The sequence below is a fragment of the Ptychodera flava genome, chromosome 19 (genome assembly GCF_041260155.1).
Source record: "Ptychodera flava strain L36383 chromosome 19, AS_Pfla_20210202, whole genome shotgun sequence".
Lineage (NCBI taxonomy): Eukaryota > Metazoa > Hemichordata > Enteropneusta > Ptychoderidae > Ptychodera > Ptychodera flava.
Window position 1 is genome coordinate 11,807,438 of NC_091946.1, and position 239,979 is coordinate 12,047,416.

At 37.1% G+C, this 239,979-nt stretch overlaps 7 protein-coding genes and 1 long non-coding RNA gene across 28 annotated transcripts; 3 read left to right on the forward strand and 5 right to left on the reverse strand.

Moving 5' to 3' along the window:
• Positions 1-1,389: 1,389 nt before the first annotated feature.
• LOC139118587 (rho guanine nucleotide exchange factor 7-like) lies at positions 1,390-61,618 on the reverse strand. Of its 9 annotated transcripts, none has more exons than XM_070681981.1 (15): positions 56,453-56,805; positions 49,585-49,844; positions 20,358-20,455; positions 19,647-19,741; positions 17,831-17,926; positions 17,393-17,518; positions 16,303-16,441; positions 15,652-15,711; positions 15,060-15,140; positions 14,637-14,780; positions 14,092-14,292; positions 13,521-13,743; positions 12,932-13,057; positions 6,357-6,453; positions 1,390-4,718 (listed from the first exon to the last, which is right to left on the reverse strand). In XM_070681981.1, the coding sequence occupies exons 2-15, from the start codon at positions 49,772-49,774 to the stop codon at positions 4,538-4,540; spliced, it is 1,857 nt and encodes a 618-aa protein (XP_070538082.1). In that variant the 5' UTR covers positions 49,775-49,844; positions 56,453-56,805; the 3' UTR covers positions 1,390-4,537. The 9 variants fall into 9 exon arrangements, with proteins under 9 accessions (XP_070538082.1, XP_070538084.1, XP_070538083.1 ...); XM_070681983.1 differs by having other exon boundaries at positions 56,706-56,800; XM_070681982.1 differs by lacking the exon at positions 56,453-56,805 and adding an exon at positions 54,744-54,866.
• A 278-nt stretch (positions 61,619-61,896) lies between these two features.
• LOC139118586 (zinc finger protein 431-like) lies at positions 61,897-87,745 on the forward strand. 3 transcript variants are annotated; one of them, XM_070681979.1, is made up of 4 exons: positions 61,897-62,031; positions 83,896-85,885; positions 86,771-86,884; positions 87,363-87,745. In XM_070681979.1, the coding sequence occupies exons 2-4, from the start codon at positions 83,924-83,926 to the stop codon at positions 87,576-87,578; spliced, it is 2,292 nt and encodes a 763-aa protein (XP_070538080.1). In that variant the 5' UTR covers positions 61,897-62,031; positions 83,896-83,923; the 3' UTR covers positions 87,579-87,745. The 3 variants fall into 3 exon arrangements, with proteins under 3 accessions (XP_070538080.1, XP_070538078.1, XP_070538079.1); XM_070681977.1 differs by lacking the exon at positions 61,897-62,031 and adding an exon at positions 81,232-81,329; XM_070681978.1 differs by lacking the exon at positions 61,897-62,031 and adding an exon at positions 82,706-82,844.
• LOC139118588 (kelch-like protein 24a) lies at positions 63,722-71,018 on the reverse strand. Its single transcript, XM_070681990.1, has 2 exons — positions 70,712-71,018; positions 63,722-67,747 (listed from the first exon to the last, which is right to left on the reverse strand). The coding sequence occupies exon 2, from the start codon at positions 67,736-67,738 to the stop codon at positions 65,972-65,974; it is 1,767 nt and encodes a 588-aa protein (XP_070538091.1). The 5' UTR covers positions 67,739-67,747; positions 70,712-71,018; the 3' UTR covers positions 63,722-65,971.
• LOC139118590 (thiamine transporter 2-like) lies at positions 72,639-81,209 on the reverse strand. The gene is made up of 4 exons (XM_070681991.1): positions 79,612-81,209; positions 79,087-79,279; positions 77,630-77,771; positions 72,639-76,380 (listed from the first exon to the last, which is right to left on the reverse strand). Exons 1-4 carry the CDS (start codon positions 80,735-80,737, stop codon positions 76,111-76,113), a joined length of 1,731 nt encoding a protein of 576 aa, XP_070538092.1. The 5' UTR covers positions 80,738-81,209; the 3' UTR covers positions 72,639-76,110.
• Positions 87,746-91,357: 3,612 nt separating the features above from the next.
• On the reverse strand, positions 91,358-163,683 carry LOC139118577 (ATP-binding cassette sub-family C member 4-like). 6 transcript variants are annotated; one of them, XM_070681962.1, is made up of 26 exons: positions 163,497-163,683; positions 159,142-159,252; positions 156,369-156,486; positions 153,489-153,704; positions 152,835-152,924; positions 151,360-151,523; positions 150,863-150,988; positions 121,166-121,415; positions 116,025-116,141; positions 114,714-114,803; positions 113,993-114,184; positions 113,448-113,629; positions 112,661-112,757; positions 111,989-112,201; positions 111,618-111,758; positions 106,030-106,137; positions 105,353-105,572; positions 104,817-104,896; positions 103,084-103,234; positions 101,746-101,976; positions 101,123-101,223; positions 100,056-100,250; positions 99,213-99,368; positions 98,730-98,819; positions 96,093-96,265; positions 91,358-94,903 (listed from the first exon to the last, which is right to left on the reverse strand). In XM_070681962.1, the coding sequence occupies exons 1-26, from the start codon at positions 163,568-163,570 to the stop codon at positions 94,546-94,548; spliced, it is 4,044 nt and encodes a 1,347-aa protein (XP_070538063.1). In that variant the 5' UTR covers positions 163,571-163,683; the 3' UTR covers positions 91,358-94,545. The 6 variants fall into 6 exon arrangements, with proteins under 6 accessions (XP_070538063.1, XP_070538061.1, XP_070538062.1 ...); XM_070681960.1 differs by lacking the exon at positions 121,166-121,415 and adding an exon at positions 126,797-127,046; XM_070681961.1 differs by lacking the exon at positions 121,166-121,415 and adding an exon at positions 132,174-132,423.
• Positions 163,684-168,910: 5,227 nt separating this feature from the next.
• Positions 168,911-189,555, reverse strand: LOC139118579 (carboxy-terminal kinesin 2-like). 5 transcript variants are annotated; one of them, XM_070681967.1, is made up of 16 exons: positions 189,442-189,555; positions 189,017-189,222; positions 187,976-188,110; positions 187,093-187,285; positions 183,710-183,874; positions 182,771-183,014; positions 181,894-182,071; positions 180,681-180,848; positions 179,409-179,540; positions 178,178-178,294; positions 177,794-177,967; positions 176,467-176,631; positions 172,732-172,870; positions 171,757-171,970; positions 171,470-171,545; positions 168,911-170,421 (listed from the first exon to the last, which is right to left on the reverse strand). In XM_070681967.1, exons 2-16 carry the CDS (start codon positions 189,041-189,043, stop codon positions 170,377-170,379), a joined length of 2,172 nt encoding a protein of 723 aa, XP_070538068.1. In that variant the 5' UTR covers positions 189,044-189,222; positions 189,442-189,555; the 3' UTR covers positions 168,911-170,376. The 5 variants fall into 5 exon arrangements, with proteins under 5 accessions (XP_070538068.1, XP_070538066.1, XP_070538067.1 ...); XM_070681965.1 differs by having other exon boundaries at positions 187,976-188,113; positions 189,442-189,548; XM_070681966.1 differs by having other exon boundaries at positions 187,976-188,113; positions 189,503-189,537.
• Positions 189,556-205,527: 15,972 nt separating this feature from the next.
• LOC139118580 (uncharacterized) lies at positions 205,528-206,472 on the forward strand. Its single transcript, XR_011548761.1, has 2 exons — positions 205,528-206,274; positions 206,389-206,472. It is a non-coding gene; the product is annotated as an uncharacterized lncRNA (long non-coding RNA).
• A 1,610-nt stretch (positions 206,473-208,082) lies between these two features.
• LOC139118581 (programmed cell death protein 10-like) lies at positions 208,083-231,923 on the forward strand. 2 transcript variants are annotated; one of them, XM_070681971.1, is made up of 5 exons: positions 208,083-208,541; positions 211,195-211,366; positions 220,001-220,127; positions 222,324-222,414; positions 227,622-231,923. In XM_070681971.1, the coding sequence occupies exons 1-5, from the start codon at positions 208,461-208,463 to the stop codon at positions 227,790-227,792; spliced, it is 642 nt and encodes a 213-aa protein (XP_070538072.1). In that variant the 5' UTR covers positions 208,083-208,460; the 3' UTR covers positions 227,793-231,923. The 2 variants fall into 2 exon arrangements, with proteins under 2 accessions (XP_070538072.1, XP_070538073.1); XM_070681972.1 differs by having other exon boundaries at positions 227,625-231,923.
• The last annotated feature ends 8,056 nt before the right edge of the window (positions 231,924-239,979 follow it).

The following is a 239,979-nucleotide window of genomic DNA, read 5'->3' on the forward strand; positions in this document are numbered from 1 at the left end:
CAAGCTTTGTACAATGTAGTAGGTTACTGTTATTATGTATTGTAAATATTGTGGATCATGGGAAAAGTTTGTTTGATAAAACTTCTTGTGAGAATATCCTTCTGGTATTTGGCTTTTCCAGTAATAGGAGAATAGTTACTTTAGTACCTGTGGCATGTCAACGTTAAGAACTCTGCAACTGGTACAGTCTACTAGGATAATTTTTTAGTTTTAGTACATCATGTAGTGTTGGGTCTGTGCACCATTTTAGTGAATAAATCATAAATAAATATATATATCATTATCTTAATGTGTGTGTTCTCAATTATGATAACTTGCATTTTGTGTGAAATCTTTGAAAAAATTGAACTTTCATATGAAACCCACCACCAGGTTACAGTTACGGCTAATACACATATGCATGCATGCACAAACTTACAAAAAAATATATGGGAATCCCAAGGGTCACAGCACTATTGAAATCCACTAAGACTCATCTTAGATATTGGCTGGGTATAGCCATGATTTTGAACATGGCCCCAAATCTGTCATACATACTGTATTGTCTTGTAGAAATCCTATGGCAATCTTGAGGGAAAGCTGCAAGTCCCACAGTAATTCCATAGGATTCCTACAGACTGTAACATGCCTTAACCCTTTCACCCCCAGTTCCCTGTATACAGGTCTAACTTTACCATAGAAAACAATGGATTTGGGACAAACCATGGTGGTGAAAGGGTTAATATGTGTCCTAGCTATCATCTTGTAGAAATCCTATAGCAATCCTAGGGTTTTATAAGGGTATATATACAGGCAACACAGACAAACATACAGATACGGATAACATAGTAACCACCATTGATCAATTTGCCAGAACGACTGATTGAAACCTTTTGGTTTGGCCCAAACCCCATTGCCATAGGTGGTAGTGTGGATCTGTCTACTGGGAAATGTGGTGAACATGTTTAACCAGATACACATACTGGTACCAGTATTGTATGCTTTCTGAATTGCTAGTATTACATGCTTTCAGAATTCAAAACTTTTCTCACATTTAATTCTGGTAGGCCTTTCAAGATTTCAACAGGAACTCCCTGTCGCAAAATTAATGAGCTTTATTCTGGCTGTTACCACTCTAACCAATCTATCTATGTGCAAAGAAAGAGAAGTCTTTCCCTTATTCTTGAGGAAAATATCCCGAGTCAAGCATATACACAAAAGATATTCTGGTAACAAAACCAGTTTCAAGGTTGTAAAACATTATCGTATCTGATTTGGAATCTTTGGATGTTCTGATACATGCAGTGTGGTTAAAATAGTGAGTATTCTTGCTAGATGTAACAACTTAAATATTTCATAGATATGCAAATTTCTCATCCATCGAGTAAGCATGCAGAGAAAAGAAAGCAGTTTGCAGTTGCAGAAGTTTTTTAATCACAAAACTCAGTCATTACACTTTCAGTGACTGGCTATTTGTTGGTAGAAAGATATACATAAAAGGTGCTCTACATTTCCAGTACAAGATTCACTAGGCTAGTTTCTGCATCCGTAGTACAGTATTCGTCTGAAGCATACAAATTTTACAACTAGAACGAATAGTCTCCTGAGTTTGCATGGCTACCTGCCACCCACAATGCACCTGTGTATGCAAGTTAAAGATTTGAGGGCGCTGTAAAAAATCCCTCAACAGCAAAAATTGAACATTTCAGACTTCACAAGAAAATTCTAACTGAAAAAAAAGGAATTCACAGTCGATATGTTTTTATTCAGAAATGAATATTTTCTAAATTACGGAGTTGTAACTGACTGAAATGGCTTAATTCTTTGAAATTTTGAGGATATTCTAGGAAAATTTCACCTATAATAGCACTGACAAAAATCTATACAAGAATATTTGAGTAGTGGCAGCGGGAATAGGAAAAGAAAGTTCCTAATAAAAGTGATAAAAACAGGCCTTTGCTGAGATTCAAGTTCCTAAATGTTTAAATAATTGTGATCAAGCAAGCCGAAGGACTAACAAAATCATTGAGTTCATTGAGTGACCTCTGTTGTCTGTTGGTATGATTGTACAACCATGGAGAATGTTGAAAAGAGGGGACTGCCAAACACATCAGCTGAGCTGTTACGAGGTATTCAGCATTTTTCCATTTTTCATGAATTTTCTATATAACCACCCTCTACGTTTTGCCATGCCTCGCTACATTGTGAGTTGGTAGTTATAAAACTCTTGAGTGTGAAGTTCCCAAGTAAGCTTCAACTGACCATTGAGATAAAAGCCAGTATCATAGAATTACGTGTAAGTTTTGAAGATTGAGGTACATGGTGTTGGTTTTTGGCACTCAGGGCCATTTCCAATACCTTTCTTGCCACAACGGAACTCCAAATTCACTTCGTAGACTCGCTAGCAGCACCTGAGATGGCAAAGAACAGCAACTTTTTAAGAGTTCACAGATTCAAATGAACAATCTTGTAACGAGGCAATTAATTAAATTAATCAGTTCCTAAAAGCTAATTTCCTCAGTCAGCACTAAGTTTTGACTTAAAATCTTTTGACAATTTATTCTACAAATGCAAAATATTCCAACAGATGTATTCTATAATTTTGCTATTGATGCAGTTCAATAAGAATTTGCAGCACTCATGCAATAAACTGGAGCCTCTCTAACTGACATGCTCAATATATTTCAGGTTCAAAAAATACAAAATGCTGAAGTTTTATTTCCCGTAGCACTTGGATGGGAACCTTTCCTATGATAAATCTTAATGTAAAATGACAAACTTTCCCCCTAAAATTAAACTTATTTCCCTCCTCATACCATCAGGAAATATTCAAATTAGAAAACCACTTTCATTCTTTGTTTTTTCTCAAGCAGAAATACAAATTTGCAGCACAGATTGCTGAAAAATTGAGCAGAATTCCTTCAGAAAAAACATAAAAACTTCCATCCCTTGAAGTGTTAGCTCTGAGGGACCATGAAGGATGAAAATATGTGCATGACTTGTTGCATACAGGCAGGAGGAGATTTTGCTAGTTCTATCTCAATTATTCCATGAAATTTGCATAAACTTGATGCCATGGTGACGCCATGGAAACCATGTATATGCCTGATACTCAGTTGACATTCAGATTTTTGTTATGAAGTTCAATAGCAAATAAACAATAAAACTTGAAACAATCTCTTTCAACAATTTTTTGTATTTGGTGAATTTAAATCATAATTCCATATTTTGATTTTTTGCACTTCCAACTTTACGTTTAGGGGAGGGTTGTTTGAGGAAAAACACAAGTTTTGTTTGCATATTTTCATCAACCATGGTCCCTGGCCTTTGCAAAGACAACAAAGTTTATCGGCATGAATGACATAGTCAAGAATCTTATCTCTGAATGACATATATGAAAATCATATAACCTATCAACTTGATCAATTTAGGGCAGTGGTTGCACTTCTCACTTCAAGCCGCACTTTTGGTCGCCTTGATTGTAAAAATTGTCAAGCTGCCGTTCTTAGATTTTGTGGTCCATGTCAGCTCTCAATCCCATCATGCAATGGCACATTGATGGACAGGTCATATGATATTATGGAAACTGACGTGGAAATCAACAATTTACTTGATTGTTGCTTGTAATAACGGTTTTCAAAGGCTGTTATGTAATAAAGTTTGCCCTGTAAAAAATTTGTCATAAATTTTTTGCTTGTATTGCTGTCAACTTTGAAGACATTTTGCCCACAATTTTTTTCTATCTCATTTTTGGAGCAAACATGAAATGCTATCTTATATATAAACAGCTGTATATAAACATCATCTTGGGTACAACGAACAGTATATTGACTGAACTACTACTGGGGTTTGCCTCATGTGTGTAGAGCACCTAAGATGGCACGCAAGATTCCATTTTGGGGAAAACTGATGCTAGATTCCAGGCACTATTACTATCCAGCACATTGTTTATACACAAGAAATCCATTATCAGAGCAGACGTTATCTCCCCATAGCAGCATACGGCATTGAAAAGTAGCTTGTAACTTTGTAGCCATGCAACCCCCTTGATACCCCTCCCTAACACTAACTCAAAATGGCACAGGGATCCATCGCAGTTACATGTACAACAGGACAAGTGCTTCACTGGCTTGGACAGTTTGAATCACTGCAATGAAAGCGTACATCAACCGTGGAAACCCTCCTACTTTTGTATTCCTGGACAGTCAGCGAGCAGACACTGATATCACCAGGCTTCACTTCTTCACTTCATTTCACCAATACTTACAGTTTCACCCTTTCCCAACCATGGTTTGGCCCCAACCATTTCTTATAAATGGTGATTGTGGACCTGTTTACAGGTAATCAGGGGGTGAACAGGTTGAAAAAGACCGGTGAAAAAAGTCTTTCAATTATTTGTCGTGGCATTTATTATTTCCAGGGGATTTTAGTTCATCACTCCCCTGGTAAACAGCGCCACCAATGGCAGCACTACTCTCTTTTACAAATCTGTACGGAGCACCCATATAGCAGAGCTTTCTTCTTCTGGTGGTGAGCTGGTGCTCTTAGACAGTACTTGTCATAATTTTGTCTCTTCTACATTGACTAAGTCCGTTGGATTTTTCAATGATTTTTTAAACGTGACTTCCAGTTTCTTTCTTGCTTTCACTTCCTCCTCAAGTCCCCTTTTGAGTCTTTTCGTTTCCTCTGTCAGATCCTTCACTTGATCCCTCAAAGAGTAAACTGTGTCCACAAGACTCCTATGAAAACAATAAAGGGATGAAGATGAAGATACACACATATACATACACATATACAGAGTAACAGAGAGACATACACATATATACATACATACATATATTACATACATTACATATGCACACACACACATACCTATGTACAACTATAACCTTCATATCTTTCAATGAAGTGTTTTGTGATTTCAGAACTTATTTCAGGTCTAACTCTGGTTTCAGTATTTCAGTATCCACCAATCAGGCCTAGGGACTGCTCTGCCTGTCGGCAAATAATTCCTAAGACTATGTAGTGATGTCCTTCATGAATTATACACAGAGATAACTCTTTTTTAACAAAAATACCTGGAAGGTTTGTTTGCATTTTTTACTTTCTCTGAACTCTTAGATAATTTATGCTTAAAAAATATTTTGAAGTTGTACCACTGACCCCAGAAAAGATGGTCTATAGTTGTACATGGTAGTGACAATTCAAAAAGCACCTTCATCCACAAGTAGTCCATTATTGACTATATTTTTTGATATCACTTATCAAAAAAAATACCGCCAATTATACGGTGTCGCTCAAATTTGATCAGAATTGGTACATACCAGTATGGGTACCAAAGATCAACAATAAATGTTGTTTCTATCTGTGAGTGCAGGAAAATTCTACGTTGATGTTATGACAATGATTTCTGCGCAGTACAACCAGAAAAACAACAAGAAATATTTAAACCAGAAAAACAAGAATGACAAAAGTAATTAAGGTCTGAAATTTTAGGTACTTGAGGTCAACTTTACAACATGCATAGCAGAAAGGCAGCTAGCCCCCCTAGTTTGACCACAGACGGTCTTCCTCCCCTCTACTGACGGTCTTCCTCCCCTCTACTGTCTATGGTTTGAGCAGGTCTGTTAATATGTAACAGTTCATAAACAATGACAGGAAATGACTCAAGTCAGTGGAGTAAGCCTGTTTCAGAATTTCGCTTTTCTTACCTCATTTGCACATTTTTGACACTGATGTGTTCATTTGAACAAATTCACATCTCAACCCCTACATCTACCTGTACACCAAATACTGAGACGGTAGCTTTGGCGGTATGGGAGCCTTTGTGTGTGACGGACATACATCCGCACATACCCACAAATATACAGACATTTAGACTCATCATATAAGCTCTTTTTGGTATTATATATAAAACCAAATATGAGCTAAAAAACATTATGATTTCCTGATTATCTTTATCAGCCACATAGTCCTTGAATCAACATTCTGTCAACATCATGTTGATTACTGTGCAAGTCTATGAAATTCTTTCCATGACACTTTTGCAAAAATACAGCGTCAATGCAAGACCCTGCAGGAGTAGGAAGATGAAATTTAAATTGAAAGACTTCTGCAATTTTCTGGTTAACAAAAAACTGGCAACAATAAGAAGGTAACAAATTGATTTGCCGTTGTCCACTTGCTGTCATTTAAACATTTCTAAATTCACTTTTCCAGTGAAATAACTGAAATGAAATATCTAAAAACATTCCCTTTCAAGTTTTGATATTGGTTTTAATGAGTGTGGTACCACACACTGCGTGTTACTTACAAACCAAGTACTCATCCAAATAAGACAGAACAGAATGTACTTATCTTGTGTAAATGTGGCTTACCTTTCTTCCATGACTGTTTGGTTGCCTTTTGTTTCCTCCACAATGATCTTCTCTTCTTCAGCAATTATAACTTGGGGATTGTCATCAAACATATGGACTGAAAAAAGTGAAAAAAAAAATAACAGGAAGGAGATGTGAGCACTGTTTGTGTAAAGCCACAAATGAAAACCTAGTTCTTTATTGTAATTGACTTCTCCTTTTTCTCTCAAAAGAGTTATTCAAACACAACTTGAGCATTGCAGAATCCGACCTTTGACCTCTCTGCCACTGTGGCCACATCCTTGTTTTTCAATTGTGTGGTCTATAACTTGTATCAGAGGAAGTAGAGGTGAAACGGCTGACCAAAAGTTAACTATTTTGACCTTGACCTTTGACCTTTTGTGACCTTCCTCGAATAGAGCCACCCCCGGGGAGCCACAATATATTCATATCATAGAATTCTATTTCTGTAGTGCTTGACCGCCATCACAATACTATTACTTCACTGCTTTGTGATAGGCAGGATGTCATTTGCTATTGTGAAACTTTTACTAACGCATCACAATAATTCTGATCAAGGGAAGTTGATCTTATCAATCACGTTCCATAGTTTATTGAACTCATAGGTGCGGGACACCGGCAGGGAATGCCACTGTTTGTGTAATTTTTGAGTAATCCTGTTCTGGTCACTTCATAATGGCATCAGCTGTGACTTATTTCCTAAAACTTTTGTGTCAACTTCAGATTTCTTTCTCTTTTTTTAAAAATTCACACATCAGAAAGAATAACAAATAATATGGACTTTGTTTATGACCTTAAACTTTCAAAATGTTGTTTAGGTTTCTTTAATGTGTATTTGGTGAGGAAATGATGAAATGTTACTCAGACAATCCTTATTGGCTAAAAATCAGACCATCAGGATGACATCACAGAACCTGACCAATCAAAACCTCCATAGAGTACACTGACAGGTCAGAGAGTTGTGTGATTCCAATATTGAACTCAGGTCTAGATAATTTTGGCACATGAAAATGATCTTTGTAGATGATCACTCTCTCAAAAAGACGGAACAAAATACAACACCCTGAATTCTACAAACAGAATGTGCTATAAACAGCACAACTTGAAAAATGCACTTGCATACTAACTATATCACACTTACAAATTTTTTAAAAATATTTTCTTTCCTTCCAAACTTCATTTTGCTTAGCTGCCATGTTTGAAATACCTTAAAATTTTGTAAATCTGGTGATTTATGTTAATATAAAAAAGGAAAAAAGTTTACTTAATTTTGAATGTCCTGATTGAAAGACCTTGAAACGGGAAATATAATATCTGTTATGATGTCATCATGATGTGATCATGTGTTAGCAACAAATCTTTAGTTTCAGATCCAATTAAAATTTTTCATGTCTGAGTCTGATATGAGAACCTACAATTTTAACTGATCACCATGCAATGGCGGGGTTTCACATGCTTGTTGTCATAAGTATTATGAACTGCAATCATACACGAGCAAGGCAGTCATTAAAATCCTGTTAACCCTTTGAGCGTCGAAGTCAATTTTTGTCCCCTGTTTGAACCATTGCTTTCCTGATTTTTGATAAAAAACTGTAGCGGATGAATGTGATGCCCATTTGGTCCAAAATTACCAAAAAACTTAAGGAAAAATTCATAAAATTTGGTAAAATGTTGCACTAAAATTTTGGTGGGAAAAATTACCGCACTCAAAGGGATAATGAGTCACCTTAGAGTCATAGCAAATTGGTCCAACCCCACTACTGAAAAAATGTACTGTTGTACCAAAGCTCTCTCATCTGTCCTTTTTGTGACAAGAAATGTCTGACAAATTTGTTACCATAATTGATTTTTGGATATGTTCTACATGTATTATCAATATCTCAAACTGGTTTAAATATCTCTTTCTGTGTCTTCAATAGTCTTTTTTATAGGGGGAGGGGAAGGGGCAATATTGTCATTGGATAGATACAACACATTAGCAGCAAACATCACTTTTGGAAATGATTTGACTTATTCATAGTTTATCTACGGACACTGGACAATGGTTTGATCTTGAAGTACGGACAGACTAGAAAATTCTCACAAAATATTACGAAAAAGACACATGTACATTTATTGGCACTTGCAACGTAAAACCTTGCCTCTGTTTTATTTCCTTCATTTTTTCCAAATACAATACTTAAATCTGGCATAAAACATGGTGATGGTCAAATATTCACCATGGCAACAAATGACCTTTGAACTCATGTCAACTAACTCTTTATGCAAGTACGAAGGTCAGCTGTTGCCATAGCAAATCCCTGAACCATACCTTTAAAAGATTTGAAATGCTGAAGAAATAGCAAAATTGGCATAACATAGTAAAACAAATAAAATTTTAGGCATACAGGCAGGCTTTGTTAAAGTCCTTTAAAATTACAACCTTGCAATCTGTTAAGAATAGTTACAAGACAATATCAAACCAATTTCTCTGAAATCATTGCTTTTTTAGTTATTGCTTGTCGTGTTTATAGTAGTAGAGTACTGCACTTTTGATTTTCAAGAACTATTGCGTCATGCCTTCCCAAATTTCCTCTCACCACCCAAAAAACTGATCAATATTTCTTGTAATTACACAGCGTTTTATTGGGAGGGTAAAACCATTCCCTTATGAGAGGGGTGGCTTCATTATTTGCAAAACTTTCAAAATATACTCAAATTGTTTAGTTTCTGACAACCTTTTTTCGCCAAGTAACAAAATCACAACCTTCATTTACAAATTTGTTTTATTACATCTCCGGCTAGAACAGAAATGCACAAAATGCTAGCTTTCCATACTGCTTTTTATGTAAATGTCAGCAAAAATATTCAGAACAATGCGAAAATAATTTAGAAAGCTATGACTGAGCATTTCAAATAGACACAGGTGCAATGCTTTAATCTGGCAATCAAATCTTATAAAATACCTTTCAAAAAAAGGCAAACAGTGTCGATGAAATTCCAAATATACATATAATTATTCTAAAACAGTTGTTCATAATCACACTTAATTGTGTGTACTTTCTATAGACAATCTTAACTTTATTGGTGTCATTTTGGATCAATCCACTTCATAAGATGGGAAGATATATGCATGTTCAGAAGAATTTAAGGCAGTATATCAATGCACAAAATTCTTAGCACATCATAAATACTCCCCTAACTTTTGTCAAAGTGAACTGATCCTGCGCGACAGACAATAGGAAAGAATCATTATACACATTTTACAGGGGTGGAATGTCTAATTCAACGTAGGACAAGATGAAGAAGTGCGCACTTTGTGCTGTGTAAATATTTCTGAATATGTTTATATGAAGGACTCAGGCAATAACTTTCTCTTGTATGACGAAATACTAGGAAGTGTACCCGGTAATTATAACGAGAGTCCATATATTTTCTCGTGCTTGTTCTCTAAACTGTATAACTTAAAAACGCTTACTTTAAATATTCTTTGAATACATGGAATGCAGTCTGCATAATAAATACAATATTTTATAAATACTGCATAAAAGCATATAGTGTCCTCTTAATTTTGCTCTTTGGCAACTTCTAACATGAAAACATGCATTATACTTCAAGTTCTGGAGACAGTTGCCACTTGAGGGCGCTTTCTGTAATGGTAACCACAGGGAATGGTACCAGAAAGTACCTGAAACTAAGAAGTCTTTGGGCATACTATTAAAGCTTTACAGTCATTCTTGACTAACGTAAGAAATACACGTGTATTCTCTGTGTAAATGGATAAAGATTAAGATGAACTGTGGTGTATTTAGCGCAAGATAGTTTTCACCAAAAACGCAGTCTTCTTGACTCACTTCATGAAGGAATGAGCTCGTCTGCTTTTAAGTATCTCCAGGCTTGTCCGGTAATACTGCAGAAGTACTTCCTTGTCATCACCGATCAACGGCTTGTCATCACTGGTTGAACCTTGTTATCAAAGGCTAACACACGGTTATCTCTTCCTAATACTACGTTATCTCGGATAATACTTTATCATTATTGGTAATGAAGTACCTTCTCCTTGTGATAAATATTTTTATCTTGTGTGTCACATGATAAACTGGTTACATTTCAGCGGTTTTTTGGCACTTTTAAATCTACACAGAAGACAATTATTTCCATCTAAAATAAATAGGAAGCTTTGTACAATAGCAAAAAATATCCATCTCAGATCTATTCCTATTGCGTAGCTTTTATAAAGTCTGTGCTAAATATGATATATATTGTGACCTTTAATTTTTGTGTCAGGATTTCACACTTTATGATTGGTGAACAGAAACATCATCAATCCCTTATAAGGGTCACATGAACTCTGACCTCTGACCTGTAAAATGTTGCTCGTTCATTCCTGTCAGCTCATCAGGTTATCAATAGCAAAATTGACATTTGCAAACGAGTTGAAAAGAGATTTTTGATCTCTGGTCCTGGCTCTTTATAGCTTCTTGAAGATGAGAAGGAAGAAGGAATTATACACAGTCTTGTGGCAACACTCTTTTTTCCCCAAAAAGGCACATCTTGTTGGCAGTTTTGTTGTGTTCACTTGACTATATGCAAGTTTCAAGTTAATTTAATAATGGAAGACATATAATCCAGAAAAGTTTATTCTGCGTCCGTGTTCAGTCACACTTATTTCTGTTCAAAATTTCTTCAGGTACTGCAGCGCTGAACAGCACGTGACAGTTCCGCCGGGCAAAAGCAAAGAGTAGTCCTCGTAATCGCTCATTGCCACCGCACTCCCGTTTCCAGCTCTGGCCCTGTTGCTATAGCTACCACCGGGTCTCTCTGACAACGCAATGTGATGTATGGGTGGATCCACTGTGTAGTGCAGGGGTGGTAGGGTGCAGAAAGTTTGGTGAGTCAGTTGACAATATAGCCACGGGTAAAGAAGCCATGAAAAAAGGGAACAGTACAACCATATTAGCCACTCAACCAAAAACAAAATTCAAACCAAAATCAAAATATGAGAATATTAGATTTAATAACTAAAAAACAAAAAAATAAGCAGCCTGCCTTTATGCGTACATATGAGAAATAAATTTTAAATGAAAAATAAAACTATGCATTAATCTTTCAGAAAAACACAAAACAAATTTACCTTACAGTTGCATAGATCCATGTGCGAAAGTTTGAGAACAGAAAATTTGGCAAAGGTGTGAAAAGCGATCTTTGGGGAGAGCTACTTTGCTGCTCTTTGGGGAGAGCTACTTTGCTGCTAAAATCAGCTACTTTGCTGCTAAAATCAGCTATTTTGCAAAACAAAAACAAAGCACATGCATTACTCTTACACTTTCTTGCTTGATTGAATGACTGATATGGTGTGTACTATACGGCAGCATGATAAGGCGGGAAATGTGGTCACAGAAAATCAAATATACAAAATGTTTGCGAATTTCGCCATTGCAAACATGAAATTTAAGATGAAGATGATATTACAGTCAAACAGCATGTATATCAACAGCAGGGTAAGCTTTTACACTTTCTTTAGGTTCAGTTGAAGTTTCTAGAACTGATACAATGCTGTAGGAACACTTGTACTGGATATGAGTGTACGTATTGGTGTGTTTGAGTGTATGTGTTATCGTGGGTATATGTGTGTGTGTGTGTGCTTGTACATGTGTACCGGTATATGGGGAATGTATGCTAACTCTCAGGACTGCTGTATAGAGGTAGCTTGCAAAAAAAAGTATGACAAGTCAACGGAGTAGAAAAAAATTCCAGTATTATCTGGAAAAAGAGCATCCAGGAACAAAGCATCGGGAATATCCTACTGTCACAAGGGACATCCTCAGGTGTAAATACGGAATTCGCACATTTTGATTTGCATGCATTTTGCAGTCGACATGCCACACAAAATTATGTATTTGCAACTAAGTATCTTTACCCTTTAACCTCTTTACTTATACATGTCTGTGAAAATCTTTTTTGAAAGTGCTGGGGGGAGGGGGAATAATTTTCAAAGATGGGTGAGGGGTGCAGGACAAGAATATCTTCATTGCTCCTAGCTGGGAGGTATTTTGTTTCAAAATGTGGCGACCTACTAATCACAAATCTTGACGGGTTTTGCCTGCAAACTGTGCATAGGAATGTGCAACAATAGATTGAATATATTCATTGACATGCAAATGACATGCAAATCTCCTAATTACCATGCAAAAAAGTCTTACAGAATAAATGTGAAATAGAATGAAGAGACAGTCTAATTCCTGCATATTGACTGAAGTTGAATTAAACTGAAAGCTTCCCCCATCATCAAGTTTGAAATTTTTCCTCATGTAGTTTTTTTAGTTTCTCACAGGTCACAGGTCATAAAACCCAAAGTTACAGAGTAGACAAATTCACAAAAACGGTGACAGATTGACAGTAACAGGCAAGGGTAGAAGAGGATATGACCTTTGACATTCCACGGAATACTCCATACACGCCAGCAAAGAAAAGACAAGTGAATTACAAATTTAGCTGCCGATACCTTTGAGGAAAACTCAAATGGAACGCTGATCATTTTTTTATCAAATTTTTTAAAACAAAATTCTGCATTCTATAGGAACTTTTGATCTCACCTGAAATGTGTCCTTTGCCTGTGGCACTTGTGCAATATGATTCAATTACTTTGAGAATACGGGCGTCTTCAGCCAGTGATCTGCTGTCAGATTTCTTGAGCACTTCTTCTTCTGGTTTCACTCGTTCTATAGAGTGAGAGAAATTCAAACTTCAGTTGTACGTGTCCGATATATATGACATCTTTCTAGAACTAGCTGCAGAGTTTTTGGATTTTTTGGAAACATGCGGTATCATCTCTCCTGATTGACAGACTCAGTGTTAAAACATGTCATTTTAACCACCTTTTACATTTCAGGCATTTATGACCTGGGCTATATGTGTTTAAAACTCAATTTTGCAGTGAGTTCATGAAGGAACTGATAATGTTATTTGATGATGGATGATGGATAGAATACATTTGTAAGGTATGTAAAGATAAATTTGAAAGAGCAGTCTCTGTACTCAGGTAGATATTTTACATTCTATACATCCATCACCACCCCTTGGATCGCTTGTCAGGTCGAACATGCCCAGGTGCGGCATAACTGAATGTCAGAACAGTCCATTATGAACGAGGGGGTGTCAAGACAATCTCCAAGTAACCCTCACCTGTTTTCCTCTTGCTTGAGTGGAGCATCTTGCGGACTGACTTAGGACTCTTCGGCGGCGGCTCCTCCTTGTTCATGAGTACGGTGGTGGGCCTCAGCGGTGGGGCGGGTCTCAGGCAGCTCATGCTCCATGTTTTGGGCCGTAGATGCTCTGGTAATGATGTGTGTCTGGTGGGACTGGCAGAACTCCTGCTCTCAGTACTGCTGGTGGACCTTTGTGAAATCTGGGTGAAGTTACAAAAGCATTTTATTGACAACAGTTTTTAGGATAGTAAAATACTGAACAAAATATGACTACTGACACTGGTCCTAAATTTCTACTCATGTAATCTGACATTCTGCCATTTTCTGCTGTTGTTTTGTTCCGAGATTTCTCATCTGACGACAATATTATTTGGCTATTTCAAACAAAAAGTTTTCACAACAATCACCGTGGATATCGGTGGAAATTTCACAAAAGTCCTCCATTTCTTGGTCAACGGCAATTTGATGTGCACACACTCAAAAGAATCCAAGTTTAAATGTTAAAATACGCATATAATGTAAAGTTCAGACAGCATTGTTAAGATCACCTGTCCCGAGCTTGGCTGTGACGGTATCGGGCTTGACTTGCTGTTTTTCTGTAGTGAATCAATCCAGTCGTTCTGCTCTTTGGGGCTCGTCGTTTGCACGACGATTTTATCGATGAGATTTCCAGAGATTTCAAAAGCGTGATAAAAATCATCAGTGTCTTCCAGTTTGGTTACTCTGATACCAGAGAGAGGAATCTTGCCCTAGTGGATAAAATGAAAAGGAACATTTAGCAGTGAAAGGAGAATATCATATAAAAAGGTAGATTCTTGTTTTCCATCACCTTAGGATATACTGTAATTGTCATGGGAATAGCGCCCTCAACGGCAAAGCTTGTCAAAGGTATGGCTGTGAAACATTTTTCATGATTTTATCAACCTCATGTTATGGTAATACATCTGAAGATCGACGAAATAGTCTGGACAAATACATCAAAAATAGAAATAAGACAAAAATATAATTGTTTGAAAATAACATGCTTTTTATCATATGATCAAGTAATCTTGAAGAGATCATATTTTCAATTTGTTCATAAAAAAACACAAACCTGGTAGATGAAGCCACTCATGCGATGGCTGACTGACAGCATGACAAGCACATTGGGAAACATGAGTAAATATCTCTCCTTCTTGTCATCACCGACGATAATCACCTGCGACATTTTGATGATATCACCAAGGCAGGATATTTCCTACAAGCAATGTCCAAACATGATATTATGACAACATGACTGTATACTACGATAAGGTGGAACCTATTTATGATATTATACACTCTTCGTATGAACGCGTTTCACCATTTTTTTTCTTGTTAAAGTAGAATTTTTGTAGCAATTTTTTCAATTTTTTTTACATACATCAGTCATCCTATTGTTTTTGATCAAAGCAATAATGAACAATGCATATTTGAAGATCTTTTTTTCTCCCAAAGGTTGAGCATTTTTCAGAGTATGACAACTGATAGTCCATACCTCTCCTTCCCATTGTCTGATGGCTCCGGAAAGGATTTCTTGCTCCAGTTCCTTCTGTTTTCGTATATCTAGACACATCGCCTGCAGTGGCAAAGCAATTGTATGATTTTTATCGACATTGAAAATTATCATGGTTGGCAAACAAGTGACCCTGGAAAAGTGAAATCCTTCATTACAAAAGATATGATTGGAGTTCAGGGGTCAGGTTTGTTCATAAAAGTCTGTCTTATCTTTCGCTCTGGTGGTAAAAAACCGACACGCATGCAGTGGGTGCTTAACTATTAAAGTTAACAAACTGTTGTCATGGTTAAAAATGCCAAGCTCAGGAATGGCAACAGAAACAATACAACTTATGGAGTCCACAAGACTAGATTTTGATAACTTGTGACTAGGTTTAAATCACACACAGTAAAGACCATTTATTTCTTTAAACAGAAAGTTGTTGTTATCTCATGTTGTCACTGAACAAGGAGGGAAGCACTTGATCAAGGAAGTATAGGCTCCCCTGGGGTAGATGAATGTTAGAGGGGGTGTTAAACAAGGGGGGGGGTTACCAAGGGGAGGGTAAGGAAGAGGAAGCCTCTCTACTCACCACGATATTTCTGTAAATTTGAATAGCTGCGTGGACATCTGGCCGATCCGGATGACCTTCCTACAAAGAAATGGAAGCCAGGAATGTTATCAGAACTTTGGAAAGTGACACGTTCTCCCCATCAATGTCAGAGTATCCTTGACAACGCCAATGACCCATGCTCGCCACCAGACAGACAAGCAAGGTCAAAGTTATACACTCTTGACTTCCAACAAGTTCAAAGTCAGTCTTTCTGGCTCTCTTGTGTAAACAAATAAACTCCACAGCTCAGAAGTTCAATGCCAAATGCTGTGGAACTGTCAAAACTTTCAGAAAACTGTCCTTTCCAATATATTTTTTTCTCTGTGCTTGGAAATTGTGACTGATTTTCAACATTTTGCATCATGCATATACAGCATGATACAAATATTCTGAACAGGACTTTCATAAAGGCAAAGAAAGAGAAACAACAGCACTGATATGAGATATTTTGATGTCACCAATCTGACTCAAATCATGATCACCACACACTCACTCTACCAGCAACATCAAACTGAATTTCACAGATTGTATAATTCTGCTTCTGATATCGTTTAAGCTTAATACATTTACAAACATTATCATCAACATTTGATGGTGGCGTGAAGTCTTTTATCACACCAACGGTCTTACCTCTGTGTGTTTTTCAAGTTCATCTAAAAGCGACGGATACTTGTCCAGTCTTCGGAACGGCATGCTCAACAACGCCGTCAGTGTGAGTCTGCCGGGACTGGCTGACCCCTGACCCTCCATGAACTTGTCAAGCTTGTCACTGCACAAAATTTAAAAGGGAAGGGTGGAGGAAATGTTTGCGTTAAAAACAAACAATTTACCGTGACATCAGCTAAGTTTTACGTAGTTTGTGCGATTTACTGCGATGTCTGTTGACGAAAGAGTCAGAAAGTGCATGGCGTACCAAGCTGCATTTGTTTCGTTTGCGACAGCAGTTTCACATGAAAACAAGGATGTTTGCACGGACAATAAACAAATTTCAGAGACATCTGCATGGCTTTACGTAAGCAATAAAGTGTACCAGTCATTCTGTGGGTGTTATTGTTGATGGTACAATAAAAACAGTCATTCTTCATGTCTGACATCTGTAGTTTGCATTCCCATTCTCTGACTTGTTCCTGAATTTTAACAAAACTCCGTGCTCTCACAGCTGGATTGACTTCTACGAGAAATTAATCTTTGGCCAAAATCAATGAATTTCCTCTTGAATTTAAATTAATTTAGTCCACTTTGAAAAGAATTAATCGTAAAAATGTAAAATGGAAGTGCAATTGATTTTTCTGATATTTACTGCACAGCTGTAAACTGAGTTTGAAAAAGTTAAACTGTTTAGAGGACAGTCTAAAACAAGCTACCACAAAATATTTTTAAAATTTCACATGATGATTGTATAAATCAATCTACATATTTCTATTATGATTGAACATACCTGTACTGAATTTTTACTATGATTTGATATATAATATGATATGATATGATATGATATGATATGATATGATATGATATACAATGTATGATATGATATGACATGACACGAGATATATATGGTATGATATGATATGATAGGATAGGATAGGATAGGATATGTGATATGATATACGTTATGACTTGACATGAGATAAGATATGATATGACGTGATATAATATCACATCATATTACAGGATATGATGTGATATGACATGATATGAAAAAGAAAAGAAAATACGTTACCTGTATTCATCTGAGTTCAGGATAGTAACAGCCTTTGGATGGTTAGCGCAGTAAGCCTTGTACAGTGACTGTAATTGTGGAGCTTCTTTTAAATAACATGCACCTGCTCTTTGCTGCTTACCTTCGCTGTAAAATAATCACAAAATATAGTTGTAGACATAATTCATGAAGTCGCCGTCTACATAATTGAAAGATGAGAAAAGAGGAATGGTTCTTGTGAGGGCAACTTCTGAGTGGAGACAAGGAAAGATAAGTGGCATCGTCTATGCATGGAAATTATGCAGATACTTCTGTGGTAACTTAAAAAACACCTACTTAACATAAATTGTCTGAATTACTTCCTGGTTTGAAGTGATACCAGCTTTTGTCTTTTTCTTCTTCATCTTTTTCCAATAATAATGCGAGGGGAAAAATAAAGGATGGCCAAATTTAACTTACACTGTAAACTCTTGCACTTCTCGGAGGAGAGACTGTTGAAATGTCAAAATATCTTCTAAGTTTCCGCAGAGCCTGGCATGCTCAACCGGAGTCAAACTGCAATACAGCGTTGAGGATTAAATTTACAATACAAGTGAGTATTTAATTTCTTCCTGTACTGCCTGTATGGGGTGAATCCTACTTTTTGTTGAGGGTCAGACAGATGTGAATACACAGTCAAGACATCTGGAACTTAATTTTCGTATGATCTATGCATTGAATTGCATCACGGTTTTCTAAAAAGGTATCCTACTGGTATACATCACATGATCACGGGAACATGAATATGCAAAACATCATTATCATGTGATCTGCATATTGAACTAACACTCATGAAAGGACCATTAGCTGTAACTACTGATGATCTTTTCACAGTTGTTTTGTTTTGTATGTCAACGTATAGCATGTTAGGATACACAGTATTCAGCTTGTCATCACAGCCTGTACGTGTGTAAACCGTAATGTTATTGCTGGTATTATAAGGGAATTCTGGTCTGGACTAGAATTCAAATGTAAACAATAACAGTGCATTTTATCAGTGCTTTCTTGTCAAACCAAATAGTGGGTGTTTTACAATGCTTTGGGGAGTTGGACAAGGAACTGTAGTTGATAAAAGAGACAAAAATTGTGAAAACTCAGCAAGAGTTATAACTACTGGCCCTTTAATGCACTTCATATACCGGTACACACGGACTGCGTAACACTCTGCTACTTCCATGATACATATCACTACTTTCACATCTTCCTTCAAGCATTGATGATTTGGTGAAATCTCCTTTATTGTAGGTTAATGAGGTGTATCTAATACACTGAGATATATTTAAAATAAAACGTACAGGCAATAACATTTTATGTAACACTAATCACTTCACTAAATCACTTTTATTTCACAACTCTCATGCATTTGAGACTTCCAAGACAAACTTTCCACATTGAAACAGAATTAATGATCGATAAAAAGAGTAAAAGAAACTGCTGTATTATTTTCGCCATTGCCTTGAAGAACAGATTAGTGTGACAAAAATCATTAACAGGACACAGCTTGATGGAACACATACAAGCAGATGTCAGTGACCTTATGACCTGCAAAATCATTAGCCTGGTGAACTTTAAGCTTTAGTGGCATTTATCTCCAACCTAGGGTGAACAGTTGTCAGATGAGAGGCTTTGGTTGACGGTGCCGTTGAAAACTAACATGGCGACCTTTGACCTCGACCACAATGATGTTTATGGAGTACGCTGTTGGTTGAAATCACTTGTTTTGTATGTGTGACGTGTGACGGGCCAGCTACAAAATTTATAGAGCTATATGATTCCAATCAAAGATTTTGCATGCAACACATCACTTTCATGTTTCAATGCACTGAAACAGACACTATTTTTGTCAACAGCAGACGATTTACTGGAGTTTCAGATATTTTGTTGACTTGCAAAATTTAGCAAGAGCTGATATGCCTAACTGAGGACTCTTTTTCTCGAAACTTCATGTCTGTGTATTTACATCAAGGGCCAAATCATCACGGTCAAACTTCAAATATTTTTGTGTGACACTTTTCCTACAACAAGCGCTAACACACGAACCAGGGATTGAGAACTGCTGCTTTAAGCATTACATGCCGCAGCAACTTTTGCTGAATGCATATTACTTGGTTCATTGAAGTCTTCAATAAACACTCATGACTGGCACTGCCTGTGAAAGCTGGCACAGAAGACATCCAATCAGGATGAAATTCCTGAGAGTTCAAAGTTCATAATTATCCAATCAGCAGGTACTTACATGTTAGTACTTTCAAGAGGCCTCAGGTACTTATTCAGCAGCGTCTGAAGGTCGTTCAGGTATTTTTTCTCAAAATCTATCATGTTTTGAAGTACCTGGCACAGAACACACACAAGATAATAAGGAATGTCATGAAATACACAGTAAATAATCCTTTTTCTTGTGAAAAAAGCAACACCTACAAATTCCAATGATTCCACAGGATGGGAGTGTCGGCAGACTTCAAATTCTTTTCATGTTCAGCCATGCAATATCTGTGACTCCATGCCAAGTCAAAGTGATTCATTCTATCTGTCCAATGCAGGTATTCCCTACGGACAGGTAACTTCAATTGACAAATGATATGTGGTTTTATTGGCTTGGAAGGAATTTGCCTTTTAGGGTCACAGATTTAGTTAGAAAAAGCAGAATTTTTTCTTTTTTTCATTAAAGCTACTATACTGAAGCTACCTGCGATAAGAAGATATTTAATATGTCAGACAAAAAGTTTTAAAATTGATTTTCTCACTGTGCTTGATCACTGATGATTACTAACTCTAATTGCATGACCTGTGGTTCCATGGCAACATTCTTGAATCCATGGAAACAGCCACAACTCCAGGACAACTGTCTCGCTCAACAGGCTTCACAATTCTGTTGTCTTGCAATTAATTTATATAAGAAGACAATTCAAAATAAAGAATAGTTGCACAAACTACTTTTGGAACTTACCAGACTGTGGTACTTGGAGCCTTTGGAGTCTTTGCTCTGGTCCAACGTAAATGGAACGGGGGATTGGGATTTCTGTACAGGGGATCTGGACAGAGTGTCTGTTGGTGGGAAAAAAATAAGTTGAGTGAGGTTAGAGATCTGGAAAGAATATCAGGAGGGTAGGTAGACGAGTTCAGTGAGAAGCACTACAGAGTATCTGGTGAGAAAGATTACAGGGAGTCTGAGATCTGGATAGTGTCTGATCGGTGTAAAAACTGACAAAGATCAAGGAAATATACTTCCTTCGTCTCTCCACACAACATTAAATAGGTAGTTTGTTGGCTGTGTGACTGCCTGTCTGTCGTAAAAGTGCTGAGTCTGACCGTGAGAGCCTTCCATTGTTCACAAAGCTCCTTTTCAATTTTAGAACTGAAATTTAAATTCATCAATGATTTCTCCTTTATCCTGTCCAGTAATTGTTGAAAAGGATAAAACAGCAACTCTGTGAATTTCATTGAATTACAAATACGCAACAGGAAACTCCGTCAATTCAAGATTTTTGGAAAATTACAGTTAAAATTTTACATTTTGTTGCAGGTTTTGACCCGATAGTCTTTTGGTGAAAGTCTTAAACAACATTTTTTTTAAGCATGAAAGTGCCTAAATGCAAAGGATTGTGGTACACAAACAAATTTTCTGTCAGGTTTTGTGCAAAATGAAATTTGAACAGCTCCAACAGAGTATTTCGCCTTCAGAAATCAGTAGTGGAACAGGTTGTGTAAACACGGCCACAGGTCTCGAAGGTCATGTAAGGTCAGACACAGTGGGTCCTCCAATTTATTTTGGACATAAATAACTGTGCATAGGTGCACTGTGAGGTACAACACTTTGTGGGAAATTCAGCAAAGCATGTCGATGGTTTATCAGTACACATTTTCCACAAACGCAACTCTCCAAAGAACCATAACCAATGCAACCGCAGCAACCATAACAAGTTTGTGAAGAATTAATTTAAGACTCAACTTTATTCTGCGCAGGGTAAAGTAATGGATTAAATGACTTAAGTTAAATTTGACATAGCCATGAAAATTAATTTTTTCTATTTCTGTGTCAAGGAACTTTAAAACTTTTTTTCTGCCGGGGCATCATTTGTGTAAACAAATAACCAACAATACGTAAACAAAGCAAATTCCTCCTACAAAGCTTTTCCAAGAAAATTATTCTTTGTGCTTATGTAATATCTTTGACCACATTTGAAAAAGGAACTGGTATCATAGTATTACCTAGAAACTGGCCTGAACGGATGTGAGAAACACCTGGTGAGGTAAAATTACTCCTCGATAAAAATGGATACACGCCAAAAGTCGAACTTGTTGTTCGCTTGGGGGTAAGGTGTTCTCTTTCAGTTTGGCTGACATTCAGCAAAAATCGGAGAAGTTGTTTATCGTTTTCGGCAAGACGCTTGGCAAATGCTGAATAAATATTGGCAAAAAAGAGAGCTATCGGTACTTTACCGTGTCGATGTACTCTTCCAGCCCTTTGAAAATTTTGACAAACAACATATTAAGACTCAAGCTTGTTAGCACTTCTCTTGAACATGTTTTTGTGAAATTCTTCAAATGTTTTGTTTTCAAAGACAATTACACAGACTACTGGAATGAACTTAAAACTTTGTGTCCACACAAAGAGACTGGTGACTCATTAAACTAAAATCCTGTTATATCCTTTCTGGAATTACGTTGGTTTTTTTTCAAGACCTTAAAAACTAGGAAGAGTGTATTTTGGCGAATTATTCATGCAGATTACTTCGCAGAATCATTGAGTATTTCTTGCGATTCTTCGGTTGGAAATTTCTTGATTTGTGAAATCATTGGTTGGAAGTTTCCTTGCCTACCCTTGTTTGATTTGCTTTTAATATTTGTTTCAGAGTTAGTCCTTGAAGTGGAATTGAATTTTAAATAAACATAAACATTTCTCATCAGTGCACTTCCCGTTAAGTAGTTGTCACAACACCACAAATACCGGCTTGAAGAAAATCCTATAATTGTGTGCGTGCCAAAAACTTGACCATCACAAAACCGATTATTCCTAAAATTACGTCAGCAAAAACTCATTGCTGGATGGACTCCTGTTGACCCTTTTGCAAGTAATGGTTTGACCCAAACTAATTATTTTCCATGGTGAGAGCGGACCCCTGAACGTGGAAACAGGGCGAAACAGAAATACAAAGACACAAAAATGTTTGGAAATGATATCCATATCGATATAAACCGGTATTTATTTTTGTTCAGAACCATGTAAAATGTAAAAAGTTGAAGGACGAAGTCCAACAACAGGATCTGACACTGATTCCTTTGCTAAAACAAACCAATGAAGTGTGAAAAAGTCACTAATCTTAAAATTTTGCGGTAGTCAATACAGTTGATTGTGATGACAACATGGGCTGTACTTGGCTCTACTTATCAAGTCAAAACATCCGATGAAACAGTAAATATTGAACAGCAATCAATTACACAGGAAACCCTCAATATGAACACAATCTTTACAATTTTTACCGAAGATTCAAAATCAGCAGAGCTTTTCAGACATGATTTCTCACACTTCAAGTAATCTGAGAATGTATCTGGGTTTAAACGGTTTGTGATATGACCTTTGACCCCAGCTTGATATCTCACTGCCTGAGTAAATATTGTCTGGACGGCTGACAAACAAAACCGCTTGCCCGCCTTCCTCCTCTGATCCAAGCTCTCGGCAGCCATGTACAGATAATCTACAAATTCCTTCATCGAATGGTCCCGAAATTCTTGAACAGTGTGTGAGAAAATCTTCGCTGTCAAGGCCTTTCATAGACGATAAGAGAGACTTTCCGATTCTAGCCGCAGATCTCTCAGTCATGTGTGGTGAACCATCAACTTCCAATTTACTCAATCAAAAGGAACAATTATTCTCTTCTTTATGTGTCTGGCAGCTTAATTCATTCATATAGAAAATGGTTGAAAGTACTTTGAACACTATCACTAGTCATAATAACGTAAATCATTTTAATGTAAAGTTGTATTTGAAAAAAATTTCAGTTCAGCAGGAGAGACGATCTGAAGAAACTTGTGAAAACACCAATGAAGGTTAATTTTTACCAAAACCTTTCAAATTTTCACATTTTTTTCCAGTATATATTGAAGAAACTACAGTAATTTTTTTAACACCTTTATATTACAGTTTATCCCGAGTTAATACTTAATATCTTTTTATGATAGTGACAATTTAATCATTAATGAGTAAATACTCTGACCTTGTCACCTGTTTAGAATCTGAGAGACATGACAAATTTCTCACTTTTTTGGTGAAAATCTCAGATTAGTGTCGATTGCTCATAAAAGTCTAATTGACCTTGAACAAAAATAAATTTGAAATGTATTCCTACTGCCTTTAAGGCCTGTGCATAATTGATGTATAATTAACCCTTTGACTGCTGTAATTTTTTCCACCAAAATTTTAATGCAATATTTCACCAATTTTTGTGAACTTTTCTGTAAGTTTTTTCATAATTTTGGACCAAATGGATATCACATTTCATCGGCTACAGTTTTTTATCAAAATTTTGACAAAAATCAGGAAGAAATTGACTGTGGAATATTTTGTAATGGTGACAAAAAATTAGACTTTGGTGCTCAAAGGGTTAAGGCTGCCATTCACAAAGCTGCCATTCCCAACCACATAGTATTGAAACTTACCTACTCTGAATATTAGCACTAATACAGATATTCTGAATATCAACAATGTAGAGAGAAATTAATCAAATCATCACCATATAATTCTGGAAACCGAATTTATTGATACACGTGGCAAAGTTATGCAGAGGCTGAGTCCAGAAATCCAAGCCAATTCAACAAGCCTTTTTATAAATATCAATGAGTCGACGGTGCCTTTGCTGGTCTAGGGTCACTGCCCTCCCACAATAGCCTGTTACAAACCCGCCTTCGTCACCTTCCGGTATAACTGCTCCGTGCAATCTCCGATGCTAATATCTTGTTTCATGAAATTTTTTCCTATAATTTAGGTTGTCTGCACTACAGGCTAATTTACGGGCACAGGACATCTAACTGGTTTTTGAGAATTCACCCAAAAAATGTTCATGAAATTTGAAAATACTGGAGTCTTTGTTTCTCACAGAGAATAGAAATTATCAAATGCCATGCAAATGTGGTTGAATTTAGCTGAAACTTAAAACTACTTGAAGTACTTAAAATGTTGGGACTTGATTTCTAAAAGTAATATTTAAAAGCTCTCATGGCATATTCATGAAAGCTCTCTTTTACATATATTCAATCTACGAACAGACTGAACAAAGGCTTTTAAGTTAGTAACAAGAGTCAAACATTTCACAAACAATTCTAAATTATTTTAAATTTAAAATGTGCCAAAAAACTTAAAATTTAAAGCCAATCTCAAAGATTTGCAAAATTCACTTGTTCTTTCTTTACAGATCATAAAAAAAACTTAGAACAAATTAAAATTTCAACAACAAAACTTCAAGTTCCCAAAATATTTGTGGTCAGGATGCCCAAACAAATCTCTAAGTACAGACCAAGTTCACACACCCACATCGATGAAAGTATTGCAATAAAATTATTTTTAGACCAGTCATTATCAATAACAAAACATTCAGAAATTTAGGTTGAAAGTTTAAGTGTTTAAATATGATTTTGCAAGAGTTTTTAAGTCAAAATATACTGTTGAAAGTAAAGCAATACAAAACTTTTTTTTTCCTGAAAATGTAAACGTACATAAAATCTGATGTAAGACAGCTCTTTCAGTTACTCCCTAGAAACAGAAACCGCACTCTCATTAGAGTATCAAATTATACCAGAAACTTCAAAGCTGTGAAAATAATCCCTCCAGACGGGTTATAAAAATATCCAAACACTGGATAGAACATAAACTAGCAACTCAATTCCGTCTACATCTCTGCTCTTTTTTTTCCCGCTTTTGTCCGCCGAGACGTAGATTTATCCACTGCTTTTGTCTACTCACCATTGGTGTCTAGTGCCTACCTGTCGACATTTATCACAATGAAGAAGAAACAAAACCGACTCTTACATGTAAATGTATTTCCATGTAAATAGTGCCAATTGTAGTTATCGTTTATGGTGGTCCTCCTGCTCTTCTTCTTGACGCTTTTTCGCGTCCCCACCACTCGCTTCCACCAGTGAAAGCACCCCATGATGCCGACAGAGTTTGACCAAGTCATTGACGGGGTTTCCAGAGATGGGTGGTCTTCACGGGAGAGCGGGGAGCAACGGCAGCGGTGGGTCCTAACCGGATCAGATGCGAACTCATAATGACACAGATGTACAACAAAAAGGTAAACCGGAGGCGAGCTGAGCCAGTCACGGAGAGTGAGAAGTGGAGAGGAAGTGGCGGGCTGAGATGCACCCACACACAAAACATACGCACATTGACTTGGCAGTGACTCAGTCACACAGCTAGCTCAAACAAGAGCAGCTGTCTGGATCCAGTGGCTTTATACACAGTAGTAGCATTTGTAACAGGAAGTGGTTAAGAGCCGATGGGGGAACAATGTCCTTCATTTGCATAAATCAGACTGAGTATGTTTATTTCAGCGGCTGTAGATAATAAGCCGTGGCTGCCCCCATGTGTCAACACAGACAAGACTAAATCAAGTTTGAAAAGAAAGGCATCCAACCCTCACTACTTTACATTTTATTTATCCTTTTATGAGATTTATCTGCTCGATTTACTATTCAGTTGCCGAGGCTGAAAATCGTTTAATATGGTTATCAATCTATGGCAACCTGTTTGCAGCATCGGGTTTATTCCCAATCGAAAACTAATCTCAAAGAAAAACTGTTGTCAAGGTCGTAAGGTTCAATGATAGGGCAAGTTACATTTTTCCAGCCTTTTATTTTTTTGTATGTTCAGAGTTGAAAGCCACTGAAAAGAACAATACGTACCGTCCATCAAACGGAGCAAATCGCACACAAAAAAGGAGTTAATTTATACACAAAAGGTACAGTAGAATCACTTGACCATGGTCATCTGAAGGCATGTGTCAATAGCTAGCCCCACTATTTTGCGCCAAAAGAATGTTTCAGTGTATGGGATGTTGCCGGGGAGATAAATGAAAGTAGGGGATTCACAGTCCGCGGGGCACGTGTTCAAAACTGTCGGAAGTGCTGTTAGGGTCAATGACACAGTGAGCTGTACCTGCACACGTACAGGTAGTAATGGAAACACTGCCTGAAATTATTGAGCCTGAGATTATGGTGAAAATTGCGATACACCATTCCTAATTTGTATGAACGAACAATTGACAAATCTGATCAGATAATCCTTTCAAGAGACGAAAACAACAGGGATGACAATTCTTCAAACGAAACAATAAATGAAAAGACTAAATAAAACAAGCATCAATCATAAAAATTTTTCCCTCTTATGTTTCTATCACTACAAAAACTAGATTTAAAATTTTTCAAAAAAAGTTAAAATTTTTTCACATAAAAATGATTCTGAATTTTTAAATGTCATTTTTAACATGTTCCAAATAGTGTGGACTGCAAAATCTGCACAGCAATAGTGAGTTGTGAAAACCGGCAGTCTTGGTAGAGTCAGACTAAATTAGGAGAAAGACCACACAACAATACAGTGACAATACTTCTTTCTAAATATTTGTCTTGGAGACCGGAATGCCTAAAGGCACAGAGATCTGGGTAGGGTCATCTTCTTTTATGTCTTGCTGATTAGAACAGTCCGTTTCTCATTTTCTGAACAAATCCAAACACAAGTCATTCACTATTGAGTCACACCAAAAGACTGGCGGCAACAATTGGTTTCCTGTAACTGCCGGGTTTTGCCCTAGATCTTCGACAGGATGTACGTTCAATTATCTATGAGTTTGCCGAGTGACACTAGTCTTTTGTGCCGGGGACACCAATTAAAATGAATTATCGCAAGTGGTTTGATGGGTGGAGAGTGCAACACCTTCTAACAACGGTTGTTAGCTTCTTGTATTTCAGAAGCAGTTTTTTAGCAGAGTCGTAAAAAAACCAATCTGTCTTAAATTATACTGCAATGTCCAATCTACCATGCCAGTCCTTGTTAGCATTGATCAAAATTAGAATTTGACATCGTACTTCTTAAAACACAGGAAAATTGAGTTTCACATTGAGAAATATTCAATCATAGGAAATAAATAAACCGCAGCAGAACATATTATCAGCAAAAGGCATTATGTACGGTGGTAAAGCGTATCAAATAGCCCATCAGCATTAACAGGATATCATTAAATGCACGTACACAGCCGTTGGATGTGGAAATTGAACTTCTATGGACTCAGTAATTGGATGTGTCAGATAAATTTTGACATGAATTCACAAATGTTGACTCAAAATTTCAAAAGTGAGTAAAAGCAAGAGCGTAAACTTAAAGATCATATACAATTATTGGTATATGTTGTTTATCATACAGATGACAGTTAACAAAACTGAACACGTTTTCACATGTTCCAAATTTAGTTTATCCTGCTCAAGGCCATCTCGGGGTAACTGATATATTACAGCTATTAAGCAGCAGCCAGCTATGTTCTGATTACGATGCAATAATCCTCCCTGCCAAGAGTGAATTATATGTAAATCATTTCTGTTCTCTCTAGATTGTTCAAGCAGTGATATTACTGAACACATGGAGGCGGTAACTATGGCAACAGTGAATTAGATCTTCAATCACTCAATTGAAACAGCGGACTAATACTCACAAAGGTGATATGGACATTACAAAGTTACAATATTTCATCATCATCTCTCAATAAATTGATGGTTGTATCGTTATTTTACATCCAGCAGATTTTTCAATGATCCCGCTGATTTCAACAAAGGGTTGGACGTCAACTCAGGCATCAAAGAAAGATGAGGCAAAGGCGTAATAATTGTTCTGACATAAATTAATATTGATAAAAAAAATTTATAACTTTTATTTATGATTAATTTTTAATGCAGATTCATATGAAGAAAAAAAAGAACATATTTGCATGAGTGTTTTTTGTGGTCAAAGTTGGTGGGAAAAGAATGGTTGACCAATTGAAAGTTGGAGCTGCACTTAAAAGCGCCTAATGACAACCATTCTTTGCTATCAATCGGACACATATCAATGGTAAAACACAGCTGGAGTGAAGATTTCACCGTGTAGTACTAGTAGATGAAGCTGGCGACCCTGTTCACTTGGAAAGTTGCCACGCCGTACATTTGCCATATCAGAAAGGCTTCGACCCAGGGTGACATGATCAGACACAAAGGGCACACTTCACCCACAGAGCAAACACCATGATGGATATAGGTTCAAATCTCCACCGAGCGAAAGGTGGCCGAACAGTTTGCACAGCTGTTTTACAAGCATTTTTCTCCTTAAGTATCAATCCTTTTTCGTTCTTTTTTCTCATCCAAACACTAAGAATGCCTGTAATTTGAGCCAAATTTCTGCATTAAAGGTAAAAAAAAAATCACAATTTGAAAAAAAAAAAGCAACTTATATTACAGTCATTAAGGGTGTAGATCAGTTTTTGCCAACTTTGACAATCTGAAACAAAATCTCTATTGATACATGTATGTCAATGACTTGGTTTAAAATGTCAAACCGATTGAAAACCGACAAACAGCGTATCACACCTGTGATCGATACTAAATCTCTCATCTAACAAACAGAATAAACTGACAATGTAGGAATCCATATCTATTAAAGCAACATTTTTTTTAATAGGACAGATGATTGGAACAAAATCTACTGGTAGCTATGTCAGGTTTATCTTCATCAGGCGTGTCTTGTATTATAATCTTTTGATTAAAATTCAATACGCTTCTCCTGTTTAACATTTAAATCCTGATGTCACCCATTATCTCAATTCCAATGATACCAGTTTGACATGACATGTCAAAACGATAAATTGCACTGAAATTTGAAAGTGAGATGTAAAATCGTTGATGTTGGATATTCTGTTGAGTAGTTTAATACAAGTGTTGTTGTCTTATCAAAATGTGGACAAAATTGAGCACAATTGGTGAAAACTATACAAAAGGATGAATGTACTGCATAAAGAAAGGGTGCCAGGCAGGTATAAACATTAGCACTTTGAGTAACACTCCGCGAGGGGTGCAGGTGAGGGTCAACTACTGGTAAAAACTCCCGCCCCCCCTCCAAATGTCAACATTGTAACAGCCACTTTACAATGTACCAAAGGCATTTTTCTCTAAGCTTCTGAATCCCCAATCTGAAACTCCTGCAAATCTCAGCCTAATCCTGCATGCCAAGTTGACAGAAAATTGCATTCATCTTCGAAAAGCCAAGAAGCTGGCATTATTCTGCCAAGTTGTGAAATTCATATTTTTACAGGTAAAAGGCAACCAATTTCAGTGAGCCACTACCGTGTCTAGCTTGAGTTTCACAGGTGTTCCCTGCCACTGTCGCTCCACAAAACGTTTATGGAGGACTGTGTCCCTCCCAAGTTGCACACAAGCATGTTACATTCTTTTATTGAGATGCGCCATAGGCTTTGGCTATTTTAATCGTGATTTACAGATTTGGAAGGATGGTCGATGGCAGGCTTTACTATCAAATAATTTGATAATATTTTTACACGTGTACATTTGGCTAATTCATGGAGTTCCTGAGGTAGGGCATTTTTCACTGTGAATACACATAAAATCTTCAAGATAACTACTTATAAATTGTTTCCAGGAAATATTAATCATAAACTGCAATAGATATGATGTATAGGTCATAATAATCTTATTGGCAATGGCAGAAATATGGTATGATGTGAGTTTCTAAAGAAAGCATTGTGACAACAACAAAATCGACAATGACAAAATTAAACATTAAAAGTGTGTTATGTATTGCATCCAGAGACACAATTTTGGCAGAAAGGGAAATACAGGGGGTGAAATCAGGGGGCAAGATTTCCATGGAAATTTTTCAGCATGGGGGAACTTGGCACTCAGAACTGTTTACAAACAAACTGGACACCGACCAGCTAATGGAAAAAAGCCAAGGTTGGCCTCACTCAACCATCTGACCCTTAAAAACGAGTGTAATTGTTATGACACTAATCCGCTTTTTATCTGACCCAAGAGAAAACACTCTAAAAAGCAATTTTTCTTTTAACTTTTCTGTACGCCAAGGCTGGATGGTTGTTTACTTGTCAAATATTTGACGTTATATTTGCCCCGTGGGGACCTTCATGATGCATTACATACGTGTGTATGCGTGTATGCGTACTGGGATGTTGTGGGAAAACAGCATGTGTACCTTTGACCTCTAGTGATGTCACAACAAGCAACTCTGTAACTTTTGCCTATTTATATTAATATTTATAATTTTACAGAATTAAACCAGACAAAATGCATTTTATATACATCCCATAAGCCTTAATTATCAATTTCTGAAGGAATATATATTCAGATAGGGCAGTGCTCTATCATAGCTTGTAGTTATACCGGTACTGTAGCATATTTCCGAAAGAGGAACTGTTGTACGTTATTATTTTTTCCACATCAAAGATTAACATGCTCATAATGATGCTGTTAGCCGGAATTCATTCCTGATATATGCTTACAGTTGTCATACATCCTGTTCTGAAGTGTTGAAGGATCTCATCTTGAATTAGAGAAAGCCAACGACCAACTCGTCCGTTTGCTTTTGAAATATAAACTTCCCCCTTTGGTCATCAATTAGCAATTAGCTGTTTACTTTCATAATCTCCACTCAAGTTCAAACTGTTTTTGCAGTGTATTGTTAATACAAAATTCAAACAGTAATCAAGGTGACCTTATGCTACATGACCTCAAATTCATACAATTTTTCAACATTAAAAATATTATGAAACTTATCAGAATGATTATCAAAACATTTTTCAATTACATTTGAACATAAAGAGAGTTGAATCCTGGCTCAGCCAATGATCACATCCATTATGTTGCTGTAACAATTATTTTTGACCATGGGAAGAAAATATCGCCGTTCATGTCACGTACAGCTTCTATCGAGAATTGTTTGCAGAGATTATTGCATCTACTTGCACATTTTGTAGGATTTAAACTTGATTCAAGGAGAGTCAACATCTATGTTTGTTGAGAGATTTTCACCTTCGTCATCAATTTTCAATTAGCTATTTACATTTATAATCTTAATGAAGTTCAAATTACTTTTTTGTAGTGTATTATAAATGAACTATCTAAACAAACCTGAAGGCAAAATTCTGCTTTTGACCTTCATTGATACAGTTGTACTGACAATACTTACTGTTATGGGCATCAAATATTTCTCATTGCATTTTGGTTCAATTCTCAATTCTGTAAACATTATGGAGTCAATACACGACTCATATACTTTCACCATGGCTACAGTGGCCATAGCAACAAAATGTCACTCGTTATGCTAATTGTGCAAGTGTGTCCCTCAAGTCTCGACAGAAATTTTCATAAAAATGACGTAACATTCAGAAATTTCAAAGGAACTTCACACGTAGTTTAGTAGTTTAAATTCCCCTTTGGCAAGATCTTATTTATCAGAATTTCCAAAGCAGTTTAGTTTAATTCCTTTTGGCAAGATCTTATTTTGCCATTGATGTAATAAACCAACATTTATTATTATACTACTAATATAATATATATTATTGTTGTTGTTGTTGTTGTTGTTGTCAACACTTGTTCAACTACTATATAATTATATTTTCTATCCAGATCCAAGCTTGGATTATACTGCATTCTTGAAATCACCTTTGAGTACATATAAGAATGTCACCACATGCCCTTGTCAATTCCCGATGATCACAGGTCCAGTTGTACTTTTATGTCTGGTCATGCATGGTATGTCTACATGCAAGTCTTACAGATCGACACCAGTCTACTCGGATCAGTTTCCTGCTAACAATCAAATCATGTCCCAATGAGAATACAACGTCTGATGAGTCTATTTGCGTAACCATTCCTGCGTATCCTGGTATAGACTTCACGATGGTATGTCCAGACATAACTACGGCTCTGGGCAGAATACAAGTCTTGAGTTCAAGCTGATATCTAATTGCGTTTAGCTTCGGGGTTAAAACACACAAGCAGGAAAATCGTTCGGGCATAGCAGAACAAGACATGTCAATCCTACCCTACAAACGGAATCAGGATATCGCACTGCTTACGCAATCCTTTGAAATTGGTCAATGCCCTATCACGATGAATAAATCAATTTTTCTGAGTTTACAGAAACTTTTAAATTCTCGTCAGATAAACTGCTGCACTTTGTTCACAGGTGATTTCCGATTACACTATTGACAAAAGGAGTTCAAGCTCTGACAGCCGAAAGCATTCCATTTACTCCAAGTCTGTAACTATATTGAGTATACCTGCTTTGGCCCAGCCCTTTCCTGTGTCACAAGTACTTTACAGAACAGCTCAAATAAAGGTTATTTTATCCTCATTCTGAACGGAAATCAATGAATGCATTATGATGCAACTTGTGGGTATTTTTTTCTACTTTTCATGCTATAAGTTTATTGACTTCCATTCATAATAGCACTGTCATTGTTGCCTCTTACAGACTGAGGTTACAGTGAAACTGAATGTCAAAAAACGTGCTACCTGGCAGAACAATTCTTATGACCTTAAAGGCGGGGGACTCAATCCCAGGGATCAAGTTTAGTCTGTTAGAGGATTATGGAGGTGTCATATCCTTTTGTTTTCCATTGAAAATGTAATCTAGTAAGTAAATTACCTGGAAAGACAATCTGATGTCTGACAATGGCCTTTATAATAAATAGCTTTTGTCTTGTGCTGGGGGGCCCAAAGTACATGATATTGCAGTGCATTTTGGGTACAAAGTTGAATTCTAACTACAGCAAGACTGAGATAGCGATCTCTAAAATACTGTTAACGTATACGTAATTGTTGTTACGGTAAAAAAGTTTGTTGAAACTAGCTCAACTCATTCATCTAAGTTACATCTTTTTGGCACTTCTGGCATTAAATTCCTGTATCACCTAAAAGTTTACTTTGGCTTCTGTAATCTTATGTGTTTTACCTGTAGAAATCTGCCATGTTGAAAATATGGTTGATGGCCTGAGACTTTTTTGATTAACTTACGTGACAAAATCATATTGAGGGTACTGAGAATTATAGACCATTTGAATATTTCAGTTATATGCTACTGGGGACTGACTGTGATAAAATTTTGAAAAAAGTTCAATAACTTTTTAAACTACCAATCAACACTAAATATGGACAGCTAATTAGCATTTGTATCTGCCTGCTGTATTTACATGTACATTTACATTTATTTACATGTACTTGATAGGCAAAAACAATGTATAGTAAAACAACGCATGAAAACACAACTCCTCAAGATACATTTAAGGAGAATAATACTGATCCAAGGTCCAGAATCACAAATAATTTTCAGCATGACCATTTCATGTGAGATTCAACTGGTCTTCCAAATTGGCCAGTACAAATATTCCAGGAAAACTGAAGTACAGTCCTGTATGACAGTTATGTAGGCCAATCAATTTAAGCAATTCACCACATATAAATTAATGGTTAATAAAATATTATGGGATACTTTTATTCAGGAGACAGTGTCTTATGAGTGACTATGAAAATTGACGGAATAAAAAAATTCAGCATCTGATGGACAAATAAGTAACACTGGTATGTATTACAGAACACTTATTTGAAGCCTAGTAATTTTGATGGATTGCTGGACAAATTTCAACATGGCTAATTTGTTATTGGTAGAAAATTGACCATAATTTCCTGTTTAATTTCAACTTTTGTCAATTTCCTGTACATACTTTATTTCGATGATTTACAACAGTGTAAGAACACATATTTTGATTTGAACTAATTTCTGCACTTCCGTCTTATGTTATTACAAAATTTCCACAGGGTATAAAAGAGATATACACATTATCAAAACTAAACTGGCATTATTGTACAGGTAATCTACAATATCATTATATCCTATATATCAAGCTTTGGGCCCTGTGTTAGATGTTCTTTTTAGGTAAATGAACAAGGCTGAAATTGTAAATTCTTACAAGCATTCACTACACAATATTATTTTGTGGTTTGACTCACCACCAAATATCTATCAGTAGCTAAAAATGTATGTGAAGAACTAGAAACATATTTATGGGATTAATTACTTTGAAATATGTTGATCTGCTATCTCCTTATCTAAACATAAAGTATCTCGCCACAAGAGGGCGCCCTTCACAAGAACAGTAGTTTAAACTAGAAAGCATTTGCAAGCAAAGCGAAGTTCCAGAGACCAGAGCAGCGGAAGAAACAAGAGAATGTGTGACAAGATAGGTGCAGAATGAAAGAGTGCTTGGGATTTTAATATTATTATTATTATTATTAATTCTTTATTTCGGACAATGAGCATGTCCATATATGGTTACAGATTGGCAAAAAGAATGATACAAAAAAGGTTACATCAAGAAATATTCATTTATGGGTTAGACCATAAAGACATATTTCTGAACACAGATTAGAAGACTGAATTTATCCATCTTTTCCTCAAGTCAGAAGTGAAGTACACAACATCATACACCTTACGTATAATTAGGTTCTCACTCATAGAAACCCTTTTCATCAAACTATTGATTTGCTTTCTAAGCAAAGCATCAAAAGTGTCAATCCTATTATATACAAACATAGTACTAGCACTGCTGCGTCTGTCATATCGTAGAAGTATGCGACCAGCATTATTGTAAGCAACTTTCAATTGTTTCAGGGCGCTTTTATTATAGCTGACCCATAAGTTACCACCATACAATTGATAGCAATATGCTTTAAAGAGTTTACATTTAACACTCTGAGAACACATAGAAAATTTTTCTCAAAAGCATGTTAGCAGAGATATAAAAAGATCTCCTCTGACGCTCGATATCAGAATTGTCACTGAAGGTATTTGCCAACATATAGCCGAGGTGCTTTTTCTTTTCAACAAATCGCAGTTTAACTCCATTGAGATAAACAGCCGGAATATGTTCCATCATACATCGCTTGAGAATTATACACATACATACAGTTTTCTCTGTATTATACACATACATACAGTTTTCTCTGTATTGAAACAATATCATGAATATTGCCATAATTGCTACATATATTTAAAAGTATCTGAGTTCCTTTCACTGACGGGCTTATCAGACATATATCATCTGCATACATCAGATGGTTAACAAAAATACCACCGATGTTGCAACCAACCTTAGAATTAATCAATCTATGGCTAAGATGATCCATATACACATTGAAAAATTTTGGGGACAATACACCACCTTGCTTCACACCGTTTTTTAACAGTAAAATGTGTTGAAATACAGGAGCCCCATCGAACAGAGATTTCCTGCGTTCTGTACCAGGTTAAAAGGTATCTCACATAGCAAATAGGAACATTACGGTTGATCAGCTTCTTGAATAATGACCAGTGATTCACACGATCGAAAGCTTTAGAAGCATCCATAAAAGTAACGATAACATTGCTACCATGACTTCTATAATAGCTAATGACCTCTTTCAGGACAAACATACACATATCAGTAGAATGACAAGTTTTAAAACCAAATTGGTAAGGTGAAGATCCAAGAAACGACTCAATCTTATTCAAATAACTAATTCAAAAACTTTCGAGGTAATAGTAGACAGAGCAATCGGGCGATAGTTGTTCTTATCGCTTACATTTTTGTTCTTATCCTTAACTATGGGCACTAACAAAACTTCAGAAAATCTAGGAGGACATACATTATGAATAAGCATTGAAGTGAGACACATGCTCAAAAGTACAATTAACTTATTACTAGCATATACAAAATGCTCAGATGAGAGAGAATCTGGACCAGCAGATTTACCTTGTTGTAACTTGTCAATGGCTTTACGAACATCACTAGGTGATACAAAACTCATTTGATCAAGGTTGCAATCGTCAACCTTATTCAACACGAATTCTTTGTCTCTAACCGAGTGCACCACATTTAAGAGATCACTAAAATGGTTCCGCCACATTTCAGAGATATTGACATCGCCACTGCAGCCATCTACAGTGTTGGGTCTAGGCGGAGTCTTTGCATTAATTCTGTTGATGGACTGCCAAAATGCGTTACAATTACCAGTAAACAAACTATTCGCAGCCGCATCAGCTTTGATTTGCTCCTCATTACGTCTGCAACTTCTTAAAGCATATTTAAATCTCGCATGCGTACGACGCTTGAATTCAAAAAGGGGCCCATTCCTCGGTTTTCCACTTTCACGCCATAGTTTAAATGCATCCCGAGCAACAGAATGGACGTCTTGAGGTAATCATTCCACCCTGTCACAGTATGATCAACATTATCACGAATACATGGTGAAATCTGAAGACCTGCTGAATACAAGCTATCAATAATATCATCATATTCAGGGCTGATAGCAGTAAACACCATAATACAACTAAAAGCAAGGCAGTCCAGGGAATTACAGTACACAGATTACAAATGCCTACATGTACGGTAAAAACGCAACAGATACATACGGGGGCGACAACGCACGGAAATGTTTATCAGACGACATTCTCGCGAGCCAGAGCAATAATTTTCGCTCCGCTGACCTACGCAAAAATCAATCGCTTGACGGGTAGCGCTGAGTTGTTGCCGTAAAGAGCCGTGTCATTTACGACGATGATCAGACGAGAGGAAACATCGGACCTAGGCCGTTGAAATTGAGCCACATGCATTTTCATTTGATTAAATGCACAGACTAAAACAATTTTCATTGCTATGTCGCTGTTTTCACAAGATACTGACCATTTGATCTTGGAAAGTTGAGTTGCTTTTACGTGCAGCCAACGCATGCCGGTGCATGACAGACTACGTTCACTATGAATGCCTAGGGCTGTGTGTTACCGGCGTTAAACGGCCTCCCACCACAGCCCCGCAGACTGATATAGGAAAAACCGCTGGTGGCTCCTCAGAAATACGGCGGGCAGTTTCTCCGCCAAAACAGCCGATTTTGAAGTCCAAATTTTGCATTGATCATCGTTTTAGAGCACACCCACCTCGCCTAGGTACACGATGTGCCCAGCCGCGCTTGTAAACTTAGGGAAAGGCTATTTTTCTCTCTATGTGCGAGCGAGGCCATCGATACGCCGCCATGTTGTCTCATGAGCATTCGGGCGAAACAGTATAGCCACGTACGGCGGGTATTTAGAGAAAAATAAAATCAAAAGTAACAAAAACAAAGCGAAAGAAAGCTAGAATTATTAATAACTGAACGCAATATGATAGTTGAGCGATGCTAAATAAAAAATAAATAATAAATAAACAAGAAATGCCCGTAAAACCCGTCCGAGCTGAGCGATGACGTCATAAGCGTGTCGCAATGCATTCTGGTAATTAAGGTAAAATTTGTGTATAGCTGTTCTATGGTAGTAAAACCGGAAATAGAGAAAGAAAGAAAGAAAGAAAGAAAGTAAGAAAGAAAGAAAGAAAGAAAGAAAGAAGGAAAGTGAGCAAAAACTAACAGTTCCAGAGCTGGTCTCTGGAACTAATAGAGGGTTGGATGATAAAGTGATTGAATAAGTTGCAAAAAATGATTTAACTTAAAAAACCAATACACCTGCATAATATGATGGACAAAAAACATGATGCAGCTGAAATACTGCTTGTCTTTATGGATGAAGAATTTGTGTACTAGTAATCTTTCATTAGATGATGAACAAATGTACTGACAAGTGACCATGGCGATATTCAAATGAGATGTTAAAGTACTCTTGTGATTTTATGAAAATGATTCACACTAACAGCATATTACATTGTTTAGTGATTTTCTTGTATCAGTGGAGGTACAATTCTATTAGTATAAGACAGCATGTCTGTGAATTTATCTGTAGCCCTTTTCCTGCCATGTGACAGTTAATGAAGGGTGAGTGAGCAGTCAAGTCTAGATTTCTTTGCTTGACCACTGGTGGCGCACTACATAAACACAGGATGAAGCAGAACTCTCTACACGTCAAAGTCAGTTCACACAAACAATGTAAAGCTCCAGTTCAGGCACAATGTAAAGCTCCAGTTCAGGAACAGTTTTGTTGACATATCGGGATTGTATTGGCTCTACTGGTATAGCTTCATGAATGGAAAAAGGTATAAGTGAGTGTATTCCCCTTCATCTTTGAATATTTTTATCTTCACATTTTTGACCTACATTTTTTTATAGCTTACTGATGCATTAATGCAATCACCTGTCCAAAAGGAGTTATAAGACAAACTAAGCAACATTCTTTAGTCACTAGAGTTGACTGAAGGCCCAATAGATGAGAAATAGTTCCTACTGCTGTCTGATTAATCTCGAGTAGACTAATACATGTCGTCCGATTACCAGATTTCAACTACAGAGGGCAGCATTACTAAACACTCAAAGAGCGTTCTGCAGGCTGGCTCTCTACAGCCTTGCTGCTCTTGCAGAAACCTATTCACGTGATAGTCACAGTAAAATCTGTGTTTCCCCTGCCACTCTCAAATTCGTAAAATTACTAATTTTTCAGATGATTTACTAATTTTTTTCATTGTTGATTCGTAAATATACGAATGCAAGGAAGCAGCTAGTTGATAAGAGCTGAAGGCCCCCAAACCTCAAAATAGTTCGGTCTAAGCACATGTTGCACTTAATTTGAATTTGATTGAATGATATTCCGTATTCGAACGGTTAAGTTTACTTATGAATTTCAAAATTTACTAAAAGTTTCAATACCCAATTCGTAAATTTACTAAAAAATTTCAGAAGCCAGAGGAAACACAGAAAATAGTGACATTTTGGGGGAAAAAGCTTACCTACCTCTTCAAAGTTGGGGGGGAGGGGAATCAAATTTTGGAACACGAACAAATGTCAGCATTTTAATTCTGAACATTTCCTCTCATCAAGATACTGATGGTACATACATTTTCAAAAGGAGAAATATGTAGAGGTGTTCCTCCGAATTTTTCAATCTCTAGACATACCGTTATCTTTTCATCCTGACTAATTAAGTTCACCTTTTCACTCAAACAATGAAAAACTTACTTCAAAACTACTACACTACATGATTTATTCAAGACATGCTTACTTCTCAGATATTTTAAATCAAAATCAGTGAATGAGCTGTTGAAGTTGGCACAAAAGAATATTACCATAGGAGTGAAATTCAAATTAAGGCCCTGTCATGATAATAAAGGTACACCACCAATAGAATGAAAATCAATTGAATTTTTTTCCTACTTGCTATAAAAACTTCTGATAAAATCTTTAGAAGCTGTGTCTTTCAAGATGTTTTAATTTTTTTTTTCAAACCAACATTATGCCATCTTACTAAGCTAACTGTACTTATCCCAGGAGATACGTATCTGCTTCTTACAAAAGTGATACAAGAAATGTAAAAGTAAATTTAAATATAGAAATAATATCTCAGGGCATACCATAAAATATGACTGCCAATATAATGCATATAAATATTTGGACACTATAATACGCATATTTAGTGAAATAATATAAAATTTATGTGACATAATGTTAATTTGGTATTCATTTGGTATTCACATAGGTTTTTAGTATTGCAGGAAGCCATTTTGTGGTAAGAGCCAATCTGTAAGTTCTGATGTGGAAGGATGAGGGCGCTATTCAATTGGCACTGTGACTTTTATTGATCACGTTTTCCACATATACAGGTTAATACATTTGGACTGGACATATCATCATGATACAGCTTACAATGCTTAAATCAGGAGTAATTTAGAGGTTGTGACAGAAAAATTGCATAATATCCTGCATAAGGGACAAATTGTTTTTAAACAGCACCAATGGGGCTTTAATTCTTTTATGATTATCTCGAAGAGTACATAATGTAACTGAGAAAGCTCTTCAACTAAATCAAATAAGAGAATTACAACATCACAATTTTGGCAAAGATGAATCCCATGAGGCCATTATTCATCAGTGACAATTTTCAGCTTTATTATGATGGAACGCTATTGTATTCCGACCTTCCACATTCAAATGACCTTTCTTGACCTTTGGCAAGGCTTGTGACAATAACCTGATTGATTTTCACAACCAAGAGAACTTACTCGTGATAAAAAAAAAAAAACAGGCAGAAAGAAATAACTGCATTATGAATTATTCTCTGAAAACACAAATCAGAAATGAGTATTGTAGCAGAAATTGTTCCGTAGGTGTTTTGATGCATGGCAAACTTCATTTGGGTTCCGGAGTCTGCCTTCACATTGAGGTCATCTCTGGTGGCAGCGTCTGGAGTCATAAATTGTACATGGACGGCTGCTTCTCCCATTGAGTAGGGAAGACAAAAGTTCACACTGATCAGTTACCTCACCAACAGTACAGCAATCTCAACTACAATATGTCTCTCACTTCCAAATACTCCTAGAATTTCAAGAGACGGTGAACATCACAGACGTACATAGTAACTAAAAGACATCTCTTTCTACCTCAATATCAGTCTCAAAATTAACTTCCCTTTGTGAATTCATCCATTTATCTTACGCTTTTCCTATAACAGTGTGGAACTCAACTGTGTTCATCAAGGATGTCTGCATAGTCTCTTCAAGGATAGATGTTTTCTATGCAATGATTCTCACTTCAGTTTTGATTCAACTGAAAAACACCGAGCCAATATCTAAATACAACAGTCAGGTTTTCTTATGGGTTAATTCCTGTTGTGGCAAAGGTAAATTGCGCCTCAGGGACAAATATTCAGACTCTCAAACTTTTATAAAACTTTTTGTCTACAACTTGTTGAGGTTCATTTTAAAACTAATGGAGTGAGTAAAGTTTTCACAAACTCAGTTTTCTAAAAATCTGAAAGATAATATTTCGCTGTAGAGTTAACACAAGGATGGTGGCCATTTTGAATTTAAAATGTCAGTCACTATTGGGTAATTTATTTCTCTAGTTCCAAATTTGGCACAGTGACCCTTGAACTTTATTCTTCACTTCGAAAGCGAATCATTAACGGTTTCCTTATGGAAAGTTTGAGCAAAAGTTAAAAGTCTTTCATTTTCAAGACTCATACTAACTTCATGGTTAATGCTATTTGTAGGATTGCCAGTGTTGGCCAAGTATTCCTCAATTTTTAGTTGTCTAAAAAGGTAACAAGTAAGCATGTTTTTTGAAAAAGATATCATTAAGTATTTGTGATATATTACACTATAGTACATGACTGCATCCAAAGACGACAAGATTTCCCGGTATGGTCATTCATATGTACAAAACAAGATGTAAATAGAGCGCATTGTCCTGGGGGCAGACAGTAGAAAAACAAGCAACGCTGTGTTGGCTGCTAGGAATGTCAAACACTGAATACAGCAGACAGATCAGAAATAAGATTGAGCTAAAACTTAATAATATGTAAGAAATCTGATAGTAACTTTTCTGCCACCTACAGTATACATGTACCATACCTAACACTGATTGTTCAAGCTCGTTTTCAGAGATAGCCCCCATAGGTATATTAAACAAATAATTTCATATACTCTTGAAACACTTTTTGGACCAAAATTTAATATCTTGTGGAGACAGGATTCATTTTTATCATCAGCGTCCAATAAACCGAGAATTCCGCAGCAACGACACAACCATAAATTTTTAATTTATAATAGTCATTTTAAAACAAACTTTATTGATAACGCACTTCACCAGGGCTAAATGACAGATTAAGTTTGGCAATGTGCAATGTCATAGACAGCAATATTCAACAAGGGATGTCAACCTTAAAATTACAAGTCTGAGGGGAGAGTGCCTCTGAAATCAAAACAATACAGAATGGATCGTATAATTTTATGACCCAATGCTAACCATCAACATCTGTGAGATGAATTTTATACTAGACATCATTTCAAATCATGTATGACAGACCACACCTCATTGTTAAAATTTAATCTCATATTGATGTATAATTGAGCTCAATGATGAAAATATAATCCCATAATTTTATCCTAATTTTCACCTAAATAGAATTAACGTCCTTGTCAATCTAGAACGATGCACTCTACAGATCTACAGATCTGGTCAATTAGTGACTTAGATTTTGATTTGAATATAGGCCGTTTTCAAGAAAAAATTCATCCTTTGATAGAGGAAGTCACATGGCGGTTGCTGCATCAGTTGCCATCGCCGTTTGCATAACTTCGTCTTCTATTCTAAATTGGTAAACTGACACCATGCTCACGTAACTTGATACAGATTCTACGTCGGTAAATTGAAAATAGAAATTAGATTTTTGGATAGCTGTTGTAATTGCATTCACATTGTACCAGTGGACTTTCAAATTGTTCCAACAGTCAAAACCAGATTTCAGAATTAAAACACTCAGCAAAAATTAGTATCATACTTTCAAATGCGCCATTTCTTCAGATCAAGGTCATTAATAAACAGTCAACAAAAATACACTTGAAGTTGGATATTTTTTGGAAGTGATCGGAGAGGAAAATTTCGTAAGCCTTTTTATCTGAGAACATTCACTCAAGGTCCTTGAACCCTGACTTTTTTAAAATCTCATATTTAAAGAAATCCCTTTCCTTGAAACATTTAGTTCTAAAATTCTGGAGGGAAATTACATTTTGTTTACTGTCCTTAAAACTGGAATTGTTACATCCATACTTATCATAGATTTCTAGTCATTTTTCAAACCAATTTTTTAAAAGCTGATGCGTGCGTATCTGCTTTCTTCACAGTAAGATGAGTCAACACTGTGGAAAGGTTACACCCAGCAAAAACCGCAAAGAAAAATTTATTTATCAGACGTAATATAGACAGTAAAATTTCACATTACCTCCCTGTGTATTGATATAACAATTGGCATCTGTGACGAACCACAGCAGCCAGCAACTTGGAGTTTTTCTTTGTTTATTTAAAAGGCTGATGCAGTATAAAATTGTTATTGTTATTCTACATTAACATCAAAACAAACTCTTGAAATACTACAATTTACCAAAAATTATTGCCATTATTATTATTACAGTGAGTGTGACCTGTATTTCAAATTATGAATTTCACCTATAACATACAAACATAATTTCTTAACCTGTGTAGAAAACATCTCATGTTTTAATGGGGGTTATCTATAAAATAGACATGTAACTTGACAGACTACATGCGACAAATTTGTTAATTTACACTTCTGACAGAAATAGCTAGCTGCATAATATCACTGACAAAAAAAAATCAATTAAAAATAATGTGATTATATCCTCTTCCTGGAAGTTTTGAAGTAAGTTGCATAATCAGAAGACTTGTGGGGAATGAGGCCCTCTTGAAGGAAACTTGTCTCAATAATTGATACTCAAGAGGTTTAGTAGTGTAGATTTTCTGCATTCAATGGCTGAATATTCTGCGTATTTAGTTTTGGTAAATGACTTGATTACTAACAAGTTAAACATTCAAACATTGTGCTTCTTGGGGAGTGGGCAGGATTTTCCAATGCCTGATATTTTTATTTTTTTATGAACTATGAATGGCCATTAAAACGTGTGCATAATAAACAGAGATGACCGTGCTTGGTGGAAGAGGTTTATCTGTATTGCGATTTATCTTCCGCAAAGTTGCTAAAACCTATCAAAAACTTCAAACACGCCTGTCGGAAGTTTAAACGTCATCATCATGGTTTTTGCACTTCAAAACTTTCTGTTCAGTGGAAGGGGTTTGAGATCATACATAGTGAGTTCTATTTTCCTTGTGCATGTTTTAATATTACCCATGGTTTTTGTATCGTGATAATATTACAGAATAACAGATTATTATAAAGACACGCTGAGGTGCTCTATGGTACTCTTCTAACCTGAACATATTTTCTAATAAAACCAACATATTCACAAAATATTCACAATTGATATTTTTTATGTATTTTGATAAAAGTAGATTTACCGTTTGAGTGCTGTAATTTTTCCCTCTAAAATCCTAGTGCAACTTTTTGCCATTTATTATATTTTTTTGTAATTATTATGATAATTTTGGAGCAAATGGATATAACTTTTAATTGCCTACAATTCTTAATCAAAATGATAGGAAAAATCTGGAAAAAAATTGTCTGCATTATATTTTTGAAAGGTGACAAAAATTGACTTTGGCCCTCAAATGGTTAAGACTATGAGCCACGAGAGGGATGGCCAACAGAAGGGAAAAAACTGTTATTATTCACAGGCTAAAATTTTAGCTGACATGCAGAATGTAAGACTGACGTTACAGAATACTGGAAAAGTCACGTACAGTTTACTCTTGCATGCAGCTCAGAGACAAAACTAACCAGAATATTGAGTACTGTTGTAGAACCAACATCACTGAATTACCATCCAAATTTGTAATCCAAACCAAATTACCAGCATGCATGAATAAGTATTGTGCAACGAAACCACCACACGTGGAAACCACAGGATGAATCCCGAGTACGTAGCGTGACTAAAATACACCCACTCCACATTCCATCAAACTGGAATTTTTCGACCGACGAAAGTAGGACACTGAATTTAATTTCCTTTGTGATTCCCGGGATCACGGCAGCCGAGTCATTTTTCACATCAACACAGCAAAATTTGATCATACCATTGATACATCTATATGGATTTCATCCAACACTGATGAAAAAATATTATACATCTATTAAGAGAAAATGCCGCCATCAAGGAGAAATATCTGCCAACATATTTTAAGATTGATGACAAAAATAACTCAAAATACAAAACTATTCATCACTTGAGGAATAACCCTTTAATAAGTGATACTCAATTCTCCAGTAAGACACTTATGAGAAACTTGAAATAAATACGATAATTTCTGTTGCTATGGTGATAACTGCTTCCAGACCCTGATGATGGAGTTTGTAAATATCTCTCTGTAACCATGGAAATCTTAAGATTAAGAAGTATGTGACGTAATTAATCAGCTAATTCCTAATATATTCTCCGACCAAATAATAATTTAATGACTATTTTATTCAGCACAGCAATAGGAGCGATGAACTGTGTAAATATTCATAATAAATCCACAGTTTGCTAAAATGTTGGTTTTAGATCATCAGTGTATGACAGCGTCTCTGGTTTTAAAATATATTATACCCACGGGAGTATTTTTTATTCATGGTCTATTATCTTTGCCCTGTCAGGTTTTCTAATCTTGCTAGTAAGGCAATACGGACAAATATTGCCTCGGTTTCTACAGCTAAAGAGCATTATATCATTTGCTTTTCAATGTGTCATCCCAGCCTGATCTAAATCTTTGCAGAAAATTGGAAAATAGTGATAAAAGACAGACTATTTTTTGTCAACATCTGTCATAAGAAATTCTGTTGACAGTCAAACCAACCATCCCTCAACCAATCCACTGAAAGGTAACAAAAAGCAGAAAAAGTATGATGGCATATGTAAAATATTACATACAGGAAAATCATACCTCATTCAAAAGGGCCACGCAAACAGCCCAGTTTAATAAATGAATACATTTGTCATCAATTGTCAACGAAATGAGTAAACATTTGCAAAAGATGGAATGTATGTATCAATAATTCTATACCATTTCATAACTTTCAAAATTATAATGATACAAATATCACTTGTACATGGAGACAGTATAGATATGAACTGGCAAGATGAGATACATGTACATGAACGATGTTTACGCAGTATCATAATAAAATACCCAACCGTTCCTGTATTGAAGTCACCACTCTATACTGACACATTCTGCGCAAATACCAGACTTTTGGTATTTCACACACAAAGCAGAAAGCCTGCAAGCTGTCAGATCCATTTTAAAACTTGAAAAGTGAAATAAGCAGGCATTCATGAGAGTACACTGCTAAAAACTCCACAGACAGGGACCGTCTTGAGAAAACATTTGCTGAGCAAATATTTTCCTTATATTTTATTTGTACTGGTGCAATGTTTTCATAACACATCCCATTTGTCATGTTTCAGATCAACAACCCAGAAAATCTTACCGTAAATGACAAATATACTGGGCTCCTGTTTGTTTTTTCCACTGGCAAGTGAGCAGCCTTGTATAAACAATTTTTTCTGGCAAACTTTATCTGCCTGGAGGAACATGGAAGAGAGATTTAAATGACTATAAACCACATTCCAACAAACTAAATTGCCAAATTTCTGTGGTGTATCCTAAATTTGCCTGGTAATTTGGGACAAACAGCAACACGATGAGCTAAAACCACTAATGATAAATCAACAGAGCGACTCAATACTTCCATATCCTTACAGATTTCCTGTTACAGAGACGCTATGTCCTTGCAATCATTTTCATAGTGCAGTCACTGTGAAAGTGGGTGCCTTTTTTTTCATTATACAAATTCTTCATCTCATATTTTTTAACAAGACTGCACCAAATATCTATGTACATTTTGCAAAACTGTGGAGTGACATACATTCACACACTTACAAAGTTGGTGACGCGGTTACTTCATCAAATATGTGATTTGCAAGAGAAAAATTTTGAAATAGTAACTTCGAAGTCAAAGTTCAAAGTTCAAAATGAATGAATAGCAGTATTCAACATTCAAGGACATGTGGTTATCATTCAGGAGTGGCTTCATTCAGCACACTGAATACTGAGTGCTTGTTTTCTATGACAATTTGAACCACTGTCAAAGGTTAGAGGTCATCCATAATACACAGCAAGATTATTGAACCGAGCTTTTTTTATGGGCAGTCAACTGAAACCCAAGCAGTCTCTAGAGGTTGCCATGAGGTCAGGTTGAGGGCCATATCAGGTCACATAGCCCGCACGAGGGCAACAAATCAGCAGGCCTCACCCTGTCTCCTTGGAAACCTGACCAGAAAGTGTTTTAATGAGAGCAAAATGGGAGGTAGATGACCAGTTGAATTTTACTGTAAACAAATCACTGGGGCCATATTATCAGTATGGTAGGTCAAAATAAGATCATGGAGACAGTATCATTAGGTCAGATATGTACATCTTCAGGTGATATACTGACTTTTTCTAACTTGAGAACTACGTTGGCATGTGGATACTCGATTCTTGAAATCAATTTTCACTTGGGTCTGTCTTGACCCACTAGCTTTGCTTCTTAAAATATACCTCACTAGTATGAGTAGCATTGGATTGAAACAGTTCCCCCCCCCCCCTTGTTTTCACCTTTTGACACACTAAGATTTAACACAAGCTCTTTTCTTTATAAAGAAAATGGAGTGCAAAACCATGTAGATCACTTGTAACAGAAAATGTTACATACAAACAAGAATTGAAACTTACGGTAGATATTTGAAGATCGGAACACCCACCCCTGATGTACAAAAAGAATGGAATACAAAAATTTGCATACTATTAATTGATTTCTGGCATGATTTTTAGACAACAGTCAGTTTGAAGAGTACGGAATCTTGCATTCTATTACAGTCAGTGTTTTGTCATAATATTTACACAAACAACAGTTTGACTATCTTGGGCAAGACCCAGAGAATTTATTGCGTAAAGAATCTTTTTTATTGATTCTGTCAGATTACACAGTATCCACAACTATAGACAGAGGATCAGAACTGACACTTTCTGTCACAGTACATTTCCTTCTGTGTTATAACGTCATTTATTTTCATGATCCACGGATTACGCGTAAACTGAGGAAGATTTTTCACAATCAAAATTGTAGTACCACAGGGCAAACAGGCATGGAAAATGTTCTCTTTAATCAGTGTTCAAAGTTTTCATTGAATCCACGTACCAGGGGCGATATTTCTCCACTGGTGGGTAATACTCTAGTCACTGAAGTTAACAGCTAGACTGGTCAATCTGCATGCTGGGAAATTTCACTGTAACTTTCAACAGGGTAATTTTCAATAGATTCTGCTTTCACTCTCGGCTGCTCAGAGAAATGTTCACTGGAATTGCTGCTGACGACTGGTGTATCTAATAAATTTACTGTCAGCCTATATGACGATGCTCGTGGCATTTTATTATTCTGTTGTAGCTATGTAGCTATGTAGCATGTTTCTTCAGTAATAGAGACTGTATATTATACACAAAAAATCAACTAAAAACAGTAATATGGGCAATTATTTTTTTCAAGAGTTCACATTAATTTCTTCCAAACCATCAAAATCCATGCACAGAGATCCTAGGCAAACTTGTGTCCAACATTTCAGTACTTCATAAAAGCGTTGCATAAGTCTACAACATATCGAAATTTACTTTGTTTGAGAAAGGGGTGTACCCTAAAGGGTCACAACCTTGGAAACCCTGAAGAAATGTTGAAGAGGGCACGGCACTTGGCGGCTAATTTTAGAATATTAATTTAGCAAACGGTGTACAAGTGAACCACGTTAATCATAAACCAACCACTGACCCCTAGAAGTTGTGAAACTTGTCGATTTGTTGTTTCGATGCTATACAGATATTTCTAAATTAGGACAGATGGTCTTTCCAACACACTGACTTTATACCAGTACACAGAAACTAACTCTTGCTTGTACAATGAGAACACTTGTCTTTTGACAACGATAACTTCAGTTACAATTGGAGATGGGAAGAGTATCTCTTTATTGACAGAATAATATGGCTACCATGACATCACTGTAGGTTGCAAACAAGAACCTGACAGTTGCAAATTTTAACTTTTCACTTCTGTATTCCAGAACTTCATTATCGGTCACACTTCCATGTGATAACGTTACATTTCATACAGAAGTAACAGGATGAAATTTGAACTATTTTCACGATAGCATAGGCGAGCAAAGTTCATTTCCTCCTTTTCAATGATATTTCATAGATGACCTTTGACCTGTCCAAGCTGTTCCCTGACACATCCTGGCATTGATACTGAACGTACCCTACATTGACCACCCTATATTATATTTGTGAGGCCAGTTATACAGGAAGTTACACAGTCTCTCAATTGAACAATGAATCAACAGAACTGGAAGTGGAGTTTCATTTCGTAAGTTCCCGATTTGACAACATGGCTGACTGCTTTGTTGTCAAGTCGGGAACTTGCGAAATTAGGCAGAAGTATTTAATACAGTCCACTATAGAACGGAGTTGCTATGGTGAGCAAAAGGTCAAAGGGCAACTGATATGTTATAAGTTGATCGTTGACAACAGAGATGTCATACTGAAACGAAAACTCAAAATTATCAAAAATAACAAGTACCGTATACTTGAAACCAAGCAACCTTTGATTAAACACTGCTATGAAATATTCAGCTTACCTAGTTTAACTTCTTTCACGTAGTTGCTGGGAAACCATCCAGTTTTCCCGCTAAGCGTCCCTTCCCACCAGCCACCTTCCACCATTTGGGTGATCTGGATAAGATCACCCTTGACGAAGACCAGCTCATCCTCGTTGGTCCCGGCAAACGGGAAGAGCGCCCGGACGTAGGTTGGTCCACTGTCGGTCATTCCTGCAGAATTTTGTGATGTGTTAGAGAAGCAATTCAAACCCAAGTGGCTGGATCATAGCACCTTGTATCTGAAAGAAGAATTAGTAAGTGAGGTGGTTAGTTTGTGCCACAAATGGTTGCGACTTCAAGCTGAGGGCGTACACTAAATGTTTAAATTGGGGCATGGGGTCATTGATAGGTGGTATGGGAAGTGGGGGAGTTCAAGCAGCGATTCCTTTTCATGGATGGGAAATTTTCTTGTGGAAAAAATATTTTCCTAAAATTACTGAAAAGCCTGTCAGTCTGTTCAGTATCTGGCTACAAATGAACACACTACTGAGTAAAAGGCAGGAAATAATTTTCACTCTGTTTGATGAAACGTGGTTAATCCAGATTATCAGAATACTGGCTCTTGGCCTGTTTGTAAAAGTACAATGCATACACAATTTGATAGGTAAATTCTGAAACCACAAATATGCCATTAAACTGAAAGCACATACCCTCTATGACCCGAGGAGACCAACATTTTAACATTGATTTTCCATCGATCTCTGTCAGCAGAGTAACACAAATAACTTTTTGTACAGAGAATATCACTATCAAATGTCATGAGACGGTCACTTTGTCCCACTTTTTCAACATTGAGGAAAAAATAAGCTTCACATGAATTGGAAAACATTCCATATGTTATGCTTACAGCCATCGTAGCAGAATCATCCGCAAGACTGTAGAATCCTGGGCCCAAGCCGAGTTGGATAATAATCCGATACAATCCTGGGTGGTATGTACCTTGTGTTAGCTATGGGAGTCACCCTAACACAAGCAGATTACCAGCTTTGACCTGCTTATTCTCCAGGTATATTGAGGAATTCAACTGTGTGATGCTGTGTAAAGTGGTCTTCGACATCACAAAGATGACACCGCTAGGTGTGTGGTATACATACAAAGTTCAAGTTTGTTCTCACCTATTCACAGTTACACAGCTAGGTATTATTATAACAATATTTTTTCAAAGGTTTAGCCGAGTAGTCTTTGATATGGAAAAGAGCTATTAAACATAGCCATAGGTAAACAGTAGTTCAGAAAGAAAACTCACGCAAACCGTTTGGTGACTGAAAAGACACAAAAAGTGACTAAGGCAAGCTATTCCAGCATTGAGTGTATTCTACCATTTCTTTCTCCAGAGCACGGAAGCTCTGCATCACTACTAATTTCTAAAGGAAGAATTTGAAAATTCCATGAGAGTTCCTTTGTAAAGTGCATTCCATGGAAAATACATCGACGGATACCTGGAGTCAGTGAATTTGCACTTTCCCAAATGCAAAGAGGCTTCTTCAATACAGTTTACAGATTCAGCAGAAATTACATCGGTGGCCTGAAACTTTTTTAAGCAAAATCCCTTCATTGTTTTTTGTTGGAGTATTATCAATATTTCATCAATTGAATCATTATAATTTGAAGTCTATCACAAAAACTAGATTTCAAAAGAAAAGTGCAGGCTGCATATGGCAAGGAACTATGATGGGGAAAATACACAATTGCCAGAAATCACCAGATGAAGTATTTGTGGACCAGCAGTCCAAAGGGAGTTCAGAATACTAGTTACCATGACAACCAATAAACTTGGAAACTGAGACACGTACATGTTTATCAATCATTAGGGCTTGTAAAACTCAAAATCAGGCATAGTCTAGCATCTACCTGTGGGTTTCAGGTTTCAGTGTCCGTGATCGCAAAAATCTTAGTGAAACTCTCAGCACAGCTCTACAATAGATGAGAAATTGTTTTCCACGTTTGTATATTTTGATAAAAGTATTGGTGAAAGTTCATAGGAAGTAGTACAGGTCTGGTGTTTCAGCTCCATAACACCTCCTACTAGTTAATGAAACCGACTGACCAAATATTGACAAGCGTCTTGCACCATCCGTAAAGTTTCAGTTCTGGTGTTTTGCCTGGCTCAGAATCTAGAAGACATGGTAGGGTGCATACCTCTGACAGCAGAAGCTCCGGTTACATTCTGTGACAGTAATGAACACTCTGACTTTTGCTTACTCATGATGGTGATAGAAGCCCACCAAAACAACACACCCTTTCCTTGCCAAGCTTGTAAAGTGCAGAAACTTCCTGGTTTAACATTTACTTTTGTAAACACTCTTTTTCTCACATGCGTAATCTTTTAATCCTGGGGGTTTACAGATCAAATTGCTATGTTGATTTAGCTTGATGTACACTTTGTTTTTGATCATTATACAATCAACACCATCTTTCACAAATCCCCCTGCAATTCTTCAAACCGTCAATTCCATGCCCATCAATAAAGGGAATATTTTCATTTAAAACCCTTTCACCACCATGGTTTGACCCAAAACCCATCCTTCTCAAAGGTGATTGTGGACCTCAGTATGAAGAAATGGGGATGAACAGCTTAAATATCTAAAAATTGCACCCTCACACTATCAGTTGCCTATTTTGGAAGATGTCACAGGCTGAAAAAAGACAGTCACTCAACAAAGTCCATCTTGGTAAGCAGAAGACATAGTACACCTTTTAGTTACATGTATACGTGCAATCGCAACTGACCATTACAAGAAACAAAGTAAGTGCTCATTGTTATTAATGTTTCTTGAGAAATATTACTGATATATAATATTCTTTACACTGCATTATGACAGAAAGTCAACTGCTTATAATATCAACATCTGCCCTGCTGACACTGGTATCTATGGTTACCACTCAAGTATCTATAAGTTACAGTAGTTTCAAACAAGTTGATAAGATGTGTTGATTATTATACTACACATCACTGCTAATAGGTCAAATGTTATAAGTTCTAGTATATACCAGATATTGGAGCCTTGAGTTTTGCAGGGCTGAATGTTAACCTGCTTACACTTATGCTCTATACACAGGTCCAAACTCATCATTGATAACAATCGGTCTGGGCTAAACCATGGTGGTGAAGGGGTTAAACTGGCTAGCAAGTACACTACAGAAGATGTGTAGTCTTCACATGTACATGAACGGTAAGATCAGAGTTGTGGTATCTGATGGTTCTGTCAGGAGAATTAAAAGCAAACCACTTCTCACATAGACAGAGAGAGATAATCAAATTTAATTGTAAAAGGGTAACAGTGTCAGCTTATGAAAAGTTCAAAACATTATTTCACAGAGGTATTTTGTCCTTATCAATCTCTTTGAATTGAAAATGTTTGATGATGGCACATAAAACTAGACTACAAGGAGTCAGTTCCTCATTCTTGCACAACAACTCAGTCTCAAAAGTGAAATGTGACGTGACATGTGAAAAAAAAAGAGAAGAAAATGGCTATAAGTAGAGCAAACAACTGACCGAAGAAATGGTCTGAAACTTGGTCCTGATTGATTCAGAGGGACTATGGTCTTATTACTTTTAACAGGCAAAGCATCAGTGCCTTTTGGGAAAGATAAAGTTCACGAGGCAGATAAAATGTCATTATGGGAGATTAACATTGTCAGTAAAACAGCAACAAACATATTCAAAAGGGATAATATTTGACAGAGAGTCAGACAAGGGGCCTTTGGTAATGAGTATAAAATTCCAATATATGTCTGACAAAATGTCAGTTCAAAGATAAGATATGTTTATCCAGGGAGATAACACTCAGATTTGATTGTGACATCAACATTTCCATCTTTAATGAGATATTCTTCTTCTAAAAGGTATAAATGCCATACGGATCATATTTCATGGGGTATATTATGGTGATAAAGGTTTGCAGAGATTAAATTCTGTGGGATTCGGAAAGGACAGTTGAATAATAAGGTAGAATGCAGATCAGGAACAGATATTTCGACTTTCAAAGTTTGACAATACTTTTCTGGTCTACCACTGGTGGGGGCCCATTTTGATGCTTGTGGAGTAATTAAAGTTTTCACGATCATTTTATTTTTCCCCATAAAGATTACACAGAGATGGCAGTAATTTTCAATTTAAAATCTGGGCTATTTTTAGATAATTTGTATCTCTATAACCAAATTTTGCATGTTGACCCCTGCTTTTTATTCTTGATTTTGAAGGGGAATGGTTTAGGTTTTCTTGAGGAAAGTTTGAGCAAAAGTTTAAGTCTTTCAATTTCAAGGAGCACACAACCTTAACCCTTTGAGCGCTGCAATTTTTCCCACCAAAATTATAGTGTGCAACATTTTACCAATTTTGTGAATTATTCTGGATTTTGTTAACAATTTTGGACCAAATGAACATCACATTTTTATTGGCTTCAGATTTTCATCAAAATTTTAGCAAAATTTAGAAAAAAGTTGACTGGTGTATATTTTGATATAGATGACAAAAATTGACTTCGGCGCTCAAAGGGTTAACAAGGTGGAGAATTATCATAGGGGGTTTTTAAACAATTGCTGGAGGCTAGGATTTCATCAGAAGTAGTGTACAGTCATGTCACAAAATGTTTCAAAGAATACAGTGAAAAGAAAAGCTGAGTGTTTTGAAAGAAAACATTACAACACTACTAATTGAGTGGCCCAATTTGAACTTCTCTGATGTAACTGTCAGCCCACACAATCCATGAATCATTCATTGCAAACAACAAATTGTCAAACACTTTTTCATACCTACAAAATAATACTGCTTAACTTGTTTGAACTCTTGTTAAGTTTGATTTCAATTTAATACAACACTTAAATGCGGTCTTTTCCAATGAATGCATTTGATCATAACTCAATATCAGAAAGGACAATCCATAGAGCTGTTAAACATATTAATTTAAAGTTAGGCTTCCAATACATCACAATAGTGGCTAGGCAAACTGAAACAGCAGCAATATTGGCTAGATCACTTCCTGCGAAAGCGCCCAAATCAAACAACAGCATTGGACGTTACCAGTCAGCCTTCAAAGAATTTGTCAAAAACTCTTGGGTAAACAAATTTACATACATATGGGTCACACACATCGATAACAAGACATTGTTAATACATACATGTAAGAACTTACACAGTCTACTGTTGACAGGTTATCATCCAGACGACAGTAAACCTGAAAATTTCCAATTGGGGAAAGATCTGTACTGTAATGGTGAAACTGTAATCACTCTGGTGTGAAATGACACAGCTATGGTTGCAAAGCCAGGGATAATTGTTGCTGAAAATGGGTCAGGAGTATTTCAATAATCAGCTTCTGCCAGCCATTCACTGCTTCCTAAAGACTGTCGACCAGGAAATAGCCAAATAATAACGGACACTTATCAAACCGGAAGCAACTGATGATTTTTTATTGATAAATCTACACAGTGTATGACCATTTTTGGCTTCCAACTTCCCAATCTAAACAATGGCCACATACACCTTAAAATAGACCAGTTTTCACTTGTTATACTCCTAATGTCACAATCAGTGACATCTGCTCAACTGTCATATTTCCATGATTACCCTTGCATATTTTGATCATCCGACTTTAAAATGGAAATACATACGGCCTTCAAACTATATTTATGTCACATGATCACTCATGCTGAGTTTTAATTATTCACGATGTAAAATTGGATTTAATCCAATGAAGAGATGTATAGGGAATTACACAAACAGTATTAATTTCTTAAATAACCAATCTTATTCAGACAGCAATTTGTGTATAGTCAGCGACACACTGAAAGCTGAAGACTTTGTCATTTATAATCGTTGCATATTAATATACATCATGATGGGCTGTGATGCCAGGGGTGACGAGTTTGTCAATGTTGAGGACTGGATCCCCAGAAACAAGTTTGTTCTAGAGTGTGTATAGAAGGATATGGACGTGTCATATCCTTTTGTTTTCCATTGAAATTGTAATCTATTATGTAAATTTCCTCGTAAGACAATCTGACGCCTGACTCAGGCCTTTAAACCATGTCAATGTTGAACAACACAGGTGTCAACTAAACATTTCGATGGAATTACAGTTAGTGCTGCTGGTCTGTTTAGTTTCACAGCATCCCATAAACCGCGAGTGGGGCTAAATGCTGCGGTTTAGTGAAAGTGTGTGTTCATATGACCACGCTACTGCGAGTGTGTCACTTATAAATACATGGTCAATGGATGTAGCATGATTATAGCATAGACAGTAGTCTATAATATGGCTATAATAGGGTGCACTGTGGTCTGTGCTGCAGGCAGGGAAACTACATACTACATCATAATACATGTGCAAATCAAAAGGCGCCTGGGAATCTGTGTCTCGTTCGAGATCTGCTATCGTACTTGCAGTTTCACTGCCACAGAACAACTTCAACGCAACTGATTAAAATACCTGCAAATGTCCAGCAAAAGGCAAATCATTAACAGATCCGTGTGAACCTATAACACTATGGCCTACCGAATCATCCCGGTGCATGGACGCCGCCATCTTGGATATGAGTACCCGCGTCGGGACTTCAGTGATTCGAAAAGCGAGTAGAATATAACCCTTATCATTTCTTAATTTTTAGATCAAAGAAATAAAACGGTAAATGTCACTACTATTCTACCTGTAGACAAAGTCATGCTGATTTATAGAGTGTAAAATACTTCTTTGCATAACTATTTTCTTACGGTCAGGGGGTCAGAGGGTGGGCTTGTCTGTCATATCCATACACACTATGTATATGCAGTACAGAGTACAGAGACATAAGTTTCAACACCGGAGTGATGGCATTGAAGCCACACACACTCATAACATTTGCATACCTGTCCCGTTGAAAGTTGAATAAATCTTCTCGGTCTTCTAACTGTCACAGTCTTTTCCTTCTCATTTTGTTACAATATTCGGTAGATCGTTTTCCGGGGTATTAAGGTCTGTCCTCGACGTAAACTATTCTGAAACCTTCCACACTTTACACACGGAAGCGCGACCTCACAATCCACCTACCGCAAATTGGTAAATATGCTCATCCACTTGATAATTACACTGCCTCCAAGAAAATAAACAAATGAAGATTACCTTATACTAGAATGGATCCTGATAAAACCGTAATTTTACCGTAATATTCAAATACTGAATGTATAACTGTTCACTTTTGCATGACTAACGATAAAACTTTTCGTGCACGATACCGTAATATAATTATCAGACGTAAGGGAGAATGATAATAAGATGTAACAGCCAAAAGAAATCAAATACCCTAGTTTCCAAAAATAGTATCATTACAAATGCTATTGGCGCTGAGAGGTGTGGCCACACGAGCCCTGCACCTTCGCCTTCTGCTCTTCTGCCACTAGGCGAGCTCACTTCTGAATGAAAACTGAAAGACTTACGTGGACCCAAACGAAATGATAGAGTGTCATTCGGATAAATCTTGTAGTTTACTTCATTCTTTCGCAAAGTATTTGTCAAGGTCAGAGGTCGGAAGACTAAATGACGTCATTGACCGAGCTCACTGGTTTCACGCCCAAAAATCTCACACCACACAAAGTCAAGAGGGCCGGGTCAGACCACTCAACTCTGTCAGTGTCTGTTGTGGCTGTTGTTAGAAATGTTCTGAGTGATTGACAGGTTCTGTATCACAAAGTGTGTTTTTTTTGCGAAAGACAGAAGTAGTACAATTTTCATCCGTCAGATATCACGAACCTCACGTGCTATACTATAGACTAGTATAATGTGGGAAGTTGTACGCAGAAAGGAGACTGCATCAAAATCCTCAGGGGAATTGAAGAGGCAATTTTTTAACGGGGGGGGGAAGAGGCAATTTTTTAACGGGGGCGGGGGGGGGGGGCGGTGATCATGTCAACTAAATATTTTGTGCGTCATATTCATATGCTATTGTATCATATGTGTCATAGAATACAGCCGGGCAGCGTGCAAGGAAGTACAAAGGTTTCCTGTGATTGTCTACTGATAGGAATAGGGTGGGAAGGGGGGGGGGGCTTAGGGCACATCAATTTGCTTTTAGTTGAGCGGGGGTGTTTCTGGCTGAAACTGGCTTCTAAACCAAGTCTTCGAATTTATAAACCTGCTTCTGAGATCCGGAATGTAAATTTGCTGCATTTTGTTTGCGATTAGGGGAACAGGACTGAAACTGAAACACATAGGCTGCTTCTGGCCAAATCTTTCATAAAAGTAGTGACAGTTGTAAGTACAAATCTGCATAGCTTATTGTTTTCCATCAGGCGAGTCACCAACCTCCTTCTCCCCGTTGTGACAAAATTAGACAAAGTTCACTGAGGGATGGCGAAATTCTGTTTGGTGAATTTCAAACTTGCAGAGCAACTATGAGGTACGTGGTATCAATAGTGAACAAAACAGTTTTACAATTTGAACAATGGCCGACTTTAAAGTCGGCCACTTTTTATGAAGTTTGTTTGAAGCAAGATACTACTGATATTGTTTTACATGTTGAAAGATACTGTATTGAATGAATGGGTGACCATGCCTATATTATATCGACCCCAGTTTTAGACACAATTCATGAAAACATTCTGAAAATGAATTAAGGGAGACTTCAGTAATTACAGGGGGTGGGCTGGGGGAATTTGGGGAGGGTCACTTTTTAGAAAACAGTTCAAGGGGGAGGGTCACTTTAACCTATCTTGGGAGCTCAGGGTCACTTTTGATAGAAGCTGATTTTATGGCCAAAGCTTTGATTGTCCATGTGATATTTCATAATAGGAAATCACCTACAAAATACATACAATTTATAGACCGCCATGCATATAGTAATTGACATTTCAGTAAAATTCCAAAATCGAATTTCTTACACAACAATAGATTTGTAACCACTCTAGTCTAATCAAGAACAATAATCTTAATAATCAAGCATACATATATGCACAGATTAATCTAATTTTGTACTAAAAAATCATTCATAGTTTCATCATAGACTGCAATGCATAGTGAATCGACATTTCAGTGAAATTCCAAAATCAAATTTCTTACACAACCATAGACTTGTAACCACTCTAGTCTAATCAAGAACAATAATCTAAATAATCAAGCATACATAAATGCACAGATTTATCTAATTTTGTACTGAAAAAAATTATTCATAGTTTCATCATAGACTGCAATGCATAGTGAATCGACATTTCGGTGAAATTCCAAAATCAAATTTCTTGCACAACCATTGACTTGTAACCACTCTAGTCTAATCAAGAACATTAATATCAATAATCAAGAGTACACAAATGCACAGATTTACCTATTTTTGTATTGGAAAAAACTATTCATAATTTCATCATAGACACCATGGATAGTGAACCAACTTTTTAGATGAAATTCAGAAATCAATTTCTTGTACACAAATGCACATTTTACTTCCCTATTCAAGCAAAGTACATTTAATACATTATCAAACATATATAACTACAGATATAGCATGTTTTGTGGGGGTAAATTGTCAATAATTTGCCTGATAGACTCCATGTACTATATTATGATTTGATATTTTGGATGAAGCACTTAATCAGCTACATCTTGCCTTCTTATCCGGTAGTTGCACAAAATATTTTGACCCTCCCTCAAATGTATGAAATACCATATCTCTTCAAAAATTCTTGCGTGATAAATTGCGAATATCCCTCCAAAAACACCAGCCCTCCCCTCTGTAATTTGTCCCTAACATAACAATTGAACCAATTGTTATGTAAATTAGCTGATACTGTTTTAGTTATTCCTGGGGAGAATACCGCAGTGGTTTGGGGGAGGGTCAAGTTTTAGAATGTCAGACGAGGGGGAGGGTCACATTTTAGACAGGAGGATAGGAGGAGGGTCACATTTTACGGTACAGGTGTGCGCGAAATTCCCCCGGCCAACCCCCCTGTAATTACTGAAAGCTCCCTAATTGTCATGACCATTAATTCATTTTGGCAATGGTTTCAGTGATTTGTCTAAAATTGGGGTCAAATATATGCATAGTCACCCATTCATTCAGTATCTTTCAACATGTAAAACAATATAAGTAGTATCTTGCATCAAACAAACTTCATAAAAAATGGCCAACTTTGTCCCTTTAATTCTGATATCTTTTCCGAATAAAATATGATCAATTCCTTTGGTGTCTCATTGGTGAACATGTCAGATCACAGACCAAACAAGATACAACGGCTGGAAATCTAATTAAGTTTGACAACTTTTATTATATTTGTTCAAAGATAATATTAATATCATAAAATTTGAAAAGCATTATCATCATAGATATATCACAAACAATACAAGTATCTTAGGCTTATAAAGCTTTCAACAAAAAAGATTCTGGTAGTTTGGAAGTGAACAAAATATACATACATTTGAGATGAAAGAATCTGGAATGCTTTCCAAATTTCTACTTGGTGAAACTTTTTATCTGTTTCATAACTCATTCCTAGGTTACCATTTCTATTGGGTTGGTATAGTGCCAATTCCTCCAATACTAATTTTACCTTTCAATGTGGGCCAACAGCTCATAGGGGTTGTTATGTGAGACTGAGCCTAGTTCTTCGACAAAGCATTTTTACCTATGGAGATTTTTGGCCTTCACCCAAAAATCTCCAGAGGCAAAAATACTTTGTCGAGGGACTATGTGAGACCAACATACACAAGATTACATTGACTAATTTGTCTATGCTAAACAAGACCTCTCAGAAATACAATTTCTTAATATGAAGGTTACATTCACGCGTTTCCAAGGTAACTGCCCAGTATTCTCCATCTTAATCATCAATACAAACTTGAGATCACATTGTGTTAAACTTATGGGGGAGGGGAATTATTTTTAATTTTTAACAGAAACAAGATGTTGAGGATTCTATTCACCCTACAGGCTTCAAAATGAAGCCATTCATGCAGCAGACCTAATGTTGTAAAATTTTAATTTCAAAATCATTGTCCAAAAGGTGCATTCTAACTTGTATTATACGTGATTCCTTGTCCTTGTCAAACCTCTGAAATAGTTGCCATGGTAATTATAGGTAGTTCAGTAAATTTAGCGGCATGGCATGATATTGGCTTCCTATGAAAACTTTGGACGAATTTGTGTGTTTTTCAACCGTGTTTATTGCTGCACACCATGGTCAACGTGTGATTTTGATTTTTTTCAGTAGTGACATTACTTGAAATCATGAGTCCCTTTAAAACTACAGCAGTTTAAAAACATCAATTTTAGGAAAAGTTTTAAATACAATAATCATGAATAATGTATAACATCATGAAAATCTGCAAATATTCATTTGTTACATAAGCCTATTGATTAAAAAGAGAAAAATATTCTGATTTCACAACTTTGCAAGTTTTACTGAATTAAGCAAAATTATCAGGAAGTGAAATTCGATTCAACTTAAAAATGTGCTCCCTTCCACTCAAAACACATCCTCTTCCTTTGGCATACAAATCAAACCTAATTATTGAAAACAGTAACAGGTTGTACTGGAGTTTTTGTCAGTGAAAGGAGACTAAAAAAAATTCAATGGTTGTTGGTTCTGTCAATACAGTCAACCTGTTGCTGCACTTCCTATATTAGTTGGCAACTTGTCAACTTCGCCAAGTTGATGGTGGGCAGGCATTGCCATTATGGGGGCACAATCATGTGGACGACACTAGAGATCAACACACAGTGGGAAGAAAATTGGGCAAAATATATCTGAAAGAGCCTGGGCAAGCGAGATTTCCTGATGAGGAATAGGATTAGAAAGGAGAGAACTGGGGGGCATGGGGAAGAATTTTTCAATTTGTAAACAACCTTCACTCTATCCTTGTATTTCTAATGTTATCCAACGTACCATAGAAAAGCATATTCACATATAAAAACACTTCTGGTTACAGATCTGCTCATTACCTGCCCTTGCCTCACCAACATTGATAGAAATCGACACCATACATGAAATACACTTGCCTTCTCACCTTCCCTTGCAAAACTTCTGTACAGCCTAGAATGGTTTTATTGGATAGTCTGACATGTATACAAGGAAATAAGGATTACAAATGTGTACATAAGCCTGTTTATAAATATTGAATAATGAAAAGAAGTTCCTGTGGAATATTTTGCATTGTTTTAGACCATCAAAAGGTAAACAATGCAGGTTACATGTAGGGTCATGCACAGATCATGTCTAGGTCATATGCAACCAATTCACTAGAACTATGGATGAATAATAAGTGAAGCATGTGCAAATTACTGGGTGGGAGAGTACTGACTAAATCATTTTGATAAATGGTAAATTTACATGATTGTTGGTGAAAATAAGGAATCCCAAGCCAACACACTAACCTCCACGCTATCAAAGTTCGACCAAAACCTGTTGTTTTTAATGTTCTAGACTGATGTCCATAGTCAGAGAGATGGTGGTAAAGTTCACAGGTATGGCCCTCAACAGTACGATTTTACAGGCAGTTCTCCTTGTTTGAATGTCATGTTGTGTACCTGTATTGGAATATTGGACTGGTTTTAAACTAAGATTTGTTTCACATCGTGAATGAAACTGCTCAAAACGGTTCTACACTGACTAGTACTGTGTGTGTACATCAAATAATATTATCGATCTGAAAAATGAGAAAAAAGCCATTTGCTCCTTCTCCTACTTTTCACTTCCTTTGTGTTTGTCATATGTTGGGCCTCACCCTTCATATATGAAAGGGACATTAGCTGAAACTCTTGTTGATATTTTCACCGTTCTTGTTAGTTTTTTTAATGTAAAATACGATTTCTTGTTTCTTTCCTAAAATCATGTTCAGATACAGGGTATTTAGCTTGTCAACTCACCCTGTACATGTGCAGACGACATTGTTACTATTACAAGTGAATTTTTTAGTCTGGACTAAAATTCAAATGTTAACAATAACAGTGCATTTTACTTGTATAGGTGCTGTATTGATGAGCTAAATAGTACTGGTTTCAACATTCTTTGGGGAGGAGGACAAGAGCTTGTAGTTGTCACGCAAAACAAATCTGGTGAAAAATTTCACGAAAAGTTACAGCTACTGAATAGTATTATATCTCCACTTCAGATTTTCATCAGATTGATAATATCACATGATCATATAAATGTAAATTGAAATTAGCTTGTGCAAAATGGAACAACTCTCAACAATACAGCAAAGTGTGGGAATGACGAAAGGCAGCTTGCAATGGGCAACAATTCTTAAAATTAACCCTTAGAGCACTGTAATTTTCTCCTGCCATAATTTTAGTGCAAAATTTCCCCAATTTTCATGAATTTTTCTGGAATATTTGACACATGATTGGACCAAACGGACATCACATTTCATTGGCTACAGTTTTTTCTCCAAATTTTGGCAAAAATCTGAGAATAACTGACTGGGTTTATTTTAAAATAATAAAGGGGACAAAAATAGACTTTGGTGCTCAGATTATTTGCTATTCTATCTAACCATGAGGGTTTTGTTTGTTTGTTGAAAAATCTGTCGTGATCAGTAATGGTGCCATGAAAGCTATATACCAGTACTAAAGATTTAAATGGCTATACAAAAGGTTTATGTGTTCTGTTGGTAAATATCAGAAAATCAAAAATGTCATTTGAGAGGTTGCTGCTGATTGGTTAAAGATTTCAGCCAATCAACTTAACAACCAATCACAATCAAACTTACAGTAACAAAAAATTTACTGGTGATTGGTCCAATCTTCTATGGACTCCAATTCCTCAGCAAGTCTGTTTTTGATTTGTTGACTGAAAATTTCATCAACTTCGCACACCAGCAAATCAGGATCATCTACGATTCTTGGACAGTGAATTATAAAGCCTCTCTACAGCACAGATGATAGTTTGTGAAGGGGGAATATTTCTGTGAGTTACACCCTATTTAGGCCGTTACATTTCAAATATTCTTGGCTGAAGAGCAGTTTGTTTCAGGAAGATATAATGTCATCGCTTTTTAATATGTTCACACTCCTTTTGAACAAATTCAGACTTTGTTTCACGATGAGACAAGAGAAATTACAGAGAGCTGTGAACAGCCAAAATATTTTGAGTCAAATCATTGGCAAGACAGAAGAGCAATTGGCCAATACAGCACAATTTTACACATCAAGGTAATCTTAGGTGGTTTCATTTTTAATAACAATACCCCCTACGGAAACCAAACTGTTTTTATTTGGAAGATTGGGCATAATGTTCATCAAATAATTTTTGAGAATATGTAATTTAACATAAATCACCTTCAACTTCGTTACATTAATTTAAAATTTCAAAGAATCTCACATCTTGCACTCTACATTAGACATAGTTTTACTACAGTCACTCCACGAGCTGATGATAATCAGTGCAGTGGAGTCTGATTCCCGATGACCACATTTGCAAGGGCGCCCTCTAGAGGCTATCATAATTTCCTTTTGGAAAAACTCAGATCATAAGGCCTTCCATGACAGATAATTTTCATACACAAACAAAAACTGCTGTTAATAAATACATCTAGTACAGAGATAAATTGATACAGAAAAGCTACAGAGTCAAAAACTAGGAAAAATTTGTTAAAAACTGACATTTTCAATGAATTTTATAAAATAATATACAGTGACTCAATTCCATGAAATTGTTTCATTTGAGTTGGAAAAAATGCCTAAGAGCATCAAATAAGTACAGTACTTTATGAAGTTATCAGGTTTTCATATTAAAATGAACAAAAATATGAACCAACATCAGAATCGATGCCTTGTTTCATTTTGGGAGAAAATATTAAATGATATGAATGCATGTTATCAACACTATCTTCTACTAAATCCCTTTCAATACCAAAGTGGGGTACAATCTTACTAGTATTTTTCATTGGAAAGGTTAACCCCAACATACAGCAAAACTGGAATTAAATGGCTCATTCCATAGTTTTTTCAACTTCCTATTTTTGGGGGAAGGTATGCATACTAGCTGCCAGAATACTGAAAGCTGTAGACAAGTAACTGCAATGATGTGAAATTTATGAAGACGGATTCAGTATTTTCAAAAAGCTGGATTTTTGCGAAAAGAATATGGATGGGACTTAAAGAAAGGAAATATTTGTAAACGGGTTGGTTATTCTTATAGATGTTTTTTTTTCCTGTTTCTTAAAGATTCACTCAGAAATTATGATAAATCTTAGAAAACAGTTCTATGTTTGACATAATGATATATTTCTTTGTAATAAGTGCAGTGTGAAATATTTAAGCGATAAAGCACATCCAGCGATGGTATACCACAAGATTTTGACCAGTTCACGACATATATGCATGAGCGATAGCAAGTGCATATATGAAGTGAACTGGTCAAAATCGAGTGGTATACCCTCGGTGGGTGTGATTATTGCTATTATATCATAACAGGATATTGAAATTCTGGCATGGAACGTCAAAAACGGATTTTTTGCTCAAGCTGTAAGCTCGCGCGCATGCCAGCCGTGGTATATCGCCAATATATCACCGTTCTTTTCACGTCTTGACCAATCAGATTGCTGCATTTGCACCATCAATATACTGGTATGATATAATTCTATTTTATGCACACAGTATTGATGACAGCTTTCCAAAGATCACACTGGAGGAAAATACTCAAGAAAAATTCTTTACAAGAGTATGTATTTCCCCATATTTCATGCCATTATGAATCAGAAAAGTACACAAAAACTAAATTTAACTTTACTCTACACAATTTATCAGGCTTAGTTCTAATGTTTTTACCTTATAACTTTAAAAATCAAAGAAATACTTCATAAAACCCTTCTATTTACCCTGAAGGCAATGCCTCTCTGATAAAAAGTATTTCACTTGACTTTGCAACCACTTGCTTTGAAATAAAGCCTGGCTAAAAGGGACAAAATGTTACACACTTGGAACAAAATACAATTTCACATTAAATAAGTCCAAGATTAAAATCACTTGAAGTTCTAATATTGCCGTTCTACTAACTCACTTTGTGAAAACATCCATGTGACTAAAAATAACTTCACAAACAACAACAGTACTGGTAAACTTCCTATTTATTATCAAGATCTGACATGTTCATCCACTGTGCCTTAATTTATAGATATCGGTTTCCTAATTTTGTAAATATCTCTACATAACGGTTCCACATATTGTCTAACATGGCAAGTATTAAGTACCAGTTAACCTGTTCACCCCAAATTCACTGTAAACAGGTCTGCAATAACCATTGGTAACATTGGCTTTGGGTCAAACCATGCTGGTGAATTAGGGTTAAACCACTGGATACTCACTGGACGGAACACACACCTGTATATATTTCTAGTACATTTCTCTTTCAGCGTATCCAATTACATGTATTTTCTTCTGCTTGACTGACTGGGCAGTCTCATCACGATCCTAACGCTGCAAATCTATACATTGTTGTACACCTTAGACTGTGCAAGCCATGGGGCATGCTTTCTGTAGCTGTCCACCGATCATCTTCAGCATCGTACATCTGGATGGTTTTGTTCACTTCAATGTCAAAGTAGTCTCCCGAGTAGCCACCTACGGCATAAATATCACCGTTGCAGACAGTGGCCCCGTACATGAAGACATCTTTCGTCATTCCTTCCAGCTCTTTCCATTTGTTTAGTTTTGGGTTATAGTGGTACACCAAGCTCTTTGCCACGCCTGCCAACAGGTAGACCGAGTCATTTATCGTAAGCGCGACAGCATCTCTGACTGTCATTGGTAGCTGCCTGACGTAACTCCACTTATCCAGCGTCGGATCATAACACTGAATGACACTGGTGTCCTCTACACCATTGTAGCCCCCTATAGCATAGATTTTGCCTTCACAGATAGTGGCTGACAGATTGCTCACTGCCATCAACATGGGAGCTATTTCATCCCATGTGTTGGTGGCGGCTACGTAACGCCTCACAGTGGCAAGATTCTGCATGTTGGAGTCGTAGCCACCAAGCACATAGATGATACCGACACCATCCGAGGTCACAGCAAACTCTGCCATCTCAAGGCCCTGTGGGAGCAAAACTTTCATCCAACGTTGATTCACGCCTTTATAAATCCATGCCGGGAATGCGGACGTTAATGAGCTTATGAGAGGTCGTTTGCCAGCGATGAAGACGTCCGTACCGAGAGACGTAACAGCCAAGTCCCAGTCAAACAGTTCATCTGGAAGTTCATACAAATAACTCCACTTCTCTTTGACCGGATCAAAACACCAGATGCAGTTTGCAGGCTGGAGGTCCACATCTTGACCGCCAACAGTCAGCAACACTTGAGTGTAGTTCCGGGGTCTCACTGCGGACAAGCTGGTCACCGCTTTCTCTCGGGACTTGGCATAGTAAGTCCTTGTCCTCTCAAGCATTTTGTCCTTTGCCGCGCCGAGATGGACTTGTTTCAGTAGAGCATCATTGGAAGCTTTGCCAAGATATGCTGGTAGCAAATAGGGAAGTCGAACATGGGCAATCAAATCAGCTAGGCTTATTTCTCGCTGTGCTCGGTCGTGATTCACCCACGTTGTGATGGCTTCACACACGATTTCCTCGTTGTCTATGGATAAATCACTGGCCAGGATCTCTATCAGGCGATCTTTTGGCAAGATTAAAAACTCCTCACTTTTGCAGACCTCGGCAAAATTATTCAGAATCATCTTCCTGGCTTTCCGTTGTAATTCCTTGCAGCCGTGCGTGTCAGCATAGTCAAGAATTCCTAAGCAGTTATTGGGAGACAGCAGGCGTTCAAAGTACCGGGTGCAAATGTCCTGGACAGAGAGCACCTGGAGGAGACTAGCGCCCTCAAAGATGGCTTGAACGTTCTGTGGGGAGATGGACACTTTGCCTGTGTAAATAAACCGCATGATGACATCCATCACATCGACCTGAACGTCTTTAATCTGGACTCTGTCAGCGTTTCTCTCCTTCATGTCACTGGTGAACATGGCTCTGAAGTACGGGCTACAAGATGCCAGTACTGCCTTGTGGCACGGATACTCGCGATTCCCAACCACCAGTGTCACGTCAGTAAAGAGCTGAAGGGCTTTCAGTTCGTTAAGGCCCTTTAGAATGTAGATGGGATGATTACACTCATTATAGTCAATAGTCTCTCCTGTTGAGGGACGCTTTTCATCAGTTGCGCATGCAGTTGCCATGGCGAAGGCCTACAAAAGAAAGAAGAACAACAAAGAGTGACGACACCTTTGCTACTGTAACAAATGATGTATCTGATTATAAAAACATCAACATGTACTTTCCATGTACAATAGCAATTTATGTATAACTGTAGCAATTGAAGTGTGCCAACTGTGACAGACTACATCAAAACTTTATCTTAAAGTGTAAGATACACATTTATGTAGTTATACTTTTTATTAGAAGACTTTAAGATATTTCAAATTTGGTTTGGTATGATACTGGTTGTAAGATAACTTTAAAGGAAACAGCCTTGCTTTGCCATTGTGTGTTGACTGATTTTTTCAGTTGAACATTTAGCATTATTATTCAATATGGCTTCTTCAACACTTCAGTTGCACAAACTACGATTGACGGTTTATTGGACATTAATATAGTATTTTGATTCCTTGTAAAAATCGTAGGACTTGGATCAATACAATGACAATCAGTAATGTATTTGCAAAAGGTATTTGGAATTTCAACATTCTGAAAACTCAGCAAAGTTTGATGGCAGTGATAAATTATGCAAATTTCTGTACAGTACTGCATACTAAGCTCAACATGTATATGAATGTATTTGATGAAAGTATAGACAGTAGAGGGCGGCTATTGTCTAGAGTGTCAACATCCAAATGCAATGAACTTTTTGATTGACAAGCAAATCAAATGCATATATATGACATGTATGCACAGGCCGAAAAAGCATTAATCGTCTACACAAAATATCTTGTTATGAAATATAATTTATTTTAGTAATAAAATCAGATTGGCATATTGGTAAACGGCTACAGATGTTCAGTGACTTTTCCATGTACTGCAGAGCACAAAGCATTCTTTGAATCTGTTGTTGAGTGGTTTTGCAAGTGTTGCAGAATGGAAGAGAGGCTCATCCCCCATCAAATACCTACCTGATTTTATCAATAATATTCATATTGCGCCAGCGGCTTACTGACTACGCATGCGCTTATTCATAATATACTATGCGAGTAACCGGAAGTGTACCCTTCTTTCTCATTGGGCGCCGCCATGTTTTGGTTTTTTTTTAATACTCGTAAATAAACAAATACGAAACAAATTATTATGATATAACATGCCTTTTATAAAATATACCTCTTTTATTAGCCAGTAAATGTTATTATACACCTTGTCGCTGATACAAAGTATCGTTGATACAGATAAACGGAGAAAACTGTCGTGCATATGAACGGGGGGCATACGCAAAGAATGCTGGGATTGGATTATAGAAGAGCGCCCCCTGTGTCAATAATTAGATTCAAAAATTGCAAGTTTTAGACGGAACGCTATAGTTTTCAGCTTGCAAGTGGAAGGTGGGCAGTGCGGTTACCATTGCAATGATAATTATTGCATAATACGTCCCTTGTTTAACGCCATAGGCTGTTATCATTGTAAAATTGCCAATTTTTGTCCAAAATTTTTACACGCTACAGAAAATCTTTACCTGCCCTGCTGCAGGGTTTGACGTCGTGTAAGTACGTGAACTGCTTTCATCAGAGGGAAACTGGGCATAGTTGTCATATAAACGTTTATGAAGTAACAATTACATTTTATCATGAATCAATACAAAAACATTGCCAATCTTAACCCCTGGCGCGACACCAAGGGCTGAGCCCTATATCAATAATATTCATATTTCATAACTTTTATATACTTTGTGTAAAGGCTAAATGCATTCTCTACTTGTGATACTCATAATATAACCATGATATTTCATGATTTGTACCCTTTCATGCTTATCAATGCCGCTTTTAAAATGTCTGGAATGTGACAATTAGCAATATGGAAACATGCTACATGCTCCTTGTCAGAAAACGAAATACATAAAACAAGAGCTATGTGTTATTGCAATAAAATCTATTTGGTGTATGTTATTACTAATACGAGGAAAAAACGGATTTTGCAAAGGAGTTCTGAAAAACATTGAAAGAAAATAAAAAATTAATGCCCACCTAACTACCTAAGCTTGGAAAAATCTAACCCAATAAACAGAATTCATTTTTTCACTTCATCAAAAGTAATACTACTAGCCGGGAGTGTTACCGTGCAGTATCAGTCATAACCTGCATGACAGTATAGAAGTATCTTCAGGGTGCTTTTTTCAGCCCATTACCCAGTGGCAAATTTTAACACTGGGGGCTCCCCGGCCATGCTACTGGAGTTCCCCATAAACTATCAATGCAAAATTATAAATTCACAATTTTCAGTCAAAAGACGGACAGACAGACAGAAATGACACTAGAATGCCTACAAAGTCATTCTTAGCAAAAACTATTCCTTGCTTGTTAAATATGTATAGTGAAAGCTCAAAGTGAAGTTTATCTTGATGAAATTTTGACATAGATTCATAAGACTTCTCAGCTGTATTTTTTTCTTGTAAAGAGAAAATTCCATAGTTTGTCAGTGTATTTAGCTCATTCAGCAGGCTTCAAAAGGGTTAAAATCCAAGTATAACACCATCACCAAATTATTTGTTTGTGGAACCTACTGCTTTACTTTTTCTATGATATAAACTTATTTAAGTCCGTGTCACTGCATGAAAATGGTTAAAAAATAGATAAACAAATAACTGAAGAATTAAACCAATAACTAAACACTTCTTTGATATACATTAATAGCCACAATAAAACGGGACATTAATAAACGTATGCTTTTAGGATTTATTTACATATTCAGTATTCAACTTTGATGTGCAATACCGCGATGATGATCGTACACGGTACATAATGTGTTGTCGGTCGCGTCGCGCCTGGCGACAAACGCGAGTCTACACGATGCACACTGTACTACATGTAAAACTGTCCGACAGAAGGCTTTGCCTTGAGTGTCTGTTCACAGAGTACATACAGTCGTGAGCTGAGCTGAGACGCTCTGAATCGATCGACCGGCGAGATGAAAGCACAAGGTCAAACAGGCGGAAAAGACAATCAACCTACCTTTGCTTACTAGACGTATCGCCGCCGTACAACGAATGGTGTCATTCGGAGGAGCAAAAGAAAGTATCGTTTGGTTTTCGATTGCGCACACCTCTCTCTTCTGGGGGATACTTTCTCTGTTATACGACTCTGTGGGTCCACAACCGTAGTCTCGGGAGTCTATGTTGACGTATATTTCATCAGTGACGTATAATAGCACCTTGACAGCTGCTTAGCGATGATGTGAGAACCGTCAAGGTTCTGAGTGTGCAGCGCAGCGCGATCAAATCTCAACTCCAACCTTCGTGCGAAATCGTGGTAATGTGTACAGACACGGTCCCTCCACTAGGTGGCGCTAAACCTTAATCAGAATGGCAGATCTCACCACAGGGTACTGCCTGTAAGCATTATTCGTCCAGAAGTTATGAATATGATCAATACATGACATGAATTAAACTTTTTTTTTTTCATTATACATGCCTTACCTGTATCTAGTGTGTGCCTATTACTTTACCCTAGCTATCTCTGTATAGTATTTCAAAGAAAACAGTCCATATTTGTTGATTGCCCTCCCTAATCCCCTTCATTAATTTGTTCTGCCCTATTACCAATGCGAAGGCGTATCACTCTGATCAAATAACTCATTAGCAGCTCATGCACTGCAAAATTCAATACAGCCTAAATGTGTATAATTAGGCTGTATTGAATTTTGCAGCGCATGTGTATAATTAGGCTGTATTGAATTTTACAGCGCATACTTTCTTTTCTGCAATACTATCAACAACAACAATAACAACAACAACAACAGATTTACTCGGTCCAAATATATTATTTTTCTTATTTTTTTAAATATTTAATCATCATCATCATCATCACCATCATCATCATCATTGGAGATCGAGGGCCCTGTGGTCTGTGTAGTGTCTGTAGTTCTAGAAACGAGCTTTTCTCCCTCAATGTTTTATGACAGCTTGTACTGAAAGTATAACATTTAATATTAGTATATTAGTATGTGTGCCCATTTTTGAATGTACAGATTTAGATATATGTTTATGACAGAAACGAGATGAAATCAACACTTCCTTTCTTTCTGCATCATAATCTTGCTGGTAAAATGAAGCAAAAATTAATAGCATGGGTAATAATACATTCAAAGTCCCTTGAAATTCAAGGACTTTTAAGGAGTTTTTGAGATCTAAACTACCGTTTTCCAGGTATTATTTTTACAATAACCATCTTTTTAAATATCAGTTACATGATAATAATATGACTGATCTTATCAACTCAATTTTGAAACTTGTGGTGGGCTATCAATTTTCAAGCACTCAATGTCATTTTCAAGGACTTTTCCAGGGTGCTTTCAATCTCTAGGCCTTTACTGGAGCATACACACGGACCCTGGGTTTGGTACACAGCAGAAGGCCCCTGTAACCCAGTGCAGGTTACACGGGCCTTTGCCTCACAACTAACTAAGAGCAATTGTGGATGGAAAACTTAACCCTTCGACAGCTACAATTTTTCCCAACAAAATTTTAATGCAATTTTACCAATTTTTGTGAACTTTTCTGTAAGTTTTATCATAATTTTGGACCAAATGGATATCACATTTCATTGGCTACAGATTTTTATCAAAATTTTGGCAAAAATCAGCAAAAATTTACTTTGATATATTTTATAAAGGTGACATAAGTAGACTTTGGTGCTCAAAGGGTTAAATGGGTGTTGCAGAAGACCAATTTTGTGAGAATGGAGAAAATACAACAATACTATGGAAATTAAACTTCTTCCAAGAAAACTTGATGTAATGAATGCAGTTGGAGTATGCTTTTAAAGTTGTGACCCCGTTTGCTTCTTTGCCTTTTTGCTGATTTCTATACAAGTTTTTTTCATTTCAAATAAGCTAAAGGTATAAATATCAATACAGAATAACCACAACATCAAATATACATATCTTAAATAAGTTTTATTTCTTTATTCTGAGAAACAACGAGGAAAGATAGCATTCGCTGTGTTATAATATAATTTGAGTTTGTACACATATTGCAAATATCAACCATATGCACGGGATATCTCCAAAGAAAAAGACAATGACGTGTACACATAAAGCATATCTGACATAGACGTTATGAATACATGTTATACACATTTTTTTTTACATTTGTTTCAACGTCACACCGCATTAAAAATTAGCTCTATCATTCAGGCATAATTTCATCTATCATTCAGGCATAATTTCATACATGACACTTATTCATATTGCATAGTAACCACAAAGGGTTTTGAGCTGAGGGCCACCACTGATTCTCGAGCAATTTATTCACATGTCAACAACCGGTAACCAAGCAAAGGAGCATCTTTTTAAATCAGGGGAATACGCAAATTATGCACTGTTATATTATATAAATTGGTCGCCCCTCTGATTTACCAAGCTATGGAGAGCATGGGATCATCTTTAAGCCAATGGACAGGTTTGGATATGTTCTGTATCCCATACCATTAGAAATGTTCCATTAGATCTTAGGGAGTGGGGGGGGGGTAGAAGGAGCTCTTTCATTTTTTGTATTTCATGATCTGATGCATTTTTCTTGTAGACTGTTCATGTACACTTGAGAAGGGTTCTTCTTAATTTTATTAAAATTCATAATTTACTTCCAAATAGCTGTACAAGTACAGTTTCTTTTCTCTTCCCTCTCTGAATCTAAAGAAGCCAGCCCTTCATATTTCCTCCTCAGTAAAAGTATTGTAGAACAACATTTACAAATGCAGTCACATCCCTTTTACCTCACATACGATGCAAAACATTATCAAATTACATGACTTCATGATTTGGAAACTCAAGAATTTCACATGACATTCACACAATTATGGGGAGAACCATTTTATTTTGGGGGGGAGGGTGGATGATTTTCTTTGGGGGAAAAACCACTTGTCAGCAGGTGAAGGAGAAAAAAAAATAATTTGATCCAGTATTGGCTTGAGAAAAAAAAGACTGACAATAGAAAAAACAATTTGCCGTCAGAGTAACAGGAAAAAAAATTGCTGCCATACCCATCCCCCCTGAAATCAAATGGTCCTCCCCTAAATAAAGATTTGAGAATTGTACATCGTCAACACTCAATCTCATCTTAGAGGCCGTCTTGTCCTATCATTACGCATCATGATCAATAATATACTATGTACAAATGATTTTTTGGATAAAAACTTCATTACCCCTAGAAAACCCACTAAATATCAATATTTGCACGTCAAAGTTGAATGCTGAAAATGTAAATTGAAGAATGTAAGCATGATCAGGACTTAAATTCCTGTTAAAATTTTAAGGCAAAAATTTTATCAGTGCATAAATGGAAGAAGAAGAAGGTCATTGAGTACAAGTAGTAGATAAATACTTCTAAAAATAACTGACACAAGGCAAAACTAAAATTGACTCCTCGGTAGATTGAAGTAACATAATAAATGATTTGACAATATCATCATGATTTTGGATATCCATATCAGTGATTTGAACAATTCATAATGTAAACTGACGCTTTGTAATGAATCACACGTATCAGCTCCCTTGCATGGACAAGTGTGCCTTGACTTGGTTGGATACAGAGATGTATTTCATCTTTACCTTCTTTTTTTATTCCACTACTGTCCTCACCACCCTTCATGTGTTCAGTGGTGAAGGCCAGTAATGAGAAGTACTGTCCTCACCACCCTTCATGTGTTCAGTGGTGAAGGCCAGTAATGAGAAGTACTGTCCTCACCACCCTTCATGTGTTCAGTGGTGAAGGCCAGTAATGAGAAGTACTGTCCTCACCACCCTTCATGTGTTCAGTGGTGAAGGCCAGTAATGAGAGTACTGTCCTCACCACCCTTCATGTGTTCAGTGGTGAAGGCCAGTAATGAGAAGTACTGTCCTCACCACCCTTCATGTGTTCAGTGGTGAAGGCCAGTAATGAGAAATGGCAGTACTGTCCTCACCACCCTCATGTGTTCAGTGGTGAAGGCCAGTAATGAGGAGTACTGTCCTCACCACCCTTCATGTGTTCAGTGGTGAAGGCCAGTAATGAGAAGTACTGTCCTCACCACCCTTCATGTGTTCAGTGGTGAAGGCCAGTAATGAGAAATGGCAAGACTGAAGATTACTGGACACACAAGGAATTTTGTTTAATTTTAGTAACCTAGGGAGTCAATTCATACCATCACTTTTATTTAGAGCCCCCTCAGAAAATCCCTTTTAGTTTGCAACCAAAGGTGTGTCTACTAATCTTCAGTTGTCTAAGAGGAATACAAAGGGCAGAGCACGGAGGACTTGACCTTTGCACTTTAGACAAACGTAATTCTTTCATTTAAGGGGGAGGGGGTAAAAGCTCATTTCGTTTTGTGTGTGTCAAAATCGCATAAGGTTTTCTATTGTTTTCGAAGTGCGACTTTGCAGCGAGAACACAAAACTACCTTTGCGCTCATCGAGAACAGAAAAGACAACGAAAAGACATGAATGTGAAATACAAACTTGTATCCTTTTTCAACTTGAAACATGTATGTGAAACATTTTCCTACGTACGAAATACATTAAAATGTTCTGTCTTAAAAAGTGAAACGCGTAAAGTGGAGGTTTATTAATTAAGGTGCCCTTCTGGTATTTTTTCATGGGCGTGCGGATCAGAGAGGTGCGTGTGGGTTTGTCAGAAACGGCATCATATTGTGAAATTGATTTCGCATAAGAACTTTCGTTTTGAGGGTGTTTCAAGTAAAACGAAGGAATTACGTTTCTTGTGCGTCAGCTTTTATTGTCGATGGCCCCTTATCATATTCAAATTGACAATTTTTACACCAAGGTCTGGAACGTCCCATCCTGAGCACTAATGGAATACAATTTACAATGGCAGATGATTCAAAAGAGTATCAGAGAATGGGGAGTCAAAACTTCTTATCATTGTCTTTGAAACTTGTTCATATTGCCAATAAAAAAGAGGTTTTCCAAAACAGCACTGTCCTCTGTCGCCTCCTGCAGGGTTTTGACAAGATGAATAATGGCTGCAAATTTCCTTCATTATCTCTGGAGCTCTGCAGCCAGCAGCCAGTGTTCATCACTGTGCAGTCTTTCAGATGTGCAAGATTCTGAAGCATACATCAGCTTTACAGCAAGGTACAATACACTTCCCTGTTGATGGGCAATTTCTCTTTCAACCACCCAATGTCTGGTCCAATCTCCCAAAAGACCACGACTTCGTCGTGAAATACAACCATATATTACATGAAACCACTGGCTAACCTTCACACACCTCCACAGTATCTTAGCATTGAGTGAAGGAACTGGAGATGGCGTGAAGGTCACTCACCCCCTGCATCACTCAGTTGTGAGGTAAATGCCTTTAAAGCTATTAAGACCCATCCTGCTGAATCTATCACACACCCGATTTCAGTCATCGTCAAATAATCAAGGGTCTTCTATCTTCAGTTGTCTGGGATGAACATGAAGTAGTCTCCCCCTCCTCTCTATCTTCATACTCTGTGTTTGGAGATGGACTCTTTTCCATTTCTTCGGCCAGGTACTTCTCTTCACAGTTGCCGGTGTCTGTGTCAGCGGTGTCCCACCGCTGGCTGCAGCTTGCTCTCCACCCGTTGCTCGTCAACGTGAAAATGGCCTTACTCATGAATATACCACCAATGATGAAGAAATAGCCACTGTATACTTTAAACTGAAACAAGATCAAAGGTTTTACATGTAGTGCATGCAGACGTGCTCAGGTCAAGACAGTTAGGTTAACTTTCACACTTGTAAAAATTCTGACTAAGAGAGTTCAGTTTCAATATCGATAGAAATCGTTTATACTCCCCATATTGACATTTTTCAAGAAATACAAGGAGTGAAAATATTATACTTTAACTTTTCATGACAGAAGGAGTTCATGTTTGTGTGAAATATATTTGGTATGACTACACGGTGAACTTACACTATGCACAAGTGAAATGTGTTTGAATTTCAAGGTACAGAGGATTTGTATCTTCATTTTCAGCAGGGTTACAGCAATAAACATTTCCCTTATCACTCTCAGGTTCTGTTATTTTGTCAAAACTGGGTCACTTGACAAAGGAAATGAATTTTTTTCATGCCATTTGCTGCATGCATTACCATTTAAAAGTGTTTGATTTCTGGACAAAATCAGTGCAGTATACAAAATTCATACTTTATTTATACGGTGATACAGCTTTGGCTGTATTGAATTTTTTTACGCATATGGCAAAATGTTTATCAATCAAAGAATTGGTCCCTACATTGTTGCACTGCATCGCAGTCTACTTAAAATATATAATAAAAATTTATAGAGGCAATTTAGTAAGTGCGGACTTTGGTCATACAACGTAATGACCCTTCCGAAGTCAATCCCTTACATTGTACAAACTATAAACTGCCTATAAATGTTAATCCAGTCTTTTGAGATCCAGTTTTGATCAACTGTTACCACACCAGAATTTTGATATTTTTTTGTCACTTGATCTTGAAATGGCACCAACTGGTGTCTCCATTAAATATCAACCCTTTTCCTGCCAAGTCCATATTTCACCACCAGGTCAAGATGGTTAAAATTAATGAAACACAACGTATTCCATGTGATGTATTTTAACATAATACTGTACATTTGAAGGCTGTTGAAAACATAATACTGTAAAGTTGATTTTTTTGGACAAAAGATGCTATAACATACCAAGCCAAGTGGGTGAAAATACGTCATGTTTTGGCTCAATACTGCTTTTTACTGACTTGGCTGATGGGGAAGTGATACAGTTATTACTGTCTGGCAGGAAAAGGGTTAAATATCAAAATGAATTGGTTCCTTATACTGAACATGATAAGTGGCTTGGTTCAAATCACCTTTTACACCGACACACATGACCCCATAAATGCCAACAGCATTAACAATTTAATGTTTGCTTTCAGATTCCTACCTGTGTGTTTGCTGGTAAGTCTAAGCCATGTTTGTCCACCACAATCACCGTCAACAAACTCTGCAATGCTAATGCTACCAAAGTATTGCAACCAAACACTAGTGCATAGCGTTCTGTGGTCAGATGAGCCGCAATCTGAAAACTGCAGATTTATTGAGAGAAAAAAAAGTAACATAGATGATACTTTATTCTGGCAGTGCAAATCATATTTTTAACAAGGTGTTCATATTATGCAGAAATATGTGATAACTATTTTAATTAGCATATTACGATACATTCAGCTTTGGCAAGCTGACCTTGCAGTTTTGGAAAAGCATATATCTAATATCTCTGAACATAGTGCTTGCCTGCTGGTCTAGAGTGCTGGCAATCTACACTTCTTGAATAACTCTGACAACAGTATTCTTTCATTCCTCTGCATTGTAAATTTGTAATACAATTCAAATGTGAATAGATTTGCTGTATCTCAAAAAGAAAACCAAATGGTAAATTCAAAGAGCAGAGTCAAAGTCATCGTCGTAGATTGAAGTAACTATTCATGATAATTTTGATGAATATGAAGACTAAAAAACAGCATTGAAAATTGCAATATTTGTAAAAATTCTAATGATTATAATTGCAGGCTTGAAACACTGCAAACATCTGAATCATAAGCAAACTACATCTTTGCCACCAATTCATGAATGGTTGTGTGTTGGCTTCATTTCCATTCAGCATTGCTGTAAGCAGAAGTCTAGCTACCATCCCTCTACATCATGGGATCTTTCCTCCGCAATAAACTATATAAGCACTTAATGGGTTCTTTCCTATTAACATGTGCACTGTCCTAGCTTTATGAGAGTTATTCACAGTGGCATTTTGACAAAAAAGTTCGCGCTGCCAGCAAAATTTGTGATTTATGGCTATCACAAACATTTTTGCCACCATATCTACCGGTACTACCTAAGAGGAAATGGCTGTGGGTACTAGTGGACCCTATTCATATTAGGGAAGTAGCAGTAGCAATAGCGGACCATAAACAAAGCTGAAGTAGTTCTCCTCAAAACAAGTTCACAATGTTACATAAAGGGAGACCCAATCTGACAGTCTCATTGACACTATCAGGAGAGGTGTGAGAGCTACTGTGTTGAAATTCATATATAAAGCTTGTGTAATCTTTAGAAAGGCAAAAAAGGTTGATGGCTCAAACTTTTAGAGGTGCAAATTTCAGACTTTTATGAGTCGATTATTCATGATGAAATGAACATATCATGTCCAGGGGGCACTAGTAAGAATGATTCAATTGTCTATGTGTAAGACCATCTCATGGGCCCATAACCATGAGATGTTAATAAATCAATGTAAAACTAAACTGATCTGAAAGTGTAAGGCAAAATTCTGGGGTATTTCTTCTGTATTGCATCCCATGACATTAACCGGAAATATGAATGTTTAGCCTTGTACAATGTCACACTTACCTTGCTATTGTGATGAGAAATTGATATGATGCTCTGAATAATACGTAGAAAGCATATGCAATCCAGATGTTTGATGTTATGCTCATGACAAGAAGAAGACAGGAGTCCAGTACTGATACCACACCAAGAGTCAGTTCTCCAAATATTGTCCAATTAAATTTCACAAAAGCCAAGATGAAGGCAGACAGAGCACCTGATTAAAAAGAAAAGAGGAAGTTACGTTACAAACGACTATCACATTAATCATTTCAAGGGGAAATGTTACTGTAAGCCCTGCCTGGAATTTCAAAGATTTATTGACTTCAGTGTAACTCTTGGAAGTACGAGATAAATTTTATTTTGCTTGGATTTTTGTTTGACCTGCTTTTCCTTTAACATGAGGTAATAATTTAGCCTTCTTTACACATAGTTATCAATATATACCGGTAGTTGCTAATGAACTGTTTAGAACGGGTAAATCCACTCACATTGTAGGGACTGTGGATAAACTGAAAAGATCAAAAGACTGGATTGGTTAGGCAGTACCTGAGAGAGTAGCAACAGCCTCCACTGCACCATTGTAAACATTAACACTATCTTCTGCTTCATAAGAAGGGTTGATCAAATCCCACAAATTTTGGATATAATTTCCAATAAGAAAATTGCCACATGTTGCAAATGCCCACCACAGAGACCATTTCATTAGATGGGGGTTAGAATAACAGGCCTTGAAGTCTGTCAGCAGTGAAGTGAGATTTTCTCTGCAATTTATACTGCAGTTTGACTTGTATAATTTGAATTTGTGTGATCTTTCTTTTGACTGAGTCTCCATTGGACCAACTTGTGCACTTTCATCGCTACGTATGCCAATTCTCAACCTAGGTGAATCTGTATCTCTGACATGCCGGTCATCTGCTTCTTCTTGAATGCGGTTTGAATCATTATCAAGGTCATTCACATGAATCTCCACTTGGACTTGACTTTCTGATGGATTCACATCTAGCTGTGCATCGTTTGTGACGTCGTCCTTTTTCCTCTTGTTTTCTGAGTTGTCACCATCACTGTATTGCTCCACACTTTTCCGAGGGCTGCTTGCATTACTGTCCTTATGGAAGTAAATACTCTTCTTTGCAGTGGGTAGAAAAATGCTCAAAACGAATGCAACACACACACTTGAAAGAGAAATAATATTCAGTTGATAGTAAGTCAAAACTTTGCATGATATCAGAATTTGTCCAAGAGCCCCTGCAACAAAATCCCCAGTCAAAATTGCTGTTCTTGTATAACTTGTCACCTTCCTATACTGATCAGCTGGGACCACAGCATAGATGTAAGAATAGTATGCAATTTCCGTGGCCGTTGCCATGCCATAGAGAAACTGCATGAGCTGCATTGTTTGTAGACCCTGGCCAAACAAGAGAAGGAGCCATGTTCCAATGTACGTCAGGGACTCAAAAATTATAACCGGCTTGTAACGGAGATAATCGGTTAGCAAAAACACAAAGACAAGTGCTGACAGGTAGGAATATGTCCAAACTGGAAACACTTGGTTTGTCACTTCTTCCTGGGTCAGGTTTTTCTCTGTGCGCAGATATGGAGCAAGGAAGGGCTCTGATGGCCGCATCTCCTTGAAAAATCCATACAGACATACTAGTGTTGTAGCGAGCATCATGTTCACAAAAAGTTAAGTGTTCTACTTTTATGATCTGAGGAGTAAACATGCAATTATGACCATGTTATATTTTCAGCCTCAGGTCAGTTTATTTTTCGGGTGATTTACTCACATCATGATCTCAGGTTTTCATTTGAGTAATTTTACATTTACTTGCGGTTGATTTATAGAACAGTGCAAGTGTTATGCGTAGTGCCTTGCAGACGGGCGCTAAGGTTGAACCATGGCATGAGTCTACAATCATAATTGAACTTGAACTACGTCATCATGTTTGAAAGTTTCTTCCGCATGCAGTTCTCAAAGGGGTTGTGGTCCATCTAACTTTGGAAACTTTGCATCTTGGCCCTTTCACTTCGAAATGACAATGTTTCATCGGGCCATTTAGGAATGAACTTGCCTTGCCTGGTGTGGGTCACAGTGAAGTCTCAGGACGAACCTCAAACTACATCAAAATAGAGATCGCTCTTTATAACCTCGCACTGCATTCTGGGATTGTGTGCTCGTTCTTCGTCATCCGGGTACTTCACAGCGTAAAGCGTGCTACCGACACCGGACTTGTCGAGTTTTTGTCGAAATTTCCCAGGTTTTAAAGGTAGGTGTCTAACTTGGAATACCCGCCCGAATTAACGAAAGTCTAAACGGGCCTGAAATCAGTATAAAATGATATTATAGTTGGAGAAAAGGAACAAACTTACCGTTTGTTTGTTCGTGCGTGTTCGTTCCAACTGTTCGCTCAGAAACACTACGGACGGTAATTTTTATTTCAACGGAACTGTCCGTTGCTTATGCGTGTTGACCCTCTCATTTCCGTCGCTAGCAGCTTTTGTCTTATTAAGCCTTTAAAACAAAACCAGATGCTGTGTTTGGCACGCTTTCCAAAACCTTCATCCACAGTCAGGCGCAATTTGCATCCTGCAAAAATGTCGACTGTGTTCGGGCGGGAGTTGGCAACCAATATGGCGGAGATTCGCAGCCCCGTCGACCATAATGCCCCATAGTTGAGCATTGGCGCGATAGTAGTTTCAATAGGAAACGCTTTATAGTTTTCTAAGGGGACGATTCGTCGGTGGGAGTGTTGCCATGGTTGAAATCCGACCCGTTTGATCGTCTAATAGCTTCTCTTGTTTTGGCATGGCTAGATTGCAAAAGACACCCAGAATACCCAGAATACATGCAACAAATTACTCTCCGACAACTGCTCACAGTTTTGGTGCATTGAATTCAGTAGTTTGCTAGCAACTAGACCCAGTTGCGCAGGCCATAAACTATCACTCAATTTTTCACAAACGTAGAAATAAATGACTTTGCAAACTTGATCCCTTTACAGTAACTGATGGGGAGCAGGTCACTCAGCACTTCGACCCCCGTCCATTTACTAAGACCCCAGTATTCACACCATGCTGGTTAAGGTGGGCACCTTGATCTCGGTACCCTAGTCACTTTGACCTCGTCACACTTTTCCTGTCATATGAAAATGTTTTAAATATCATGTAACTCGGTGATAATCTTTCTGTGAGAAAATCTTCTTGCTTCAAAACCACATTAAGCTGTTTTGATACACAAAATGATGTTGGCCTAGCACTTGTGCATGATGATACTTGGCCGTGTACACCTATACGACATCTACCTATGCTTGGCCATAGAGGATTTTTTCCTCCATCGCTTGGCTCAGGCTAATGCACGTTCCTGTTGTTACGATCTTCCATCAAAGTGCTATGAGCATCGAACACACCTGACAGCGGGCTTTTGAGATAATGATTCAAGTTTGCCAACGGAAAAGCATGAGGGGGTTGAGGTTACTAGGATGGAGAGGTCAAGGTGACCAGGGCTGATGGAGTTGAAAAGGTCAGGGGTCGAGGTGACTTGATGCCAACTGATGTGAAAGATGTATATTCCCTCTATTTGCACATACTATTTCCGTTCAGTTGACCCAAATGACATCACAAAATTTTATGTGCCCATTTCCCAGTAAGAGATTTGTGGCTTGTGTACCATCTTTTGAAAATGGGTGTACCTTTTGGAAATGGTTTACGGTGTCAGTTTATACGTAGACACTAGACAAGACTCTTATGTTATTCACCTTCAATAAACATGGTACCCAGAACAGGTGGGTTTTAATTTATTATGAAATCTCCAAAACTTTGTCTTTTCCTAACATTCAACAAATCACAGATGTTTTTGTTACATCCACGTTGTGATAGACCCACCCATTCGATTGTTTGAAACTTCAGTGGGACTTAATCTAACCACTTGATGAAATCTTATCTCTTTTGAAAAAAAAATGTCAGGGATAAACAAGTGCCACAGTACACAGAGAAATTGTAACAAAATACCTCATGCTAAACCAGACGTTTTCTGTGTGATACGTCACCCTGAAACAAATTTGTGGCAATTTAGTATAATCATAATTATATTCATAACTAAAAATAAATGGGAAATTGCATCCTATATACCAGAATGAACAAAAAAAAAAGCTTCAGCATTAGGTACGGTAATAAATTATGCACATTAAGGTTTTACAGGGTACTGTATTTCTATAAGCAAATTAGGGTTTATTGTGGATCAAATATCGAATTAAAGACAGTCTCCTGTTTCTTGCATTTATCCATGTAGCAAATGTTTAATATATTAGAAGCCCCTACAAATCATTTGCACTTTATTCACATAAGTCCACACACAGTTTTATATGAAGGGAAATTCTAGTTGATAGTCTGTCATCTTTTACCACATCTTTCTGCAGATATTTTCAAGTGTGTAATTTTGTATCATAGCAATCATGGTGCAGAATGCCACCATCAATATTCTGTGTACATTATCAATATCTCAAGATCTCATTGTAGTGTGGACATTGTAGGCATAGATAGGGAGTCGGGGATACATACACTCTGCAGAAAACACAGTCTGTGTAGACCTTCTCCAGCTTTAGAGAAACACTTAGTATTAGGTTAATGCCACAAGCAATTTTTCTTCAACTCTACCCCTTTGTTGGAAGCAAAATTAGTGTTATTAATCAGGGATTAACTTCCAGAAATACAATTTCATGGAAAATAGTTGCTGTTTTGCAGCAGGTTTTCAGCCTTTAGTCTTGCATTCAAAATTAACTTTGAGATGGCATACCAAATAATTATGTTACAATCCTCTTTTTTTGCCATCTTCAGAGTCAGTTGACATACATGTTCATCAAAGATGCCAGAAGTTGGAAAGAGGAAAGCCGAGGATACAGGTGGAGAGGCCAGCAATGAAGCAAAGAAACCAAATCTGGAAATCAAGAATGAGGAAGATACTGAAGAAAAACCAGCAGAACAACAAGAAAAACAAAGTGACCTGGAAAACCTTGTCTCCGCAGCAGGTGAAGGAAATATCCAGATTCAAGAAGTTGGCCCAGGAAGTGCGATCATCATTATAACAGATTTTGACCTGCGCCAAGCTGCAGCATCTGTCGCAGCTGCAGGAGGTAGCGAAGCTGAAGGTGCAGCAGACAGTACTGCAGCAGTTGTGGGCGAAGCTGAGGAAGACGGGGCAACCGGCAACGATGGTACTGCGGAGAAGGAGGCCAGTGGAGCAGAGACAAGTGATAACACTGCTGACGGAAATCAGATCTCTGCTACAGTTGAAGGGATCAAATCACTGAATGATGGAGCCAGCAAGGCTGACACAAATGATATCACGGAAAGCAGTGAGGAAAAAACAGCAACCCAGTCCTCTGATAAGGAAAATGGTGAGGAATCAGCTGAATCAAATGCCAAAGATGGAGAGACGGCAACAAAAGCTGGAAAGTCGGATGAGCAGGAAGTCCACTCATGCACAGAATGTGGATATACCACTCTGCACAAGTACAACTTGAAAACGCATATGAAAAGGCACCAGAAGCTAGACGATAGCGAGCTGTACAAGTGTCAAAACTGTGACTATGTTTCACCGTACAAACATGATTTGAGAACACACTTGCAGAAACACGATCCTGAGAAACCGTACAAGTGTGATCAGTGCGACTTTTCCAGTATCTATAAGCACAGTCTGCTGCATCATGTCGCAAGCAAGCATGAGGGGCTGCGTCCTTTTAAGTGCGAGTTCTGCGACTATGCGTCAGCCCGAAAGCAGGATTTGAGAACTCACATCGCAATCCACAGCGGCGAGAAACCCTACAAGTGCAACTTGTGCGATTATGCCACGCAGTACAAGTCCAGCTACAAAGCTCACATGGACAAACATGAAGGCCTGCGCCCCTTCAAGTGTGACTTTGAAGGCTGCGACTTTGCCACCAACACAAAGCAGAATCTGCGCTCTCACAAGCTCAGGCATTCCATTGTAAAGCCGTTCCAGTGCTCCTTCTGTGATTACAGCGCAGCACATAGGCAACAACTGTTCAACCATGAGGCCAAGCACCGCGATGACCAACCACCGAAAGAAAAGAACTACAAATGTGAACTCTGTGATTATGCCACCGCTCATAAACACAGTCTGACTAGGCACTTGTTGACGCACGAACCCAACAGATCGCCCCCTGACAAAGTCTACTCATGTGATCAGTGCACATATACGACCGGCTATAAGAATAGTTTAAAACGACACATGGCAACACACTCGACATTGAAACCATTCAAGTGCGGCCACTGTGACTACTCGGCCATCAACATGACACAGATGCATGTACACATAGCGAAACATACGGGCGTCAAACCGTACAAGTGCGAGAAGTGCGATTACTCCACGGCAAACAAGCAGCACCTCACTGCACATCAAGCGAAACATTCTGACGTCAAGATGAAGTGCGACTACTGCGAGTTCACGACCTCGTGGAAGCAGCGTCTGAGGTCGCACATCAAGGCTCACCAGCTGGGCCGCGTCTATAAATGTACGAGCTGCGAGTATGTGACGAGCTCCAAAGCTGACCTGAAAGTCCACGCCAAGGAACACCTTCCCCAACAGTATCAGTTACCAGTCTCAGCCATGCAGAACATGAATGTTGCCGTTGCTGACTTCCAGAGCGTAACAACTGTAGAGACCAATGAAACTCAGGATGCCTTGTCACAGATCTCTGATGCAATTGCGGCGTACCAAGCCCAGGCTGAAATGCAAAATCAGGTGATTGCACACACAGTTGAAGCAGATGCTTCCAGCCAGGGAAGTGATGTTGACCATCAACAGGTAAACATGAACACATTCAACTTTACAAGGTTTTTATGTAATTATGCACCATCACCAGATCATATCGAAACATTTCCATAAAAAACTTTGATTTACAATTTTCTGGTATACTGGTTGATGAAAGCTTGGAATTCGCAGTGCATACAACACTTGCAGTCATCCAAAGCCAGTCACCTATGTTTCTACCACGTCACACCTTGCATGCCTTTCTACATTTATAAATTCTCTGACAATATCAAACCCCAAACTTTTAATGATTTCTCTGAACACATTTCAGTGTTCTCCCCAGAGCTATTATAGAGTGGTGGCCGCCACTCTATAATTTTTGGTAAACAATAGAAACTCATTACCATAACAGTTACATTTATTGTTATGCAAATTAGCCGCCACTCTATCAGAAAATCCTGGGGAGATCACTGCATTTCCCCCCCTCTGCTCTGTGTACAGATCTGCCTAATCTGTTAACAGTAATGTTAGTACAAACTTGGGGGTCACTGTGCAAATTCTGGTACTAGAGAAACAAATCACCCAAGATTTGCCAATGTTTGAAATTCAAAATGGCTGCTATCCGTGTGTGAACTCTATACAGAAAAGTAAAATTTTCAAATTTCGAAAACACTAAGACGGTGAAAGTTTTCTTTCTAAAAGAGCTTCAAAATGAATCCCTAAAAGTGATGGATCAGAAAAGAATTGAAAAAGTTTGAGAGTCTGAATATCTGTCCCCAAAGCCCATTCAACATTGTTTCAAAGTACATTCAACTGCAAGCCTATATCAAACAAGATAAAAAAATAAACATACTTGTACAAAGTGAGAATCTAAAGGGGAAGATCCCCATTTTTTTGGTCTATTTACAAGAATATATGATGTACTTTTTGTCTTTGCAGGTTGAAGGAGAATCTAGTGGTGAGCAGGTGATTGTGATACCACAACTTGACAGTACTGCCGCTAGTACTGGAGTTAGAGAGGTTGTTATTGAGTATGGGCAAGATGGAAGCCAAGTAAGTAAACAGATTGCATACAGCAGTTTTCATACATGTACCAATGTGTCCATGCATACCACAGTGTCATTAAGTGTTGTTAGTCATAACAAAAGTGTAAAAAATTAATAAATTTAAGATTGTGAATATTGTTGATAATTTGGTATTTCTGTCATTATTGTATACTTACTAAGGTACCCAACTGCACTTGTATGCTTAATGATGATCAGTATTTATGCCAAATACAGTTGTAGTTCAGACCCTATTATTACCAATTTGCAGTTATGAATATTGTTAATAAAAATTTAAAATTTCTGTCATTATTGTACACTTGTAAAAGTACCCAACTGCACTCAAATCCTCGATGATGATCTGCATTTATGTATTTATTAAGTATTTTAGAGTAAAGATGTTTGTCAGTGATACAGTCAGTGTGGCATGATGTAACAATGAATATGACATAGGTCCTGCTATGTTCTTCGATTGCTACCTCCTTTAGGTTCGACTAGTTGATGAAGAAGGCAACCAGTTACAGGCAGTGAAGTATGTGGACGGCCAGATTGAAGTGATGGACCCACCTCAGGAAACGGCTGTCCAGATCATTGAATCTCACGAAGAGAGCCAAGAGCCTGCAACAGAAATGGTAGAAATTGCTGTGAATGAGGAAAGTGAAATCGGCTCCAATGAAGTCGCAGCAGTTGCTATGCAAGGATAAAATATCAACATTATAAATTTGAATTAATGAACTTCTGTGCATGCAGACTGAAGAGAAAATTTAACGCAGAGATTGAAACAAAGTCTTTTCTCTTGTGCATTTTACTGCGAACGTCAAAATGAACCGGAGATCAACTTTGATAAGCCCCTATCAATTTCCCTAGCAATCTTCCAATATCCCTTGGAAAACACCGAGGTACTTTGGGTTAGTGTTGCCGATAAACAGGCCAATAAACATACAAGGTGCCTGCTGTGTTACCGCCATTCGATCTCCCTTTTATTTCTGGCTCCCTTTCCGGAAGAAACCATTTTGAAGCCCAAAGTGGTTGACAAGAAATGAAATAAAGCATGCGAAATAACTGTATTGGCTGAGTTTATGTTTGGTAGGAAAACTTTTCTTCATATCAGACTTAATCCAAAACTCGGTCATTCCTGAAGATAACGCAAAACATGATAGGTAGTTGTTGAAAATTGATATTGTGAAATTCAAACTTTTGATATGGGGAAACAGGGAACAGAATGTGGATAGAATATGGACATGCAGGATGATTTCTTGCATGTTCACCCTTAATTCCCTGTAAACAGGTCCACAATCACCATCGCTAATAATGGGTTTGGGCTAAACCATGGTAGTGATAGGATTAAGTCATGATTTCTTTCTTCTGCGGTGCTTGTATTCCTCTTTACACTCCTGACTAAACAGTATTTCTTTGAAAGAAATTCATGTGATTTTGTGATGATAACTGCAGCCATATCATGTAACTGGACTGTGCTGCCTATAATTTTGCTGATCATCGCATTTCTCTGCATTAAATCACTTTGAAGTTGTCATTTTTATGACTCATAGATACATTGTAATACCAAAGACTGCAAAATATTGCGTATTTTGTTTTGGCTAAGAGAATACATTGTACATTTAACCTTTCCACATTTAATCAAACACTTTGCTTGTAAAGCACTAGACGACTGTTTGCCATTGTGTTGAGAGAGACATTTTGTTGAGAGAGACATTTTAAACTACATCTGTCACTGCATTCATGATTATGAATTGATTGAAAAAACATCAAAATCTGACCATGCTGATCAAAGAAATGTCAGAAATCTGAGTGCTTAGGCCTTGACTTTCCAAGATGTCTTTCAGGCGAGACTGCTCACTTCCTGTTGCTCCAGCAATAATAGTTTTCTGTGGTTTCCAATTTTATCACCCCTTTTGTGTACAATGTTGTGATCCAATCCATTGTCAATGATTATTAAATTCGACCTCTGTATGTACATGGAAGGAGTAAAAGAACCAAAGTGAACAAAAATTGGTCTTACAGCTTTGTATTGTATCACACTCTTTTATTTACTATTACTATTTTGACTGTGTCCTGTCTTTGTGAGATTTCTTTTGACAATGTTGATTTGATTGCCAAGTTGTACTTTCATAGAGAAATAACTTTTAAAAAATGAGAAAACATTTTTTTTCCGTTAACGGTCAGTATTTTCTTACAAAATTTGTGCCAACTGTTCACTCATATTCAGTAGCAGCCAGTATTCTGCTTCATTATATTAAGCTTGAAATATGTTAGTCATTCCAGCTCCTCGCTGGCGTAGACATGGTCACTGATATCTGAAAATAGGTGAATATGATGTTATGGTGCAGAAATACTTGGTGTCTACATTAACTCCCATGAAACCTCATTCTGTCTCCCCTAGCAATTTATATGTTTCGGGGGAAAAAGGATGCATAGTCATAACACAGAAGCAATAGGGTAGATTGAGGAGTCAGAAGGGAAACACACTAATTAGCTCTACACATAATCCAATACTCTTTCCAACAGTATAAAATTGAATTCTTGAAATTTCTCAGGGCTTCTTAAAATTGAAGGGAAAAGAAAATCGTAGTTCTAGTGAGAGAAAATTGTACAGAGGTCAAAAGTTGTACGTTTTAGTACAACATGTTTGTAAATTTTTGTCACGTTTTTGGATGATTTTTTTCCTCCCATTGATGTATTGTTATTGCTTGCTTGTGTGAATGTATAGGACTTGGGATGATTGGAGAATACAGACAGGGATTTCAGTGTCTCAGAAGGCACATCATGAGGGTACATTGAGTTGTACTGACCCAAGGCTTTGCAAGTGAAGATGTGTATAGAGACCCTTTGACTTGAGAAAGAACGTGGTAGTATGTACCTCAAAAAAAGACTTTACTCAGACTTTCCTCAATGAAACTTGTAACTATTCTCTTACAAAATTAAAAATAATAACCACTGTGCAAAGTTTTGTTCCAGAGAATTAAATTACCTAACATTTACTGATGTTTGAAATTCAAAATGGCTGACATCCTTGTGTTAACTTTATGGGGAAAACAAATACAGTGTGTTCAATTTTTGAAAAACTGAGATTGTGAAAACTTTTCTTACCCCAGGACCTTTCAAATGAGCCTCCACAGGCAGTAGACCAGAAGAGTATTGAAATAATCGTTGAAAATTCAAATATATCTCCAAGAGGTGCATTCTACCTTGACTTGGTTTAAAAACACACATCCTCTTCAGCCAATACAGTATGTACATATTGATGTACGGTAGGATTCTCTCTGCTATGTTTTCTGCTTCCAAAAATTGTAGTGCTTATAGTCCGTACAGAAAGAATGCCTGAAAATTCTCACATTGATCCAAAGGACTGTGAAATCTAAAATCTTTGAGGGCATACTCTTGCTTTATCCTACGAATACAGATACCAACCATGGTGTAGTTAGCAGGCTTCGTCAATGGAGCATGAATAACAAAGATTGGTAAATAAATGATGTGATTTTTGGAAGATGTGATTTTTGGAAACCATTGTCTTCAAGAAGTGTTTCATAAATATTAGGGTTCATGAGAACCCTGCTTGGTTAATTTCAAATTGTGTTTGAAGTTGACATTTGTCACTCCATGGTGGCTGAGATATCTGGTATCTCGAACAGTTAAGACTGGGGAAACTGTATTGGTGTATATGATGTAAGCCAAAATTGAAGAAATAAACTGGTTTAAAGTATAATGTTGTCTTGGTCTTTCTGTTAAAACCATATCATGAAGTTCTATCCAGTACATATATTATTTCTCCACTGCCACCACTTTCACAGTGCTGTTGATCATGGCCGTCAGCTTGGATCAAAGACTTTGATTCAACATTCTCTCCCTGATTCCATAATAGCCAATACTGCCTTGTAACATCTCAGAAGCTATCTACATCAAAATTCTGCCATCTCATTTGTTTCCTCACTTGCATATGAATTAGCGAACCAACTCACAAGTTCATTTCGCCAAACAGTTTCTTTTGATTTTCACCAAAATTTAGAGGCTGTTCTTGCAGTACTTGTGTGTCGTAACAAATCCTACCATGGCACTGGCATAAAAATGCCCATTCATTTCACATTTCAAACTATGACAAAGATTCAACTGGCCTGACCACAACAAATTTGAAAAGATAAACATACATCCGCACAAACATACATACAGACGCCGCCGACTCACCATATAAGCTCTTTTGGGTATTTATATACATACCAAATATGAGCTAAAAACTATATATTGCACGCCTTGCCATTAATGACCTAATCATGAAAAGTGTCCATGACAACACGACCTCTATGGACTTCAACCTTCAATCATTCACTTCAATCAGTCTTACATCCTGCATACTTCTCCACACTGGTTTCCTTGGCAGCACTGCCAGGACAGACTAAAAAGACACTTCAATGACTTATTAACCTAAATTATCAGAGGATTCAAAACGAAAAACCACACTGCAGCAAAATTTCTATTAAGAAAACTTTATTATTAACAGAATCTGTGACATACCTCTGAAATATGTACATTTTTTTGTGACAGAACAAATCTCTCCCGGACTTGATTTGGTCAGACAACTAAATATGCGTATCTCAGGAGCTTTGTTCTGGTTTAGGAAAATATATCACAACATTCATTTTGAAACGTTGAAACTGTGAAATCTTTTACTTGGTTATTATGGTATTTACCAGTCTTCTTTTGAATGCTGATATGAAAACTGGGACAGTTTATGGTAAAGTCAAACAACTGATACCTTTGTGCTGAAACAGAAACTGAACGTTCTTTCACCTTGGTACTATCATGGTAATTTACACCTTGAGTTGCTTTAAAACTAACATGAAAACTGGGAAAGTTAATAAAATTAAGGAATATGGAAGAACAATGATGGCTGCATCTGGCCACTTCCAATTTGTTCTCAAAGTATGCGCCCAAAATAAACCCACAATTGGACTTGACCAGGGTACAGCCAAGACCATGGGCACAAAATATGTGTAATTTTACACGTGTTTGTACACATGGGATTGTTTGTACCGCCCTCACATGATCTCTTGGGCGCACTGAGTCCGTACAACACATCACTTCCTTTGTATACCGGAGTAGAACCATTATTTATCTGCTTGTCAGATTGCAAATTCTAGATTTCCTAAGGGCAACTCTACTAACACAACATACATTATAACAAATCTGAAGTTTTAAATAAGCATTTGGTAGCATTACTGGCTGTTTAAATGAACCCTGTTTACTTTGCTCGATACATATGAAATGCCACTGATGTTTATAGTATATGGAATTCACCTGCTGTGTTTCAGAATGTCACTGCTCTACAATCTTACAGCTTTCTCAACATAGAGAAACTTCAGATATTCTCATCAGATATCCCATACTCATGAAAGTAGTCTAATTAATGATCACTGACTTGCATAGCGCATCACAAATATTGACACCTGTACACCAAAATATAGAACTTTGAATATAAATACATTGCACTATAAAATGTTTTGAATGGGAAAACAAGAAATGAGTTCTTTGAAAACCTTTGATGACACATTTGCAGCGTTTAGCAGTCCCCAACAAAAAAATTAGCAAACGATAAGTTATATGAACCTAGCCAGGAAGAAATGGAATCAAAGTGTCAGGTATTACAATGATTCACATAAATATTCTGGAAAAAAATACAAAAATTCTCTTGTATCAAAATAAAAATACAAGAAACTGTATTCTTTAGTTCAATATCTAATACTGTGTGGTGTGAGGCCTACTCTGTCATTTCAGTCAAGTTTTTGAATTTTCAATGTTGATGGGATATTTGCTATAGTGTGTAGGATATCCATAAAAAATAACAAGACAAAATCTGGACAGGTTACTAGCAAAACATGCCTCCCCTGGCAAAAATACTACAAGCCCAAATAATTATGTCTCATACACTGTATACTTGGTATACCTTGCCTATGATCTCAGCACGCCAATATATTTGAAATAATTTCCACGTGCCAATTAGGCAAGTAATGATGAAATTTCACCTGCCTAGCAAAAATTTCCTTCCCAAAGTAGGCGGGAAGGCTGATATATTTGGTGTTTCTTAAACTTTGTTTGGTCGCAGGGACTAAATTATGCTATCAATTTGGTAACTGCCTTTGATGTACAAATGTATACACAAAATTTTGATCCGCATGTGTTGTTAGTTGAACAAAGAAATAATACTGTGTATGTCAGATAAATTCTTCGGTACTACAATGTTTTGTAAAATGGAAGGTTATCCTTCTTGGTCACTTTGTTCAGGTATGCAAACGAGTTAAACACATCCAGTTAACCATTGGGTATCAATGCACAGAGTGGAAAAACTCTGGGTACCAACATGTCAGCATGGTTTGTGTGAAACAAACTAATTACACAATAAAAAATGCAGAATATTTAAGCACCTACTCACCACCGTTTCCATAATGTAAAGATCCTGTTTAATAGAAACTATAAACAGCAGGAAAGACAGAGTTGATCTGTCATTTTCTTTCAGTTGTGAAACACTATTGAGAGTCAAACTTTGGAAATTCATGTTCATGATATAGTGGATCTTGGTACTCCTACTTTTGTTGGGAAAAGCAATGGATAGGCTTATATCTAAAGTGAAACTGACTATCATAAGAATTGACAATTGTTCTTTTTGTAACTATGTAAAATCTAAAACAACTTATTTTTTCTGTCATAATCTTTGATCCCCTACGAAGTGAAATTTCTCAGATACAAATCTCCTTTCCAAACTACTGTACACAGTACAGATCAGGTGACACTGTGCTTAGATCTAGCCTCATAGTATATTGTTTCTTTGAGTCAACCAGTGTTGATGAAATAAATCTGTAAAATAGAGGTTTGAAAGCTGTTCAACAAAAACACTGAAAGAAAGTTTTCTAACTCCTTCTCTTGACGAAGATCAGTGATGGAAGCCAGTTTAATAATGTCCAGTTTCACTTCATATAGTACTCTATCTTTATACTCCATTCCCAAGCTTTATAATCTTAAAATACACGTTTTTGTTCTCCAAGATTCCAGCAAACAGGATGCATGTCAGTACTGCACACATGGCCATCGAATCAGTCACAGTTGAAAGCTAAATTTACTCTATACATGGCAAAGTAATGCTGAACTTTTTTTTTCAAAATAAAATGATGAACTCTACTAAAAGTCACTGACCAGGTGAACTGTGGAAAAGGCAATAGTTCAAATAATCTCTGTTTGATTTTATCCTGTTTTCTGAAAGATCATGAGTTTTGATTCACTTAAGTTCTGTTGTGTTTCTCTTCTTTATCTAGTATCAGAGTTTCACTTCACATAGTACTCTATCTTTAAACTTTTTCCACCCATAAATTTGACCCCATTCTAATCTATATTGACCTCTGTTAGTCGATAAGGTTTACGGACAGCCTCTGGAATCAGTTCTGTGACTGGGATTCTCTGATTGATCCCAAACACAGTGAATGCTGATTACATTAACACTGGTTTAAAAATTGTTCAGTACATTAAACAACTTGTACACTAGTGCTGCTCTAGATTCAACCTGAGACAAAAGACCTCAAGCTGTCAGCCTTTCCAAGTTTCTTATTTTCAAAATAGCACAGAAGTAAATGATGCATAGATGTCCAGCACACAGTCAAACTTAGTATGCTAAACTGTTGACTCCAAACGGAGGTCTATGTCGTCAGTTGACGAGAATGCGCACAATCGCGGTCGTTTTGAGATCGGAATCCACAGGGTATCCTCTGGATTGTTTTGGTTGTAGGTTTCCCTGGCAATATTGTGCAGTTGTTTGGCTTGCTCTCTGCCTGTCTGACTCACAAACTGCCACAGCTGGCCCTTCTTGTCCTGGAGCAGCAAGTGAGGTTCATCAAATTCCACGATCCGGCCCTCACTCATGACAAGGATTCGGTCGGAGTCCATGACCGTGTTCAGACGGTGGGCTATCGTTATCACTGTGCAGTGCTTGAATCTGGTGCGAATAGTTTGCTGAATTAATTTGTCAGTCCTGTGAAAGAAGCAAAGAACATCACACTTATGTGCCTTATGTTGGAATACATTTTATACAATTCTGGAATACATTTCATACAATTTTGGAGTACATTTTACACAATTTTGGATTACAGTTTATTCAATCTTGGAATACATATATAATTTTGGAGTACACCTTGTACAATTTTGGAATACATTTTATAGCATTTGGAACACATTTTATTTAATGTTGGAAAACATTTTATACAATTTTGGAATAGCTAATATAATTTTGGAACATGCATTGTATAATTTTGGAATATAAAGGTTGCCTCTCATTTTTCATGGTAAAAATTGTGGGCTTGGATAGCATCTTGATGTTTGTCCTGTGCATGTTTTTCACACATGTTTTTTTGGAAAGTACAGTATAGCAAGAATATACTAAATGATGTTGTTCACATGTACGTCTTTCAGTTATACAAGCACTGTGAATCAGGTGACATGGTCTCATCTGCTGAGCAAAGCTAGGTGGGAACATGTTGTTCTGACAATTGAACTATGTGAAATGATAAGAACTGCGTTGAAAACTTCTGGTAAATGTAAATTTGACGATACAATCTGGCAATCACATCAGACCAGACTAAGCTTTACATGTCCACACATAGAAATCTGGGCCAACTGGGATTTTGTGTCGGCCCTTGACCCCCTCCTGATCAGGACTTGATTGATGCAACGTAGGGCAGATGCCTAGCGTTCAGATCACTTTTAGCGTGAACAGGGTATTTGATAATTTAAGATACTGCTTGGCTATTCAGGTTTGTTCATGTTGGTGAATTTTCTGACACTGGTGGAAAGAAAATGTATTTATGTTGCGAGATGTCAAAAAAAACATTTCAATATTCCCTTACTTAACTGCATTTGTACAAAGTGTACATAACACTGAATATTAGTATTTATGTAGCTGATAGGAAAGGAAATTAGATGCCAATGTAACGGGGTAAGAACATGCCAGGAATGGAACCATAAAAGACTGTGAACTAACCTCCCTCAGTAGACAGAGTACAATTCCAAAATTTGATTAGTGTCTATGGCAACTATCTTTCAGTCTATTTCTCATGTAAAAATTTGTTATAAATGGTTGTTTTCTTTACCAAAGTTGCATTGAGTTGACATATACATTAAAATATATATTATTGTTACAGATGCTAATGCTTAAAAATACCAACCTCGGATCAACATTGGCAGTGGCTTCATCTATTATAAGTATTTTGTTGTTTCTAAGAATAGCTCTGGCTAGACAGACAAGCTGTCTTTGACCAACACTGAGATTTGAACCAGACTCTGCCAGCTCTGCCTCAAGTCCACCTGGGAGTTCGTCAACTGCACTACGTAATTGCACCTGCAAAATTGAATCAGTGAAGACAGAGTCTTGATCAGATTCTCACAGTTATTGAAATGTTCTTGTAAATATTGCAGTATTGACTGAATTCATCAGCACTGGAACTTCATGTACTTACACAACTTCATGGTCAAGGGTTACTGATTGCTTGGGTGAAAATGTGTTCAATGGTGATGTACATACTCAGAGTATGAAATAGCTGCATGCCCACCTGCTTGGTGCAGGTAAACATAACATTTGGCTGTGAAGGTGAAATTTCACAGTTACAAGCCTGGAAGGTGGGATGATTGACAATGTTGAATTTGCTAATTGACCAAAGAACAAAGACAAGGTGTACTGGGTATGCAGTATACAAGACATAATTACTGGGGTAGGTACCATTTTGTCAGGGAGGCGACATTTCTAGTTACAAACTTTTACAGCGAAGGTCAAATGAACCGGAGATCAACTTTGATAAGCCCCTATCAATTTCCCTCGTAATCTTCCAATATCCTTGGAAAACACCGAGGTACTTTGGTTAGTGTTGCGATAAACAGGCCAATAAACATACAAGGCGCCTGCTGTGTTACTGCCATTCGATCTCCCTTCTATTTCTGGCTCCCTTTCCGGAAGAAACCATTTTGAAGCCCAAAGTGGTTGACAAGAAAGAAATAAAGCGTGCGATTTTAAGACCTTTAATTGTAATAATAATTTCAAACTCGATTTTTCACAGAACTTGTTTTGCATTGTTACGTGCGTCGATCCTGTTATCGTGAAGTATTTCCCGTATGCAGTCACGTCACACGACATACTTTACCCAAATTGAATAGTAAATTCCATGAGCTTGCAAAGTAAACAACTGTAAGTGTGAGAGCCCGATAAAATTAGAAACATCACATGGATAAAATTAGAAACATTCACATGGAACGACTGAAATACAGCAAGTTAGTATATCTAGTGAAAGACAATGTTGTTGTACTGAGTGAGGCCCTGATTTGACTCTCAGCAGCTGGTGAACTTCTACTCGTGGAAATGCCCAGTTCTACGCTATTTCATTATGACATCGTCCACAGTGCTGAGCGATGCATTTCAGACTGTGTCTATACTGGTTTGGGAAACGCCTGTCAACCATTTTTCTATGATGCTCTTTCTTGCCTAAAATTCCATTGCAAGGCAAATCGATGTCGACAGAAAAAAAAATATGCTCACGATTTTATGAACTGGCATACCTTGTTACATCAGAGTCTCTCTATAGGCCCTAATGCAGTGCACATACTGATTGACAACCATAGATAAGACAGCAAAACTCAGCCGAAATTTCCAAGATTAACTGACACTGTTTTATATCGCTGTTTTGAATCAAACTCTCTCTGGATACAGAAATGACATTTTGGTGAAATTTCAGCACCAAAAAACCCCCAAAACTTGACATGAGGACATCATGTCAGTGTCGATCAACAGCATACATGTAGTGCACGTGTGAACAGGCATTTTAATGACTCATGGACTGTATAGCGTAGAGAAACTGTCTGATTGACTGCACGGAAAAGCAGTCTGCATCTTATGAAAACAACAACATAGCAGTGAAAATTGTAATAGTCACCAGTAAAAACTCTTCACAGATGAAAGGATAATTGCTTCAAACCAATAAACTTCATGTTCAGAGGATGAAAATTAACATCGCTGTGGTCCGTGAGTGAAAATAAACAATGGCGGAGTAACTGTGTAATGAACTATACTATTAAGGTGACGGGTGGTCAGGGTCAAAAGATCAAGAAAGTACTGGGAAAACGTGTCATTTTCCTAACGATACTGTCTCGGGATCTCCAGCGTCCCATTGTTTTGTAATATATAACAAGTATACCATGAGCTTTGTTGAATACACTGATATCAAACAGCCATAGCTGTAAACTGGCGCAAAATGGTTTGATCCATGCAGAAGCTTGCATAGGGAGATCGAATGGAGACAGCACAGCAGGCGCAGTGTATGTTTACTGACCAAAGTACCTCGGTGTTTTCAAAGGGGTATTGGAAGATTGCCAGGGAAATTGATAGGGGCTTATCAAAGTTGATCTCCGTTCATTTGACGTTCGCTGTAAACGTTACCTGCCTACATGAATTTAAACCTGATACATGCCAGCAAATTTCCTTCATTGAAATCAGCATTTTTCAAAGTATTCTGTGTGCCCGCTGAAGTTCCATATCAACGCTTGACATTTTAATGAAAACTCCATTCTGAATGAAAAATTCAAGGCACAGATTCTCCACCCCTCTTATTTAAATCTTCTGAGGATTAACTAGGGGGGGGCACCCCTCTATTTTTCAAGCAATCTTCTTGTATGTTAATAACCATACAAAAGAATACATTTTCACAATAAAAGAATATGCAAATTATGCATTGTTATGTAAATTGTCCACCCTCTGATCTTCTAACATGTGGAGAACATTGTTAACCCAACTAAACTGATGTGCAAAACTACTTTACCTGCTCTAGAGAGTTCCAAAGTTCTGCATCTGAATGCTGTGTAAATGGATCCAGGTTTTTCCTCAAGGTACCGGAGAACAACACTGGATCCTGGAAAGAGCACAGAGAATACGTAAAAATCGTAGACTGGGAGAATATAAAACAGAATGGACTACTGAAATGTTGAACAAAACAACAACAAAGCAGATGGACAGAAAGACAGATGTGGACAATTCTTAGCTACATTTATAGTCAATTTGAGCCACAAAATCAAATGTCATAATCACTAAATACCAAATCATATCAAGGCAGACACTTCTCAAGTGGAAAAACACAAGTATCTGGTACCTTTGATACCTCTTTATCATTTTCTGCCTTCAAAAGGCCTAGCTATCTGTTCTTTCTACAGAAAAAGTTGGTCTAGAAACCAGAAAACATTTCTGTTGATATTAGAAGCAAAATAAACAGAAAACATGAAGGGACCATTTCCTGAGAGGGCCTTACCTGTGGGATTATCGATATTTTACTTCGAAGGTCATGGAGACCAAGGTCACAGATGTCAACTCCATCTATCTTTGTCAGACCTACAGGTTCAGCCATTCTGAAGAGTGCCGAGATCAATGAACTTTTACCAGCACCGGTCCGGCCTACTACACCAACCTGACAGTGAAGTACAGAGAAACCTTGTGAAATAGCTATTTCTATAAATAGTGAGATGCACTACCCCTTTTGTTTGAGTTTTATTTCTTTTTTCTGTAAGAAGCAAATTTTCTCCAGGCAGATTGAATGACTCTACTGACAGGTTTGGCTAAGTCTAAAGCACAAATCAACACCATGGTGTACGACTGGTACTGATGATTCTACACATTGACACTGTGGAAATGACTTTTCCTATTCATTGGACCCAAGGTAGAACACGCCTCGGGCACAGATAGTCCGCCTCTCAAATTTCTACAATTCTTTTCTAATCTACCACTTGTGGGGGATCACTTTAAAGCTTTTGGAGAAAAAAACTTTCACCATCTTAGTTTTTCGGAAATCAAAAATTTAACTTTTCCCCATAGAGTTTGCACAGGAATGGCCGCAATTTTGAATTTCAAATATTGTAAAATGTTGGATAATTTGTTTTGCTTGTTCCAAAGTTTGCCCTGTGAAACCCAATTTTTATTATTTATTTGGTAAGAGTATGATTAAAAGTTTCATTCTGGAAAGTTTGAGAAAAAATTTAAGTCTTTCACTTTCGAGGCACATACTATCTACGTCTACATGTAAAAACCTTCAAAGAAATGAAATCCCTCTATAAAATGTTCTTACTAAATAACATCAACTTAGAGGTTCAAAACTTACCTTTTCTTGGGATCTTATGCAAACGTATAAATTTTTAAGTACATAGGGAGCTTCATCAGAATATTTAAATGAGGTTCCTTCCATGGTAATGACACCATATTTGGGCCACTTAGGATCTGGTGGTTTGAAATCGGTTTCCAATGGAGCTTCTGGAGGTATCTTTATGTATGATACAACCCTTTCTACAGAAGTCATCTGCAATAAATGATATCAGAACATGAGGTTATGTCCAATTTAAATCTTTCTTTTACATTTGAGTGTTAATTTCGAAAACATGAATTATCTTCAAGTTACTGTATCTTAGACTGAGTCAGGTTCTGTCATAAGGTTACTATCATCTTCTGATGTTACTTGTACTGTCATAGTGAAATAAAAACATCCAATCAGGGGTGAGCAAATCCACTTTAGTAGGTGCCCAGACTTGTATAAAGATATGTCTGGCAGGCCTGCAGTGTACTTTGCTAGTTCTGAAGTCTAGTTCACTAGTCTTGCTGTGTAATTTGCCAGTTCTGAAGTCTAGTTTACTAGTCCTGCTGTGTAATTTGCTAGTTCTGAAGTTTAGTTTACTGGTCCTGCAGTCTCGTGAGCTAGTCTAGTAGTGTAATTACAAGTCCTACAGGCTAGTTTGCTAGTGTTGAAGTCTAGTGTGCTAGTCTTGCTGTCTGGTTGCTAGCCCTGTAGTCTAGTTGGCTAGCCCTGCAGTCTTGTTGCTTGTCCTATAGTCTAGTGTGCTAGTCAGACAGTCTATTTTGCTAGTCCTCCAAGCTAGTTTGCTCATCCTATAGGCTAGTTTGCTAGCCCTGCAGTCTAGTTTGCTAATTCTGCAACCCAGTTTGTTCATTGTGCAGATATTCTTTGTCATACAAATGAATTAATGCTTTGCTTGTCCTTCAGATAGCCAATTCATTCATCTGAACAAAAATGTGGTGGATACTAGTATGAATCACCTGACTTGCTCAACCCAGAAAGATTACATCAGAACTATGACCCTGCTTAGCTACAGCCTGCTGATACAAATGAATGAAAATTGAATGTAACGAAAAATATGCAATTATATCGCTGTATACCTGATTTTCAACTTCTGCACTCTGTCTTACACACCACTGGAACATTCCCATCAATGTCAAAGCATACGTCAGTGACAAGCCTACTAGCCCAGCATTCAACCCTGCAAAAAATAATGATATAGGTAATGAGTACAGTATATCACATGAATGCAAACAATCTCAGATGTAAATTGAAATAATGTCTAAGGCAGTAAAACCTTAATTCTCGCTGGGTGCTACATGTTACGGTATAACAACTACCTCATTTGTAGAGTGAATTGACAAGAGTCTCTTGCAAATTAAGTTTACACATGTCAGCTTGTTCACTATGTCAATGCAAAAAAGTTATCAAAGCTTAGCCCTTTCATGACCATTACTTATTTCGTTTTCACCCATAAACCTCCGATTTCCCTGTCCAGCACTGAAGATGATAGGAATGGCAAAAACTATGGTGGTACAAGGGTTAATATGACTTTGTTCCGTCTACTATGCATAGGGTGATGAAGCTGGGCAGTTAATTAATCTCTACTTTGGGAAATTACAAAGATTCATCCGATTTTAATTCATGAAAAAACTGTTTAGTTTCATAAATAGCTGCATGGGAGGGCGCTGTTGGATGATGAGACAGGAAAACTGAAACTTACGATCTGCTGCAAAAATGGAACAGAAAGCCACAGCTATGACGAAGCACGCACACAGGGCGTCAAGGCGCACGGCCAACCATCTGCTAGTCGTAAGGAAGAGAAACCAGGCCTCGGTGTGCAAGTCCTGGTGGGTGTCAAACTCTCTTGTGAATATGGGCTCTGCGTTGAAGGCACGGATGGTCCACAGACCCTGAAGGGACGCTGATAAATGTGAAAACACTGGACTACGAGCTGTGAAAGAACATGAGTCACAATCGTGTATTAACATTTAGAAGAACCGTGGATGACAACTGGCCACTGTTATAACCCTTCATATCATTACATCCTAGAGTTTTCTCTGGTCTAAATTCATCAGTATGGTTGAATACTCTGTAACAGCTGACCATATCCACTGAATTCTGAACTGAATTGCTATTCTAACTTGTTTTCAAATTTTTCTTTCATGCATTACAAATATTGCATTTTACTAAACAAATTGTAAACTCATTCACAAAATAGAAAACTTGCTGGTCACAAGAGTCGACTTGCGCTACAGGACAGCACAGTGAGATCAAATATCTTACCCCTTTCATCATTTTAGGATAGCATACAGCATTGTATTTAGAACAGTCCGCTTTAAAACCAACATTAGATTACTCAAGTATTTGTTCCTCATAGTTAGAAGTAATATAATTTTAAAAATCAGTTTTCATCACCTAACAAATTGTATGAGTATTATTGACCTTAGGGTAGAACTGAAAAGTACATTTGTGATACATCAAACAAGTGACCAGGGTGTCAAAAAGATTAACATGGTGGTAAGTCATCATCAACGAGCTGCCTGAGACTGAGCAGTACAGGCAGAGTACCTGTCTATTTAGATGAAAACATTTTGACTGGAAACTAAGCATGCCCATAATGGCTAATGGCTGGCTGATTAGTGCTGTGTCCAGAAATGAACATTTTTAAAGGGGCAGTCCTCAATCCCTGGTTCTCACATTAGTCCTTGTTGACACTGATTATTGTATGGTGTTAGCCCTTAGTTTTCCATTTAAATTTTTATCAAGTTGGTCAATTTGCTTGAAGATAAAAAAGCTGCCCCTTTAAGAGGCCTATCCCTATCGAGATTAAGACAGAAAGCTGGAATATTTGCATGGTGTAAATTAGATGGGTATAGATAGAACAACAGGTGTTCGTTTACTACATCAAGAAATATTGCCCCTTTCAATGGCTACAATGCTATGAATCGAACTATGCAATGAGCTTCCAACTGCTGCATTTGTAAATGTCCTTACATAACACTTGGAAAGCTGTAATTTTAAGGCTGGTATTTTTCAAAATTTTTTAAGCAGCACTTACTGACTCCTTCAAGTCTTTTGATGTCTCGGGCAGTGGCAAGGAAGTATTTTCTCACAAAGACGAACAAAACAGCCAGTGGAACGGTCGGGATGAACACCCAGGGGTTGATCACCCCTGCCACCAAGATAATCCCTAGCACCAATAAACCAGACTGAAAGAGACGAAATATTAAGTCAGAAATCATCAGTGTTAACCCTTTGAGCACTGCAATTTTTCCCATCAAAATTTTAGTGTGCGACATTTTACCAATTTTGTGAATTTTTCTGTAATTTTTTTAACAATTTTGGACCAAATGAAAATCACATTTTATTGGCTTCAGATTTTGATCAAAATTTTAGCAATAGTTAGAAAAAAATTGACTAGCGTATATTTTGATATAGGCGACCAAAATTGCTTTTGGCGCTCAAAGGGTTGACCTTTATCCTGCCATGCCTATCATTTACCCATCTGTAGAATCAGTGAAAAGTGGTATTAACCAAAAAACAATCTGTGTTTTAACCTTCTTGGCATGGCACCGTATTTAACCACACATGCATCCACACTTGAGGAAGTGCCTACACTCGAAACTTTCGATGAAAGGTTCAAATTGAGGTTCTGTACAGGTAAGCAACTATTCGAAGTTTTCAGTGATTGTAGGGGAACAGGAAATAAAAATTTTGAAATCAATGTGTTCAAGTCTCATTGTAGTTTGTGGATGTTTTCTTTTCATGTCAATTGCCCCAAAAAGGCCATTTTTATGGTTGAAATCAAACAAACTTGATGTCATATTTAACAAATCAGCAACCACAAACAGCACCTTTATGAACTCCAAGTGTTTTGCACTCTACAGAACTGTTTTGTGTTACGGTACTCAAATCAGGGATGTAGAAAATTTTGGTTACACGCTGCAAAAATAAAAAGTACAGGCTACAAGTAGTATATGTACACATTAAGTTTGTGCAAAATACTCAGACTTCTTACTAAAACTAAATTTTCACAGCCGGCAAATTTTAGCTGACAGCCAATTTTTGGCGGCTGCAAGCTATTTTCTACATCCCTGCAAATGTGTATTGCCTTCTGAGTAGATGTTTTGTTAAACAAAGATGCTTCATGGATCATTTGGCCCATAACACTGTAGCTGACACTAAAATATTTTTAAGGTAAGTCTGATATTGTGATTCACTTTCATCAGTGAGATGACTGTGGCTCCAATCAAACCTGTGAGATGAAACTGCTGGTTTTTGGAAACCTGAACTCAAAGTACTGGCAGTTTGGCAGAAAAATATTAAAAGAGGTTTTTTAGAAAACACCTTTGAAATTGATTCATTCTAAAGAAGCAGACAATAATTCATGACACTTTGAACATCTAGTGCGATAAATTTTCATAGAATATTACAGAAGAGATTGACAGAAATCACTGACACTGGCAAATAGAGTACATCATTAAGCATACGCAGTGATCACATTTGTCCACAACGTGGAGCAAACTATTAACCCTTTGAGAGCCAAAGTCAATTTCTGCGACCTTTATAAAATATAGCTTAGTAAATTTTTTGAGATTTTTGCCAAAATTTTGATAAAAAACTGCAGGCAATAAAATATGATGTCCATTTGGTCCAAAATAATCAAAAAAATTGTCGAAAGATTCATGAAAATTGGTAAAATATAGCAGTAAAATTTTGGTGGGAAAAATTAAAGCACTCAAAGGGTTAACCAGAGGACTGGTTTAGAAGAGTAAAAACAGCAACTTTTACCTGTACAAAGTCAAAAAAGCACCATGGTAAGACATCATCCATGAAACCAGTGTCTCTTGAAAATCTATTTAAAATACGACCTGTTGGGAAATATTGAGAAAAAGTTGACATCACAGTTCAGAGGTAAAAATTCTTGAACTATACCGTCCAAACATGTATATGGTGTTCAACAAGCTAGCAAGAGGGCTGATTCATGATAACATCATTAATATGCAAAAATAAATATTTGTCTGCAAATTTTTTGAAATTGATCTCACACAAATCATGTAAATGGTACTTTGATACCCACTGGCATTCTTAATGAGAGTATGATAATTACGTTCCAAAGGATTTGACCTTCAGCTGTGGTAAATAAGACAAGTGATGTAAATCAGAATTTGTCCAAATTTCTGTTGGCAGTAGAAAATATCACGAGCATGTTGCTATACTTACCGGTAGTAACAAACCACAAATCCCAATTAGCGCTACTGAAAATGATAGGGAAATGACTGCACTAAGTGGGACTATAGATAGGTTAAAAATTTGTCTCCACTCACCTACTGGGTTTGTATCAAAGAACAAAATGGGTGCCCTGATGATGGATGCAAACATGCTGTTATGTAAATTCTTGGAAGCATTGACGCACACTTTGAAGAAATAGAACGCCCTCGCGAGGCCAAATATCAGGACACTGATGACAAGACCTGAGTAGATCAGGATGCAGGTCTTGCTGTCAAACTTGCCAAAGATGAAGTTATCCTCCACAGGCGTGTGAGTCTGATCGAGGAAAAATTTTGGAAAACATATCAGGATGAATTAATATTTCAATAGAGGTAACAGGATTTTTTTGCAAGATGTTTTCTTTTATTAAATGGGTGCATTTGAAATTCATATTTGCATGTTTAATACTACGGTATCAAGTATATGCTTGATAAGAAATTAATAGAAAAAGAAATTCTTTCATCTTCCAAATTAATATACCATTGTCAATTAATTAAGGAATGTCTGGGGTACACTGCTGTGTATTGTAACAACACCCTTGTATTTTTGAAACTCAACATTCAGACACGAATTGTAAAATCCAGTATGATAAGGAAACTGTGGAAATGAGTTGAAAAAGTAAATAAAATTTTACATTTCAAAAATGAAATTCTTTTCACTCAGCATGGAATTTGACCTTCTTTACTGCAGGGAAACTGACAGGACTTTTGAACAATATGCAAAAAATACTCACCACATTTGAAGAAATGTTCCCATTTACAGCAATCAATTCCTCAGCATGCCGGCTTTCTTCAATATTGGCCCAGTACGACAGCCACATGTCTGCCATCACAAATACAGCCTGCAAAGTTCACAATCAGCAGAAAACACTTTAAGCATTACCATTATGGAACACAAATAATCTTTTCTGCTAATATGCAGTGACTTAAAATGTTATGTCTGAATGGTAGATTGTCAGTTTTACATCAACTTAAGGGGCCCGAAACTATGGCTAATACACAGCTGCTGATTGGTGGCTTGGAAGTGATTTAATAACAATGAATTTCAGCCGAACAATTGGCTAACAGCTTCCAAATTGTTGCACATCAGCCCAATCTTTTTACAGATAAATCTAAAGATATCTCACAGAAAAAAGTGCTAGGTGGGTATTCAAGGGATGAAATATCTGATCAAATGGATCTAAGGGTGAAATTTTCATTTCCAGGTGCAATTAGTGTTCAGCTTTCTATCAATCACATATAACCTACAACTTTGGAATTGTGACCCCCCTGAGTCTAAAAAGATCATCTTAACCAAAGCTTATGACAGCTGAACCCATCACTTGAAAAGGATTCTTGCTCTAGCCTACTTCACAGCTTAATACACACCAAAGAAATTCAACCTTGGTCTACAACTGGTTTTGAATAAAGCATTGATAACTGTGAACACAACATGTAATTGGAAACAATTTATCTTTTGTTCCAATTCAATTTTCTATTCAATTCCGAATGGATGTAAAATGTCTTTTAATTTTGATTCATTACCACACACTACTTTTCCAACAACTTATGACAACGTCATAAATTCTTTCAGTTTTTATTAATTCCCTCCCCTTTCTCCCACTGGATACCAGTAATACACCAATGAAAGATCCCTTCCTCAATCAATTTTGGTTTATTTCAATTGTTCTGATGGCATGGTTGAACCTATATCAGCAGTCACGGTGGTTAACGGTGTGGTAATTTTATGGAACATGGTTTTGCTGTTCTACATATATTTCTATAGTACTGAAACAACACAGACTCAACGACAAATACATGCTCTGTGGTACTGAAACCTCGAAAGTCTGTGCTTGTCTTTAAAGTCCATATATTACCTGATTTTGTTTAATTTGAACCTTATACTATTGTTTAGTAAAAAAGCCATAATACTCAAATAATTAAAAATTATTTTGGTATTCATTTCTAAAATATTATATTTCATACTTAAAACACTTGAAATACTGGTCCTCAGAAAAAATCTGAATTCATATTGGCCGCAAAATGTCACGTGACATGACTTCATGCGAGGCCATCAGTGCAGTGTGCAGTGACAGGGTCGCACTAGCGCTCGCCACATTCTGACATTCGCAAAATGCGACAGAAAGTGCTGGGTGGCGAATAAAATGTCTTCTTGGTTCGCACGCTCATGAAAGTGTGGCGAACTGGCCTCAAACTAAAAGACCCCGGTCAAATTCACGGTGGACGATGCGATACTATCAGGTGATTAAATCAATGTGACAATACTCTCGCTCTCAGCGCCACGTAAGTTTACGATACCATACAATGGTTGCGTACTATGCGTTCTGTCCAGCTTAGGTACGCATTGCCGAACTCGGCAAGCCATAAAACTTTTTGTTTACCCTTTGAACCCAGTTTAGTACCATATAAGGACTAAAATAATGACATCATCCACCCTAACAGCAGAGAGATCCAGTACTTTATGCGAACTTTCCGAGAAGGGGTCAGTGGTTTACGTGAATATTTAATCAGGTCGGCTGCCCCGCTGCCATGCCGTGCACTCAACGAGAGTCGAGAGACTTTATGATAGCTTTTCTACAACTCAGACACAGAAGACGATTATATCATGTACAGCTATTGCTCTCTGAGTGATAGAAACGGTAGCTTTTACCTCTTTTTTGATAATATTCTATGGAAAAATCGAGCGATTTGCTAGCCAAGTTGATTGCGATTGAACTTAGTGTTGGATGGCAGCATGGCATTGCATTGCGTGATGCTGAATGCTCCGGTCCCCGTGGTTGAGGTTTTCTTTCAATGTGCATGATGAAGAAATTTGTAAGATTTTAGTTAAACTGAAGTGTATTCTGTTGATTTTCAAGTGACTTGCGATCGATAAGCTCATGCAAACTGTTGATATCGTGCCTTATCCAGCCTGTAGCGAGAGAGCCGTGACCTACTTTGTTTACAAATTTAAGTGTTGTTACTGGTGACATCGTGACATATTTCCTACGTTGGGTCGCATCTGACGTGTGTCTCTTGCATCTCCACAAGGTGACTGGAAACCGTATTTTGTGAGTTTGAAGCCAATTGAAAAACTATTTTTAACTTCAATAAACCGGGCATGAAACTTTTATCTCAATACTTTGTGGTTTCTTTCTATCTGAAGACTGCTTTTGGTATGCTTGTCAAAATACGTGATCCAACTTTGAAAACAGATTGACTAACGTATAACACAGTATGACTGCGAGACACGATTAAATCAAGGCTGTGTCGATGTCACGAAATGCGTACGAAGGTGTACAATGTCTGGTAGGTATCAATGAGTCGGAGAGCCCGCGTACCTGGTCCGGCTAGGCTCAACTATACTGTGAAGATCGGAGGAGATACACGAATCAACTGACTCCATTACAAAATTAGTAATCCTGCGATACAAACAAATATGGTCAAGACAAAAAACTTTCACAGATCGTTTGTTGGTCTTTCAACAAGGAATTAACGTTCAAGGAACTAACAAAGCGCAAATATCAGTAGATATTTCCGGAACGCGGGAAGGTCGTTTGCTGTACCAGTACCGTCTGATAACTTTGGAGAAGCAGATCAAAACTCCAGCAACGATGATTATATTCAGGTACATCACGGACAAAACGGCCCGGGGCCACTACAGCTGCAGGGAAGGTGATGATGACTACTTGTACCGGTAAACTTCCGACACAAATAGCGTGTATGCACTGTGCATACAGCAGTGTAGGTTTATTTTACGTCCATGACACAGTGGACAACAACAAGGGAAATAAATAATCGTGGTTTCATCTCGTTGTTTATTACATAAATGTCAAAAATGATTTTTTAAGCGTTTTCAAACAATGGGCATACGCAAGACATTTTAGTGCGATGCTGAGTTCAACAGGCAGCTCTCTTCTCGTTACTCAGGCTTGTTAGTCAGACTCGTGTAGGCATCTGATGACAGACAGAGTTATGAATTCGAGTTTCACACAGCCGCTTTCAGAATATTTCGTTGGGCATATTTATCATAAATCGAAGGCCTAAATGATTCTTATTACTACCTATCTGTGTTTCCCACTCATGAAGGCTCGGGTGAACATGGGTCTGAAGGTATTTTGTCGCTTGGCCCATTGATCCGCAAGTTGGAGAGATACTCGCACCTCGCTGGCTCAAACCTATACGGCCGTGGCTCTGAATTTCCTGAACAATAGTCATGTACCGTAGAGCCCAAGACTCCCCATTATCATCTGAATCATACACTCCGAGTCCAAAAACTATCCCTTCATTCGCGCTCGCCGATTTTAAATTTGACGCCATTGTTGCTTGTGTATGTACAGCAGGAGGCATAGATTGATTTGCACAACGATTGCCTCACGTGACGTCACAGGTGAGGGCGTGGTTCAAACAGAGATTTTTTCTCAAGCCGTGAATTTATAGCAAGATTGCATTTATTTATCAACAGAAATGAATAAAATGACACCAGCATTTGACACATGACTCCAATAAGAGTTTATAGTAAAAAAATACCGCAATTATACGGTGTCGCTCAAATTTGATCAGAATTGGTACATACCAGTATGGGTTAACAGAAATCAACAATAAATGTTGTTTCTATCTGTTCAGCGCAGGAAAATTCTACGTTGATGTTATGACAATGATTTCTGCACAGTACAACCAGAAAAACAACAAGAAATATTTAAACCAGAAAAACAAGAATGACAAAAGTAATTAAGGTCTGAAATTTTAGGTACTGGAGGTCAACTTTAGCAACATGCATAGCTGAAAGGCAGCTAGCCCTCTTAGTTTGACCATAGACGCTCTTCCTCCCCTCTACTGTCTATGGTTTGGGCAGTTCTGTTAATATGTAACAGTTCATAAACAATGACAGGAAATGACTCAAGATAAGTGGAGTTTGCCTGTTTCTTACTGGCATGTAACTCCTGCACACATGCAGAATTTCCCTTTTTCTTACCTCATTTGCACATTTTTGACACTGATATGTTCATTTGAACAAATTCACATTCAACCCCTACATCTACCTGTACACCAAATACTGAGATGGTAGCTTTGGCGGTATGGGAGCCTTTGTGTGTGACGGACATACATCCGCACATACCCACATATATACAGACATACAGTCATCATATAAGCTCTGCTCTTTTGGTATTTATACATAAAACCAAATATGAGCTAAAAATGAAAAATATTTTTTCAGAGGTAATATATGGACTTTAAAGGCGGAGCCTCCCTATAAAAGGACATGAAGCTATGGCGGCATTCACTGTGTAAGTGGACACACAAACAGGCAACACGCCGGCACACGCTCCAGAAAATGCCACTTTTTAGTTTTCCGCGGCCGCAAAAACGCAGACAGACTGCCATGCGGTCAGCGCAAAGCTGCTGCCGATCGAACTCTTTGGTTATATTCAAAGTCTAACGCGACTGGAAGACAATTTTTTAGGAAATTCGAGCATTTGTGGTGGGGAATCAATGACCTTTGGCGATTTGAGCCGTCTGTCAATCAAACGCTTGTATAAACTCTGTTTGCAGGATTAGCAAAAGGTGACAAAAGGTTGAGATCAGTTTGTGTAATTAATGTTATAGAAATCAAACATCGTACTGGCCAGGTGTTTGACTGGGAGCAGAACTTCACTAATGCGAGAACCTGGGATTGAAAAGTGCTTGTCTTTAAGCCAAAATTGATTGGACACTCCTGGTGACAATGAGCCAATAAGCAGAGCTCAAACAAACTGAGCAACACCAATATCCAATCAATGCTGATGTCATCATGATGATTCCACGGCAATGGAATCATAATTGTCAGTTTTGTTAATATTTAAGCCAACAATAATACAGATGGACAGCTACGCAATGTCTGATTATGTTTTCACGAATGATAGTCATTCTGTACTGATTCTGAGGTAAGCCAAGTTAACCCTTTGAGTGCTGTAATTTTTTCCCCACCAAAACTTTGGTTCAACATTTTACCAATTTTCATGAAATTTTCTGTAATTTGTTCGATAATTTTGGACCAAATGGACATCACATATCATTGATTACAGTTTCTTATCAAAATTTTGGCAAAATTCTGAAAAAAATGACAGGGGTATATTTTATAAGGACGGCAAAAGTTGACTTTGGCACTCAAAGGGTTAATATCATAGAGCTTTCACTTTCTTATCATCATTTATCTGTAATGAGGTATATCATCACAATGCTTAATGAAAGTCGAATGTTGTCTTTTCAAACTGAACCACGCTTAAAAGTTGGTGACAAAACGGGTAAAGTAAATGAAGGAAATATTTGCAAGCGTTCAGATTTCAACATCCAAACAACTCACCTGTCCCAGCACAAGAAGGAAGACTAAAAGAGTAAAGCCGAGACATCCAGCACCAGCTTTGAAATATTCAACATAGATCTTCCATCCTACTGTGCCAACAACTTTGTCTTCTTCTTCCTGCTTAGCACCCGTTTCTTGTACCTGTGATGACAGCCAAATGGCACAGTTTCACTTCTACAAATCACACACATGTGCGTGCATGTATGTGTATTTGGGCACCGGCATGTGCATGCATGCATGCAAGTGTTTGCGAAATCATTTTAAATGAAGGCTTTTCAACAATACACATACCAAACTGACATAAATGCATGGTAAACATACAACTATACATCAGAAAAGACTGACAGAAAGTGACTGTACTTGCCACATACCATTTCAGAATCCACAGTGGCCACTGATATCATGGAACTTGTCACATTGGCAATGTCTGCAGATGACATAGACTTTTGGTGATGCGCCGGCGACCCAAGGAATGACTCTCTTTTCTTCGATGTGTCCTCATCATCGTCTTTTTTCAAAAGCGATGCAAAGTCGATACCGCTGGACATCAGCTCGTCAAACGTTCCGTAACCAGCCATCTCACCCTGTGGTAAAAATAATGGACAACCATACACAAATTTCAATCAGTGTTACAGAACATGGGGGCACTGACATCCTTTGGACCTCCTGTGTTTTAATTTGAAATACAAGCAAATTGCTGTATAACTGTAGAAGTCAAAAGAGGGACTGTGTTACTGTCCCCTACTTCAACAAACGGAACAACCCGAGCCTTGCAGTGAAGTCTCCGCTGAGCTGTTGACATTTGACACTTAACTGGTCAACAGTTCAACAATCTGGCCGAGGTCATGCTTCTTCCCCGAATATGATCTGTCTTTGTTTTTTTACAATCACAATTACATTTGCTAAAATTGTGATCCCAACTTCAAATAATACCATTATTACAACACACTGCAAAGACCATCAGATGTACAATCACACAAAAGCACTTGCCAGCTTTGCTATTGAGATAATAACAGGGAGAAAATTTCCTCTAAATATCTCACCTCCTTCAGAATCAGAATTTTATCAGCTTTTGCAAGGTACTGCAGCTGATGTGTCACTAGAATGCATGGTTTGGATGAAAGGTATTCCTTGATACATCTGTGAAAACATCAAAAAAACTTCAAGTTACAGTCAGTCTGAAATGTTACAGTTAACAATCACAAATGTTGATGACTTTTGTTGAGTAGGCCTTAAATTTCCTTGCACTTACATCACTTCAGGTTTCTGTCTAATATTCTGAGAAAAAATTATTCATGTTGACTTATTTTTTATGTGATTCTTTCAGTACGGGGTCAGGAACACAGTACAACCTCTGACACTGGCATACTTGTTATGAACGCAGAAATACTGTATTGGATTTTAAGCTGATGTCACAAAATAAGTATATTGTTTTGTTTCTTTTGGAATACTGTTTCAGTATGATTTCTGAATCAATGTCCACACTCCATTTATGTTCTTGTGAGATTATGAAGTTGTCAGTATAAGACTATCTAGATGTACCACTTCAACATAGCTGCAACATTCAAATTTTATGATGTACATTGTGACAAACATGTTTTAACTTTTATCAATTGCCAACATACCTTGCATACAGTGTTAACATCAGTGGCATGGGTCCCATAATGCAACATTTTAGAGTTCAAACAACCCCTTCCCTTTAGTATTTCACTTTGAATTGCTTCATGTATACTTCATTTCACATAGTGTTTCATCAAATCAGATACAGAGCATGATTGACTCTTAGAATACACCAAACTTTAACAGCGGGAAAGTCCTAAATTCACATACTTGTCAAAAAGGTGTCTGCCGACAGCAGAGTCCACAGCACTCAATGGATCATCCAGTAAGTACACATCTGCATCCGTGTACACAGCCCTGGCAAGATTGACCCTTGCCCTCTGACCCCCACTCAGGGTCACACCTCGTTCTCCCACCATGGTTAGGTCTCCATTTGGCAGTATCTGGATATCCTGAAAGGTTGATAAAAATTGGTCTGATTTTTTTTTCTCATTTACAGAACAATATTCTTCATTTACATTACTAACTTTGAATGAAAAAAAAAAGAGAACGTCTTATGTTTTGAGAGTATTTTGAGGAAAGGGAGACTTCTCATCAAGGTATGTATTTTGAATATGTTTTTGGTAGGTCATTTTCTGACATCAAATAACATTTTCAAGACAGAATATTATACTGCTTTGCAAAAGGCAACATATGCTAATATCATCTTATGACATAAATATTGAAGTTGAAAAAAACTCAACAATCAGAGTTTACAGAACTCTCTGCTCAAACAAAGCACATATTAAACACAAGTCTACTACGTTTGAACTTACCTTCTTGAGGGCACACACTTCTAAGACCTTATCATATTTCTTCTTATCAAAACTATTACCAAACAATATGTTCTGTTTCATGGATGCTGAGAACACCCACGGTTGCTGTGAAGCATACGCTATTTTGCCTCTGACCTTCATGTGGCCTTCAGAAACCGGCATCTCTCCAAGAAGTGACAGTAAGAGGGAAGACTAACAAGCAACCAAACGAACATTGAAATCTTAATACCGGTACGAGCTATTTCGCTGGAATGTGAGCAATACCTTGCTGGATGGATTTTACGGGATGTACTCGAGATGAATTTTCATGTTTTTAAAATTTGACTTGATATATAAAACTGCAGGTTGAAGTTTTGATAACAGTAAGCCTTATAGAATGCATCGGCTTGGTGCTTCATTGACCTAATCATTCTTTGTTGTTTCTGCAACTGAGCAACTATTTTAGTAATTGTTTTGTAATTTGTTAACGAAACTGGAGGCTGTCATGAACATATGTATGGCAAACTTTCTCATTTCAATCAAATTTTGACTTTACCTTCTTCATTCAAGACTCACTTTTTTCATTCCGCTAAAATCAATCAAATCTAGCAAAAGATTTGCAAAAATGTCATTATAGTGGTGTTGATGCCTTTATGTACAGTCCTACAGTGTGACTCAATATCTTCTGAATTATTGTCTGTCTCACAAAGTACAAAAATATTGATCTACAAGGGGGGTTTACCTTTCCGGAACCAACAGGTCCTATGACTGCCAAGAGTTGACCTGGTTTGACCTCAAAACTGATGTCGTGTAAAGTTGGAGTGTCCATCAGCTGCAACAAAGGAAGATGATGACATGATTACTATAGTGGAACAAACATACGGACATAGAGACGCCACTGACCTACCATATAAACTCTCTTTAGTAGATATACATATATACCAAATGTGAGCTAAAGATGACATTATTACTGCAATTAAATAAACACACAGCAAAGAGCTACAATTTTACACAAAATCTAGAAAATGTATATTATAATAACAATTCAATACAGATCACAAAACTGGTCCATTTTAAACCCTTTTATTGCGGTGCATTTTAATTTCCAAATGGAGAGAACCAACAATATATATTATAGCCTAAACATGGGACTATGTGCCCGAGGGCCATTTGCCGACGTAAGGAGGGCAAATGGTCTCCTGCCCCGAGGGTACATAGTCCCTTGTTTGGGCTATAATGTTTTTATTACATGCCTCTCTTACTCAGTTTGCACCAAAAATATTTACGTTTATTGGCAAATTATAGTCAAATGCTTTATTTTCATTTTAGACGAAAAACGGTTAAAATAGAACGATTTTCATCATCGAATGGCGCATTGATATATTTAAACTACTGTTATGCGGTTTATCAATATTTTTATGCAAAATTTTCAAAAAAACGGATTTTCTGTGCAAAACACAAAATTTCAAGACTTTTACATCCAAGTTTTAAAGTTGAAAATAGTTCCGGTTCACTTTCAGTCCAGTGATGACTATGCGGCCCGCGACGTCATCGGCGAGTCACCATTGAATCCTATGGAGCTTGCGACGTTCGATATACGAGGCATGTAATAATATGATTATTTTTAGGTCCAAACATGTAATGTTGTATCGAGGAATTATCTATGATTTTGTATACAATGGTTCCATATTTTGATAAATATTTTCGCATAGCAAATGATAGATTTTTATCCCTATTTAAAATCAGCCCTACTCTTTTCCTTGCGTTACAGTAAAACACTTGCTATCACAAAAAAACTTTCAGAGGGAAATGATCAAATGCTCTCACACTGATTTTGAAAACTACAGTGACATCGAAAGAACTCTTGATGAAAATATCAAGTTGAGGAAATACAACACTGATTACAAATGACAAAATGAACCAATGATGGGTCTGTAACATTAACCCTCCGAACACAATGGTTTGGCCCAAACTCATTGTTATCAGTGGTGACTGTAGACCTGTTCACAGGGACTTGAGGTTGAACAGCTTATACAAAAAGTGGATTCCTTACCTCATCCCAGGTACCAGTGACCTCCTTGGCTACCACTTCACAGTCGCCAGGTTTGGGTCTCAAGCTGACATTTCCTACGATGTCAGTTTTATCAAGCTCTTCTAGGAGCAAGAATTTCTGAAACATGACGTTGAAAATTTTTAAATATTTTCCCAGGTGACGGAATATGGATGATATTGCAGATTGGGCAGACCTTCCCACAATGCAATGAGAAAGTGAAGCGGCTGTTCTGTTCTGTTCTACAATGAGCAAAGGTTTGCAGAATTTTGACGGCAAAAAAAGGCAATTTTCATGCACTAATGGCTTGTTTGGGGTAAAATGTTACCTGTAGCCCTAGCCTTTTCAGCTATTTTATCAACGAGGACTTACTTACATCATGCAGCATAACCAGAACTGAAAGGACAACTTAAAGGGAAATAGTCGTCGGAACTGGGCTCAAAGGTCGTATGGGACCCATACGACCAATGGCAACGCAGTATCAAAGGTACGATGGTGATTGATGAAAGTTAAAACATGACTTTCATAATCTATATCGTATAATTTAAGTGTTGCAGCTATGATGTTGAATGAGGTGCATCTAGAGATTGTGCACAAAATACATTGTTTGTAAACAAGAAACTCGTACAGGCCCAGTTCTGATGACTATTTCCCTTTAAGACAAGGAAACTGTTGAGTTTTTGAGGCAACACAATATTTCATTCACACAGATGAATGCCTCGGTAATAATTGCAGCAGTGTACAAGACTTGGCTTTGCCTGATCAGTAACTATGCCTTCAGGGTTTTTATTGATGATCAAAACAGCTATCCCATACAGCAGTGCATTATGGGAAGGTCGTTATACAACATACATTAAACAACCATTCATACATACGAAATGAACACATGCACATGCTATCTAAGAATGATTATGAAGTGGTAAAATACTGGTATGGTTTCAACTCTCCTGGACTTACAGACAAATAATTTCATTCCCTTGCTGTTCACATCATCTAGTCGTACATTTTTAAGTTCTTTCAAAGTTATCAGTTTCATAAAAAGGCTATACATGATTATTGCCCTTTGATGATTATATTTAGAAGTTGTGTTCTAAGCTTCAACTATCCAAATTTTACATAGAATTATCAATAACTTTTCACTAGTTTGGTTTCTTATTGGTTTGTTATAAACCTCTCAAAGACCTAATGGTATTTAGTTGGTTTTTTGTAGATTTGTTACATTAAAACCCCAAACATACCCATCATAAGTTTCTTCCTCTGTAAATAACACACACCTATCTCATTCTCATACCTAAACATAAAATGTCTCGCTATGAGTTACAGTGAAAGTGATGGTTAACCTAGAATGAATATTGCTGTCTTTTATTGGCTATTTCAGGCAGAGACTGGATGTACATGTACGTTAATCCAGACTGACTCTATCATCCATATTAAAATGATGGATCCGATGGTACACTGGGGGTCAGACCACAGTGGGTACATTAAGAAATTAGAATTGACATCCAAACAGTTTCTTACACTAATGCTGGTATCTAAAGAGCTTTGACCTAGGAACATGATTGTCATAACTGATTATTTACATGATCATTACAAGGCTGTGTGTATGATTATAAATGTGACATGCTGTGCTTGCTTATTGGTGCCATGTTTAATATTTTATCACTACTTATAGTATTATATGAGAACTTTACCAGGGAGTACAGTTGTGTCTCATGTTGATCTCTCATACCCTTCAAGGAGGAGTGATTTTTTGCTACCCATATTTTTATTATTTAAGTCATCCATAGCTTGTTTCTATTACCCAAAGCATGATGCTATACACAGTATTCAGCTTGTCAACTCAGCCTGCACATGTATGTATAAACCGCATTGTTATTGTTGATAAGTGAATTCTGGTCCGGACTAAATTTGAAGTGTTTACAATAACACTGTGTTTACAAGCTAAACATTTGGTATTTCAATATGCTTAGGGGATTAGAACAAGACTGGTACGATACTGAAATTCTATAGTTAAATTCTAGGTCCGGTACAATGGTTTGAGATAAACTGCATGTATCTAATGTGGGTGACCTACACAGGAGTCACCTTCAGAAACGCTTGTGCTCGAAGGACACTGTGTGGAGTTTTGAGTTTGTGAAAAATGTCAACAATAGTAAATGTGTCAGCACACAACTTTTCTAAAGGAGCAGAAAACATCCGACAAGAATTCATTCATGTGTGTGCATATGCAAGAGCAGTGTGGGCATGACTATGTGAATACCACACAGTAATTCCAGGGAACGTTGGTAAAGTGTCAATGGTGCTGTTCGCAGTTATGGGTTCATTACTCAAAGTTGCTACACACGTGATATCATGGGTATTTTTGTGGTATTTCTGTCATTCTTGCATGCAAAATTTCCAAAAGTATTATCTAAAAATGCTGACAAATATTTATTTTTTACACATTAATTGGAGAACAAAAAGACGTCAATCGTAAAAAGTGCAATTTAAATCTTATTTCAAAATGATTTTCAAAATCTGGGGCCCCATCAAAGTACACACACTAACATCGTTCAGAGGAAAGCCTCAGAGTGAAATTGGAATGGATCCACTTTCCAAAGAACCATCTTATCAAATGATATCAATTATTTCTTTCATAGACAACGAAATATATTTGTGCATGTACTTAATGGTATGGGTGCAAATGTCCAGGTCAAATATTTAGGTCTACAAGGTAGATGAAGCACCTTACTTTTGAACAAAGGGCAGACAGGAAATGGACTTTTTGTGTGAAATAAATTATGAAAGCCTTATTAGGTTACACAAACTTTGAACCAGGTATGTACCCTTTAACAAAAAAAGTAATAATTGAAAATGACATAGTCCCCACTTGAAATAGGGGAGTATTAGTCTTGATGGGGCAGGTAAATGTGGTCTTTAAGAAGTATCACTGGAGTGTATATGTTAAGATCTATGGGCACATAGTCTATGTTGTTTTTCCCAATTGTAAACACATGAGGCATGTCTAAGTTATGGTTCTAAATCGGGAAAATAGATCAGACCTCTAGCTGTATTGGCCAGCCAAGAAATACCGGTACATATGTGGATAATAAATGATGTCCAAGATGTGACATCTTAAGGTCTAATATCCTATCAAAATTGGAGGGTATAGAACTTGTGGTTACTGAGTTATGCATATATATGTATAATCAAGGTAAAAAGTCATCGAGGTCACGTGACATTTTGAAAAAAAAAATATATTGCTAATTAATCCCTATATGCCAAAAATCAGACATCTAGCTCGATTCGCTTGCCCAGAATTAGATATGTGCATAATCAATGAGGTAAAGCGTGTGTTGTCATAAGGTCGCCCATCCTACTAAATATAAAGGACATAGCACTTGTGGTTACTTATTTATTGACAAAAACGTATATTTTAGGTAAAAGGTCATAGAGGTCACATGACATTTGATCAAAAAATTTCTATTCTATAGTTATCCCTATATACGAAAAATCAGACATCCAGCTCTATTGGCTTGCTCAGAATTAGATATGTGCATAATTAATGAGGTACAGTATGTGGCATCATAAGGTCTTCCATCATACCAAATATGAAGGGTGTACCACTTGTGGTTACTGAGTTATGGACTAATATGTATATTTCAGGTCAAAGGTCATTGAGGTCACGTGACATCTTGTCAAAAAAATTGTATTGCTAAGTTATCCCTATATACCAAAAATCAGACCTCTAGCTCTATTGGCTTGCTCAAAATTAGATATGCATATAATTAATGAGGTACAATATGTAGCGTCATAAGGTGTCCCATCATACCATACATGAAGGGTGTAGCACTTGTGGTTACTGAGTTATGGACAAATATGTATATTTGAGGTCAAAGGTCACTGAGGTCACATGACAATTTGTCAAAAAAATTGTATTGCTAAGTTATCCCTATATACCAAAAATCAGACCTCTAGCTCTATTGGCTTGCTCAAAATTAGATATGCACATAATTAATGAGGTACAATATGTGGCGTCATAAGGTGTCCCATCATACCATATATGAAGGGTGTAGCACTTGTGGTTACTGAGTTATGGACAAATATGTATATTTGAGGTCAAAGGTCACCGAGGTCACGTGACATCTTGTCAAAATATCTGAGATATCATCGTGAATGGAGGGACATGACCCAATCTATAAGCCCCCTGGACTTCATCCGTGGGGCTAAAAACTGTGTCACCGCATCCTTTTTGCTATATGAATATGATGAGAAACTAAATTTTTATTTTACTTGGCCTTATACATGGCATTCTATGCAGAGCTGACTTATACATGGGAGTCTATGGACTGCCTTATACATGGGAGTCTATGGACTGACTTATACATGGGAGTCTATGGACTGCCTTATACATGGGAGTCTATGGACTGCCTTATACATGGGAGTCTATGGACTGCCTTATACATGGGAGTCTATGGACAGCTGCCTTATACATGAGAGTCTATGGAGGTGGAAACTAAAAAGTCCTCTAACACAGCCAAATTTGATCGCATTGTGAAACAAATCGACGTGCATCTGTATGGGGTAGGGTACTATCCTTGTGCAAAGTTTGAAAGAAATTGACCAGGGCATGTCTGAGATATCTGCGTGAACGGACGGACGGACGGACGGACGGACTGACGGACGGACGGACGGACGGACATGACCCAATCTATAAGTCCCCCCGGACTTCGTCCGTGGGGACTAAAAAGTAATCTTTCTGCTTGAGAACAGAATAATATAGATATAGAGTGAACTTACGAGAAGGACAAAACATAACAGCTCCAGAAGGAAGTGCAGTGGTTGGGTTTGTAAACCTGACAAAACAGAAACTGACTACCCTGAGCATTTAAACTCCCTCATATCTACGTGGATCAGATGAACCTGCAATTCCAATGTCCCTACATAGAGGTCAAGGTTTTGCCAAACAAGGCAATACGGCTGGCTGTTCAAGAACTTGGTGATGAAAAGATAAAGCCTTTCTTGAGACTTGCTGACAAGTGTCACTGTGAAACCACTCAATGCAAATGATACGGAAAAAAAAATTACAGGGTTTTGTTGGTCTCTGATGGAGTCTTGATCGCCAACATGTGACTTAACCTATAGGTCATGGCGGCGTTACAAACCTTGAGCCGTGTGATGGTGACTGAAAGATGCGACAAGTCTCGAAATCCATACACAGTGTAAGTCAACAAGGAATGTCGGATGAATGTAATCATCATATACACAAAGAATATACGATGCGCTGTGACAGGGTTTCCATAAGATATGTACGCAGCAAGCGACACCAGAAGAATGGCCCTCGCAAGCAACTCAAGGAACACTTTGTGGAGTGCCATTAAGTTGAAATACCCCTGGACATAGCCACTCTCTTTCCTGTTAAAATACGATCAAATGGAAAAACCATTACTCCGGGACAAAAATATATGATTGATGTCTGATTATGTGAACTTCTGAAACGTCCTGAGAAATTATTTTAAAATGTAACACATTCGTTAACAGTAACAATTTTTTTTCTGACGCAACTTTTTTTTGCGATGAGGACTGATTGACAATGGCAAAAATAGAAACTTTCATGAAATGAATAACGATGTGGTGGTTTATCTTTAAACCTGGTTCACAGTAGTCACACAGGATTAGCTGGGATTGGTTCACGTCTTCGTATTTGTTCAACAGGTGCACAAATCTTGTAACCAACAGGGGAATTTTTTACATGGTAAAAATATTGAGTGTCACTGCTCATTACTGCAAAGGGTCAGCTTGAAGTCATGTGATTCGAATGTGACTTCATTTGCATACATATCCTACTATCAGAAGGGTTAACCAGAAAATGTTCTCAGATAATTGAGAGATACAGTATTTCAAATATTTTTAGTCAGGAATGACATCTATAAATGTCAATGCTGCTTAAAGTTTCACCACTGGTTCTCAGTGCCGAGTACGTTTCACTTCAGTTAGAAGAGAAAAAATTGTCATCCTCTTTTGAGAATTTTTCAGAATTATAAAATTCCACAAATGATTAGGTTTCATATTTCACTGAAATATCAGTCTGTCTGTCTCAGATTCAGAGAATTAGTAAAAACAGTCAAAAGAAAGAAGTTTAAAATTGCTTGTCTCATTTGCTTTTCAACATGAAACGGCCAACATGGGATAATGACACGTTGGTTTATGTTTGTGAAGAAACAATGGACAATGAGTCGACAATTTTTCACCCTGATGATTGACACTGAGAGACTAAGGCCTGTTTCAACTTTGATCCTTTGGTTCAGCCATATTGCTTTTCAAGTTCCACAGAATGACTGGGCCAATGTAACAGTATGGGAAGAGAACTGTTAAAGCAGGGAGACAGTACGAGTTGCTCAACTTGGCAAGTTCTTGACTGAGAAAGAAATGTTTTCCTGTAATAAACTACTGTTGGTGCATGATAAATAATTGTATCAAAAATCAACATTACTCTTTTTTTGCTGGAGTTGACAGTTTGTAAGAGTAGGCTTTTATCTCATTGCCACTCAGTTGTAGACATAAGTGAACTGTCATATTCTGAACTGCACGAAAGTTTTTACACCTTATCTCTGAAGGTCCTGATTATGGGTACAGAGTTCTCAAATGTCATGAGGTCGGAGTAAGTAAATTTTTTTGTTTTGTCTCTTCGTTTTAAGAGGAGCTTGCAGTTTTCCTGGTGAAAAACCCATATTCCCTGGCAAGGTAAATGAACATGATATGACAATGAGTAGAACTCGCACTAGTATGAGCAGCATACGTTACAGACCTATACACACACAGAGTGAAGCCATGCTGTGAAGGACAGGAAGCGAATGATGCAGATGTAAGCAGCTAGAGTTGAAATTAACAAAAAAGCAACTGAAATGGCAACTAAATTTTTACGCTGTATGGCACAGCTGGTGCAGGACAGCAATAATTAGTTTTGGCAGAAAAAACTATTTTGAAACAACATTTAATCAATTTGCGAGACCCCTTCATCTAATTTTCAATGAAGTCAATTTTTTCAGGACAAAGATTTTCCGTCCGATATTAAGCATGAATTATTGAATATGGACGAAAAACACTAAATGAAATGAAAATGGTTGAGTGATATGATTTATAACAATAGTCACTAGCCTACAGAAGAGGCCTTGATTCCAATAATTGTGAGAATTTATTCCCGTTAAGTAAAACATATTGAGGTAAACTGTTTCCTTCGAGATTTACATAATCACCTATTGTAATATTTTATTACTTCACAAACAAACTTTATTTCACTATTTACGTTTACCAGAAATAACTTCGACTACAATGATGCAGTCACAATAAATCATCTGTGTGTAGTTCACGCCATTACACCACATTAAGGTAGAACACGCCTCAGGGACAGATATTTTGACTCTCAAATTTCTACATTTCTTTTATGATCTACAACCTATGGCGGCTCCTTTTAAAGCTTTTCCAGAAAGAAAAACCTTCACCGTCTTAGTTTTTTTGAAAATCCAATATTTAATTTTTCCCCAATAGAGTTAATACAGGGATGGCGGCCATTTTGAATTTCAAATATCACAAAATGTTGGGCAATTTGTTTTGCTAGCTCAAAACTTTGCGCAGTGACCCAAGATTTTTATTGTTGATTTTGTAAGAGAAAGGATTAAAGTTTCATTCAGGAAAGTTTGAGCAAAAGTTTGAGTCTTTCACTTTCGAGGCACATTATAACCACCTTAAATCAGTGCTTATGCATGGATTAAAGATCATGAGAGACTTTCTCTTTCTGATGAATAAAAAACATATGGCTTGCTTTCAACTTTCAAATTTATCTCACTATTTCAATATTACAATCTTTCTGCATTATGATACAACATGCTCTACAGCACATCACTAGGAATTAATTTTCCCCCATGTCGGGTTATTGCCGCTGAAGATTTAAAAGATGCAAAGCAACCTGATTCTATGGCAGCCACACTAGATCATATCCAAAGCAAAGGATTGTACACTCTTGCAGATGGCCATGTCTTGGCACAGGTCGAGTAGGCATTATTTGTGATGATTTTTCCTATTATTATCATAACAAATGATTATGAATATTAATAAATTATTAATATGAATGTTACAGAATATTAAAACTTTTTTTTACAAACAATGTCGTCTACTTTGTGTAAATACTGTCTGGAAACCCCATTTGATGTGATAATTATGATTATAATGAATTACGATTATGATAAATAAAATCATATTTTACACATTGTAATCTGCTTATGTGAACAGCCCTCTGGAAACCCTTATATAGTCTCACAATCTATGCTAAACTATACAAGTGACACCATTGCCCAGGTTCAGTCTACAGCGAGATTAATAATCATAATTATCACATCAAATGGGGTTTCCAGACAGTATTTACACAAAGTAGACGACATTGTTTGTAAAATAAGTTTTAATATTCTGTAACATTCATATTAATAATTTATTAATATTCATAATCATTTGTTATGATAATAATAGAAAATAATCATAAATAATGCCTACTCGACCTGTGGTCTTGGCTATGTGCTAACTTTAGGTGGGAGATGTTTCACATATAGCTTCAGACTCGACAATATTCAAATCATCACACCACATTCAACTTATGTCTGACAGTGTAATGTTCCTTAGTGCCGGGATTGATTTGATCAAAGATCGTTTAAGCATATCAGCATGGTCTCACAGAGCTTAAAAAATTACACTATAGAGTAACCCCCCCCCCCCACGACATTGGATTTGCCTTTGAAAAATTGCTTTTCGCATGCATGTAACAAACCAAGATGTGTACACACACCGAAGTACAACATCCCTGCGCTAGGTTTGAATTACCGTCATAATGGCCATCAATATTTCATCCGGAAATATAATTTGGTGGGTCAGGCACTGATTGTTCTGCAGATGACTTTCACGAAAATATATCATCACAGTACATCATCATTCCTCAAATTTTGAAACATTCAATAAGGAGAAGTCTATTAAAGTGGAGACTCCTGAAACACGTAGGTACATGTACACATGGATAGAATGCCAGGCCAACAGATCAAAGACTCCACGAAAGGACTTCAAGGAATGTTGTGACACTCACGGCTGCAAGAGTAGCCTATGTATAGAGATGTAAGTGTATTTCAGGAAATGTCTGTTATTATCAGCAGAAAAAACACCAGGAACATGTCCCATGCATGTGTATCACAATTCGCTGTTGCCTCAATGGGATAGAAAATGTACACTTCCCACACGGATGTTATATATTCAGTCTTTGTGATATAAAAAGGCCTACACATGACAAGTTTCAGCCATTTTGATTTTTACCGGTAAACAGCCTGCATTGAACAGAACAAATGGTTCTGCAGTGTTTGTACATGCATGTATTTTTTATACACTTTGAACTGCAGTATTCTCTCCTTGACTTTGATGTTCATACATACTCATACAGACACCTTATCAAATGTTAATATATTGAACCTAGAGTACACTGTCGCCACAACATCAACCAGCTACTGTCCAGAATCATGAAGTTGTATCTAATGCAAGTGAAGTAAGGAGTAATGTTTAAAGTCACCTGCCTTGAAGTCTGATGAAATGGGAGACTGGTTACATCTGTCACATTATTTGTCTATTATTTTGTCACAGTATTACAAAGCCTATGTATGCTGTCCTTGTTATTATCATTGTCATCACCATTATATATCACCAATATTATTGTCATTATTACAGTTAAAGGTATCCTTACAGGCATTGTCACGATCATCCCCATCAACAACGCAATTTTATAACTTTTGTTGTTATAACTATTATTATATTTATCATCATCATCATCATCATCATCATCATAAACAACACCACCATCATCATCATAATAATTATCATTATCATTAAAATCATTATTAATAGGATTACATTTCATTATTATTATTATCATCATCATCATTATCACTATTATTATTATATTATATTTATCTTATTAATATTATTATTCTCACAATCAGCAACATCACTACCACCACCACCTTGATCATTATCATCATCATCGTCACCGTCATCATCATCACCTTCTTGATAACTGTCAGTGTAATTGAGAACATGTAAATCACTACTACATGCTTCTTAAATTTCACCGCACATACAGCCTTGTTGATCAGACATTGTCACTGGGCGAGAAAATTACAAAACAAGTGATTGCAGGTGCACACATATCCATCGTGAGTACTTTAGGTCAGCATAGATATCATTACCATTTAAACAGCTTGTCTATTATGTTATGAAACCTAATCTATTTACATTTGTCACAGAATTTGTCACAGTATTAATGATTACAAAACCTGTGTATGCTGCCCTTGTTATTATCATTATCATCACCATTATTGCATATATTGCACACGCATAATATCGGACAAAATTCGGGCAAATTAAATGTTGCATGTGTTGCTGTTTTAGTAGCTTGTAGTCTGAGTTATGAATTTAGTATCCTTTTTAGTATCCTTTGTAACAGTAGCAAGTTTTAGTTTCATCGTTCTTGCGGAAAATGCAGACAAATACATATTTTTACATATTAATGAAAGAAAAATTACATCATTTGCGATCAGCACTATTGCACCTGGGTTCAGTTCTCAGACATAAGAGTATACAATGCTGCCATTGCAGACTGGAGTTTCTTGTAGTGTACTTGGATTATCCCCACACACAGATCAAGGCTTGCCACGGTCAAACTGCATTATCACGACGAAAACTTCAATGGTTGACGTATGTTTACAAACCTTGATCCGTTTTATGCTTATGACCATTTGTGAGGTGAACTTGACAGCTTCTGTCACGTGAACTACGACCGACATGCGCACAGCGGACATATATAGCAAGGTCATGAACACTATGTTTGGGGTTAGGACATTTCCCAGCAAGATGTACGGCACAAATGTACCGAGCGTGAGGAGGGGAACGGTGGCAAATCCAATGCTGTACATCACGGAAGTCAAAGTATTAGTTAGATATATTTTCCATACTTCCTTCCTACATTTCAAGGGAAAGAAGAAACAGAGAGAGAGAAAAAAAACAGTTTACAGAGAATAAGCCTAGGTAAGCTAATGTGCGTTTCAAGTTGGCAACAGTGCATGAGTTTTTTAAGAAAAATTAAGAGTGGACTACTTAGATTTTGACAAAAATTATGGGGCTAACATTTTGGCAGTTGATGACCTATACCATGTAAATATACTCAAAAAAGTAGATAGGTTACATTGCTGGAAAAAACTGATTTACCTGCAATGATGTTGGAATGATTCCAAATTTTCTTGAAGCAATGTACATTTGTTGTGGGCAAAAGTAGGCAGTTTTTAATAAGAGGCGATATGTAGATTACAATCGCTTTCAGTGACTTAAATATGGAATATAAGTTACATCTACTTCTATGAAATCCAAAATGTACACTTTAAATACAGAATCAAATCATTCAGTTTTGCACTTTGATACAAAGTTTATGAATTCTAATGGAGCAGGTAAACATGAACACAGAGTAATGACGAGCTATATAACAATTTTATGCACTGGCCAATAGGGCAACCTCAGTCAAGTCTAAGGTCAAAGGTCAGGAAAGGTGAATTGATGGCAAATGTCCTAACCGTAAATCTCATATTTTTGCCAACTTGAAACTGACACATACAGTTTTGTGATTTTGTCGTTACATACGAAACAAAAAGTCACAAGTAAAGGAGGCCCAAGTCTCCTGCAATGAATTTTCGCCCAATAACTCATAACACAGCACTTGTCATTTCTTTGGACGGTCCTCAAAGAGGAACAGAAAAAAGTGCAAAATAATACCTTGACACAGAGAAATTGTCGCTATCCTTGCTAAAGGATTTTTTTTTATGCTGATTTCATTTGCAACAATTGATTAAAAAGGAGCATTGTAATATCACAATAGACAAAGTTCAAGGTCAGTTCAAGTTTTTCTCTATGGAACTTGACACCATTCTCTCTAACAATTGACAATAAAAACCAGCTTCAAAATGAGTTGGCACTGGAAGCATGGAAATTCAAGTGTCCAATACACATTCTTGAGGAGTGTTCCACCTTACACGGTATATTATGATATAATCATTAACAAGACAAATGCTTTTTCTTTCAGTATTAAACAGTATTTCACATTTCAAGATTGTGAAAGAGAATGGTTTACAGGTTCCTTGAGGAAAGTTTGCGCAACAATGAAAACTTTTAGCTCCAGGGCACATACTCCTGTATTAAATATTGCAACATAACTTTTGCTACCCATCACCGTGAAGGATTCCATATCATCAGTCTGTCTGCCTCGATGTAAAGCAGAAGGGTGTACTCACAGAATGAAATCTTACAGCAAATTCTGCATTGTGATTTCTGTGGCATTATTGGACGAAAGGAGTCAAATTTTGAGGATTGTACACAACCAGTCTTCTCTTTTTTTTTATTCTCTTTACATTGTTCACAAACCACACAAGTTCCTTTGCACAAATTTGAAAATTATACCTGAAGACAAGCAGAAGAGGATGATAGCTTTCACTAGAGAACAGTCAATCTTAATTTTTGTCGCAGCAAGTTCCCGCTCAGAAAGCTCACAGCAGCAGACTGGGAATATTAAGCAGTGTTTATAATGGCCCACAATAATATGAGAGAAGTATGATATGCTTAAAGGTGTACTGTCACCTGTTCCAATTTTGCCAAAGTTACCATGAAAAGAGAAAATTTAACCAATCACAGATTTTAAGAGGGTGGCTGCTTTTAGAAAACAGCACCCACATATGGGCATTTTGCGACTGTATTTAAAGAGCAGAGCATTGTAGTTGTCAGCGTGTGTATGGTAAATCATAGGAATTATTTTCAGTTTAGATTAAACAATTCACATTTCTCTGCGGCAAGATAGCACCTTATATGCTACTTGCTTGGCACTTCGCAAAAATAGCGGTATGCTTGCATGATAAGGGTAGTAACAAGTAAGTTCTTACAATTTGTCCCCTTGACTTTATGCACAGAAACAAGTACACACACATATACACACACACACACCCCCATGAATAAGATGGTTGGCACAATTGTACCAACTGCTACACACATGCATGCAGCAAATGGCATCAAAAATATTCAATGAATCTTTTCATTCTACATTTTTTGTAGCTCCATATCTAGAATTTTAAGATATTCATGCAAAAATCTGATACAATTCACGTCAAACTCAGTGTACCTGGAATTCAAAACATGGCTCACACAGAAGTTACTAGATCGATTGAAGAAGAATACCATCGTACAATTGTCTTTACTTTTTCAGCCATTGCTACTCCGAACTTTTTAACAGTGACTAGCTTAGGCATAGCCGGCCGCACACGAGAGAAATTAGCTGAGCAAAAATCCTCGCGAGGAAAATTGCTCAGCAAACTTCTCTCCGTGTGCGGTCGATTTTTTGCGCGTTGCATCACTCTTTTGCGCGTTGAGTAAAATATCCAACATGTTTGATATTTTTTTCCTCGCGAGGAAAATTACTCACCGTGTGCGCTCGACTGAGTAATTTTACTCACGACTTTCTACCTACGCGCATGCGTACAAAATGGCTGCCCCTATGGAAAACGATAGTTATATTAATGATGCAGTTATTGAGGATAAATTAGTTGAAATCTGGTCAAGTTATCCCGCCTTATACGACGTTAGATCACCCGATTTTAAGAATAGAGACAAAAAAGAACATGCACTTGTAGCGATAGGGACGAAGCTTGGAAAAATAGGTAAAAATGGGAGATTCGCATATTTGTGTTCTTTCAAGTCAAACATATAACTCCGCTCCGGAGATTGAGAGTTCCTCTCCCCTAAAAATTCCCTCATTTGTTAGTCTCGTTGTGCCACATCTTTTTAGTACACCTAGAACTTCTCGGTTTCTATCGGGGTGAGATAGTAACTGTCCAACCTTACTCTATGCAACCCCGTTTATATATCAATTCTGTCGAAAATCTGTGTACGGTTGTGTGTAGATTCCCAAGTATGCTCGAGCGATCAGAGTAACCGCGGGCTAAATACACGAAAATCACGATCAATGTGATTTTAACATAATGTAATCCCTTTTCAATATTTAGCAGATATTTAAATTAGATCAATGGATCTTTTTATTGCGTGTTAGTTTTTTGCAAGTTCGTTTTTGCGTACAGAAAGGCCACTGATTTAGTGAGGCATCTTGGGATATGTTTTCAACAAGGGGGACACCCTCACGAACGGTGCGCCGCACGACGAGACTTATAAGCTGATTAAACATATGCGAAGACCGTCACAAAATAATTTGAATAATAATAAAGGCACAGCGACATGGTAATTAGCATAACAGGGGCAGGTAAGTATCTTCGGTGGGGAGGTGTCACTTTTTCTTTTTAATTTTATTATGGCGGCGAAGCACTTTGTCACCTGTTACAAAAATGCTAAATGGGGCCTATATCTTATTGTTGTATGGCGCCTTTCATTTCGATACTGTGGCATTCATAGGCAATTATGTGATTTTCAGAAAAAGGGGAACATAAACAGAAAAAGAAATAGGAAAAAACCAATCATGAATTTTAGCATATAATTTTTTTTTATATTTATCTCATAAAGATCAGGATAAAATCTGAATGTTTCGCCTTTTTGATTTTTCAAGTAAGGGTGGGTGGAGAGAAGGAAAAGCATGTTTGCAGGAAGTATATTTTACTTTTATAAATTAGTTATGGCTTCTCTCATTTTAATAAAAAACAATTTTTTAAACAATTGGCCGAAATGTCATTTGAATCAGAAACCAATTGGTGTGTACAATAATTAAAGGGAAATTTACCCTGAAAATTAATTTCAACTAATTTATCCTCAGAACTGCATCATTAATATAACTATCGTTTTTCATTGGGGAAGCCATTTTGTACTGTCATGTGATTCCACGCATGCGCGTAGGTAGAAAGTCGTGAGTAAAATTACTCAGTCGAGCGCACACGGTGAGTAATTTTCCTCGCGAGGAAAAAATATCAAACATGTTGGATATTTTACTCAACGCGCAAAAGAGTGATGCAACGCGCAAAAATCGACCGCACACGGAGAGAAGTTTGCTGAGCAATTTTCCTCGCGAGGATTTTTGCTCAGCTAATTTCTCTCGTGTGCGGCCGGCTTTAGGCATAGCAAGAGCAAATTTTCAAGAAAGCTGATGCAAACTTTAGATGTTTCATGGTTTCAAAATGAGCCCCCACAAGATGTAGACCAAAAAGGTACTGTGAAACTTCGAGAGTGAATATTCTACCTCAAAACCAACAATCCATATGCATGCTGACACAAGCAGCTCCAGGGGAGCTGTTAAGAACACAGAAGTAATCACCATACATAGCATATAAAATTACAACAAACATCACATTTATGCACGAAATTCAGGTTTCAAACTATCCATTGTTTTGAATGATGTTGTAAGTAAATGTCCGTATCTATCTATCTGTCTGTCTATGTGTGTAGGCTATGACGGCCACAAGCTCTACGAGAGGTTTCTGAAGCGTTTGCAATTGTTTTTGGTCAAATGTTCAACAGTCTATCACGCAATTTACACAGTATGTATCTTCAACTGAGTGAAATTGCTGTGAGAAACAACAGAAAAGATATTGTACGTAAAGATTTTTCACATTTAAGATGACAGATGATGAATTACCATACAGGAAAAACCCTAATGCATGGTTTACAACAGGAGCAAACTCACAAATAGAGTCAACCTGTGTGAGTGCAATTTATAATACCAAAATCAATCATATTAGAAGCATTGTAAGGTTATATATATACCATTTCACCCAAACTCTACTTTACAGTGATAAAACTTTTCCCAAGCCTTTTACCCTTTAACATACAGTGGTGTACGATTGAACAGTTCATTAACATTGCTATCTATGCTACATTGATTTTGGTCAGTTAAAATGCTTGTCTTTTCATGAGCAATCATATAATTTTTACCCATTTAAGCATTTTGGCATTTTTCTATACCTACTTCCTCATTATCACCTGACTTAACACTGTAATTGACTTCACCAAACCAGTGTTCTACCGACTTCATTTTAAGAAACTAAATCGTATAGTACATTGGAAAAGGATATCTCCCTGAAAATTGGCAGGCACAATCATATTTTCATAACTAACCTGTACGCGTTTGACTGCAATCAGTCCTTCAGACAGCCGATGTACGGACAGTGGGAAAGCGTAAAACACGCCGAATCTAATAGCCTCAAATACAGTCATTGTGAAGTACACTGTCCTTGGCGTGATGAAATTTCCACGCATGATGTATGTGATGACGACCAAAAACACTATCACATTGTTCATGTAACTCAAAACAATCCGTATGAAACTCTGCAGTTCATTAGATCTCCGAACAAGCCTGATCTCCTTCCTACAAAAAGACAAAACATCGCAGCCATCATACATTTTCAGAGGCACTTGTCAAACTAACAGTTTTATACAGAGAGTTTGTGCCACTTTGTAAACATACAGACGCAACCAACTCACCATATAAGCTCTTTTTGGTATTTATATACATACCAAATATGAGCTAAAAACTGTACAGTTGATACAGCGAGCCCTAACAAAGTGGCCGATACAGCTCTGCTTGATGTGTCACAGAAACAACAATCAAAACTGCTCTGTTCACTCTGTTATTCAGTGGCATATTTACACAAAATAACAAGTCATTGACAATGACATAGTCCCCACTTGAAATAGGGGAGTATTAGTCTTGATGGGGCAGGTACATGTGGTCTTTAAGAAGTATCACTGGAGTGTATATGTTAAGATCTATGGGCACATAGGTCTATGTTGTTTTTCCCAATTTGAAACACATGAGGCATGTCTAAGTTATGGTTCTAAATCGGGAAACAGATCAGACCTCTAGCTGTATTGGCCAGCCAAGAAATACATATGTGGATAATAAATGATGTCCAAGATGTGACATCTTAAGGTCTAATATCCTATCAAAATTGGAGGGTATAGAACTTGTGGTTACTGAGTTATGCATATATATGTATAATCAAGGTAAAAAGTCATCGAGGTACCGTGACATTTTGAAAAAAAAAAAAATATTGCTAATTAATCCCTATATGCCAAAAATCAGACATATAGCTCGATTCGCTTGCCCAGAATTAGATATGTGCATAATCAATGAGGTAAAGTGTGTGTTGTCATAAGGTCGCCCATCCTACTAAATATAAAGGACATAGCACTTGTGGTTACTTATTTATTGACAAAAACGTATATTTTAGGTAAAAGGTCATAGAGGTCACATGACATTTGATCAAAAAATTCTATTCTATAGTTATCCCTTTATAATCAGACATCCAGCTCTATTGGCTTGCTCAGAATTAGATATGTGCATAATTAATGAGGTATAGTATGTGGAATCATAAGGTCTTCCATCATACCGAATATGAAGGGTGTACCACTTGTGGTTACGGAGTTATGGACTAATATGTATATTTCAGGTCAAAGGTCATTGAGGTCACGTGACATCTTGTCAAAAAAAATTGTACTGCTAAGTTATCCCTATATACCAAAAATCAGACCTTTAGCTCTATTGGCTTGCTTAAAACTAGATATGTGCATAATTAATGAGGTACAATATGTAGCGTCATAAGGTGTCCCATCATACCATACATGAAGGGTGTAGCACTTGTGGTTACTGAGTTATGGACAAATATGTATATTTGAGGTCAAAGGTCACTGAGGTCACATGACAATTTGTCCAAAAAAATTGTACTGCTAAGTTATCCCTATATACCAAAAATCAGACCTCTAGCTCTATTGGCTTGCTCAAAATTAGATATGCGCATAATTAATGAGGTACAATATGTGGCGTCATAAGGTGTCCCATCATACCATATATGAAGGTTGTAGCACTTGTGGTTACTGAGTCATGGACAAATATGTATATTTGAGGTGAAAGGTCACCGAGGTCATGTGACTTTTTGTCAAAAAAATTGTATTGCTAAGTTATCCCTATATACCAAAATCAGACCTCTAGCTCTATTGGCTTGCTCAAAATTAGATTTGTGCATAATTAATGAGCTACAATATGTGGCGTCATAAGGTGTCCTATCATGCCATATTTGAAGGGTGTAGCACTTGTGGTTACTGAGTTATGGACAAATATGTATATTTGAGGTGAAAGGTCACCGAGGTCACGTGACATTTTGTCAAAATATCTGAGATATCATCGTGAATGGAGGGACATTCACGATATCTATAAGCCCCCTGGACTTCATCCGTTGGGCTAAAAACTGTGTCACCGCATCCTTTTTGCAATAAGAATACGATGAGAAACTAAATTTTTATTTTACTTGGCCTTATACATGGGATTCTATGCAGAGCTGACTTATACATGGGAGTCTATGGACTGCCTTATACATGGGAGTCTATGGACTGCCTTATACATGGGAGTCTATGGGCTGCCTTATACATGGGAGTCTATGGACTGCCTTATACATGGGAGTCTATGGACTGCCTTATACATGGGAGTCTATGGACTGCCTTATACATGGGAGTCTATGGACTGCCTTATACATGGGAGTCTATGGACTGCCTTATACATGGGAGTCTATGGACAGCTGCCTTATACATGAGAGTCTATGGAGGTGGAAACTAAAAAGTCCTCTAACACGGCCAAATTTGATCGCATTGTGAAACAAATCGACGTGCATCTGTATGGGGTAGGGTACTATCCTTATGCAAAGTTTGAAAGAAATTGACCGGGGCATGTCTGAGATATCTGCGAGAACGGACGGACGGACGGACGGACGGACATGACCCAATCTATAAGTCCCCCCGGACTTTGTCCGTGGGGACTAATAACACTGTTCACAATAACAGGTTCATTACCAAATACATCTGCATGCACTTGATCTTAGACACTGCTGCTTGGAGTGCGGACAAATTTGTCAGTGTTGTATGCGTGGCTGTTGTTGCCGTTTCTAGACTCTGCCATTTAATGTCTTTTGGTGTTCGGTACAACATTTGTCAATTAAACTGTATTTTTGTTGTTCTTGAATGCATAGTTTCCATACATGTACTTTAAATTTGCATAATATGCAAGCGAAAAATGACGCGGTTTGCAAACAGCCCTCTTATTGACCATTTGGTATTGTAATGTATAGCGACATTATTTGTGAAAATTGACACCAAGATATTTTGTAACTTTTGGGATCGCCTTTGTTCACGTCTGTATTGAGGATTATGGAGGTGTGATAGTCTTTCGTTTTCCACTGAAAATGTAATCTTGAGGGTAAATTTTCTGATGCGACAATCTGGCACCAACGCTGGCCTTTAACTGCACTCAACCTTGCTATTGCTTGTTGAGGCCGAAATTATGGAAAATCTTTAATAAGTGACAAAACCATAATAATCACTCTTACTGACCGTAGTTTGAAAATAAATATACTTTGATACTTCAACCGATGCAGACTTCTCTGTAAGCTTTTTTTGGTAATGATGATGTGGACAGCAAGGTCCGAAATGAAGTCTTAATAATAATAATAATTACAATTTTGATTGAACACACAAACAACAATCTGTAAGCAGAGATGTAGGCTCAGGCCAGTCTGGGATATCTTGATCATACCTACTCAGTACATAAACACTCCAGACACCAGCTACCTGCACATATTATCAATGCATTTTACTTACTATACTTTTTCTTGTCGCTTTGAGCTAAATATCTTGTCACTAGACAGCAGTTGTCTTTTACATGAATGGATGAGAGCTCTGCCTTGCCCAGGAGTAAGGACACCTGGAGAAGACTGAACATTCCATCCATCCTGCCGATTAGTTGATGGATTAGTTGATAAAAGGCACATACCTATATGGCCAGCAGCAGCACTCAGAATATTGCGTAGCATATGCTATTAGTCCTTTGTAAAAGCAACGCTGTCATAGAAATGACCGCTAACTTAAAAGTTTTCTAAGAATTCACTTCCTTGAGATACAACAGATGATTTAAATGAACTTTGCTGACAAACCCTAGCTGATATAATTCACAGAAATACAAGTATGAGTGGGCTGGTAGTTCTACCAGTGTTAATTAGGAGTACTTTGCTTGTTGTTAGACTGCAATTTTTCAGCTCATTTGTTCACAAGTGTGAGCTAATGTCATACTGATGTCTATCCGTCTGTCTGTCTGTCTGTCTGTTGGCACGATATCATTCTGAAGATTGCACAATTCTGAAGTCATACACAACAAAACAAACACCAGTTTCTACCCCACTGTGTGACATGTCCGTCATTAATTTTGAACAGCCTTATTTAGTATATTTTCTGTGTTAATTTTAAGATGTTTTGCCACTTTTTATGTGTATGTGCACATTTGAACATTGTCATTATCATTTGAATGAATTAATATCTTCATCCACAACATTTCAACTACACATAAATACACAACCAAACCTTTAATCATTCATATGGTATGGTAGTTACTGACCCATTTCACCAAAAGAATTCTTGACTAGAAAACAACAAATACACTAGTAAACTACACTGTATGAGTCAAGCCTTGAGCAAGACAAGGGGTAAGATGACTGTCAGTCCTAGATACCACTGTCTCGCGACTCGAGGGGGTTCAGTTTTTGATGTACTTGCACAGCCCACTCACAACAGTTACAAACCAAGCTAGAGACACTCATCTTCAATGTCATTATCATAAATCTTTCTCTGTGGCAACCACTGATATGAGGCACACAGTCCTTGACTGCAGGCATGGACTGTAATAAAATATACACGCCTTCATTTACAGCTAAAACCTGTGAAACTTAGGTCTCATGCTAGCCATGTTTACCATCTGGCAAATGGTATTACCAGTAGGCGTATTTCATATTATAGCAATGAGTACCATTGGTGTACAAACACAAGCCATAGAAAACCCTGTGAAACTACTTGAACTGATAACTAGGTTTACTGTAAAAGGAGATTGAATACAATACGTGGACAATGACTGACTGTCATGGTTTCAGATGCACACATGTTGGTCAGTTGATATCTCAGCTGTGCTTTACAGCTTAACTGTGTGCGATGTCCACATAGGGACCACAATGTGTTGGTGACCTTTCTATAGAGTGTGGGTGTAGTGTTGGTTTAAGTGTACCTGGTGTGTTGGGTGGTGAATTCTGGAACTTTAACAAACGGTAATTAAATACCACAAATCTCATTCAAATCATGATAAATGCACTTAATTTCTGAAAGAACTGAAATGCAGATATAATATCAGTCAGTTTTTCTGAGTGCGGATCATGACACTACATCGTGAAACACTTAGCTGTTGATTGTTGTAAATATCCAGCTACGCATTAAAAGACACATACAGTCTCTATTTCTAGTTTCTTCCTTTTTGACAATTAGGATTTAACTGAATCTGGTATGGGGTGGGGAAAGGTTCTATGGAACTCTAGACGATTGTAATATGTTCATACGTGTATTGAATATATGGTTTTGTACACGGCACGACAATGATGTAGTAGCTATTAATAAGGGTTATATTTCAAGTCATCCATTTTATCATTCTCTTCTCTCAGTAATGGTGCACATGAAAATGTATCACAACTTGAAAATGAAAACGAAGCGTTGTCCTGACCACGATATTGTTAATCTTGATGATTATTTTTCTGACTGATTCGGCTTTTGAAGAAACAACAGGTACCATCTAATACACATTCATATCAACTCTGCCTGAGGCACCTACTGATTTAAATCTCGAAATATCTCGCTAGCACTCCAGGACTTCTGAATTTTGCACCATTTTCACATTTAGAAATAGTTGCACATTTTTCAGGACTGGCAAGCCCATTTAAACATGATTACATCTTCAACCCGCATACATCTACATTCCCAAGTTTTGCATAATTATCAGATTGCTCTTTGAGCTACAATTGCAGGGGACGGGGGTTTGGATTTATTACTAGAAGGGGTAAGTCATTTGCTAAAGAGCTTACACAATATTAGTAAATACCTTGGCACAAACAAACCTGTATGCGTGATGCACTTTGACAAGCTTCTGCAAACCACTTTGCAGCCTTGATAAATGCCTCTATGCATCCAAAATTTACAGCGTTGATTAGTGCCATGGTGGAGAAAACCATCTTTGGTGTCAGCCGGTTGCCGAGCATCACGTAACATACAAACATAACATAACACAACAAGTAGCACACCATGATCCAGGAAATGTTGGTGATACACATTAGTTGATTGGTTCTATAAATCACATTCTTCTCTACCCTGCAGACAGGAATCACAAAAAGTTTCACAAGCGACCTAGCTGCTAACAGAGCTCCTCTGTGTTATGTAGAGATCAAGAATAACTATTTTAACTAGTAGAAATCTAAAGCTTAATATACCACCTTTCCTAACTGATACAGGAGATCATTTCACAGCAGATGATGTGGAGGAACACAAGAGATTGATCGTTTGAGAATTCAAGTGGAGCGTGTAGTGTGAAATGTGAAAGACTATCTTTTCTTATTTGTGACAGGTGTTGATGAGGAAGGTTGAGATTTTGAGAGCTCACTTCAGGATGGCCTGACCAAAAATTGGCAAAAATAGTTAAACTTACAGCTGCAAGCAGCAATGCCCAAGCAATGAAGGCCATTGAGCACATTTTCCATCAAAGACAGACTGAATGATTCCACACATATCTTACAACACTTGCTTGTTTTTTTTGTAAGCTGCTCATGGTACCTCGCCAGATTGCCACCACATTCTTTCCTATTAAGTACAGTCAAGCTTGCTCTGTCCGCACTGAAGGGTTTGTCCTGATGATATCAGCGACTGTTATTAATGATGTTTATTGTCTGAGTGCACGCTGACAGTGTCTCTGCAGTGGTGTGACCAGTTGGAATTCAAAGGGCAAAACATTTTAGTTGAATTTTATCTCAATCCTGACAGCTGGGAATGCCGATAGTGAACCTTACATTTATTACATTGATCACCAATGTTCTTCTATTTATACAAACAGAATCTCAGTTTGCATCAACCAGGCTTACAAGTAATCAACAGTAAACTTGTAAAGTAGTCACGGTTTATATATGATAGCCTCTCACTCCATCCAGGAGAGACTGATGAAGCGTTTGCAGTTGCTATGTTCAGTCGGTCGATCAGCCAATTTACACAGCATACAACAGGGTGTAGTTGGCTATGAGAAACATAATAAGATACTGTATAAGAAGATATTTCACAATTATAAGATAACAGATGAAGAATTGCCATCAGTATGCATGGTTTACAACTGGAGCAAACCCACAGACAGATAAGACCTATGCTCCGACTATGGAATATGAGTGCAATTTATGTATGCTAAAATCGGTCATATTTAAAGCACTGTAAGGTTATATGTATCGCCCAAACCGAACTCTTTTTCACGGTGAAAAAACATTTTTCCGGTCTTTCATTCTATCCATGTATTTCACATATTACACATTTTCTTGTAGCTTTGAGCTAAATATGTTGTCACCAGACAACAATGAACTATTACATGAATGGATGAGAGCTCTGCCTTGCCTAGGAGTGAGGAGACCTTGACAAGGAAGAGTGTTCCATCTATCCTGTGGATTAGTTGATAAAAGGCACATATTTCACAAGCTGCAGCGCTCAGGAAATTGTGTAGCATATGCTATTAGTCCTTTGTCAAAGCACAGTCCTTCCACCGGGACCGTGGTCAAAGCAATACTGTCATAGATATGACCACTAAGCAATCACTTCCTTGAGATACGGCAGATGATTTGAATAAACTTTGCTGACCAAAGCTAGCTGATATACTTCACAGAAATATAAGTATGAATGGGCTGGTAATTCTGTCAGTGTTAATTGGGAGGTGTATGGAGGTGACCTTTCTATAGAGGGTTGGTGTAGTGTTGGTTTACGGGTAGCTGGTGTGTTGGGTGGTGAATTTTGGAACTTTAACAAACAGTAATTAAATATCACAAATCTCATTCAAATCACGATAAATGCATTTAATTTCTGAAAGAACTTTAATGCAGGTATAAAAATTAGTCAATTTTTGTGAGTGCGGATCATGACACTTCATCGTGAAACACTTAGCTGTTGCATGGTCCCTCCACTTGTGGAGGGACCGTGGCTGTCGATTGTTGTAAATATCCAGCTATGCATTAAAAAACACATACAGTCTCTATTTCTAGTTTCTTCCTTTGTGTCAATAGTAGGATTTAACTGAATCTGGTATGGGATGGGGAAAGGTTCTATGGAACTCTACATGATTGTAATATGTTCATACGTGTATTGAATATATGGTTTTGTACGCGGCACGACAATGATGTAGTAGCTATTAATAAGGGTTATATTTCAAGTCATTCATTTCATCATTCTCTTCTCTTAGTAATGGTGCACAAGAAAATGTATCGCAACTTGAAAATGAAAATGAAGCATTGTCCTGACCATGATATTATTAATCTCGCTGATTAATTGTCAGACTGGTTCAGCTTTTGGAGACAAGATCAAGGTATCACCTGACACATTCATATCAACTCTGCCTGAGGCACCTACTGATTTAAATCTCGAAATATCTCGCTAGCACTCCAGGACTTCTGAATTTTGAACCATTTTCACATTTAGAAATAGTTGCACATTTTTCAGGACTGGCAAGCCCATTTAAACATGATTACATCTTCAACCCGCATACATCTACATTCCCAAGTTTTGCATAATTATCAGATTGCTCTTTGAGCTACAATTGCAGGGGACGGGGGTTTGGATTTATTACTAGAAGGGGTAAGTCATTTGCTAAAGAGCTTACATAATATTAGGTTATACCTTAGCACAAACCAACCTGTATGCGTGATGCACTTTGACAAGCTTCGGCAGAGAACCTTGCAGCAAGAATGAATGCCTCTATACTTGCAAAACGTATAGCGTTGATCAGCGCAATGGTGAAGTAAAGGACCTTTGGTGTCAGCCAGTTGCCAAGCATCACATAACATACAAACAGAACATAATATAACAAGTAGCACACCATGATCCAGGAAAATTCGGTGATACAGAGTAGTTGATTGGTTCTATAAATCACATTCTTCTCAAGCCTGCAGACAGGAATCACAAAAAGTTTTTACTAGCGACCTATCTGCTGATAGAGCTCTTCCGTTTATGTAGAGATCAAGAATAACTGGTAGAAAATACCGCAATTATACGGTGTCGCTCAAATTTGATCAGAATTGGTATATACCAGTATGGGTACCAAAGATCAACAATAAATGTTGTTTCTATCTGTTCAGTGCAGGAAAATTCTACGTTGATGTTATGACAATGATTTCTGCACAGTACAACCAGAAAAACAACAAGAAATATTCAAACCAGAAAAACAAGAATGACAAAAGTAATTAAGGTCTGAAACTTTAGGTACTGGAGGTCAACTTTAGCAACATGCATAGCAGAACGGTAGCTGGCCCCCTTACTGCCTTAGTTTGACCACAGACGGTCTTCCTCCCCTCTACTGACGGTCTTCCTCCCCTCTACTGTCTATGGTTTGAGCAGGTCTGTTAATATGTAACAGTTCAATGACAATGACAGGAAATGACTCAAGTCAGTGGAGTAAGCCTGTTTCAAGCCTGTTTCAGAATTTCGCTTTTTCTTACCTCATTTGCACATTTTTGACACTGATGTGTTCATTTGAACAAATTCACATCTCAACCCCTACATCTACCTGTACACCAAATACTGAGACGGTAGCTTTGGCGGTATGGGAGCCTTTGTGTGTGACGGACATACATCCGCACATACCCACAAATATACAAACATTTAGACTCATCATATAAGCTCTTTTTGGTATTTATATATAAAACCAAATATGAGCTAAAAAACCAAATATATCACCTTTCCTAACTGTTCAGGAGATCAGTTCACAGTAGATAATGAGGAAGAAACATAAGAGATGGCTCGTTTGAGAATAAAAGTCGAGCATGCAATATGACATATGAAAGTATCTTTTTTGTGACACCTGTTGATGAGGAAGGTTGAATTCTTGAGAGTTCACTCTAGGATGACCTGACCAACGAGATATGAACTGAAAATGCTCACGTGTTTCATTTTATATTGCATTCATACGCAAATTTGAACATTTGCCACATGTTTGCAACTTCATTGAAAGTGTTATGATCAACATCATGAACAATATTCACCACAGATTAATTATAAAGGTCACTAATATTATGCAAATATGTAATTAGCTGAAATGAAAATAATAAATTCCTTTGACTGCTGTCATTGTATCATCACTTTATATAGCAAGTGTAATTGCCTTTGGTCATGTCCTTGAAGCTAAATATGCCAACCTGTGAAGGCTCATTAGATATGCAAATTTTAAATTAGCTGACTTGAAAATGCAAAATGACTTTCAATATTGTTTTGACCTGGTATCATCAATGTACATAGGACGTTTTGTCAACTTTGATCGAGTAAATCATGGTATACATCCCTAATTAGGAAAGTTCATTATATATGTAAATTAGAAATTGGCTGAAGTCAAAATGCTTGATGACTTTGAATAATGTTGTATCGAAGTATCTTCAATGTACATAGCAAGATTGGTCAACTTCGGTTGAGTCAATTAGGATATATATCCTTAATTAGGAAAGTTCATTATATATGCAAATTAGGAATTTGCTGATAAAAAAACGTTTAATGTCTTTCAATAATGTTGTATCACAGTATCTTTATTGTACATAGAAAGTTTCGTCCACTAAAGGTGGAGTCAATCAAAATATGTGTCCTTAATCAGACAGTTCATTACATATGCAAATTACGAATTTGCTGAAGTAATATGCTTAGTAACTTTCAATAATGTTCTCAATGTATATGTTTTTTTTTCTAAAATCACCAATTATGCAAATGAGCAAAAAGTAAGCAAGCCACACCCACCAAAAACTTATCAGTTCTTGCCATTTGCAAACTGAATCTATGCACCAGATTTGACTCTGATCTGAATAGCCGTTTTTGAGATAATGGACAGACAGACAGACAGAAGACACAAAGACAGACAGACATCGCTGCGACATTAGCCCATGTGTGTGACCACATGAGCTAAAAATGGCAAAAATAGCTATACATATAGCTGCAAGCAGCAATGCCAGGACCCAAGCAATCTAAGTGTGTTAAGGAAGTCAAAGGTCATTATAAAGGTCAACAATCATTCTTGTCATGTGACATTTTGCCAGAAACCTTCACTATCTGGCAACCATACCCGTTCACCAAAAATAAGACGTCTGGCTCTATTTGCTAGCCCAGAATTAGATATGTGCATCATAAGTGAGGTATAGGGATCATTACACAAATTGCATTATTAGTGATACTAGCATTCACATTTTGCAAATGTGGCAAGCACCAGCATGAACCCAGATTTTTCCAAAGAAAGCCCACCACCTATTTATGTAGCATGTGGACCAATAAGTCCAAGTAAGCTTTTGATGGTATGGCTGAGCACCCGCTATCAACTTCTACAGTGCATTTTGGGTATTTCAGACCATTGAGCATGGTTTCCATCAGAGACAGACACCCTAGTTCCAATAAAGAAAGCAATGCCCAAAATACTCAAGCAAATTCCCCGTGCCAGTGGAGGTCAGCAATGAAAAGGATGAAAGGCACACATTTTGCCCATTGCAAGGCTTATAAATTATGAAGCAAAAGTTGTTAATCTTTGGTTACGCAACACTAGAGGATTTTCTTGCTTTTTCATGTTTCAAGGTCGCGCCATCAGCAGTCTCCTAGTACATGGTATCTAATTACATAGCAGTGATCTTGTCCTTTAGTATCAGCGATGACAAAACTGCTCAGAATATTGAAACACCCATGCTGTTACAATGTACTATATTTCCTGGGAGTAATGGCGGAATTTTGATACAAGAACATTTACAACCAAAGTGTCTGATGTATACATCTGACATCACAACATCTAATACAAGTCATCGTTGATGACACAGTCCCCACTTGTTAATGAGTACTTTGATTACAGGTCTTCAGTGAGGATAGAATCCTCTTCATTAGATCTGTGATAAAAATACTTTTGAATAAATTCGCTTGATACATGTCTGAGTTGTAGTTCAGGACATGAAAAAATCGTAATAAAATGGCCACATGGTGGCCATATTGGATCGCATCACAAAACAAATCAATAATCGCAATCATACCAATCCATAATTCAATGACAGTAGGTCAGAATTCGTAAGACAATACTTGCAAACATAGACACAAAACAGCATAGAACAGACAGTAAATAGACGGGACACAAACAAAGTCACATTCATGAAAGAAAGACATATGGACCTCTGGCCAGAAGACCAATGTGCATATGTATGACATAGGTCAATGTCCTTGTACCAACTTTGAAAAAATCGGTTGAGATATGCCTGAGTTATGGCTTTGTACATGAAAAAATCATAACAAAATGGCCGTACAGAAGCCATATTGGATCGTATCACAAAACAAATTCACGTGCATATGTATGACATTTGGTCAATTTCCTTGTACCAACTTTGAATAAATTCGCTTGATACATGTCTGAGTTATGTTCTGGGCATGAAAAACATGATAAAATGGCCACACGGCGGCCATATTGGATCGTATCACAAAAAAAATCAATTCGATGTGTATGACATAGGTCAATGTCCTTGTACCAAGTTTGAATAAAATCGGTCGAGATATGTCTGAGTTGGGCAAGGTATTCACCCCATGATCTAAGCACCAGCCCACCACCTTGCCTGACAGTCTGCTGAACTTCATTCCTTCAATCTATTCTGTTTTGATATTCATATGCCCATAGACTTCGAGCAAGTCTCTGGTCATGCATAATTACATGTAAAAAAATTCATTCATACTTCAATCACGGTTGACATTCTTACAGTTGGCAATGCAAGGTAAAACAAAGCAAGCTTTCAACTGAACGTACTGAAATGGTTTTTTGCAAGTGAACTGGAAACGACCCAGTCTTACTACTGACCTTAATAAATTCTCATTGCTTGCAGTGACCCTTAAGGTACAATTCGTCTCAGGGACAGATATTCAGACTCTCAAACTTTTACATTTCTTTTCTGATCTACCACTTGTGGGTGTTCATTTTAAAGCAGTTGGTGTAAGAAAACTCTTCACCATCTTAGTTTTCTGAAAATTGAAAAATCTATTTTTCTCCATAGCGTAACACAGGGATGGCGGCCATTTTGAATTTCAAATATCAGTAAATCTTAGGTAATTTGTTTCTCTGGTACCAAAATTTCCATGGTAACCCCTGACTTTATTTTGTTGAAAGAGAATGGTCAAAGTATTCCTTGAGGAAAGTTTGAGGTAAAGTTTAAGTCTTTCACTTTCAAGGTGCATACTACCTAAAAACACAACTCTGTGAAGTTTGTTGGGTAAAAGTCCTGCAATATCATAGTTGGTTCAAAACACCCTAGTCTAGCACTACCACTGTGTAATGCTGCCATCATTCTATTGTTAAGTGGTTGTCACGCCCAATTTACCAAATATGGCAAATTTGCAGAGACTTAGTCCAGCACCACTTCTGTGTAATGCTACCATCATTCTATTGTTAAAAGTGGTTGACATGCCCCTTTTACCAAACATGGCAAATTTGCAGAGACTGAGTCCAGCACCACTACTGTTTAATACTACCATCATTCTATTGTTAAAAGTGGTTGGCACGTCCCTTTTACCAAATATGGCAAATTTGCAGAGACTGAGAAATCTAGAGGAAACATAATCTTTCTGCCATACTCATGATCAAATACAGTGCATAAGATAAGCCTGGCTGATATTAAAGGAATTTAATAGTATCAAGAGCAGCAAAATTTCCTGTTCATGTTGACCAAAACGGCCTGCAAGCACTTGTAGGTATATCATATCTGTAAAACCTTCAACTAATCTTACAACAATGTCAACTCAATAATAAATTCTTAGCAGTACAGCATAAATTACTTTGCAGACTGAAACGTATTTTTCCAAAGACATTAAAATTACGGATGTTTGAAAAAAATTATTCTTTACATACTTGCTTTTAAAGGATTTTATGGAATTACATTTCCAACATTTTAACCCTTTGAGTGCCAAAGTCCATTTTTGTCACAGTATAAAATATAACCCATTCAATTTTTTCAGATTTTGCCAAAATTTTGATGAAAACTGTAGTCAATGGCATGTGATGTTCATTTGGTCCAAAATTATCAAAAACAATTACAGAAAAATTCAGGAACAATTGGTCCATTGTTGCACTAAAATGTTGGTGGGAAAAAATTACAGCACTCAATGGGTTAATATCACAGTCGGCAGAGTCCAGAATGCTTGACTTGATGCCAAGAATGGGAAGAAAGCTCCTACAGGACACTTCACACAAGTCACACCACACATGCATAATGCTGGAGGTACTGCAACTTTATAAAACCAATATTTACTAGCTGATAAAAACTGCCTCACATTCCAAAACGGAATTTATATTTGACTTGTCTGTAATAGCACGGTATTTTGTCATTTATGTATCTCTGATGATTTTTTATGTTCTGTACACTTATTCCTAGGCTACTTAACATTTAACCCGGGGAGCTGATATAATCTGTATCTATTCATGTTCTAAAATCTATAGTGAAAGATTTTTACAGTTGGCTTGGATACACTGCCAGTTTTCATTGTTTCTGTACATGGTAGAGATAGTGTTCTAAGTAATGGTACACACAAATCATCTAGGCTTAAAAAAAATTTCTCGATCTTCAATGGTCAGTGGACTGTTGTAGCCATACCTCAAGGATGTCTTATGGCTATTGAATGCAAACAAATAAAGGCAACAGTGCGACTGCAGGATACCAGCATGCATTGCAAGAGAGAAGACAGCAGTGATGGAAAGCTTGCCATGACAGAATGCCTGTGGCATGTAGATTGTGTTGGACAGAGATCAGCTGTGTTGAGCTATAATACTTTAACATTACCAAACACAGGCAAAATACACGTCCACAATGTATACATCAGTGTGCCTTCATATAACTTTCGCAACTCATGCAAAGGAGTTGAAAACAGCCAATGGAGATGATTGCATTTGTTGGGTTCTTACCAGATATCACATCACAGAGCAACAAATTTCAACGAATTTTGTATGAGTTAGGTTAGTATTCACTACTTCAGCCTTTGATAGCTTGCTTTAAGTATTTGATTTCCATGGTTGTAATTCTGACATTGGTATTCATAAAAATACAGTTTTCTCAATTCTTGATTGTTTAAACAGTCAACAGTCTTGTAAACAAGTCATTGTCAATCTCTGCTTGGTTAATGAATTTGAAAAACATTGACGGAAATGGTCATATTGGATCGTATAACAAAACAAATAGACATGTATACCTATGACATAGGGAGTACGGTAATCATTGTACCAAGTTTGAATGAAATCACTCCAGGCATCTCTGAGAAATTTACATGAATGAACGCATGGACACCACCAAATCTATTAGTTTCCCGGACGATGTTCATGGGGACTGAAAATTGTGAAAAATATTACACTTTACATATTGCAAGAAGAATGTGACATCAATTGACAGCAATGCCGTCCACAGACTTCAATATGTGAACTGGTCATTAAAATATATATTATTGCATCTAGAAATATAAATGGAGCCATTTCATATATATATATATATATATATATATATATATATATATATATATATATATATATATATATATATATATATATATATATATATATATATATATATATATATATATATATATATATATATATATATATATTTCATATTTATATACGGCCTCCTAACTTTCTCTGTCAAAGAACTGAAGGCACACTGGAGTTTACACTATAGATAGAAGTATTGGTCAACTTCAAACATCTTTCACTCCTTCTATTAAACCTACAATTTTGGTCTTCTTTTTTCATGAAACATGTTTCTTGGTGAGAACTAATTCTTTCTGCCTTGTGAATCCTCAAGCCAAAGGAATGATAAATTCATCAAATACTGACTGACTGTTAATTTTGATCATATTCTTGGTTTCTTTCTCCTTTACAACATTTTTATCCCTCCAAGGAAGAAGCTGCCTCTGAGAGAGATATGCACTCTAAAATTTTTATAATACTTTTCTGAACTTCACTTGAGGGGGCTCATTTTGGAGCTCTTGGGGTACATTATTAGTTTTGTGAAAATCAAAAATTATTTGTTCTCCATAGAGTCAACACAGAAATGGCAGCCATTTAAAACTTAACAAATCAGTACACTTTAGTTCATTTCTAGGTACAAAAGTTTGCATGGCAACCCATATTTTTATTCTTGATTTTGGAGAGAATGGTTAAAAATTTCCTTGAGGAAAACTTGAGAAAAGTTTAAGTCTTTCCTTTCCAAGGTGCATACTACAGGTATCTTAAAGTTTAATTTGGGAAATGCTGACCACTTTACTAAAGTAGAACTCACCTCGGGGATAGAAATTTGGGCTTTCAAATTTTATCAATTCTCTTCTGAACTAACACTTGTGAGACCTCATTTTAAAGCTCTTGACTAAAGAAAAATTTTCACTCTCTTAGTTTTTTGAAAACAAAAAATTTAGTTTTTCCCCCATAGAGTTACAGGGATGACGGCCATTTTGAATTTCAAATATCTGGAAATCTTGAGAAATTTGTCTCTTTAGTACCAAGGTTTACACGGTGACCCCTGATTTTGATTCTTGCTTTGGTAAGAGAATGGTCGAAAGTTTCAATGAGGAAAGTTTGACCGAAAGTTTAAGTCTTTCACTTTCGAGGCGCATATTACCTCAAGTTAACTATACACACCATAATGACCTTCACTATATATTAATTCCCTGGCAGTCAAAGGCTGTTGGAAGTCAACCAAAATAGAAATTGGCTGTGCTCAAGTCACAGGTAGGTTGGAGAATTTAGTGGTTAAGAACAAAGGCATGACATGAAGAATTAACATAAAACACCATTATAGTCTGAAAGTTGCAAAACACAACAGATACAAATGCCAACACATGCCACAAAACGTTAGTAATAGGGATGAAAGAGCATGTCACTATGACTACGGCCAACTCTGAAATCTGCCATGCTTTGGTGTCACATGACCATGAGTTCAGCAAGTTTGGAAGTTGTTTATTTCCTCCAACTATTTCAGTGATTGTTTTTTGCACTTTCTGAAAATTTCAAACGAGAGAAAGGACTCAGGCAGAAATGTAATTGATCAATTTTGTGACAAAACATGGTATTTTTTTCATGGCAGAATCCTGAAGTTTCTACATTGCAATACGGACAAACCTGTATGCGCTTTGCAGCAACAGCAGCTTCAGACGATTGCTTAATGCCTTCAAAAAACCCTACCATCACCGAGAACCTCACTGTGTTGTACAGCGTCACCGTAAAGTAGACATGTTTTGCCGTGAGCACATTCCCTAACAAAAAATATGTCAGGAATATGGCGAAAATAATCACGCTGCTCATAGCGAAGACCATACTCATATTGCCAGCTCGAAGCCGGCTTGCCGCGTGAATTTTCCTGGTTTCATTCCTGAGGTGTGGAGGCGAGAATTTAAAACTGTTACCAAGAGACAGAGTCTAGACACAGACAGACTGATGAGATGTCAATGTGAAACAGAAAGCAATTGTTGTTGTTTTTTGCAGGAGTTGTCTTAAAAGTTGTCTTAACAGTGAAAATAACACTGAATTTCACTCTAGGCTAAACTACATACTCACTACAATTTCAAAACTGAGCAGCTGTTGGAGTTTTTTTTTCCTTTCTTTCTGCACTCTTTGCCCATGATCTTGTAATCTCTCTGTCCACTTCAAAACAACTTGTAATCACAACTGAAAATTTTTCCACTCAATGGTTGGAGAGCTAGCAACAAATTAATAATGCCATGCATCATGAATAATTTAAAACAGATGGCAGAGGGGGCTGATTTTGTTCAAAGTAAATTGAGAGATTCAGTTCCATGATTACACCACTGAGGGCGGTGTATTCTGAGCAAAAGTACAAGGCGTTACAGTAAATGGCAAAACCAGAGCTAACAACTCCAACATTGTAACTGCATACTTTTCAAGTAAAATTTCACTCTGTTTGGAAGCATTTATTCTTAATGCCTGATCTTCTTATTTGTAGAGAACTCAAACGCCTCCAAACTGATCAGTTTTGAAAACTGCACTACCTCTATCCTGTCATCCCTGTCACAGAGTGTAAAGGTCTAATCCCTTTGCTGAAAACAATGGGGCTGTACCATTACACCATGCATCACAGGGGGAAAGGAGTGAACACAAAATAGTGAGGTGAGATGAAAGGTACATGTCATGTGATTTCTTGAATTTCTTCGCTAAAAATGAGACATTGAATCAAAAAGATGTCAACATATTCGTCCAGATGGCAAAGGCTAGCAAATTATTGTATGTTTGCTTTCAATCCAACTTTACAAATGAAAAGACTGAATCATATCATTGAACAATCACGGTAACTCACAGAAATTTTTCCTTTTGATACCTTACACTGTCAAGCTGACATAAAAGTCGTTCTTCACAGCTATGAAGCAGATGCTAGTTTAGGCACTTCAAGTGTTTTATACGAGTCTTGACAAAAATTATGCAAACACACATATACTTTTTTGCCTTTTCCCATCCTTTGAAAAGGGGAGATTTAACCCCTCCACCCTATTTGATTAGCACAGCATCCGTCCGTGCAACAAACAACAATTATATTGGGCTAAACCATTAGGGTGAAGGGGTAGAGTAATAAGCTAGACTTGGAGACTGAAAAGAAATGTTAATAGAGGGGAAAAATCACACCATAATGTGAACTGTGATAAAGAAGTTTGTATAAATCGCATGATCCTACCTTCGGACTTTTTTAATCAGCTCACCGAACAGCTTCTCCCATGTGTACATTTTTATAACTCTCATACCTGATATAATTTCATTCATAATTCTGACTCTTTCGTCCGTCTGGACGGCAGTCTTGGCCCTGTGAAAGGCATCCAGATGGAACATCACACAGTGAACCTTGAAGCAGTACTACTCTCCTCTGCAAACCTGTTTGTTGACCACCCAAATCCTTTTCAAAGAGTTTGACTACTCTTTTGACAACCATGGGATAAGACTGAATTTTTCTAGCATATGGGTTAATTCAACTTGTTTTGTACATGGGTTTATAGATGACATCAAGACAATGATATTTAATCAGTTTGTAGTCGTACCAGAAGTACAAAGGGTCTAACCTTCACCGTGATAATACCAGGGTTTTCTTAGGGGCCTCCCTTGGCTTTTTGAAGCAACTGGACCCCCTAGGATTATGTTCATTTATAAGATTGTCCAGGGTTCAAGTTGTTCCCTTACCTGAGTTTTGAAAACACCTTGCCCATTAGACCTTGGAACGGCATCATGATGACAAGGATTGCAAAACCGGCCAGGCAAGACGGACCTATCTCTCTCCACAGAAGCACCAACACAACTATAGACTCCAGGGGACCAATCCATAGGTAGTGGATGAATATCATGGCCTGCCATTTCAAACAAAAGTCAGTCAATATTCTGGACCACACAATGCTGTAGACATACATCTTTGCATTGTATATGCATTGCAAATAAAATTACAGGATGGACCAGCTCAGGGACACCCATTCAGAAACTCTAATTTTTACAATACTGGTACTTTTTGCCGTTTGTCTGAAATAATAACAACTGCTGATATGCAGCATGCTGATTGGTTGATTGTCACTATTCACAGCAACTTAGGGATCCAACTATTACTATTCAATTATAATGTTAATATTCAGGCAACAAATTGGATAATAGCTCATGAGATGCTACACATTAGCCCAATGACTTTGAAGACTGTGGGGCAACTGAAGTTTTCACCGTTTTCATAAAAACCAAATGAAGTTCTTAGTAATTCACTTCTCTAGTACTAAAAATTTCTCAATTATGGTTCTGAAATATCCTCAAAACGGGAAAAAGTTTCAGTTTTAAAGTGTGTACCACTTAAAAGTCCTTTCCCAATGTAACTTTTAATGTATCTTCCGACACTTTTTTTATGCTTGCTTGTAGCACGCAGCTTCTTTGTCTACTCAAAAAAAGGCACGTCAAAATGCAAACATGTATATAAAGCTTCTACGTGATTGATATATCTTATGTGTTTGTTGAAAAACAGATTTTAGACAGGATTAAAACTAATTTGTCAACGGAACCATAGCATATTATTTTATACACAGTGCAGTGTGCTTTCAACAAGGATAATATTGTGACTGCAACATACTCTAAAATGATCAATAAAACAAACTTAACCCTTTTCCTGCCAAGTTCATATTTCACCATCAGGTCAAGTTGGTTAAAACTAGTAAATTAAAAGCAGAACTTGTCCCAAAAGGTGTATTCAAACAAGGACTTGAAGCTTTGAAGGTCCCTGGAGACATAAATACTGTAAACATGATTTTTACAGACTAAAGCTGCTATAACATATATAGTTATTTCTGGGTGAAAATACATATGGTTTTGACTCAATATAGCTTTTTTACTGACTTGGCAGATGGGGAAGCGATACTGTCTGGCAGGTAAAGGGTTAAGCACAAGAACAGACATTATGAGCTTTTTATAAACAGTAACAGCTCATCCCTCAAAACCACTGATAAAATATCCCAAACGTAAATCCAGACATCGGTTGCGTGATGCTCTGTTCTCAGTTCAATGGTTGGAACTGCACATCCAAGCTAATGGATCTCATCAGTAACTGCACACGAACTTAAATGGTAACTAATTCCAAGGAAAGAGAGATTTATTTTGGTGGAAAAAAATTTGAACGCCTTTATACTCACGACATCAAATCTGTTGACATCATTGGAGAGAAGGTTGACAATCTGACCTGTTGTCGTCTGCCCTAGGGCAATATGACTTAACCTGAGAGCCTGCCAGGAAAGAATGGTTGCATTACAGCTTTTGTACAGTGTGGATGATGTGCGACATGATGCTTGTTGACTCGTAAATGGTAAATTGTTAAGTAACTTGACGGGTGGACACGTTGAGTTGTATTTTCTTTTGATTTACATTTCAGAGTATAGTAAAAGCTTTCTTCTGTCAACAAATTCTCAACCCCTAGTACTTGAACCAATTCACATTAACATGGGGCATTTCTGTACATGACTGACTGTATACTGTTCACATTTGCAACTTTTTATAAACTTGTTTCATCATGACAAATAACAAACAATAAGTTAACAAATTTACATACCAATGAATAATTTGCACATTCTGTGTGTATAGTTATCAACATATTAATAGATTGCTGTAAAAACAAAATTATGTTGCACTCCTCAAAATCTGCCTGTGGCAAACCATGAAAACCGAGGGTCCTTCACAGACTGATACACCAGTCCACAGATGTCCTTTACAAACAGGTATTAGAAATTCTATTCTACTATGCCCATGACAGAAATATTAAGATCAGCTATTTCATTGAGTTCTTCACTTACTTTTCTGTATATGAGAGAACAACACGATATTCTTATCCTCATCCCGATGCGTTGCGAGACGAAGAAGTAGGGATGGTGAGTTATCATCAACATGATGACGCACAGTGAAATACCTGTGGCGTACATGTAGGCATCAAACTTCGTCATCGTTGATCCCGGGGAGAAATAACTAATAAGATTGCCCAATAGTATGGGAGATATGATCTTGAAAGTTTCCTGCACAAAAGAAATAAGGAGACAGCATTAATTCATCGTGATTAACATACAAGCATTTATTACAGCCATTTAGAACTTCTTATGATAGAAAATTTGCAAATTTTGAGTAATTTGCTCCTCCCATCCCAAAATTTGCAGGGTGACTGCATGATGAATTAACAATGAAAGTTTTCTTGAACAAAGGAGGTCAATTTTTTTAAATCTTTTGCTTTCCATGTGCTGGTGCCTTCTTAATTATGTCAAGCGTACCGTGTAATGTCTGATTCAATTTATGCCCCCTGAGAGTTTGTGGATACCTAAAGCCAGTATCTATGGTGTTATGACATCACTATGAATTAAGAGTATGTATTGCACTGCTTTTACACTGACTGAAATCACTGAAACACCATGCTCTGATATGTCATTCCTCGTTACGATCAGATGCGCTATAAAGAGACATTTCAAGCTAATAATTTGGTGCTTCACATTAAATATGTCTGTTATGTACTGTGGCATCAAATCAGTTTTAATTCAGTTTATCTTTCAATGCAGAAAGTCATTAAACCCAGTAGGTACCATTTGATGTACAATCAAGATTACAACTCCAGTACAATGCGTAAATTTACCATATACTGTGCTGGGAGTCTTTATGGACATATTTGTTTTCAGGGTATATCCAGTCATCATAATAATTTGCAAGGCTGAAGATTAGTGGAAAAAGAGAAATTTTGTTTGAATTGTTAGTAACCTTGGGGGTCTAATCATACCATCACATTTATGTAGAGCCCCCTAAGAAAATACCTGTTAGTTCGCAACCAATGGTATGTCCACTTATCTTTAATCATGCCAAGAAAAAAATGGATGTTTGTTTCTGGTCTTTGAAATTTATCAAAGTGACAGAATGGTGTCATTTCATGAGTACTTTCTCCACCCCCTAAACACACACACACACATACACACACACAATGTGGTATGATATGGTTATGATATTATCTCAAGGGTTTTTTTTCACAGATTGATGATAAATTTGTCTCCTTTTTTAGCATTTTTGGGGAATGGAGATTAGGTAGCTTCCCTACGTACATGTAGAGGCCCTTAGTTAGATTGCATGTGGACCACTTTTTGGGGCATACCATGGTAGTGAATTTGTTGAACAGAACAAAGGAGGAGGATAAAGACATGGTGAGATGGTCTAGAGGCCATGCAGGCAGTAACCAGGAACAAATTTCATTCTTTTAACCCTGTCACCACCATGGTTTGGCCCAAACCCTTTGTTACTAGTGATGATTGTAGACCTGTTTACAGGAAATTGGGCGTGAATGAATTACAACTTTTAAGAGCCTAAGCTGTCACTTTTGCTGTATTCTCTATATAGAATGTGCCTCGGGGACAGATATGCACACTCTCGAATTTTTACAGTTCTTTTCGGAAATACCACTTGTGGGGGTTCATTTTTAAGCTCTTGGTTGAAGAAAACTTTTAACCGTCTTAGTTTTTCAAAAATTGAAAATGTTATTTTCCCCATAGACTTAACACAGGGATGATGGCCATTTTGAATTTTAAATATCGGTACATCTTGGGTAATTTGTTTCTCTAGTACCAAAATTTAGTCAGTGACCAAATTTTTATCGTTGATTTTGAAAGAGAATGATTGAAATATTTTGCGAGAAAAAATTGAGCAAAACTTTAAGTCTTTCACTTCCAAGGCTCATACGACCTTAATTTTGCTTTGCTTGTAAAATACAATGCTTGGTAAGGTTCAATTTCTAAAGTCATGGCAAAATGCTGGGTGTGAAGCTTCGTCACAACCTGTGTGGTTCTGTGTGTGAGTGTCTGTGTATAATGTGAATTGTTGTTGTTCATGACTGAATTTCAGTATGGACTGTACTTCACTTGTTGATTATAACATTGTATACTGTACAGAAGTTGTCAGTGCTGATGTAATGTACTTTGTACTCTAAAGATAATAAGAAGACAATGTCCTTCCTTTCGAGGTCAAAATTAATGACGATATTATCAACAGATACAGCTATTATCATTCAAATAAATTATACAATATCACACAAAGAAACTGGACGATACATCACAGGTCGGTCTGAGGACACGGCACATAGGTCAACTGGCATTGGTCCAATAGAAACAAAGGACTTTGTCCTCAGTAGGACACATTGGCCTTGACCACATCATGAAACAAAAGAACCACTATCCACTTATCAGAAAGACCAGGCTTGGAATCATTATACAGATTACATTTGACAAACACCTCATCAAGGTCATAGTACATTTTACTTTGGATACCGTCTGTGAATAACACACCAATTGAAACACTAGTTTTTATAATACTTATACTGAACCCACTTCATATATTCACTTAATAATCTTATCGACCATTTTTTCAGAGAGAAAAAAAACACCCATGAATAAACTCAAATCTAAGTGAGTTTGATAGTTACTTCCATGTACAGTGGAACTATGCAGAAGATTGCATCAACCTGCATTGGGCAATTTTAGTTCAACATAAGATAATGAAGTAAATTATGTTTCAATGTTATTCCCTTCTTGAGAAGTGGTTCTTGCAGAAAGACAGACACACAGACACACACAAGCCTACGCACACGCAAACACACTTCAGAACATCCGATGCGCTCATGTGTGCTTACAATACAGGCAATACAAGAAACTTACCTCAAAAAGTACTACAAATCCGATCAAGGCATATTGAAAGCCAAATGTGCGGCCAATAGCTTTTGCAAGACTTGCTTTGCCTCCTTCATGGTGCTTCCTTAGTTCTTTGTTCCATTGTCTAGCCAGTGAAAAAAATTGATAATGGAAAATTCAATTTATTTAGTGTGGAATGGCTTTATTATTTTTTCATCTATTTTCATCATTGTCAAACTGCATCACAAATCAGTACGATTACAACATACACATACATTAATGGGCCATCAAAAATGTGTGATAAAGCCTAGTTGAAACAAGCTGGAGGAATTGATCCTGTCTTGAAAGAAAACAGCATCAACCGTACTTGGGTAAATAAAAGTCTTACAATCATCATCCCAAGTTCAAGATTGGGATAGTGGCTCCCAATGGAGTTTTTGTCTATAGGATAGGTTATCACCTGATAGAGTGGCACATTTTCACAGAAAAGACCGCATAAATATCAAATTCGGACATAACAGAACTTGGAAAACACATCTCATAGGTGGGTGCTCACAAAGAAAATTATCGGACAGTACTGACGGAGAACTATAGAAACTAGAAGTTTTAGAGACACCTCGAAACCTCAAACATGAAATGAATGAATAAATGTAGACATCATTGGTTTTCTTTTTACCAGAGTTGTCTTCAACCCTTTCAACCCGGCTCGGACATAAATGTCCGATGACATCATAGAGTACCAGGGGGTCAGGGTGCAAAGGGTTAACCGCAAATGATATCACTATTTCTGGTACATATGCAAATTCAAAAAAAATAACAACAAAAATATTTTATAAGTCATCATAAAATTAAGAAAGATGAAAACTACACATGATACCCACAAGAGATACTGAAACTTAAGATTTAAAACTGAGACAGCAGGGCTCAAAATTAGCGGTAGTCCCGCGTCCACAGACTACCAACTTTTTCCTGGGGCTACCAAAACGAATGAAATGGTAGCCCACACGGACTACCAAAGCCTGGGGCATGAAATTACTTAGTAGGCGACATGATGTTGATCACTGTGAGATGACCAACGCTCACACAGTCAACCCAGCTGACATGTCGACTTTGTTGCGCCAAACGTTGAATAAAATATTGAACTGATGTACTTGGATAACAGGCTCGGGAAATGATGGCCAAAGAAAATTCATTTTTATAGTTATTTAATCACAATTTATCAGTCACAATCAAACATAAAATCATTCAAACAGCAAAGAAAAAGCTGTCGGGCGATCCACAAATTTCGCTTTCTGAAGTGTACGAGATCATCCCATGATATGGTGGGGAAATATAGTCAAAATTGCCACAAAAGTATTAGGAACATGACTGTACCAAGTTGTCATCCTGAAATTCATAGCCAATCTATTTTTAGCCATGTTATGTTTACACATGCTGAGTGAAATGTCGTTGTATTGCGAACATCAAAATTTACATGTAAGCTCTGCGTATGTGTGAATAATTCGTGAAACTTCGAAGCGTCACCGTTGTCAAGTGCACATATTATATCGTTCTCCTAAGGCTATGATCTGCAGGTATTGATGTCAAATGACTGGAAAATTTATTTCTTGGATAGAATCATGCAAAATAAATCGTTCATTGTCTAGATATAAATACAAATATCCTTTACAATAAAAAAATCTCAATTCATGCATGGGCTACCAGACCTTGTCGCTGGGCTACCAACTTCAGAAAATGGTAGCCCAATCGGACGACCAGGAAAAAAGTTAATTTCGAGCCCTGGACAGTAATGGCTGCTAAGACTGAACAGAGCTGAGGAACAGACTATAGGTACCGGTACATGTACGTCTGCACATATATGGAAATCTATTTCAGCAAACAAACAATCAAAATCAACACCAATCCTTCACATGAGGAAATTTATAGATATGTATCATCATGCACAATTTCTGTCCAGTTGAAATTCATTTTGATGTTAAAAGGCAAGATCACACCACATTTATCTGATGTAAATGTGTCAGAAAAGACAAGGTCAACACATAGAATTTATTTGACAGTTTGAGATAAGAAAAGACACTCTACCTATGAAACTTCAATTTTCTATTCTCAGAATGGACATAACTGTGTATAGTGGGGCGTAGGTTATCATGATCAACCCTTTGCATACATTAAATGGTTCCATTTTAGGGGGAAAGTAAACGTTATACACTTTTACATACCTGTAAAAGTTACAACCTGTACGCAGACAAGCCTTGTCTGTAATGATCATTCAAAATGTTGACGGTATGTCGTGGTATTGCAAAAGCTTACCAGAAAGGACGCTATTTGATTATTTATTTATTCATTCGTTTATTGGGGGCAGAGGGGAACATATGATTGTCTATTCGTGGAATGTGCTAATTCCTCTTGAAATTTTCTAAATTATATATTATGGCTCAAAATAATCCACCTAAACTAGCTTGACGCATAAGAAAAAAAACTTAATCCCATGCAAGAATCAAGATATGATTCCGATCCGATGAGCTGTTTTTGAGATAATATGTCCACAGACAGAGACAGACAGATACACACACACATCAGTACTACAATAGCTCGTATGTGTGAACACATGAGCTAAAAATACTTTTAGCTTAACATTACCTTTCCAGGTCATCTGATAGCTTTTCTGCACTATCTTCAGGCAGTGTCTTGTACATGTCTTTGACAGACAGACAGACAGACAGATACACACACACATCAGTATTGCAATAGCTCGTATGTGTGAACACATGAGCTAAAAATACTTTAAGCTGAACATTACCTTTCCAGGTCATCTGATAGCTTTTCTGCACTATCTTCAGGCAGTGTCTTGTACATATCTTTAACTTCAAGAGCCCGTGAGTAGCCATGTTTGAACAATGGGTTCAACCACCTGCGAATCAAGGAAATTATCCCGTATTTACTTCAGTATCATGTCTTCAAAATCTGCATTGCTCACTGATAAAGTTACTGTAACGTTGCTAAAACATAAGTATCCACAGATTAATGTGAGGATCGATTGATACGGTGAATCAGGTACAGCTAGTTCAAAGCACACGACTTCTGAACTTCTTCATGTTCCTGAGGAAGTTAAGTCATTTTCAGGAAAAATAAGCTATAACTTTCATAATTTCAAATTTTTTGTTGCTGAAAGCACCTTAGTCATATTTTTACTTCTTTTTCTTGAAGCTTGTTGAAAGCTTTGTAAACAAGACAGTTTCCATAATATGGAATATTTGTTACCCAGTATTCTGGACTCTAGTTCAGGTGTAATCAATAACTTTGAATCACAAAAGTACCAACAGAACTGAAGGCTTGAACACTGCCACTAGGCATTACAACATTGTCAAAGTACAATTGTAGGACACGAGGACACTGTATTTTACAAACAAACAAAAATTGAAAATACACCGTAAATTAAGGCCAGTACAGCTTTGATTCATAGTGAGATCATTTATTGCCATAAAAGATATCGAAAAGCAGAAATCCGCAATCCCTGGTTCTTTATGTTACTGATAGTCCTTGTTGACAATCCATGCATGATTTATTACATGGTTTTTGTCATTAATCTTGTTTTGAGAGCTGAGTTCAGTAAGATCAATTTGTTCAGATAGAAAGCTGGTACAACCCCCTCCCCCTAATGAAAGGGCACATACCGGTACAGTGCAGCTTATATGAATCAATAATCAGACAGGTTTTAGTGCACTGATAAAAAAGACAAACAACAAAGACCATTGTCAGACATGTTATGTAGATCATAGAATAGATAGAATATAAGTTAGTAAGATGCAAAAAATGTTTGCTTGAGCAATTATTTATGTTTACTCTATTTGAGAGAAAGGTCTACATATTTATGATTTATTTATAAGATGGTTTGTAAGGTCACTAGGTTTTGCACGAAAACTTACTCTCTTGTCTGATGACTTAAATCCATGCCATTATCTGAACTTTGAATTGTGTTGGACAGATTTTCCAACATTAGGTCAACAAAAGTTCATGTAACTATGTGAAAATGTTTTTACGTTGTTTTCTTTGAGAGAAGTTTTTTGAGTTTTAATAGTACCGGTAGGGTGCCAACTTAAGAACTTTGCTTAACAGGGCAGACAGCTCAATAGCTTGTTGATGGTGTTAGTAAACAAAACAGAATCTAGAGCAAGGATACAACTTGTTCCTCACAACACGTACACAATTGTATGAATTTAAGTTCATTCAGTATGTACCACTGTGATCCGTTCAGCATATCAAAAACTGTACAGCAGTGATTTGTAAACAAAAAGCGTAAGTCATAAAATTTTTTTACAAATAAAATTTCCATGATATCAAAGATTTCAGAAACCTATGAAGCTAGGGGTACACGGAAGTGTTGACTGAACAAAGTTTACAGCACAAGTCTATACATACTCATATATCAAAGTTTAAATTCCTACAGACATTTACTGAGCATATCATGCAGCAAATTTTCTGTTAGCTTTCATAGTTGAAAATCTTCACTATTTCATGATACACAGAGCACTTTCAAATCTTCAGTTGGTCACTTAAAATGATGCAGTGCATGAACTAGAGGGGCTGATTCACTTGAATCTACAAGTGTGACATATACACGATAATATATGACATTTTTACCCCACCAAAAGTTATCAACAATGTCAAAAATCAAGCGTTCCTATCGATGACTTTGGTCAGTAAATGTAAAGATCACTCAACCTTGAAAAGCAAATGCACCAGAATATTGATGATTAGTTATTATATCTAGTCTGCAAAGTTGATTTCATTTTGAAACATCCCTTTTCTTTCTCTTGCCTGTTCTGTTCAGAAAGGTTCCCTTCTCCTGCTAATTACAGAAGAGTATGTTCATACAACACAGACCCCAAGCCACGTCATGTGGGTCAATTGTGTCAGGTTCTGGGTAGTAACTAACTTTTCAAAAAAACGAACCACTCTTATCAGCAACATAATGGAATGTTGCATATGGCTTCTCCAAAAACGTTGATCTATTTATAGTCATGGAAATTTCGAAGGGCTGTCACATTTAGAAATTTCCAGATAAAAGGGTCCCTTTCTGTCTCTTACAAAACAGTGCCATATTATAAGCTGGATGTTTATTAGCATTTTCAGATTTTCATGGCAATCAGCAGGTTTTTAATTTAGCAAAACAAGAGAATCAAAAGCAAAGTAAATTTTGGGAAAGGTTTACAATTATTAACATCTTAAACAAGTGAATTGATGGATAGTCAACTGTGGCTGTTCATGCAGTGATGAATATTGCACATGGCAAAACAGAATACCTTTCACACCTTGGTTGGTCCAAATATTATCCAGGACATAAAATTGAATTACATCCACTGTCTTCATGTGAGCCCCTGTGTGTGGTTTATGATCTAAACACAGGGGCAACACGATTTACCATGGGAAACTTATTGCTCGCTTGAAAAAATGTTATGGTCACCTGCATGACATATGGTTTGAATTCTCAGGAGTGGCAACATACAATGTCTATGTACATTTTGTAACCTTGTGTCGCAGAATTATCTCTCTGGACTGAGGCAAAGATCAGGGAGCCAGACCTTGGCTATTTTCCCCACATGCAGATTTACCCCTTTTACCACCATGGTTTGGTCCAAAACTTATCAATTGGGAGCGAGGACCTGTCTGGGGGGGGTGAACAGGAGATGTTACACAACTGCCTGTTTGACCTTACATCACATGATAAAGTGACATTTATAGCACTGTAAATAATCTTATCAACTGTTTACTTGTACTTGGAAAAGTACTGCAGTGGCTGGTCTACTGGTTTAGCCATTGTGGTATAATTTTTACCTTCTCCTTTTAGCATGGTAAACTTGTAAATGTCTCTCTACTTTTTGGCACAGTCTCGTGGATAGAGAGACTGTGGTTCACTGTATATGGGTTTGGGGAAAGCACCAGAGTCATTCTGTTGTTCCTGTAATTTACTTGTTTTAATGATAAGTCATTTCATTGAATGATAATGATCCAATCACACTTGAGGACAGGAACAACAGACTTGACTGTCCAGTAATTGAGGGACCGTGACTTGACTATGGAGGTAGTGGCTTAACTGTCACTCTGACCCTAGCTGTGGGTCCATAGTTGTGGTGTTTTAGGACGGGATTTCTGCCTTTTACAGGCTGGTTTTCACTTTTACGTTTTTAACCCTGCCACCACAGCTATGGGAATCTCTGCAGACTAACGTCCACGTAGGGGGCCTACCTTGTTGACCAGAAATCCGCTCAAAAATCACCAATCTATCGCCATTTTCTCAGCTTTTTCCAACATGACTACTCGCAAACCATTCTTTTTCTGGCAAACAAGTGATGGACGATACTCAGTGCAGCGCGTCACTAAAGTAAAAAACTCCCGCCTGTAGAAGGCAGAAACCCCATCCTAAAACACCACAGCTATGGACCCACAACTACTTCAACCCCTGGTCTTTTCAAACCTAGTCACCCCTGGTCAACCACAGACTTTTTCTTGTCTGTGGTTGAAGCCTGGGGGTTGAAGCACGGACTGTGGTTGAAGTGATCTTCCCGAGGTTGAAGCCAGACATCTGGGGACCCCAGCTCCTTTACAGACGACTAGACGAAGATACTGATCGTCATCAAAATACAGAGCAACAAATAAATGTTAGAGCAACGGTTCAGCAGGTAGATGTAACGAATAAAATCTATTGGCGCGCCACTCTACGGATAGGATGAGCGTCAACATTTTATGTAAAAGGACATCGCTTTCAAGGTCACTCATACTGACCGACACAACGCTATCCTAGTGTGGAATCACGGACCATTGCACAATCCATTGACAGACATGTACACCATAGACAGTAAGTGGTAGAGCATAGGTGTACACTATTTTTGTACATCCATGGATAGAGGGACCATGGCTTTCTGTTTATGCAAGTTTAACGATTCTTTAACATCTGTTTTAAAGATCGTCTCGCAGCTGTAGTATCATGTGTAACTGTGTTACCTTGCTGTACATGATGTACTCCGTCTCGTAACATGGTTTCGTAACAGTTACTCAGATGTGCATGATCATGATGTGTACATGTACTGCATCATGCATGACAATGAGAGTCGAGTCCTGTGTAACTCCCTACATATATCTACGAAGACATCTTACCAGTAAAATAACTTGGAAATTATATTTGCCGTTTGAATTGGGTTCTTCTGTGCTTCTTTCTTGAATTCGTCCATTTTAGAGAAAGTTTTCGCAAGCGAGACAAACTGCCCGCCAAACTCGTGATTCGCTGTTTGAATGGCTACCTCTGCTTGCAAAACGCCATTTTCGATCTTTTAGTTGACTCCCTAAGTTACTGCATTATTTGTCTGCTGGTACTGAGGCACGGTGGGATCGTTCAATAAGACGTGCAGTTCAAAGGTTGCTCAGGGAAACACTTTTTACCGAGTTAAGGAATTGCTGCAGCCCTGTTATATCGCTATTTTACGGAAACGCAGAGAGAGGGGTATGCAACCCATCTCCGATCTCAGACGTTATCTCCGTCCTGTGGCGGTGCAGGTCGGAAAATTTGCATAGGTCTTTGCGCATGCGAAGTAGACATTAGCAATATCGCGAGCTACATGATCTATGCGAGCGATCACTTGTGCGAGGCATGCTGATGCTGCAAGACGTATCTGATTACGTGCGACAAAGCGCCACCTCTTGAAGATTTACAAAGTAATAAGACCTTTATAGTACAACCGAGCTGTAGCATTATGGCAAGCCAAACGTTACAATGTTCTTGAAAAACCTATTTTCTTTTTGTAAAAAACATTTTCTTTTTGTAAAAATCCATTTTCTTTAGGCCCTATATAGGTTAAAAATCTATTTTCTTTGCATAAAAACCTATTTTCTCTTTGTAAAATCCACTTCCTTTGTGTACAAACCTATTAACCAAACACATTCATGATGTTTTTGTATTGCTTTTGAAAGCTAAAATATCTCGTTTTTAAATGGTTTTTAGACAGAAGGACTACGTTACACCATTACCCCGGTATTTCTAATAATTTGAGGATTAAGTTACAGCTCGACGTATCGTGTAAATGCCGATCGACCTCCGTTAAGGACACTGATTGTACGGCAGAAATCGAAAAACTATTTACACAATTGATGTGTTACAGATTTCAATAAGTGTTAATACTATCAATCCACGCATTCGCTCATAAATGGTGGAGGAATTTATTAATTGTGGGGGAATCACTGTCCTTTGGTCACTTATTGTTGATCACATTTGATCAGCCAGTTGTTCCCAAATGTTACCTCGGCAAGGCTCGCGCCAGCTGCATTATTGCACACATCAGCTGACTTACGATGAAATCAACTTATAAATCACGAAGCTTGATGAAAGGGGTAATGGGATGGTTAAATTTTGAAGTTGGAAATGATTAGATAAGTTTAAATTTAGAAATACAATTTTGAAGTGAGAAGTCGGACACTTGGGAGTGAGAAGTCTGAAACTTTAACTTTTGAAGTGAAAAGTACGTGCCAAAGTCTATATTTTAATAGAAACGAAATTTTGAAGTTAGAAATTAGTGGTCATCAGGAAATTTGAAAGTGAGAATTGCCGTGCAAAAACGTAATTTTGAAGCAAGATATACGAACGTTGGACTTGGAGGGTGATTTTAAACAAAATATCAAAACCAAAACTAATTATGATATTTTAAAGCTAAAATATCTCGGTTGTAAATAGTGTTTAGACATCAGGCCACAATAACAGTGCTATTTCTATTTACAACAATATAACAAAGTACCGTCAATGACACCGGGATCACATTTATTTTGATGTGGCAGGCCAGAGTGAGTAAAACTTCACTAAATTTACCCCTGTGAACATGCATACCAAGTTTCAAAGCAATCGGATGAGCGATTTCAGAGAAAATGATTTTTTGACCAAAAATGAGGAAAATTGCCCCCAATATACAAATGTGAAATTTCACCGTAATTTGAAAACACTCAATATGGTGATGTTGTAGAGAGACATCGCCATCTCTCTTACAAACTGTTAAATCAAGGTTACACTAGAGAAAGATTTGTCTCTACATTCAAACGCTTTTTTGGCAGGTATTAAGCTGGTAGATAAATATAGCATCTCTCTTCGAGAAATGATCGCTGATGCCATCAGTGACATAATAGACCTTAGTTGGTGACCACTACCTATTTGACTTACAGATTGATATATGGCGGGTGCCACATGTGGGGCAGGATGCGCATACTATTTTCGAAATACCTGACATCACTTCTTGGTCTTTTAGCCAGAGGTCCATATATCTTCTTTCATGAATTTGACTTTGTTGTGTGTACTGGTGCTTTATTATCTGTTCTGTGCTGTTTTGTGTCCATGTTTATAACTAGTGTATTACGAAATTTGACCTATTGTTATTGATTACGGATGGGTATGATTACGATTATTTTACATGCATACCAAGTTTGAAAGTAATCAGAATAGTTAATTCTGAGAAAATTATTTTTTGACAAAAATGGAAAACATTACCCAAAAACACAAATACAAGTATTTCTCCACAATTTTTACACATCTGACAGAAGACAAACCCCAAGGAACAAGAGTATCAAGTTTCAAAGCAATCAAACAAACGCTTCGGGAATCTTGTTTGTCCATTCGGCTCAGGAGGTCAAAATGGTTTTTCCTCAGCTTCCTAAAAGGTTGGTAAGGTAAAGCAAGTTTCTTTTAAACTAAAAAAGTCTTGTAGATTATATGGGTAATGTCTACTTCACAAATGCAAATTTTCCGACCTGCCCCACCAAAGGACGGAGATAATGTCTGAGCTCGGAGGTGGGTTGCAATATGCTTTAATGGAGTGACGTACGCAACGTGACCGGTGACACAGTGACACGATTACATGTGACCGACGACAGGAGGTTGACTTCTGTATTAGAAATTCAAATTTAGGGCGAAAAGTGTTCTCTTCGCTTCAAAGTTGTACTCGTCACAGGGCTCAATCACAGGCGCTCGGTAGCCCGCGTACCGTGCTGTGTTCCCGGCGTTATACGGCCCCTTACGGCCTCCCACTGTGGTGGAAGGCCGTGTAACGCCTGGAACCACTGTCACCTGTGATCGGTCTATTCCGCTCGGTGTCTATGCCCCCATAGACGTGTGTACATATGCCTGAGAAAAACCACTTGGTTTTTCGAGCAGAAAATCGATCAAAATCGATCGATCTAGCGGACTGCCAATGAAATTCAGAACAGCATGTTGAATTGTAAAATAGAATGCGGAATGGCATGTTGTGTTGTAAAATCAAAGTAGTAATTTTGGCATGGATTGGACACCATAGACTGCCCAGCTAACGAGCGCCTGTATTCTCAATATTACAGTCGCTCGTCATTAATTTCACAGGGGAGTGTTCAGAATTTACTCCTGGGACAGAAAGTGCCTTTTATCAAGTGCCAAGGAAAAACACAATTTTTACCGGGGGGGGGGGCTCATTTGCCAAAGAAAAATGGGGGGGGGGGGGGTTCCTTCAGAGAGGAAGAGGCAGTTCCACATCAAAAGTGTATTAGTGGGGACTCTTGCATGAAAACAGGGAACTCTGATTGAATAATAGTAAACATGTAAATAAAAAATATAAAACGGTCAAAAGAAAAAAGTGGACAGAATAAACCCAAAAAGTAAACAAAAACAAACAAGCAAACTAGCTGTCAAATGACTGACATCAATTGTGAGACTAAAAACTGAAAAATAGACAGTAAACAAAAACAAACAAGTAAACAAAAACAAACAAGTAAACAAGCAAACAAACAACCAAGAGATCAATTGTGAGACTTCCATGAAACAGACTAGATTCACCTTTCCATGGCATGGTCTTCCTCTCTAGATTCACCTTGCTAGGCATGGTCAGATTCACCTTTTCCATGGCATGGTCCTCAGAGGAGGACCACGCCATAGCAAGGTGAATCTAGTCTGTTCCATGGAAGTCTCACAATTGATCCATCAGTCGTTTGTTTGTTTGCTTGTTTACTTATTTGCTTTTGTTTACTTGTTTATATTTGGATCCCTGTGATCTGTTTTGAATGTTGTGACTATTTTTTTATTTTTTCTAGTTTGTACCGTACCTTTTGGGTCATACAAAAATATCATGAGAAAAATGAAAAAACCTTGTTTGTTTGTATGTGTGTCAATTTGCATTATTACGTATTAGTTCAAGAAGCACAATAAAGAATAAATTTAGTCATATTTCTGTTCATGTTTGTCAATAAAAAGCCATGTTTTTGTTTACAAATTGAACCAATCATACTAAATTTCTAAAACAATCCTACATGTGAAATAAAGCAGACCCTTCCTCTGCTGTAAGAAGTAATCACCACTCTTTCTAAGTTCATATCCCCATTCTCTGTGTGTGTATATACTATATATGTACAAGGGATGTTGGTGTATGTTGTGCATAGCAACAGACCTGTTGTATGGGTCCCAATAATTACGTGCAGGTGTAACGAGATGACCCCTTCCGTCAAAAATTCCAGGACTTTCAAGAACTTTTTTTCAGCAATTTTCAAGGACTTGATGGATATATCACGGATATCATGGCTGATCATCCTGTCATTTTTGAAAATTCCAGATGGATTATCAATTTTCCAGAATTCAATTTGATTTCTCAGTACTTTCTTATTAAACCTTTAAAATTCAAGGGACTATCATGGACTTTCCAGGAGTGTATCGACCTTGCAAGGAATTTTTTTCAAACATTTGCAACAAACACACAACTTAGATTATAACAACCAAATAATTTTTTACTTGAAACTCGTACATGGTTGCCGTTTGTAAGTACCCCCAAAAAACTGAAAAATTTACAGAACCTGATGCAAAGGATCAAAACCGTTACATTTTCAATGGTTTACAGCTGTAATGGAAATCATAGACATCCCTCCAAAGATTATGGTATGTTTTTGGTAAGCAAAATATAAAAAGATACTGCTAAAACTGGTAAAAGAGCCTTTACGAAAATTCTACAGATTTCAAAAGTGTACCAGACTGTATCACAGTAGTATTCACGTTGATAGCGAAAGACTCAAACTTTTGCTCAAACTTTCCCCAATGAAACTTTCAGCCATTCTCTCACAAAATCAAAAATCAAAATCAGGGGTCACCTCACGAATTTTGGTACCAGGGAAACAAATTACCCAAGATTTACCCATATTTGAAATCCAAAATGGCTGCCATCCCTGTGTTAACTCTATGGAGAAAAATAAAATCATTGATTTTCGAAAAACTAAGATAGTGAAAATATTTGTTACTTCAAGAGCTTTTAAATGAACCCCCGGCCACAAGTGGTAGATCAGAAAAGAATTGTAAAAGTTTGAGAGTCTGAATATTTGTCCCCGAGGCGCGTTCTACCTTAAGGATATGAGAACAAGTCTTTGTGGTCAACTATTTTATGACAACTAACACAAGCAGGTGGTAGTAACCACTCCATCAGAATAAATAACTGGGCAAGTAGTGTCTGAGGAATTGGAAGTGCTTGTTTGGAATTTTAACCAAGTGAAGGATATTTTGTTACAATAACAGGACTCATGAGACAAAATTTATAAGAGTGCGCTTTATGTATTTATAACAAAAAACAAAATGGCAGTGATGTACATATAGACATTTCATTGGTTACAAAAGTTCTCAGTATCTTTCTAAATAAAAAATACATCTAAAATGTCAAAAAAAATACAGGCATCTATGTTGAAAGGTAGCCAGACAAGTGATGTCGTCATATATAGTACAACATTTTGACTAATGGCAATGATATAAATACAACTTTGTTGTCATAAAATTTGATCGTCTGTTCTTGGCAGTGGTACTTGCAGAGGTAACTCTATGAACTGTAACTTTGAAGACAATGTTTCACAATAAAATAAGTTTGAAAGAGGATAGTTGTCAGTTTGGACAGAGGCACACAAAACAAAACAAAACAAACATTTATACAATGCACGATTTGAAATGGTTGACATAAATGATGCATATTTTATGATGCTCATAAAAATGCATGTTTCTCTACATATTTTTGACAGACATAATGACCAGACAGAAATTTGGACCTTTAGAAGAAAATGAAGAGCTACATTTGAAGGAGAGAGTCACAACATTGGCAAGCAAAACTCCAAAATTCCATTTCATTGGATAGTTTTATCAGCACTCTGCTTTTCTGATTGTCATCTTGCCTCCCCCTGGAAAATTGGGAACACTGGTCAAAAGCACTCTTGAAGTTCATGGGTAAAATTTGTCTCACTGTCTTCTTACCAACACAGGCCCAACTAGTTAACCATGTGTTTGACCAATCTAATTAATTTAAGTGACGTGGTATTTGAAATAGAACTTCCAAAAAATCCTGGCCACTGGGTTCTTTTTATCTGAAAAATTACAATTCTACACTGTTATAGTATTGAAAAGAAAAGTGGCATTTTTACATTATCCATGCCATCATAGTGTTGGGTTACTTGAATTTGATAGAAATCTAATATAAATCTCATAGCTGATGCGTCTTCAAAGTTTTTGATATCCTGTAGAAACGGCAGTGTTGTGGTTTTGTCTAACATATAGTCTGTCATCATTACTAATCTGGCATTCTCTTTTTTCGACTTTTGAGAAAAAAAAACAAAAACAAACACATTTACTACATTTCATCAACTTCTAATGTTGAAAATCTAGAGACGTTAATTTACAATAATTTTTTCTAAATAATCCCATAAAACAACAGTTGATAATCTCTAGTCTATGTTAAAAATTGATGAGCAATAGTTAGCTGATCACAGCAGCGCGGTTATTGTGTACATTACAAATATATAGTTTTTGGGGGGCAAGCAACCTTACAATATCAAAGTGAAATTTTTTTGCAGCTAAATGGATGAATTTCAAACTTTTCAATTTCATGATAAAGAGGGGATTTGACTCCTCCTTGCTTATCATGCACAATGTTGATTATCATGTGACAAAGCTGGAGACCCTTCCCGTCAACATTGTAGAAGTTGTCCAGACTCGCCAACATTGCAGAATTTGACCGGTCTATTTGACTTTCTTCTGAGCAGTACCAATGTTGCACTGGTTGACCTGAAAGAACAGACATCAACAAGAGTTCAAATATCTGCCTTGTGCTAGTCTCTCTTCACTTTCATCGCTACCTTTTTTAACAACTATTACATTTCAGCTTTCCCTCACATTCTTTCATCCTCTTACAACCAAGGTACACATTTTGTAATTAAGTTTCTCCTCTGTAATTTAGCAGGAATTTAGCTGTGTATTAAAAGACATGAAAGTATATGTTTGCCAAATGATCATCTTAGCTGTGGCAAATGAAAATAATATCTGCACCATGACTTGGAAAACCAATATCTGGAATGATCATTTGACCTGAATTTCACTCTATATTGTGTTGGTGAAGTTTTCCTGCTAGACTTCAGGACATTTCTGCCATAATTTTGAAAGATATCTTATGTGGCTGAAAAACCACAATCGAAATGCTGTGTTTCAGCACCTATTGGAAGAACAAGTGGAGTTTAAGACCAGGGCAGAGTTTGACCAATTTCATGGATGTAATGTCATATTATGTTGCATGTGGACCTGTTTACAGGAAAACAGGGCTGAACAGGTTAAATGGACTTATATACCCCCTGCAGTTCCAGATGTCTATAGAGTGCATGGTGTTAAACACTGGATTTAACCCTTTGAGTGCTGTAATTTTTTCCCACCAAAATTTTAGTGCAAAATTTTACCTAGTTTTATGAATTTTTCTGTATTTTTTTGATAACTGTCGACCAAATGGAAATCACATTTCCTTGGCTACAGTTCTTTATCAAAATTTTGGCAAAAATCTGAAAAAATTTGGCTGAGGTATATTCTGTAAAAGCAACAAAAATTGACTTTGGCACTCAAAGGGTTAACTCATGCTCGTTTTCCAGAACAAACTGAAGAGTTGTACCACAAAATTACATGTGAAACAGTCACTTGTTATCAGATACATGTATACCACAAACAGTCTGTATGACAATGGATAATGTCGTCGGGTCTGTCTGTTGTATATTTAATCAAAAGCAACTAAGCAGTGAAAGGGTTACAATGTGATCAACAAAACTACAAAACAGGACTGCACATTATTTACCTTGGTAGCAAACCTCAGGGACGAAAGTGTTTCAGTGAGATTCTCCTCTCTTGGTGAGATATTCACAAACATCAACCTGCAAATAGAGAATATTGTTAGTTGCACAATTTGGAAAATTTGAAGAAATTTAAGGGTGCTAACATAGCTTTTACAGCTCATCAGTGGCAATGCTGTTGCTAGGAAGCATTTTCTTTCAATGATTTTAATATCCATCTTCATGAACTTGCTGTTAGCAGTAACATTGAAAGGAAAGATGTGAGGATATACATGGTGTAGGATTTCCTTACGTTTTAGAATTACCACCCAGAGAGTTCTGCAGGAGATGGGTGAGCTTGCTGTTTCTGTATGGGATGTGGGCATCCTTGTTTGCCAGCGCCATGATGACATTGCCTAGCTCAGACAGACTACGGTTGATGTTCTGGGTCTCCTTGAGACGACTGCCAGTGGACCCACTCTGTGATAGCCTCTCACTTCCTGCCAGGTCTACCAGATTCAGCACTCCTGTGTGTGCGTGGGGGGGAGAGAGAGAGAGAGAGAGAGAGAGAGAGAGAGAGAGAGAGAGAGAGAGAGAGAGAGAGAGAGAGAGAGAATATGACAAATATTTGCAATATTAAAATGACGATATCACAGTTACTGGGAATGGAAATAAAGCAAATGTTTTATCAAAAGTTAAATCTATTGTTCCTATCACACTTCATTTAAAAACCTATAACCTGAAATTGTGGTTGAAATTTGTGAATTGGATGTATATTGAAAGACTTACACTCAAAAGATTATCCAACAGACATATTCGCCATCACATAAACCTAAGTTCCAAATTTGAAATCTGTGTCCACTGTCATCGTTTGGCAGTGCAAAGATATGATACAGGAAAAAACCACAAATTGAACTAGTTGTTACAGTAGCAGAGGATGGACGAGTTCATGAGAAACAAGAGAGGCACCATGTGAGGGCGCTTCACAAAGCATGAAGGCACCAGTCATTGTAAATTGTACATGGGGCATAACTTTGTTGTTGTTTGAAGTTCATCCCACTTTGATTGAAATTGCTCATGCAAGAATATTGCATATTCCTGTGACAGTCCCACCACAAATGTGCTGAGATTAGTAACTTTTTCTTGTACATTTTAGAATCTTTCATCAGCAAATTACACTAAGTCCTGAACACCAACGCCACTGTAACGCTATTTTGTACATGTCAAAACACTCTCTGGTATTCATTTTTGTATTTGAAGAACAAAATGTTAATTTATCTGTGCTTACCTTCACAATCCTCCCCAGTCATCTCATTTCTGCCGTGCAAGTTGAGGATGAACACGGAATGGCTGCGTGACGACCTCTCATTGCACTTAGTGGCCGCCACTGCTCTGCTCTGTGTGGCCTTTTGAAGAAGCTGGTGAATCTGTGATTTTGGAAACGAAGACGAGAATGAGCAGAATGCAATAAAACACACTAAACATGCATATCAATTGTTTATCTGTATGTTTGCGTAACAGTGGTTTTCTGACTGAATAGCATGATGTTATGAAAGCTGGGCAAACAAGATTTTCATCACAATTTACAGAGCTATGCAATGAAGAAAGGTCCTCAAAATATAAAATCTACGTAAGATACATGATGGCCTTCAACAGTGTACATGATGGCCTTCAACAGTGTACATGATGGCCTTCAAAAGTGTACATGATGGCCTTCAACAGTGTACATGATGGCCTTCAAAAGTGTACATCATGGCCTTCAACAGTGTACATCATGGCCTTCAAAAGTGTACATCATGGCCTTCAAAAGTGTACATCATGGCCGTCAACAGTGTACATGGTGGGAGAAAATGTTTTCCTGATCATTTGTTTTTTATTTCAGTAAGTCTTCTTTCCATGTTTGCCTTCTATGCCTATGCAACAATGTTTGATGACAGGGATGTACATTGATCAATAACGCTGTTCACAGTTACAGGTCTGTTACTAAACATAACTGCATGCAAGCGACATTGGAAGGTGGTGCTTGAAATGAGACACATTTTGTCAGGGTTGCATGTGAGGCTGATGTTGCAGCTTGCAGTGGGAGTTGTGAAGTGCCTTTCATGTGAAGTGCAACATTAGCAGTCCCCTATTAAGTTGTATTTTTGCCATTCTTGAATGAGTAATTTCCAAAAATGTGATCTACATTTGTGGACAAATACTATTTTTGCATATTAATTAATGAAAGAACAATGACATGATTTGGAAACTGCCCTATTACAATACGATCTGCATTAATACTTGTGGCGAGACTGAACCACACTTGGCCTTTCCAAATCAAAATAATCCCAGGGGTTCCAGTCACTTTACAAAGCTATAGTAAAGGGCCCCCTAACCAAACTAGATTTTTTAATATTAAAAATCAGGTTCTGTCTTCTTACAGTGCAGCAAACGATTGTACACAGCATCTGACAGAGAGCTATGGCCAGTAGATGGTAAAAATGCACGTTTCACATTGTTGAAGCTATCGTGCTATGGGGAGTTGTATGCCATTGTACATTATAGAACCCAAACGTGTAAGGCAAACGTGCATGACTAAACACTGTAAAAGTCTGCACGTTAGACATTTTAGACACGTTAGGTCCGTACACGTTGGGTTTGCACCATACACGATAGGTTTGCATGATTGGCATGATAGAAATTGGAGTCATGTGGAGAACCTAAAATGACGTACACGTTAGACATTTTAGACACGTTAGGTCCGTACATGTTAGGTTTGCACGATACACGATAGGTTTGCATGATTGGCATGATAGAAATTGGAGTCATGTGGAGAACCTAAAATGACGTACACGTTAGACATTTTAGACACATTAGGTCCGTACACATTAGGTTTGCACGATACACGATAGGTTTGCACGATTGGCATGATAGATTTTGACTCATGTGGAGAACCTAAAATGACATACACGTTAGACATTTTAGACACGTTAGGTCCGTACACGTTAGGTTTGCACGATACACGATAGGTTTGCACGATTGGCATGATAGATTTTGACTCATGTTGAGAACCTAAAATGACATGCACGTTAGACATTTTAGACACGTTAGGTCCGTACACGTTAGGTTTGCACCATACACGATAGGTTTGCACGATTGGCATGATAGATTTTGACTCATGATGAAAACCTAAAATGACATGCACGTTAGACATTTTAGACACGTTAGGTCCGTACACGTTAGGTCTGCACGATACAAGATAGGTTTGCACGATTGGCATGATAGAGTTAGACCTTACCGTGTTTGTAGGCCATCACGTGAATCTTGAGACATATCGTATAACGTGCCGACCTAAGATTTACGGAGCTAACGTGTCTAAAATGTCTAACGTGTATGTCATTTTAGGTTGTCCACGAGTCAAAGTCTATCATGCCAATCGTGCAAACATTATCGTGTATCGTACATATACCTAACGAGTACGTATCTAACGTGTCTAAAATGTCTAACGTGTATGTCATTTAGGGTCTCCAGATAAGTTGAATGGTACAGTCATGATATACACGTTAGACATTTTAGACACGTTAGGTCCGTACACGTTAGGTTTGCACCATACACGATAGGTTTGCACGATTGGCATGATAGATTTTGATCTCATGATGAAAACCTAAAATGACATGCACGTTAGACATTTTAGACACGTTAGGTCCGTACACGTTAGGTTTGCACGATACACGATAGGTTTGCACGATTGGCATGATAGATTTTGACTCATGATGAAAACCTAAAATGACATAGGCCTACACGTTAGACATTTTAGACACGTTAGGTCCCTACACGTTAGGTTTGCACGATACACGATAGGTTTGCACGATTGGCATGATAGATTTTGACTCATGATGAAAACCTAAAATGACATACACGTTAGACATTTTAGACACGTTAGGTCCGTACAGGTTAGGTCTGCACGATACAAAATTAAATAGGTTTGCACGATTGGCATGATAGAGTTAGAGACATATCGTATAACGTGCCGACCTAAGATTTACGGAGCTAACGTGTCTAAAATGTCTAACGTGTATGTCATTTTAGGTTGTCCACGAGTCAAAGTCTATCATGCCAATCGTGCAAACTTATCGTGATTCGTACATATACCTAACGAGTACGTATCTAACGTGTCTAAAATGTCTAACGTGTATGTCATTTTAGGGTCTCCAGATAAGGCCAAAGTAATTAAATTCTTTGTTTTGCGTCCACGCTAAATGGGAAAAGGTACGCGTCTAAGCGGCTGAAAAACACACACAAGAAAATTAACACGTGTAATTTGATTGCAGAAAATAAAAAATTGTAACAAAATTTTAGTTCAGAAAAGCTAAGCGGTTATGTCCTAAAATTTCCTATTCAAATACATTGTGTGTGTTTTTCATGAAAACCTTAAAAACCTACGCGGGTGGGGACGCAAAACAAAGAATTTAATTACTTTGGCCTAAGTTGAATGGTACAGTCATGATATACACGTTAGACATTTTAGACACGTTAGGTCCGTACACGTTAGGTTTGCACCATACACGATAGGTTTGCACGATTGGCATGATAGATTTTGACTCATGATGAAAACCTAAAATGACATGCACGTTAGACATTTTAGACACGTTAGGTCCGTACACGTTAGGCGTGCACGATACACGATAGGTTTGCACGATTGGCTTTTTTTGTCACGTTAGTTCCGACCTAACATGTCAAACATGCACTACTAAATGTAAAAATGTCTAAAATGAAAAAATCCCGACTTCTGCCATGGATGCTGACAGAAAAATGGTCGCTGGAATACTAGTCGTTATGTGCTGAGGTACATGTAGTACATTCCATAAGATGTCACATGCTGCGACTCATTCAGTTTTCTCTGTCACTGCATGATCTTTAACTACACAGAGATTGCAAAAACAAAGCTTGCTTAAAGGTGTGGTATATTGTGATGCATGTGGTTACAAGAGATATCCCCTTTCAGCCTCAGAGGTATTTGTAATAAAAGGTTTAATCATTATACCTGTCCCTCTGATTTGACTTCCACAACAGTCATGTTTGTCACTTCCACTTCAGTTCCTTTGCTTCCGGTCAATTTGATGTCGTGTTTTTCCTTGCTGTCAGCTGGTCCCAGTAGATCGCGTATCGTCTCATTGTAGATTTCAAGGAAGCTTGCTTTCATGTCATACTGTTATCAAAAAGGCAGAAATTAACACAAAGAAAATAAACTGACGTCAGGAGTTTTCAGGTGCAAAAACAGCACTAAACCCTTTGACAGCCGTAATTTTTCACACCAAAATTTTAGTGCAACATTTTACCATTTTTATGAATTTTCCTGTAGGTTTTTTGATAATTTTGAACAAAAAGGACATCACATTTCATTGACTACAGTTTTCATCAAAATTTTGGCAAAAATCTGACAAAAATTGGCAGAGGTATATTTTTATAAGGGTGACAAAAATTGACTTTGGCGCTTAAAGGGTTAACCAGAAAATATTCTTCATGGAAATATTTTTCCGCTGTACATGCATAAAAACATAACATCCACAAAAATTGCTAAACTATAAAATTTCCAGGTAATGGTGAGTAAGCAAAGCAACAAAACCAAGTTTTTCACTCTGAATAGTGAATTTGCAATACCACTGGTTCGACTGACTGTTGAATACACAAATAACAGCACTGAATCTGTATTGAAATTGGTTTGAATAGTGTACTAACAAATACAGAGTGGCTTTGAGTAGTGTACTAACAAATAGAGAGTGGCTTTCCTCATTCCTGCATAGTGAGTAACAAGCTTTATGAAATAAACTTCTTTGAACATGAAAAACTGAAATGATACTGACCACTAGGGAACAGTATGTACAGATTGACTGGCCATGAGGGTTACAGCATGCATAACTTTGTTTACAATAGGGCCTGAGTCACCCGGAGAACAGTTTGTTTCATGAAGTCAAGGCAGCCTTTGGCAATTCACAGGCCCAATGAGAAACAAATGAATGCTGTTACCAGACTATGACCAGTCTCCTAACACATCTCATCATTTTCCTGACTGTAAAATAGAAATATTTCTATGCCACCAATCTTCTCAGTCACAGTTTAAACCACCATCTCAGTTTACTTGCAGAATGTGCGCATAGTATGTTTCCCTTCAAATTTATTGGGACATCAGTTCTTACACCATTCACCAGTGAGTGACTTGGCATGTGTAAGTGCGAAAATGACGCATACCATTATGTTTGTGTTGCTACAGCTTTCCTACCTTAACCTATTTGAAAAATCCAACATGTAAATGTGCTGATAGATCCTGTCTATTCAAAATTAAACTTTATGATGACCCTGGACTGACTGACCTTCCATCCCTTGTCTTCAAGATCCCTGGCACAGTTGAATATCTGCTCAGCAGCCCTGGGAATCATACCTCTGTGGTCATCGTCTGGGTTGTCCGGTCCTTCCATGGTGAAGGTCTTTCCAGAACCAGTCTGGCCGTATGCAAAGATGCAAACATTGTATCCATCAAGAGCAGACTGTTGAAAGAAAGAAAAAACATAACATTAGTACCCAGAGGAAAATTGATGCTCCTTATCCAAGACAATTACTCAATTCAAGAAAGTCATCCAAAATGTGCATATATAATCTGATTGCACAACACAGACTTCTCTGATTTTTTTTGATCACTGCGGAAGATTTGAAATCAGAAGAAAACAGGGGAGAGAAGCTAGGCATTGGGGCATTACCTGTACAAGCTGTGAGATTTCCTCAAACACGTGGGATTGTTGACTTTCTGGCGAGAAGACTTTGTCAAAGGTAAATTCGTATCTCTGGTCTTTTTTCCTGGCGCCACCCACAGCACTCTGAAAGAGTAAAGAAAGACAATTCCAAGATTATTGCATCAGCAAAACTGCAAAATATCCACAAAGATTTATTTGGGTTGAAGATGAATGGATTGAAGGTGTTCAATGGGTTATAACATAGAACTTTTTAGTGTCTGTGGTTTAAAGCCCCAGTGTTGTTAACTTTTGATGATAATTTCACCATTTTTATTTTGAATGTGAACCATAATTCCTTGTTCTTCTCTCCAAAGAATGTTGATATACACAGTATCCAGCTTGTCAACTCAGCCCCTATGGTTGTAAACTGCATTGTTATTGTTGAAAACTGACTTCTGGTCCAGACTAGAATTCAAATGTAAACAATAACCATGCATTTTACACATATAGACGCTAAGTTGACAAGCTAAATAGTGGGTGTTGCAACATTCTTTAGGAGTAGAATAAGAAGTTGCAATTGATTTATAAAATAAAATAATGAAAAAAACATCAAAAGTTAGCAGCAATGGGGCTTTAACCCTTTCACCACCATAGTTTGTCCCAAATCCATTTTTCTATGGTAAAGTTGGACCTGTATACAGGGAACTGGGGGTGAAAGGGTTAAAAACCCTGAATTTGAATAGACCATGGTACAAAACAAACCAATGTACGCAAATACTCATAGAAATAATACTTCCATACATGTTTGTACACATGGGTGTATTTGTACTGCCACCAGTTGATCTCTTTGGTGTACTCCATTTATAGGATAGTACACTGTCCATTGTAGAACCATTGAGTAAAAGCAATCGTGAAGAACAAATTAACCCCTTGAGTATCAAACGAACAAACAAGCATATTTTTGTCTTTCCCTTTGAAAAACCTCTATTTCCAGATTTATTATGGTTCTAGATTGATGGTTCTCTTCACTTTTTTGGAGGCTTTTGTACCACACGCATTGATGTGGGGCTAGTGAGTATATTGGTCAGTATTGCCATGTCTGACAACTGGAATGCCTGAACACTGCATTTTGGTGACTCATTGGAAAGTTTTATGAGGTCTGAAAATTCATGTTAGTATCATATATTTTCATTGAAACCCAGTGACTTTTTTCTTTTCAAATTACTGTTCTGTATGTTCAAACTCAAATGATGTGTACCTCTTCTCCTGGTTTCTCCAGTTCAATAACTTTCTGATCATGGTCTGGAAAGTCCATGGACACTGCTTTCACTCCGGAATCCATTTCTCCATTGACCAATGGTCGCACACGACAAAACACGCGAATGTTCCCCTTTAAGGAAAAAAAAAATAGATTCTCTGATGATGCATTGTAACTTTGTAATAAAAACCATATCAAACTTGTTTTTGTGATAGGCACATCTTTCACATCAACATAAAACACAGCAAAAATGAATCTTGAACAGCCTCATTTTTTTAATCCTACTGACACTGACACTTACTCCATAAGCTGTATCTTTTGGCTATTTTTTCAGAACTTTTGTTTTGTGGTTTCCCTACACTTTCTGCATTGAATCCCTAAACCGTAATTTAATGCCAAATATTTAACATATCAACACAACCTATATGAGTATAATCTCCATTGTTATTGTTGAAAATTGTATTAAAGTCCGGACTAGAATTCATTTGTAAACAATAAACAAATGATCACTACACACATACAAGCTGTGTTGATGAAAAAAATACTCAAAATTTCAGCATGACAAACCGATTAGAGTCAGACACTGTAGTTGATATACAGGAGCAGAATACTGAAAACTTGCCACAAGTTACAGCTTATGTCCCTTTAATCAAGAAGTATTTTTGTCATTAAATTGATAATTCTTGAATTTCATATTTTTAGCCCTGCTTGGATGAATATCTCATCATAATATCAAGATTCCCCAGGGAGGTCAAAGTTCAAAAGCTTATGCAGCTATGATGTAATCATGATGGTGCTATGGCAGAAACAAGTTTGGTAAGTGCAGAATGCCACTGAATATTGCTTATACGGCACTAAAAAATAATCATACTCGTGGTAGAGTTGCATTCTCATATTGGCAGTAAGTCTATTTCTCAAGGGTTTATCTAGGCTTGACAACTCCTGAGTAAAGTTGACAAAACATTTGACTCTGGATAAGCAAAAACGTGTTGTATTCTCACTTGCCTTTGCACTGAATATATTAAAATTTCATGCAAAAATGGATAACTTATAATTGTCGGGGAAGACACCCAATGATCACTTTGACATTTCAAATTCTTTCAAACAAAACTAAAACATTCACTGACTTTAAAGATATTCAAAGCAGAGCTGTCCCTGCAAATATCAATATTTTAAATATTTCTATGAAACTTGCCAAATGAGAACTGAGAACCAGTTTAGTGTATCAAAAATTTAGAAAGCCAGCAAACCAGATGAGTATGTGGTGTATACCTTTAGTTCCTGAATTAAATTGTGTAAATTCCTCCTGGTTGCTTCGTGTTCTCTCAAGCTGCAATCTCTTTCTTCCACTGCTCCTTCAAGTTCTGCAATCTTACGTTTCTTCTCTTCACATTCCTCCATTTTCTTCCTGAGGTCTTCTTTCAGAATTTCTAGGTTTCTCTGTAAGAGAGAACAAAATCTGAGTCAACGTTTTTTTTGTATTTGTACTTTCTTCTACACTGAAATCATTAAATGTCATATCAAAGTACAGAATTTATGGTTGTTGAAACGTACTTAGCAGTAAAGCACCCCTAGTGATGGTATACCACTCGATGTTGACCAGCTCATGACATATATGCACTCGCTATCACTCGTGCATATATGAAGTGGACTGGTCAAAATCAAGTGGTATATCATCACTGGGGGTGCTTACTGCTATTATATCATAACAGTGTATCAGAATTCTGGGATGAAATGTATAAAAAAAATTATTTTTACACTTCGAGCCAACCCTGGTATATCGCGAATATACCATGGTTCTTTTAACGTCTCGACCAATCAGATTGCTGGATTTGCACCATCAATATACTGGTATGATGATATAATAAAAGATATCTTTGACATGTGAGAGAGAGAGAGAGAGAGAGAGAGAGAGAGAGAGAGAGAGAGAGAGAGAGAGAGAGAGAGAGAAAGAGGGACAGACAGATAGATTCTTTACCTTTCAGGATGATTTCTTGGCAAGCAAAGTCTCAATATATCCCTTTTCCTGCCAGACAGTAATAACTGTATCACTTCCCCATCAGCCAAGTCAGTAAAAGCGGTATTGAGCCAAAAAATGACGTATTTTCACTCACTTGGCCTGGTATGTTATAGCATCTTTTGTCCAAAAAAAATCAACTTTACAGTATTATGTTTTCAACAGCCTTCAAATGTACATTATTATGTTAAAATACATCATATGGAATACGTTGTGTTTCATTAATTTTAACCATCTTGACCTGGTGGTGAAATATGGACTTGGCAGGAAAAGGGTCAAATTATTTTATTAAACTGCTTATATATATACAGGTAATCAGCTGCCTAGTTTATCTGAGTAAACTACTCATCTTTGTTGTAGGTGCAGTGAAATTATGGTCCACTACTAATTGTACATGGCAAAACTGATAGTATTTTGAGGTAGCATATATATCAACATTTCCAATAATTTTCAGTAATTTGCTGTCACCTTCAGATTGTTGTTTTCAGACTCAATTCCCAACTTCTCAGACGTCATCTGAGATACTGTACTCTTGTATCCATTGATTTCTTGCCTTGCAGCATTGTAATCCCCTTCCAAGTCTTCTTTCTCTCTCGTAATCCTTGACAGTTTTCTCTTGAGATCGTCATTAGTTTCCTCTTGATCTCTGCAATGTCAGCAGAACATGAAATGCTCAGATACTCTCATTTTTATGGTGAACAGCCGAAATTACATCAAAATATTTGAGCCTAACATCTATGAACATGGGACTGACCCCAGGTGGTCTTTCTCAATTAAGCCTCTGATTGGTTATGTTTTGATATTTCTTTGTAAGACCAATCTGTTTAAGCCTCTGATTGGTTATGTTTTGATATTTCTTTGTAAGACCAATCTGTTTTAAGTCTATGAAATGGGTGCAAAAATGCTGTAACCAATGAGATTGTACCTTTCAACACATTGTAGGTCGGTCCAAAGGAAGGAGATAGCGACTGACATAACATCAGAAGATGCAACTCTGTCATTTCACACAGGACAGTTTCATTGCCCCTTGTTCTCTATTGGTCAATGAACTGATGTGGCCTGAATGGTCAGGCCTTTGAGGCTAAACAAGTCAAGCCAAGCAACTGCACCTCAATCATTGGCTATATGCCAAGCCGCTGAACTGGGCTAGTTACGCACAACTTAACCAAGGACAGGAGATAGAGCAATGATGCATTGCCAGTGATTTTTGTGATGGTTAATTTTCTCCATGAAAATATGGATTACATGAAAAAACCCTAAATTTCAACAGCTTTGCAGATATAACATGCTATAACAATTGAAGTATTGTGTTGTTTAGGTATGGGAATGCGACATGATCTCTAACCTCAGCTGTCGTTCAAGCTTTCTATTTCTCTCCTCTGTCGCAGTGTTGACCTGTTCCTTCTGGACAACAGCCCCGGAGAGTTCCTGTTTCTGTTCTTCAAGGATCTGAACTCTCTCCTGTGTGTTTTCAATCACTTGTTGCAGGGAAGAATTAGATTCCAAGATGGCCTTCACTTCCTTGCTCATGTCTTCCAGCCTGCCTTTGTAGTCCCATGCTGGACGCTTTGTCTTACCGGTGACCACTCCTGGAATGGAAACAGGAATCAGAGCCCCCTTAAAAGAAATGCTACACAGCATCCAATGGGACCATAAATGCAACTTTTGACTATGTTTTCATTTTATTTTTGTTGTAGGGAACAAGAACATTTTGTTTGTCTTTCCTAAAGAGTGTTGAAATTGAAACTACTAGCCTTGTGAACATAACATGTATTGTACAATATGCAATGTTATCGTTGACGGTTTAGTTCCAGTCCAGATCACAATTTGTGGCCATGCCTATACTAAAATTCACTTGTCACAATAACATTGGGTATCGCACATATATACAAGCTTGGTGTAAAAGTTGAATACAAGAAATTTTGACATGATTCCTGCAGAAGGACAAGGAAGTCAGAATAGAAATGACAGAATACATCAAAAGTTTCAGCTGATGTAGCTTTTGTTTTGTGCATTGACAGGTCGCAAGTTTTTCAAGACATTTTCCGCAGTTCAATTCAGGGGACAGCCACACAACAATTCAGATACAAATAATTGACATTCATAAAACATGAATGGACAACTGGCATTAATCGCCACAATGATCATATCAACTACAAAGTACACATTTACGCAATCATGACAAACTGAAACAAGTATGCAACATACAGGACATACAACTGAAAGGCAGCTTATCAATAACTGGACAAGAGACAAGACATAGTGATATTTGCCACAAACATACCATTGCTCTGAGTGCTATTGTTATTGCCTGTAGTGGTACTCCTTGTTGTGTTTCTGTTTGTGGCAGTTCTGGTGGCTGTAGTGGAGGAGGAAGAGGGTGCGCTTCTGGAAGGAGCTGTTGTTCTGGCGCTATTTGGAGCAGAGGCTGGGCGTGTACGACTTCGAGCTGTTTGCAAAAGTTAGCCAAGGAGAGGTTATTAAGTACTTGAGCAGAGGCTGGGTCTTACAAGCAACTCTTTTTTTCACCTTAACTTTGTAAACGCAGGAAAAGAAGTTGCAAGTCAAGTAAATATAAGAGTTTAGTGTTTAACTCCATTCCATGCCCATTTACACCTCAGGACAGCAGTCAAAGAACACAGACAAAGTAACACTTGTACACAACTTTGAAGGTTAGAGACTAAAATCTCAGTGACTTACTCTTGACAATGTCTTCCACTAACTTTGTTTAGTGATCTGCTTTGGTTTGGTTTGACTGCTTTGGTTTGATCCAGATTTTCAAAGCATGATGAAATACTCAGTATTCAACAAGTGAACACATAGCTTTTATTCATAGATTTGTGATGCTACTGATGACAAAAGGCCTGGATTCATCTCGTGACATTAACCTTTTCCTGCCAAGTCCATATTTCACCACCAGGTCAAGATGGTTAAAATTAATGAAACACGACGTATTCCATATGATGTATTTTAACATAATACTGTACATTTGAAGGCTGTTGAAAACATAATACTGTAAAGCTGATTTTTTTTTGGACAAAAGATGCTATAACATACCAAGCCAAGTGGGTGAAAATACGTCATGTTTTGGCTCAATACCTCTTTTTACTGACTTGGCTGATGGGGAAGTGATACAGTTATTACTGTCTTGGCAGGAAAAGGGTTAATTCATATTATCATTCTCAAAGAATTCAAGTCTCAGGCCACGTTGCTGAGTCAGATACTGTCAGTACCTGAGATTTTAACACTGAAAGGGGCAACTCCCAATGAATTTGTCAATTTTTCCTTGGTTAAGAGCAGCAAAGTGATCCAACTGGGTTGAACTAAAACACTAATTGGTTCTTACATGTAAATTGAAGTTATCAAAAAATGAGTGACATCTGAGTGGACAGAATCATTGACAGAAAAATGCATGCGCGGATGAAAGAGTATGGCATTTAATGAAAGAATGGCGCTGCTTTGAATGAGAAGATGTGAAACTGAGACAGGGCAGAAAGGTCCAAGACAGTTCCCCAAACAACATTCCCATGAAACAGTGTCTTTATTCAGTACTCTTTCCCAATGATGCCCGTCCATTTCATCTATGCTACAAATGGTGTACCATTCACCTTATTCTGAAATACTTAGTAATTGTGTTATGACCATCATTAAAAGGTCCCACCCTTTTGCTATTTCTCATGTGAATAGGTCCTAAGATGTAAAACTTGAATTCATGATCTGTAAAATGTATTGTCATAAACTACTAGCCTCTTTTGAAACAAACCTAATATATGTATGTTTAGCAAATGGCGATGCTACTGATTTATATGAAAATGGTAAAAATCATGTCCATTCATTTCTTTGTTTACACAATTTGTTATCATAGAGGGGCACTAAGCTTTGAAACTTTACAATAGCGACCAGGTATGAGGGAATATTGTAGTCATCGTCCGCTCGCACGGCTCTTTAGCCAGACAGGAGTCTTCCACTAACCACGCCGTGCGGGATACCCCCACTATTTTGCGTTAAGGAGTTTGATGGAATTAGAAAATCAGGCGGACCAATCAGAGCATGTGTTACACTCAAAGAGAAAACCACGCCTACCTTCCAAACACCGACCACCGCACTGTTTGTGCACAGTTTTTCTCTCGATTTACTTACTGGTTTACTAGACTTGGTTCAAGTGCGTGATTGTGAACATGTAAGTTGTGTTAACGTCTGGAATGCATGATCTGTGTTCTGTTTTCATGTGAATTGTGTGAGTAGGATAATGTGAACGCGTTGAGTGGGGTGAACGCGATACAGGGGAGTTGTACCCGGCACAAACTATAAACTCACTACTGCTATAGCTGCACATACTGAATAAAAACGCGTTCGATCGCTACCAAATTTTACACGAGGAACTTTTACAAATCATTTTATTTTTTGAAAATTCACCGACTTGAACCAAGTCTCTGGTTTTACCATAGACCCTCGAGAAATTCTCAAGGGTCTATGATTTAACTCCGTCCTGTGACACCCTAATGGCTCAAACAGAGATTAAGGAGTTGGAAGCCGGAAGGCAATCTTGCCCAAGTTTAATACAGGATTTGATTGTCATGCATGGGGAAATCTTACTGCGTGGTGGGGATAAAGTTACAGGCGATTTTCTCGTCATTCAGAGAGGTGACGAAAAGTTCCATTTCAGTGATCGTGGGTTACGAAATGTATGGCAACGCTTTGTATCGTGTGAAGCGTTAGATATCTCCCAAAGAAAAAAAATCGACGAATAAATATGGCGATAGTGCAGAAGATGACTTTGAAAATGACTTGAGAAACTGCGCTTGTAGTCTATGAAAAATTCACCGATGAGTAAGCTTATATTGCTTGCTGACGCTTGTAGTCAATGAAAAATTCACCGATGAGTATATTGCTTGCTGTGATGAATAGGTCAATTTTTTTTGAACAACACCCAAAAAAATCCGGTTCTTTGATTTCCAGTTCTAGCATATTTCACAAAGTCCTAGTCCATGTTTTCGAGCCATGCTTCTAGTTGTTTCTCCCGCGGCGTGTCGATGTTCTGTTCTGGTAAATCCTGTTCATCGTCTCACAATGTTTACAATTTTCCAAAGATATGAACAACAGAATAGCTGCCGGCCGCGCCAGTTGACAGGACCACAATGTCTGAACAACGTCTGAGTAATGGGTTTATCGTGAAATTTTGAGGTCAAAATTGGAGGAGTGGTTTAACAGATTTACTTCGGCGAGTAGAACTTTTCTATTTCGCGCCACGACCTTTTGAGTTTGGCGGGTTGATGTTTTCACCTTACAAGTTGAGCGACAGCTGGGAATATCTTGCGATACGACGCGCTTGCGGCTGGGCTGTTGTTTTGACGTTTTGAACACATCAGCTATTCCAGCAGTAGATTTCAGTAGCATGAAATGTAAACAGTGACCACGAATACTTGTAAATGTAACACCGAGAAAAAAGTGAGAAAAGACCTATACTACTACATTCGTAGTAACCGATTATCTGATTGGCTATTTACTGGTCACATACAGTCGTGCGGTGGCGCTTTAAAAAACAAGATTTAGGGGGTCTATCAGCCAAGGTCTGATTTCGGGAAGCATCCAGCTGCCCGGAGCGGAGACCTTGGCAAGCGAAGATGTATTGTAGTATGAGCCTACTACTAGTAATACAAGGCTCACCGGAAGAAACAGGTGGTCTTCCTGTGGCTGTTCCTCCTCTTGTTTGTTTTCGGAGGTTCCCACCACTTGTAGACTTGGCCATGCCAGACTGCGGTCTGGCACGTGTCGTCTTGGCTGCAGGAGGTTTTCCAGCATTATGCTCAGGTGCCGGAGGTTCCAATCGACTTCGCTTGCTCGGTTGAACCAACTGGGACTAAAATCATGCAAGGAAAACAAACCAAAACTTGGTAAGTATCTTTTTGTTTGCTGAAGATGGTAGCACCAGACACACCTGTATTAATGATACAGCATAGCATGGCAGAGCATATTTCACAGCTGCATTAGCTACATATGTATGCAATACAGTTTGTTATTCTGCTACTACAATCTTACAGCAATGTCACATGTTTTACATGTCAACTCAGCCTACATCATCTGATATAGTCATTGATGCTACCTGGATTTTAGAAATATACATATCGCATACAATGGACAGTGAATGCTTTCTATTTCAAAATACATGAAGGAAATGTTCTAATTTTCTACAACAAAAGTAATAAAACCATTCGCTAAAAAGATATAGTTATTTTCACTTCAAAGAAGATGTGGTCCTGGTCATATGATATCTCGCTCTGCGCTCTTAGGCCTTTCACAGTCAGTGACCTGTGGTACAGTATTAGCAGTTATTTATATAGTGATATGTAATTTGGCAGTCTCAACATTCACAAGAATCACTTCTTGATGAATGCTATTCTTACAAGGATGGTAACAATGCTGAAATTTCAGTATCTCAGAGTCACACTGCTAGTACAGATTTCTAGTTGGTCAGGATCTGTCCATTCAGGGATTTTAGAGCTGAAAAAATAAAGGATGGCCGTCATCCAACTGCAAGGGAACTACATACAGTGTTTGCTGAAGTGTCAGCATTACTACTGGGAGTTCTCTCTCTCTTCCTTGAAAATACCGGTAGTTTGCTTTGTGTTCTTGGAGTCATCAGTACAGGCTCGTTGCTGTTCACCTCCTCTAGTGGCATTCTTGACTGCTTAGAACACAGAGAAGAGAAAACACAGGAAAAAGAAATTCAAAATAACATTCAAAATCAAGGTAACTATGTGTCTATAAATACAACACTGTGAATTACACTGTGAATTGAAAAAAAAATTATGTCCATGTATCATCTGTGATTGTTATAGTTACTTCTACATAGTAAAATCTTTTCGGGTTGCACGATTGTAATAGACTAAGTAAAAACTCACTGTCCCATGTGTGTAAATGACTTTCTATGTTTATTTCAAGGGGTTTGCAAATGCTCAAATTTACTAAAAAATCTTGTCATAGACATGTTATCGATATGATGTTTTAGAAAGTTGACATGAGCATAAACTTCAAATGAAAAGGGTCGAACGAAAAGTAAAAAGCAGTTTTAAATACCCTCAAATGACTCTGTATGATGCCGAAAAAGAACACTTTTGGTGACACCCCGCACCCCCGCTCTCTCTCTCTCTGCAGTCTTAATTACATTTTCTAAAATGTATTGCTACAGTTCCGTAGCCCACTAGCACAACTAGAATCCTATTCCGTCCGCTTGCCTCCGTACCTCCGATCCGAGTGGGTCGGAGCATGGAGCATGGAGGTACTCCATGGTCGGAGGTACGGAGGCAAGCGGACGGAATAGGATTCTAGGCTACCCCACAACATTCCCCAAACGATTTTGTGTGGAGGGAAAGATGGCGTGGGGCCACCTTTCCCATCATACAAAATCGCTGGGGAACTTGTGGGATACGGAAAACAAATGTAGCTACAGACGCAGTTCACTGTTCAGTAGTTCGAGGCTTTGCTTTGGTTGTGGGTCGGATGGCAAGGCCAGTTAGTTTTCCTGTCCGTCCGACCGACGACCCAAGCCAAAATTTCGAGCGGTGCAACTGAAAGAGTTCTCGAATCTTACCTCACTGGCAGAATTGTCGGAAGACATTTTCTATGCAAATGGTTGACAAAACAAGACTGGCTTAATTTCACGCTGAACAGCTGAAATACTGTCGCAGATTTGCAAAGTTGTGGTATCGCTATCGTATCGCGGAGTCCGCTCCCCGAGACGGCGATGCGATGGACTGTAAAGGGGCGGTTGAAAGTAGTAACCAAAGTAACAGAAATCTGTGAGAAACAACCATTAAAACTATGTAATCAACTGATCGAATCGATTCATAAACACATAAATACTACAATGGATGTGTATGTGGCAAACTGCTCAGCAGAGACAATCTTCGTGAGTTGACGATCCCAAACAGAATGGTAAACTCCTGACTTCAAAAAGGCTTCAACATTTTTATAAGGAGTTGGCAGCAAAAACAGCATCTTAAAATCACAATTTACCTTTCGAACGGTCACAGTTTTCTGTAAATTTCGCTATCGTATCGGAAGACAACAAACTTACAATCTTTCCAAATGGTTTCCCAATGGTCTTGGATTCAAATATGGCGTACTTGCAGCCGATTGGTCTGATAATATGACGTCATGAAGACTTATTATCTGATTGGTTGACAAATGTACGGAGTACTCCTTCGATAAGCAGATAGTTTCGTCGATCACAGGTGTTTTTTTTTTAAAGTTATCAAACCATTATCTGAAATTTCGTGTCAGCTTTTATGATGGTTATTAATATTTCTTTTTGTCGAGTTTATTATCGTCTTCGCCTTCTGTCACGTCAGATCGTGTCCGCGTCCATAATTACCGCGGGAGGGCGCAATAGTCAATAGGGTAGGGTAGGGCTATTCAGCGCTGGGACTATTCGCCCCATGACGAGTGTACAGAAGTGATTTCTCGCTTCTGTACACGCGTCTATGGGGCGAATAGTCCCAGCGCTGAATAGCTCTCCAAACGACTGTGGGTAGGGTTTGCTCATCGTCGTTTGTAGTGTACAACAAGGGATTGCGGGTACTGGTACCCATGCATGTTCATATTTTCAAGGAAAATAATGTATTTACTGTTTGAATTTTACAAACCCATTCATCATAACTGAGGGTACGTCATGTGGTATCGAGGTGGGGGTGATCTGTATGATAATTACCAAAAGAAACGCGGGCCAGATATTTAAGAAATGTGTTTGAAAGGGTAGTTGCCGTGATTCAGATCCTCTGTGATTCCAATGGTTGAGTATGCCTTCAGCATGTTCAGTGGGCTCTCAAGCTACCGCCTACGGCACAGTGCTTCAAAATGGTTTCAAAACAACAAAGGCAGCAGTCAATTAGGAAGCCGTCATTATTTGCGGTCTGGGGGTCACTCAAAAAAATGGAAAGCTATATGGGGGTATTACTCAAAATATGGAGAGAAAGAAGGGGAATTACTCAATTTTAGGTGCAAAATGAATTGAAACACCTCTCAGATTGCACCATTTCCCATATCAATTTCTCAACATCCCCTTCTCGCGCTCTCCCCCTTGGGGTGTTCTAACTGTATTACCTAGTAAAAATACAAATTGAAAACACCTCTCAGATTGTACCAGACTGCACCATAGCACGTATCACTTTATCAAAATTTTCCACGCTAGACAGGATACAACCTCCTCTGACACTTTCACCCTCAGCTTCCTGCATGTTCTTCCCTGTACTTTCAAATTCTGCTCAGTCAGAATCTCAGTAAAAACCCTGTCCATGATGCCCATCCACATTAAACAGTACTATATGGTTGGATACTGATTATAGTGTGAGCTTTTATATCTTCATTTTATTGCGACCTTTGAACTGTCATGAGATAAATGGTGATAATCTAGCAGGGTACATCATAGGGGAAAGAAATCAGTCCCCTGGGGTGGGGAGGGAGGGTTTTCCGTGCAACGGTTTACCTTATTTTATTTTATTAATTTTGACTGTTATTTCAAATAAAGAGTTCAACTCCAAACCGTCTGACTGCTTTCTTTATTACTACAAGTAATTTTATTAATTTTGACTGTGGTATTTCAAATAAAGATTTCGACTCCACACCGTCTGACTGCTTTATATATTACTGACAAGTCCTTATCTCCTCTCAAACTTGTGTATACACCACTGTAATTGCTCCGAAAACATTGCCAACTTGCTAATCCGCTGTCCGTATCAGCGGATTAATTGATTAAGTCAACACCACAGCCGTCCCACACGCAGTAAAGTCCTTATTTTACTACATGTGTGACGGCTGTGATGTTGACTCAATCACGGTGTGGAGTCGAAATCTTTATTTGAAATACCACAGTTAAAATTAATAAAATTACTTGTAGTAATAAAGAAAGCAGTCAGACGGTTTAGAGTTGACCTCTTTATATGAAATATCACTGTCAAAATTAATAAAATCAAATAAAGGAAACCGTTGCACAAAAACCTATCGCTCCCCACCCTTCCCCCACCCCAGGGGACTGATTTCTGTGCCCTGTGGGTACATCAGGATATGAAAGGTCTTTACTATTGCTGTACAGGGCTCGACATTAACTTTTTAGTCCCCACGGACACCGTCCGGGGGGACTTATAGGTTTGGTCATGTCCGTGCGTGCGTGCGTGCGTGCGTGCGTCCGTTCACGCAGATATCTCAGACATGCCCAGGTCAATTTCTTTCAAACTTTGCACAAGGATAGTACCCTACCCCATACAGATGCACGTCGATTTGTTTCACAATGCGATCAAATTTGGCCGTGTTAGAGGACTTTTTAGTTTTCACCTCCATAGACTCCCATGTATAAGGCAGTCCATAGACTCCCATGTATAAGGCAGTCCATAGACTCCCATGTATAAGGCCAAGAAAAATAAAAATTTAGTTTCTCATCGTATTCATATTGCAAAAAGGATGCAGTGACACAGTTTTTAGTCCCCACGGATGAAGTTCAGGGGGCTTATAGATTGGGTCATGTCCGTCCGTGAGTCCATCCGTGAGTCCATCCGTTCACGCAGATATCTCAGATATTTTGACAAAATGTCACGTGACCTTGGTGACCTTTGACCTCAAATATACATATTTGTCCATAACTCAGTAAACACAAGTGCTACACCCTTCATGTATGGTATATGGGACACTTTATGACGCCACATATTGTACCTCATTAATTATGTGCATATCTAATTTTGAGCGAGCCACTAGAGCTACAGGTCTGATTTTTGGTATATAGGGATAACTTAGCAATACAATTTTTTTTGACAAAATGTCACGTGACCTCGGTGATCTTTGACCTCAAATATACATATTTGTCCATAACTCAGTAACCACAAGTGCTACTACCTTCATGTATGGTATGATGGGACACTTTATGACGCCACATATTGTACCTCATTAATTATGCGCATATCTAATTTTGAGCGAGCCAATAGAGCTAGAGGTCTGATTTTTGGTATATAGGGATAACTTAGCACTACAATTTTTTTGACAAAATGTCATGTGACCTCGGTGACCTTTGACCTCAAATATACATATTTGTCCATAACTCAGTAAACACAAGTGCTACACCCTTCATGTATGGTATGATGGGACACTTTATGACGCCACATATTGTACCTCATTAATTATGTGGATATCTACTTTTGAGCGAGCCAATACAGCTAGAGGTCTGATTTTTTGCTCACGTGTTGACACACGTGGGCATATGTCGCAGCGATGTCTGTCTGTCTGTGTGTCTGTCTGTCTGTCTGTCTGTGTGTCTGTCTGTCTGTCTGTCCGTCTGTCTGTCTGTGTACTCAATATCTCAAAAACGGCTCATCAGATCAGAATCAAATCTGGTACATAGATTCAGTTTGCAAATGGCAAGAACTGATTAGTTTTTGGTGGGTGTGGCTTGCTTACTTTTTGCTCATTTGCATCATTAATGATTTTAGAAAAAACTGATATATAAAGACAACGACAGCACACAATTTGATGAGATTCGCTACAAATGTTGATCACACCAAGATATATCAGCTTTGAAAGATATTAAGGGGTGACGTGAAAGATAATTACTAATTTGCATGTTTAATGAAATTTCCTAATTAGGAGTATATATCTGAATATAGTCTATCAAAATTGACGAAACTTGGTATGCATATTGAAGATACTATGATTTAACCTTATTGAAAGTCATTAAGCACTTTTACTTCATGCAAATCCTAATTTGCATATTTAATGAATTTTTGAAATTAAGGATATCTATTTGAAGTTACATGACCAAAATTGATGAAACTTGCCATGTACATTACAGATACTATGATAGAACATTATTAAATTTCATTCAGCATTTTTACATCAGCCAATTCCTAATTTGCATATTTTATGAACTTTCCTAATTAGGGGTATTTATTTGAATTAACGAGACCAAAGTTGATGAAACTGGCAATGTACATTAAGATACTATGATAGAACATTATTGAAAATCATTAAGCATTTGAACTTATTTGAACTTATTTGCATATTTAATGAACTTTCATAATCAGGGATATTTATCTGTATTGACTGAACAAAAGTTGACAAAACTTGCTATGTACATTAAAGATGCTACAATACGACATTATGAAAGTCATTAAAACAATTTTACTTCATCCAGCTCCTAATTTGCATATTAATGAATTTTTGAAATTAGGGATATATATTTGAATTTACATGACCAAAATTGATGAAACTTGCTATGTACATTAAAGATACTATTATGTAAGCTAATATTATTGAAAGGCATAAGCATTTTTGCTTCAGCCAATTCCTAATGTGTGTATTTAATTAACGTTCCTAATTAGGGATATACACTTGGATTTATTTGATCAAAGTTGGCATAACATGCTATGTCTATTGATGATTATACCAGGTTATACCAATATTGGAAGTCATTTCGCACTTAAGTTTTCATGTCAGCTAATTAATAGTTTGCATATCTAATGAGCTTTCAAAGTTTGGAATATATAGTTTGAAGGACTTGACCAAAGGCAATTACACTTGCTATATAAGTGGTGATACAATTATAGCAGTCAAAGAAATTAATTATTTTTATTTCAGTTAATTACATATTTTAATACTTAATGACCTATAGAGTTAATCTGTGGTGAATATTGTTTATTATGTTGATCATAATACTTTCAATGAAGTTGCAAACATGTGGCAAATGTTCAAATTTATACATAACTGCAATATATAATGAAACACGTGAGCATTTACAGTTCATATCTTGTTGGTATATAGGGATAACTTAGCAATACAATTTTTTTGACAAAATGTCATGTGACCTTGGTGACCTTTGACCTCAAATATACATATTTGTCCATAAATCAGTAACCACAAGTGCTACACCCTTCATATATGGTATGACGGGACAGCTTATGACGCCACATATTGTACCTCATTAATTATGCGCATATCTAATTTTGAGCGAGTCAATAGAGCTAGAGGTCTGATTTTTGGTATATAGGGATAACTTAGCAATACAATTATTTTGACAAAATGTCACATGACCTCGATGACCTTTGACCTCAAATATACATATTTGTCCATAACTCAGTAACCACAAGTGCTACACCCTTCATGTATGGTATGATGGGACACCTTATGACGCCACATATTGTACCTCATTAATTATGCATATATCTAATTCTGAGCAAACCCATAGAGCTGGATGTCTAATTTTTGGTATATAGGGATAACTATAGGATAGAAATTTTTTGACCAAATGTCATGTGACCTCGATGACCTTTGACCTGAAATATACGTTTATGTCGATAAATACGTAACCACAAGTGCTATGTCCTTTATATTTAGTAAGATGGGAGACCTTATGACAACACACGCTTTACCTCATTAATTATGCACACATCTAATTCTGGGCAAGGGAATAGAGCTAGAGGTCTGATTTTTGGCATATAGGGATTAATTAGCAATACAATTTTTTTCAAAATGTCACATGACCTTATGACCTTTGACCTTGATTATACATATATATGCATAACTCAGTAACCACAAGTTCTATACCCTCCAATTCTGATAGGATATTAGACCTTAAGATGTCACATCTTGTACCTCATTATTATGCGCATATGTATTTCTTGGCTGGCCAATACAGCTAGAGGTCTGATCTTTTTTCCCGATTTAGAACCATAACTTAGACATGCCTCATGTGTTTCAAATTGGGAACAACGACATAGACCTATGTGCCCATAGATCTCAACATATACACTCCAGTGATACTTCTTAATGACCACATTTCCCTGCCCCATCAAGACTAATACTCCTATTACAAGTGGGGACTATGTCATTGTCAATGACTTGTTTCCCTGGTAGTCCCACAATTACGAGTGTAGTGATACATATGCGGCTATGTAACACTACACTCGTAACCGTGGGTAGTCCCATTGGGCTACCATTTTTTGCTCACGTGTTTACACACGTGGGCATATGTCGCAGCGATGTCTGTCTGTCTGTCCGTCTGTGTGTCTGTCTGTCTGTCTGTCTGTCTGTCTGTCTGTTGGTCCATTATCTCAAAAACGGCTTATCAGATCAGAATCAAATCTGGTACATATATTCAGTTAGCAAATGGCAAGAACTGATTAGTTTTTGGTGGGTGTGGCTTGCATAGTTTTTGCTCATTTGCATAATTAATGATTTTAGAAAAAATGGATATATATTAAAACAACTACACACAATTTGATGAGATTTGCTACAAATGTTGATCACACCAAGATATATCAGCAGTGGGAACCATTAAGGGTGACATGAAAGATAAATGCTAATTTGCATATTTAATGAACTTTCCTAACTAGGGATATATGTCTGATTTGACTCGATCAAAGTTAACCAAACTTGGTATGTATATTAAAGATACTATTATTTAACATTATTGAAAGTCATTAAGCGTTTTAATTTCAGCCAATTCCTAATTTGCATATTTCATGAACTTTGTTAATTAGGAATATATATTTAAATGACTGGACCAAAGTTGATGAAACTTGCTACATGTATTGAAGCAACTATGATACAACAATTTTTAAAGTCATTAAACATTTTTACTTCAGCCAATTCTGAATTTGCATATTTAATGAACTTTCCCAATTAGGGATATATATCTGAATTAACTTGATTGTAGTTATTGAAACTTACTATATACATCAAAGATACTGTGATATAACATTATTGAAAGTCAAAAGACATTTTTACTTCAGCCAAAACCTAATTTTAATATTAAATGAATTTTCATAATTAGGGATATTTATCTGAATGGACTTGATCAAAATTGATGAAACTTGCTATGTATATTAAGACACTATAATACAATATTATTGAAAGTCATCAAGCATTTTCTCTTCAGCCAATTCCTCATTTGCATATTTAATGAACTTTCCTAATTAGAGATATATGTCTGAATTGACTTGACCAATGTTGACAAAATTTGCTACACATATTGCAGATACCATGATACAACATTACTGACAATCACTAAGCATTTTTACCAAAGCCACTTCCTAATTTACATATTAATTAACTTTGCTTATTAGGTATATATACCGGGATTTACTTGATCAAAGTTGGCAAAACATGCTATGTACATTGATGATTATACCAGGTACTAGGTCAAAACAATATCGAAAGTCATTTCACATCACCATGTCAGCTAATTTATAATTTGCATATCTAATGAGCTTTCACAGCTCGGCATATATGGCTTGAAGGACTTGGCCAACAGTAATTACACTTTCTAGATAAAGTGGTGATACAATAAGAGCAGTCAAATAACTTTAATATTTTTATTTCAGCTAATTACATATTTGTATACTTCATGACCTTTTAGATTTAATCGGCGGTGATTATTGTTCATTATGTTGATCATAATAATTTCAATGAAGTTGCAAACATGTGGCAAAGGTTCAAATTTACACATAACTTCAATATATACTGAAACACGTGAGCATTTACAGTTCATATCTGGTCTGAAGTTGGTAGCATAGTGACAAGGTCTGGTAGCCCATGCGTGAATGAAAATTTGTAAAGGATATTTTTATTCATATCTAGACAACGAAAGATTTATTTTCATGATTCTATTCAGGAAGTGAATTTTCTAGTCATCGGACATCAATACCCGCAGATCATCATAGCCTAAGGAGAACGGTGACGCCTCAAACTTTTACGACCTATTCACACATACTCAGAGCTTATATGTAAATTTTGATGTTCGCCATAACACTTCACTCAGCACGTGTAAACATCACACGGCTAAATATAAGGTGGCTGTGAATTTCAGGATGACAACTTGGTACAGTCACGTTCGTAATACTTTCGTGGCAATTTTGGCAATATTTCTCCACCATAGTACACTATCATGGAATGATCTCGTACACTTCGGAAAGCGTAATTTGTGGATGGCCCGACAGTTTTTTCTTTGCAGTTTGAATAATTTTGTGTTATAATTGAGATTGATACATTGTGATTAAATAACTATGAAAATGAACTTTCATTGGCCATCATTTCCCAGGCCTGTCAGATCAGATAATGACATTTATTGAAAGTTTGTCGCAACAAATTCGACTGCACTGTCACCTTTCAATTTGCATAACAAAGTCACAGTCTGTCCGTTCTGTGTCCAGCTGCGTTCAGTGCGTTGACTGTATGAGCGTCGGTCATCTCACAGAGATCAACATCATGTCGCCCACTAAGTAATTTCGTGTCCCAGCCTTTTTACTGAATATTTCAACTGCCCGGTCGGGGTTCGACAGGGATGTATGCTCAGCCCATTTCTGTTTTCCTTTTTCATAAATGAATTGACACATGATGTACAGAATAGTGGTCAGCGTGGTATACAACTTTCTCCTGCTTTAACTGAAATATTATGTTTATTATTCGCAGATGACGTTGTACTTTTTTCTGACACTGTAATTGGTCTGCAGCGCCTTTTGAATTGTTTGCATTCCTATTGTAAAAAATGGAAAATGACGGTAAACTTACAAAAGACCAAAGTAGTTGTATTTAAAGCTGGTGGTTACCTTGCAAAAACAGAAAAATGTTTTTTTAACGGAGAAAAAGTTAACGTTGTGTCGTATTATAAGTATTTGGGTATCCTGTTTTCCTGTAGGTTGCAGTGGACAATGTCCACAAAAACTCTTGCACAACAAGCAAGAAAAGTACTAATGGGTATTATTAGAGCGAGTAACAAGACAGGTCGTTTTACATATGATACTTTTTTCAAGATTTTTGATTCAATGATGTTGCCAATACTGACCTATGGCTCAGAAGTGTGGGGTTATGCAAAATATGATTATATATGAAGAATCCAGTATTTGGCATGTAAGAGTTTTCTTGGTGTTTCAGGTAATACCCCAAATGTTGCAGTGTTGGGCGAGTGTGGCAGATTTCCAGTTTACTTGTATACAGCAAAAAAAATTTGTTAAATATTGATGTAAACTTTTAAAAATGCCAGAAAATCGCTATCCAAGGAAGTGTTATGAAATGCTATATCACATTGATAAATCTGGTGTCAGGTCGAAACCCACATGGATACACCACGTCAAAAACTTACTGTGTCTCTGTAATTTGCAAGAAGTATGGGAGCAACAAGAAGTTCCCGATGAGAACAGCTTCATATGTACTTTTGTAGAGAACTTAAAGAGTTATTTGCATGACCATTGGTACAGTGAAATTTGTAGCCTTGATAAACTTTCTTGTTATCGAGAACTTAAGTGTTCACTTACATTAGAAAATATCTTTCTGTTGTCAAAATTAATGTACACATGTCTATGTTAGCTCGATTGAGATGCTCTTCTCACTATTTGCGTATTGAGACTGACAGAAAATTGAAAAATGATGCAAATGAAAGAATATGTTTGCTATGTGATGGTAACGAAGTCGAAAATGAATACCATTTTGTTTTACTTTGTATTTTTTTTGATAACTTGCGGATGAAGTATATTCCTCGTTATTATTTCAGTCCACCAACAGAAAGAAAATTTATTTCTCTGATGACATCTGATGATCCAAATATAATGCAACGTCTAGCCGCTTTCACTTTTCACGCTATGAAAGTGAGAAAGGAGATAAATGATAATCAATTATTCTAAGTGTTTGTAATTATTATTTTCCTGTCAATTTTTTGTATATTGATGCTGGCTATGTCAAGTATGCTGGGCCGATGGCCTAGAACTACTGAATAAAGACCCACAATAAAAAAACTGACCTGACTAAGTTTCGATTTTATAACGCCAAGAAAATAGCACACTGGAAACGCTATCGTTTACCACCGTGCACACGCACTATATTACTGTAAAGAACTGTAATATAGCATTCATTATCCACATAAGAAAGTGAAAGGCGTGCTTTAGATTTTTGATCATTCTCAATCTTCTCTGGCTTACGGGGTTATATAGATAAGTTAATGCTGTCTGTTGAGTTTTGTTTCGTCGTCGGTACCTGTCCTGTAGCTGATCCTGTAGTGTGGATATTCTCACAGCGACTTTCTTGAATTTACGGTATTGAAGGAACTGTGGAAGAAGTGGTAAATTTAAATGACTAAAACACTAGCCAGACGATGTGTATACCCGTTGCAATCTCATGTAGGGACTACAGTCCTGCTAATAACCAGATATGAACTATAAATGCTCACGTGTTTCATTATATATTGCAGTTATGTATAAATTTGAACATTTGCCACATGTTTGCAACTTCATTGAAAGTATTATGATCAACATAATAAACAATATTCACCACAGATTAACTCTATAGGTCATTAAGTATTAAAATATGTAATTAACTGAAATAAAAATAATTAATTTCTTTGACTGCTATAATTGTATCACCACTTATATAGCAAGTGTAATTGCCTTTGGTCAAGTCCTTCAAACTATATATTCCAAACTTTGAAAGCTCATTACATATGCAGACTATTAATTAGCTGACATGAAAACTTAAGTGCGAAATGACTTCCAATATTGGTATAACCTGGTATAATCATCAATGTCATAGCATGTTATGCCAACTTTGATCAAATAAATCCAAGAATATATCCCTAATTAGGAACGTTAATTAAATACACACATTAGGAATTGGCTGAAGCAAAAATGCTTAATGCCTTTCAATAATATTAGCTTATATAATAGTATCTTTAATGTACATAGCAAGTTTCATCAATTTTGGTCATGTAAATTCAAATATATATCCCTAATTTCAAAAATTCATTAAATATGCAAATTAGGAGCTGGATGAAGTAAAAATGCTTTTAATGACTTTCAATAATGTCGTATTGTAGCATCTTTAATGTACATAGCAAGTTTTGTCAACTTTTGTTCAGTCAATACAGATAAATATCCCTGATTATGAAAGTTCATTAAATATGCAAATAAGGAATTGGCTAAAGTTCAAATGCTTAATGATTTTCAATAATGTTCTATCATAGTATCTTTAATGTACATAGCCAGTTTCATCAACTTTGGTCTCGTTAATTCAAATAAATACCCCTAATTAGGAAAGTTCATAAAATATGCAAATTAGGAATTGGCTGATGTAAAAATGCTGAATGACATTTAATAATGTTCTATCATAGTATCTTTAATGTACATGGCAAGTTTCATCAATTTTGGTCATGTAACTTCAAATAGATATCCTTAATTTCAAAAATTCATTAAATATGCAAATTAGGATTTGCATGAAGTAAAAATGCTTAATGACTTTCAATAAGGTTAAATCATAGTATCTTCAATATGCATACCAAGTTTCGTCAATTTTGATCGAGTATATTCAGATATATACTCCTAATTAGGAAATTTCATTAAACATGCAAATTAGTAATTATCTTTCACGTCACCCCTTAATATCTTTCAAAGCTGATATATCTTGGTGTGATCAACATTTGTAGCGAATCTCATCAAATTGTGTGCTGTCGTTGTCAATATATATCAGTTTTTTCTAAAATCATTAATTATGCAAATGAGCAAAAAGTAAGCAAGCCACACCCACCAAAAACTAATCAGTTCTTGCCATTTGCAAACTGAATCTATGTACCAGATTTGATTCTGATCTGATGAGCCGTTTTTGAGATATTGAGTACACAGACAGACAGACGGACAGACAGACAGACAGACAGACACACAGACACACAGACAGACAGACATCGCTGCGACATATGCCCACGTGTGTCAACACGTGAGCAAAAAATGCAGCTAATCCTGACTAGCAAAGTGAATTTTCAGCATTAATCTGTGTGACATGTGATATCAAACAACACCGCAGACCTGACTCAATATAGAGATTCACATTTTATCTTCCAATACAAAACTTTGATATACATTTGAGTTTCAATCAATGCAGTCAAAAATTGTAGCCTTAGTACATGGATATATGTTTCAAAGTTATTTGTCTGCCATAAATTCAACACGATAATCAACAAATGTCGACGATAGTGTGCGGACGTAGCCTTTGTACTTGAAAAGTTGGACTGAGACTCCCATTGCGATCCATCTCTACGCCATCTCTACGCCTGTATGACATCTCTCTCTCTCTCTCTCTCTCTCTCTCTCTCTCTCTCTCTGTAGTGTATTTGCACATGCGTGGAGTTGACGCGATCAGTAGTAAGTTTCTCCTGGAATCGTGATAACATTTAGTAGAAAATAGTCAAGATTCTACGACATAGCATTCACTGAATTAGTGTTTATTCACAGACCTGGACCAAGTCTATGTCAGAGAGAATGGTAATATCGTGACCGTAAAAATAGCGGGTGCTTTCTGCCAGATTCGATGCCAATTCCGGCGGGATCAACTATTTAAAAGTATATCATAAAACTATCAAAATCAGCTGTCGATCAAGATAGACCAATAAAGTAAACGTTCTCCCTCACTGTACCACTATTTTTTCAGTACTCCAACGAAAGAATATACGTTACTTAGAGAAATGGGTATGAATTAATGTGCCTGTGTATTCAATACCAGGGCATGCAGCGTACCACAGACCCTATTACAAAGAGTGTACACTGCAAGTTCCCAGTGGCAAAACTTTAAACTTTGACATTTTTGAAGTAATGGCAAAAGCGTTTATGTCTTTTCCCCATATTTGTATGAGTCTTTATGAAACTTTAAATCCTTCCTCTTTAACATCGCCTCTCTTCATGCTGCACGTTTTCACGTTTTAATACCATTTTTCGTCAGGCCAAAAACTAATATTATGGGTTTATTGCAAATTGATAATAACACAAAAACAAAATCTCTCTAATATCGTTTTGTAAATATTGACGGCAATTTAACATCTTTGCTGATCATACACGGTATGTCGCCATACAAAAGAGCACTCCCTAAGATACAGACAGACTCGTGTACAGCGGTTACGGTACGGTGCGAGGAAGTCGTTTTCAGAAATAAAGATACGGTGACGTCACAATACAGTGACATCTACAGAGGTTAATGGCAATCTCGATAAAGATCTCCACTTTTACAGCATCATCCCATCATTGGATGCTTTCCTCAACGGACATGATTTGCCGTCGGTATGTGTGTTAAGCACTAAAATAATCGGTTTATTCCACACGTTCCGTGGGTTTCTTTAGTTCGCGCGCGCGTGTGTGTGTGTGTGAGAGAGAGAGAGAGAGAGAGAGAGAGAGAGAGAGAGAGAGAGAGAGAGAGATTTGATTTCATTCGGTATTGAACGTGCACGATTAATCTTCTGGACATACAAGTGATATCAGATGGCTTCAAGACGAAAATTTTTGAAATGTAAGCTTATGATCACAGCACAGGAAAGCTTAGATAAACAAACAGCATCCGAAAAAAACAAAAAAATAAACAAAACAAACAAATACATAAGTAAAACAGTAAAAGATAAAACTAGTGAGTAGATACTGACGTAGAATCTTGAATATTGCATGTATTGTTCAGTCCATTATTTTATTTTTTTCAATTTATATTTTTCTCTTACATATATTCACTTGTTTATTTTATTTGCACATTCCTTTGTTTATCCCGGCTTCCCTGTGTTATAATGACTACTTTCCTGTGTAACTGAGATGGTATTGATCGTGTTATTATAATAGGTTTAAATACAATATCGCTTTAGCTGGTGTCAATAGGTAATTGTGTACAGCGAGATAGCGTCATAGTCTATGAGGTATCATAGGTAAGATTCCGTCACAACACAACACCACACACATGTACGTATTAATATATAGATTAATATATTCCACAAGCAGAATAAAATGCCATCACAATTCTACAATTTCAGATACAGAGAAGTTAGCTATTTGCCACAATGATAACATTAAAACTCCTTATATTCATGGGCTTGCTAAATGGCATAAATTTGAAAAATCCAGACATCACGGTTGACGTTAAACCACCCATACGAGCAATAATCTCACAGATCAATAGTCCCACTCGTAGAGCCTCGCTCTGGCTTCACTATCAACTCATGAATATCGTGCCAATATACTGTGTAGAGTTGGTCAAAGATTCCACCGATTTTCTGAATCATTTGCACCATTATAATGCATCACAGCTGTCAAACTTGCCAGAACAATACCATTCTTTTTAGTCTTGACGTGGTGAGCCTCTATCCTAATATTCCCCGTAAAGAAGGATTAGAAGCTTTAAAACATGCTTTCAAAACCTGCTCTAATTTAAATGACAAAAACATCAATGATATCATTGATCTAGCAGATATCATCCTTCAAAATAACTACTTTGAATTCTGTGAAGAGTACTACCTTCAAACACATGGTACAGCCATGGGTACTCCCTTTGCACCATGTATGCTAACATATTTATGAGCTGGTTTTGGAGAAAAACAAGTGTTTATAAAGATCAAGCAGACTTTCTTAAACGTTTTTTTTTTATCTTTTGTCATTTTATTGTCATTATTCATATTTTACAGAGAAAAGGTATCCTAAAACGGAGAAAAACATTACATTAAATTGATTATGCTAACGTATTCTTCTAGCTGACTAGCATGCGGATTCTTCAATTTTTCTATTTTGTACCGTTGAATTAATTCATTTTTCAAAATAATCTTTACAGGCATTACTGTGCCTCCAGTTACCCAGTATTTATGGATTGACCATTTAGCAAGTGGAATTAAGAGGTCAACCATGTCACCTTTATCACCAGGTCTAGTCTCACCTAAGTCACAATTAAAAATAATATCTGCCTTTGATAATATAATATTGTGTCCTGTATAATTACTTGCAATATACGAAACATGTTTCCATAAATTTTGTGCTACATCGCATTCCAAATAGCGATGTTCTAAAGTATCAATACTGAAACAAAAATTACAGTACATAAAATCAATTCTTTTCCAGTAAAATAAATATTTGTTACATGGTATGAGTCTGTGTAATAGTTTCCACTGAAACTCTCTCAATTTGTATTCTTTTGTAACCATGTAAATATGTCTCCATACTCTAATACAATTATGTTCGTTTCTTAAACTTGTTGCTTGTAAAGATACAAACCACTTAAGTAACTTATCGTCTGCCCACGTTTTTGCTTTTCAAATAATTTATAATAAACTCTCGATGTCAATTTATTTACACGAACAAAATTGGACTCTGTTCGTACTCCATACTCTGTGTTACCTTCTGTTGTAATACATGGGTTAAAACATATTATATTTATTCGTCCATTTCCATGATACTCTGTTTCATCTTAGCATTATCACTTACTTTGTACCATGCATTGAGAATATTTACATAAAAACTTGGAATCTGTGATTTGACATTTATGTGTACAGAATTACAAAATTGATTTTGCTGCAACAAATCATGAGAATCACGACTTTCTTAAACGTTTCATTGATGATTTGTACGGTATTTGGACACTTGGTGAAAATAGACTCCAAACTTATCACACTTTCCTCAATAGCATTCACCCGTCAATCAAATTTACTTTAGAATACGGAACAAAAATGCAACATTTTCTGGATATGTCCACCAGCCTAATTAATTCAAGAGTAGAGACAGATCTATATATTAAACCAACCGATAGCGGTAGATATCTGCCTCCATCCTCTTTTCACCCCAAGCATATATTCAACAGCATTATCTACAGTGGTACCATAAGACTGAGACGCATTTGTTCCCTAGACAAATGGTTTGATCAGCGAATAGAAGAGTTTCAAGATAAATTGGTTAAATCAGGATATAATAAAAATAAGATAATTGAAATCATAGAGAAGGTTCGTAATAAACCTAGGACACATTTTCTTCAATATAACAAACCTAAGACAACAAAGAGAGTAGCATGGGTCAGTGACTTTCATCCTCTGCGCCCAAATATAAAAGAAATGGCCAAAAAAACACAAGATATATTAAAAATTTCCAAAAGAATGCGTGAAGTCGTGCCCCAACCCACCTCTTATTTCACAAAGAGTGTGCGCAAACCTTGGCCAACTCATTGTTAGACATAAATTAACATTGAAACGTAGTGACAATATAAATTATGGTTCAGGACCATGTGGAGATAGTAAATGTAAAATAATGTGTTCACATATGGTAAAAACGGACAAATGACTAATATCCACAATGGAAAAATATTTCAAATAAAAGGGAATTATAATTGTAACACTGAGAATGTTATATACTGTATCTACTGTGATAAATGCATGTGTCAATATGTTGGACAAACCAAGAATAAAATCAGATATAGAATGGCTGGACACAGGAGTATGATTAAATCTAATAAGTCTGACCCTAATAATCCTGCAATGTTCGTGAGCCAACATTTTAATTCATCTAACCACTCCGTCAAAAATATGAAAGTTGTAATTCTTGAAAAGGTACACAAAGATGACAAATTCTCCAGAGATTTCACAGAGTCCAAGTGGATATTTCAACTCAACACAATGTATCCTCAGGGTTTGAACAGAGAGACACCACAAAAATTCTAGATGTGTAAGCAGATTTTACAGCTCTTTCTTCATTTCATTTTGACGATTTTTAGTAGGCATCACTCTTTCAGCAGTATTCTTTTTTAGTTTTCTTTGTAACTGTTCTAGTTTGATGTATTGTAGAATTTCAGTTGTTACATAAGTGTCCTTGGATGTACGCTATTGTCCACGGTTCATAATTTCACCTGTTTGAGCTGTATTTTTAGAGTCGGATATTTTTAGTACGTCATTTCTGTGTGGTTTGCACTGCCACCTTTCCTACACTTTAATATGCAAATGTCTTTCAAGTATAAATAAGCCTTGACGTTGTTTTGAAACAATACCCACACTTTGACCATTCGACTCCTGGGTTTGAAGGAAAGCGGAGCAGTTTTCTGCTCGGCTTTTTCGTAAGTTGGCGCCAATTTTATTTTTAACTTTTACACGTTTTCCAGTCTCTGTATGATTCAATCTTTTTAGCATGTGTATTTTACTTTAAGTTTGTCGTTGTTATTTTATTTCAGATTGTTTTAACCTTGATAAAGTGGGATTACTCCCACGAAACGTCGGTGTAATAAATTTTATAAATGAAGAGCTTGGTGTCCTGAGTGGTGCGTCTTGACCTGCTTTGTTCTATATATATATAATATATATATATATATATATAATATATATATAATATATATATATATATATATATATATATATATATATAGATAGATAGATAGATAGATAGATAGATGATAGATAGATAGATAGATAGATAGATAGATAGATAGATAGATAGATAGATAGATAGGTAGATAGATAGATAGATAGATAGGTAGATAGATAGATAGATAGATAGATAGATAGAAGATAGATAGATAGATAGATAGATAGAGACGCGCTACACTAATCACATGAAGTCGTTCCGCAACGAGAGATACAAAACGACACCGAGCTATCAAAATATGTATGGAACTTAAGAAATAAGGGACAAGACTTTGACATTTCATGGTCAATCATTGATAAAGCATTGAGCTACTCTAACATGAACAAGCGATGTAATCTTTGTATATCAGAAAAGCTGCACATTATCAATGCTGACAAATCTACACTGTTAAACAAACGCTCTGAGTTGGTTTCAAAATGTCGCCACCAAAACAAATATTATTTGTCGAATTTTAACACTACCTACAAATAGAATGGTTCCAATCATATATGTAAGAGTGTCGAGCTAGAAATCCTTTCACTCTATCTGAGGATTGCAAGATGCATGAAACTTAAGTTATAGATTTCATTACTTTGTACTTGAAGTAATCTGTTTATATATATATATATAATATATATATATATATATATATATATATCTGTTTATATATATATTATGCAATTGTGACGTCACTAGGAAATGCGGTGTGACCAAGTGTCACTCGTTTACCTGTGGCCATACTCACTCTTTAACAATTGACATCACTTGAATGTTATATCAAGTCTGAATCACTGTTGCTTTACAGTCATGACTATATCTTGTTGTGTACTTTTGTAATCTACGTTTTACATCACGTCTACGCATAACTTGAAGGTGTGAATAGATAGTGTAATCATGACAACTTTTAGGGACATATGGTAAGCATAGGCTAGCAAGGTTAGTGGAACGAAGTTGAATGCCCCCGGGGTTGAATGGTAACAGTAGTAACGGGAGTTACGGTGTCTTTACGTACAGAAGAGACATATCACACGTTAGCGACCGTTTCCATTTTCTCAACTGAACTAATTGCATTACTCAGTACAACTTTTTTTTTAAGTGATGAAGAGTTATATTCAACTTTACATATATGTATATCATATTTAAATATATATATTTATATACGTTTTTTTTTTTCTCTCTCTCTTATCGTTTTCTTTTTTACGCATTTCTACTTACTCGTAATGTATCTATTTAGTTATATATTTATTTATGTAGTTGTTCTTTTATTCACTTAGTTACTTTGTGACAATTAGGTTACTTTGCAATCCCACTACTTTCATGTACACTACCCTCGATATACTTCAGTTTTCTTTTTTCTTCTTCGTTTCCTTGCTTTAACATCAAATGGCTTTGGGAACGGACTAGACTAGCATTTGCTATTTTCCGTTTCCATTTACCCTTTATCACAGCACAACTCAGATGTACATTCATCATTGAATTGTAATATTATTATGATTAAGGGTAATAAAGATTATTATTATTATTAACTGAAGCGTAAGCGATGATGCGATACCACAAAATAGATTGTGGAAACGCCCATTCGATTTGTTTTGGAAATATTACTCAAACCGAGGCATGAACCTTTGACCTTTATTCGCCCCACCCTGGCAGCCATCTTGTTTTGATGTGATCAAGGAAGAGATGTTGGTGGTTCGAGGATTTTACGTTTTTACATAGCGTTTGTTCGACAGCAACCTTCATATATAAGACAACTTATTGAACAGAATACTGTCCAGGGTTCGGAGTATTCATTTGCATTTAACTACCACTTTTTTCGAAAGGGAATATATGTGTTTTTGTTTTCCGGAGACAATCTCGATCAATCGGCACTTCTGAACTGTGTCGTGGACTTTGGTGTAAAATATGACAATGGAGGACGACAACGACGCTTCGTCCGTGGTGTCGCTACCCCTCCATGTTGTAATTTATCCGGTTTTAGACGAGGTAAGCAATATGCACGACTATTTTCTTTAACTTAGTTTCCGCAAAGTACTTCTGTGCACTGGTCAGCCCACCCTTGCATTGCAAGCCGCAAAGTGCCGGTGCACGGAAAGTGTATACACCCTCATCGACAGCGTCAACACAACGCCCTTGCCATCCCACCTACACTTCCTTGTACGATTTGTAAATCCCGTGTTTAAGTTGCTGTTTTGTAACATGGGCGTAAAAAGGCGAATGTCACTTCAAATTTTTCATAGATATCTCAGGTTTTTTGTTTTAATTAGAAAACAGGTGGAAATAGTTCAGATACAGACGGTCGTTCGATCATCAGCGCTTACTAGCCGGGTGACCAGCCGGACGACACAAGGTCGTGAAGAACGAAGAAAGAGGGTGTGTGGGGAACGGGTAGATTCTGTTATGTTATGTAAACTCATTTCCATTTGTTCGAGTGACTCTGATCGACACTTGTTCTCAGTGTCCAGGCGTAGTATTTGGTCCGGTACAGTGGGTCACTTTCAACCATGTTCTCAAGTCCGCCACTAAGGCAGAGTACAGAACTTACAAGTGGTAGCTTACCCTCGTGCGGTGAAGGGGGCTTGGACACTGTGGATCAAGACCAGTCGCTCCACACAATGTTGTCCCGAAACCATTTTGTACCAAAATCACCTCGTCCAAAGTACTATCTCATCCCATGCCACTTCACTCCAAGTACCACCACACACCAAAACCACTTTGCCCCAAGTGAAAGCTCATCCCCAAACCACCATGGGTAACAGATTTTTTACCTGTATCTTGGACGTACGTTTTCTCTTCTCAGAAACCATAAAACGTAAACAAAAAAAGCCCAAATATGCTGGCCAAAAACACATACACATGTACAACATTAGCCCTACGAGTAATAGTGTGGTTAAATTGTCCAGCTATGGCAACCAGTCTTCCAACACATTCATAGGCCCAGTAGAAGCATGGAGGCACCTGTAGCTCCATGGTAGTTGAAGCTGCAACTGATGCCTTGCATAACGTCAGTTTCTTGAAACGGGTTGTAGAAATTGGCAGGCTATTTTCCATTTTACTGGTTGGTGACAGTTTGGGTTTGAGTGCAGTTGTTTCTTTCAGAAATGGCTTTTATAAGACGAAGAGACACTTCGGGCAAAGAGCTTTGGAGTGAGATTGTTTTGGCATGAGGTTTTTGTGATGCTAAATAGTAATAGTAATTGGATGATGTGGGTTTGTGCAACTCGGTTTTGGTGTGAAGTGTCTGGAAATCCAGTGAAGACAGGTATGCTTGATTCCACTTTCAGGCATATCAGATGAAATGTGGACAGGTTATCATGAAAGTTAAGCTCATTGCAGTATATTATAACAATTTTATGAGATAAGGTCAGGTCACAAGTTTGTTAAGTCCATCTATTGACACCTATAAACTATGGGTCTTCAGGGCTTCTACATTCAGATGTTGTTCACAGACTTGTGAACAAGCAGACCAGTGTTTCACTTTCAAGCAAGCAGGCAGTTGTTTTAATGTGACTGCCCTTTCACAATAGTGATGTCATTATACAGAAACAATGTTGAACTTTGCAAAATTCATAACATAGTGCAGTTCCCCAGTGGTTTTATTGCTTTGAGTTCAGTTACATTACAAGAAGGACTCGTATTGTCGACCAAGATGTACAGTTTTGAACTTTTGGACAATCACACCAGCTACTGATGAATTTTTTGATTTGTTCAAACAAAGCAGCTGCAAAACCTGTATTGTTATATGAGATCACTTATGTGCCGCTCACGGCGTGGCCAAAGTGGCAATGCAGTGCAGTGTGCGTCTCTTTTCACAGTCTAATCTAATATGTATGCAGATAATGCACATGCCATTCCTTTGGTAACCGGCAGGACCAGGACCGAACCAGGACTGTTTCTTATCAACGATGGTATGGTCTTTTATGGACATAGTATGACATTTGTCATGCATAGTCAGTACTATATTTGTGCACATGCAAGGTTGTCATTCTCTCTCAGTTCCTCTTGCCATTTGAGTCATAGCACAAAGGCAAATATGATGTAGATACATAGATAGATACATTGATAGATATACACATACACGTTTAAGTATTTGTTACATGTTTAGTACACAAAAGTTACAATGACAGAAATTCTGTGTGGAATGTTCTGTTTCTTTCATTTCTTGCTGCAATATTGGTAATGATGTTTATAGCACTTTCAAAGTTTGCTGTTGTTCGCGAAAGTCATTGTCATTCATAATATTAACTGACCTTGGTTATGAACACACAGGCAAGCTTTAGTACTAGTGGGGGTAAGTCTTATCTAACTGACTGTTACGCCAAAACAACAAACTGGGTTTATTTCTCATCCTCTCCACACGCTGAGTAACATTCGGGACACAAATTTTCCTGTCGCTTCAAAACCCCCTCACATATCCGTAATGGTATACACAATTTATAGTGAAAAATCATTCTGATATTGACAGGTTGGTAGACAAGTGCAATACAAAACTATTGCACTGAGTAACTGCAATATATAATGGTATGGGACCTGAAGTCCAAACATTGGATTTGCCAAGAGAGTTTGAAAGAAAGTCGAGCAGACACATGAGTCTAACTCAAAACATAAAGACACACTTTTGTTTTCTTTTCCTGCACAGCTTCAGAAAACAGACCTGTCTGCTGCACAGACTTTGAGGGCAGCTTTCAACAAGGCAGAAAAAGAGAACCCCGGTTTAACTCAGGATGTTGTAGCTGGCATTGTCAAGCAAGAGCTGTCGCAAGTGAATTTAGCCGAGAGCTTGCTAAGACTAGCTGCATATGACTGTGAAGGTGAGCTGATTTCTTGTATCCAATAGACACATCGCATCAAAACTAGGTGGCCCCACCAAAACGGGACCACCAAAACCACCACATCCCAAGTACTACATAATCCCAGGCCACTTTGCCCCAAGTGCCACCTTGTACTATTACCACTAAAAACCACTTTGCCCCACATAAAGTATCATCATGCCACCAACTTGTCCTAACTGTTTCACCTTTGTTTTTACACACAACTTGGAAGCATTACTGTGTCAAGACATTTTACCCACCTCCAATCATTTATTATTGCACAAAACCATAAATGGTAGAGTTAGAAAACAAATGCAAATATTCCGGCGAAACTGTGTACATTGAATCCATGGTCTCTTTGGTGCATAGTGTCTGGAAACCAAATACAACACCTTTGAGTCAATGATTTAACAGTGTAGCTGAGTACCTGTATGTCACTATCTAACTTTTTAATGAAGGGAACTTCTTTGGTCAGTTTGGAAATTTCTTGAAATTGTCTTAATTCAACCCCAGACCTGTACATATAACATGTACTGTAACTCCTTTAGCCAAACAGATCACATTTGTGTTAGTTGTATGTAAGTGTTGTTGATTGGTGGCTGGAAGCATTTGCCTAAGAATGTTCACCGCTATTAGAGTGCCAGCTGCTGTATCTTTTGATGATTTTTTTCACTATTTTGTTATGTTATGTTCTTGTTCTACGCCCAAAGTTAGTTAAAACACACACCATTTAGCTTGTCAACTCAGCATATAATACACATTGAACGCACTGATGTTGTTTACAGTTGAAATCTTGTCCAGACCAGAATTCACTCGTCAACAATAAACCAAATTTACTCATTTACAGACCGAATTGACAAGCTGAATACAATGTATTTCAAGATGCGTTGTGGAGTAGAACAAGAAACTGCAGATGACATTAAAACACAAAAATAGTGAGAAAATAATGAAAAGTTACAGCTACCGGTTGTACTGGCCCTTTAAGAATCATTACCATCAGGATGGATATGGATGCTATCTCCTCCCACTGTTTAAGTTTGTTTGGTTTTACTTCTGTATGTGTGATATAAGAAGTGAAATATTTTATTATGCAGTATTAGTCATGTTGAAAAGTTTGATGACACAGGGCTACTCCCACCTTGGTTGTCGGTAGATACCGAATGGAGAAATAATCTATTGTATTTACACTGTCGCAGAAAGGTATGCAAATTAGGCCTTCAATACCTATTATTGGCTGAACCAACATATAGAGTGATGAGCTTTTTATATAATTACTTTGTTTAATTAATCAATGTTTCAGCATTACTTTGGTGAGTGAAATAACCTCAATAGAATATCAATGAGAAAAACAAATACATCATTGACACACTGTGTGTTTGTTCATTTTAAATGCTGACATAACAAGTAGAAGCAATTGAATTGCCCTGTCAGGTCTGTTTTCAGGGATATGACAATCTTGAGTATCACCAAAATCAGTTGACAGCAGCATACTGTCAATTCATAGATATCTCATGTGTGACTGCCAGTGAAACTAAACAAATATCTTGACATAACGTCAGTTGTCAGTCCACCATGTGTTTATGACAGGCTTTTGATGGAAAGGGATTCTCTGTAAGGCGTGTAAAACCATCATGGAATATGAAAACCTGATTGCAAAGAATTTTCAGTGCATTGCCATTTAGAATCAAGGAGTCCCAAATACTTGAACATTTGAGAGTGTTGTTGTCTGCCAGCAAATGTGAAAAACATAACACTGATGCAAATGGTTTTCAAGATTACGTGATGGGGTTACCAAGAAAAGACATTTTACATGTATAATTTTTTCAGACATCTGCAATAATATGTGATATTTATCAACAGAGAATGAGTACAAAGTATGTTTATTTCTGGTAACTCCACATGCCTAAATATACTCCTGAACCTGAACTCGTTTCTCACATTTACCAAATAAACATGTGAATTTGAAAATTCACATGGAATTTGGAAATTCTGCCTTCTTTTGGTCACAGAGAGCAAAAAACTTTGAAATACGTTCCCACCTAAAAAAGCAAATTTTTTCAAACCCTTATCACAGGAAATGCGTTTGTAAATTTTGATTTTTGCCAAATCAATAGTTTTCAGCTTCTGAAATACCTGGAAATGACTGTACAGAAGGATTTCATAAATGATAATGAATATCCAAACTACACTATAGATTTCTATCATGCACATATTGCTTGTAATTTATTCTCCGGGTAAGCGAGATTTGTAAGCCTTCTTTTGAATCAATGCATTTTATTGTCAGTATGTAGTCTTCACCTGGAGCAATACCACTGGCCTTTTTCTGTTATTTGCGTTTGATATCAAAGTTAGAAAAGACTTAAAATTAATACGCGATAGAAAAGCAGCTTTGCATACCTTGCACACAAAAGACCTGTGAAGTGAACTTACAGAATTTATATAATTCTAGTGTATGAAATGTCTATAGAACAGAAATATTGCTGGAAGAGAACGTATAAAACAAGCTTATAAAAAATGAAGAACCACTTTGGTTGTGTGAAAACCTCTAATGCAGTTTAACCATTTAAATATTTATGGTGGTCCATATCTTTTATCTTTTTTCTTTATCTTTCTTTTTCTGCCGGAATCATAAACAGAGATAAATGGCTTCATCATCTCACCATTTTATCACCTATTTATGATCGATGTGTTAAAAATCTTATTACCACCAAGAGGGTAAATTTACAAAGTAACAAACCTAATCTAATAATAGCAAATATAACTTAATAATAATAATAAATATAACTTAATAATAATAATAATACCACTGTATCTCATTGTTGAATCTTTTTCTAGCCCCTTTGTAACTCTTTTAGTTGATTAGGAATTTTCAAAAATTTCTAAGATTCATTCCCAGCACTAATACATGTAATGGATATGAGAATTGTTGTGAGTCATTCAGAAAACCAATGGCTTAGATCATCTGAGGGAATTGTGGTCGATTATCAATGGTATGTTTATCCCTTTCACCATAGTGGTTTGAACCAGTTCCATTGTTTTCTTTGGTAAAGTTGAACCTCTGGAAAGGGAAATTGGGGTGCAAGGGTTAAGTAGTAATGTACCTTGAAATTGAAAAACTGAAACTTTTGCTGAAACTTTCTGTAAGGAAATAACCCATCCCCTATCAAAATCAACAATGAAAATCTGGGGCCACCGTGCAAAACTAGGTACCGTTAATGGTACTGTCACCAAATATTTGCTGACTCTTAAATTCAAACACGCTATCCCTGTGTCAACTCTATTGGCAAATATAAAATTGTTGATGTTTACAAAAATAAGTGGGTGAAACTTTTACTTACTCCAAGAGCTTTAAAATGAGCCCTAACAATGGTAGACCAAAATGTATTATAAAAGTTTGAGAGTCTAAATATCTGTCTCCAATCAAGGTGCATTCTGCCACAAATCCATACACAAGTCAAGTGGGCAGAATCAGGGTCAGGGTCAATGCTGATCAAGAAAACAGCAACTGCAACATCTGTTATTCAGAGCCTAAATCCAGAGCCATCTTGGCTTTCATTCTACCTCTGTGCATGTAGAGAAAAATGTGAGTAGTCCGTTCAATTTGCTGTCCCTGGTCTTTGACAAATTGCTCGTTGAAGAGGGAATCACAGTCTGAAGAGCAAATCTTATCAGCCCCTATCTCATTATTGTAATACCTATGCACTGAATATGTCACAATAAATTCAGATTTACATCAATGTTTATGGGTACTTCTTGTTACGAGAATAAACAATAATGTTATTTTAGGCTCTATATCTGAGTACAGACATTATTTGTGTATGCTGTCATTGTAGTATCTAATTATGAACTATTTTAGTTCTATTGTGCCGTTAGTAATTGATTGATCTCTAGTGACATATTTTTTGAGAAACGATTCCTGTTAACTTTGTTCCAAAAATTGAAGTCTTTTCAATGTTTTATCTCATTTTCTGCTGCCCTTAGGGCCTTTCATAATCAAGAACAAAAATCAGAGGTTTTCATGCAAAGTTTTGGACCAGAGAAACAAATTACCAAGAATTTTTACCTGTATTGGAAATTCAAAATGGTTGCTATGCCCTATATTAATTAACCCTGTGGGTGGAAATTTTATTTTAGATTTTCACAAAAATCAAAGATGATGAATCACGTATTCCATACTCTTCAACATGAGCACACAAACATTCCATGAGGAAAGTGTTGTTAAAATCTTAGCCCCCAAAACTATGCCCAAGTTACATTCTGACAACCAGGAAGTAAATATGTTATATTCAAACGTATTTGACATGATGTTGTATAGAAATGCCATCACCAAGAGAAAATGTGAAAACATATGGTGATAATTCTTCATTTCTGGTTGCTGGCAAGCTTGTTACTAGTTTGTGTTCCAATTTCGGTTGGCTCAAATGATTCCCCAATTCAGTCAGTTCAAATTATTCCTTTTCTGGGTACTTGTTGGAAACACAGCGCTTGAAATCTTCAATGGCTGCAACTGTCATATTAAAGCATTGAGTTACTGTGGTCACAGTCCTATGTCAGTTGGTTGTTCAGTTTGTGAGACAGTGCATGACTGTGAATGTCTGTGATGTACTCACCAGAGCAAATAGAGAAATGTACTACTGTGCCTTCAATTCCAGTTAGTGCACAATTTTAGGCCAATATTATCACGCATTGAAAATGAGTGTTCATTTGATTTATACTCTCAAACCGTGCTCAATAATACACATTTGGTAGCTGAGTAACTTTGTTTAGCAAGTAGAGAATTTTCATGCTATTTATGTTCTGCTTAACCCTTTGAGTGCTGTATTTTTCCCACCAAAATTTTAGTCCAACATTTTAACCAATTTTTATGAACTTTTCTGTAATTTTCCTGATAATTTTGGCCCAAATGACACAACATTTTATTGGCCTCAGTTTTCATCAAAATTTGGCAAAAAATCTGACAAAAAATGACTGAGGTATAATTTATGAGGGTGACAAAAATTGACTTTGGCGCTCAAAGGGTTTAAATTGATTTGCATATTCAAAATTGGCATTAAACAAAATTTGCATAAATAAATATATTTATTATAGAAATCAAACACTTAATGCTTGATAATAGATGCTCAATTTTTGGACTAAACGTCCCCAACCCTGAGTTAGGTAGTATGCGCCTCGAAAGTAAACTACTTAAACCTTTGCTCAAATTTTCCTCAAGGAATTTTTCAACCACACTTTCAAAATCAAGAATAAAAATAGAGGGGGGTCACTGTGCAAATTTTGGTACTAGAGAAACAAATTACCCAAGATTTACCTACATTTGAAATTCAAAGTGGCAGCCATCTGTGTGTTAACTGCATGGAGAAAAATAAAATTTTCAATTTTCAAAAAATTAAGACAGTGAAAGTTTTGGGTACTCAAAGAGCTTCTAAATGAACCCTCACAAGTGGTAGATCAGAAAAGAATTGAAATAGTTTGAGAGTTAGAATATCTGTCCTGGAGGCACATTCTACTTTAACCCTTGCACCCCCAGTTACCTGTATACAGGTCCAACTTTACCATAGAAAACAATGGATTTAGGACAAACCATGGTGGTGAAAGGGTTAAGGCATAATGCATTGCACCTGTTAGACAGGTATTCAATCATGTACATGTAGTAGCTTCTTGTAACTGTTACAAAACACTCCCATATGCACAGGAACATTTTCACCCTTGCAAAATATAGTATACATTTCTTGCATCATCAGCTACATGTATGAGATGAACCGGGCACATGTCAGCAATCAAAAGTGTGTCAGGAGAGCATTTGAATAAAACAAGTTAAGAAGTTGTAAATGCCTTTGAAAGTTAACTGAGCATGTACACATGTACAATTACAATTGTACTACTCTGTGAAAAAGATATTGTGACAATCTAAAGAATGTGGTGAACTCTGACATGACCACCTTTTGAGTTTCTCTTGTGTTTACATGTGATTACTCCCATCAGACCTTGCCCTTTCTTTCCCTTTTGCCAGAGTTGTTAGAAATCACTTAGACAGCTTTATGTGATCTGTTAATCCTTACCAGAGCAAAGGTTACTCTTGATTACTTATTAGAATGTCGTGCTCTCTCCAGAATAAAGAAAACCCCTCCAAAGAATTGAAAATCCCACTGCATCCATATTTTTCAATTATCTGGATTGAAACGGCAGGGGTGGTTTGCCAGGTCAGAGTACATTTACATTTGTAACATTTCTCAACTACTGCAAACAACGCCAGAATGTGAAGAATGTGTGCACTCAAGCTGGTAGGATACATCATTACATGTCACGTGAGATATTCACTGTTCAGAGGCTAATTTGCAACCCTGAGGGCAGATTACAACACAAAAAAATCCAAATTTATTTACACAGAGCAAGATTCTCCACAGGGGGATTTTGAGGGGTGGTCCTGCTCTGTGTTTTTCAGCAATTTATTCATATGTTAGTAACGAACAAAGAATTATTTATATTTTTGACAACAAAGGAATATGCAAATTATGCATCGTTATGTAAATTGGCCACCCTCTGATTCTAAAAGCCATGGAGATCATTGCAGAAAACCAGCAGACAAAGTGAAATTATGTGATTTTATCAAGTCATTGTCAGTAACTATTATTTTAAGTAACTGGATATCAATAAATTGAAATCTCTGTGATAATTGTTCTCATCAACTGGTGTCCCATTGTGTGATGTTCTGAAATTTTTTATTTTTTGTGAAATAATAAATTATTGTGAAGCGAGGTTTTTTGCCAATAAATAATTGATACGGTCAATAAATTATAGAGGAAAGTTACAACTTTGCATATTGTTGAATGTATATAATTTAATTTTGTAGATATTTTTAGGGATGTAGATAGGTGGCAGCTGGCAAAAGCAAATGGCTGTCAGCTAAAATTTGCCAGCTGTGAAAATTCAGTTTTAGTAAAAATATCAGGACATTTTGCACAAACTGAAAGTGCACATACACTACTTGTAACCACCTGTACTTTTATTTTTGCCACCTGTAACCAAAATTTTCTACATCCCTTGTATTACTGATAGTTTCTGTTTTATTTCTGATAAGCACATTCAAAGTTTGAATGTTCAATCATATCACATTATAAAATAAAATAACTGAATCTGTGTAAATTCAGTTTCAATAACAGAACTCTGCCTTTGATATGTGCACTACCAATATCTTAATGTACTCAAAATGAAAGTAAAAGAGATGTTACAAAGATTATCAGAAATTATGTCACTTCATCAGATAGATTTCTTCAAATGTATGCTTTAACAGCAGCTGAAAACATTTTTTGATTGCAGGTTGTATAAAGAAGGAAAAAACTTTGTATTGTGACACCGTGTGTTCACCATGTGGAGTTTCTTGTCTTTGGCATTAAAATCCTAAAACTCATTAAGTGCTTTGTATAATTTTCATCTTGAGCATACACGTACCTGCCTTTTTCGAAAATGTCATGCACAAACAAATTCCAGGAATGAGACCTTTAGATTTGGATGAATGAAAGAGCAGAAACGTGAGTGGTCTAGAGTCAGAACATAAATCAAACGCCGTGTGAAATAGGTCTGTGTGGCTGTTGATGTGGCACGACAACTGTGTACACACAGATGGGTGCACTTCAGAGCAGAGCTATCAAAGAACAGTCTCTGTTGATTTACTGGCAAAGTGATTAACCCTTTGAGTGCTTTTGATTAATTTTTCCCACCAAAATTTTAGTGCAACATTCTACCAATTTTTATGAAGTTTTTGTAATTTTATTGATAATTTTGAACCAAATGGACATCACATTTCATCAGCTACAGCTTTTTACCAAAATTTTGGCAAAAATCTGAAAAAATTTGACTGTCATATGAGGCGGCAAAAATTGACTTTCATGCTCAAAGAGTTAATACACATAAATTCTAATGTTGGTACACCAAGAACAATACATGCCCCATCTCAACACAAGTACAGTGTAAAGACTTCAATACACAAACAAGACTTGTTGTATTTTTGAAGTTTTACACTCTCTTCACCTTATCCCAGGATAGTTTACAGTCACACATCTAATCATGTGATTGCCAGAAGAGAATAAGTTCTTTAGTTTGATCACAATGAAGAAATCTTCCCAGGCAACAATTGAAGTCGTTCTGGCTATTCTGGTATGCAAACACCATGCACATGAATACTGCAGCATTGGTATTTCCTTATTGACCTCTGACCCTGGTTCCCCAGGGAAACGTGATCCATGGATTCAAATCACCCTACTGTCCTACTTTTTGTAGCCTTCGATATTTTCATTGAAGTAAAGTAGCTCCCAAGACTGGGCAAACAAATATCAATCAAATATGTTCTCCAGTGGCAGGGTACCCCATGTTACCCTGTTGTTCTACCCGGCCTGTGCCCTGATCTAAGTCTTCTTTCCTCATTGGCAAATTTATATTCTGGGGGGCAGGTACAGTAGCATGACATGAAACATGACATGACAGAACAATGTTATGCAAAGGGTATTACGTTGTAATGAGTTTTTTTAATCAAGGATGCTATCTTATGTTGCTGACTTATCAGGTGTTGGATATTGACCCGATTATATGCACAAATATGGTCATTTATTCACTGCCTGTCCCCGTCTTTTGTTTCAGAATACACACTGACAAGGCCGGAACCACAATTCAAGAAACTCAACCAAAGAGCCAGATCACTCAAACAGATACTGAGTAAAATTCCAGATGAAATAAATGACAGATCAAAATTTCTTCAAACTATAAAGTAAGTGAGTTTGTCTATGTGTAGTGTGTTTAATGTTTGTCAATGCCTGCACTCTCCAGACCTGAAGAAAACTTTCCACAGAGAGACTGCAATTTACATAACAATACGTATTTGCATATTCTTTTATATGGTTATGAACATATGAACAGATTGCTCCAAAAACAGAAAATCCTATAAATTCCTTTAATATGGAGACGCAAGGTTTTTAGAAGGTGTTTAAACAGAGCTGAGTCGTGACAAATGGTGTGTATGTTCAGAAACTGGGACTCTGTAATTTCCATGCACAGTTGCATTCAGATTGTAATGCTAATTCTTGCCTAACCATGGAGTAGTATTTGAATTACAGTGTTGCAGTGGACCACGTTACAATTGGTTGCCAACTTGTTACATTGTAGCAATGAAATATTCTTGTTGTATAGTCAGATGTATTCCTTCATTGTGGGGTTATAAAATTGTATAAGGTAAAATTAAATTTTTTCACAATATTAAAATAATGTCCATATACTTGTTTAATTAATTTTGGAGATACCTTCATTCATGGAACCTGAAATATATATTTCTGTTGTACATGAACATTTGTAAATTGTCTTAGTTACAAGGAAGATCAAAACATGAGGTTGCAAAATTTGACTATAACTTTTTCATAGTTACCAATATTTTGTACTAGAAAGTTACTTTCTGACCGGTTCTGCACAGAACAGAGACTTTAGAACAATTTTTTCCTTTTTAATGTGATTGAAGTCACATGTTTGAACTCACATCAAGCAGGACTACTGTACACATGAACAGGAAATCATGAACATGGGCCTCTGCAGCTAAAAATGGTGACGATATTGGCACATTTGCATTAGAGTAGTTTCAAAGAAAATACTGCAAAGATTACCTTTCGTGAAGTTTAAGAAATTATCAGATGACATAGTAACCTATCAGGGTCAAATTTACGAGTTGGAAAATTTACATATTCATGTAAAATTTACATATGCCATTGTCTGTAAAGCTACTGTGTTTCTATATCAGGATAGGATAAGATTCCAATGAAAACACAGGTTTCTCAGTTTGAAATCGCTGAGCGAAAGCTTATCAGGCTTAGAGTATGATAGGCGTAAATACTAGTGCTATTGAATACCTGTACAGAGGTTGTTTTGACAATGAGGGGTTGCGCTTCCAGTCAGTGTAATACAAAGAAAGTATTATGGGCATTTTCAATGAGCCCATCAATTGAAAATTTTGTCAATAAGTTGTCCATTGAAATTACACATTCATTTTGTATTCTTACAGACCACCTCTATTTGTTCAGTAATTCTTGTATGTGTCTTGAAGGTCGTTCTGACATTGGCCATTTTTTGCAATTTTTTCATGGTTTTGAACCATAACTCAACTATCCCTCAACCGATTTCGTTCAAACTTGGTACACAGATAAAGTACTGTGGCATATATTATATGCACGTCAATTTATTTCTAGATACGTTCCAATATGGCCGCCAGGTGGCCATTTTGTTGCAGTTTTTTCATGTTATTGAACCATAACTCAACTATCCCTGAACAGATTTCATTCAAACTTGGCACACAGACTTTCGATCTTGTCATGGAACACCTACAACCATACCTTTACTGTCCCAAGTACACAAACATGACCCCCACAGACCACTATCATGTGATTTCCCAACATTTAACAAATTCACCCCTCTCCCCTGTAATGAAGCTACCAAGCATGTAATTCAATCACTGTAATTCAAACACCATAATCCAGTGGGGACTGTGTCATCAGCGATGACTTGTTGCATGTGTAATTCTTGACAATTTCTTCATAACCAAAACACTGCTGAAGTTTAGAATGTATTTCTCAGATATCCTGAATGGTACTGACATATATAATGCAATTAAAATGTTGCAAATTTGAAATTATTACAAATTCCAGATTGTAAGTTTCACTGGAGCTTTGTGGTTGAAGTATCCCCTCTGATATCCAATTTCAAAATGAATTAGCTTTCCTCATAGCTCTGTTGTCATTCTTACGCTGAATGCCAGCTTCTGTGCCACCTGAAATTTAATGCGATTTCTCATGACTTGGCAGAATGACGCCTGTGTGTGCTCCATGTGTTGGACTAACAGATGCACTGACATTTTTTGCCCTAGGGATGAGCATCCAGAATATCATATTTAATACTGATAGTTGAACTTTTTTTGTTTTTACAGAGATATTGCTAGTGCCATAAAGGAACTCCTTGATTCAGTCAATGAAGTATTTAAAAAACAACAAGCATATCAGCTGAATGAGCACAAAAAGGTAAGACTTGATCTCAAAACTTAATTTATTCTGCGCATTGATTTACCCCTTTCACCCCATTTACCTGTTTTTAATCAAACTATGCCATTGAAGACAAAAGGATAGATCCAAAGTGTACTGGTTAAAGGGGTCAAAGTGACGCTGAACTCAAACTCTTTGGTATTGTTCTGTTAGTAAATATATTTTATTTAGAAAATAGAAATCGTCCTGCATGTATCTTCAAACAACTCCACACAATTCTGGAGTATTTTTAAAAGAATCAATGTTTATTCTTGAAGTTAGCCATATTGTACAATTTGTTTTTGCAGAAAACGACGTGACATCATAACTTTCCATCACTAACATCACATCATGTTCATATGCTATGCAGTCTGCAGTTGTATAACCCTTTTCCTGCCAAGTCCATATTTCACCACCAGGTCAAGATGGTTAAAATTAATGAAACAAAACATATTCCATATGGTGTATTTTAACATAATACTGTTCATTTGAAGGCTGTTGAAAACATAAATACTGTAAACTTGATTTTTTTGGACTAAAGATGCTATAACATACCAAGCCAAGCGGGTGAAAATACATCATGTTTTGGCTCAATACTATTTACTGACTTGGCTGATGGGGAAGTAATAGTCTTAATACTGTCTGGCAGGAAAAGGGATAAACTTGTGTCATCCAACAAATGCCATCATGCAGAATACATTTGCCATCTTTCCGTTCAGCGAAAGGAAGGGTGAAGACATCGCTGATCATTTCAGCTGATTTCCAATCTAGAGCAAAGTTGTATTTGCAGATTATATGAAAATAAGTAAACAAATTTCACCATTACTTAGATAAAATGTTCCAGCATGTAAGGAACAATTGTACAAATTTATTCTATATCTATAATAAAGTACTAATCTGCATGACCGATGCAGTGTACATATAATTTTTACACAGAAATGCCAAATTTACACACTGAGTATGGGATTTGAATATGCAATTGCTTACATGCTTTATAATAGTTCTAATAGGTTGCAGTTTCAATTATTCGACACCAAGCCTGACAGTGCCGAACTCTTACAAGTCTAAAAACAAAAAGGGTCAATATGTGTCCTGAAATTCCCTCCATGAAGGGTTGGAATGGCTTGTCCTCACTCTTCCAAGAAGTTACGGTTCACAACTGCAAGGAGGAATTCAACTATCTAAAAGTGCGTCCAATTTCCAATAGCTTGCAGATTAAAATTATCTGCCATAAGATAGGTTTGAGTTGATGAGTCATCAGTCGGTGTCCATTGACATCATGAAAGAAAAGCTGGCAAATCGAGCTGGCAAGTATGTATTGAAGAATTGCATTTGGTGATTCTGAGAAATCCTTGAGTCATGACATCATGTAACTCATGTGGATGAGATTCTTTACCTGAACGTGTTCAGACGAAACCCTCTCATGCAAATCTATAGAAAACATAAGGTTGAATATGGCTGTTTGCAAACGATATCATTTTTCTGTCGTTAATATGCAAAAATAAATATTTGCCTGCAAATTTAGCTCACACTTCTGGAAATTACACATACAAGAATGATGAAAAATACCACTTGGTGGGCGACTGCTAGCATTACGATGAATACTAAAAGACATACTGTATCTGCCACTCAGAGTAAAAGATTCTGCAAAACCCACCTGTGCAACACTGAGAAATTTTGTCCACATTTCAAGCAGCAGTGTCTGATGTCACACAGGGGCAGTCATATTTAGTAACAAACCTGTAACTGCGAATAGCTCTATTATAACAATTTTACAAGTTTCAGCTGGAATTTTGTTCAAAAGAGCAATATTCTTCAACCAAATAAAGTTTTCGGGTTAGCTCTTTATGTCTTTACTATAATAGGCCTCTCTGGTTTGTATACTGCTGGCTTACTTCCTGCCGTATTACTGTCACAGCGTAGTATAGTTGCTTCTTATCTCTCACTAATGCTGTATCACTTTCTCTCCCTCAACTCAACTCAACTCACTGTCTTCGCCCGCGTGTGACTTCATGCATTAAATAGTTGGTAAGTTGCTCTGTAGGCTGCTCTAGTTTTGAAGAATTTTTCTAAATTTTTCTCTCTCAGCCTCTATTTTTTTCTCTCACTGCGTAACGCTCATTCAAATATTTGCTCACTGTTGATCAGCAATACTAATTTCATGGTGGTGGTGACCATAATCAGAACACTTTCAGTAGCACCTTTTGCAAAAAGCTTCTGCAGCATATCATACCGGTACTTCAAAACGTGTACTGTACTTTGTTTTATCTTATTGTCAACATGATCACTTTATAATAGAAAGCTGATCTCACAGAATTTCATAATAAGGGTACAAAAATTTCTAACATGCTTATCTTTAATGTATAGAATCTGATTAAAATTGGTGGTAGAGGTGCTGTAGTGATTCCACTTTCATTTGTTCTTTGCAGTTCTCATCAGCTGATAGTCACTTCACTATAGCTAGGGAGAATAGCAGATAACAAGCAAATATGGAAATGTTACCATCTCTAGATCTTATTTCAATCACATTGATGTTTACAGTACTAAATGTTCATTGGATAAAATCCATGATATATTCCTCTGGGTAACCACTGCTATACTTCAAATAGATAGTAACAATAAGGAAATATTTCAGATACTGATTATTTATTTGCTAACCGAATTTTCAAATCTTACATCCAGCACATTATGATAAAAAGCACTTCTTTATAAATTTTGAAGCCATGGTCATTCTGTAAATGTATTTCATCATGAATCTTTATCGAGGGGTGTGCCACCAGTGGCCTGTATCAAGTAAACTGTTTGAAAATTGTATCCACATAGTATCTGCCGATTTATGCTTGATTTCCTAATTGAATGTATTCATTTATTCTAATTGTATGAAAGAGTGACATTTGAATATGCAAATCTATTTATAGTGAGTCTTAATATTCATCAGCCTGAAATCGTGCGCCATCAAGTTGTGGGATGGCTTACAGTAGCTTGTTAAAAAGTACTGCAAATTGATTGAATGTCCCAAGATTGTGTTTGATTTTGACCATCGATATTAAAAACCTGTTGAAAGTCAATGGTATTGATCTGATGGCCGTAACTGGTTGCTTCCATGATTTCAGTAAAGACATAATTTTAATTCAGGTTAACATGTGTTATTTTATTAGGTGGGATGTTCACCGTATGCACTCTCTGCATGTATTCACGTTGTCACTATTAACCAATTTGTTATAAGAAGTAGGTTGGATATGGACTCACGAACTTGACTCTATAAGAAAACTGATTTGGGAGCGTAAAAGTGTAGGTCAAACATAGACATCACCAAGACTTTAGACGGATGCCAAACAGCGTACCCTTTGCTTTTAAAAAATTCTGAAGTATCAGAGTTGTGATATTTCATTGACTCAGCCCTGTGTTATCCATCATATGTAGCTGTAGGATATTATTGTTTTCAGAGAGTCATAGAGAATTTTTGAATCACAGAGAACGTTCTTTTAGACAGAGGAATGTCAAATTCCTTTGACAAAACTCAGCCAATGCAGTGGCATGGTCAGACAAGAAGCCTTCATTTTTATCACTGTGTGTACAATATAGGTCCAATTTCATGGTCGAAAATTGTCGAAAACTGCTTTTCGCACCTGTAAAAACCTTTGGTATAGAGGCACGTACACAGTACAATAAATTACCCACAATTCTCTTTGATTTGTATCCTTGAAGGTTACTTTTCTTATAACTTTTTCAGTTCTGTATGCAAACAATAATGTGCAGCATCAGAATAATTGATAAAAAATATCTAGTAAAAGTGGGTTTAGATATTTCAGTGAAAGTTTCCAATTAACCATTAAACAACCATGGAAGTCACATTCTGTAGGTACTATAAATGCAATGCTTTATAGGCAGCAAGTTATGATGAACTGAAGGAGTCATTCTCTGAGAAAACTTAGAATGCAAATTTCTTTTGTCATTTCCATTGGAAAAAATATCCTTTTGTTTCAAAAAAAGGTGCAACTAGTCTCCCCGCTTTCCATCACATTATTCTGTATGGCTAAAAAACACAATCAGTGGAAAATTTTACAAAAATTTTATCTCCTCTCTCAATCTTGCATAATTGTCCAAATCATGTAAAATGAGAATTGAGAAGAATGGTGTCCTTAAGAGGACGTTTTCAGAATTTTTACAACTAGTCTATGAATTTGTCTACACATGAGAGACCTGGTAGACTTCTCTGGGGAATATCTGAGGATACAAGTCATAATGAATTATGGAAAATCTACGGTACTGAGACGTACATGTGACTTATCAACATTTATGAAGTTGCTTGTGAAGCTGCTAAATTTTCTGCAAAAATGATTCTGGTGTAGAAACACATAACTGTGCCCAGCAGTGTTCATGAGCAAATAACTTGTTTCATGATGGAGACAATTGATCTCCAGCGCTAAAGTTTAACTCTTCACTCCCAGGCATATTTATCACCTTCTGCGGATTCTGTGCAATACATCTTCATCAGTCCCCCTCAACAATAGTGAAATGAGGCTAGTGTAAATGTTGGCAACGATTATGTTTAGGTCAGGGGATTATGCAAGACTCTTCAAGCATCGGTATATTCTAGTGGGCAAAGGCCCTCATAGCCTCAAGCACACCCCACCTCTCCTTGTTAACAATGAGGAACAAATTGAACTGCGCTGATAAATTTGTTATGAGTCCCGCTAATTATTAAACCTAGTTGATGGGTATATGCAACCCTGCCATCCCAATTTCTGGTACATGTGTCCACCAGTCCTATTGAAAACAAGGTCGCAAAAGGGTTAATTAACTTGGCCCATGTCTAAAGTCTGGTGATGTTCTATTATCATTTTCACTGAGTCCAGATAGCTTACTATGTACACATTCAAGCAGCAGCCTGGTTGAACCCTTAGGGAATTGAATGGTACAGACTAAACAAATTACCATGTGAATAAGTCTGCAATAGGGTGGCTTCTCACATAGCCCTCAGACAATCACATAGATTGCCAGTGGGTAGATGCAGTGAGTTCAGAGTGACTACCGAAAATAAAGTTTTTGGCATTGTTTGAAATGGAACAAAGGGATGACACGTTTAATTCTATGTCACAGACCTGACAAGCCAAACAGAGCCAATGGGTGTAGTAGAGTCTTGCCAGGGGCTTACCATGTGCAATTAGTTTCACCTAACTGTTTTCCTCTCACGGCTTTCCCAGCAGATGCTTGAGGACCACAAGAAGGAGTTTGTCAAGTACTCGAAGAGCTTTAGCGACACCCTGAAGACGTACTTCAAGGACGGTAGAGCAGACAATGTCTTTGTCAGTGCCAACAGACTCATAAATCAGACCAACACAATCTTGAAAACATCGAAGACCATCGGCCAATAACTGGCGGTTTTCACAGATTTCGGCCTTTTCACCTGGGAGGCAGAAGAGAACTTCAGATTATGAAAAGATAAAAGAACAGATGAAGAAATGAATACTTTTTATGTCCATCAACAATCTTTCAATGATAAACCGGTCAAAATATTTTTAAGAATTTGAATTTCACCCCATGAAGTGGTTAAAGTCATTGTCAAGGGTATGGGTCAACTGGACCTGTCCACTAGAAAAGGGGATTAGAGTGTCTCTGATCTATCCCCACAAGGGTGTCTTTAGTATATTCTGACCCATACTCTCCCTGCTGTACATAGGGCATTAGCCTTCTTTCACAGGATGTAATGCATATTTATTGATGAGAAAAATCAAGCTCAATTTAAATATGTGCAAGTTATTTGCATATTTTTATGTTGTTTGCCTATGTTTTTTTTCTCATTGTCTGTTCGGACAGTTGCAACACTGATGACAAGTATCGCTAATTTTGGCTGGAATGTGTTACACTTTTGCTCTCACGGGAAGTATGTGATAATTTCTTCTGTAAAATTTTATTTTTTTCAGTCAATGTATTTTACCGGTAAAAAATGTTTCTGGGTGAAAAGGCAGAGATTTTAAGTTTTCAAGTTTTTCAAGTCTCCTGTGAGCAAGTCAATGATGCTATTTGCCTGTTTCAATGAAATTTGTCTGTCCGACACCATGCGAGAAGCAAAAACAAGATAAACGACTCCATGTTTTCAGTTGTGGACAGCTGACAGACATGTTGAGACATGCTGACCTCTGACCTTGTATGCAAACTCTTCCATGTGAAGCCAGATAGATAAACCCCATAGTTTACTTTCCACTGAATTGGAAGGAACCTCAAATTTGTCACCGATGTTTACAGAAACTCCCCTCTCCGTAACGAAAGAATTATAACATAGCAGCTGATTGCAAGTGACTTGCCCACAGGAGTAACATCTTTAATTTTAGTCGATAGCGTTTGCCTGTGAAAATGTCTTTGATATTCTGCCGTTTATATTGGCAACAGGTTCTCATATAATATCTCTTGGGTGCCTTTATATTTTCTCAAAAATAGGGGGACTTTGGGAAAGAGAGAATTATTTATAATCAGCAAGTTATGGTTTACTATATATATATAAAACTTCCTGTATTTCATTTAGATGTGTTGTAAAATGAATTTTCAATTACTGTGACATCACTCAGTATTTTTTGTAAAGAAATCCACGTCTGGCTAGTAGCTGCCTGTTTCAGGACACACATCTTTGCCCATTCACCTAGCTTGCATTTCGTATTTTACTTAAACTTTTTCCTTACTTGAGGGATTGTGGTGTGAAGGTGTTCTTCAAGACAGCCAAAAGCATTGCATACTGTCTTGGTGAGCTGGATAAGCGTATTGTTCGATGTGAACATTTCAAACAGTGGTTTGATATGTCAGGCAATGACAATGAGTTGTGTATGGGTCATAGTTGTACTGTAGGCAAAAAACTGCTGCTGATGTGCAGCTGCCTTGGAATGTTATATCTGATTGGTCGATTTTCACTATTCACAGCAACTTAGGGGTTCTATTGTGTATAATACAATGATAATGTTCAGATTCAGCCAACCAATTGGATACCAGCTTCCGGGATGCTGCATATTTGCCCAAAACCTGCGTCTGTTGTAAGTACCGATGACAGATTTGAAAGCTGGCCTGTCAGATAGATACTCAGAAGACACAATACAGAAACCCCCTAGACAATTGTGCCCACATGAAGGACACAGTCATAATCTCCCTTTCGATGATAATTCACTTGTCCTCAGGTCATTTTCATAATAAATAAAAGATATCAATACCCCCTAGGATAGTGTTAAATATTGATATGGCTCGGCAGAATCCTGGCATCATCACTTTGGCTGAAGTGCGCCGACAGCATGTTCCAAATGTGAGATTGCCATGACAGGGTCTTTGGAATATTATTTCTGTCAAAGCAGAAGCAACTTTGGTGATATAAAGTTTAAATACAAAAATCTACTATTAGAAAGAGCCAGCAGTACACAAAACACAACTTATATCTTTTGAATGGGAGTGAGGAGCCTAGACTTGCTTGTCTCCAGGACTCACTACACAGGGAAACGCAGTGTCAATTGTTTTACCATCCTTAGGACCATTATCAAAAATACTCTTTTATTCAGGCATCCATCAGTTTTCTCATCAACTGCTACAGTCTACAATAACTATCAACAATACAGAATATGTATACATTGTCACATGAAAACTGATATCAGTTCAAAAGTAGTGTCTGTGTTTCTTTTCAGCGTCATGAACACTTTACAGAAGTTTTGAGAGATTGTATTAGTGTTTGTACATATGTACTACATGTATAGCAGCATAATCTTCATTTTGAAATTTGTGTTTGAATTTTGTGTCCTGTCCATGTGAAATACCTTAGTCAACCAAACTTCATGATGCAGCAGCTATTTGTTTTGCTGTTACCATGGAGATTGTTATCATTCAGGGTCATAGGTCATTGCAGATCTCATAATGTAGCAGATGTGAATGTGGATCAGCCAATGAGCTTGTTACAAAATTTTCCACTCGTTATTGACTATTTAGCTAATTTACAGCGTAAACAAGACTGATTATCATAAAAATGGCAAACTTTGTTTGTGTGGAATGATTGGCAGAGTGAGTGAGATTGGAATAGTATGTTCAAAGAGTGTGATCATGGCGGTGTAATCCAGGATGGGGTACAGAGATATTCTGAAATCATCTTTCCCTGTCCACTTTCTAAAATTACACAGTCTTTCTCAAGTATGAGGAAAATGTGAAGCAGTTTATTTGTGTGTGTGTGTGTGTGTGTGTGTGTGTGTGTGTGTGTGCGTGTTACCGAAGGAGAAAACAGTCTTGTGTATGCCTGTATATACATGTATGTATTAAGATACAGATGTATTAAGTTAAATACTTATGGGTGTCTTCTGTGTACATGGAGTTGCATTTGTGTGTGTGTGTGTGTGTGTGTGCCAGTCTCATCACACGCTTCATTCACAGTGCTAGTGTTAGTTGACAACAGTTTCCACCATGGAAACCACAGTTACATAAACAACATATGAACAAACAACTTGAAAAAAATCACCCACAATTGAAAATTTACATTAATTGAAAATTTCAAACGTCTTGTGAATTTGGGTTTTTTTGCATTAATACCATTTCATAAATTTGTCCACTGAAATACAGCACTGTTCGTAAGGAAAGTCTATTATCACATCATCTTCTGAACTCAAAGATATATGGTACTTCTTTCAAAGCAAATGGTCCTTCAATCTCAGCAAAATCAGAACACTTTTATGAGTACTTTCTTTGTAAGCTGAATGTCTGTATGCAAATCAATCAAGACCTTTGACCCCAGAATTTCTCTCAATGACTTCAAGAATTTCTTTATCTATGATGACAAAATGGAATATTTTTTGCCGTAAATTATATCAAGAAAATCAGAACACAGTGGATAGTCATGGTTTGTAAATCTAGCTTTGTTTACAGTTAAACTTGCCTTCTTGATAGCTTAGTTTGTACTCTGAGTGTTTTTTATAGCTACATGTAATGTCCACGTACAGAATCACAAGGTATCAACATCTTGTGCAATTTGCAATGATTTACTAATTTGCCACTTCTAAATGGAGATGAATTCTTGTAACTGTTTTTTTTTTCTCATCCTGAAAATGTGATCAACTTGCCGCGACAACACTTTTTCCATGTCCTTGAATAATGCAAAGTTATATGAATTAAAATACAACCCTTTTCACAAATGGTTGACTCAACCCTTTTCACAAACTGTTGACTCGCCTATTGGAAAACCACTCGCTTCAGAATGGTTGACTCCAGGGTTCTCTCAATGTGGCCGATACCATTTCATGATTGCAGGGGTGGTAGACACAAGAAGGAGGGGGCTCCTTCCCCACAGATATTGTACATACACTCTTTTTGTTTCTCTTTGCTACCCTTCTCAGGCTTGAACTTTGTTGTTGTTATTTTTATTCAACGTGTACAAAATTTTAAATTTGAAAATTCATAGGTTCAAATGCGAGGAAAAAAATACCAATTTGGGAGGAAATGTACCTTAGTGTCACTGACATTTGAATAACAATAAAATTTTTACAATGTGTAAATTCGATGTTTCATTTGGTCTGTCATCTTATCAGCTGTGTAACCCTTTGAGCTTTGACATGGTGCTGGAATTTTCCCTGAACAGGGGTCAATGGTTAAAACCGTTTGAGCTTTGACCTCTATGGTGAACTATGACATGGTGCTGGGATTTTCCCTGAACAGGGGTCAATGGTTAAAACCCTTTGAGCTTTGACCTCTATGGTGAACTATGACATGGTGCTGGGATTTTCCCTGAACAGGGGTCAATGGTTAAAACCCTTTGAGCTTTGACCTCTATGGTGAACTATGACATGGTGCTGGGATTTTCCCTGAACAGGGGTCAATGGTTAAAACCCTTTGAGCTTTGACCTCCATGGTGAACTATGACATAGTGCTGGGATTTTCCCTGAACAGGGGTCAATGGTTAAAACCCTTTGAGCTTTGACCTCTATGGTGAACTATGACATGGTGCTGGGATTTTCCCTGAACAGAGTTTAAAGGGTTAAAAGGAAATCTCTGTTTAGACTGCAATTTGTAAATGTTTTCATGTATCAGAAATGTTTCGTAGTCTTCCAGAAGCATCTCTAAATATCCAGTTCATAACAACAGTTCTTCCATAGAAGTAAGATTTTGTGGTGACCATACACTGCTGTATGCTGGACAGGTTGTCAAATACTACTTTAAAATGTCGCGTTAACTGTTGTTGACATCAGTAGTGGAGAAAAAAATCATACTTGTTTCAGACTCTTCTGCACCACTTTGAGACCAGTCCCCGATGTCTTTTTCTTTTTCTATTCTGTGTTTGTGTGAGAAATCCTACAGACCACATTTTCCTCAACCCAACATCTTTCAAACAGACAAGACAATTCTCCATATTGTTTCAAGGAAAGGTGATAGTCTGCCTCTGCCTTCCCTTCATAGTCAAAAAATGCCCCAATACAAAGGGGGAGTGTTTTGTGGCCAATGTTGTGGTGATCACATACTGAATTGGTCTGGGAGAAAAAAAGTGGAACAATAATCGCATCACTTTTGCACCATTGGTCAAAATTTATTTAAAAAATATCACTTCTCAGATATCTTTGACTTAGCAGTAGTTGGGGTGCAAGGGACAAGGTCTAGGTGAAGGTTGTTGATGGTAGTAGGGGAAGCAGTAGAATTTATATTACTGGACGTGAATTAGCATATTGCAAGTAGGTTGTAGTAACAGTGGTTGTGGTGGTCACAAAAGTATGAGGAACTATTCTTCTCAAAGTTGCAGTGATATCTGTCCAGGGCAGCTTCCATGGAGATGGCAGTTTTACATGGCATTCCTTTATTTTACGTGATTTCATATAAGGTTCATATATATTCGTGAAATGAAACTCCTGATAGCAGAGATGTCCACCATCAAAGTGAAACGTCATGTTCTCTTAACAGTCAAAAAAGTAGAGGAAAACAGAAAAATATTGTTTAAGAAGACAAAAAGTGCAGTATGTTTTGTTTTTTGGGTTTTTTTAGTGCAGTATTGTTTGTTTACCCCGTAGGATGCAATGGCGCCCTCTACGGTCAATTAGTGTAGACTCGCGTTCTATACATGCTCGAATATTATGAGCAGTAGTTTGCTTATGTCATAGACATTAGAGGCGAGATCATTTCCACCCTGCACACACGTCCAAAACATCAGGCTTCTTGCAAATACTTTACCAATCGAGGAGAAGTTGTTGGCTTGTTTGACAGGAAAGGAAGAAAACAAGCCTACCCACGGACGTTGCAGCTCAGTCAGTGCATGGTGAAATGAAGGAACATTGTAATTTTCTTTAAGATTTCTGAAAAGAGAGAAAATATATAGGGAATGTATTGAAAAAATGATGTCCACATGCTTTATTCAATGGCAGTACGGCTATATGTTATATGTTTCTTTACAAAAAGTTCTGCTGACCCAGCAGTTGTCCCAGCTGGCTTCAATGTAAACATCATCCTGCACATTCGTTACTCATTTCTAACATCATACACTTCAAAATAATTTTTAGAAAAACATTTAAGTATACTGAAAAGTAACGAAAGTACTTTGATGTCAACCGCCTACGTCTTTAAAGGGACAAAGTCGGCCATTGTTCATGGATAAGTTTGTTTGATACGAAATAGTACTGCGCGTGCGCAAGATGAATGAAATGATCATATGCATCAAACTGATTATGATGTACGCCTGGGAGTTGTCCTTCTCGAAATCGATCGCAGGCACGTCTGTTTGGCTTCATTAAAGGGACAAAGTCGGCTATTTCTCATGAATTTTCTTTGATACGAGATACTACTTATATTGTTTGACATGTTGAAAGATACTGAATGAATGGGTGACCATGCATATATTCGATCCCGGTTTTAGACACGATACATGAAACCAACGCGAAAATGAATTAATGATCATGACCATTAATTCATTTTCGCGATGGTTTCATTTAATTTGTCTAAAACCGGGGGAAAACGACTTTGTCCCTTTAAAGGGCTGAATGTTGTAGAGAGGCTGTTTTATCTATGTGATTTACATGACATGTAATGAAAATGCTTTTAATTTTGGCTATTGTGGTTGTGACCTTGGAGATTTTACAGGTGTCTGTTAAAGGTAATTGCAGTTGCCAGTGTGGTATACAGAGAGAGAAAGCCCTACCCTCTGTGTGTGTGTATATACCACACCCGGGGGTGGCAGTCCCCAGGTTGGTGGGTACCCATGCGCGTTACCAAATTCACGGAAAAGGGGGTGTTTTTCTTCAGTCATCTCGGAGATTCTAGGTCCGTGAAATCGAGAAAAAGGGGTACTTTTTCAGAGTAACCTCCGAGATTAGGGGTAGTCCTTTCATAATCTCCCTAGGACACTAAATCTGGTCTAGTCTCACTCACAAAGAAAATGAAAATCAGATGAGGACAAACATTTGTGATGTATGTACATGTATACAAAGTCAACCTCCAGGGTCAACCCTGGAAGTCAACATATTAACCTCCTAGATTTCGAAAATAAGGGTATGTTTTTTACAGCTAATTTCTCCCAGATTTGCCACAAATAGGGGGTGTTTTTCTCAGAAATATTCTAGGAAAGGGGGTACTTTTCAAACTTGGGTAACAAGCATGGGTACCCACCAACCCGGGGACTGCCACCGCCGGGATACCACACTGGCAACTCCAGGCACCTGTGGTGTCTGTGATGGTTAGTGCGCAAAACAGTAGCACATTATGGCGCAATCATATGTTGACGTGACTAATAGCAGATATCGGTCGCTAGTCATGCGTACCTCATGTGGGCAAATTTAAAATTCTGTTCATACTTTTCCCAGGGAACTCCGAACTGTTCTCTTTAATGGTCAAGAATAACGTCTAGGGATACAATACGATTTTTTTGAGCCGAGAAGGGTATTACCTTAAAATTTCGGCGCTTTAAATTCAAAATGACTATAACCTCCGTGCAAGCTCTGTGAAAACCTACTTTCCGATTTTCCTGAAAACAAGACGTGTTCTGCACAGGTTTCACAATGAGTCCACAAACCCTTTGGCAAAATGTAGCTCAGAAGAAGTATTTTTTTTTCATTTGGACAGTCCAAACGCCTGTCCCTTTATGTGTATTCCACCTTAAGCTTATATAGTTTCTATGATGTGCATAATTTCCATCATCATTTGATATAAAAAAAGCAAATCAATCCACCACCCAGACTTGGAGGGAAGATAATAAGAGGATTTCTCAAACATAAGAAATTCTTGCTGCATGTAGCATTTTGTGATTCTTTAGTTTTATGAAAGATAAATTTATTCCATCATTAAATTAGTGACATATATATAGTAAAACCTACACAATCGTTATCAACTGTAGACTGTAGAAGCGAGATCTTCTATCGACTATGGATTTGATCGCCTACCACCAGGCCCGGGCCACCAGGATCGCCCACATCCATCGAACTTATCACGCCCTCTACGGTCACACAAATGCAACCCCGCGTGCAAGGCACTGTTTCGGAAGGATTTTGATAGTAGAAAAAGAAATCTGGTCGACAAGTCTGTGCGTAGTAGTTGTTCAAACACACGACGTTTTGTGTTATTTTTTCATGGCACGTCATCTCTTCTGTATAATGTCCCTGTGCTGAAGTGAGAAATAGTCGTGAGACCGAGACAAAATTTTTTCCAGAATGAACGTATTGTTATTACGCATATATACGTTTTAGTTTCTGCCATTTGCCAGTGTTCTCATTGTATTTGTGCCGTGTACAGTCTCCATATAAACTGTAAGAAATTCCATCTAGACATGACAATGCACCATAATGTACCATAAAACATATACCATGTATATTTAATATAGTCTTCTTGTCTAGGACTGTCAGTTGTCCCATTAGAATCTATGGTTGTCCCACTGAATAGTGACCGGTGTTTTAAGATGATTCCACAGGGAAACCAGTAATCTGGTTGTTTTGTTATTGTTTGTATTGTTGTTTATGTTATATTAGTCGTGTTGTTCTTTTTGTTAACGTTGACCAATAAAATTCATCGATCATAACTATTGCGGTGTTGTTGTGTCAAAGGTAATGTAAATGTAATTAGAAACTACAATGACCCTATCGTTATTTGATGACGCAATGCGACTCTCTCCCTTCTAGACATGACAATGCTTAACGTACGCGTAATTATAGGAAGACAGTGTGCGTTGGGAGAGAGTTGCATCGGGGCAAATAACGATTGACCCCCTGACTAAAACTGTAAGCATTTTCTTCAACGGGGTAGGAGCTTGAAGACCTCCGTTTCTGGCAAAAAGTCAATGAGATTATTAATATGTTGTGGAAAACGAACTTTAAAACATTGTGGAAACACGTGGTGTGTGGTTATATGTTAGATATTGATACATTTAAAGAGATGAACATAGTTATAAATATAGCTACCTTTGTATACAAGACAAAGATATTGAATGAAAAATGTATTGAAAGTTTTATAAAGGAAGAACTAATGTATTTAAAATTACAAAGAAGAGTAAATACATAGAACAAATGATAAAGTATTTATAATGGATTAGTTTTGTGAATATTACCTTTGCGTTGTATTTTTTGATTCATTGCTGTTGTTGTTTGGTTAATTAATTTTTTCCCTTGCCTTCTTTTCCAATAGAATTTGTTTTGGGAAAGTTATGTACAGTTTAACCATAATTGAGAGATGAATAAAAGTGATTTTTTTGTAAAAAAAAAACCAACAAAAACAGTGAATTTCGCGTATACATGCTTCAAATTGTACCGGTAGCCGCTCCCTTAGGCATACTTATTCATACAGGCTTTGACATATTCACGTGTATACGGCAGCCAGCTGACATAGATATGTTACGCATTAAACCTCTGGTCCATGCGAGAATGAGGTACGAGTGTACTTTGATATTTCATTTATTAAAAGGAATTGGCCATTGTCGAAGGCAGGTGCAAATATTGACTGAGTTTATGTAGACTCTTCAAAATAGACACAGAGATCTGATAACTGCTGTGTACTCCATTGACAGAATTTGTAATCTTTAACTAATGGGACAAGACTTAGTATAGAGGAAGTGTTTCATTGCCGATTACGCTAGGTCTACATTCCTAGTTGTTAATACCCAGACTTGTGTCAACGGCCTCCGCTTTACGTCATGCAAACATGAAAAAGAGAGACGAACTATTGATTCGACAGGACATCCCTTTTTAATGTCAAATATTGATTTTTCTATGTCGACGACTCCTATTCGCCGAAACGGCGTATGGATGATGCAGCGTCATGACAAGTTCATTTAAGGACAACCGGGACGGCACTCTTGACATAACTTTGTTGTCACTAACCTAAACGTAGATTCAGGATAGGTAGCTTTCGACATTTCCTGTATTTTTTTTCTAAACAAGTATGCCAGGTTTAATTAGGGGAACACCATTTGATTTCGCGGGGGGGGGTATGGAGGATTTGAGAAAAAAAAATTGTCGCCAGGTGAGATAGAAAAAAAAAAATTGATCCTGTCATGGCCTGAGAAAAAAAATTGTCATAACAGACAGAAGTGAAAAAAAATGGTCACAATGCACCAGAAATTAGCAAAATTTGGAAACCCTATTCTCATGTATTCTTTGCCGGCGCGCCGCCATAGGCGGCGCAAATGTTTTTACCACAAGCAATTCTTATGTTTTTTCCCAGCACTTATGATATAAGCATGCACTACATAGGTCTACTTTACACCTCAGTGCACTCAATGTTTTCCTTCCCTTTTCTGACCCAAGAAATCATATTTCAGGATTTCTGTTGCAATATCTCAATGGCATAGGCACTATCTAAAGGGGACTTTTTGACTTCTGTAAATTGTGAAAATTTTAAAACACAAGACAGGAGTCAATAAACTAGTGTTAAAACCAATATATTATTCTCTCAATATAAATATATTAGAAAGATGTACAAGTTGACAATGAAAAATTGAGGAACAACAAATATAATGAAATACAAGGGAGGGGGTCACTAAAAAAATTGAAAACTTCAGGGGGCGTTACTCAAAATGTGGAGAGGAAGAAGGGGGGGGGTTACTCAATTTTTTTGGGTGAAATAAATTGAAACATCTCAGATTGCACCATTGCACACATCCATTTCTCAAAATTTTCAATGCGAGAGGGGGCACCCCCTCTCGTGCTCTCCCCCCTTGGGTCTTCTAACAGTTTTACTGGTAAAAGACAAATTTAAAATACCTATCGGATTGCACTACACTGCACCGTGGCGCACATCAATTTCTCAAAATTTTCACAGGATCTAGGACAAAACTGAACTGTTGTGAATTCATCCTTTATTATCACAGAAACATGTTTTAATTTACCTCAGTTCAATGACCATTTTGACAGTTAAACATACCATATTCATGCTTTTCATTAGAAGCTGGCAGCTGGAGAAATGACACAAGAAGGTCACAGATTTTCCGTTCCTGTATATTTATTTATCTTCAGTCTCTGGCAAACAGAACTGTTTTTCACAAATTGTATTGTCATTGTTTGGTTGTTGAATATTGTGACACAAACACTGATCATGCAAAAAATGTAAAAAAATATGGCAGTGTTCAATGTCATTTTCAAACAGTTTTACCGAGTGCAAAATAACCTGAAACTCCTCTCAGATTGCACCATTAAACACATCAATATCCCAAAATTTCCAATACGAGAGGGGGAAACCCCCCTCTCGTGCTCTCCCCTTGTGTATTCTAACAGATTCACTTAGTAAAAAAAAATAAAAAACACTTCCCAGATTGCACCAGACTGCACCATTGCACACATCAATATCTTAAAAATTTCCATGCAAGATAGGGGAAAGCCCCTGTGACACTTTCCCCCTAAGCCTCTCGCGTGTTCTCCCCCTGTACTTTCAAATTCTGCCCGGTCAGATATCCTAGTGAAAACCCTGTCATAATACCCATCCAAATTAAACAATATACTATATGGTTAGATACTGCGTGAGCTTTTATATCTTTTTTTTTATTGTGACTTTCAATTTCATTTTGATGGGTTCACCTTTTTTAACCATCATGAGATAACTGATGATAGTCTAGCAGAGTATATCAGGATTTCAAAGGTCTTTACTGTTGCTGTATTTTGTAAATTTTACAAATACATGTATTTGCATTTAACTTTTCTAAGTGGGGGATCAGTCAAAATTTCAGAGTTAGAGAGGGAAGTTACTCAAATTCATCATATCATGGTTGACGGGGGGGGGGGGGGGTCACTCGAAATTTCTGAGTTTCAGGCCGTAAATAATGACGGCTCCCTTATATACAACGCATTACAAACTTGACAAATAAAAAATAAATTGCACTGCTACTCCATTCGAAAAAAAAAATTGATGCAGCTCTAAAAGTAGAACAAAAAAATTACTGTCACTGTGACAGGGAAAAAAAAATTGCTCCCATACCCATTTCCTCCATACCCCCCCCCCAAAAAAAAATAAATCAAATGGTTCTCCCCTTACTTGCTGTATCATCGGGAATTAACCTGCTGACGTTCGGCCCCTTATGCGATCTATTCACAGCGCTAGTCAATACGTTGTTGGAATAAAGTCTTGACGTATAACGACAGTAACTTCTTTTGTTTTTAT

What these genes read in the sequence shown, in the direction of transcription:
- LOC139118587 (XM_070681981.1), bottom strand. Translation starts at nt 49,774, where the DNA reads ATGACCGACAGTGGACCAACCTACGTCCGGGCGCTCTTCCCGTTTGCC. An exon ending in CGTGAAAGAAGTTAAACTAG is followed by an intron (nt 20,456 to 49,584) that starts GTAAGCTGAATA and finishes TCCCACCAACAG; the next exon opens with ACACTCTGTCCAGATCCCCT. An exon ending in CTCAAGCAAGAGGAAAACAG is followed by an intron (nt 13,058 to 13,520) that starts GTGAGGGTTACT and finishes CTCACTCTATAG; the next exon opens with AACGAGTGAAACCAGAAGAA.
- LOC139118588 (XM_070681990.1), bottom strand. Translation starts at nt 67,738, where the DNA reads ATGGCAACTGCATGCGCAACTGATGAAAAGCGTCCCTCAACAGGAGAG.
- LOC139118590 (XM_070681991.1), bottom strand. Translation starts at nt 80,737, where the DNA reads ATGATGCTCGCTACAACACTAGTATGTCTGTATGGATTTTTCAAGGAG. An exon ending in GGCTGTTGCTACTCTCTCAG is followed by an intron (nt 79,280 to 79,611) that starts GTACTGCCTAAC and finishes CTTTTTAATCAG; the next exon opens with GTGCTCTGTCTGCCTTCATC. An exon ending in TTTCTCATCACAATAGCAAG is followed by an intron (nt 77,772 to 79,086) that starts GTAAGTGTGACA and finishes ATAAATCTGCAG; the next exon opens with TTTTCAGATTGCGGCTCATC.
- LOC139118586 (XM_070681979.1), top strand. Translation starts at nt 83,924, where the DNA reads ATGCCAGAAGTTGGAAAGAGGAAAGCCGAGGATACAGGTGGAGAGGCC. An exon ending in GTGATGTTGACCATCAACAG is followed by an intron (nt 85,886 to 86,770) that starts GTAAACATGAAC and finishes TTGTCTTTGCAG; the next exon opens with GTTGAAGGAGAATCTAGTGG. An exon ending in ATGGGCAAGATGGAAGCCAA is followed by an intron (nt 86,885 to 87,362) that starts GTAAGTAAACAG and finishes TACCTCCTTTAG; the next exon opens with GTTCGACTAGTTGATGAAGA.
- LOC139118577 (XM_070681962.1), bottom strand. Translation starts at nt 163,570, where the DNA reads ATGGACGAATTCAAGAAAGAAGCACAGAAGAACCCAATTCAAACGGCA. An exon ending in GGAACATTTCTTCAAATGTG is followed by an intron (nt 105,573 to 106,029) that starts GTGAGTATTTTT and finishes TTCCTCGATCAG; the next exon opens with ACTCACACGCCTGTGGAGGA. An exon ending in GCTTTTTTGACTTTGTACAG is followed by an intron (nt 103,235 to 104,816) that starts GTAAAAGTTGCT and finishes CGTCTCTTTCAG; the next exon opens with TCTGGTTTATTGGTGCTAGG.
- LOC139118579 (XM_070681965.1), bottom strand. Translation starts at nt 189,043, where the DNA reads ATGTCTTCCGACAATTCTGCCAGTGAG. An exon ending in ATTTAATTCAGGAACTAAAG is followed by an intron (nt 179,541 to 180,680) that starts GTATACACCACA and finishes TTTTCCTTAAAG; the next exon opens with GGGAACATTCGCGTGTTTTG. An exon ending in AAATCTCACAGCTTGTACAG is followed by an intron (nt 177,968 to 178,177) that starts GTAATGCCCCAA and finishes TTCTTTCAACAG; the next exon opens with TCTGCTCTTGATGGATACAA.
- LOC139118581 (XM_070681971.1), top strand. Translation starts at nt 208,461, where the DNA reads ATGACAATGGAGGACGACAACGACGCTTCGTCCGTGGTGTCGCTACCC. An exon ending in AGCTGCATATGACTGTGAAG is followed by an intron (nt 211,367 to 220,000) that starts GTGAGCTGATTT and finishes CTTTTGTTTCAG; the next exon opens with AATACACACTGACAAGGCCG. An exon ending in AAATTTCTTCAAACTATAAA is followed by an intron (nt 220,128 to 222,323) that starts GTAAGTGAGTTT and finishes TTGTTTTTACAG; the next exon opens with AGATATTGCTAGTGCCATAA.